This window comes from Petromyzon marinus, chromosome 5 (assembly GCF_048934315.1).
Source record: "Petromyzon marinus isolate PM22_M1 ecotype Great Lakes invasive population chromosome 5, UKy_Petmar_22M1.pri1.0, whole genome shotgun sequence".
In the NCBI taxonomy this organism is placed as follows: domain Eukaryota; kingdom Metazoa; phylum Chordata; class Hyperoartia; order Petromyzontiformes; family Petromyzontidae; genus Petromyzon; species Petromyzon marinus.
In genome coordinates, this window is record NC_133671.1 from 22,023,000 (window position 1) to 22,254,953 (window position 231,954).

At 56.5% G+C, this 231,954-nt stretch overlaps 6 protein-coding genes across 14 annotated transcripts; 4 read left to right on the forward strand and 2 right to left on the reverse strand.

Moving 5' to 3' along the window:
- Positions 1 to 1,105: 1,105 nt before the first annotated feature.
- On the reverse strand, positions 1,106 to 5,301 carry C1QBP (complement C1q binding protein). The gene is made up of 6 exons (XM_032947476.2): positions 4,869 to 5,301; positions 3,480 to 3,627; positions 3,019 to 3,103; positions 2,795 to 2,890; positions 2,163 to 2,291; positions 1,106 to 1,641 (listed from the first exon to the last, which is right to left on the reverse strand). Exons 1-6 carry the CDS (start codon positions 5,284 to 5,286, stop codon positions 1,492 to 1,494), a joined length of 1,026 nt encoding a protein of 341 aa, XP_032803367.1. The 5' UTR covers positions 5,287 to 5,301; the 3' UTR covers positions 1,106 to 1,491.
- Positions 5,302 to 20,232: 14,931 nt separating this feature from the next.
- On the forward strand, positions 20,233 to 41,765 carry SETD1A (SET domain containing 1A, histone lysine methyltransferase). Of its 2 annotated transcripts, XM_076062827.1 has the most exons (23): positions 20,234 to 21,227; positions 21,837 to 22,026; positions 22,614 to 22,712; positions 23,256 to 23,526; positions 24,057 to 24,178; positions 24,650 to 24,874; positions 26,068 to 27,069; positions 27,273 to 27,873; positions 28,434 to 28,726; positions 29,439 to 29,597; positions 30,097 to 30,184; positions 30,820 to 30,947; positions 31,112 to 31,154; positions 31,287 to 31,589; positions 31,777 to 31,901; positions 32,875 to 33,997; positions 34,268 to 34,788; positions 35,615 to 35,752; positions 36,213 to 36,233; positions 36,817 to 36,981; positions 38,580 to 38,699; positions 39,370 to 39,507; positions 40,107 to 41,765. In XM_076062827.1, the coding sequence occupies exons 2-23, from the start codon at positions 21,862 to 21,864 to the stop codon at positions 40,278 to 40,280; spliced, it is 6,024 nt and encodes a 2,007-aa protein (XP_075918942.1). In that variant the 5' UTR covers positions 20,234 to 21,227; positions 21,837 to 21,861; the 3' UTR covers positions 40,281 to 41,765. The 2 variants fall into 2 exon arrangements, with proteins under 2 accessions (XP_075918941.1, XP_075918942.1); XM_076062826.1 differs by lacking the exons at positions 36,213 to 36,233; positions 36,817 to 36,981; positions 38,580 to 38,699; positions 39,370 to 39,507; positions 40,107 to 41,765 and having other exon boundaries at positions 20,233 to 21,227; positions 31,810 to 31,901; positions 34,268 to 35,627.
- A 452-nt stretch (positions 41,766 to 42,217) lies between these two features.
- Positions 42,218 to 70,379, reverse strand: POR (cytochrome p450 oxidoreductase). Of its 2 annotated transcripts, none has more exons than XM_076062847.1 (16): positions 70,359 to 70,379; positions 57,107 to 57,342; positions 54,990 to 55,038; positions 53,906 to 54,034; positions 52,827 to 52,976; positions 52,156 to 52,280; positions 51,900 to 51,989; positions 50,252 to 50,350; positions 48,871 to 48,987; positions 48,298 to 48,416; positions 46,552 to 46,733; positions 45,850 to 45,999; positions 45,459 to 45,726; positions 45,166 to 45,311; positions 44,580 to 44,662; positions 42,218 to 43,708 (listed from the first exon to the last, which is right to left on the reverse strand). In XM_076062847.1, exons 1-16 carry the CDS (start codon positions 70,362 to 70,364, stop codon positions 43,564 to 43,566), a joined length of 2,094 nt encoding a protein of 697 aa, XP_075918962.1. In that variant the 5' UTR covers positions 70,365 to 70,379; the 3' UTR covers positions 42,218 to 43,563. The 2 variants fall into 2 exon arrangements, with proteins under 2 accessions (XP_075918962.1, XP_032803353.1); XM_032947462.2 differs by lacking the exon at positions 70,359 to 70,379 and adding an exon at positions 59,664 to 60,153.
- Positions 70,380 to 73,739: 3,360 nt separating this feature from the next.
- LOC116939258 (active breakpoint cluster region-related protein) lies at positions 73,740 to 135,384 on the forward strand. Of its 4 annotated transcripts, none has more exons than XM_032947449.2 (23): positions 73,740 to 76,171; positions 96,935 to 97,140; positions 107,052 to 107,156; positions 107,470 to 107,655; positions 115,017 to 115,124; positions 116,445 to 116,505; positions 117,539 to 117,591; positions 118,304 to 118,444; positions 120,938 to 121,059; positions 121,506 to 121,677; positions 122,576 to 122,692; positions 122,948 to 123,023; positions 123,560 to 123,664; positions 124,681 to 124,755; positions 125,320 to 125,417; positions 125,877 to 126,008; positions 127,587 to 127,646; positions 128,354 to 128,463; positions 128,590 to 128,729; positions 129,030 to 129,164; positions 129,347 to 129,452; positions 130,612 to 130,774; positions 131,540 to 135,384. In XM_032947449.2, exons 1-23 carry the CDS (start codon positions 74,269 to 74,271, stop codon positions 131,627 to 131,629), a joined length of 4,464 nt encoding a protein of 1,487 aa, XP_032803340.1. In that variant the 5' UTR covers positions 73,740 to 74,268; the 3' UTR covers positions 131,630 to 135,384. The 4 variants fall into 4 exon arrangements, with proteins under 4 accessions (XP_032803340.1, XP_032803341.1, XP_032803343.1 ...); XM_032947450.2 differs by having other exon boundaries at positions 96,965 to 97,140; positions 122,573 to 122,692; XM_032947448.2 differs by having other exon boundaries at positions 73,741 to 76,171; positions 122,573 to 122,692.
- A 2,039-nt stretch (positions 135,385 to 137,423) lies between these two features.
- LOC116939257 (uncharacterized) lies at positions 137,424 to 209,693 on the forward strand. Of its 4 annotated transcripts, none has more exons than XM_032947445.2 (17): positions 137,424 to 137,884; positions 158,731 to 159,200; positions 160,937 to 161,132; positions 169,327 to 170,402; positions 171,633 to 172,060; positions 174,906 to 175,362; positions 184,151 to 185,792; positions 192,481 to 192,554; positions 193,898 to 194,052; positions 194,363 to 194,505; positions 195,022 to 195,125; positions 195,685 to 195,757; positions 195,877 to 195,988; positions 196,587 to 196,689; positions 202,734 to 202,850; positions 204,829 to 204,888; positions 206,599 to 209,693. In XM_032947445.2, exons 2-17 carry the CDS (start codon positions 158,769 to 158,771, stop codon positions 206,686 to 206,688), a joined length of 5,262 nt encoding a protein of 1,753 aa, XP_032803336.1. In that variant the 5' UTR covers positions 137,424 to 137,884; positions 158,731 to 158,768; the 3' UTR covers positions 206,689 to 209,693. The 4 variants fall into 4 exon arrangements, with proteins under 4 accessions (XP_032803336.1, XP_032803335.1, XP_032803337.1 ...); XM_032947444.2 differs by lacking the exon at positions 137,424 to 137,884 and adding an exon at positions 155,194 to 156,007; XM_032947446.2 differs by lacking the exon at positions 137,424 to 137,884 and adding an exon at positions 155,194 to 156,007 and having other exon boundaries at positions 195,688 to 195,757.
- Positions 164,249 to 165,772, forward strand: LOC142912247 (uncharacterized). Its single transcript, XM_076060468.1, has 2 exons — positions 164,249 to 164,320; positions 164,400 to 165,772. Exons 1-2 carry the CDS (start codon positions 164,249 to 164,251, stop codon positions 165,231 to 165,233), a joined length of 906 nt encoding a protein of 301 aa, XP_075916583.1. The 3' UTR covers positions 165,234 to 165,772.
- Positions 209,694 to 231,954: the final 22,261 nt, after the last annotated feature.

Sequence of the window (231,954 nt, forward strand, 5' to 3'; positions counted from 1 at the left end):
CCCTTACAGCACATTCTTGCCGATCTTTATTTTTTTCCGATTCTATTGCACACACACAGTGACCCATCCTCCGCACCCTCTACACAAAAACATGCTAATCCCCCAGCTAATTTTCTGACTGTAACACCCTGCTGCTTCAACACTTTAACGCAGCTATTTTTGATATGTAAACTCCTTTGTCAAGGCGCCCTGCTCCTCCCACCGAGCTTAAAAGACGCTGCGAATCTTAGCAGCGGTCATTGAAGTGCCGTCGTCCCGACAGTTGTTCCTTCACCTGAAGGCCACTTGTGTTGTGGCCGGAACGTCATGATTTTTGTTGTTTTATTATTTACCTACGTGGCTTTACCGAATAGAACCAAGGTGTATGGATCCTTGCAGTCACGAAAGCTTCAAATCTAGAACACAGAAACGTAGTTCCCAGAGAAAATCTGTCGCTTGTACCACACTGCCACCTACCGGTCACCTCACTACTTGGTAAACAGGAGTACGTAATCCAGAGTACCAGCCTCGTGTCCATATTCACTGATAGATGAGGGTCTTACCAGTAGCCCACAGACTTAACTCTGCCAACTTTGTTTCAAAACATAGTTGTCATACACATTAAGATGATCTGTGGACTGCAAGAGTAACGTTTAATTTGCAAAACAGCAACACTTTCACAGAATGGCACCCCAGCCCTTGCATCAACTTTTTTCACTCGGTTTGATGACAGGATCTCAGCGGTGCCAGCTCTATGATTTGACCTTGGAGTTACATTTCCACCACTGAATAAAACGGCGAACTTTCACTTTCACCTAACCTGGATGGGGAAACCCAAGATTAAAAAAATATTTCACGTGACTTCAGGTATCAAAAGGAAATACAATTGAAGGCAATTCTCATCCTGGTGTCAATACCGAAGATCAAGACAAACCTTGCTCAAGTTGGACCCAATCACGTGGAACAGGCAAGTCGAGATATAATGAATTGTACAACTGAGAATACTACAAATCATATCATGAATGCCGAATGGAAATTCAACTGGTGACTCACCTTGCAGAACCACACAAAGGCATGTGACATTAGTCACGAGAGACAATCGATGTTACATCCAGAATTATAAATCTGCGGCTCGAAGTTTTTTTTATTGAATACAGACAAATGACAATGACACAAGCTGAGCTCCGTTACAGGCAACACAGTGCAGAAATGGGGATAGTTTTTTTTCTTTAGTTGCGTATAAATAATTGCTTACAGCAGGCAAAACGGCACAGTATTAGAAATACCTGTCTGCCTTTGCGAGACCGTGACAGATTAACATGAATTTTTTTGTAAAAAACAGCAAGTTTGAAACATAACGACACGATACAGGAAGAGACGCATCATCATCTTATCGAGATCAAGCTAAATTACGCTGAACCTAATTATCTCAGAAACAGACTTGTATTTTGTTGTGTAACTTCCTGCTTATATTTTATAACTTTCATCATACTGCATTAAACGCTCTCAAATTTACTGGCATTTGACAAATCCATTGAGCTCCTCCAGGAAGTGGATGTACTCCTGGTGCTCCAGCGCTGTGCTCAGTTCCACCAGCTCGTCTGCAAACGTGTTGTCCACCCCGCGGTCCGCCAAAAAGTCCATCATGTGGTCGTACAGCGTCTGCAGGTCGGCGGCACAGCGATCGGGGGATGGGCATCGGTGGGGCATGCGTGGGTGGGGAGGAAACGTGGCTTTCGTTATTTCACCGACGCAGCAGCAGCTGCACCCATCAGCTGCTCCAACGAGATTCGCGTCGGTTCTGCGCGATGTCCAGCTACGACAACGTAACGCGAGGAGCCCTTCATCGACCACTGCTGGACAGGGGGCTCCCCATGCAACGCGGAAGACGAGGGCTGTTTGACCCGACTTAACCACACTGGTTAGCGTGGGGGTACGTCGGGAGTGTCTAAGTGCAGCGCACCATTAGATGCTGCTGCACTGCCCTCTGCTGCCCATTAATAATAAGTACAGCCCCACAACCCGAAATGCATGCTGGTCACCAATCCAAGCATTAACCGAGCTCAATACCAGCTCGGATTTCTAGATCTGGGCTCGGGCACAATCCATGCGATTTGGTCATATGCAGTGATAAATATTACGGCTCTGTAAACAAGAAGCGTAGCAGCAGATAGAGCACTCACCCAGTCGAGCGTGTCCGTGTTGAGCGTGTAGCTTGTGTCCTTCCACTCGCCCTCGGCCGTCGGCTGGAAGCTCACCTCCCGGATGGCGAAGATGTCTCCATCCTCATCACCCTCTTCTCCGTGCGCGATCTGTTCATCGTGACACGACAGGCGAGTCGTGATCAGAGTGTGGAGAGGGGGTCCTGAAGACATTCTCTTTCGTTGTCTCTCAATCCACGTTCCAATTGTGCATCATGTTGCCACGAGAGCAGGAAGTTTTCGTTCGGGGCAGTGTAGCGTCACCGCGTGTTCGAGGACGGCCTCTGGAAGGGTGCCATCACAAAACTACTTGAGGTCCCATAAATGTTATCCATACTAGTTAGTGCTGTCACACTCCTACCAGCCCTCATACAGTTCATGTGATGCATACGTGAAAATAAAACACATCGAAATCTTCTGAGCTGTAAATGTGATTGGGATGAGGCCATCAACTCGCTGCACTTGAGGAAGCAGTTTATTAGCAGGCGGCTGAAACCCGATATCCAACCCAGGACCTCGGCAACGCTGGTTCAGTGTCTGACAGCCCTCTAAGCCACCAAGGTCACTTCTTATGCAATTTATTGACACGGTGCTGCCAAGAGACACCTCCTCACCTCATCGTCTGGGTAGTGGCAGTCAAATACGAGGTTCAACTTGGAGTTGCTCTTGTTGACCTCCACCACGAAGTTGGGCGTGGACACCAGGTCGGGCTGTCGATCGCAAACGGGGGAGAGACAGGTCCGCATTACCGACATGCTCGTGTGTGACACACACACCGCTGTGTACAGCCGGTCACAGCTGCAATGGGAGCGAACGAACGAGGGTATCAGAAGCTCACCTCCTCACTCTCATCCTTCTTCTCTTCTGCAGGCTCATCTGCATTCGGGGGGATGCTGTTGTTGATGTTAAATGTCACTGTAATGCTGTGAATTATAAAAACAAAACCCAAAGACAAATGTGAGGATTTACATACAGAGTATGGCCAAGTCGAGTATAAGTTCAGTATTGGCAAGCATGTGTGTGTGGTGGGCACCTGATGACTAACCACCACTGTCAGGATTTTATTCATTATCATCACCACCACCACCGCTATTTTCTGTAGCGAAACTCAGATGTCCCCTTGGCAGTCTCGCGAGCGGTGGGCCTGTGAGCGTACGTGCGCAGGGAGGCCTCACTATGGCAGCGCCGCGAACAAAGACCCACTCGCCATGCAAGGAACGGGACATCTGAGCGGGCCGGTTTGAGAGTGTGATACAGGAGAGTGTGATGCGGGAGACCGTGGGGTAGGGGTGGCCTCACGTCTCGCCCTGGAGCTTCTTTAGCAGCTTGGCTTCGGTGCCGTTGAACTCGATCTCCCAGCCGGCCACCTTGGGCAGAGCCTTGTGCTTCTGGATGTTCTTCTCCTCCTTGATTTCGTCCTTGAGGAACTCGGTGAAGGCTTTGTCACCTGAGCGAGGGCCACGGGATCCACAGAAGCAGACGCGCGCACACACACACACACACGTGTTCAGAATCACCATGTATTATTTATATACCGCACCTCCCGTGCAGCGAGTTCATCGAAAGGCGTTTTAATGAAGGCACCGATGGTAATGATATGGAATTACTTGCCCCGTCACGAGAATTTCCACCACTGGCTCTGGGCTGTCCCAAGTGAATTATTTAAGTTTGGAGACACTTTGGGTGCCAGCGTACGGACACACGAGAGACGCATGACGTTTACAAGCTGAACATTACTCATGAGATGATATAAAATATCGCATTTAAATATATTGCGCATTAGCTTGGCTTTCAAAACAATAAACATAACACTAATTATTAATCAGTCACTGCTATCATTACTCAAAATACGTACGCGTTGCAGCAAGTACGCCCACTCACCTAATTACTGTTTTTTTCAATTAACCAACCCATTGGCATAATTAAATCACGTTGAAATATCACAATTAACCAATAACCCGACTTTAATTAGGCCCTCCCACGGTGCTAATGAGGGAACACAATCACTACGGCGAGTGGAGCACGCGGGCCGAGGGCTTCTTAGGCCACACCCGGCGCCCTTGAGCCTCCATCGCAGCCCGCCTCGGATTAATCCACAAAACACTGCGGAGCATTCGCTGCTAAATCAACGCTTTTAATTCTAAAACGTTTTCGTGATCAAGTTGAACATTTCCGAGGGCGTAGGATTAGGCGGAGGAGGCGCAGCTCCACCCCCCGCGTCCCCTCGCATCTCCCCGTCGCCCTAGGCCCGGCCAAGCACCCCGAGTACGGGCCCAGAAGGTATCGATGATTGGCATCAGACAATTATGAACGTTTCAAGTTATCAATTCAGTTAAATTATACATATATTTTAAGTATCCGAACAAAGTCAACAATTGCCACTTAAAAGTGTTTTCTGTAAACGTGCGCTGGGGGTTAGGAGGAGGCACGGAGAAGCAGGCCTCGGGGTTGGATCCCGGGCCAAGAAATCGGCAAAGGGACCTCGCGGATTTGCAGTGGGGATTAAACCAGAGCAGGCGGGGGTGGTCGCGGAGAGGGCTCGGAATAGCGAGATCGGGGATCGGGGACGATACCAGTGAAGAGGAACCGGCGAAAGGCCCACGGGCTGACAGGAGGTGACAGAGGAGACCTCGGTCGCCAGGACTAAGCCTTGAAGCCCATTACGCCAGGACAATGCGGCGGCCTTACTTTCCGTGTGGAGGCCACCGCAGCCACACGACAGGCTGCCGGGGACCCGCGGGATGAGTCCGCTGCACGGCGCGGCCCAAGCCCAGGCGCGGCCTTGAGGCGGCGCGGGCCACAGGGCCCGCGAGCCGGACAGCGGCAGCAGCCGCGTCGTTCCGCCTCGACTGAGGGTGCTGAGCGGGGCCGCGCCGCACAGGCGAGCAGCCTTGGCAACTTTGCTGAGGAACATGGCTGAGATGAGAGCCGGTGACCGGGAGGCTGGTGGCGGGAGGGTTGAAACGTCGGACACGAGAGGGGAGAAGCCCGCGGAGACAGCCACGCGGACCCGACAACGCGAGAAGCACGTGTGCGCGGGAGGGGCTTCCTGGCGCCCGCCCATTGGACGGTGCGGCCACGTGACGCGGCGGCGGCGCGCGCCCATTGGCCGCAGCGGCGCGCGCGTGCGCCTTGGCAAGGGGCGATGCACGTGGGGAGCCGTGACCGCGATGACCGCTCTCGGCCACGCTCGATCCGCTGCTGGATAACCCAAGTGTCTACCCCCCCCCTCCCGCTGTCTCCAGGATCTAACCACTGCTGGATAACCCCAGTGTCTCTCCCCCGCTGTCTCCAGGATCTATCCACTGCTGGATAACCCCAGTGTCTCCCCCCCCCCTCCTGCTGTCTCCAGGATCTATCCACTGCTGGATAACCCAAGTGTCTCCCCCCCCCCCTCCCGCTGTCTCCAGGATCTAACCACTGCTGCATGAACCAAGTGTCTCCCCCCCCCCCCCTGTCTCCAGGATCTATCCACTGCTGCATGAGCCAAGTGTCTCCCCCCCCCCCCGCTGTCTCCAGGATCTATCCACTGCTGGATAACCCCAGTGTCCCCCCCCCCCCCCCCCGCTGTCTCCAGGATCTATCCACTGCTAGATAATCTCAGTGTCCCCTCCCTCCAGGATCCATTGCTGGATAACCCCCGGGCCCCAGTGTCCCCTCCCCAGGAACTATCCACTGCTGAATGAGTCGAGTGTCATCTCCCTGCTCGATCTATCAACTGCTGCATGAGCTCAGTGTCCCCCTCTAGGATCCATCCACTGCTGGATGAACCCAGCCCCCCCCCCCCCCTCCAGATGAGCCCAATGTCCCCTCCTCCAGTATCTATAAACTGCAGGAAGAGCCAAGTGTCTCCACCCCCCTCTTACTCCAAGATCTATCAACTGCTGGATGAGCCATGTTTCCCTTCCCGCTAGGCTCTATCCACTGTTGAAGTGTTCCATCCCGCTCTAGGTACGCAACGTGCGTAGCACGGTTGGAAACGAACTAAGTTTAACGTCCATGATCTGTCAACCGCTGGATGAGCCGAGTGTCCACCGCTGCTAGTTCCCCTCTCCAGCAGAGGTTCTCATCCGTTTGACAGAAGCGCGCGGGGGGGGTGCCAGGCCAGCTTGTGGGAAAGACGAAGAGGTTTCCCAGGACTTCGCGGTTTGCCTCCAGGAGGGGGAGGGGGGGTCCATGCGAAACTGCTGCAACTGCAGTGAAGTGTTTGGAAGATAACACAATGTATATTCATTTACCTGCTGACAGACCGAGGGAACATTTTTAAATATCTCTAAACTATAAATGTCATTCTTGATTTGAAGTTTTCGTGACTGCAGGAATTTAGACTCTTTGGTTCTTTCGGTAAAGTCACGCTGGTAGAAAAAGTTTAATAATAAATCACGACGTTTCGATAACAATATATACAGCAGGCGGACTGCTGAGGAGGAAATGTAGCTACATTTCTATCGAAACGTCGTGATTTATTAGTTATTTTTTCTATCTACGTGACTTTACCGAGATAACTAGAGTCAAAATGTCATTGTTTGTCTGTGTGCGGCCCACTCTTTTGCGAAGGATTTGGCTTCCAAACCGTGGAGTTACGTTTAAACAAAGTAGCCAGATACCACGCCGTAAGCCCCGTGGTGAGCCAGCACTATTTCGTTTTCCCGTCCGTCAACTTTAAAGTAGTTTAATTAGCGATTTAGTGCCGCTTTCGTTGCATTATTTATTACTTAGCGCGCGCTCGACCATACCAACTCACACGCGTTCGGTGGGGGGGGGGACGGCCCCTACCAAGTCACACGCGTTCGGTGGGGGTGAGGGGTCATTTATCTTTCTGAACGAAGTAATACTATATTCTTGGTTCTTTCGGTAAAGTCACGTAGAAGGGAAACAAAATAATAAAAATATAAAACAATTAAATTCTCACGACATTTCGACTGCAACACAAGCAATCATCATCAGGTGTGAAAACCACAGCAAGAAAATTTGTGGTTTTCACACCTGATGATGATTGCTTGTGTTGCAGTCGAAACGTCGTGAGAATTTTATTGTTTTATATTTTTATAATTTTATTGTTTCTCTTCTACGTGACTTTACCGAAAGAACCAAGAATATGAATCCCTGCCGTCACGAAAGCTTTAAATCGAAGTAATACTAATTTAGAGCTCCCTTCAAACATACATTTATCTTATTTCTCTCATTTCTAGTGCTGTTTTTTTCATAATACAGCGTACACGTTAACCAATGTTTGTAAATCTACACGATGTAACACCCTTTTCCCCCTGCCTACCAGCAGTTACATTTAATTTCCTTAAGACAACAAAGTCCAGCCAATGTTGTCTTTTTGCCCACAAACTTTCCTGTTGTGAGCACGGCTTTAAGTCACAAACTATTATTACTTTGTTTACATTTCTTTTTCACATTCGCTCGCCGCTAATTGTTCAAACAAGATGTTTCATTACAGCAGATATACACTATGTAACACACTTTCTTCCCCTGAATTCTAACGGACAACAAAGTCCAGCCATTGTCCCTTATGCCTCACAAACTTTCCATTATCTGAACGGTCGTGAGCCTCCCCTAGGTCGGCTCAGCTTCAAATGAGAACCTGCTGCGATGTGCAGTAAACATCGCCACCTCACACTCAAAGTTAATTATTCTTTACACAGTGTTTATTAACGCTTCTGCAAACTATATTGCAATGCATCACCATTCATTAAATAACTATATACATTTCCCATTCGCTGGGCAAATCACAAACCAACATGCCAGCAACAACGTCGTCAACGTACTTTATAAATTCACTTTTTAAACGCATTAATTTAACTACTTATTTCCAACTTTCCCTAACGACACGCACATTGCTTAGTTACTGTCACGTACATCGACCAAATTGCCATGCAATCTTTAATGTAACTACTAAATAAATTAATGCAAATGCTATTGCACTTTTAAAGTCCAACACTTCCACTTACCAACACTGCAGCCTGCTTCTTGATCGCACTCGGCGTACTGGAGGTCTCCACTGTCCACCTCGCCACTCGACTGGCAGTCTCTTAGGGGAACGTCCATAAATGACGTCACGCACCTAGGGGGGGGGGGTCAGACATTTGTGACGATGTGTGACGAGGGGGGGGGGGTGAGAAATGTGACGTCACATCAAAATGCGCAACTTTAAATAAATATAGACAACACGTTCTACTTAATTTTATAGACTTTTTAATAAATGTTTTCTCCTACAACATCAGAGTGCAGCGCCACATTAAATGCGCACTACAATGACAATAGTTTAAAGCGATTTGAAGCATGTTTTATTTTTTGGGGGGGACAGAGCTTTGTGACGTCATATTTGAGTGGGGAGATTTGACTTTTTTTGACGCCGTGTGACTGGGGGGGGGGTCAAAAATCGTCAAAAATCGCGTGACGTCATTCATGGACGGCCCCTTATGTAGACTGTACACATTTTAATGAAGCCGTACCAGTGTACTGGCAGTCTGGAATGTGGCCTGTTGCCTGCTTATTAGTTAAAAGTCAGTCCACTGACAGTCTATTATCTACACGCTAAATATTGCTATTAGGTACGGTGAGTGTATGATGTGGACTGTTGCCTAGTTCTTTACCTCGGTCAGTGTACTGCTGCCAGTCTTTCATGGACACTGTAGCCTGCTTCTTAAGCTGCTGACCCTATTGCCAGCTTATTATGTCGTCTGCAGTAAGCGTACTGGCAGTCTATAATCTAGACTGTAGCCTGCTTCTTAACTTAAGTGTGCGTACTGCTGCTCTATAATGTAGGCTTTGTCTAGCTTCTTCAAGGCATTTCAATTGTTTCGGTTGCTCACGTCACGCTATTTACTAATATGTAGAACTGCGATGCTGATTTCTATGTTATACTGCTAAATGCGTTGGATTTTCTTTGCTACAGCTGCTTACATTTCGTCTATCGTTTTGTTACATTGTTGGGAAAATCAAACATTTTCCATTTGGCGTACTGCACCTTTTCTTTCCACTCAAGCGGGGAGCACGCAGGGAGGTTCAATGCCCTAACTTGTGTTGAGGTTCCTGTTCTTACGGTGGGTGAGGAACATAGTAAGAGACATTGTGCTTCGATACCAAGACAACACCATCAAACAAATTCCTGAGACAAACAGAGCATATGATGCCTTACAATACCCCATCATACTGTGGCAAATCCAAGATGGGTACCACCAAGACATCCTCACAAAACTGTCTCCTCTAAAGACTTCTACTCCTTCATGGTCATGGTGTTGTATACGGGCCCCTTTTTCCATCTTTAATATCAATAGTAATATTTGCCGATATATATTTGTAACCGAAATAATGAATGAAAAACACAAACCCAGCGCTGCAAACATAGATAGAAATCGTCAAAAGGCCATAAAATATGTAAATAATAATACACTCCCGGGCCAAAGAGACGTTACGTTATCTGCGAATCACCAGATGGCCAGGGAACGATTTCACAAACAAACCGGTTTGATGGACACAGCCTCCAGGCTCTCCAAGAGGGGAGGGGAAGTTAACTCAAGGGTTAGAGAGAGAGAGAGAAAGAGCCTCCCGGCCGTCTTTGTCTTCCCGCAACACTCTAGCGAGGAATGGCGCTGTCCTCCAGACAGTATCGTCCCTTCACCTGATGAAGGCCGCTTGTGTTGTAGCCGAAACGTCGTGAGAATATAATTGTGTTATTTTATTTTATCAATGTATTATTTTATTCTCATTCCACATGACTTTACCGAAAGAACCAAAGAAGAGGAATGGCTTGTTATTACAAAAAGGGTCGCCCCCTCCTCCCCCCCAGGGTTGTATAACGCAGATGGCTTGACGAACACACACACACGAACGCACACACACACACAGGCCACGCCCCTCCACGGCGCAGAGCGGAGAATATTTTTTTAATATAACGGTCCAACCATCATTTCAAAAGTTCAGTTCAAACAGGGAACAACAGCAACAAGTTGTCAGCCGGCGAGCTGCAGAAGATCGGGCACGAGCGGCTGGCTCCAACGAGCCCCGCGATCAACTGAGGCTGGCGAGGCTCGCAGGGTAGCGAGGCGCCACCGAGTGTGAGTTCAGAGCCGAAAGGCAAAGTATCGTTTAAAGACCTTTATTTCTACATCGAGTCCAGCTGCAGCGTGACCGACGCATTCAACAAGAGTTTCTACAACCAGCGGCCAAGCGTGTGCCGACTTGAGTCATCCAGCAGTGGAGAGAATCTGCTGCCAGCTGCCAGCGAGAGCGCATGCGACTTAGTCATCCAGCAATGGAGAGAACCAGCTGCCAGCGAGAGCGTGTGCCGACTTAGTCATCCAGCAGTGGAGAGAATCTGCTGCCAGCGAGAGCGCATGCGACTTAGTCATCCAGCAGTGGAGAGAATCTGCTGCCAGCGAGAGCGTGTGCCGACTTAGTCATCCAGCAGTAGAGAGAATCTGCTGCCAGCTTCCAGCGAGAGCGTGTGCCGACTTAGTCATCCAGCAGTGGAGAGAACCAGCAAACCAGCGGCCAAGCGCGTGCGACTTGAGTCATACAGCAGTGGAGGAAACCTGCTGTCTGAGAGCCAGCGAACCAGCACGAGAGCGATCGCGTTTATCTTCAAGGAGGGGGGAGCGTGCCGGCGCAGCTCATCCTGCAGTGAGTGCGTTCGGGCAGCCACAGAGCGTTCAGCGCTGGAGAGCGCGCAGTCAGTGAGCGCCATCTGCCGACGAAATACCGCGACTGCAGCACCGTGTCAACTCGCCAACTACGTCAGTCGAACCCGAATCGACAATAAGGTTGTTCCAAAAAGTTATCTTTGGGTTTCAAGAAGAGTTGCCATTCCAAGGTGGTACATTAAAATATCAACTGATTCGTGAAAAAAACACTGCTGCCATTGAGTTGCGTGGATAAGGTCATTTAGAAGTAAATCAGTCGTACGTTTTTTTGTTTTCTTTTCAATGGCATAATCTTGCCAACGAATCCATTAACGCACGTTTGTGCCTTTTAGGAATAATACTTGTTTGATTGTTTTTCGTATGAATACCGTCGCATAATTTTTAAGGACTTTATTCATATTTTTCATATGTTCGTGTTACATTGCATGATAATTAATTGATCCGATACCCAAAGTGAAACAACGTGATAAGAAATGCTTATGGATCTATGAATGGATGTGGTACTGTGTGGGCAATTTTCAAATACGAATTTGCACATTATAAGGTTAAGGTTTTTGTTAGGATAGCATATGCATGTTCTTAGCATCTCTCTCTCTCACCAACTGTTCGCGCTACACAGGGGGGGGGGGGATGAATCAAAGTGAAACCACGCAGTCGTTGATGAAACTGTGTTGATACTGTGTTGGTATTCCGAGCCGAGAGTTGCATATTTTAAAGTTTAGTTAGAAATAAAATTGATTAATGCAGAAGTGTTGTGTGTTTCTTTCCTGAATTATGCATAAGAACTGATTCTGCGTTGAGATCTGAACTTGGAGAGACCTGGAATAACACACTAATCCGTACTCAATAAATGTCAAAGCGAGAATAATTGTATTGCACTGATCGATAATACGAAGTTAACAACGAAGCCGAGTTGACTCTGGCATACGTGCACAGCACCTGCATAACTGCATACGATTAATTGCATTATCCCGATTGATAACCTACCCTCGTCAACGAGGCGGGGCCTAATTATCATAACGAATATATTAGCATAACCACACACACTCGCATAAATTAATACGATTATCTCTAGAATTAGCATAATTTATACGCATAATTACCCAAATTAACATAATTTCGGATAAATTATGAAATTTCAAATTTCATTTAATTTGTATTATTTTCAGTAAATGTTCATAACCCACATATACAACAATGGACAGAGAAGGAGGAAACCACATATTACGGTGCGCCAACCTCTTTCACCAGTATGTTGTCGATGAGTCTGCCAAAATTGAGAGTGAATGCCTTTTTTACAGTCAACTTCATCAAAAACACCTGCGTGTAGAACAGTATGCTCATCTCAGGAACACTATCAATGCCGACGTAGATGCAAACGTTCAGAATGTGCGCAGATTAGTTATTTTGCCTTCATCCTTCACAGGTGGACCAAGATACATGCATGAGAAGACTCAGGATGCCATGACGTACATCAGCCAATATGGCAGGCCCCATCTCTTTATCACCTTCACTTGCAATCCTAAATGGAAGGAGATCCAGGTTGAGCTTTATCCAAACCAAAATCCAACAGACAGACATGACATCATTGCAAGGGTCTTCAAACTCAAAGTTAATTAACTCATGAGGCTTATTATGACTAAGGAAGGCGGTGTCTTTGGAAAGACAAGATGTAACTTGCACACCATTGAGTGGCAAAAACATGCTCTTCCTCATGCTCACATTTTGATATGAATGAGGGAAAAATTCATGCAAGTGACATTGACACATTTGTCAGTGCTGAACTACCTGACCCCCATAAAGACCCTGCCCTATTTGATGTGGTCTGCAAGCAAATGGTCCATGGCCCACGTTGGCAGTTCAATCCAAATTCGCCATGTATGCAAGAGCGCAGGTGTACCAAGAAGTATCCCCGCAACTTCTTGAAAGACACTCATTCAGGCCATGATGCCTATCCTCGAGATCGTCGCAGCAATACTGAGCATGGTGGATTTGAAAAAAACGCTCAGACCTGGCACTAACTCTGAAATGAAGGTTGACAACCGGTGCATCGTTCCCTACTGCCCTCTTCTGTGCAATATCTTCGAGGCACACATTAATGTACAAATCTGCAATTCTGTGAAAGCCATCAAATATGTTTGCAAATACATCAACAAAGGCTCTGACATGGCTGTCTTTGCCTTACAAAAAGAGAGGCAAAGTGTGGATGAGGTTACACTTTTTGTCCAACGAAGATACATCAGCAGCAATGAGGCCATTTGGAGAATTCTTGGCTTCCGCATCCATGAGCGTTCCCCCACAGTCGTCCATTTGGCAGTTCACCTCGACAATGGTCAACGCATCTACTTCACCGAAGGAAATGCCCAGCAACAGGCCCTGGCTCCACAAGATACCACCCTAAAGGCGTTCTTTGTTTTGTGCTAAAGTGACCCATTTGCTACCAACCTGCTCTACCATGACGTGCTGGTCACGGTGAATCTGATGAGTTAGGAAGAGTCTACACAGTTAATCCCAAGAATCAGGAGTGCTACTTTCTCAGAATGCTTATCCATGTTGTCAAAGGGCACAAATCTTTCATAGACCTCAAAACAGTGGAATGAGTTGTTTGTCAAAGATACAGGGAAGCTTGCAATGTTCTTGATAAAGCTATGGCAGAAGCTTCTGTTAGTCAGTCCCCTTCTCAACTGAGATTGCTATTCTGCATAATTCTTCAAGTTTGCAGCCCATTTAACCCCAAGGGGCTGGCAAAAATACAAAGAGGGCATGCGTGAGGACATCCTCCACAGAGCTCTACGAGAAATCCAAACCTCGACGTCACCTTTTCTGATGTCATCTTTAACCAGGCCCTCATCCTCCTTGAAGACAAACTGCACTCCACGTCTGTCGGACCACCAACACCCTACAGGGACAACCTGCATGCCCTTGTTCAAGAGATCCTACCTGAAATATCCTACGATGGTTTAGAGCTTCTTAAATTTATTGAGGAAAATTAACCAAAGCTGATGGATACACAAAGAGAAGCCTACACGAAAATCTTGGAAGCCATTGAGACTAAAAATGGAGGCATATTTTCCCTTGATGCACCTGGCGGTACTGGGAAGACCTTTGTTCTCAACCTGCTCCTCGCTAAGGTTCGCCAGAGGGAGAAAATTGCTCTAGCTGTGGCATCATCAGGGATTGTTGTTTACGTCGATGTGTGTGAGTCGATGAGTGTTTGAGTCCATATGTGTGTGCGTGTAGGTCGATGTGTGTGTGGGTCGATGTCTGTGTGTGTGTAAGTCGATGTGTGTGTATGTGTGTGACGCTGGGTACTTGCCGCTAGTCCCTATATTTTTTTGTGTCGCATTCAACGAGATGAGCACACGTTTGTGACTGTGTTTCGCATCTGCCCACAGGAAATGTCATTGTTAGACCAGCTTAGGTCGCACCAGCGCCATGCATCCACATCGTCAGGACGCTACTCAGAACGCGTTTCGCAAAGCTCTCGTCCTACAGATACCCATCGCTATTTGTTGAATGGATAAATAATTAAAGTTCCTCTTTCGTCTTCAACTCTCAGACAAGAGCTTCCTGACACCTGACGAGGTGGGAGGGTTGGGCTCTGGTTACCCCAACTGCTTGGCTGTCGAGTGTCAAACATGTTCCATGGGCCCTCCCGTGAGTCGCGTCTTCATCTGTGCCCCAGAACCTCCTCCAGTTACCCCGAGCCGGGCCTGCATTCACTCACTAATTCAATTTATGGGTGTTCGGATTCTTGTGGGAGGAAATCAGAGTGTCCGGAGAAAACCCCATCATCCATACGAGGGACGTAATGTGTGTACGTTGAACTTCTTTCGCGCCGTACGTAGCCAACCGTGCTAATAAGAGGCGCTCAAACGTTCCATACAGATGGAATTTAAGAACCCATTTTAACACGTAGGCTTTCGCGACCAATATTATTCATAATAAAGGTTTTTGGGTTAGATCGCGTTTATTTATAAATGTGTCGTAACCCTCCACCACCCGACACGGCCAATCAGCAAAGAAAAGTGTCACGTTGACAAAAGACAAATAATTCACTACTTCAGCCCACCGGTGTGTTGAAGAGTTAATCCACATTTACAGTTTGAGTACGACGTTTCGCTGGTAAATACTTCCAGCATCATCGGGCAATTCGCCAGAATGGTAAAGCCCTCGCTTGCTCCCGGTTTTATATAGAGCAGAAGAGTGATGTCATCACTTAACTCATCAGGTGCAGTGATTAGAGGCGGAGGGGGGTAATGTAATTATATAATCGATTAGTAATCAGTCATTGGTTATGATTAGTAATGAGTTGTAGATTAGTAATTCTTTAAATCAAAATGTAATGTGTATTATTTAATAATACGCTTCCAGGCCGCACTAAGCCGGTAGCTGTCAGAGCGATTAAAGTTATTCTTGTTCCTCTCAATTTCAATGGATTCTCTAATTAGTCTTTGCCAGTAATAATTAGTTTTACACACCACTGCAACATTGTCAAAATCAATTGAGTGTCCTTGTTGACAAGCATGTTCTGCCACTGCCGACAGTTGTGTTTGAGATAATTTAATATTTCTCTGATGTTCTTTTAGTCTTACGCTGATGTTACGTCCCGTCTGCCCAATGTAGCAGCTGCCACATGAACAATTAATCCGATATACACCTTCTGTTGATAGTTTAGGTAATGCGTCTTTAGTGCAAGATACTAGTTTTTGAATTTTGTGTACTGTACCAAATCTTACTGTAATGTTTTGCTTTTGCAAAACGCGGGCTAATTTGTCAGTTACTCCTGAGATATATGGAATTTTTATTGTTTTAACAATCTGGTCGCTTTCAGTAGTATTGCTTTGCGATCGTGATTTGGCATTCGGTGCTCTGTTAATTTGAGCATTATTGTAGCCATTCTGTCGTAGTGCGTCTTTAACGTGTTTAATCTCTCTCACTAGACTCTTAATAACACTTACTTCTTATGGAGAGGGGATTTCTTTAAACAAAAGGAAGGAGCAGCAATCTCTCTCACTGGACTCTTAATAACACTTACTTCTTATGGAGAGGGGATTTCTTTAAACAAAAGGAAGGAGCAGCAATGGGTTCTCCTTTATCCCCTGCTATAGCAAATTTGTACATGGAAAACTTTGAAATAAGAGCACTTGCCTCGAGCACATTAAAACCATCCTTTTGGTTTAGGTATGTGGATGACACTTTGGTTGTCTGGCCACATGGTAAAGATACACTTAATGATTTTCTAAATCATCTCAATGCACAAAACCCGGCCATCCAGTTCACCATGGAAATGGAGGTGAATAACACACTCCCATTCCTAGATATTTTGCTTGGACATGGCCTAAACGGTAAAATAACACACAGCGTTTACAGAAAGCAAACGCACACTGATGCCTATCTGAATGCAGAATCACATCATCATCCAGCTCAAAAATCCTCTCTTATCAAGACGCTCGTACATCGGGCGAAAACAGTGTCAGATGGTGAGAGTCTAGTGAGAGAGATTAAACACGTTAAAGACGCACTACGACAGAATGGCTACAATAATGCTCAAATTAACAGAGCACTGAATGCCAAATCACGATCGCAAAGCAATACTACTGAAAGCGACCAGATTGTTAAAACAATAAAAATTCCATATATCTCAGGAGTAACTGACAAATTAGCCCGCGTTTTGCAAAAGCAAAACATTACGGTAAGATTTGGTACAGTACACAAAATTCAAAAACTAGTATCTTGCACTAAAGACGCATTACCTAAACTATCAACAGAAGGTGTATATCGGATTAATTGTTCATGTGGCAGCTGCTACATTGGGCAGACGGGACATAACATCAGCGTAAGACTAAAAGAACATCAGAGAAATATTAAATTATCTCAAACACAACTGTCGGCAGTGGCAGAACATGCTTGTCAACAAGGACACTCAATTGATTTTGACAATGTTGCAGTGGTGTGTAAAACTAATTATTACTGGCAAAGACTAATTAGAGAATCCATTGAAATTGAGAGGAACAAGAATAACTTTAATCGCTCTGACAGCTACCGGCTTAGTGCGGCCTGGAAGCGTATTATTAAATAATACACATTACATTTTGATTTAAAGAATTACTAATCTACAACTCATTACTAATCATAACCAATGACTGATTACTAATCGATTATATAATTACATTACCCCCCCCCCTCCGCCTCTAATCACTGCACCTGATGAGTTAAGTGATGACATCACTCTTCTGCTCTATATAAAACCGGGAGCAAGCGAGGGCTTTACCATTCTGGCGAATTGCCCGATGATGCTGGAAGTATTTACCAGCGAAACGTCGTACTCAAACTGTAAATGTGGATTAACTCTTCAACACACCGGTGGGCTGAAGTAGTGAATTATTTGTCTTTTGTCAACGTTACACTTTTCTTTGCTGATTGGCCGTGTCGGGTGGTGGAGGGTTACGACACATTTATAAATAAACGCGATCTAACCCAAAAACCTTTATTATGAATTAAGAACCCATTGTTGCACTAATATCTGCTGATTACCTCACAGGAAGCAGAATAACCACTTAATTCGAGATCCAAACATCGCACTACCTCTTGGTTTAGTTTTAATACGTAGGCTTTCGCGACCAATATTAATAAGAAAGGTGTTTTGGGTCAACCCACCACCAACCGACACTTTCACATTCCTCCTCGAACACACAGTGGTGTAACCATCAACCGCATCGTTAGAACATCAACAGGCCGATGTGAACGCCTTCATTAATGCAAAATGAAAGACACAGCCGCAAATGATGCAGTGTGCGATTGTGGCCACGCAACCCAAACTATGGACCATTTAGTAAACAACTATGGTCTGCGCTCCTTGAATGGAGGAAGAATAGAAAAACACAACACAAACTCTCTCTACTGAAGCCGTCTTGTGACCAGCAGCAGACCTCCACATCGGTATTTAGCTCCTGAACATGTCAATGCCATCCGTCTGAATAGAAAATTACAAAGCATACCAGCATCTGGTATTCCTAGGCAATGTCCCATTCAGGCGCGGGACTAATTAAATTCTGCTTGGTTTGCGAGGTCTGACTCGATCGGGCACATTCACGGAGAGCTGAACGGAGTTCAAAAGAACTCGCAAACATCAGCGTGTTGTGAAAGACCCAAAGCAGAAGATCTCAGGATTGCATCTTCCACGAAGCTGCTCATGGTCCACCCTAAACCGCATCCACTGCACAAACCATGACAGTAGAAGGGGATACCTGATGATTCACACATTGAAAATTAAAACTCTCCAGTAGTGGTGCGACTGTGGTCATCCAGAACAGAGACCGTACAACGTATAACGACGCAATGTCCTGATCCACAAATACTAAGGAGACATCACAGCGATGACGATGATGATACGCTACAACTCCGCTGCTCCTGACGCGGTTGTCTGGGCTTGACCACGTGAGTGTGACATTGTAGTCGTTGATCTGCATCTACATCAGCAGCCGTACTAAAGAACAAGAAGACGACTGGGATTTTCCAATCGCCCAATTCTCAGAACGATGTTGGCCAACTCTGATATATATAAAAAACACATTTTTACTTTCTCCGTAATTCACTGACTAGTCTACGGACATCAGGTCCTTTCAGGAGGATAATGCATTTTGACGTTTGGCCAATGTGTGGTGAAATGAACGAGTGTTGTGGTTTGTGTGGGAGGAAGCTGAGACGCTAGGAGAACATCCCCCACACTGACGAGGGAGCAACGCTGACGAGTCCGCACAGATGGGTTCACGAATCCACGCGTTTGCCCCGCAATGTCCTCACAATCTCACCGCCTGGCGGGTTTGGAAGTTTCGCACAACGCCGCCTCGAAAGGAATTTGAGAAACACCCTAAAGCAGGATCCTACTGAAAAAAAAAAAGTCTTGAGACTCGCCTGGATTAATTGCTGAATTACTACCAAGGGGCATCATTTAGGTATTTGTTATGAATCCGGTTACTGCAGGAGTCTTAGACGGATGCGTTTATTCGAACGCATTCAGGACACAGCACGCGCAAGTAATGTTCTATTGGTGGGTAATGTGATCGTGTCGTTGTCCACAAAGGGCTGCACGTGTACAGCAACACACGTACTGCACAGGTACACGTGTTGCTATGGTACACACAGGTACACGTGTTGCTATGGTTACACACAGGTACACGTGTTGCTATGGTACACACAGGTACACGTGTTGCTATGGTACACACAGGTACACGTGTTGCTATAGTACACACAGGTACACGTGTTGCTATGGTACACACAGGTACACGTGTTGCTATGGTTACACACAGGTACACGTGTTGCCATGGTACACACAGGTACACGTGTTGCTATGATACACACAGGCACACGTGTTGCTATGGTTACACACAGGTACACGTGTTGCCATGGTACACACAGGTACACGTGTTGCTATGATACACACAGGTACACGTGTTGCTATGGTTACACACAGGTACGCGTGTTGCTATGGTACACACAGGTACACGTGTTGCTATGGTACACACAGGTACGCGTGTTGCTATGGTACACACAGGTACACGTGTTGCTATAGTACACACAGGTACACGTGTTGCCATGGTACACACAGGTACACGTGTTGCTATGGTTACACACAGGTACACGTGTTGCCATGGTACACACAGGTACACGTGTTGCTATGGTACACACAGGTACACGTGTTGCTATAGTGCACACAGGTACACGTGTCGCTATGGTTACACACAGGTACACGTGTCGCTATGGTTACACACAGGTACACGTGTTGCTATGGTACACACAGGTACACGTGTCGCTATGGTTACACACAGGTACACGTGTTGCTCTGGTTACGCACAGGTACACGTGTTGCTATGGTTACACACAGGTACACGTGTTGCTATGCTATTTATGTACACTATGCGATATTCGCACATGACGCATACGGTACTTGTGGTCTCATTTGCATGACTTAGAAAATGTTCACGTTTGACAAGTGTCTTGAACAACGTTCAATGTATAATTGCTCCACCGACACGCATCATTCCCCAACACGTATAATTTCTAACATTTTTTTTATTTCCATACGCAGTCATGAGGTAAAAGCCGAACGTATATCGTTTAAAATCAAACACCATGGCATCAAAATCAAACAATCTCGGCGATTCCGTTTCCCGCTACACACCCGCGGCGCTTTCGCCGGGGGACTTTTAACGCAACGTGGCATTAACGCGCCTCGATCTCACGAGCACGTGGACGGATTCCCGTGAACGTCGGCGCGAACAAATCATCAACTGCACTTGTATTCGTCAAAGTTGAATGAGCTCATCGCTCGAAGGCCGACTGTCTGTCATTGAGGCAGCTGCTGCTGCTTCTGCCTGCTAGAGAGACACACGATGCTTTGGAGCCGGCCCAGAGTTCGCTTTGTTTGCCGGCGGCCAGCTGCTCCTGGTGGTGGTGGTGGTACGCGGCGTTTGACAAATCTTCGTCTGTGACGGGATCATTGGAGCGTTGTGATCGAGGAGGAGCGGAGAAAGCGAACGAGTTGAACTGGTTTAACACAGAGTTCGGAGGCTTTCGCGACCAATAGCATTGATAATAGATCGGGGTTTTTTTTGGGTGAGATCGCGTAAATATTTAAATGTGGTGTCGTTAAACCCGCCACCACCCGACGCAGCCAAAATTAGTAAGGTTTCTCACGTAAACAGAACATACAAAACGTAACAGTACACGGCACACCGATTGTGTTGGAAAGTAAACCCACATTTACAAACTCTTATTAATCCGCAACATTACAATCCGAGCACATTTAACGATTGAGATTGTAAATCTGAGTACATTTACAATCGAGAATGTAAATGTTGTGCATTGCTCATGTTGTGGATGTTGTGGACTTGCTCTCCAACACACAAACCGGTTAGCGCCGTCACGAATTTGGAACATTCCGTGTCCGTGACAACCCCCTTGCTAATCGGCTGTGTCGCGAGCTGGCGGCGGCTTTTAACGACACCGCATTTATATCCACGCGATCTAACGCTCCCACCCCCCAAAACAACAACAACAACCCCCTTAGTTGTGAAAGTTAAAGGAGGTGCGAGCGGGCGAGCGGGCGGGTGGGTGGTGGAAGTCCTCGCCGCTCCATTTCGCAATCGCGTTCCGCCGCGGGCCTCCGTAGGCGAGGCGCGCGCTCTCGCGGTGCACGTCGGGAGGCGCGGCCTGAGCGGCAGAAGGAGCAGAGGAGGAGGAGGAGGCCCCCCCCGACCCCGGCCTCGGCTCCCGGCTCCGGGTCTCGGCCCACCACCCCCCACGCAGGGCCCCGTCACAGCGGCCCTGCCTCTCCTCCTCCTGCTCGCCACGCGCGGCAACCGTCGCGATGCCTCCGGCGCCGCCCCGGGTGAGTGCGACGGCGAGCGAGGCCTATCCCGAGGGCTCCCGCCTACCCGCCCGCCCGAGCGTCCGCCCGCCTCGAGGCTCCTCCGCTCGGATAGGGGGCGGCCGCGGGCCCCTTGCGCGCGGCCGGAGGGGCCGCGGGGCGAGTCGCGGGGACTCCGCGCCGTCACGGTTCCGGTGCGCCGTCGCCGTCTCCGAGAGGATCGCGCGGCGTCTTGAGGGGAAACTCTTTTGTCTCGCGCGGTGTCACGGGAGTCTTCCCGGGGTGCCTGTACCCCCGAGTCGCTCTCGGCACCCTAGCGGTGCGTCACGCGGTCCCGCCGCGTCTTCTCGTGGCGGTCTCACCGGGGTCTCCGTGCGTCACACCTCGCTGGTTCTATCGGTGTCTCGCGGAGGGGGGGGAGGTCCCTTGTCTCACGCAGTGTCACGGAGTCTCCCGGGGTGTTGACAGGGACACGCGCAGTCACGCGAGTCCTTAGGGGTGTGGGTTTCTTCCCGCGGGGTTGCCCGCGTCCCCTTGTCCTTCCTAAACAACTAAACTCATAAACACTTCGCCGTCTGCACCCCCCCCGCCGTCCCTGTCTCTCTCGCGTGCCCACTGTCACGGCGACAGGTGTGAGTGAGCACTCGCGGCAGAGATGGATCACGGCTCGGCGAGCGGCGAAAGGCGAGGCTCAGCGCCGGCGGCCTCGCACCCGGCGGGCCAGCAGCAGTGGAAAGGATACAAGCTCCTGGTGGACCCGGCCCTCAAGAAGGGCCACCAGAAGGTCTACCGATACGACGGCGCCACCTTCTCGCTACCCGTGAGTGTAGCGGCAGCGGTTGGGGGTTTGGGCGGCGGCGGTGGTGACGACGTTGGTTTTGGGTGCCACCCTTTGAGGTGGGAACCTCCCTCGGAGGTTGTGAATTGAACCCATCGGGTCGAGTTCACGGTGGGAGGAGATGCCTCGGCGGGAGATGTTGCCACGTTCTGGGCGGCGTCTTAATCATTGATGGCGGTGACGGTATTGTGTGTTTTTATTACGGCGGCGTTGCTGTCCAGCCCTGGTGGTGCTAGTGACAGACCGTTCAGTGGTTGGTTTAAACCGACCATCATCGCAGTCTTTTTAGAGAGACCACAAAATGACAACTGCTTATTGTGGTAAGCGGTGGAGGAACTGATCGCCGCCATAGAAATGTGGAATTTCCATCGCTGGCTCGTGACCGCCGTTGGAGATATACGAGCGCCTTCCATTGCTCAGCAGGGATACACTCTGACTTTTAACTGCTGTCAGACACATGAAGACAGCACTGTTAAAGTGTAAGCGGCATTCGCCGAGATTGCAGGGCTGTCGGTACAAGACTGTGCGTGGTGCAAACATTCAAAGCTCCGACTTGTGGTTGCGTGCAGAATGCGGGATTCCCGGCTGTGGACAGAGTTCGCGATCCGCGGCACAAGCGGTTCTGGGCGCGGACAAGAGAGATCGACCTCCCCGTCCCCAAATTCAAGGTGCTGCGCTCCATCACTCTGAAGCAAAATAAAAGCGCCAAGGAAATAAACGCCAAGCATTTCACATGCAGAGACTCGTGGACCCACCATTCATGCATATCACCAAATCACCTAGAATTCAGCCGAACTTGTCAGATATCGAAAGCTAAGCAGCATGCATTCTGGATATGCGACCTGTGCTCGTACGGGTGACCATCACACACGCTAGTTGGTCATAGGTTGCTGCAGGGCCACGTTTTTGACGATATGGCGGTGCAGCCAAATCCATTGTTGTACTGTACGTTCTACGCCCCCCGCGTTTATGCTTCCCGCCTTCAACCCACACTGAAAGTGTTGTGACTTCTAGGCAAAGAACTCCTATGACCAACATGGCATGGGAGAGACCTTCAGTTAGCAGTAGATTGGCAAAGGCCTGTGGATAGACGATTTCAGTCCCAATATATACTGTAGTTTATGTAACAGTGCCCGGTACAGCGCGTGTTGTATAAAATGTACGTTTTAAAGCGTTGTTAACAAACGTCCGTCCGTTGTCGTTTGTTCCAGATCGATGAGCATTACGTAGGACAGATCCCGCCTAAGGAGGTGACGTTCGTGAAGCTCAACGACAATGTGAAGGAGAGTTTTCTGGTCGAGATGTGTAAGCGCTTTGGGGACGTGGAGGAGGTGGAGATCGTCTACAACCCCAAGAACAGGAAGCACCTGGGCCTTGCCAAGGTGGTGTTCACCACGGTGCGCGGCGCCAAGGAGGCCGTCAAGAACCTGCACAACACCTCCGTCATGGGCAGCATCATCCACGCGCAGCTCGACATCAAAGGCCAGTGCGCAACGCCGTGTCCGTGGGGTTCTCACACATTGCTCTGATGAGCTACCCATACTGGACATCTGTGAAAAAGAGCTGCATAGCTCATCGGATTCCTCCAGTCTAAATAAAGGCTCTGATTCTGTTTCTCTGCCCTTACTCCCCTGCCTTTCCACCCCGATGCAGTGTTTTTTTTTATTTCACAAAGCCTCTTAAGTCGCGGTTGCATTGAGATTGCTATGTAAATCCATAAAAGTTGTTTTGAAATGTTTACAGTAAAAGTTACAAAGATAGCTAAGAAATATTATCTGGATGCTTGAGAATGCCTGTTTCAAATATTTGTACAATACAGTTTAGATTTGTATAGCGTATAAATGAGGCCCCCGAAATTTGGACAACACAGAACCTGGGCATATTCAAATACATGTTTTGTGTATTTATTGGTGTTTAGACGTAGAAATTACAGAGTGGACTGCCGCTGTTAGACTGTAAACACCACCGTTGCTGCTGTATAAAATAAATCGTTTTCTGCGCGTGTCCTGCAGGCGAGCAGAGGAAAAAGTACTACGATCTGATTGTGAGTGGCCAGTTCACGCCGCAGTCGGTTCCCACTGGGAGCCGGCCACGCTTGGAGATGTTTCCACCTCCCATCCCAGAGCCCATACAGGTGAGCAAAGTGAAGAACACCGTGACAGGTTGTTCTGCGGCGCACAGCACACCGCTTTAATTGTCCACCCACCTAAGCAACGTTGAGCCTGGATAGTGCTTGGATGGGCGACCACCAAGTATAAAATAGGGCCTAAGCTGTGGGCAGCAGAGCACGGTCGTGGAAAATCCATTCCTTTTTATAAACTACTATGCTCCCATTTCTTTGCGGCTCGCTGTCACGAATCAGCACGGTAAAGTACGGTCAAATAACGCCCATGACCCGCACACTGTGGGGAATCCCTCATCCAGCAGTCTAAATAGAGGTTCCGATTCTGAATCTCTACATGTACGTATCACAGCTGAACATCAGTCAGAGCAATGGCATTGCAGTTGGAGCAGCTGGCAGGCACTGCTACAGTGGTAAAATAACAAAAGCCAGGTTCACTCCCCACCCTAATTTCATTTTGCGACATTACCCCCCCTCCCCAAGGCTAACGATCCACGAATCCGGCGCACGTCCGAAACGAGCACGGCCGGCCCATCCCCGACGGCGCGTTCCGGCACGCCGTACTCTCAGGACACCGGCTACGCAGGCTCGGGGTCCGGCTCGTTCGCTCCGCCCTTCACGCCGCACTCCTCGTCCACGCAGAGTACGCCGCGGCAGGGCCCCGGAACGCCGTACACCCAGGACTCGCCCTACCCCACCGCGCCACAGGTGAGGCGTCGGTGTTGCCGGTTCTCGCTCTACGCCACTGTCATCATCATCGTCGTCACTTACCTATATATATAAAAGGGAATTTTGTGAATGTGTCTTCAAAATGTTTAGCATACTTCCCGATATGCAACAAACTTTAAATTTGCCATGTGGGTACTTTCCAGACTGTACACCATGCAAAAATTATAAAAATAGACTTTAGTATTTTTTTTTGGGGGGGGGGGGGGATACATTTTGCACGCAAGTGAGCGGTGACGTCACATCTCTGTCATGTCACCCGCATGTGGCAGCGTGACGCATGTGCCTGCTGACGTCACGCATCCCCCCCCAACCCTCCGCGTAGGCCGTGTATCCCGCACAAATGCGCGGCTGGGGGGGGGGGGGAAATATGTAACAAACTTTTAATTAGCCATGCGGCTAGCTCCCATACTGTACACAATGTAAAACGTATAAACATTTACTTTTGTATTTTAGGGGGGGGGGGGATGACCATGAAGTGTGTGGCGAGAATCGATATCTGGTAGCGTTTGTGGTATCGATTAAACGGGAATAGGCCGATTCTAAAGCAATCTACAACCTTCGATTCCTTTGCGCGATCTAAAGAATTGAATCTTGGCGCGCGAGCGTAAGTTTTTTTTCCACCGCGCGTTGGGCTTTATTTAAATTTTTATTAAGGAGGTAATGATCAAAGTTTTTTTTTTCATTCGTATATGTTATGTTTTTAAGTTTTGAGAAGTTTTTCAATATATATTCCCCCCGGGCAATGCCGGGTGCTTCCCGCTAGTTAGAAGTATAAAACAAGACTCCAAGCGGGTGTTGAGAGTAAACTAACACGTAGAACAACTAATGTACAGTGACACCATTCTAGAGAGATCTGAAAACTCCCACAGAGACCCGTAGCACAGCTGTAGACTCGCATATCATCACCATCGTCATCTATTGCTTCAGGCATCGCACCTCGCACAAGTATAACAACATAATTGGCGCCAACACAAAAAAAAACTTTCTAAGACAACCAATAACATTGTGTTCACCAGAATGTACGGTAAACTAAGAACTAGAACAACTCGTGTTCAATGACATCGTTGTTGGGATGCATTGGTGTCAGAGCAACAGGGACGTAGATTTGGAGCCGAGACATAGTGGCTTTGGCTGGGTGCCGGACGGAGATGAGCTTTCTCTTGTCTTTGCAGGGAACGCCTGTGTTTTCCTATCCGCCCCTGCCTCTGGAACCGGCTGGCTTTAATTCGCGGAGGCACGACGGCCCGTACACGGACACGTACGGCGTGAGACAAGAGCCGCACTACCCGCCGCCGCCGCCTCCCCCGCCGCCGCCCATGCATTTCATGGCCCCCGAGCCACCTTACCCTCCGCCGTACGCCAAGCAGTTTCCACTGGAGGGCGCTGGCTATCCACCCGACTTCCCACCACCGCCTCCCCTCTTCTCGCCAGCCTTCCCTCCTTACCCCGAGATCCCTCCGCCTCCGTTCATGCTGCCCCCGGCAGAGCAGGAGTTCCAAGCGCCTCCGCCCGCGCAACCCGAGCCGGACAGTTACCACTTGGGTGAGACGGGACACCGGGGCGGCGGCTCCGACTACTACAGCAACACGGGGCCCCCGCCCGGATTCTACAGCCCCGAGAGGACACAGACACCCACATCGGTGCCCCCCGCCAGCGTGCCGGCAACCGCTCCCCTCGTTTCCGGCGAGTCCGAGTCGCCGAGCAAATCGACGTCTCCTGAAATTGTGCCGGACGCCGCGTTGGCCGTTGACGGCGTTGGCTGCGGCGTCGATGCCCAGAACGCTAGCACTTCTGTCCACCACCAGCCCCTGCTGCCTCCACCACCGCAAACTCAACCGCCGGAGCCTCCGCCGGCGGAGCAGGAAAGCCCGGCGAAGCGCGAGGAGGCAGTGGTTGACGAGCAGCAGTCGAGCCTGGACTCGCGCATCGCCATGCTGCTCAGGGAACAGCGTGACAAGTTTTCTTTCCTGCAGGCCACGTCTGATTCGGACGATGATGAGGAAAGTGCAAAGCAGCAACTCTATTCGGACGGCTCTGTGGCCAAGCTGGCAGTAGGGGCGACGCAGCACCAGGAAGAATATCTGGTGACCATGCAGGAGCCCGGCGATGTCATGCTGGCAAGCGACATCACAGGCATCACCGTAGAAATCGGCACGCCCACCAACCACATGGACGTACGTGGCAGTAATTTCCTATCGGCATTTTTGTTTTCTTCACAATGTATTTAAGGCATGTGTCATTGCATAGACTAGTTAACGCATGCATCAGTGTAGAGTAGGAATTTAAATGTTATGCATGCAATCTAATGAAGTAGTATTTTTGTGATTTGATTGATGATGACAATGATGATTGTGATGGGAATATTCACCTTGGCCAGTCCGGGCAGCAATCTGGTGATGACATGGAGATTTCGGACGGCGAGGCGTCCCCGCTGGCAGAGCACGGCGGCCACGGGACGGGCATCTCCCTGCCGCTGCCATCACGGGGCCCGGCGGCGTCCATGCTGCCTCCCCTGCCCATCCCTTCCGCTATGCCGGGCATGCCGGTGCCGCCCCTGCCGGGCTACGTGCCGCAGCAGCCGCCTCCACCGCCTCCGGGTGCCGCCTACTCGGTGCACATCCCGCCGCTGCCCCCCATGCCTCCGCCGCCGCACCCCGTGCACGTGGCGGGCGCCGTTTCGGCCCCGCTGGCGCAGCCCTCCGAGTTTTACGGCGTCATGGAGCTGATAAGCGGGGCGCTGGCGCGGCTGGGGGCCCCGCCCGTGCCCTACGCGGCGCAGACGCAGGTGGTGAGCCGCGTGCTGTACGCGCTGCACGATCGGCTGCCCTTCCTGGTGAGCGAGCAGCATCACACGCCCTTCTCGGCGCTGCCGGCCGACATGGCCGAGTTGGTGGTGGACATGGTGCGCGACGCCGTCTACTCGGGACAGGGGCAAGGATTCATGTACCAAGGCGCCGGCGCGGATGATGGTCCTGCCGGTACGTTGACCTGTGCTTCCTGTCTGTGCTGTCGATATGTATGTATAGCCGTTGTGTGGCTAATGCTGAAGTAGATGTTGCACTCTGCATGTTGCGGAGCAATAGCGACTACATTACGTTAACCTTGTTGACTTGCTGTAGTAGATGACCTCATCTAATGCTGAAGTAGATGTTGAAGTAGATGTTGCACTCTGCATGTTGCTGAGCAATAGCGACCGCATTACGTTAACCTTTTTGAATTGCTGTAGTAGATGACCTCATCGTGGAGTGCAGCTTGTGCTTATTTCATAATCCATAACCTGTGCGTCTTGTTTGCTTGAAGTGCATAGCTGTAACGATTTTCACGTATGATCTCGCACGCTTTTAAATTGACTTTCCTGTGAACCATTTTTTTCAGTGGTATGTTTGTTTTCTGATTGTTGTGCCACACTTTAGTTGTGAAGCTGGTGGGTGAGAAGAACATGGTGAAGAAGGATGATGGACGTCGCAGGATGATAGTACATCTCTCTTTCCCGTGCGTGTGTGCGTTCATGCGTGTGTGCGTGTGTGCATCAATGCAGGCTTCCCCTTCCAGCACTACGATGGCGGGAGTACCGCGAGGAGTGCAGGGAACAGTGGCGGCCCCGCAGCCGGGGAGTCTGAATTCAATTTTGGGTCCTTCCGCCTGCCGACCTTTGACCCCAACTCGATGGACTTCGAGGAGCCTCACCGCCTGACCGTAGAGGAGGTGTTGAGCACGTTGGTGCTCGAGATGAAGAACATCATGACGCGTGACATCGTTCGCAAGATGGTGGAGATGGTGGCCTTCAAGACCTTTGACCTGTGGTGGGACCTGCGAGAAAGCAAGGCCAAGGTGCGGGAGGCGGCGCGGCAGTCTATGAGCTTGCGCTCTCATGAAAAGCGCCGTTACTCTCAACATTACTGCTGCTGCTGCCACTCAGAATTGTTTTTTGAAATTCTGAGTGGCAGCAGTTGTTTACCTAGGAAGGGCTCATTGAGTCTCGTGACTTTTTCAGGAGGGTCCTGCACAGTTTCGCAGTAGGGGGCGATGATTGCTATGCAAACTGTTCCAATTGAGTAATTTCCTGGACATGCTGCGTGTTAATGCGCGTGGCGTAATCATGTATGGAAAAGGGTTTGGTGAGGGAAAATGGTTTTAATTTATTTGGCACAAATGCGGGTTAGGGATAGAGCTAAGGCCTAGATACACTGCAATTTCAGTGCAATCAATGGGTAGATGCTATCACGAGAGATCGATTGCGACACAATCAACGCTGCGTCATTATTTCACCGTGCAGTCGATGCGGTTTGGTTGCGCACTGTCGCACCCAATGAAGCCGGATTCTAATGTTTGCAATCGGGCACAACGCGCTCATCCACCAATCGGTGATTTAATGTGAGCCCACATTGGGCGCATATGAGAGTCATGGTTTTGGTTTGTGTCAACGTATGTAAGAGTGTACGCACTACCGAGAAACGCCGTGCTCGGCAGTGTCACATTTCTCATTCTCGGAGCCTTTGAGGACAATGCGCTTATTCAGATTCGCGTACGTGTCGTGTTGCAGAGCGAACAGCCGTCCCTGGCCCAAGGCCAGATGAGGGACGAGGAACGACCGAGGCCCAAGGAGATGTTGTACGACAGCCTGGCCAAGGGGGGGCCCTTCGGCGTGGAGGGCCTTGGCATGGCCATGGGTTTCCGTGGTCTCCACATGCCGTCCTTCAAGGTGAGCAGCGCAGAGCCGACGGGCCGGTCGGCAGGGGTGTGAGGAAGCCACGAGGTCACTCGGGTGAGGGTGATAGGGGTGGTGTGGGGAGGTAGGAAACGATGGTAAATGCAGAGGCAGGTTGTGCTGTGAAATACCCTCTCAGAATCAGAACCGAGAACCCAACCCCTCTAAACCAGGGGTCGGCAACCTGTGGCTCCGGAGCTGCATGCGGCTCTTTAAGGACTGCTTCGGGACGTTCTTTATTAAGGACCACCATCTTTTATTCTGATAGATTACTGCTCTTGAAATATTCAATTTCTTACCGAATTTGAAAAAAAACATTTTTGTAATTTTCGTTGCCGACCCCTGCTCTCTAAACCCTACTCTTAAACTCTATATCCAAACCCTGAACCCCAACCGTGAACCCGAACCCCATTCTGTGTTTTTTGTAATTTTTATTTGTAAATTAAAGAAGTTGTGTTCCTCATTGCCATGCTGTCTGTTTTTTTGCGTGTAGGTTAAGAGGAAAGACCCACCTGAGGGCGACTCCATGAGTGACCCGAAGAGAATGAGGCCCTCCACTCCAGCTTACGACTACGAGGAAGGTCGGTTGGCTCACCCACTGGCAGCGGGGAGAGCAGCACCTCACACGGTCAACCGCGCCACCGCCGTTTGTCAAAGTTGCCGCCGCGATAGCCACCGTTTCATAATTGTAACCGGAGTTTCCGGAGCGGTGGCCAGGTGTGGCCCTCCTTCCCTCTTGCGCATCACTCCAGCTGCTTTCTCTTTTTCTTCTGCTATTTTGCACTGGGCTATGATCAAATCGCCCAGAAAGCTCCGGATCACATCCGACCTCAAGCTAAGGTGGTTGGAACCTGGGTAGTGGTTTGATCGGTGAAACGGTGATTTGCGCTCTGATCTCTCTGTTGGCTTCGTGGCTTTTGTCGTTGTGGTGACCCAGGTCGCTGCTGACAATGAGGCCCGAGTTCTCGCCTGGTTAAACAAAATAAACTTAAAATGTGAAACTTGACCACCATTCGGGAGGTGTAGATTGCTGCGCGGCTACATTGTCGGCACGCTTCCACGCTCTACGCTTCCCACCTTCGATAACCCGCACCGATCAGCTCGGTGAAATAGGTCAAGTTAACCCCCCGTGACCCCCGCGGGACCGACCAAAGGTGCCGCACGTGCGACGCGTTTGGCGCCCGCTCGTGCTGATGCCGACCCTCCTCTCCCACAGAGTCGGAGCAGGGCAAGGAAGCCGCGCTGCCCCCCATTAAGCGGGACAAGCCCCCCGCCAAGCAGCGGCAGAAACGCGCGCGCTCCCTGGACCTGGACAGCGAGGGAGAGGAGGAGAGCTCCGACAAGGTGGGCCCTGTCGGCACGGTTGACGGGCGGTTTCCTGGTCACCGTAAGATCCTGGCACGCAGCCCTGGCTGGCTCCCAAGAGACGTGGTATTTTGACACCTGTAAAATTGTGACCCAGAGATCAGAATGCTATATATATGAGTGACTGCGCTTTATTGTTGCAGGAGTCCGAGGAATCTTCCCGCGATTCGGACGACGATTCTAACGGTAACGTTTTTAACCCTTTTTTCCCTAAACACACAAACGAGTTGAACGTTTCGCACGTGAATGCACACGCAGTCAAAAGACAAAGGCTTTTCTATCGTGATGTTTATAAATACGTGTTTTCTCCTTCGCCAGCTGAAGAGGCCTCGAGCACCGCCTCGGTCAAGGGGTCAGGGTCGTCGTCCTCGTCGTCGTCGTCGTCATCGTCATCATCGTCGTCATCGTCGTCTTCCTCGTCGTCCGAGAGCGAAGACGGGTCTTCCTCAGAGTACGAGAGCAGCTCCTCTTCGGACGAAGAGGTGGAAGAGGCGGCCGACGATGGGAAAGACGTTTTCAAAGTGCCGACGGTCAACAAGGCCTCGGTGGTGAAAGTGGACGCCGGCGTGGAGGAGGTGGAAGTCGGCGTGAAGGAGGGCGACACGGCCGCTGCTGTTGCAGGTTTGCGCTCTGCTCCACGTGGCGCTACGGCATGTCGCCCCCGTCTTTTGGAAGTCGTTTGCCGTTGCTCTTCCATACGTTTATTAACAATTACTGCGAGCCGCGTCGCATCGCTGCATCTGCGTTGTATCTTGGGTGGCGGCTAAATCTACCGCGCTGCCTGCTGCGGTTCGTGTCTGTCCGCCAGGGCGCGTCGTGACGGTCAGCGTTTCTCTCTCAGTGCCGAAACCTGCTGCTGAGGCGAGCAAGAAGACTGAGGAGGTACCAGAAGAAACGGCACCTGTCGACACGGCACCGGACAGTCCGTTCCAGGTCGGTGATGTAGGGTTGTACCGCTGATACAGCGTCCAGCATCTACATCAGTGTTAATCCACTTCTTTTCAGAGGGGGCGGCGGGGGGCACTTTCGCCGATAAGACATCATCAGTGTGAGGGCCACCACACATTTAAAAATCATTGGGCTTGACGCCACCATGGAGAGTGTTTTCACATGTTGTGTATTCTCAGGGGCCGCACGTCAGGGGCCGCACTAAAGGCCACCAGCGGCCCCTAGTGGCCCCTGGGCCTTGCAATGATGAACACTCGACTACAAAGTTCCCACGGTCATGGAACATCATGGCCATGGCAATAATCCAATTTTCTGATTTCTCTAAATCTCAATTGAAGTGTGCATCTGCAGACCTCGTTCATTCTCATGATACTCAAGTACTCGGTAAGTCTACCATGTGGCAGTCAGTCACCGAAGACCTGAAATATTCTATGACCAGAATAAAAAATGCCCTTGTTTAAAGACTGAAAGGGTGTGGAGCTCCTTTGACACCAGTGCTATACTAGCGGCCTCCTGTTTACCAGGCATCTCTAGCTGTCAGTTGTGCATGATCTGTGGTTACGGTCTGCGTAGATCTCGGGGTGGTGGTTTAGGGATTTCTTCGTGCGGCGCATTTACGAGCTCTTAAGCTGAAAATGTATTTTGAGGGTAGTGGTAGACTCGACTGATCTCCGTGAACAACCACAGCATATGAAACGGCTCATTCGTACATTTGCCTGTGATGAGATGGCGTCACTGTGTTCATGCCATTGGACTTGTCAACGCTGAGTGCAGGTGCGTGTTCTAAATAGAAAACTAGTCATCTGTCATGGAAAATAAACAATCGGGTTTGTGTACGAACGTTGCACACCTGGTACTTGTGTGTGTGTGAATGTACCTGTGTGTATGAATGTGCGTGTGTGCGAACGTGTGTCTCAACCAACTTTGTTTAAAAATCGTTTCGTTTTCTTTTTCACAGGTTCCAGCAGCACCCAAATCTGCCGGAACCCCTCTGACGCCGCCGAGCGCTAAAACGGAGGAGAGCGACTCGGGCCCGGAGACCCCGGTGAAGAGGAAACGCGGCGGCACGCAGCGTCGCTCGCCTTCGCCCCCGCCGCCCCCACCGCAGCCCGCGGAGGACGCCGACAGCGACCTCCCGCGAACGCCCGGCCGGGACTCGCACGCCGCGCTCTCCGACTCGGACTTCTCGCTGCAAACCGTCACCTCTCCCGCATCTTCCACGTCCACTCTGCTGGCGCCGACGACGCCCGGTCCCAAAGACGTCCGGCAAGTCGACGCCGCACCGGCCTCCTCCCCTGCCGCCTGCGTTCCGCCGACGGCGGAGCCGGCGGCCGCGACTGCGGCCGCGTCGCCCCAGCATCAAATCCCGCTGGACCACGCGGCGCTCGTCAAGTCGCCACCCCCCGAGCACGGCCACGCGAGGTCGCGCGGGCGATCCCGCGGCCACCACCACCACCACGACGGGCCGCGGCGCCACCAGACGCCCAGCGACCCCTCCGAGTCGCCCTACGTGTACGGCGTTCCCGGGTGGGAGTCGTCCAAGTCGTCGGACGGCCCGCCCTCCACGCCGGGCCGTGGCGTCGGCGCCGTGGAGAGCGAGGACGAGCGGCTTTGGTGCAAGGAGCGCCTGAGCGCCAACTCGCTGCTCGAGCTCGCCAACTGGGCTTCGCCCCTGCATCGCGACGGTCGGCAGGCCGCGACCACCCGCGACCTGGACGTTCTGGCCGACGTGGCGCTCACGGCGATGAAGCCCCGGGTGGCTGGAAGCGACCGCGAGGCATTCGAACCGACGTCCGAGGCGGAGGAGCTGATGCAGCTGGAGCTTGAGGAGGAGGAGGAGAAGGAAGAGGAGGTGTCTCTGGTTCAGCAGCAGCTGTACGTGGAGCACAGCTACGCGAAGCTGCCGTCGCCCAGCGAATGCGCCGCGCGCAAAGCCCCGAGCGGTGAGGCCGCGGCGCCGGTGGCGCCGGACGGGAGCTCGGAGAACGACGAGAGGGCCCGGCGCCTCACCGAGCGCATGGACAGCGACATCCACAAGCTCCACGTGGAGCACGAGGTGGAGATCACCGACACCGAGCCAGGTGAGCGGACGAGCTTACACTCGCCCACCGTCGTTCACGCTCGCCAATCATTCTGCCTCGCCCAGAGATGCGTTGACGCTCGCCCACCGATGCGTTCCGTCACACCGCTCGCTGCTGCTCGTGCCTGACTGAATGCATCGTAATGCGTGCGTCTACGTCCGGAGTAGATAGCCAGGAAACGACCCGAATGTATGCGCGCCGAGTTTGCTTCAGCGTTTTGGTGGTTTAATCGCTGGCCGTGCGCGCGTTCCGCGTTGCGCTTCCTCGCAGAGCCGGGAGAGGTGATGGTGGACGTGGAGCCGGGGGAGGTGCGCGGCCGTGACAGAGAGGGGAGGCGCGAGCGCGAGCCCGGGGAGGTGCGGCACAAGCGGGAAACGGATGGCGCCGCCACCACCGCCACCGCCGTAACCGCAGACAGCAAAAGCGTGGAAACGGCGGAGGACCGGGGGGCTCGGGGCGCTCCTTCCATCGCCGCCGCCGCCGCCGCCGCCTTGGACCACCGCGCCGAGAAAGAAAAGGTGGAGGAAGTGGGCGGTGAGGAGGATGAGGAGGAGGACGAAGATGACGACGATGACTTTGAAGAGAAGCTGGCTCTGTACAAGCAGCGCACGGAGCTGGAGGAGATGGCCATCCTCTACGACATCTGGAGCGCCGGAATCGACATGGAGGACGTCCTCTACATGAAGGAGATCTACAGCAAGCTGCTCACGCAGGAGGGGGGGCCCGACTGGCTCAACGAAACACACTGGGTCTGGCACTGCCATATCCTTGACTTCACCAGCAGTGCTTCTGTGTGTGTGTGCGGGCACGTGCACATTGGGTGGATCCGTGGCGTAGCGGTGAGCAGACCGCGCTACGAACGTGGTAATGCGAGTTTCATTCCCAGCCATGGCTAACGTTCGTGGTGGATATATGAACTGCCCTCGGCCTCCCTGGACACGTATACATATATATTGAACTTCTTTCACGCAATACATAGCCAACCGTGCCAATCGCCAACCGTGCTAATTGGAAGTGCGGGCAGGTTGAATGTAAGGCTAACGTGTGGTGTGTAAACATAGGCACTCGCGTGCCATGGCTGGCTTAATAAGCGATCGCTGACAGCACTCCTGCTGCGACCCAACAGTCTGTTACAGGTCACGGGGGGGGGGGGGTTGGCCTTTGTTGATGAAGCAGCTCATTCGTGCATCTGCCTGTCACGAGATGGCTTCTGAAACACAGGTGTCTGTAACGTGAGGTGTCACCGTGTTCGTCCCGATGGACGTGTCAAAGCCGAGCACAGGTACGAGCACGTAATAGAAAACCAGCCATCCGTCATGGAAAAAAATAACATCAGATTTGTGTACAAACCGTGTGTGTGTGTGTGTATGTGTTTTTACTATTTTCACCAAGGCACATTGAATGCATTTTGTGCTGTTATGGGGGGGGGGGGGAGGTTCGTGTGTCACGGTCATTTTCAAAGCAACAACCGGTTTAAAAAAAAACGTTTCGAGAGCGTGACGTGCAAAGCTCGCGCCTTGCCCGTCTCGGCGTGCCTGCCGGCCGTCGCCGGAGATCTGCGTCGTTACCCTTGACCCCGTGGCACCCAGCATCGTGCCGGACGGCCGCAAGAAGAAGGGCAAGAAGAAGAAGAAGGACGACGAGGAGAGCCCGCGCGAGCACCTGTCTGGCTGCGCGCGCTGCGAGGGCTTCTACAAGCTCAGCCACAAGGAGAAACGCGAGGGCAAGAGCCAGGAGAGCCCCTCGCAGATTCAGGTTGGTGGAGCAGCCCCTAACAGCCTCCAGTCGGTGGGGAAGTGTTGAGGGGGGGGCGGGAAGGGGACGAGGGGAAGACTTTTTTTGCCCCAAGATGATGTAGCCACGTGCAGGAAGGAATCGGCGCGAGTGGGTCTTCTTTGTAAAGGGGCGCAGCTCCATGAGATTAACGCGAGGATCCGGAGGGGGGGGGGGTGGGGGGGATGTGTGAGTGGTAGGTATAGTGGTCACTTGTGTTTTGTTGGAATTGTGTTGTTTGTATTCAGCGAGTCTGTCCATATGGGGGTAAACCGCGGTTAGCCTGTGGCCACCAAGGCCTCCAACCCTTCTGACAACGAAGTGGTTTCTGCGTTAGTCCTCGGTTGCGCGAGACGGCGTTGATTTTGTCGGAAGCCGGTGGGTGTTCTTTACGGTGATGCTGCGGTTTCTGTGTCTCTGCTGCTGCACTGTGATGTGGCAGCTGGCAGAGGGCGCCATCGTGGTGAGCAGCTCCCGGCCCCCAACCCCGCCGCATGCCGCGTCGTCGTCGTGCCTTTGTGTGGCGCCCGCTCGTGCCGTGCCTTCGTCCGCGTGCGGCTTTCGGTGTCTGCGTGCGGGACTTGAACATTTCTTCGTTGAACTCGCAGAGAGTTTATTCAAAGCCGCGGGCTGTACATTTATTCGCGGCATTTTATGTTTCGGCAAATGCTCTGCATCCCGTTGAGACGGTCGTTAATTTTCATGCCCGCGTGCTTCCTTGTCTCTGCGTTGCCCTACTTTGCGATCGTGTGCGTGTGTGCATACGCGCGCTTGCCAGCAGTTGTGTGTGCGTGGACTCTGCATGGCATGTGCGTTGTTGCGTGATTGCGTCATGTGTCACGTGTGCTTGGAATGCCTGGTCCTGCGTGTTGTTCAATATTTTGTTGGCACTGTTCATGCCTGCATGGTGGTGTATGTGTCATATTTAACGCACACACACACACGCGTACGTGTGTGTGTTTCTTCGTCGGTGCTTTCTTCGTCGGTGCTCCCAATAGTCTGTTAAATGCTGCACGGTGGATCTTTGCCTTTTTGTCTTTGCGCAGGGCGCCAATGCCATGAACCAGCAGCTGCAGCAACAGCAGGGGGGTAGCAGCGCAGCACGGGCAGGCTCGGAGCGCCGGTGGGAGCAGCGCCGACTCCTCGCCTCCATCGGCAGCATCGGGGGCGTTTTGGCCGACAGCGACGTCTTCAAGTTCAACCAGCTCAAGGTGAGACGTCCAGGGCAGAGTCCCACCAAACCTCACCTACATCCTCGACAAGAACAACAACGATGTCCCAGTCACGTGCTGCATAAGGGCCTCCTCCCCACCTCGTGCGGATTATTTGACCTTTCACCACGCCGGTCAGTGCTGTTGGTGAAGGCTGGGAGCTAAGACATCCAGTACAACAATTAGATAACCAACAATAACAATATTACTTATTTTTAGTACAGCGCCTTGAACAAACACCAACGTCCCAAAGCTGTGCAATCTAAAACAAATAAAAAGGCAAATGCAAAACAATAGCCGTGAAAGGAAAAAAAAACACAATTTTAAAGGCCAGTAAATAAAAATAAGTATTAGGATGAAGTTTAAAAATACCGCTGGTATCTGAATCTCCGATGGCCTTGGGCAATGAATCCGATCTTGGAGCGGAGGAAAAGAATGCACTGCCAACCGTGGAGACAAGCCTCGTGTTGGGGTCCAGCAGTCGTGTTGGGGTCTAGCAGTCGACCAGAGTCTGACAAACGGAGGTGACGTGTCGGGTGCGGAATGGCAAGCGGATCTGTTGGGCCCAACGTGGAGAGCCAGATCATTCAGGGCCTTGTATGTTCATAACCGAACCTTAAAACCATTCCTGTGTTTCACATGCAAGCAATGTAAAGATGCCAAAACGGGCGTTATATGATCACAGGATGTAGTTGTTGTTAACGCTTGCGAGTAGCTGGGTTCTGCACAAAGTGTTTAAACTCTAAATTTGCGTACATTCTTTTGACTGCACCGCCCTCTGCTGCCCCATAGCGGCCTGCAACACGTGCTTTATACATGGTGGTCGCTTATCCAAACACTGTACAGTCTCAGACCTACTTAGCTTCTGGGATCTGATAGCAATGGGTGAATAGTATTTAGCATCTCAAATAATCTACATTCGGGTCGAAGGGGGTTGGGGTTGTGGGGGAGGCGTTAGGGCAGGGAAATACAAGAGAGAGGAGAACAACAGCGTGGCACAGCTCCGGACGTAGCAACCAAGGCCCAGCACCAACAACGACAACAAAGACAACAACCACATCGAGTCCCCGGGTCAGCCGGGGACAGCCAGGGCAGCACCTGGACATCCACGGTGGGGGGAGAGGGGTAGGGTGGGTGGCTTTCACCAAACTAGTCCCAAAATTGCAAACGCAGCATTGGCAAGTCTAGAACGTTTCCCTCTAGTAGCCGACTCGTGCGGCTAAGACGCTTCCAGTGACGGATGATTATCATTCAGAAGCGTGGCCGCAAGCCTGATGAAATTAAGTCGCACGGGAACGTAGATTGCCCCCCTCCCCTGCTGTACAAGACGGAGAGATTTGTGAGTTTGGAGATTGCGGTGAAGAAGGGGGCCGGCAACTTGCGGCTCTTTACAGACTGCTTTGTGACGTAATGTACATACGTCTGTATGACGTATGTCTTCACGTGCATTGCGGCTCTTGACACGTTGAGTTTTGTACCGAATTTGTAAAAAAGGGCTCTTCTTGTTATTTCGGTTGCTCGACCCCCGAGTTAGCCAGAGGATGGTGCTTGGGGAAGGGGATTTGTTTGCGTTAAAACGGCGTCGTTCTCGCCGGTAGTTCCGCAAGAAGAAGCTGCGCTTCACCAAGAGCCGGATCCACGAGTGGGGGCTCTTCGCCTTGGAGCCCATCGCTGCCGAGGAGATGGTCATCGAGTACGTGGGGCAGGGAATCCGACAGGTAAGCCTCGCCGTGCCCACGCTCACCGCCGTGCGAGCCTCGCCGTGCCCACGCTCACCGCCGGGTGTCCGCGCGCGCGTTAGCTTCTTGCGTTGCATCCTCGAATCTCCCTTTGTTGTTGATGCTCTGGCAGGATATCTACGATAAGTACAAAGTACAATTGGATCGTTACTGCGTGTGGTTTTTGACTGTTTTGTTTATCCAGGAAGGCCTCGCTAAGTTGCTAAATTATTTTTCAGAATGGTCCCATATCGGGGATGCAGTCTGCAGGTCTGTCAGTTTATTAGTGTCCAACAATGCTTCGATTCTACAGTTATAAATCGGTTATGACATAACATGCGCAGGTTAACGAGATTTGTATACTCGTTAAGAAAAGCAACTGGGCTAGGCCAGGACGCGTTGCTGGAAGGGACTTTACAGTTGGCGGTCAAAAACTTAACGTCAGAGTGGCAACCGAAGGAGGTAACTCGCCCTCGAGAGGACGTCAACCGTCGGAGATTGAGCGATGAAATCATCCCGTGTGCACGTACCGGATGGGTTGCTACATCGTAGGACCGTGAGTGGTTGATGGTGGCAATTTGGTGGGGGGGGGGGCTTTTATCCGGCAGTGAATCGATCGTTGCTTGACGACGGTGATGCAGATGTGTTGAACGCTCCGCGTGCTCCGCAGCTGGTGGCCGACATGCGGGAGAAGCGGTACGAGGTGGAGGGCATCGGCAGCAGCTACCTGTTCCGTGTCGACCACGACACCATCATCGACGCCACCAAGGTCGGAAACCTGGCGCGCTTCATCAACCACAGCTGCAACGTGAGTATGCTCTGGCCCGCACGAGCGAGTGAAATTATCGCGGCCCTTTCTCAGTCCACCGCTGGGCAAAGGCCTTCCCCTGGGGCTGTCGGTCATGGGGGTTGTTTTGAGCATACGTCACCACGCCAAACGAATGGCCCAGGATCGGTGAATTTGCCGCTGGTGTTGGCTGTAGCTGGGAATAGAACTCGGGTCGTCACGTTCATAGCACAGTGCCTTATGCCATTGCAGATTATTACGTCCATAATTAGTCCTGCGAAATTAAGAGAAGGGGAAGAGAACGGCATCCTCGATGATTTTAAGGTTTTTGGAGACTTGTCAAACTTCATTTTTTTAGAATTTAGGAAGCGCTCACGTGCTCACTTTTTTCCTTTGCTTTAAATTGTGGTCAAAGATGGTCATAAACGTTTTTAACTTGCACTGCTTAACTTGAGAAAGGCCGTGTGTGGGAGGGTGGCAGAGGCCCGACTACTGCTTTGTAACACACGCCGCCTTTGTTTAGTTGCTCATTGCTCGGCCAAAATGACACCCAAAGGTCATCACGGCAACGCGGGTGGCCGTGTGGGCACCGTACCTGACTCTGCATTGCCGATCCACAGCCAAACTGCTACGCCAAGGTCATCACGGTGGAGTCGCAAAAGAGGATCGTGATCTACTCCAAGCAAGCCATCAACGTAAACGAGGAGATCACCTACGACTACAAATTCCCCATCGAGGAGAACAAGATTCCCTGCCTGTGCGGAGCAGAGCACTGCCGCGGCACGCTCAACTGAGCCCAACGCCGGCGGTGGCGGAAGCAGCGGCGTCGGCGTCCCTACCAGGCACCGGCACCGGTTCCTGTCCCGGGGACCTCTCCTGCCCGTGGGGGAGGGGGGGAGGGCGTCGCGCGCCATGCGTGGATATTTACGCCTTCCCGTGGCGGCGTTCCCACCCGCGGGAGCGGCTCAGTGCCCCGAGCTGGCATTTCCATGATCGGTCGCCGTCTCTTCGTGCCCTGGAAAAATAATGCCGAGGTGGGGGGAGGTGTCGGTGACGCGGCGACCCCTCGCTGCTGGACAAGCCTGCAGAATAAAGAGGTGGCCGGGCGAAGCGAGCCGGGGGGGGGAGGCGTGGTTGAGTTGCGTTCCATCTTCTTCACGTCCTTGTCGACCACCCACCCGTGTGACCAAAGTGACGTGCTCCGTTCCTCCTCGGTCAGTCGCACGCTTATTTATGTGGTCGCCGTGACAGTTTACTTACGCGAGGAGGTCAGCGAATTGAGCAACCTCAGAAGACACTGACGACGTGCGGCGGCGGCGGCGGCGATAGAGAGCGGGGCGAGCGCCCCGCCGTTTGTCCCGTGTCTACCTGCACCTCGGCGGCAACCGTCCGTCGCACTCGGCGACTCGTGCGACGGCGCCTTCGGCGAGCGCCCGTGCACGCGTCTCCCGTCGTTGCGCGATCTGCCGTGTCGCTGTCGTTAAAAAAAATAAAATCGCAACGGCATGAAGCTGGCAAATGTGATTGCTCAACAGAATCGTTTGATTTTCAGTGCTCAGGGCATTTTGGATTTCATTTCCCGACTAGTATAAGGTAACTCCTGCAGGTTCGCCAGCAGCCACCGATAGTTGGCCCGTCGCTTCCATCTAAAAACCATGGCAAAAGTGGCAGCTTGGGGGGAGGGGGGGCCGCGCTCTGCCAAAAGACCTCTCGCCTGCACTGCCGTCGGTACAAGTCGTTCGCTAGGCACGTGGAGGCTGTTCCCGACGGACACTCCTGCTTCAAGTGATGACTTCTTAGACTGCAAGAGGCTGCAGTGGCGCTCGTGACAATTTAGGGGGGACACGAATCCCACGAGCCTTTGGGGAAAGCGGGGAACCCCAGGCGAGTTTTCGTTCCCCCACCGGTCCAGTTGGCCCTTAGCCTTAGTTCTTGTACATATTGTACTGTATTGTTTCTGATGGGGTTTATTTTTATTACGTTTTTGTAAAGGCAAACCTTTCTTCTGCCACGCGTGGCTCTGCTGTCACGGGGAGTGGATGTTTCGAGAGAGCGCCTGAAGAGGCCGTCTCCGTTTCGGTTGCCTGCGTTCTGCCCTTCTGTTGTCCTTTTTGTCCGATCGCTAAAAGGCAGCGTCTTGGCCTGTCGTTATTTTGCCCGTGTTTTTTTTTAAATGTACATATGTTTATATGCTGTGTATTGTTTAACATGCAGTATTTGCCCCGTGTATTATAGTACATTTTATATAAAGGACAATAAATTTACAACCCTCTTCTCAGGATCTGTTTGTTGTGCGGTTTTTAAAATGTTTTAAGTGCGGATGCACGAGTAACGTGCGTGTTGTCACACGCTTACACGGGCTGTAATTATACGGCATAACCAGGAGAGATTATTTAAAAGCAGTCATAATAGTAACGCCCTTTATTTACCCAGGAAAGCCTCACCTCGGTTGACTTTTTTTCAGGAGGGTCCTACATTTGGCCGATCCCATATGTGAATGTTTGACATGTGGGATGAAACCGGAGTATCCAGGCATACGATAGATTCGAATGCGTCGCTGCTCTGCCATCTGCTGACGGCACCACGTGGGCGAGCGTTTGTTTTGCACGCCGTGGGGGGTTGACTGACGTGACGGTGCTCTGGTCACGTGCCCAGAAGTTCGCGGTGCGTCGTTTGGGTTGGAGCAGCCGACGCGTCGCGAGCGAGGAGCACGGAACCCCCGCGGAAGCCGTTTCGTTAAACAGACCTTTATTTCACATTAGAATAATTTTTGCGGAACGTTAAAACAAAGTGTACATGTAAATCCGTCCAAAAATAAAACCACAGCCGATAGGAGCATACGATAATTAATAACCGCCGACAGATTGACTTAGAATAAGCAGCTGCCGCTCTCCCTTTCATCTTAGCGCACGCCGACCTGAGCACAGCATTTACAGACTCTAAACTTAACGGCTACTCTTCATTCTTGACACACATACGACACATTGCACTGCCAGTTTTGTATAAAATGCGATTTTCAGTTACCGATGAAAGACCAAAGCTATAACAGGATTCCCTCTGACAAATGATCAAAAGTGCTCTGTAGCATTGTAAATATCACAAAGGTGGCGTCTACGCTACCGCCGCTCACGACCGTGAACGCGTTCGCACCTCTGCCGTTGCACTGCTTGTGTTGTTGACTCCACCAGTGGAATACGTTCGCTCCGTTAAAAAAATATTTTTTTTATTCCGGTTGCGTGGAACTTCTAAAAGGTTGGGCTTCAAAAGAGCAAACGATTGCGCTAGGTATCCGTTGGCCATGATTGCGAGTCACGCGCGTCATCTTAAAACAAACCTCGCCCGGCCATTGCGTTTCCCGTTCGTTCGGCCGACCACGCGGATCTATTGCGCCGACGCGGGTTTCCGCGATTGGGGTTTTGCTCGCAAAACGCAGATTGCCCCGTTTCGAAAGGAGAGCGTGAGTAATTTAGACACCATTTTAAAAAGGCACTCGTCACGTGAGAGGGCTGATGCTGCCGCCGTTTGGGGGCAGCGGGTGTGGGAATGAGTTGGCAGGGGGTGGGGGAGAGGTTCCCGAGTTAGCGGAGCGCCGTCTCCTGTCCTCTGCCAGCCGGACGACATAGAACGGCCGCGTCCAATTTATTTTCCTCGCCGTAAGGGTCGGGGTGGGGGGGGTGTGACGGTTGCTAAGATTCGTTAAAAAAAGGTTTTGCTTTCGAGAGCTTCGTAGGCATTTCAGCAACAATAAAAACGATTACGACTTAACACCTGCAGCCAATAAAATTCTGGAAAGTCCAAACTTCAAATGATAAAAAAACATCGCGTGTGACGACGGTGGTGCTTACCTCGTAAAATTATAGCCACACAACACCGACGCCTTGAGTACCGAATGGCGATTGGGCAATTGAATAAGTTGTCAAAACGTCAACTTGACAGCATAACCATTGGGACTGCCTGGTCAGATAGATTAGTTGGATGATCGATCGTTAATTCCAAATTAAACGCCCTTCTGCCGCTCCACGCGCCTCAACGGGGGCGGGGGGGGGGGGGAATTCGTCCCGAGCTGCGTCGCCGCGCTTAGCTCCACACGTCGCTCGAGTAGCGCCCCTTGGTCTGCAGCTTCTTCACAAAGTCCAGGGCCTGCTGCTGCGTTAGGCCGCCGCACTCCGACACGACCTCCGAGATGGCCGCCTGCACGTCCCGTGCCATGTTCTTGGCGTCTCTGCATCGGGGGGGGGGGGGTGGGGGGGCAAAGGTGACACGTGCCGTGACTCAGCCTCCACTGTCAATGCACTTGATTAAAATATTTTTTTTGTAATTTCCGCCGCTTCTGATTCCCAGAGGCTCACGGAGACTCGATTGTTCCGCGCACTCGGGCAGGCTACATTTGGAGCTCGCAGCTTTGCCGTCGGCGGTTCCATCAAACTGGAACTCACTACGATCGCTGCCGCACGATCGAGATGCTCCGTCAACACACAACCAGTTCTGTGGGTAATCTATGACTGTGTAACAGAGCTCACAATGCACGAATATTGCACACTCGTGATAACCGAGGCGATATAAACATACCTGCTTGTGGTCACATCGACCCCTTCAATAAGTCGCTACCGATGTAACATTAGCAAATCATTTTCTTTTTTTATGAATATGCACTCGTTAATGGATGCAATTCAAGTAAATATAAATCTGAATCGCTGAATTCCTGGCAATTGGTCGACCGAAATTGGACTTCTGCCACAGGAAGTTCCTCAGCTCGGGGCAGTGAGTAGGGGATCGAGTCACACTCCATTTGTGTGTAAAACTTCAGACCGACTTGGCCAGACGTTTCTTTTGTGGCGTGAGGTGGTGTGCTTGATCGTGTGTACGTATGGGGTAACGTACACTATTGGGGCAAGTGCTGTTAGCGAGTGCCTTTAAGGCCAGCACGTCCCACAAGGGGGTGGGGGTAGCCGGCATCACGGCCGACCACCTTTGTCTCCGCAGTGACGACGTTGAGAGATCGCACCGCGTACTCGTGTGAGGCCGAGTGACACTTGCCCCAATAGTCTGTTAGTCTCCCCACGCGGAAGATATTTGTCTTTGGGGTGACGTACCCACAAACGTAGATGTGTGCGTTGCTTTGCAGAAGCTGCCAGATGTTCTCCTTGTTCTTTGTGATCAGGTGCTGGACGTACACCTGATGGGCACGCGTGCAGCAGGCCGCAAAGGGCACGGAAGGTCAACAAAACTGGGTTCACAAAACAAGACATCGCTTCCTAACATCGTATCGGGCTCGTCGTGAGACACGCTTGTGTTCACACGATTCATTCTTTCATTATCAGGCGTACACATGTCTACGGCGAGCGAAGGCGCAGTGGTCGCCGCGCCACGCTACGAACCCGGCAACTGCAGCTCAATTCCCCAACACGGCTGGCATCTGAGGTGAGAGGCGTCTGAACCGGTCTTCGGCATCCTCCCTTCGTCACCAACACGCACTGACCAGCGTGGTGAAATATGGTCAAACAACCAACCCCCAACAATCCACAGATCGGGCATGGAGGGAGGCGTTCATCCAGCAGTGGATTCACGGAGTGCTTAGCAAACGACCGCTGTTGTCGTCGTCGATCATCGTGACGTCGCCAAGTCGGGCGAGAGTAAATATTCTGAACGAGACGGCGAGTGAACGGAGTCCTCTCGAACCTTTTCCTCCTGGTCGCGGGAGAAGGCCACGTGGAGCTGCGTGAGGACGCCCCTCTCCTTGAAGGCCTCGAGCTCCTCCTCGTAGATGAAGTCCGTGCTGCGATTACGGCACCCGAAGTAGAGAACCGTCTCTCCCACCTCCTTGCCTGTGCAACGTGTTGACACAAAGACAAAGCATCACCCACCCCCTTATAGCCCTGACAAGACTTTTTGGGGAAAGTGTTGTTGTAGCGAGCACCTATGAAGGCCGGCACGGTTAAATAACGGTGACAGTGCGACCCCGCACCACGAACCTTGCTGCTTCTGCCACTCGCGCTCCTGGATGAATCCCAGGAAGGGCGCGAGGCCCGTGCCGGGCCCAATCATGATGATGGGCGAGCTGGGCTTGTACGGCAGCCGGAACTGGGACTTGCGCACGTACGCGGGCACCGTGGGCTTGTGCCCGTTCTGCGAGGGGCAGCGCCCCTGCAGCCAGCTGGTGGCCACGCCGCGGTTCGTGCGCCCCAGGCGAGTCTTGTACTCCACCAGCACGGCGCAGATGTGGATGCTGTCGGGGAAAACCTGTGCCGGCGAGGAGCGGGACACGCGAAGGTGAGCGGCGCGCACGCGCGCGCTGGCTGCGTGCGTGCGGGCCGTGTGAACGCGTCACGCGCCGGGCGGCGGCGATGCCGTGCGGGCCCTCACCTTGGCCGAGGAGGCGATGGAGTAGTAGCGTGCCTGCAGTCGTGGCAGCAGCTCGCACAGGTGGTCGATGGGAGGCTTGACGGAGGGGAGGTCCTGTAGGATGGCCAGGATGTGCCGCCGCTCGTCCAGCACCCAGCTCTGGTACTGGGTCTGCACGCGGAGACGGCCACGCGATCACCACGTGGGCAGCGGCAGGCGTGCCACGCCCGGCGCCGCCCGGCGCCGCTCGGCGAGTCTCCGACCATGAAGCCAGTGCTCGCCCGCACGCCGTCCGCGTTCAAACGGCGGCTGTGGTGCAGTGCTGCAGTCCCTCGAGGTTCAATATTTACACTTCGGCTCTCCAGACTTTACCAAAGCAACGTAAATATGTTCCACGGGGGCATTCTCCCGCGGGTCACCAAACGGTCCACCGGGTCGCCCGATACTCGGCGCGCCCTCCGGCACGGCCGCTCGACCGTCGCGGATAGCGGTTCACTTGGGAGAGAATGAGCGACGGGCTCGATCATTATCAGAGTGGTTAGGATAGAATGCAATCAGAGGAGGAGTAGACATGGCTCACCCAGAAGAGGAGTAACACTGAAGGAGTTACGGGTGGTTGAATTGGAGGGAGGGGAGGGGGATGGCTCCATCTGAGCAGGAAGAGGAAGGTCGGGATCGGAAGAGCGGCAGGAACTCGGCGAGAGGCAGAGGAGGAGGAGCCACCTTGCACTCGACGGCGGAGGAGGCCATGCGGCGCAGGAACTCCTGCTCCTTGGGGTCGGACGCGTACTGCGCCAGCTCGTAGAGCACGTTGGTGCGCGGCGGGTTGGTGATGTCCAGGTAGTGCAGCAGGGCCGTGCGGTACGTGGTGGGGCAGGGGAAGGGGTGCTTCTTGTTCGACTCCTCTGTGAAGAGCGACGGAACGAGTGAACGGGTGAACGCGCGGGGGGTCTCGGTTGACTTCCTGCTGCTCAATCGAGCGTCGAGGCGCTCCGCTTTCCTCCTCCCACGTGAATAAGAATAATAAACAATCACATCGTGAATCGGCTGAAGAAGTCTTAAAATAAATACCCAATATAGCAGTAGCAGCAGCAAGGCCCCCCTGAAAAAGAATCATACGACTCGTTGTGGCTCTCCTGGACAAATACGTCAATGACTATGAAGAAAATTATAATAATAATTATTATGTGATGAAGTAGGAGGCAGGACCGAGTACAATTCGCCTCCTCGTTAAACACCAGGGACACAGCATACGCACGAGAGGCAGGAGCAGATCGCCATCGGTAAGCTGAACGTTTGTTTAACGTTTGCTTAACGTTTGTTTAACATTGACGGTGTCGTGTTCCACCCCAGTCGTTGCATGCCACCCCCCCACCCTCCCCCTTAAGCAAGGTCACGCTACGGGGTTCGCTGTCCAGTGTCCTCGGCACACCGCTAACACTATACCTCCGCTCGCTACGGCTGCGGCTACGACCAAGTCGCGTGCCACCTACGCCAGTCTACCGGCACACGCTCGGCGAGATTGGGGCGCACGCGTGTGCTCGCTCTCTCCTGCGCTCGCAGGCACCGGCACTGGAGCCACGGGGTGGAGCGCACGCGCAGGACAGCCTCCACGCTGACAGCGGAACGAGATAAGGCATCGCTCGGCACGGCCGTTAAATGTAAACGGGCGGCGTTGGTCACGGTGACGGCAAACGACCTCGAGTCGCTTTGTTACACGGCGAGCGCGGGAAGGTCACGCGCTGGTTGTGCAAGGCGAGCGAGCGAGGCCCTGGCGCTAAGCGAGTGGTTCAAACGGCACTCGTCCATCATCGTCACCATCATGCGCCATGGTCAATCCGCTGCTCGATGAACGCCTCACCAGTCTCCACCGCCCAGGATCCCGCACGATGCGACAATCCACCCAGCGCCAACGCACGAGCCAATTTCATCGCTCCATCTCCCCCGATGGACCTCTTGAGTCGCGTTCCCTCCCTTGGCTGCCGCTCCGTTATTATCCACGACCATTGGCCTCACAGCGACGCATCTTGCCCGATCCCACTGATGTTTTTTCACGACATCTTTTAACCTCATTAACGTGTTCGCCTTTCTGACTCGCGGCGACAATGCCAATACCTTCGTACATCTTGGCACATTTGTTCTCTTTAATCTCCCTATATCGCAACGTCTGAAGGAAACACAGCCGGAAATTCGCACGCACGGCCAACGTGCCGGTCCTCCTCTCTCCCTCCCACGCCACCCCTCCCTCCCCCGTCTGCGATCGATAAGGGCACAACCGCCCCCTCTTCATTCACGTCCAAGTTTCTGACCCACGTCGTCAAAACAGCGGCAAGCGGGCGTTGAAGTAAAAAAAAAAAACAGAGCCGGATAAACGTACACGCACACACACACACGGCCAACATCCCTCTCCTCCTCCAAAACCCTCCACCCCCTCCGGCCTCAGCCCCCTTCCCCCCCCTCCCCGAATACCGTCAAGGTTGTTGAGCGAAAAAACGGTGTCGAGGTCGGCGCCAAGGAGACGCGCCAGCTCCTCAACGAGGGCGCTGTCGTTGGTGGGGAACACGGCCACGTGGTCGCCCGCCTCGTAGCTGCTCACGGGGGCCAGCGGAGACGCCGCACAAGGACGCGCAGCAGGAGGAGGAGGTGGGCGTTAATAATGACGATGATGATGATGTTTTTGTCTGCGCGGCCCTGTTAGTCAATCCACTCCTGGATGAGGGCCTTAATGTCAAGCGAGTAAGAGGTGACCGGGTAGCTCAGACGTTAGAGGTCAGGCTGGGTAGGTTAGAGGTCAGGATGGGTAGGGAAGTGCTGCCACCGACTGTGTGGACCAGAGGTCACTTCAAGTGATCTCAGAGGTAGCTCTGCGATATTCGCTTATGTGGGCCGCTCTTACCGCGCTGCGAGAGATCCGATTGGATCCTTGGACTCGTGACATCACGCCGACAGCACAATCTGGGTAAAATCGACTTTTAAAAAGAAATGAGGATATCGTGGGCGACACCACACGAGAGCCGCCACCACCACCGCCGCCGCACTCACCGCATCTTCGATCCCGAGATGTCGAGCTCCAGGTGCATGAAGTGGCGGTCGTTGCCACAGTTGGTTTTCCGGTTCACGGTGACGGGCGACAGGTACGGGTTCTTGGCGTCAAACGGCCTGGGGGTGGAGGCGACGCGGCGCGGCTTCATCGCCGCGTCACAAAGCACGGCCGCACAAACCACAACCAACCCCGTGTAGCCCACAACAGGCTGCTGCGGCAAGTGCTCTCAAAGCAGGCAAAAGCAGAGATTCTCTCTGCCATGGACAAGGAGCCACTGACCGAAACGTCACTCAAATGACATCGTTTGTCCATTCAGGGCCGCAATGTTGGTGAATGTGTCGAGTTGTTGAATAGAATCACAGTTTTGTTGTCAGCGAGCACCGATTACGGCAAGTACGGGGCATGAGAGGGGCTGGCGTGGTCAGCACCACGCCCAACCACCTTCGTCTCTCAGTAATGATGTTTACACATTGCACCAGGTACTAATTTGAGGCTGTGTTGACCTCAGGGAGGCCCAGGACCGGTTCAGGTATTCGTCACCGATGCTTGCCAGGGCCGTGAATCGAACGCGGGTAACCGGGTTTGTGAGCACAGCGAGCTAACCACTGCGCCACTGCTCCCCACCGTGCGTGCGTCCCAATATAACGCACACGTGGATCCATTTACGGGACGCGCTGCTGGTCACTGTGCATAGATTGGAGGCTGGTAGAGCACTCATCAGTAACGACGCCTCTCCCAGTGCGTGTGTGTGGAATCAGTTGGCTACTGCAGGCTCATCAGCCTTAGATCACGTGATTACCGACCGTGCCTCTACTCTGCTGGGGGTGACATTGCACTTTAAAATGTTTCTTTTCATCTGACTTCGCTAACTCATCGATTCCTCCACCCATGCTGAGGACTCTGCTGCCCACCAGACTGACTGATTTGTCTCATCCACACTGTGTTCAACCACTCACGCACTCACTCAATCACCTACCCACTCACCCACCCACTCACCCGCCCACTCACCCGCCCACTCACCCGCCCACTCGCCCGCTCGCCCGCCCACTCGCCCACTCACCCGCCCACTCACCCGCCCACTCACCCGCCCACTCACCACACTGCAGGTCACCTCACTTTTTCCTTCTACCCTCGTACTGCTCCACTGCAGAATTCCCTCTCCCACAATCTCCGACAAGAGACGAGTCTCTTCGCCCCCGAGCTCTTACAACAACCCTGGCTCCATTCAGGAAACGCGTTACGCCCTTCTCTATTTACAACTTCGACGACGGTGCTGTTTGTTGCCGGGCACTTGGCGTTTTGGGCCCTGTGCTCCGCACCTACGCGAGTAAAAAAAAATCACTAGACCCTCGGAGGAAGGGTAGGCGGAGGGTTACGCACGGTTTCTGGGTCTCGTAGGACTTGAGGCGGCTCATCTCCCCGACGAACACCTTGTTTCTGTTCACGTCGGCGTCAATCACCAACTCGTACTGCCGGATGCTGGGAACGACAGGACGAGGGCAACGGCACGTGTCGAGTTGGGCCGCGGTGACACAACGCGGAGGAACACACCCGGACGCGCTCGCATCACACCTGGCCGAACCGCCAGCTCTGAGGTCGACCAAATTTGCCACCAGCAATGTGGCGGCGAAGTGTGGCTCAGAGGTCAAAGGGCGGAGCAGGCACTGCCGGGATCCTGGGTTCCGATCCGGCGTGCAGCCGCCTGTGATTAAGCTGGGACCTCAAATGTACCGAGTTGAGGGTTTCTCAACCTGGTCGCTGACCACTCACTGGGAGAAAAAAAAAGGCATCACGTTAAATTTAGTTCTGCAGATAATTTGGATGAATTCTAGCTCTGCGAATTTAAATATCGGGTTAACCGTCATGCGACAGCGCTGCCCTCTACTGTGTGGACCAGATTTCACTTGACGAAGGGATCTCAGAGGAAGGTCTGTGATACTCACTTCCGTGGGGCGTTCTCTAATATGAAGAATCGCACTGCGAGAAACCTGAATATATACTTGGTCTCGCGGCGTAAACATTTTTTTAAAGATAAAATATACAATTACAGCACAACGGTGAACCCAACTTACATGGAAGTTCTAGTTACAAATCACAAAGTTACAAATGTGATTCAAGCCCCCAGGTCTGGCAAACACCGCAAGTAAGAAATGTGTTTCTGTGCCAACACAAAACAAGCATTTGACATAAGACCTTTGAATCTCTTATACCTGACAAGACAATAGCGTCCTTATTGTGAACACCTGTGCGTGCTACATGCCCATGGTTTGAAGCGTGGATCATTGAATAATGAGCTCAGTATCGCACGCACCTAACTTGCAGGCTCAGCAAGGCTCGCGCGATAATCTGGTAACAATAGAGGCTTGTCGAGTTGCACTCGCGCGTGCCAATTTGCGTTTGATTTAGCGAGCAAAGTGGCACAGGTGGTGGGTGACCCGTTCCGACGGGTCCGGTGAGGATATAAAGAGACTTGGGCCCAGCCTCTGGGAGGCGATGGAGAGGGCGGCCGGTACCATGGTTAAAGTCGGAGTGGGCGCTTGTCTGCGCGGTGAGACCCCCTGGCGAGGAGGTTCGTGGAAAGCGTGAGTACATGGGGCGCGTTGCACCCACCATCACTGTTCCGTGCTTTTTCGCCGCTCGGCTGACCGCAGTGTTGCCCTGGTTACGTGATTTACAGATTTCCTGTGCCGGCCAATGTATAAAAATACGAATTGCATGACCGACAAAACCCCTCTGCAACAGCAGAAGTAACGCTCGTCTTGAGAATGACAGCGGCAGCGCTGAGGATCAGGAGCTCGATGCCAATGTCGAGGCCCCGCTGCTGGCCACGACGAGAGGGCTTCAGCACAGGGAGGGAGTTCGTGTCGTTTTGCCGTTCATCCTCTTCCTCCGGTTAAAGGCGCGCAGACCACAGCGGTTTACCCTTGGGCCCATCGGAGTAATTAAAGTAATTAGAGACCGCAACGGGACCCCACGGACACCGCCGGGCCCGAGTACGGAGATCACGCCGCTCTCGTTCGGCTCTCACCTGGCGTCGTCTCCCGTCGGCTCCACCCCGAAATACTCGCACACGGCCGGCCAGAAGCGCTCCTTCCACGTGATGAAGTCCTCCTCCAGGCTGCGGTGGGCGGGGAGGGAGGGGGGAAAAGGCACAGCGACGGTGAACGGAGCTCGCGCCGGGCCGTCCGGCACGAGCTCAGGCGTAGGAACGTGTGGGTGGCGGGGGGCTCGCGGGTTTGGTCGCCGTGCGTGTGTTTGCGCGAGCGTGGCGGCGTCGGCCGTACGTGGCGTCGTCGTCCCCGGAGCCCAGCTCGAAGATTCTCTCGGCCCCCAGCTCCTCCAGCCGCTTGTCCAGGTACTTGCCCATGGCGTTGAAGTGTTCGTACGTCTTGTTGCCCAGACCAAACACCTGTACGCGTGCAACGCCATCGCCACCACATAGATGTTTACCACCGCGCGACCTTTAAGCGACCCCGGCATGCTACTGAAGGGCAAACAAAAGCGATCGGCTTGCCTGCGTTTTTTTTGCTTCGTCACGGTTGCTGAGCGTAGGCCCGAACGCCTGAACGGCCAGCAACAAACAGCACTATTAAAGGTAAATAAACTGAAACTGAAGCATCGCAATGTAAGAGCCTCCAAAAGAGGATTCTTGAGACTCGGGCTTGCCTGGCGAAGTAATAGCCCGAGTCTCAAGACTCCTCATCAGGGGGATATTGCATTGGGAATGCTTGGCTAATCTCACAAGACAGAGTTTGGCTTTGTGTGGATAGGAAACCGAAGAACCCCGAGAACACCCACCACGCGTTATACGACGGACGGCACTCAAGGCTACGTTGCGGAGAGATTCACGAATCCACACTACCATACGCTCGGCAGGATCGCAGCGCGAGACTCCAAGCACGGCGCTGGAGAGTCGAGCGTCGTCATGCCCCCGCTCGGGAGCGACAGCACTCACCGCGTACTTGACCCCGGCCAGCTCGAGCGAGCCCTCCTGCAGGAGATCGTAGAACTCCTGCGCGTTGTCCGTCGGGTCGCCCTCGCCGTACGTGGCCATGCAGAACACCGCCAGCGAGTTCTCGATCTTCGTCAGCTGGGGCAGCTCTGTCTGCGCGACGAGACGCTCCGGTTAAACCGTCCGCGAATGCTTTCGACTTAAAACAAATAACGACGAAACTCGACACGTATAATAGGTGACGTTTCGGGCAATGGCCCTTCTTCATAGTTACGCCAGAAATGTCACCTATTTCTTTCTTCCCGTTAAGGCCACGCACAGTGTTCCCGCTGCCAACGCAGAATCGCCAAATAAAAACGATAACAAAACAGGTTTAACGACACTTTCATGTATTTACGCGATCTAACCCAAAAAAACCTGTGTTATGGATAATATTGGTCACAAAAGCCTACAACGTGTTCAACTGATGACAAAACAACCACAGTTAACTCTCGATTGTTTTGCTCGTGGGGAAAAAGGGGAAGGCCAAAGGGAATGTGGAATCCTCGCTCCACGGTACTTCCCACGCGCACGCCAGGTCCAACGCTTAGCGGCTCCGCGCTCGGGACTTCGATCGCTCCGAGAAACAGAACACACGACGCATCCTGCACCTCCATCCCCACGCGACGCCAAGTCAAAAACAATTACGCGTTCATAGCCGCATTAACGTGGGTTTCGTATTACCCGCGTGTCAGCTTTGTAAGGGAGATCCTCCCTCAGCAATTAAAATAAGAGTATCTAGCGATGACCGCGGTAATCACTTTGCGACTCTTGAGCGTTTAAAAGTGCGTACTGGTGCGGCGTTTACCTCGCCGCGCTACGAACCCAGCGACCCGGGTTCCATTCCCGGTTGCAGCCGGCGAGCAACAACCGCACCGGCGGTTATTGCAGGGCCCCCCCCCCTCCACTTCACCGACCCCCGACCCGCACTGAACAGCGTGGCACGGCAAGGGTCAAACGCAACCCACCCCCCCCCCCCACCTGCCCGCCACCAGCGGAGGCTTTTATCCGACGGCGTACGCGGCGTGCCCGCGTAGACTCACCAAGTCAAACTCCTCAGGGTCGGCGGGCATGCCCTTCATGCCATAGCGCTGGGCGTCCTTGGCAAGGCGTCCGGCGAACTCCTCTGCGGTGCCTGTCTGCGAGCCGTAGAACACCACCACGTTGCGGCCCTGGAAGGGGGTGGCGGCGGCGGCGGGGGGGGGGAGGAAGGACGGTGGCGGAGATAGTGAGGGGGCGTTCGCTGCAAGCGCTGCCACTGTGCGCTGTCCCGCACGGCGTTATCTGAGGGGAGAGACTCTTTCATGTGACCCCCCCCCCCACGTCTACGTCTCCTAAGCGCCGCAGATTGCGACGCTTCCTGGGAGTCTCGAGCTTCTTGCCAAGGTGAGCGGTTTCGTGGGAGGTCAACCTGGATTTTCCTGTGTGTGGTGTAAGATCTTCCCCCCACCCCCGCCCCCTCTGCAGTGCCAATCTTGTTTTCCCATGCCTTACATCTGTTTCGCCAAGTTCACTTCGTCGATGTTGAAGTTTAGACAAGTTTGCCAAGGTTTGGAACGTACGGTTACATTCAATGGCCTCATCGCAGGGGCGGGCCCGGGTGGGTCAAAGGTCAGAGCGCCGAGCTGCCACCATCGAGAGCCTGGGCTTCAACCCAGGTATCAACTGGCAGTGACTAAACAAGGTTTTAGAATTGTAGAGACGTTGATGGTTTCAGCCCGGACAACATAGACTGGGAAAAACTCATCGTGTTAAAACTGGTTCTGCACTCAATTTGGGGATTTTTTTCTTTCCACCTGTGATTATTAACATATCAGTCCGACTGCCGTGCGGCGAACCAAAATCGAATATGGCAGAACGGGGGACAAAGTACCGCCCTCTATCGTGCGGGCTAGGACCACTATAGAAGGAACCTCGGCGGTAGCTCTGTGATATCCGCTTCTCAAACACGAAGGACCGCACTGCCCGCTGGTAAGAGCACGGAACGTAATCTCTCGCGCCGACGCAACGCTGCTTGTGCAATCGAGATAGCCGTGGGAGGGGAAAAACCGATAACGTGAGGAATGCACTGCATCGTCGGCGCTTGTCAAGCTGAAGCAGATGTTGCCGGAGGAGCGGTCCCCTCACCGTTTTCACCATCTTGTTGATGAAGCTCGTCTCCCTGGGCGCCGTGGTCCTGCGGCCACAGAACACAAAAGTCCAAGCGTGGAGACGTGGGACCGAGCAAACAAACCCGCACGCCACGCCGCCACGAGCACGGCAGCACGTTTCGTCGCAACCACGAACGTGCGCGCTGGTCCCTCCCTGTCGTTTGAGATTATTCCCCCTTTGTCAGTGGATGAAGGGCACCCCCCCCTCCTCCTACGCCCCACATCGTGCCAACCTCACCAGTGAGGGTTTTGGTTTCGTGCCCACAGGGAAGCGGAGAGGACGGAGAAAACCCACCGCCCATTATGCTTGGGGGTGACGCTCGAAGCTACGCACAGATAGATTCACTGATACGCTGCCATACGCTCGGCTGGCACGCAGCGCGAGCCTACAACACCTGGTATTCCCCGGGCAGCTCTCCCCCATTCTCGCTCACTGGCCAGGCTCAAGCCTTCTCGGTCTGCTGAACTCCGATGTGATCGCCCGCACATTCATCATTATGATTTTGTTGTAGGCAGACGTGGCGGAAGCTTGCGATGTTGCGATCACAAATTTTGGCGTCACAGGGGTTGTTTGACCATACTTCACCACGTTGGGTCAGTCACACTAAAATGACTCGTCACATTTAAATTGAGTTTTCACTTAATGCAGCTCAGATGTAAGAATTAACAATGCTGGTTTTGACTGACACAACACTCTTAGCAGGGCATATTCACGAAGTCGTCCTCGTGCAGATGCAGAGGGCTACTGAAGTCGACTTCAAGAGTAGTTCTATGACATCATCTTCCGGGGATGTTCTCTGATACAGGGTGGTACACTGCTGTCTGCGAGAATTTCCGAATTGAAGTCACTTCATGCTATCGGTGACCTGACACCCATAGGATGATTGGAAATGAATGGGGGAGGGCAGGGAGACAGAAACCCAAGGTGTATTCTCATCTAACTCGAACGTTCCAACGCTGTCCTCGGCTTTCTGCCAAAAAAACAGAAAAAAAAGACCCAGAAATGACGATCGCGCGTGCCTGCGCCTACGTGACTGCAGGAGGCAGGGGCGTACGTGAACTCGGGACGACGTTCACAATAGTTTGCTCCCCGTGAACTTTGCCCCCTCCCTTAGCCACGAGCTGCCCTTGAGTGCGCACGTGCTGCCCCGACTTGCGTAATAACTCCCCGCCGCCGGGTTTTGCCGGGTCTACGGGCAGACGCGCACGCCGCGGGAACGTCTGCCGCCGAGAAAGTGATTTCTCCTTTGGTTACCCCGGCCTTGCCGGGGCGCCGTTGGGCTGGCGACCGGCGCGTGGATCGCGTGAAGCCAAAACACCCGACAAAAGGCACAGAGCATTCCCCGAATCGCCATGGTGCCTCGCTACGCCAATGTCAAAGTGCAGCCACGCAGAGCGAACCGAATTTAATCTACGTCGGTAACGGCACAATCTGTACCCTGTCGTGAAAGAAAAACAATCCGTGGCTGCTGGAGTTTGAACGCGAGCCCCTCGCCCGTGTTTTAAAACCTGTCCGGCTGCGTCCCTTGCGCGTGCCGACTACGCCTCAGTGGCTCCCATCGCGTGAGGTTTTAGCCTCTTGGCACCTGCGATCCGACACGACAAATCTACTGGTGTAAACACAGTAATACAGTCCCGTATTTTAAGTGTTAAAACTCGAATCGGCTACTCGATTGGGTTCCAGGCTGTTTCCATCCAAGCCGACCTGGTTGTTCCAAACTGCACGCATCTCACACTGTGCCTCTCTGCCCTCTCATCCCCGACATTCTTGATGGTTGGGGGGGGGGGCAGCATCTTCACACAATTGTTTCCCTTCTTACACCGAGTCTGGCTATGTGTGCGACCAGTCGTCGCCAATTCAAAGTGTACTGGGATGCCATGAAAGATACCGACTCAGTTGGTTCCGTGGGCCACGGAAACGATTTATCGTCACCATTGGCGGCGGACGGTCTTTTTTTTACCGTACGTCAAAAATAAAACTCCACATCCTGTTCAATAAGACCGTGAAGGCAAACGACATCCGAAATGGATGTTTTGCCGTGCGCGACCACCGCCCCGGCGAACCGTAGCGGGTGGGGGGGGGGGGTGCCGTACGGGATTTGAAGCTTCTTGAGCTCCTGCACCTCCTCCTTGGGCTGGCGGAAAAAGAACCAGTAGATGAAGAAGCCCACGATCGTCGACAGCAGCAGGAGGTCCAGCGAGCCGAACATGGTGGCGGCGCCCTCCTCGGCCGTCGCCTCCGGTGCCCCGGTCACCACCTCGGGCCCATCAAGTTCCGGCTCCATCTCGTCGCTTGCGCCGGTGTTTATTCGGTGCTCCAGGTGGGGGTCCTGCCGGCACAGACCCCCGCCGCAACGCGACGGCGTCAGAGAAGACGCGAACAGCCGGTGCTCTCCGTCGTTAGGGTCCGCACGTACAGGGCGCTGTACTTATATTCCACGGGCATCTCAAACATTACGGTAAAAATAATCGTTTCTGTTTGGTAGAGGGTCCTTTACACCAGGGTGTGTAGGCAACCCCGGTGGCAACTGTCCCAGAGGTTAGGAGCAGGAACGAATGACTGTAAGGAGGTTCAAGAATCAAAGTGTTTAGTTTGTTGTCCTTCCCCCCGCACCTCCAATTAGCAGGGTTGGCTACGTACGGTGGGAAAGAAGTTCAATTTACAGACACACATACTGCTCATACTGGCATTGTGGCCACCAGTCGTCCCTGGTGGTCACAATGCCGTCCCTGGTGGTGGCCCTGAGCCAATCGGGACACTTCCACATTGCTATGACGGCAGCCTCGTGACAGCGGAGAGTTGTGTTAATATCATAGTGATGCGGGGTGCATGTGTGTGACCGATGCCTACAGCCCAGTGGGATGTTTGCTCGGGTTACACGGTCTCTTGCACACTGTTACGCCAGCGTCACGCGCGCAGCAGATGGTGACTCAGTTATTATTCCCGCTGCTTACATGACACGGCAGATTTGGAGAAACATCGAGGGTGTGAGACGTGGTTGTGTCATCACAAGGCGGCTTTACTTATCGACCGTCGGCTGTGACCACCGTCACTGGGTCACCCCCCCGCCACCGCACTCCACTGCTGCCCGTCTCGACATGTCCTGCTGCACAACAAAGTCTCCTGCTGCACAACAAAGTCTCCTGCTGCACTTGCCATGAACTTCACGACCACCACCAGCATCGCGAACGCAGCCTCCTGCTGCACTTCCCACCACCTCTAGCTGTGTCCACCCCACGTGACACAAGGCTCCTGCTGCCAACTTCGCAATATCCAACTGCGCCCACACGGCCATCCTCTCCTGTTGCACCTCTCAATGTCCCGCTGCACTTCCAACCTGCTGCACTTACAAATATCCCCCCCCCTGTATAGCCTGCAACAGACTGTTTGGCCAACTGCTGTTAGCGAGTAGCACCTATGACGGCCGACATGGCGTACGATGGGGTGGGTGGCCAGCACCACGCCGGACCGCCTTTGTCTCCCCCGTGCTGATGTCCACACACCTTGCCAGGTTCGGGTCAGATATTCGTCACCGATGTTGGCCGTGAGCGTGAATCGAACTCGGGTTTGCTGGGTTCGTAGGGCAGTTGCGCTCCCCATTGCAATTAACACAAAATCCTGCAGTATTACCCAACCCTGCCGCTGCCCTTCCCATATAACCCCCCCCTCTCTCTATTCGTAACCGGGGCAGCTGCCCCGATGTCTGGCGCCAACCACCGTGGAACACGGCACGCGGGGCCCGAGGGGTTCCATTCCCGACCCGGGGCGCCTCTCGGCGTGCCGCGTTCCATTCTCTCTCCTCCTGTTCTGCGTCCGTTTTCTCCGGCTTCTCCCTCCTTCCCGTAGCCCAACAACAACAACTCCACCGCCACCACCACCGTGGCAGGAGACTCCCCCCCATCTCTCAACAACGATAACGCAGCGAGCGCCTCCCGGCCTCGCACGCCCGCGGTGACGGCCCCGCGTGACGTGACGAGGGGGGGCCCGGGGGGTCCCCGCTCACGGCACCACCGACGTCTCCCTTGTCCCCTCGCAGGGGGGGGGGGTCGAACGGAGCAGTGGGGGGTCACCTCCCTCATCAATAACAGACGAGCATAACTGTGTTGGGTCTCCTTCACGCATCGTACGTGTTAAAAAGTAACGTTACATTAAAGAGATGGCTGGCCGACCCAACACGCGGCATCTCCTGCTGCGAGTGTCGCTCTGTACCCACGGAGAAGCGAGCAAAAGTGTGGCCCGGGTTTCGACTTTCACCGCCTCATCAGCAGCATCATCAGTAGCATCATCAGCAGCAGCATCAGCAGCATCAGCAGTCAGGGCCTAAGCTCGAGGCGATCAACGCCGGTGACCCGCCAGGATGATGATACTCATGATGATGATTATAATCATGATGATTATAATCATCATCAGGTGCGGGTCATAGTTCGCCAAGCGCTGCTGTTGCGTAACGCTACGAGTTCACCAATCGGGCCACCCCCCACCCCGACCACAGCGCCCCACGACATCTTCACGACCGCCACTGACCCGACGACCCGACCTCATGCGACCCTCACTTGACCCCGACTTGACCCTGACCCCCGACCGTCAGAGGTCTTCTGAGGGCGAACCAGACGGGACAGACGAGGGCGGCACGAGACGAGGGGAACTCACCTTGTGAAAGGCGGACAAGCAAAGTCGCGTTGCTCGCCCCGGCCTATTAGAACTGAGGGGAGTTGTTGTTGTTTGTTGATAGTGGTGGCGGTGGTGGCGGTGGTGGACTAGGCCGCTGAACGGGCAAGGCTGGTGGACCACACCGGGTGGACGGTACCGCCTCGGTGTTGGTGGACGCGGGCAGCAGACTCGACGCGACTTCCGGCCCGGCTCCACGCCGATTTAACTTCCAGCGACGTGAATGGAATGTTTGCGGAGCGGGCTAACGCCGTCTCCTTTGCTCTCTCTCTCTCTCGACAGTATGATACTCGTCGTCTTCTTCTCTCTCTCTCCTCCGTCTGTGTTCGTCTTTGTTCTCGAGAGAAGAGGACGCCGCTGACGCCGCTGCCGCCGCTGCCGATGGTGCCCCGGGGCCGTCGTGAACGGAAGAAGGCGGCCGTCTACGTGACCAGGGGGGTGATGGGGCGTGGAGGAGGTGGAGGAATCAACGCGCTGATTGGTGGTGGTGGTGGTGATGGAGGGGGAGGAGGCAAAGCGCTGATTGGCGGTGGTGGTTTTGGTGATGATGGAGGGGGAGGAGGCAAAGCGCTGATTGGTGGTAGTGGTTGGCGGAGGAGGAGTGGAGGAGGGACTCCGCGTGACGCTCCGTGACGTGCGGACCGGGGGGAGTGGGGGGGGGCTGCGCGCTGCCGCCTTTAAATGCCTCGCAGCGACCACGAGACGAGAGGGCGGCCTCGGAGTCAGCAGCCGCCGCCTGCACCCCCCCCCCCAGCCCCCCCACGGGGAGCTGTGAAGTCATCGGCTCGGTCGCCGGTCGCTATGCGGCGGGGGTCGACGCCGCACGCGGCTTGGTCCTAGACCGCCGCGCCTCCTTGCCGGCGGCGAACCTTCCAAGTGACGCGCTCAAGGTGCACCTAGCCTGGCACGGGGCGCGCTCGGGGTGCACCTAGCCTGGCACGGGGCGCGCTCGGGGTGCACCTCGCCTGGCACGGGGCGCGCTCGGGGTGCACCTCGCCTGGCACGGGGCGCGCTCGGGGTGCACCTCGCCTGGCACGTGGCGCGCTCGGGGTGCACCTAGCCTGGCACGTGGCGCGCTCGGGGTGCACCTAGCCTGGCACGTGGCGCGCTCGGGGTGCACCTAGCCTGGCACGGGGCGCGCTCGGGGTGCACCTAGCCTGGCACGGAGCGCGCTCGGGGTGCACCTAGCCTGGCACGGGGCGCCGTGGCGACGTCACTGGATCGCGATAGGTGGCGGCAGACGGGAGACGTCCCTCATCCAGCAGTGGATTTGACCGTGACCGATGGTGATGATGGTAAAATGTAACTAATGTAATGTATCTCCTCTGACCATGAGCGAATCGCCCGGGCACGCGCCAGATTTCACCAGATCTCGCCAGACTTCGCCAGATCTCGCCAGACCTCACCAGATCTCACCAGATCTCGCCAGATCTCACTAGATCTCACCAGATCTCGCCAGACCTCACCAGATCTCGCCAGACCTCACCAGATCTCGCCAGACCTCACCAGATCTCACCAGATCTCGCCAGATCTCACCAGACCTCACCAGATCTCGCCAGACCTCACCAGATCTCGCCAGATCTCAGAAGCTAAGCGGGCTTGAGCCTGGTTACAGCTCGAGGCTGGTGGCCAAAAGGCTCGCAGGTCAACGCATTTGGCGGCAGATGGAGCATTGTTATACTGCACTGCTATGCCCCCGCCTTTACCACCAGGGTGCACTGACCAGCGTGGCGAAGTATGGCCACGCAACACCCATGACCAACGCTGCTTTAGGAGGCTTCGCCCAGCAGTTGGTTTGCACTGCGACTACGAAGACATCCACAGCACGCCGCGTTCTTAGCTTAGCCTGCTTATCAATGTGAGCTCTCTTACAGCCCGTTGTCAGCAATCCGCTGCTGGTCGCAAGACTTTCTTTGGCCATACTTCACCACGCCTGGCCAGTGCAGGTTAGAGATGGGTGAACTAGCGGGGGGGGGGGGACGGAGCGTGCGTAAACAAAACGTGCGCAGAACTTCTTTCGCGTCCTACGGAGCCAACCGTGCTAATCGGAGGTGCGGGGGAAACGCGACGGGACGAAGAGGGACACACCAGGCGACAACTCCCCATTATCACGTGGCTGGCCGTGCCATCCCCATCATCACGTGGATGGCAGTGCCAGCCACGTGATGATGGGGAGTTGTCATCTCGTCTCATTTATATATCGATGCAGATGGCGGGGGGCGTGCTACGAGGCAGTGAGGAACGAGTGACAGCGATAGAGCGATGCGCTTCGGGATTACGAAAGCGAAGGCGGGGGGATTGGGCGATGGAGAAGACGTGAGGGTTGAGAGAGAAACGGACCGAGGTTAAGGAGGTGGATTGCTCAATGTACAGGGGCAGTGGTGAGTCTATGGTGCAGTGTTGGGAGTCTATTGGGAGTCTATGGTGCAGTGTTGGGAGTCTGTGGGTAACAGTGTTGAGTCTATGGTACAATGTTGGATCTAAAGGCAGTGTTGAGTCTATGGTGCAGTGTTGAGTCTAAGGGCAGTGTTGAGTCAATGGGTAGCAGTGCTGAGTCTATGGGCAGTGTTGAGTCTATGGGTAGCAGTGATACTCAATGTACCGGGGAAGTTTATTCCAGTGGAGGGGTGCAAGGAGGGAGAAGGACCGAGCACGGGGACTGGACACAGGGAGGAGGGACACAGAGAGTGGAAATGGCAGATAGAGTTGCCCGTGGTTGCGCAACTCATTGCACGGGGAAGTGGATTCTCATGATTGATCTCTGAGCGTGATCCAACGCAAGGCGAGGCTATATTAAACGCCACAGACCTTGGAACCGTATCGCCATGTAATATATTACATATGTGCACTGTACTCTTTTAAAGCCTCCAGCCCAATGCGGGGCTACCCTGGGGCCACGTATTTTACACCGGCATTATTTTGTTGAAACAAAAACTCGGGACCTGGCTGAACCTCCGGGTGATTTACCTCGACCGCACAATCAGGATTCTTAAAATCCACTGGATGGGGCGCCGCCGTAGGATCGGTGACAACCGCGACGCCTCACACCCGCATCCTGTCCGTCACTCAGAAAGTTACACAACCCAACGTTGCGCAATCACGGACGCAAAGACAGGTCGAGAATTCATGAAGTTCTTGAACCAAGAGCCGTGCTTCCCCCCGGGCAGGTAACTCGGGAAGATCGTGTGAACCATTTGGATGTCAGACTTGATTCGAAGCTTTCGTGACTGCAAGAATTACTCTTTGTTTTTTTCGGTAAAGTCACGTATAAATACAAATAATAATAAAATAACAATAGCGTACGACGTTTCGGTTGCAACACAAGCAGCCATCATCAGGTACAGAAGAGCTAAATTTACGAGAGAGAGGAAACACATAACCCCAGATGTATATACAGACACCCAAGTAGGGGGGAACTAACACAGATACAACAGGGTACAACAGAGAGATAAGCATACCAAACAATCAGGGTTTAGCAAAATTTGGAAACCATATAAAGCAACACAGACGGTCGGTCAAAACATAATTAACGCATAGTCTGGTTGATTACGCTATTTCAAAGATTGTTAAATTGCAAGTTAAGTATGAAATTTAAAATACAGACCGCGCACACACACATAGACATCCAAGTAGAGTGAACCAGCACAGACACGCACACAGTGAAGTCGCCTTAAATAGGCAGAGAAGGTGAGACTGAGAGACAATGGGACAAATTAGCATGAGGTATGCATGGAGCAAAGGGGGCGCGGCAGCACACACTCGGAAACACCAAGGCCCACACACAGGCAGAGACAGCACAGAGACACAAATCCAAGCCACACACAGAGACCTCATACCTCCCCGTAGAGGTGGTCAAGTCTGAACCACCTCTACGGGGAGGTATGAGGTCTGTGTCTTTGTGTTGTCTCTGCTTGTGCATCTGCCTTTGTGTCTTGGCTTGGATTTGTGTCTCTGTGCTGTCTCTGCCTGTGTGTGGGCCTTGGTGTTTCCGAGTGTGTGCTGCCGCGCCCCCTTTGCTCCATGCATACCTCATGCTAATTTGTCCCATTGTCTCTCAGCCTCACCTTCTCTGCCTATTTAAGGCGACTTCACTGTGTGCGTGTCTGTGCTGGTTCACTCTACTGGATGTCTATGTGTGTGTGCGCGGTCTGTATTTTAAATTTCATACTTAACTTGCAATTTAACAATATTTGAAATAGCGTAATCAACCAGACTATGCGTTAATTGTGTTTTGACCGACCGTCTGTGTTGCTTTATATGGTTTCCAAATTTTGCTAAACCCTGATTGTTTGGTATGCTTCCCTCTCTGTTGTACCCTGTTGTATCTGTGTTAGTTCCCCCCTACTTGGGTGTCTGCATATACATCTGGGGTTATGTGTTTCCTCTCTCTCGGAAATTTAGCTCTTCTGTACCTGATGATGGCTGCTTGTGTTGCAACCGAAATGTCGCACGCGATTGTAATTTTTATTTTTATTTATACGTGACTTTACCGAAAAAAACAAAGAGCATTTGGATGTCGTCATGATGTTGTGGTTGGTACGACGCTTGCTCACCCAGGAAAGCCTGGGTCCTGCCAGGTTTTCACAGTCGGGGGGGGGGGGGGGGTTGCTTCTGTAAAATCCCAATAGAGTATTACGGTGTCATTTTGGCAAATTTGGCCCATGACCACCGTCAATGGCCTTCTCGTTTCGAATGACGTCAGCGTATCTTTAACGTCCACTGCGAATCAGACGTTCATGTACTTTGATGGTGAACGAATAACACCGGCATCATTAATCAGGGTGGCCGCTGGATTCGAGCCGTGAAGCTCGAGAACAAAGCGAGCCATGTCACTGCCCACGGGTTGTGTCTGTGAGATGCACAGCAACGCCGAGTTTGTTTACAGCGGTCAAGTCGTCTGTATGGCCTCGGTAGACTTGATATGAGATTAGGGGCCGTCGATAAATGACGTCACGCAATTTTGGCCGATTTTTGACCTCCCCCCCCCTCGTCACACGGCGTCAGAAAAAGTCAGACCCCCCTCAAATATGACGTCACAAAGCTCTGCCCCCCCCCCCAAACATATTTCCATTTTGAAATTAAAACATGCTTCAAATCACTTTAAAATGTTGTCATTGTATCGCGTGTTTAATGTGGCACTCTGATGTTGTAGGAGAAAACATGTATTAAAAGAGAGGCGTTGGAAAGCTGAAATTTAGCATAAAATTAACTTAAAAATATTCAACGTATAACTAAAACTGCAGATGTTCAGAATATTATACTGAAATTTTCTTATAATTATTAAATATTAAAAGTAACTGTAACTATAAAAAATACGTGAAACTTTGTATTAGAACGAAGCAAAATGGAGAGTACAATTATAACAATCATATATTCATTCCACAGAATGAAAAGCCCTGGTAGAATCATTAAAATGTGGAATAACAATCATAAAAAAAAAATACAAAATGTATGCTTCTCCATTCTCCCATGGAGAAGAAAAATGCTCCTTCATGGAATAAATAAAAGGTGACCTTCATAAATTTAAATAATCAAATAGTTAATAATGAAAATTAATCAAAATTTGTGTTATAACAATTCTATTCAATTAAGTAGAACGTGTTGTTTATATTTATTTAAAGTTGCGCATTTTGATGTGACGTCACATTTCTCAAACCCCCCCTCGTCACACATCGTCACACATCGTCAAAAATGTCTGACCCCCCTCCCCCCCCCCAGGTGTGTGACGTCATTTATGGACGGCCCCTTAAACGTATGTGCTGCTGCGAGATGTTATCTCCCACGCTTGAGATGCAGGAGGTCGTGGGTTCGATCCCAACCCTGACGCCTACTGTATATTTGGAGTTTGCTGTGTGTCTCTCCGCGTGGTCGCGTGGATTTTTTTTCAGGGTCCTCCGATGTTTTCCCCTCCGCATTTAGAACCACGCATTAAGATTGTTTACGTTAATTTGGTGCTATAAATGTCCAAATGATGGGCCACTTTGTTGAGCTATCATTTGTGGCCAGGTGGTTTCTGAAAAAGAGCTACGTAGCTCAGTGGGCCTTACTTTAGATCAGGGGTGGGGAACCTTTTTTCTGCCAAGAGCCATTTGGATATTTATATCATCATTCGCGGGCCATACAAAATTATCAATTTAAAAATTTGCCTGTTATATTTGGTCAAACATCTAATTAACTCACCCCTAATGCGATGGCTGGAACTGCTTCTCTTTGGTGAGGCGTGTGGTGATGTTAGCTGGTATTGATGATGTTGTTGCTACTCGCAACTGCTTTGCCAGGTTTGCTCCTAGATTTATTGAATTTCGAGTCCCGCCTGCGGTTGCCTTGGCAGGGCCAGACCAAATGATTTCGCGGGCCTTATACAGCCCACGGGCCGTACGTTCCCCACCCCTGCTTTAGATGATGGCTGTCGCATTGCTCAGCTGCTTTGTATTGCAGGAGCGAGCGGTGTCCGCGAGAGGGCGCGAGAGACGCGCGGCGAGAGGCAACGCGCACACCGTGGAGTCATCAACGTCAATCGGCCATGATCAATCCCCTGCTGGATGAAGGCCTCCCTCCCCAAGACGCCGGAGCTGCCACCTCTCACGCTCCTGTGATGCAACAACCCCACTTGGAACCTGCACGTGAAATTAACGAATCCCATCGCTCCATCTCCTCTGTGCGGACGTCCTCTGGGACGCGTTCCTTTCTTTGGCTGCCACTCCGTTATTACTCTTGACCACCGTCCATCATCCCGAATAGCTACGTGCCGTGACACCATCATCATCATGGGTCGGCACACTGCATGCCTGAATACATCTCGTCACAGCACACTTGCTTGTGGAATTCATAATAATGACAGTGATCTCATTTATTTCAACAGCTCTTTCTCCGGAGGGCGTATTGGGTGTGGGAACAAACCGGTATATTCGGCGAAAACCCATTCAGCCTGCGAGGTGGTCACACGTCACAGGTGCATACAGACGGGTTCACGAACACACGTGGCCTACCACCATCTCCTGGCCACCGCCTCGCAGATCAGCGGGATCGCCAGTTTGACGAATCTCGACGTGATCCACTGACACCTCACCTCGTAAGCGCTGGCGTACAGACGCGCGTCACCACGCACCGGTGATAGATTCAAGCCGGCGTTGAGCAATGATTTTAACTGAACACACAGGCTGCGCGGAGAGGCTCTCTCCCTCGCCTGGTACACAGGAGGTCGTGGGTTCGATCCCGGACGCCGACAATTCCTGTTGTATATTTGGAGTCCGCGTGTTCTCTCTCTCCCCGTGGTAATCGCGTGGATTGCCCTCCGGGTTCCTCCGGTGTTGCCCCCTTCCTGCACGTTTGGAAACAACACGCCTTCAAATTGTGTGGCTACTGCTGCCATAAATTCCGACGTGTGATGATGATGGTGATGATATGAGCCACTTCGATTAGATATGACGTGTTGCCAGGTCGCCTCTGGCAAATAGCTAAGAGCCCGCTCAGTCGGCTTTACCTGGTAAATAGCTTCTTTCGTTTCGTTTTTAACTCACCAATTGTTACAGAGCTCTAATCTATACACAGACACACACGGCTCAAGGCTTTTTTAAGGAGGGTCCTGCCAAGTTTTTCTCAGTAAGTGGAGGCCCGGGGGGATGGAGAGGGGGCACGGGTGATAATGTTGCTGATGTGTGATCCCAACTGAATACATTGCAGGTAATGTTTCAGCATTGGGGTGTTTTTGGCCAATATCGAATACACAGTGTGTGTAGGTTTTTGGTTTATCTCGTTACCCCGTGTACCAGCCACGTCACGCCGGGGGTCTCCAGATCCTTGCGTAAAGTTAACACAAATTAACAGCAGCAGCAATGCGTGCCAACGGGGGTGGTAAAACGTTCATGGTATCGACTTGTCTACGCGGCGAACGAGAAGTAAGTTAATATTTTAATAGTGTATTGAGTTCAATGATTAACTCTGTAAATGGTTAACATCTAAAACAACATCTACCATGGCTGTATGCTACGAAACAAAACACAGTGTCACTGATATTGGTCAAACATCGCAGTGTTCAGACATTATGACGAATTATTCAGTCTGGAGCACACAGCAGCAGCAACGTCACCCAGCCCACACTGCCGACACTTGGCAGGACCCTCCTTAGAACGAGTCTTGCGGCTCAGCGAGCCGGCTGGGTAGTAGTAGTGATGAGTGGAATATCCTGGTCTCTGTCCATAAGGGACTCTCCCAAATTCGCGTGGAATAAGCGACACCCATTCTATTGTTTTGTATTCAAAATACTTTTTAGCATTTGTTTGCTATGGAGAAGGGTCATTGTCCGAAACATCGCCATCCATTATATATACTGTATATAACTGACCTTTAATGTGTTCAAATTCACTGCTCTGATACTTTATTCTTTTCTGCTTTCGGTCGCTGGGATTGAAATGATTGGAATTCGATACAATATCTGGAAAATCACCGATAAATGTGTATTTTACCGTAATGTAGAAGCATAAATTAGACTTACCTTTTGTCTCAAGTAGTGAATAAATAAAGACACCAAATCCACTTTGTTGCTGCGTAAAATTATTTATTAGATTCACTTTCGGCTCGACCTTCTACTGCGTGAGTGTAAAAATCCACCTGCTCATGAATATGTGGAGTGACGTCACGCGCGTTACACACAGACATTCTCGGCTCATTTAGTCGTAATGTGTTGACCGTTGTGTGTACAATTCCTTTGTTCACACGTTCCGACACGTGGTGGACTTCCACGACGGTGAGTGGTGCTTTGTTCATGCTGATTGGAAACCTCCTAACGAAGATTCCGCCCGAGCGCGTTTGCTTTGATTCACAGCAACGTGGCGGGCAACGTCGAGCCAACGACTCACAGCTCACGCCCCCCCCTCTCCGCGCTACTCACAGCTCACGCCCCCCTCTCTCTGCGCTACTCACTGCTCACGCCCCCCTCTCTCTGTGCTACTCACAGCTCACGCCCCCCTCTCTGTGCGACTCACAGCTCACGCCCCCCTCTCTGTGCGACTCATAGCTCACGCCCCCCCCCTCTCTCTGCGCTACTCACAGCTCACGCCCCCCTCTCTGTGCTACTCACAGCTCACGCACCCCCCTCTCTGTGCGACTCACAGCTAACGCCCCCCCTCTCTGTGCGACTCATAGTTCACGCCCCCCCTCTCTCTGCGACTCAAAGCTCACGCCCCCCTCTCTCTGTGCGACTCACAGCTCACGCCCCCCACTCTCTGTGCGACTCACAGCTCACGCCCCCCCCTCTCTGTGCGACTCACAGCTCACGCCCCCCCTCTCTGCGCTACTCACAGCTCAGGCCCCCCTCTCTCTGCGCTACTCACAGCCAATGCCCCCCTCTGGAGACAAAGGTAGCTCAGCGAGACGCCGCCTCGCCATCGCCACGTGTCGAGGAGCGATCTCCACGCGAGCTACCAGAGCCGGACAAAGCCTTAGCAGAGGAGGGGGATGAGGGGAGGGGATTTTCTACGTTAATTGCTTTCGTTGCGTATCCGAGCTGGTATTATTCATATGTTAATAATATTAAGTGAATTGAATGCTTGGTTAATATACTGAATCATTGCTCCTATTGTTCTGTATGTTGTCTGTCAACCCTGGACTGACGAGGGCTCTCCTCGTGAAATAAAAAAATCATTTACAGCCCTTTGTGAATCCACTGATCAAGGCCTTGCCACACAACCCTCTCGGTGTGGCCATACTTCGCCAATCTGGTCAGTGCGGGTTAATGAAGCAGGTGGGGGAAGGGGAACAAGAGCCGCTGGTATATAACTCACTGCTGTTAGCAGTGACCGAACTTAGGTGGCCATTATACAGTGTCGCTGTTTATACACGTGCGTGTGATCCCAGTTGAGTCATTTGCAGATAATGACTGCAGAATTGTTATGTTTGGTCAATACGAGTTACAATGTGTACATATAGTTTTAGCTTTGCCATGAAAGGAAACGTGAGAACCTGGAGCAAACACATTCAGAACAGGAGAGAGAGACCATACAAACTCCACCATTGGGAAAAAAACATTTCTTTTTTTTCTGTTTAGTTTGTTGTCCTTCCCCCGCACCTATGATTAACACGGTTGGCTACGTACTGTGCGAAAAAAGTTAAACAAACGTACACACAATTAGCGTCGCCCGAGTCGGGATTCGGGCTACGTACTGTGCGAAAAAAGTTAAACAAACGTACACACAATTAGCGTCGCCCGAGTCGGGATTCGAACCCAGATGCTTCTTGCAGTGAGGCGCAAGCGTGTTGGTATTCCACGGGCACTGCGCGTGGTCATCTGGCGGACGGCCAGGCGCGATGTTAACTACCTCGCCTGGTACGCAGGAGGTCGTGGGCTCGATCCCAACCCTGACGCCTGCTGCTGTATATTTGGAGTTTGCGTGTCTCTCGCGTGGATTTTTCTCCGGGTCCTCCGGTTTTTCCCTCCACATTTAGAATCAACGTCACCACGCGTTTAGAGTGTTTGACTGCTACTATAAATGTCCACATGAATAAGCCACTTCGTTGTGGCATGTAATGTGTGGACAGGTCGCTTCTGAAAAAGAGCTATTTAACTCAGCGGGCGCCTTACCTGGTACAATAAAGCAGAGTTTACTCTTTCAGTATCTCGTCGCAGGGACGGGGGACGTTTCCCTAAGCCGGGGTCACGAGCGGCGTGTCGCGTCTCACCTGCATCGCGTGGGCTGCTTATCTTTCGCGGCGGGAGAGAGCGATGCCGAGCGAAACGTTGAAGCGTCTTAATAAGCGCCGCATTGTGGCATTTGTCCAGAAACGTCTCGTTCGGTTTCGAGACGTTAACAATAGAGCGAAGACCAGAATAGTTTGTTTTTCTGTTCAGTAGACACTCTTCTGTTCTGTAGATGCTTCTATCCACGGCATGAGTTTGAGTCTCAATACTTTTTTTCTGGCGACCCCATTGCTTTTTAAGTGGTAGGCTGTAGTCGGCTGCTAAATTTAAACACAGACGCTTCGTACAATTGTAAAATAGTTATGCGGCAAAAAGGGGGGTTAATGATTGGCAGTTTTCCAATCATGCGTCGGTGATGTCTGGCGAGTTGTTTGCTGCGTGGGCAAGTGTATCCGTTCTCATTCATTCTGCAGAAGTCGGAGGTTAATCCCATACACACAAGAGGGTTTACGAAACCGTCTACCAGTTCCACAAATCTCTGCGCGATCCATCAACTCCAGGCTACCTCCATAGTTTGCGGTGTCACTCTCTCTCTCTCCGTGGATTTTTCTCCGGGTCCTCCGGTTTTCCCCTCCACATTAAGAATCAACATCACCACGCGTTTAAGAGAATTCGGCTGCTATACATTTCCACGTGATGATGATGATGAGCTATAATTTGCGATCGGCAGGTCGCTTCTGAAAACGAGCTACACAGCTCAGTGGGCTTTACCTGGTTACAAACAAAATAAGTAATATAAAAAACGTTTTTTAAACACACGCTTTAATTAAATGCACCGTACGAGTAATGGCAAAACTCCACGACTCCAGGAAGTGGCCCCGAAGCTTGCCATAACGTAAGGGATTGTGGTGATTTTTACAAGATTTGAGGATACGACTACAGACAGAGTTGAGGATTCAACAGACAGAATGAGTTAAATAAAAAAAACGTGTAATGTAATAATAAGGATTCAACAGACAGAGTGAGTTAAATAAAAAAGCGTGTAATGTAATAACAATACAAACATTGGGCTGGGTCGACCACCCCCAGCGGTGTGGGCAAAGGGGGTAGGGGGTGGATGACGACCCCAGCGATGTGGGCAAAGGGGGTAGGGGGTGAATGACCACCCCCAGCGGTGTGGGCAAAAGGGGTAGGGGGTGGATGACCATCCCCAGCGGTGTGGGCAAAGGGGGTATGGGGTGAATGACCACCCCCAGCGGTGTGGGCAAAGGGGGTAGGGGGTGAATGACTACCCCAGCGGTGTGGGCAAAGGGGGTAGGGGGTGAATGACCACCCCAGCGGTGTGGGCAAAGGGGGTGAATGACCACCCCCAGCGGTGTGGGCAAAGGGGGTAGGGGGTGAATGACCACCCCCAGCGGTGTGGGCAAAGGGGGTAGGGGGTGAATGACCACCCCCAGCGGTGTGGGCAAAGGGGGTAGGGGGTGAATGACCACCCCCAGCGGTGTGGGCAAAGGGGGTAGGGGGTGAATGACCACCCCCAGCGGTGTGGGCAAAGGGGGTAGGGGGTGAATGACCACCCCCAGCGGTGTGGGCAAAGGGGGTAGGGGGTGAATGACGACCCCCAGCGGCCTGCACTGCCGCGGTCGAGCCAGCAGGCGGCTGCAGGACGCCCTCGCCCGTGACGGATGCTCGCGCTCAGGGACCCAGTGGGAGTTGCTGTTGTTGTTCTGTTGTTCTTCTTCTGTTGTTATTGTTCTGTTGTTGTTGTTCTGTTGCTGCTGCCCTGGCGGAATGGTCAGCACACCGGATTTGGAATCCGCAGGTCGCCGCCGGTTCAGTTCCCTCTTCCGGCGCGGCAGCAGAAACAATGTGAGGCACGTGTCCTGAATCACCCCCCACCCCCGCCTTAGTCCACCCAGCAGTGTAAACAGTGAATGACTCCACCAGCAAAGTCGGTCCAAGTGTTTGGTGATCCCAGCTCATTCATTACGTCCGTCTCGCGTGGAAGAGTAGACCAACGTATTTTGTAGAGGGGCTCTCTCGAGCTCCCTCGAGCGGAGGCACTTTTCGCCAGCGGTGGCGTGAGCGAGCACTTGCTAGGGCTGCGCCTTTACCTCTTACCTGCGCAGTGCACGGCGTGCACGGCTGTAACCCGTAGCCACATCAGCACATGCTGTGGTGGTTCCTCTATTTGCCCGAATGCGTTGACGTTACGCATTGGACGTTACGACACCAAAGCGCTGACCGCTTCCACACCTTTGAACCCACACATTATTATCACTCCATCACCCACTCACCCTCTTACTCACCTTCTTACTCGCCCAATCATTCCATCACCCACTCACTCACCCAATCACTCCATCACCCACTCACCCTCTTACTTACCTTCTCACTCGCCCAATCACTCCATCACCCACTCACTCACCCAATCACTCCATCACCCACTCACCCTCTCACTCACCCAATCACTACATCACCCACTCACCCTCTCACTCCATCACCCACTCACCCTCTTACTCACCTTCTCACTCGCTCAATCACTCCATCACCCACTCACCCACTCACCCTCTCACTCACCCAATCACTCCATCACCCTCTCACTCACCCAATCACTCCATCACCCTCTCAATCACCCAATCACTCCATTATCCACTCACCCTCTCACTCACCCAATCACTCCATTACCCACTCACCCTCTCATTCACCCAATCACTCACCAACCCACAAACTCACTCCATAACTCACCCATTCACAAAATCATGAACTCACCCACTAATTCACACTCACTCATCACGCATCCACACACACACACTCACCCACATACTCACGTATCCACTCACTCACACACTCACCCACCCACTCACCCACACACCCTCTCGCTCACCTACTCACTCACCATCTCACTCACCCTCTCACTCACTCACTCACCCACTCACCCACCCACCCTCTCGCTCACCCACTCACTCACCCTCTCACTCACATTCGCGTGTTCCGCAGGAGCACGTTGCATCGCCCCCCACTTCCATACACCCCCCTAAAACTCCCTGTCTCGCCGTGTCTGTCTCGCTGTATGTTTCTTTGTCTCGGTCTTTCCGCATCTCTGTCTGTTCCTCTCGGTAGCATGCGTCGATCAGTGTCTGCCTTAGTATCTCTGTCTGTATCTCTTTGCGCGTGTGTTTGTATGTTTGTCTCCGTGTCTCATCTGTGAAGTCGTCTCCATGACCCTCGCTGAATCGTCGTGGCACTATCTCGCACTCTCACGCACACTCTCTCCATCCATCCCTCCCATCGCTACCTCCATCGCCAGGATCATCATCATCGCCTCGCCCCTCCGTCAGTGACGTTGGCGGATGTAGCCGAAGGATGTGATGGGGAGAGTGGAGGGGAGAGGGGGAGGAGAAAGGGAGGAGGAGAGAGGGAGGGAGGGAGTATGCGGTTGGACTGGGCGCAGAGGGGGCGATTCCTCCGTTATTGTCTCTCTCCGTGGCTCGCTTGGTGCAGGGCGTCGGAGCTGCCGGGCGCGTTACGACTCGCATCCCGTTCGCCCATCACCACCGCCATCACCACTATCACATCACCACCATCACCATCATCCCAGCAGCGAGGCCACGCTGAGGATCGCGATGTCCAGGGGGCGACGCGCAACAGAGGCGAGAGCGGACGGCTGTCGCAGCAGCAGCAGCGGCAGCAGCTGTATCAGCAGCAGGAGGAGCTGCAGCAGTTAGCCTCGACCACACGGGCCCGCGTGGTGCGAGAGGGACGGGAGAGAGAGGGGCAGCAGCAGCAGGAGGAGGAGGAGAGAGGGCGGAGGAGGGAGCGCTCATTTAATCCACGACGGCCGCTCGCCGCCAGCGCTGCGTGAGCGACAGAGGAGCGGCCGAGGAGGAGGAGAGAACGAGTCGAGTGGCGGCAGGAGGAGCAGGAGTGGTGGTGGTGGAGGAGGAGGGGAAGATGGTGGACCCCGTGGGCTTCGCAGAAGCGTGGAGAGCTCAGTTCCCCGACTCGGAGCCGCCCAAGATGGAGCTGCGTAGCTTGCGGGACATCGAGGGGGAGCTGTGCAGCTGCAAGAACAGCATCCGTCGACTCGAGGTGGAGGTGAACAAGGAGCGATTCCGCATGATCTACCTGCAGACGCTGCTCGCCAAGGAGAAGAAGGGCTACGACCGCCAACGCTGGGGCTTTCGCAAGTCCGCGCAGGGCGGCGGCGGCGTCGCCGTGCCGGGCCCTGCGGGGGACGAGGCCGGCCCGGACGACGATGGCGATGACCCGGTCGGAGAGGTCGCGGCCGCCGCCGCCGCCGCCGCGGCCGCCCTGGGAGGCGAGATGCCCGGCGGCGGCGGCGGCGCGGACGGAGAGAGGCCCTTCCCCGAGAGTCCGTCCCACCTGCGCCGCCACGCCGCCGACCCCGACGAGGGCTTCGAGGACACCATCGCCTCGTCCCGACACCGCCGCGCCAAGGCGCCGGATAAGAGCCCCTTGCCGCCCGGTCTGGTCATCGCCCCGGGCAAGGGCGCCAAGGGCGGCGAGCCGGGATCCCCTGCGGCCGCGGGCAGCCCCTGCAAGTCCCCGCGTGTGCCCGGGCCTCCCGAGCCGCGCGCGAGGCGTCACAGCTCGCAGACGAGCGAGGAGGCGGCGCTGTGCGGCGGCGGAGGCGGCGGGTCGCGGGGCAGCCCCGGAGCCGACAAGTCCTCCTCGCCTCTCCAGCAGCAGCAGCAGCTGCTGCCCCCCTCGTACGCCAACGTGGAGTTCCACGCCGAGCGGGGCTTGGTCCGCCTCAACGAGCGCGAAGTGTCCGACCACATCAGCTCGCTGGGCAGCGAGGCCATGCGCATGGAGAGACGCAGGGGCGGCTGCGGCACGGCCTCGCGGGAGCCGTGCGTCTCCCCGGGCAGGGACCCCCCACAGCTGCGCGGCCCCAGCGGCCCGGGCGTCTCGGCGTCGTCTTCGTCCTCCTCCGGCCGGCACCACCACCACCATCACCACCAGGCCGCCTCCCACGTGGGCTACGAGGCCGACTACGAGGACGCGGAGCCTCCGGGTCGCTTCTTCGCCGCGTCGCCCAAGCAGCACCCCAAGCGCGAGCGGCCCCCGTGGCACGTGGCCGAGGAGGCCACGGGCCTCCCCGAGAGCACCGCTCTCACGGACGGGGACTCCACCTACGGGACCGGCTCCAGGGAGCAGCTCTACCCGAGCAGCGGCCGGCGCCAGCCCGGAACCGGGGTGCCAGGGCTGGGGGGGCCCCCCGGCGGCGGGGGCGGCGGCGCGGGGTTCGTGGCGTGCAAGGAGGAGCGGCTGAGCTGGCCCAAGCAGCAGCGTGCGCACTCGCCGAGCAGCCTGGAGGACGCCGGGGGTGGATACACACCCGACTGCAGCTCCAACGACAACCTGACCTCCAGCGAGGACGAGCTCTCCTCCCCGGGGGGCCGCTCGGGTCGCGGCGGCGGTGGAGGAGTTGGAGGCGGCGGCGCCGGAGGAGGAGTTGGCATGGGGCTTGCGGGCACGGGGGCTTCCGCGAGCCCCACGGCTGGCTCCAGCTCGTACCGTCTGTTCCGCGAGCGTGAGAACCGCTCCCCGAGCCAGAACTCGCAGCACTCCCTGGACAGCAGCAGCCCGCCGACCCCGCACGGCCACGGCACCCCGGCAGGGCTCGGCGGCAGCGGCGGCGGAGGCGGGGGAGGAGGTCGCAGGGCCGTGCGGGGGAAGCCCAGCGGGGGGCCCGGAGCCAAAGCCGTGACCCCTCCCGGAGGGGGGCCCGACTCCCCGCAGCGCTCCCCCGCCGGCCTGGGCCCCAAGCGAGGGCCCCCCACCAGGAGCCGCTACGGAGCGCCAGACGATGTGTTCGACTCCTATCCAGGTGAGTGGCGCCTTAAAGGAGGACCGCGAACGGGACGGAGAGAGACGCGCTCCGATCTCTTGTGGCCACAAAGCTCCCCTGTGCAGCTTGTGACAACAACAGACTGTTGTGGCAAGGGCCGCGTGGCTGCCCGCGCACGCCTGAGGCTGCCCGCGCACGCCTGAGGCTGCCCGCGCACGCCTGAGGCTGCCCGCGCACGCCTGAGGCTGCCCGCGCACGCCTGAGGCTGCCCGCGCACGCCTGAGGCTGCCCGCGCACGCCTGAGGCTGCCCGCGCACACCTGAGGCTGCCCGCGCACACCTGAGGCTGCCCGCGCACACCTGAGGCTGCCCGCGCACACCTGAGGCTGCCCGCGCACACCTGAGGCTGCCCGCGCACACCTGAGGCTGCCCGCGCACACCTGAGGCTGCCCGCGCACACCTGAGGCTGCCCGCGCACACCTGAGGCTGCCCGCGCACACCTGAGGCTGCCCGCGCACACCTGAGGCTGCCCGCGCACACCTGAGGCTGCCCGCGCACACCTGAGGCTGCCCGCGCACACCTGAGGCTGCCCGCGCACACCTGAGGCTGCCCGCGCACACCTGAGGCTGCCCGCGCACACCTGAGGCTGCCCGCGCACACCTGAGGCTGCCCGCGCACACCTGAGGCTGCCCGCGCACACCTGAGGCTTCGTGTCCCGTTGGTCAGGCCGCTGCAGTGACGTCACCGCGCTCTATGAAATTCGTGGCGGCATCGCCGCGCGCGTCCGTCGTGTGGTGCCGTCCCAGGTGCTGGCACAACGCCCCCCCCACCTCCCGTGCCTCGGAGATCATATTTCCGCAGGGACAGCAAGGGGTGGAATGACGCCCGAGACGAAGCGTGGGGCAGGTGCGTAGCTGCAGGAGAAGAGCCGTGCCCCCGTTGTGCTCCGGCCTTATGCGACGCGTCCGATCGTTTCGAGTGTGCGAGACCTCGGCCCCGCGTCGTCTGTGGACGATGCGAACGATGCGTTAAAGCGCGGACGGCAATTTTGGCTATGCATGGGGAGACTCGTCCCCGCCATGAGAACGTGGCATTTCCACGCATGTGCTCTGGGCTTTAAGCAAGAGAATGAGCGCCACGTTCGTTTAATCGGGGAACCACTGCGGTGGCTAGCGTTGGTGGATCACACGAAGATTTGTGGAACACCCAGGTCGGACACATGGCAGTACACCAAGTGGGTTCGCGCACTACGCGTCTGCATAGCGGACCGATGTCCCCTCGTATGCGTGGTGGGGTTTCTCTGGCTACTCCGGTACGTACAGTATGTATGTTGAACTTCTTTCGCACCGTACGTCACCAACCATCCAAGAGCCAAGCACTCGTGTAATTAAAATATGAAGTGATGACTCATCCAGATGTAGTTGGGAGTCGCGCAAAGTCATTCGGTGGTTGCGCTTTGTATAAACACGTGACATCATCGCAGCCATCATCAGTTCATTATTTATAAAGCACAACCAACAACGATACAATCCAAGGCGCCTCGCTCGTGGGGTATTTCCCGTAGCCCCCCACCACCACCCCCCACAGCAGGGGCGGGGTGGGAAGGTTTTGGGGGGTTGGAGAGAGTATTTTCCGGCACTCAGCCCCGTGGAGAGCCTGCGCTGAAATTAAGCCGTGGGTACAATCGTCTCTTGTAAATGCCCCTGCTGCAGCCGGGGTTGCGTGATTGTGAATGAGTTAGTGAGATATGGGAGGTAATGGAGCAAGGGCTGATTTAATGGGCATAATAATAATAACGGCCAGCTGACGTTAGTAAATATGGGTTAATTGCCTCTTCGGATAGGGCGCCGCGCTGAGAGTGAAACATCCACCAGCCACGCGCGGCGTGGAGGCCACGGCAACCAACAGCGGCCCTCGCTCCACGGGGACACGGCAGGGTAGCGGTCGTGGAGCGGTGGCACAGCGGTGAGCGCGCCGCGCTATGAAACCCGTCAACGACCTCGGAGAGTGATATTCCGAACCGGTCCGTCTACGCCAACCCACGGTAACCATCGCGACGAAGTACGGTCAACACAAATCCACCCATGATCAACGTGGCGTGACGAGGCAATCCTCCATTGGGGGATTGAGAGCGGCTGGATTTGATGAATGTGTTTGTATCCAGCAGTGGATTGACCTTGGCAGATGATGATTTATACCCTAAGCGTGGACCACAGGGTTCTGAAACCCAAGGCCTCCTGCCCTCCTCCCTGTCCATCAATGTGCCTTTACTGATCAATCAATGCTCCTAATTGGAATGTAATCCTAAGCAGTCATGCGTTGAGCGAATCTGTTGATTGGTGAATAAATGATTCGCTGCTGCTGCATTGGCAGCGGTGCAAAAAACAACATGACAACAACAATATCAACAACACAAGAACTAAACGCATTCGTTAAAGGCTCGCCACAGCCGTCGCCCAGGGCGGCGTGGCGGACGAAGGCGGCGGCGTTGTTGGGTTGCCGTGTTGATTGGGAAACGCGGGCCGGACACGGAGCAGGGGTGACTGGTTGGGGGGGGGGGGCAAAGCTCCCCTCGCCTAGCCAGAACTAGCCAGCTAACCAGTGACCTGCACTTGCCCTCCCACTGACCATAACCAACCAGCCACTCGTACGAGCCATACCCCTAACCCTGACGAATTAGCCAGGCAGTCACTAGTACAGTACTAGCCTTGTCCCTGACCTTAACTCTCACCAACTGCCAACTGGTACTAGTCCTAAACACTGACCCTAACCACCCAGCCACTAGTATTAGCCCGGCCTATTTTCACTTTCTATCCACTTGTCAGCTTTCAGTGAGAGAAGGGGAACCCCGTCCATCCGCGTGTGGCTCGATGGTTGGGCCCCCACCCCTGCTAGAGATTGGCCAAACACCCAGTAAGCAGGTCACGAGGGTTCTCATGAAATGAAGGCCATCCGACTCGGCGAGGCTTCCCTGGACAAATCGGTGACATCGTGAGTTTATCACTTTTGTAAGTCACGTTGTGTTTGGTCGAGCAATGTGTACACCTCCCTACTGTGTGTTGGAATGGGCGTGTGTCAGATTTGGGCTCTGGTAAAGAGACTGCACAACGTGATGATTATGATATCTAATCAGCACACTCACGGTGGTGGAACGGCGGCACCGTGATTAGCACACTGCGCTACCTACGAACCCGACTACCCGAGTTTGATTCCAGGCCACGGGTGACTTGAGCGGCGAGCGACATCTGATCCGGACTTGGGTGCCCCCCCCCCCCACTTTCCCCGGTCGCTAACCCGCAAAACTAACCAGCACGGTGAAGTATGGACAACCCACCCCCATGGCCGACATAGCGTGGAAAGCTCTTCATCCAGCAATGGATTGACAGAGGGCTGTAATGCAACTGGGGGCATAGGTGGAGAGAGGGGGCATTGACAGAGGTCAGAGCCTTGGGCCCACAGGGCCGCGGTTTTGTGCGTGGTGACCTTTGCGATCCGGTGCCACTCGTTGTCTGATAGGTGACGAGTGAGCACACTTGGCTTCACTTTGAGGGGGCCACAAACTCCGCCTTGGGTTTACTGCAGTCTAAGTTGATGATGTGTGTGAGTCTATGGATCTCTGTGAGTCTATGGGTCTCTGTGGGTCTATGGGTCTCTGTGTAAATCTGTGGGTCTCTGTGTTAGTCTCTGCATGTATTTCTGCCTTTGGAGTCTCCATGTGAGTCTATGGGTCTCTGTGAGTTTATGGGTCTCTGTGGGTCTCTGTGTAGTCTCTGCATGTATTTCCGCCTTTGGAGTCTCCATGCGAGTCTATGGGTCTCTGTGAGTCTATGGGTCTCTATGAGTCTGTGGGTCTCTGTGAGTCTTTGGGTCTCTGTGAGTCTGAGTTTTTGTGTAAATCTTTGGGTCTCTATTTTAGTCTGTTGGTATCTTTGCAAATATTTTAGTCTCTACGCGAGTCTGAGTCTCCGTGCGAAATCAACGGGTCTCCGCGCGAGTCTTTGGGCCACTCTGCGTGCTCATCGCAAGCTGCGTAAAGTCCCCCGGCTCTCTAGCGCAACCCACACACCGCAGATGTCAGCGACAGGGCCGGCATCTCTTGGGTCACGACCCAACCTGTCCACCACGTGGCCCTGAATCACTCCGCGGTTGGTCCTGCGCTTGCTTGCCAGGCGGGGCACGGTGGGTGGGAGGTGGCGGGGTCTCGCCGCCGCGGTGTGATTCACGCCGGAGAGTGGAGAGCGGATCGATGGCCGAATGAGCTCATTCATTTATGACGTGGGCGATGAGGTGAGAGCCTGGGGGAACACAGCCCGCACGATTTCCCACCTAGAGCAACGCGGGCAGGGGCAGGAGGAGGACGGGACGACAGGGAGGGGAGGTGGAAGGATGCAGGGGGAGGGAGAGAGATCTGTGACTCGAGTAGCCGACCCCCCTGCAGCAGTGGGGAACTCTCGGCTTCGAAGAAGATGCAAGTCCATGGGTCTCTATGTTAGTCTACGGATCATTTCGGTGACATGTGAGTCCATGGTTCTCTGTGTAAGTCCTTGGGTCTTTGTGTAATCACGGTGGATGTGATTAGAGAAGAGGCACTGAGTAGAATCTCGCGCAGAAAGGAAATCTGAGCAGCTTGCCCCCCATTCAGGTGAGAGCTGCTCTCCGCGCCCGGGGGCTGCGTGAGGTCTAGCGGAAGCTGCGTTACCAACATTAGGGCTCAAGAGTTGTCTTTCCCCGAGTTGGGCACTGAGACCATTATTGCCGCTTTGGAGAAATGAATGTAATAAATGAGATTAATAACGGTGATGGCTTCGGCCAGGCCTTGATCCAGCCGCGGATTGATCGTGGCCGATGTTGAAACGTAGACTTACTTATCCCTTTAAACAGAAACGCTTGGCCTCAGCAGGCCCTCGCTCGGTTGTAAATAACCGGACTGACCGGTGGTCGATTTTATACGAGCCCTAGTCCCATCGATTCCCGAACCCAGCCCTGCCCCGGACGGCGGTAAGCGGAACGGCGGCGGCGGGAATAGCGGAGCCATCGGGCCGGGTCGGGAGAACGTGGTGACCTTGCGCGTGACCCTCGCTGACCCCGCCGTGACCTCTGACCCCACGTCACGCGCGCGGGGTCGAGCCTCGTGCACCGCCCCGCGGTGGGTGTCCAAAACGAGGACACCGCCGTGGCGCGGCGCGCGGAGGGTCGAATGCCGTCGATTGCCGTCGACCGCTTGACGATTCTCACCACTGCCGCGCTCCGACTCGGCTCCTAGCGACGCCAATTGCCGATCGTTCCCCAACGTCGCCCCCCCCCCCATCTCCCGCAAAGCCACCTCCTGGCGTAGATGCCCCACTGCCTTGCGGTTTATGAAAAGTCTCAAGGTAAAACAGTTGTCCGTCAAATCACGCGCACAGCCAGTATTTGCGCCGCTCTTGTTGTGCAGGGCTACTCGGGGTTTCATTCTGGCAGGTTCTGATCGGGTCAGGGACCCGGAATATATTTCATCATCCGGGCACACCACATCCAATATATCTCTCGCAAACCGCTTGTGGCTACCGGTCATCGCGCGTCACCGACTCCTCGCTGGCTGCCAGCCAATTGGAGAATGGTCATTGAGAGTGGAGGCCATGCTACCCTAGCGCCTCGGGGTGTAATGGTGAGCCCACCGGAATTGCAATCCAGTGGTCGCGGTTCGATTCCATCTCCCGGCGCGGCAGATGAAACCATGGGAACGTTTCTCAACTCCAACTGCCTCCGCGCACCCAGTGGTACGAACGGGGTTCACCGCGGCGAGTCGATCGGCAGGGCGCGTGCGGTGGGGTAAAGCGTGGGAACACCCACCCGTTCCGAGTCGTCTGGCCGGTGTGGAATAATAGGCCGAAGAGGTACCGTGTAGTGTAGATCAGGGGTTGGTGACTTGCGGCTCTGGAGCAGCATGCGGCTCTTTCAGGACTGCTGCTTCGTGACGTTGTTTATTAAGGACTCACCGTCTCGTATTCGCATTGCGTTGCGACTCTTGAAACATCGGGTTTTGTATCGAAGTCGAAAAACATGGCTCCTCTTGTTATTTTGTTTGCCGACCCCTGGATATATGTGGAGCTTCCAGGAACTCCCGCCTCGTGTGGGGGCCCTTCCACTAGCACTGGTGCAGGAAAACAATTGCAAGGTTGCACCTTTACCGACGGCTCGGCACTTGCCGAGTCCTGCTGCTGCTCGTGCCGGGAGTGGCCCAAGCTGGCAGCCAGGATCCGCTTTGCCAGCGTGCCACGTGCTCCCGATTAGCCGGGATCAGCGGCATTACGATGGCCGCCATAACAATGCCTCCCTTGTCCAAACAAACCCCAAATCTGTGGGGTTTTTTTCAATGCGGGGCGACGTGACCCGAGCTTCTCTCGCAGCAGCCTGCCGCAGCGTCACAACACGGGAACGCAACGTCACAACACGGTAACAGCGTCACAACACGGGAATGGTGCATCACAACACGGGAACGCAACGTCACAACACGGGAACGGTGCATCACAACACGGGAACGGTGCATCACAACACGGGAGCGCAGCGTCACTACACGGGAACGCAACGTCACAACACGGTAACAGCGTCACAACACGGGAATGGTGCATCACAACACGGGAGCGCAGCGTCACTACACGGGAACGGTGCATCACAACACGGGAACGCAACGTCACAACACGGGAACAGCGTCACAACACGGGAACGGTGCATCACAACACGGGAACGCAGCGTCACTACACGGGAACGGTGCATCACAACACGGGAACGCAGCGTCACTACACGGGAACAGCGTCACAACACGGGAACGCCGCGTCACAACACGGGAGCGCAGCGTCACTACACGGGAACAGCGTCACAACACGGGAACGCAGCGTCACAACACGGGAACGGTGCATCACAACACGGGAACGGTGCATCACAACACGGGAGCGCAGCGTCACTACACGGGAACAGCGTCACAACACGGGAGCGCAGCGTCACAACACGGGAACAGCGTCACAACACGGGAGCGCAGCGTCACAACACGGGAACAGCGTCACAACACGGGAACGGTGCATCACAACACGGGAACGCAGCGTCACTACACGGGAACGGTGCATCACAACACGGGAACGCAGCGTCACTACACGGGAACAGCGTCACAACACGGGAACGCCGCGTCACAACACGGGAGCGCAGCGTCACTACACGGGAACAGCGTCACAACACGGGAACGCAGCGTCACAACACGGGAACGGTGCATCACAACACGGGAACGGTGCATCACAACACGGGAGCGCAGCGTCACTACACGGGAACAGCGTCACAACACGGGAGCGCAGCGTCACAACACGGGAACAGCGTCACAACACGGGAGCGCAGCGTCACAACACGGGAACAGCGTCACAACACGGGAACGGTGCATCACAACACGGGAACGCCGCGTCACAACACGGGAACGCCGCGTCACGACATGGGCGCCAGGCCCCTCAATTATACCGCGAGAGGCCCCGAGACCTCGCGACTTAAACGCAAACTGCTTGGCTGGTAATTGAGGGACGGGTGTCCCCCTTTGTCGAGCCGCGTGAAGAGGCCCTTTCAAGTCTCGCGGCCTCGTTTGCTGGTGAGACCAGGCAGCAGGAGCGACGTCGGTGGTTTTCCCAAAGGCACAGCCCTGCGATTCCTCGCTGACGGCGCTGCTGGCGGAAGGCGCCTGCTCTCGAGGGAGCTCTAGAGAGCACCCCCCCCCCCCCCCGCGGGTGTTTTGGCCTACTCCTCCGAGAGGCGGGAGTACCCACCACACTTAACCCCACCACATGCCACCTGCCGATTCTCTTAATTGTGGTGAATCTATTTGTATTGCCGGGAGTACAGAAGTGGTGGGGGAGAAGGGGTGGGGGGTGAACGCGTCCATTGCTTCGACTGCTGCCTCGTGAGATGGAGCGGTGACCTCCGGGTTGGCTGGACATCGGCGTCGTCACTCAGCTTGGCAGTGTGGCGCAGGTAACCAGATCTCGAGTTTGATTCCTGGCATCTCGGGCGAACGTGAGCGGCGAGCGATATCTGAACAGGTCCTGCCGCCCAACCCAGCCCCTCCTCCTCCTCGCATCGCCGTCACCGACTCGCGCCGAGCGGTGAAGTATGGCCGGACGGCCCCCGTCACCCACGCGGTATCCGGGGGGGGGGGCAGGATTTCGGCCAGCGGTGGATTGACCAAGGCACGTGTCGCGCCCTCTTACGAGGCGGTGTTCTTCGGGACGTTGTCCGACGTTTCGCTCCCCGTGCCCCGGGGGGCAGCTGCGGGAACCTCTTGCGAGGAGGAGGAGGAGGGGCTGCCAGCCTCGCTGCTTCCACGCGCATTATTTTTCTATCCTTAGGAGCCGCTCGAGCGGTCGCCTTGGAAACGGCGTTGCCAGAGGCGACAGAGACCATTAGCGCGGAGTGGGGCGGGGGGGCCGTGATGGTGGGGGAGGGGCGGGGGGGGTCGTGGGGGAGGGGCGGGGGGGTCGTGGGGGAGGGGCGGGGGGTCGTGGGGGAGGGGCGGGGGGTCGTGGGGGAGGGGGACGCCACGTGGGTGGCAGGGAGAGAGGCACGGGGAAGGGGAAGAGGAGCTCACGGGGAATGGAGACGGGGAAGAGGAGACCTCGGGGGGGGGGGGGGGTGAGACGTGGAGGAGACCTGGAGGATGAGACACGTGGAGGAGACCTGGGGGGTGAGACACGTGGAGTGAGACCTGGGGAGTGAGACACGTGGAGGAGACCTGGAGGGTGAGAGACGTGGAGGAGACCTGTGGGGGGGTGAGAGACGTGGAGGACACCTGGGAAGTGAGACACGTGGAGGAGACCTGGGGGGGGGGGGGGTGAGAGACGTGGAGGACACCTGGGAAGTGAGACACGTGGAGGAGACCTGGGGGGTGAGACACGTGGAGTGAGACGTGGAGTGAGACCTGGGGAGTGAGACACGTGGAGGAGACCTGGGGGGTGAGAGACGTGGAGGAGACTTGGGGGGAGTGAGACACGTGGAGGAGACATGGGGGGTGAGAGACGTGGAGGAGACTTGGGGGGAGTGAGACACGTGGAGGAGACATGGGGGGTGAGACACGTGGAGGAGATCTGGGGGGTGAGACACGTGGAGGAGAAGAGAGTGCCCGTGCGCCTACGAAGAAACGTGGCATATTATTTACGTATTTATCTCCCTATTTAAGCTCGCATCGTTATTGCTGACTGCGTTGAGTTTCTTGGGGAGAGATGCATGGGATGAGCGCGGTTGATTTTTTTTGGGGGGTGGGGGGGGGGCGAGAGACACAGCGAGCAAGTTGGAGGATAGCTCGTGGAGAGAGAGAGGGCGAGAGAGGAGGGAGGGAGAGTAACAGATGTCTGGGCGCTTCCTCCTCCTCATCATCATCATCTATACGGCGGCGCTGGGCGCGCCTGCGTTGGAGCCGCTCATCCGTGCGAGCGTCGCGGATTCATGAAAGCCGCGGCTGCTGACTCGGCACTTCTCCCGCGGGGTGGGGGGAGGGCTCCTGCTGCTGCTGGCGGTGGGGGTTGTGGGTGGAGTGGGGGGGGGGTTGTGGGTGGGTGGAGTGGGGGGGTGGAGTGGGGGGGGGTGGCGAGGGGGGGACCTGAGTTCGATTCCCCGGGCACAGCCGCCAACACCGCATGACGATTGTCTGAACCGGTTCCGGGCTTCCCTCCCCTAGGTCGACTCGGCCTCAAATGGGTACTCGGTGCGATGCGTATAAATATCGCCACTGGGGGAGACAAAGGCGGCCGGGCGTGGTGTCACCACTTGGCCCAAACAGTTTCCTCGAGGCTACGCGAAGGATATTTGTTCTTTGTGGGGTCTGGATGATGGTGGTGATGGGGGAGGTTTGGGTGGTAATCGGTTAGGAGGGGGGGGGGGTTCCGAGGGGGTTGAGGGGGGGGGCGGATGGTGGGGGGGCCGTGTCCGTGTAACCCAATCTGGGAAGTGGGGCTCTAGTAACCCGAGCGCTGTAAGGAGGCGTACACACGTGCACAGGTACACACGTGCACAGGTACACACGTGCACAGGTACACACGTGCACAGGTACACACGTGCACAGGTACACACGTGCACAGGTACACACGTGCACAGCTGCGACCTCGTGATCTCAGGTGCGCTCGGCCTGGGGCGACGTCACGGTTGCGGCGATGACGACGACGGTGATGATGGATGGCGGAGGTGATGTCATCAACTGCGCCTGCCCCAGAACATGCTCATTGTGTGTGCACCAGGCAGCGATGATCATTCAGGGTCCCTTTGTGTCAATCCACTGCTGGATGAAGGCTTCCCGTGCAACGCTGTGTAGGCGGGCAGGGGGAGGGGGTGTTTCACCATACTTCACCACGCTGTCCGGTGCGGGTTGGTGAAGGGGAGGCGACTCGGAACCAGTTCAGATATCGCTTAAAACCCCAGGGCAGGAATCGAACCCAGGGGTTAACACAAAAAGGGGGGGGGGGGGTGGGAGGTGCGGCACGTCTCTAGTGAGATGGCACGAGTTGGAGCTCGGTGCAGGGTTCACTCATTACCCACGGGTGGGTTGGGGGGCCAGGGCGGGGGTAGGGGGCGGCTGACAGAGACCACCAATAAGGCGTCGCTGTGCCGCTGCAAGTGCCCCGGGTCATTGCCTCATGCGATTCCTGGCGTACTCTGCACACCGCCACGCGTTACTCTGCACACCGCCACACGTTACTCTGCACACCGCCACGCGTTACTCTGCACACCGCCACGCGTTACACTGCACACCGCCACGCGTTACTCTGCACACCGCCACACGTTACTCTGCACACCGCCACACGTTACTCTGCACACCGCCACACGTTACTCTGCACACCGCCACGCGTTACTCTGCACACTGCCACGCGTTACTCTGCACACCGCCACGCGTTACTCTGCACACTGCCACACGTTACTCTGCACACCGCCACGCGTTACTCTGCACACCGCCACGTGTTACTCTGCACACTGCCACACGTTACTCTGCACACCGCCACGCGTTACTCTGCACACCGCCACGTGTTACTCTGCACACCGCCACGTGTTACTCTGCACACCGCCACGCGTTACTCTGCACACCGCCACGCGTTACTCTGCACACCGCCACGCGTTACTCTGCACACCGCCACGCGTTACTCTGCACACTGCCACACGTTACTCTGCACACCGCCACGCGTTACTCTGCACACCGCCACGCGTTACTCTGCACACTGCCACACGTTACTCTGCACACCGCCACGCGTTACTCTGCACACCGCCACGCGTTACACTGCACACCGCCACGTGTTACTCTGCACACCGCCACGCGTTACTCTGCACACTGTATGTATGTTAAACTTTCTGCTCACCATACGCTGCAATCAAAGGCGTGTGTGTGTGTGTGTAGCTGTGGGGAGTGGTAGTGCAGTGGCTCGCGCGCTCCGAACCCGGCCAAATCGAGTTTGATTCCCACTCACGTGTGTGCGTGTGTTTACACACAGAGTACACGCACGCACTGCGCGCAGAGCCAGGGAGTGATTCACGTGGGTTGCAGGGCGAGGGGGCTCACACAAACCACACTGAGCCACGTGTCAAGATGAGGGTTTCAGCATTGCCCAGGCGAGATTCGGCGGTAATTACAACTTGCGCGATAACAATTGGGTTGAACGCATGCATAAGCACCACCATATGCTGTGTCTCCACGCTTAAATACAAATACTGTACATTTTCGTCCCATCAGCCGATTGGCCGACAAGACCAATATTTCCCAGCAGACTTTGTTTCAAGCGAGCTATCTCTGGACCGGTATCGCACTTCTCAGCCTTCATAGCGAGGTACCGGGTGTGGTATGTGAACATCAGCATTGGGGAGACAAAGGTGACTTGGAGTGGTGGTGGCTAACACCATCCCTCCTTTGTCGTTGTTGGCCATAATAGGTGCTCGCTAACAGGACTTGCCTCGACCGTCCGTATGGCTACGTATAGTTTCCGGCCATTCTCAATCCACAGTTGGATGAGGGACTTCCAAAGCCAAGGTGGGCACGGGTATTTTTTCACGATAGTTGAGTTCATTTTGTCTAACCAGGCAAGAAAAGGTGACCGGGAATCTGGAATAGTTCACCACGCTGGTCAGAGCGTGACCTCGCTCAAGAGGAGGGGGCCAGGAGCCGGCGATGCCGATACCGCGCGTGGCACGGCGGGGATCGCGGCACGGCGGGGATCGCGGCATGGCGGGGATCGTGGTGGCACGGCGGGGATCGTGGTGGCACGGCGGGGATCGCGGCACGGCGGGGATCGCGGCATGGCGGGGATCGTGGTGGCACGGCGGGGATCGTGGTGGCACGGCGGGGATCGTGGTGGCACGGCGGGGATCGTGGTGGCACGGCGGGGATCTTGGTGGCACGGCGGGGATCGTGGCGGCACGGCGCGTAAACCACTGCTCCATCGCTGCCCGTGCCAGCGCTTCAGACAGGTGGTGCTAATAAAGAATGAGGGTCACGTTAATTACGTAACGGCAATGGTAATAATTGTTGTGGCTCGGGTAATGGCGGCGTGCTGGCGGCGTAATTAGCGATTTCCAGCACGCGGCACTGCAGCGAGGGTCGTGGCCCTGGCGGCAATGGGGCCCTGGTGCCGGTGTGCCGGAGTGACGGTGACGCCGTGGCTGCGCGACGCGGGTTCCGCTCGCCGCGCCTTCTTCCCACATCCCTCCCCTCCGACTGCGCGTCGTCCACCACGCCGCTCGCGTGGTGAAGCATGCCCTGTTGTAGGTCATGGGGGAAGCCTTCGCCCAACGATGGGTTGACAAAGCGCCGTGGATCGTGCCGCACTCTCGAGGTCGACGTACCGCTCCGGCGTTCCCACTCTTCTCACTTCCCAAGTTCGACGTTGCCACGTGGGCCTCCCCGCTGCTGCTCCCCGTTCCCAGCCGTGCTCTGCCCTCTCCCTCTACCCCCTCCACTGTTGCCCTCGACTGAACCCCAAGGGTGGCGTGGGGCGAGGGAGGGCGAGGGGGGCGCATCTGGGTCCCTGGCGCCCGGGGGCCGGTTGGCATCGCTTTGAGACATTCGTGGCCGGAGTGAGAAATGCTGGGCCCCCTGGCCCCGTCGCGGAGCCGCTCGCCGTTATTACGGCTCGGCATCAACGGGTCCCCCCCCCCCCCCACGTCCGGCCTTCCAGAAAACGAACGCTCAACTTCAATCGAAAGCTCAACGTAAGTCCGGTGGAGAGCTGGCGCGAGCGCGGGTGTGGAGGGCGGCTGGCGGCGGTGACGCGCACCGTGACGAACGTGGCTCCCTGGCTGCGGCTCGTACCGAGCGACGTCCGACGTTTTGCTCCACGTGCCGGGAGCTTCTTCGGGAGCCGTGAAACGAACGGGTCGGAGGAGCTCCGTGGCCCGCTCCGCGAGTAACCCGCGCGAGGAGCGCCCCTGTGTTCGGCCGCGGCGAAGCGCCGTGCGGTGCCGTCGTCCTCGCGGGGTTCGTTTTGTTGCCGTTGCACGCTGGGCCTCGCGTGTTGTTTAAACGCGCCGTCGCGTACACGGCCCCCCCCAAACAACGGCCCCCACCGCGCCACGCTCCCGGCGACACAGGAAGGTTCCGCGAGCAGAGCGGTGGCGGCGCCGAACGCGAAGCGACCGGCTGAGCGCGTCGCAGCCGTGAACAATAGCGCCCGGCCGCGTCGTGTTTACTACGCGGAGAGCGCGGCGGCGGCGGCGGCGGCCAACATCAACTCGACCGCGCGCCGCCGCCCGCGCCCAACAATTGTGCCCAGATTAGATAGGGGGAGGTGGGGGGAGGTGGGGGGATCAGCAGAGAGGGCCTGCCGCGCGCCGTCGTGCGAGGGAGCGGTCCGTGTGCTGCGCGTCGCTTCTCGTGGCCGTCACGGCTGCCATGGTCTTGCCACCATCGTCCACCGTCGTCGTTTTCGCCGTCAACCGTTGTCGATCGTCCTCATCAGCAGCAGCAGCGTGAGCATTGGGGTACTAATAATAACAATGATAAAAAATAGAAATAATAATAATATCCTTGATTTACTCGGGGGGGTGACTCAGCTCTTCGTCATTTGGAAGTTTGACCAATTCCTTTTTGAACAATGAGAGGTTGGCTTCGTGTGGGAGGAAGCCGGAGAATCCCCACCATGCGCGGTACGAGGGGGCGACACGGAGAGCGCCACCAAGATAGATTCAAGAGTCCGTCGCTGTGCCGCCATCTCCGGCCCACCGCGCAACCCAAGCGTGCAACACCTGGGATTCCCAGACAGGCTCCTATCAGAGTGGTGACCAGGCTGAAGCATGCTTAGCCTTCGGGGCGGGACGGGGCTGCGGTGGGGGGGGGGGTACACGCTCAGGCTGGTGACGTGGTTGTGCTGGGGCAGGCTGTGGCTCGTGCGTGGGGCCGCGCGGAGCGTGGGGACGCGGTCCGCCGGGCCCGGTGAGACCAGACCGAGTGGCGCTGGGCCTAGGGGTTACCTGACGGAGAGATTCCCTGGGGACTGGGGTTGGTGGATCGTTGTGGGATGGACTGTGCCTGCGCCGTGAGCCTCTGTCTCCGGAGTTCCTGAGTCCATTGTCGCCCTGACCCTCTTGAGCCTCTGTCTCCTGAGTTTCCGTCTCCAGAAATTCACGACTCTCCATTTCCACTGAGTCTCCGATCCCTGAGTCTGTGAAACTCCGAGTCTGTGATCCCCTGGGTTTCTGAATGTTGCGAGTGAAGTATCGGAACCATGTGGTGAAGAGGTCACTTGGTCTAATCCGACCCCAATCTGACCCGAATGTGATCAAATTCCAACAAAAACAATTGTGAAGGAACGAGCCCGCGGTGATGCATCTCAACAAGTTACAGCAGCACAGGGCACTCGGGGGGACTCCTGTATCGGGGCGTGCGTGTGTCCGTCTGTGTGGGTATTGTAGTTGGCACAGTAAGGGGTACACAGCTGGTGCATTTGCCAGTCATCTCAGTCAGCCAACCCATGGCACCGTGGTCTGTACCGTAACGTCCTGTCGGCGAGCCTTCGACACTTCACGTGGCCTCAAGGTGCACCTGGCCTGGCACAGGTGCCGTGGTGACATCACCGTCACTGAGTGGAGAATGGCGGCTGTGAGGTATTATAGCAGTGAGCGTGCTGCGCTGCGAACCCGATTCAATTCCCTCTCTCGGCCAACACTAGTGACGATTATCTTGAACTGTTCCTGGGCCTCCCCTAGACTAGCTCATTCTCAAATGAGTGCCTGGTGCGCAGTGTAAACAGTAGCATTGGGGAGACAAAGGCGGTCAGGTCTAGTGCTGGCCACCCACCCCCTCGTGTGCTTGCCCCAAGGGTCTGTTAAGGCTATAGGGGGAATGTTTGTGTAGGTGTGTTGTGTGTGGTTGTGTGTTTGTGTGGGTGTGTAGGGTGTGTGTTTGTGTGGGTGTATAGGTGTGTGTGGGTGTGTAGGTGTGTGGGTGTTGTAGGGTGTGTGTTTGTGTGGGTGTGTAGGTGTGTGTTTGTGTGGGTGTGTAGGTGTGTGTTTGTGTGGGTGTGTGTTTGTGTAGGTGTGTGTTTGTGTGGGTGTGTAGGTGTGTGTTTGTGTGGGTGTGTGTTTGTGTAGGTGTGTGTTTGTGTGGGTGTGTTGGTGTGTGTTTGTGTAGGTGTGTGTTTGTGTAGGTGTGTGGGTGTGTAGGTGTGTGTTTGTGTGGGTGTGTAGGTGTGTGGATGTGTAGGTGTGCATTTGTGTGTAGGTGTGCATTTGTGTGGATGTGTAGGTGTGCGTTTGTGTGGATGTGTAGGTGTGCGTTTGTGTGGATGTGTAGGTGTGCGTTTGTGTGGATGTTTAGGTTGTGTTTGTGTGTAGGTGTGTGTAGGTGTGTGTAGGCCTGGGTTCTGGGTTGTTCTTCGTGCTTTTGGAGTCCCTGACCCTCTGCTCACGATCATTAAGGACCTTCATGATGGTGAGCGGGCCCAGGTAAAACTTCATGGCCGGGAGTCAAAGCCATTCCCTGTACACCTTGGGGTGCGACAGGGATGTCTTCTGGCTCCCACATTATTTAACATCTATTTTGACCACGTAGTTCGTGAAGCCTTCAATAGCTGTACCGGGGGAATCTCAATTTGGTACAGATATAATGGGAGGCTGATCGATGCCCGGGTGCGGTCAAGGGATGGCTCCCTATTGCTCAACCACGTTATGTATGCCGATGATTTGGTAATAGCTGCTCATTCAGAGGAGGAGTTGGAGATGCTGCTGCTGAGACTGGAGCGTGCCACTAAAAGATGGGGCCTTACCATCAGCCCCACCAAAACTAAGCACCTGCCTGGGTATTTTGTACCATCGGACACTCCACCCCCACAACTGCCAATCGGTGATGGGGCAGTTGTGGAGAGAGTGGAGAGTTTCCAATACCTGGGCAGTGTGCGTTGGCTGGGTCATGTAGCCCGCATGCCCAGCCACCGCATGCCGAAACAGCTTTTGTTCGGCCGGATCGAGGGGGCTAAACGGGCGCGGCACAGGCTAGAGAAGAGATGGAGTGATGTTGTACAGGAGGACGTGGAGCTGAGTGAACTTGCCGATGACTGGTACCAGCGGTGTCAAGATCGGCCTCTGTGGAGGAGGCTCGTGAAGGACGCCACTGGGTAGTTGGAGGCAGTCGCCCTCCAACAACAACGGAGGGCAGAGGAGCGACGCTCACAACAATGAGCGGAGCGCCGGGTGGCTAAAGTACAGCAGCTTGGCACAGTAGGGGGCACAGGTGGTGCATCAGCCAGTCATCTCAGTCATATTAGTCGACCCGTGGCACTTGGGTCTGCCCCGTGACCTCCTGCCAGCGGGCGTTCGACACTTCACGTGGCCTCAAGGTGCACATGGCCTGGCACAAGTGTCGTGGTGACGTCACCGCCACTTAGTGGTGAATGGCGGTTGTTGTTTGTGTGGGTGTGTGTTTGTGACCTTGCGTGTGGTGAGTGGGTAGGTAGGTGAGCGTGTGTTTGTGACCTTGCGTGTGGTGAGTGGGTAGGTGGGCGAGCGTGTGTTTGTGACCTTGCGTGTGGTGAGTGGGTAGGTGGGCGAGCGTGTGTTTGTGACCTGCGGTGTGGTGAGTGGGTAGGTGGGTGAGCGTGTGGTTGTGACCTTGCGTGTGGTGAGTGGGTAGGTGGGCGAGCGTGTGTTTGTGACCTTGCGTGTGGTGAGTGGGTAGGTGGGTGAGCGTGTGTTCGTGACCTGCGGTGTGGTGAGTGGGTAGGTGAGTGAGCGTGTGTTCGTGACCTGCGGTGTGGTGAGTGGGTAGGTGGGTGAGCGTGTGTTTGTGACCTTGCGTGTGGTGAGTGGGTAGGTAGGTGAGTGTGCGGTTGTGACCTGCGGTGTGGTGGTCTGAGAGAGGCTGTCTACAGTCATCATACAGTGTGTTGTGAAGCAGAGGATGTTTTTCAGATTCCTCTTCAGAGGGAAGGGACTGATTGCACAGTGCAAGGAATTATAAAACTTGTCTGCAGGAAGCGAGTGTTCGTGGCTGTTGGGGAGTGTGCATGAGTGTGGGGAGCGGTAGCGTAGCGGTTAGCACGCTGCGCTACGAACCTGACGAACCCGGTTCGATTCCCGCTCACGACGGTTATCTGAACCCGTTCTGGACCTCCTCTATGTCTACTCGGCCTAAATGAGTACCTGGTGTGGTGTGTAAACATTACCACTGGGGAGACAAAGGCGGCCGGGCGTGGTGTTGGCCACCCACTTCCTCGTGTGCCGTGCCGGTCTTTATAGGTGCTTGCGAACAGCACTTGCCCTAAAAGTCTGTTAAATGCTATATGGGGGATATTTGTCTTTGTGCCTGCATCAGTGAGGGCATTGTGGGTGCACTACAGACCTGGTGCCCTGGGTTTGATTCCCAGCCACGGCCAACATCAGTGGCGATTATCTGAGCCACTGCTGAACCTCCCCTAGATCGACTCAACCTTCAACAAGTACCTGGTGGAGGCACAGGCGACCGTGTGCGGTGCTGTTCACGCCGCCACCTCAAACCCCCGTGCCGGCCTTAATAGGAGCTTGCTAACAGCAATTGCCCCAACAGTCCAAGCTAAACTGGGGCTCTTTGTGTAAGCTTGCTCATCCGTGCGTGCGTGTGTCTCAATTGGATTTGAGCAGCCGGTCAGAGACCCAAAGCTATAAAATGACAGCAGGGCCTCCACCAGCCAGGCCCTCCCAGCGTGGACAATCGCAGGAAATTGCGATGATGCCATCCCTCCCTGCCTGTTCGTTGCAATAAATAATTATTGTTGATCCACCACCACCACCACCTTTGTGCCGTCACCGAGCGGTTTCACAATCCAAGAAGATCTCCCGTTAGGCCGCGCCTGTTTCTCCGCCTGCGCAATTATAAATATTGCTCAGGCGAAAGGCGTCCGCGGTTGCGCCGCCGTGCGGCTCACCGGTGCGGTTTTTCGAGTCGTGCCGAGCGACTCCTCCCAAGAATTATTCAGCTCCTGCAGAAGCTCTTGGCGCGTGGAGGGGAACGTCGGACGGCGCGCCGAGCGACGTCAACGCAGCGTCGGGGAGCCACGCGGCAGCACGAGGGCCGGCGCCAGTCGAGGGCTCCTCTTCGTTTTGGCCCCCTCCAGGCGCCGGCCGCGGCGTCAACGTGCAAGGCTCGGACGCACGCAGAGAGAGAGGCCCATCCTGCACACCGGGACGCAATACGGGCCATGCCACGGGAGGGGAGAAGGCCCGGGGGGGGGGGGGGGCCTGGTGGTCGGCGGTCCTACGTCTGCACTACCCCCCCGCCCCCCTTAGCAGCGAACCTTCCACACTTCAGGTGATAGCCTCGAAGTCCACCTAGCCTGGCGCAAAGGCTGTGGCGACGTCAGCCGAATGGCAGCGATTGTTATTGCTGCACTCGTGCGTCTGTTTTGTGTTCGTACGTGTGTCTGTGTCTGTGGGTGTGTCTTTGTGAGGGATTGAGGAAGGGGTGGATGCGGGGGTAGGGGACTGGGGGGCAGGAGGAGTGGGAGGGATGGTGGATCTGGAGTGGGAGGGATGGCAAATCCGGGCCCAGTGACCAGGCTGCCCAACTGCTGCCCTGGTCAGTCACCTGTGTTCTTGGCTCCCCCCCCCCCCCCGTGCTTCACCGCCCCGCGTGGCTCTCACTCTCTCTCTCGCTCGCCGTTTCCCCGACGATGGCTCGCCCCCCCCCCCCGACCTCCCCGTTGGGCGGTGCCCCGATCCGCGTCCTGTTTGTGCCGCGTTCCTGGGAAATGCCTTTGTCTCACATCTGGCACTGTCACGGCCGAGACGAGACATACCTCCCCCCGCCGGCCCGGGCTACCCAAGTGATGCTCGCGCGGCAATTAGCGCGACACGGGATCGCCGCGGTTACACCGCTGCCCGCGCACCGCACGTAGCACCGGGATAGCGGCTGTGGTTAGGGTCGTGGTTAGGGCTGCAGTTGTAATAATTGCTTGGGGGTTTTAATGATCAGTTGCGGTTAGGTGTGCCATTGTCACGACCAGTTGTGGGTGTGGTGATCGGTTGTGGGTGTGGTGATCGGTTGTGGGTGTGGTGAGCGGTTGTGTTTGTGGTGATCGGTTGTGGGTGTGGTGAGCGGTTGTGGTTAGCGCTTGCGTTGTCACGAGTGGTTGTTTGTGAGCGGTTGTGAGCCTGTGGCTGCGGCGAGCCATCCTATCGCAAGCCCTCGGTATAAACTCCGCACCTCGCTCCACGCCCCCTCACCCCTCGCCCCTGCGCCGAGCGCTAGGGCACCGGGCGGCGATGTTTGTGAAAAATTCTCCGTGCTCAAAATTCCACAGAGAAGTGCGGCACTCGTAGACCGCTGCTGCTGTGCCTCTCGGATGGAGGGGGTGGGTGGGGGGGTGGCGGGGGGGGCTAGGGGGGGGGCAGGGGGGGCGGTGTCTTCTCATCGAGGAGCTCGGCGAGTGCTCCTGGACGTGACGCGGCGGCCCTTATCGACGTTTTGCGAGAAGAGGCCCGACGTGAACCCGGCCCACAGTTTGCTTGTCCTGATAACATAAACTTTACGCGTAAATCAATCTGCCACGCACCGCACGCGCTCCCCACGCGTGTGATGGTTGGTGATCACGGAAAACCCTTGGACAAAATCGCCCCCCGCTAGGCTGTCCAGTCACACGGCGCAATGCGTGGTGAACTCTCGTGGCCCATGGTTGGGCCCTCTCTGGGCTTTAAGACTCCCCACATCATCCGGTGGCCACTGCCACCGCCGGCCGCACTTTGCTCTCCAAACCCCGCGAGCGATCCAAGCGTCGGATCACCATTATTTATTTACTTCGTGATCTCCCACGCACCGCGACTGCTCCTCCTCCGCAGGGCACCGCAAACCTGGCCGAGAGCCCCCGGACGAGGAGGTATCGGAGGATGAGGATGAGGAAGTGGTGCGCCTCCAATCGAGGGTTCGATTCCCACATATACGGCTAACTAAAATAAAACTAAACTATTTTTTATTTTGCCAGGTAAGGGCCCACTGAGCTATACAGCTCTGTTTCAGAGGCGACCTGGCCACAAATGCTGGCTCGACGAAGTGGCTTATCACGTGGACAGTTATAGCAGCCAAATACTAAATGTGGAGGGAAAAACCAGAGGACCCGGATAAAAATCTACATGACCACGGGGAGAGACACGCAAACTATACAGGGGTCAGGGTCTGGATTTGAACCCACGACCTCTTGTATACCAGGCGAGGAAGTTAACATATCCCAGCCACGACCCGCACGGATCGGCGGCAGCGGCGCTCGAGAAAGCAAATCCCCGCTGCGGGTAATCTGGGATTTTAATTGTCGCTGTCGTGTGAACTCCCCCCTGCTCCCCCCCCGCCCCGGCCCCCCAGGTGAGTCCCCGTTCGGTGTGCCGTCCCCAGGCTACGTGTACGACGCGGAGCGGGGCGACGACGGGAGGCCGCCCCCCGAGGGGATGCCCTACATCGACGACTCCCCCTCCTCGTCCCCGCACGCCGCCGCGCGCATCCGGGGCGCCCGCGACGCCGCCGCCGCCGCCGCTGCCACCAGCGCCGCCGCGCTCGACGCCGGCAAGATGGTGGGTCCTGCCGGGCAGCGCACCGCCTCCCCCTCCTCATCCACCCCCTCATCCCCCCTCCTCCTCCTCATCCATCCCCTCATCCCCCCTCCTCCTCCTCCTCCTCCGCTGGCTTCTTATTCTCATCCTCACCCGAACGCTCCTAATTCTCCTGCTCCTCATTTTCTGCGTATCACTCCTCCTTACAGCACACCTCCTACCGCACCCTCACCTCCTCCTACCGCACCCTCACCTCCTCCTACCGCACCCTCACCTCCTCCTACCGCACCTCCCCACCGCCGTGTTTTGTCGAGCCCCCCCCGGCGCTCGCGGCCGTGCTGGGGATTGGCACCGATGGGAGTCGAACCTCGCCCCGCCGCCCCTGCGAGAGCCGTGGCCTTCGTTTGCAGCGTGCGCGACGCACGTGCGGCGTGTCCGTTCGTCCGTGAGCGGCGATCCCCGCGGCGCTCGCCCGCCGTGCGATCGACGGCGGTGCTGTCGGTGGTGCGCTGGCGGTGCGACTGCACCGGGGGAGTCGCTGGACCGGAGGGGCCCGCGGGCGACGGGGTACGGAGGGATGGTGGCGAAATTGGCACCAGGGCCCCGGCCAACCTCAACACGTACGCCGCCCGCATAGAGGCCTATAGACTCGCAGAGACGCGTAGACTTAGGCAGCGAAGCCTCGACTTGCATGTAGATGCTCTCTGATTCGCAGCGGACATTCGACCACCACGACGGCCAGAATTGTCTGCCGGCGTTATGGTCCCAATTAGAAAAATTGGGAAAATTATCCGAAGAGGAATCAATTGGGATCACACACGCCACAACCATCATCATCGCCCTCTACTCCGAAAACCTGACAAGACCCTCCTGAGAAAATCACAGAGCCTCGTCAACTTCAGCAACGCAACCCTCTTGTGGATATCTGGGAGGTGTGTGTAGCCTGTCGCGTGTGGGGCGAGTGAAGGCTGCCGAGTCGCGTGGTTGGCATGGCCCCCTCTGCAAGCACAGAACCGGGTGCCCCCCTCGCCCATTGGAACGGGGCTCGCTGTCCCCTCTCCGTGTCTCCGGCCCCTGGGCCCCATGCAGTTACGCCGCCTGCACGCTCGGAGAGGCCGCGGGCAGACGCCGTGTGCGGTGTGACGGCCCCGCGCCCCGCGCGCTGCCATTTCTCGCTCCCGCTGAAATTATTTCGTTCTGCAGATAAAAACGATTTCGTTCCGCTGCCTGTGCACCTCGGCACGCGTCTCCCTGCGCCTCTTGACCATGAGCCTCGGGGGACGGGGGTGGGGCGGGGGGGGCGGGGGGCAGGGGGGGCCGTGCTCTTGTGGAACACTGCCCCCTCTGTCTCGAGCGCTCCGTGTTTTTTTCCGTGGCCGCTGCACAATCGCTCTGTAGTTTTCCCCCGAGTCGGGGGCGGTGGTTGGGTGGGCGGGAGGGAGGAAAGGGAGGGAGGGGGCAAACCCCCCCCCCACCCCCCTCGACTCCCTCCCCACCCCCCTCGACTCCCTCCCTCGACGAGGGGACGATGGTGATATGAGCAGCGCTGGGCCGGGGGTACGGGCGGTCGAGCGGAGGCCACGGAGCTCCGTCCCGCCGCGGTGGGGGGGGGCGGGGGGGGGGCCGCTGCCTCCGCTGCTGCTGCTGCCACTGGCTGCGTGGGGTGCCGGGCGGACTTGGGGAGTGGTGGCGGTGGGGTGAGGGGGGCGCTGCGTGGGCAGAGTTGGACGGGCGATGCGGGCGTTGGCGTTGCGGCGCTGCTCCCGACGCCGCTGCCGCCGCATGGTTGGTGCCGTGCCGCGCGTGCCACGGCGGTGGTGTGGTGACGCGCGGGTGGCGGTGGTGTTGTGCTACGGTGGTGGTTTGGTGATGTTGTTTACATGTGGGAGCAGTGATGCCTACGTTGTGGTTTAGTTGTGGTCACGGTAGTTGTGCCACAGTGGTTGTCGTGCCACAGGAGTGGTTGTACCACAGAAGTGATTGTGCTACAGAAGTGGTTGTGCTACAGAAGTGGTTGTACCACCGTGGTGGTTGTGCCACAGTGGTTGTCGTGCCACAGGAGTGGTTGTACCGCGCGTGGTGGTTGTGCCACAGTGGTTGTTGTGCCACAGGAGTGGTTGTACCGCGCGTGGTGGTTGTGCCGCAGCGGTGGTGCGTGGCCCGGTGGACGGCCTGTCATGCTCGCCGGCTCCCAAACGGGCGCCGCACCGGAGGGCGGCTCGGGCCGGCACGGCCGCGTCCCGCACAGCGGGATGCGGCGACGCTGCGGGAGGGGGAGATTTGCGAGCGGGGGATCCACGTGGAGCCGCCGTCGCGCCCCCCGTTTCACGTCTACCTGCGCCCGTTAATTAATTAACCCGTGGGGGAGGGGTGGGGCCCGGGGGAGGGGGGCCGCGCCCTGCTGTGGACGGCTCCGCTTGAAGCCGTTGGATATGGTGGTCATGGTGGCGATTGTGGTCGTGGTACTTGTAATTGTGTTAGTGAGGTTTGTGGTCGTGGTGGTGGTCGTGGTAGTGGTCGTGGTGGTAGTGGTCGTGGTGGTAGTGGTCGTGGTGGTGGTAATCGTGGTGGTACTGGTCGTGGTGGTAGTGGTCGTGGTGGTGGTAGTCGTGGTGGTGGTACTGGTCGTGGTGGTGGTACTGGTCGTGGTGGTCGTGGTGGTGGTGGTGGTTGTGGTGGTGGTAGTGGTGGTAGCGGTCGTGGTGGCCGTGGTAGTGGCGGCAGTGGTGTTGGTCGTCTGCAGTAGTTGTCATGGGGATGTGGTGGGCAGGACGCGAGGTCTAAATGAACGAAGCGATGGGCGCCGCAGCCTCTCCTCGTGCGCCCGGGGTCCAGAGAGCCACGGCAGAGAGCTCGCGCTGCGGACTGTCTCCCGAGGACTCTGCGAGCTTTCCCGGCAGACCTCGGGCGGAGGTTTTTTCCGCGTCGTCTCGCCGCACGCCGTCCCTGGGACGTCGTCGACAAAGCGGAGGAGAGAGCTGGAGAGCCGCATCCCCGCGGCGAGCTTGAACCTTCCGTTGCACGCGTCCACCACGAGCGCTTGGAGTTGTGGGGCGGAGAGAGGGGGGAGTGGCTGGGTAGGAGTGGAGAAAAGGGGGTGGGGGGGGAGGGTTGGGCAGTCGCGGGGAGCCGTGGAGGGGGTCCCACGTTGCCTGCGGGGAGAAGTGGCGGAAGGTTCACAGGCGGCAGCGGTGGCTGACGAAGGTTACGCTCCGCCATCTGCGGTGGGGACCACGTGACCAGGGGGAGGAGGAGACCCGTGTGGTTCCCCCTCCGCCGGGAGCTCCTGTGCATTGCGACGAGGTCGTGGCGCTTTGTCGATGAGTTGGAATCTCACCGCGAGGCCCTCGAGGCAGCCTGGGAAATAAGCAGCGCCGCGGGGCGAGGCGTCGCCGAGAGTCGATGTGCGTCGCGTTCCTTGTGGCGCGTACGCCGGCACTGTCGCCGCATCCTAGCTCTTTGCGGCTACGCCGACGTCCGGCACGTGCCTGGAGCTTCTTCGGCGACTAAAACAGCTCTCCCGGCACGTGCAGCGAAACGCGCGGTGCCGTCAAACGTCGCGATGCGGCAGGACCCTCCTGAAGGAGGGGTCGTGAAACTCGCTCGCGTCTGCGGTACGTCACGGCGAGCGACAGCGCTCGGCGTGGCGCGCGGGACTCGTTGAGCTGTCGGCGTTCACCTCGGAACGTTGAGCTGTCGGCGTTCACCTCGGAACGTTGAGCTGTCGGCGTTCACCTCGGAACGTTCAGCTGTCGGCGTTCACCTCGGAACGTTGAGCTGTCGGCGTTCACCTCGGAACGTTGAGCTGTCGGCGTTCACCTCGGAACGTTGAGCTGTCGGCGTTCACCTCGGAACGTTGAGCTGTCGGCGTTCACCTCGGAACGTTGAGCTGTCGGCGTTCACCTCGGAACGTTCAGCTGTCGGCGTTCACCTCGGAACGTTGAGCTGTCGGCGTTCAACTCGGAACGTTGAGCTTTGAATGTTCATGCGACCCCTGCAAGTGGCGGCAACTCCGAGCTCTGGCGGGCGAGCGAGGGAGCCGTCAAACTCCCTCGGCTCTGTGACTCATGGCGGCAGATTGGAGATATCTGATGCACAAACGACGCAATGCCCGACCCACAAATACGAAGGAGCCATCGCAGCGGCGGCACACGCCGCTTTCTCCCGACGCGGTTGGCTGGCCTTGACCACCTGAACGTGACGTCGTAGTTGTCGCTCTGCGTCAACATCGGCCGCGGTACGAAAGAAGAAGTTGACTGCTCGCTTTACATCAAAGGGGAAACTCCGCGAGCGTTCGTTAAACCTAGCGCTCACGGCTGAGGAGGCGTGGGAGCCGACCTGTCGGTCACGGCACGTGCGTGCGTACGTGTGTGCGTGCGTACGTGTGTGCGTGCGTACGTGTGTGCGTGCGTACGTGTGTGCGTGCGTGCGTGTGTGTGTGCGTGCCGGTCGCGGTTCACCCGAGCCTGCGACGTGAGCCTGGCGTGGGAGGGTCGCCCCGTGCGGCTCTCACGACAGCCGCTTTGCCCGCGACGCCGCCGCGTGACGCGCGGTGACTCGAGAACTCTCCCTGAAGAAGGGTCGTTGCCCGAAACGTTCCCTATTATACATTTATATTCCTCCTGAGGGGCCACTCTTAGGAGAGTTTAGTCCGAGGGATCCCCCTGAGCCCGCCGCATGGACCAGGCCGAGGCGACCGCCGCGGTCGCCGCTCGCCTTCCTCGGGGCCACGGAGGAGACCGTCGGCAGCCGTGCGCCGTTAGCAAGTTCCCGGCAGCGTAGCCTCCACGCGGAGAACGCACGGACACGACCGGCTGGCGCCGGCGGCGGTGTGGGTCGGATGGGGGGCGGTGGCGGTGCGACCGGAGCGAGTCGCCCGTGCCGTTGTTGCCGACCTCACAACGGTGGTGTCGGTTGTGGCGGCGGCGGCCTCCACGTCCGCCCAGTCCTGGATCTGCCGCGGTGGCAGTGGCGCTGCCCGCCCATCGGCAACTTGAGCGAGGGCCCTGCCACCATCCCACCCCTTCCCCCCTACCCTACCCCCGCCCTCATTAGCCTCCCGCATTGTCCCGTGCTGAATGACAAAAGCCGTTAATTATGCAGAGGAAGGGGATCGTTTGACGTCCGTGCGGGCGGTAGGGGGTGGTGGGGCAGCACCCTGGCGGTGTTCGCGGGGGCTCGGCAGCTCGGTCCCCGCTGCCGGCGGCTCCCCGGGGGCCGCGCCGCCCGGCTCGAGAAGCCGCGGCGCCGCTGGCCGTTGTCCGCGCACCGCCCCGCGTTGGGCGCCCTGGCGGCGGTTGGGACGAAAGGGGGCGGCCGCCGTCGAAATGGGCCGTTGAACGCCGTCGAGATGTGATCGGCCGCAGCCGCTCCCCGCCCGGGTCCGCTGTCACGTGGCCCGGGCCGCAGCGCGGGCCGATGGGCACTCGCGGCGTCCGTCCCGACGATCGTCTCGGCGGCGGCCCAAGGGTCGCCCTTGCCAAGAGGGGGAATTTTAATCTCGCTGGACCGGTATCATTCGTAATGATTTACAGCACCCTGCGGCAAACCCCCACGCTGTGCGTCGTGGGGGTTTGTTTGGCCATACTTCACTGCACTGGCCCACGCGGGTTGCTGTGTTTGCCCTTGGGCGGCACTTGGCGCGTACGTGAGCACGCGTCACGGCTGTGTGGGGACTCCTTTGCAACGCACATGAAGACAAAGACCCCCCATGTAGCCCGAATAGACTGTTGGGGCAAGTGCTATTGGTGAGCACCGATGAATGCTGGCACGGCACACGAGGGCACACTGTGCCTGGCCACCTTTGTCTCCCCAGTTGCTGATGTATACACACCCCGCTGGGTGCTCGATTGAAAACTGAGTTGAGCTAGGGCAGGCTCAGGATTGGTGCTGAGATCACTCGCCGCTGATATTAGCCGCGGTTGGGGTTTGTTGTGCAGTGCCAACCGCTCTCCACGGACACACGCACACCACAGACGTGTGGTGCTTTCATCTCGACGCACGCACACACGTACACACTGATATTAGCCGCGGTTGGGGTTTGTTGTGCAGTGCCAACCGCTCTCCACGGACACACGCACACCACAGACGTGTGGTGCTTTCATCTCGACGCACGCACACACGTACACACGCAAACCACAGCCACTGTGAATCCATCTCGCTACTGCACGCACACTCGTTGCACACAGTCACGATCGTGCAGCATTCATTCACTAATTCGTACAGTACCAATATGAACGTTGCACGCCAGCCACAACCCGTTCGGACAAAAGCCTCTTAGCAAGGGAGACCTGGGGTCCATTCATCTCCGCGTGCGAACACGCGCGCACGACAGCTGCGTGCGTGTGGTCTCCTTCTGCCGGGATGACCTGCGAGTTCACTCCGTTCTGGGGGTGCTCGGCACCGGCGTTCATCATCGCCGCCCGGCGAGCGTCCGCGGCGCGCTACCTGCGGCGGCGCTGCGCATCTCGCGCCCACGCGGCCGCCCGCCGCTCCCTCGCTCCCTCGCTCCGAGCCGACGAGCGGTTGGCACCGATCGATCGAGGAGCCACAGCATCGCCGGCGTCCGAGTCATCGGCATGGTCTATCCGCTGCCGGATGAAAGCCTCCCGAACCGGCAATTCCCTCGCCGTCAGGCGATCCAGCAAGCCATCCTGCACCCGCACACGGGACGATCCCTTGGCTGCATCTCCGCGTTCTCTCCTTCAGGCCGCCACTCGTCCAAGTTCGGTCTCTCTCCGTGCCAGCGACGAGTCCTGCCCAGGCTCGCTCGGTTTGCCCCGCGACAGTCGCGGCTACGCCTCCTGGCTCACGCTGCCATTCCCCCCCCCACCGAACCGGCGCCCGCCCACTCGCGTCCGCAGCGCCGGGACGGCTCCACCCTGGCTCTGCCCGCCGGCTGAGGTCACGAGAGAAATCCACGGAGCTCTTAAACATCAGCAGGGTGCGGACCAGCCACTCGCAATACGTTCCACTGTGGAACGTCATAGATTTTCGATGGGCACACCACATCCAGTATACCTCCTATCGCCGTGGCTGCGGCTACCACTAAGTCACGTGCAGCGAATGTTCCGTAGGGAAAAGCGAAGCCCCGCGTGCTGGCACCGTTTGATTGGCCGATCTCGCTCCCAGCCACGACTCGTGAAAGCGCTGATCGCTCCGCTTTTCACAGCGGCCTCCAGGGGTTTGGTAACTCGCGGCAAGGCGAGCCGGGGCTGGTGGGGAGAGGGCTCCGCTCTCCGTGCCACTTGGTGACGAGGAGACAGTTTTTTGCGGAGCCCTCATCGTGAGCAGTCGTCGAGAGAGAGCGTCGGCAGAACTCATCGCATCCGACGCTGCCGCCGTTGGCAAGCGAAGGTGGAGACAATTTTATTTAAAAAAACACCCAAGGAAATTCTACTTTCATTTTTTTTAATTTGGACAAATTAAATTTCGCGGGTACGGCGTAGAATAATAAGCTAATGTCATTACGAGCAGCTGAGCCAAGAGTGCGGGGCGGACCTCCCTGGAAGATGGAGAGAGCGGGGCGCGGCCCCGCATCACAGTAATGGAGGTCTTGGCTCCGCACCAAATGGTGGAGAGGGGGGTATGGCGCGTTCGAGAGTTGTCTGAAACTCCCCCCCCCTCCTCCTCCTCTGCTTCCACGCCCGTGGCCCCTCCTCGTCCCCGTGCGTCCCCTCTCCTCCACCCCCCCCCACCCCCCACCGTGTCGCGTCGTTCCCTCGCCGCCGCGCGGTTCCTAGGCAGCTCGGTGGCTGCTGGCGGCGAGCCCCCCCCCCTTCCCCCGGCGCTGTTTGCCGGTCGTCAGGGACCCGGTCGTGGCGGTGGTGGCAGGGTGGGCGATGGTGGCGCTCTCGTTGTTACGCTCGCCCGACTTGACGCGCACGGTTTGGGAACGCGTGGCCCCGGCGCGTGGAACCCCGGCGCGAGAGGACTTCACATTCATCTACATCCTCCCCTTGGTTTGCGATCTCCCTTCTCTCTCACGTGTGGCTAACGGCCCCGGTGTGGCTGGGCGCTCCGCCGACGATGAAGCGCTTCGTCTCCTGCGGGGGTCATCCCGGTGGCACGTATACCCCAATGTTGTTCTCCTCCGATGTGTTTGCCACTCGGTATCTGCAGCGTTATGATTTAGACGCCGCTGTCACTTCCTTTTTCTTTCCTGCAAAACGGCTTCAGGCTGACTGTTCCTTCACCGCGTCTCCACCTAAACAGAACGTGACGATGAGACGGCAGTGCACGTCGGAGATGGTTTTTTGTGCGACTTTGCGGTTCATAAACGGCCCTCCACATTACACATCACCCTGCCTCCCTCACACAAACGTGGGCTCACTCACTCACACACACGTGGGCTCACACACACACGTGGGCTCACTCACTCACACGTACATGAGCTCACTCACTCACACACACACATGTGGGCTCACTCACTCACACGTACATGAGCTCACTCACACACACACACATGGGCTCACACACAAACGTGGGCTCACACACACACACACACGTGGGCTCACACACACACACACGTGGGCTCACACACACACACACGTGGGCTCACTCACACACACGTGGGCTAACTCACTCACACACAAACGTGGGCTCACACACACACACACGTGGGCTCACACACACACACACGTGGGCTCGCACACACACAGACACACATGTGGGCACGTGGGCTAACTCACACACGCCCTGCCTCCCTCGCTAAAAACCCAACACGTTCGTCAATAACACGACTCGAAAGGGAAGATAACAAGTGGAGAGGGAGAGAGAGATGAATCGGTGACATTTTGGGAAATGGCCCGGTGTCGTGGCTGAGAGACACCCACAACCCCTCTCTGTCTCTCTGTCTCGTTCTGTCTCCATCTCCGTCTGAGCCTTGACTCCTCCTTCGGTGGCTCGATCTCCACGATTGCTGTCTCTGCCTTACGGTGTCTCTGTCTCACTGTGCCTGTGTCTCTGTCTCACTGTGCCTGTGTCTCTGTCTCACTGTGTCTCTGCCTTACTGTGTCTCTGTCTCACTGTGTCTCTGTCTCACTGTGTCTCTGTGTCTCTGTCTCACTGTGTCTCTGTGTCTCTGTCTCACTGTGTCTCTGTGTCTCTGTCTCACTGTGTCTCTGTCTCACTGTGTCTCTGTGTCTCTGTCTCACTGTGTCTCTGTCTCACTGTGTCTCTGTCTCACTGTGTCTCTGTGTCTCTGTCTCACTGTGTCTCTGTGTCTCTGTCTCTGTCTCACTGTGTCTCTGTGTCTCTGTCTCACTGTGTCTCTGTGTCTCTGCCTCACTGTGTCTCTGCCTCACTGTGTCTCTGTCTCACTGTGTCTCTGTTTCTGTCTGTCTCCCTGTGTCTCCGTCCCCCTGCGTCTCTCCGACTATTCACCATCTCCACCTTCTCTCCGTCTCTCTGTTTGACTGCTGCTCTCTCTGCGGCTCCGACACTGCCCTCACTACTTCCTCACTTCCAACTTCCCTCTCTGTCTCCCGGAATGCTTTTCATTTCTCCGCTGTCACCCTCATCATCACTGAAGTCTTCCCGTCTCCCCAAATGCCCTTTCTACTTTGCAATCTATCCACATTCTCTGCACGTCTCCTACCTGTCCCCCTGTCGCTATCTCCCTGCCTGAGCTTCTCTCCTGGCAGGTGTGTCCCTCTGCCTGTCTGCCCGTCTCTCTCTCCTTGGCTTCCCCACGCTCATCCCACGCACTCTGCGACGATGCGCCCCCTGCAGGAAGGGCCCCGCGACGGCGAGGTGGCAAACAATGCCAACGACGTCATCATCAAGCAAGTCGCCCATTGGCCGAGTTGCCACATCTCAGGGCTGTGCGAGAGGGGTATGGTGGCAGCTTGCAGGGAGGCCTTCATCTAGCAGTGGATTGACCGTGGCTGCTGCTGCTGGTGATGATGATGGCGTTGTGTTTTCCGCCGCAGGGGGAGGGCGAGCTGGAGAAGGGGATGGAGATGAGGAAGTGGGTTCTCTCCGGGATCCTGGCGAGTGAGGAGACCTACCTGTCTCACCTGGAGGCCCTGCTGCTGGTACGTGCGAGCTCTACCCGCTGCTGGACTCGCCATGGGAGGCTGTCCGCCGCACGTGTGGGGAAACGTCCAGGACGTTTGAGCAAAGACCCAAGTGGGGGACTCGCTTTCCCTCCCGCCTTTAACAACATCACGAATTCAACTTACGAATCTCGGGGTGCTTTACCTTTGACCCCTGGTTCCGCTTCACCTCCCTGGTTCCCCCGTGACCTCTGAGGCCCTCCCAATGACCCCCGAGCCTCCCCAAGTCCCCCCGGTGACCCCCGAGTCTCCCCAAGTCCCCCCCGATGACCCCCCTGGTTCCCCCCCGCAGCCGATGCGGCCGCTGAAGGCGGCGGCGACGACGTCCCAGCCGGTGCTCACGGCGCAGCAGATCGACACGATCTTCTTCCGCGTGGCGGAGCTCTACCAGGTGCACCGCGAGTTCTACCAAGCGCTGCTGCCACGCGTGCAGCAGTGGAGCCATGCGCAGCGCGTCGGGGACCTCTTCCAGAAGCTCGTGAGTGCGACGCGCGCACACACGCACGCGGCTCCGCGCACTCACGTGCTGCAAACAAGGACAAAGGTCCCCCGTGTAGCCTTAACAGAGACTGTAGGGGCAAGTTTTGTTAGCGAGCACCTATAAAGGCCGGCACGGCACACGAAGGGGGTGGGTGGCCAGCACCACACCCAACCACCTTTATCTCCCTAATAACGATGCTTATGCATCGCACCAGGTACTCATTTGAGGCTGAGTCGACCTAGGGGAGGCTGAGGACCGGATTAGATAATCGTCACCGGTGTCGACCGTGAGCGGGAGTCGAACCCGTGTCGCCAGGTTCATAGCGCAGCGCGCTTACCGCTACACCACCACTTCATCGCAGTTGACTGCACAGCGTTGACGGAGTGAGAATGTTTGGTTCGAGGGAAACGATGATCATCCCGACTGTGACCCTCATCCAACCTAGGCCCAGGCCTCGCCCGGTGCAGCGCATCAACGTCAGCACTGTAAGACAAAGGTGGCGGCCCGCTGGGGTGCTCGCCACACCACCTCCTGCACCGTGCCGGCCTTGATGGGCCCTCGCTAACAGGACGCGACCCAGTAGTCCGTTAAGGCTCTAGGGGGATCTTTGTCTTCATTTGTGTATGAAGAGGCCTGGGTGGGGGTTACGGTATGTATGATGTGTGCACGCGTGTACGTGCGTGTGTGTGTGTGTGGAGAGCCTTGTGTGGGAGGGCTCCCCTATTGGAATGTGCGCCGTGATTAGGCCTCTTGTTGTGATGGTATTTCACTCTCGGGAAAGGTTAATGCGCGCGGAAGTTGTCACTCCGCTCGGGATGAGTGCGCGAGGCATTGCGAAGGCTGCTGGTGAGGAGGGCAAGCGTGCTGGCGCCTGTGCGATGGCGGGCGCACCTCAGCGTGTCGTGCCTTTGTCTGTTTGAGGTACACGAACCCGGTGACCTGAGTTCGATTCCCAGCCATGTAGGGTGTGTGTTTGTGTATGGTGAGATGAATGCATCGTATGTATGTGCGTAGGGAGCCTCAGCGCAGTGGTTAGCGTGCGGCACACAGTTCCCAAACCGTGGCTAACGTCGGTGGCCAGAACCACGTCCAGGCAGCTAGACGTGGTTCTGGCCACACCAACCCCTCGTGCTCCATGCCGGCCTTAATAGGAGCTCGCTTACGGCCCTTGTCCCGAACAGAATGTACGGCCACGCAGGGGACCTTTGTCTCAAATCGTTGTCCAAATATTTCCTCTGCCGTCATTGTCGGTGACGCCCCTGGCGATTCGGTAATTACCAGAAGTGCCGGGCGTCGTAATAACTCTGCGGTGCGGGCGGCATCCGTCGGCCCGGCGCCCCCCCGGCCCCTCCCTCTCACGGTTGACCTTTGACCCCGAGCGGTGCCTTTGTCAGAGTTGAGCGAAGGTCTGTGAAGGCCGCGGCGGCGCAGGAAAAGTCTGTGGGACGAAGCGACGCCACGGCCATGAAAGAGGGAAAAATGCAACGGGGGAAACGTTTCGGGCACCGGCCCTTCTTCTCCGTAGCAGAGGGGCTGTGATGATTGCCACCGGTACATGACTCGTGTGGACGGTAGATATTTCGTACGGAGAAGGGGCCCTTGCCTGAAACGTCGAATATGACTTTGTTCCCTCGTAATAGGGCAGCGTTATTGACCAATGCGTGGAGTTTTTGTTGTTGTCCGTGCTTTGTGCGCCACTGCCAACACAGCAGCAGCAGCAGCAGCATCACAATTCATCTTGTTTACTGGTGACGTACACCATGGACGTTATGGTGATGTAGGTGTTTACTTTCGGGCAAATCCCAACTCGTACGCCTTGTTTAGTTTTCTGTTTCCTCCGCGCGGCGCACAGCCGCCTCTTGCCGTTGTCTTCGTGACGCAGGTGTGAGCAGGCAGGGGGGGGCCTCTGGAATTTAAACGTCCTCCTTGGAAGGGGGTGGGGGGGGGGCCCTGTGGACATGGGATGAGGTTGATTCTTTTTTCTTCCATAAAACTGTCGAGGATGTGGTGGGCGGGGAGTGTGGGGGGGGGGGCGGGTGAATAACGGGCGGCCGTGCCGCGGCCTCCTCGTAAAACCCCTGGCAGAAAGCGGCGGCCATTTCCACTTTTATTATTTTTAATGCGCCGCTTTATCTTAAGGCCCGGCCAAACGCCCCCCCCCCCCCGCCGGGAGCCCCCCAACATAACTTTACTGACACCCCCTCGAGAGGCGGAGTGGAATGAGAGAGCAACAGAATGCGGCGAGGCCATTGTGTCGCCGCTTTCCAATTTCGCGAAAATACGGACAAGAGGTGAATTTTAACAACACACAAAGGTGTGCTGCTCACGGAGCACGAGGTCGAGGCGCTGGCTCCCATCATGCCGTGCGTGCACGTCCTGTGACAATGCTGCCGGAGTTGCCGAGACAGAGATCACACATTAAATAGAGCGGTGCGCTTCAGACTCACGGATTTCCTGGCATTTTGGTGTTTGAGATGATGGCATAAAATCAAGCGGGCTATTTAAAGCATAAAAAAAATGTCAAAATAGAGCGAGGGGACCCAACTGAAAGATGTAGCTGTCCATACTAATTACGTTTCAGCGGCAGACTTAATTGGTGATGTCTGTGAGGCCTGCCAGGCATCAACAATTTATTACCAGAAGTGGCTCCCTGTCACTCTGTGAGGCTGCAACCTGAGGTAAATAATATTGGACGTATGATCGGAAGAGTAAGAATCCGTCACGATAGGGAAAGAGGAGAGAGCAGTACATGCGTCGACTTGAGTGGTGTAATGATTGTTGCTACGCAGCTGACAAACACCAGGAAGACTGACAAATTCCCCGGCACAGCGACTGCCCATCCTGGGGAACACCTGGGACAGGTGGCAACTCTGCACGCCGGGCGAGGCCTGCCTGCAGGGCCCCAAATCCAATACGGCACCCTGCCGCCCCACCTCGCCCTGTCACCGTCGCCGTGGGCAGTGTTCCTCGTCGCCCACTTGGCCGTGAGCGCCGGCACTTGAGTGGGATCCATTTATTTATTTATTTTTACCGAGCGGCGCTTCTCAGGCCACTCGTGCAGACCGTCGCCTCCAGCAAGGCTCCCCCCCCCCCCCACTGGCGCCGGGAGCGCCGCTTAGAGTGAGCGCCACGAGGTGGTGCGAGATAAACGCCCGGTGACGGTTAGACATCTCCGCCCGCCGACAGCCGGCAGGGTGGGGGGGGCGGGGGGCTTGTCCCTCCCAGCCGCCGGCCCATGTGCCGGGCCCTGCGGCATGAATTTCCGTGCCGTGTTTGTGGACAAACGAGGGCGCCGTGTCATTTAAAATTGTGTCTGTGTTGATGGCATAGGGCCGAGTCCTGCTGGGTCAGAGCAACTCGACCCACGCCGTCTTCAAGTTGAGAGTTCACATCCTGGTTGATGGCCACTTCCGGGCACTCGCTCTCCCATCGCTACTGCCTGTGGTCACTGTTCCTGAGAGCCTCACTCCCTGATTCCCCCACCCATGTTGAGGACTCGAGACTCACTCATCCACACTCCTGTGCAGCCAAACATCACTATCACCCCACTGCAGGTCGCAACAACCCATTCACCCACTCACTCATACACCCACAAGGACAAAGATCCCCCGAATAGCCTTTAACAGACTGTTAAGGCAAATGCTGTTATATCGAGTAGTTGCATCTATGAAGAGCAGCACGGCACACGAGGGGGTGAGTGACCAACACCACACCCAGACCCACTCGCCCACTCACTGCTGCTCACCTCACTTCTCTTCTTGATTCTTCCCTGGCACCGCTTCACTGTGGAATTCCCTCTCCCGTCATTACCATCGTCCCAAGTTCTTAAGATAACCTCGCTAAATTCAACAAACACTAACTTTTATTGATTATACCTTCAATAGTGCGGTTTGTTGCTGGCTGCTTGGCGTTTTTGCCCTTGGGGCTACGATTCGCAACCACACTCTGGTTATCTCATTCGGAGGTCTTCGGGAAACATTGGAGGATGGGTGAACATGTAAACTGCTATAAACAAAAAAAACAGGTATCTTTCTCACAAGCAGGATAAAAAATATCACCGTCAGCCAAGTTCCATCCACTGCTAGACGAAGGCCACCCCCACATCGACACAGTTCCTCGCGGTTCCACCGTGCCCATCGCCCATCACCTCGCTCCCGCGTATAAGCGGTCGCAGCATCGACGGTCCCCGGCTTTTCCTTCTCTATTCGGCTCGGAACTATTTGTACCAACGCTCGCAAAATGTTTCCGTGGGTGAAGTGGCGATGTTGGCCTTCTAGGGGGCCCCTCGGGGGGACCTCACGCCGCCTCCCGCCCCCTCCCCGATGGGCTGGGGGAGCGGGGTCCGTGGGGATGGCGGTGGTCTCTGCACCTCCGGTTGGGTCTCGTGTTCCCGCCGCTCCGTCATGCCGTCACGAACTTCGGGCTGTGGCTCCCCGTGACCTCGTCTGTCACCGTACGTGTGCCCGCGTCGTGGTCGGCGCGCTGCCCCACAAACCCCGCGACCAGAGTTCAATTTCCGCTCGTGGCCAACATCCGTGGCGAATATCTGAACGGTCCTGGGCCTCCCCTCGGTTGATTCATCCTGAGTGTCTCGTGCGGTGTGTAAACGTCAGCAGCGGGGAGATGAAGGCAGTCGCGCGTGGTGCTGGGCCCACCACCTCTCGAGCTGCTCACGCACAGTAGCAGTGCAGTCTGGGCCTGGCTTGGACCTATATTCTATTTGCGTGAACATCGCCCAGATCTCTGCACAGATTATCCCAATGGCTCCACAATTCTAAGAGTCGAGCTTAAAAAAAATAAACCACACAGCTCAAATGTTCACAACAGCTGTAATAGTTTTTTTTTAATTCCAAATGGGACATCCCCGGTGAAACTGGAGCAGAACCGCAGTGCGACCCCACCGCATATCCCGCAAGCCCCCCCCCACTCCCCCGGCAGTAAACGCAGTGAGCAGCTTACCACGCGGTGCTGATGCACGGCGACTCCGGATTGGTGCGAGGCTCCGCTCACAATCCCCCCCCCCCCCACTCCTGCTCCCATCGACCGCCTGCGCTAATTGTTCGTGGTAATTGGGAGCGCGGCGGAGGGAGCTGGCCGACGCCGGAGTGCACGGCGGTGCCGCGGCCTTCGCCGCTCACGTGGAGCGCGACCTTCGCCTCGTGCTCACGCCGGTGCCGTTACAGCCACCGCCGCCGTCGGCATCGCCGCTACCACCACCGCCGCCGTCAGCATCGCTGCCACCACCACCACCGCCACTGTCATCGCCACCACCGCCGTTATTGCCATTACCGTCACCACCGTGCCACCGCCGTCACGACCACGGTGGCCACCATCTACGTCGTCACGGCCCCCGCCGACCACGCCTTCGTGTCCCCCTCACTCCTGCAGCAAAGGGCCTTTGTCGGTCCAATTGCGAGCTTGCATTTGTCGTTTTCCTCGTCGTTCGGTGCTTCCCTCCCCTGCCACTTTCTTTGCCCCCCCCCCTCCTCCTCCCCCTGCTGGGCGGCGGCGCGAGGTCGAGCGGGGGGCCACGTCTGACACGCCACTCGGGATGCGGGCGAGCGGGATCTCCGTGTGTGCGTCCGTGCGTCTCTCCGTGTATGTCACCGTCCGTATGTTTCTTCGTGGGTGTCTCCATGTATGTGTGCGTGCGGGTGGGCGTCCGTGTCTCCGTGCGTGCGTTCGTCCGTGCGCGTGGGGAGCGGCAGTGTCGCCGATAGCGTGCTCTGCTTCGAACCTGGCGACCATTCAAGTTCAATCTGAACCGGTTCTAGGCCTCCCCTAAGTTGACTCTGCCTCAAATGAGCACATGGTGTGATGTGGAAACATCGGCATTGGGGAGACGAAGCGTGTGGTAGACCCCACATGGTTATTTGTATGATGTGTTTGTGTGGAGAGCTGGAGCGTCGTGGTGCATATAAGCTCCCTTCGCTACAATCCCGACACCACCCGAGTTCGATTCCCAGGCTGTGCACGGCACAGCCCGGAGATCGGCCGGGACCTGCCAGGTTGTTTTGGTAACTAGCGCCCAATGGTGCCGCGTTTGCCAGAGCAGAGCCAAAAATATAAAAACAAAAACCTCAAACGTTCTAAAGCTCGAGTTTCCTCAATCTGGGTTCGCGCCGCGCGGTCCGAGTGGAGCGGCGAGCACCACGCCCACGGCCAAACACGTGGGCGCAGAGCCGGCGGCGGCGGCGGCGGTGCCGGCGGTGGCCACGGAGGAGCGGCGCGACGGGGCGGCTACAGTGAAGCTGGGAGCAGAGGGCACTGGGAGGGCGTGGGCGGGTAGGGGGTGGGGGGTGGGGGGTAGGGGGTGGGGGGTAGGGGGTGGGGGGTGGGGGGTGGGGGGTAGGGGGTGGGGGGTGGGGGGTGGGCGGTGTATCCGGGGTGACCTCCGACCCGCGAGCAGCACACAAAGGAGAGCGTGGGGACCGCCGACGTGCGGAGCCTCTCATCGATTCGGCCGCCGCCTCCCTCGGCTCTATTTTCTTGGCGCGCCTCCTCCTCGTCACGCCACCCCTCCTCTGCAACCGCACCTCCTTGAACTCTTTCCCCCGGCGTGTTCCCCGACGAGGCTCGCGCCGGGCCCCGCCGCGTCCCTTGTCCCCAGGGCGCTCACGCGTGGAGAATCGAGCTCCGTCCGGTTGCCGTGGCGACGGCGCGCCGGAATATATAATTATTAAATCCCCCCCAGCTCCACGACCGTTTCCCCTTAATGCGTATTTACACCTCCACCTTGGCGGACGTGCGACGGAGTGGGGGGTGGGGGGGGAGGGATTAATTGCGTCTGACGCGCGGTTATTTCTGCGGGCCGTGTCTCGGTTCTCGCGTCGTGATCGCTACCACGACGACGACGACGCGGTGCGACTCATCGGGCGGTGCCACCGGCCTCGCCGCTCCTGATCGCTCATTCTCACCGTGCGCGTGTAACCCTCCGCCGTCTGTCAGCCCGCCCGCCCGCCCGCCCGCCCGCCCGTTCCCCCGGCGCTGCCTCTTTGTCTCCTCTCCGCCGGCTCGGACGCGGATTTCTCTCCCTCCGCCGTTCAGTCGCCGCTTTCTCATCCCGCGCAATTCGCTCCGCTCTACTCAACGTCGCGCTTTCACCAAATAACACCGCGGTTTATCTTTTTTCCATTTCCCACGCCTGCACGCGTGCGTGCGCCTTTGTGTGGGAAAATTTGAATGTAGCTGCTGCCCGTGTTGGAGTTCCCGCCGTGCGTGCGGCGGTTGCCCTCTTCGTTAGTTTTTGATAATTTTGCGCCATTTCCCGCGACTCTCGCGACCCGGCCGGCGAGGCCCCAATGAGCATTTCCTGCGGCCTGTTCGCCAACGGCCTCTTCTGCGGCGTGCACGTGCAGGCCAGCCAGCTGGGCGTGTACCGCGCCTTCATCGACAACTACAAGGCCGCCGTGGAGACCGCCGAGAGATGCTGCCAGGCCAACGCGCAGTTCGCCGAGATCTCCGAGGTCAGTGGCCACCGCCGTCGGGGCGGGACGGGCGCGACTGCTCCGGCACACGGAGGGCGGCTGGAGAGGTGCGATGATTGGGGTTGGGGGGGGGGGGAGCGGGAAATTTGACAGGGAGGAGGGGGGCTCCGTTCGTTCCGTACACCGGTGCCCTTGCCACATCCACGCTGTTCGCGGTGGTGATGGTGGAGAGGTCACGGCGGCTGGGTCAGCAGTGGCGCCGTGGTGGCGGGGGGGGGAGTAGAAGAGAGATATGGAGGAGGAGACACGGGCGCGAGGTTAGGGGTGGCATGCGAGAGACACGGGACACACAGGGGTAGACGGGGCGAGACAAGGGGAGACATGGGGGAGAAACACAGTGGGGGAAACGGGGGGGGAGACATAGTGGGAGACACGGGTAGGTGGAAGAGAGATGAGGGGATGCGCACAAAAGAAGCGCGGGGAGCCCGGGGTCGACGAGGAGGGACGCTTGCGAGAAAACCAAATTAAGAAAACGAAACCGTTGGCGGAAAATGCCGGTTCAGACGGTGCACACGAGGACAGGGAGCGAGCGGGGAGGAGGAGGAGCAGCGGAGGACAAGGGCGGCGTCGCGCGGCCGGCCGCTCGCTCAGCGCCGTGACGGCGGTGGCGGCGGCGGCCGTCACGGTTCATCGTTTTTTCTTTTTAATTCCTGCGCAGAGGTCACCCGCTCAGAGGTCACCGTCCCTCCCGTCGATGACGCGGAGGAGGAGGAATCCATGTTTTCTTTTAATTTCCCCCCTCCCCCCGGACAAATTTTAATTCCGATAATATTCCTGTAATGAACCTGGCGGCAGATGCAACACCGTGGGTAAACGAGCGAGTGTCACTGAGAGCGATGCGGTTTTGTTGAGGAAACAACGCATGGGTGGCGGTGACGGCGGTGACGGCGTTGAACGTCCTTACCCCGTATCTGTCCTGCCGCTGAGTGCCGTGTAATCGGCAGCATTTGGCACGTGCAGCGGTGGGGGGGGGTCTAATTTGGGGTCTACGGCTATAAGTTGCGAGCGACGTGCCGGCTCTTAGCCAACGGCTCCAGCGACCCAGGTGAAGTCGTCGGCTCGGAGAACTGTTCATCGGCGTGCGAGGTGTCTCTGCTGCCGGCTGTTTGCTACTGCTGCAACGTCAGTTCGATTCTTGGGCCACGGCTAACGCCAGTGGCGAGTGATGTCCCGAACCTGGCCTGGGCTTGCCACCCCTGCCCCAACACCCCACCCACCTTTCACCGATTCGCGCTGACTAGCGTGGTGAAGTACGGCGCTCATGAACACTCGTCGGTGGGATCTCTCGTGTCGCCTCAGAATCTCAGGGTCCGAAGCTCCAAAGAATCCAAGGACCACGCGAGCAAACACACGCTGGAAGGTACGGACACAGGAACACAGCAATGTGCTCTTGCACAGCCCTGCATTCAGCGCTCGTGTGCGCATGTCTGTGTGTGTGTGTGTGCGCGCATTTGTGTAGCAGTGGTGTAGCGGTTAGCGCTACGCTGCGCTACGAACCTGGCGGCCCGGATTCGATTCCCGATCGCGGTCGAACACCAGTGACAATTATCTAATCCGTTCCTGGGCCTCCCCTAGGTCGACTCAGCCTCAAATGGGTTTTTGGTGCGGTGTGTAAACATCGGCACTAGGGAGACAAAGGCGGCCGGGCGTGATGTTGGCCACCCACCTCCTCGAGTGCTCGCTAACAGCACTTGCTTTAACAGGCTACACGGCGGGATCTTTGTTGTCTGTGTTTGTGTGTCCACGTGCGTGTGGGGAGCTGTGGAGCAGCGGTTAACCACACTGCGCCATTAACCCGGCAACCGAGTTCGATTCTCACTCATGACCAAAAAGAGTGGAAAATATTTGAACCGGTCCTAGGCCTCTCCTACATCTATTCAGCACTGGGGAGACAAAGGCGGCCGGGAGTGGTGATGGCCACACCATGCAATCGTGCACCGTACGAGCCTGGTGCTTGTGAACAGCACTTGCCCCAGGTGCACACACTCGAGTGGTTCGGACTAATGTCCGCTCGATTCTGCGTCACCGTGTGCCACACACGGGGACAGCTGGCATGAGGCGGTCCCCTCTGAATGATTGAGATGCGATGGTGTGCGGCACTTTCAGATGCTGGGGCAAATGTATTTTTATTCGTTGGTGTGGGCATCCACGGGGCCTCTTCTTTAATCCATACATCCGCGTGTACACACACGCACAGAGTTTTCCCACGGGTCGCGGATGCGTGCGCAGAGAGAGCTTTGTGTTTGGTCATTTTGACTCTGTGTTTACGCCCGGTACCTTGCACCGCTCCCGCCTCTCCCGCCCCCCTCCCTCCCTCCCGTCTGCCCGCTCGCTCGCTCGCCCGCCCACTCGCTCGCCCGCCCGCCCGCCCTGCGATCGCCGGCGCCCCCCAGCGCTACTCTACAAGCCGGTGGACAAGGTCACGCGCAGCACGCTAGTCCTGCATGTGAGTGAGGCACGCGGCCGGCGCGTTTCCCATCGGCGCTTTCCAACCGTTGGGCGGTGGTGGTGCGCACGCCTGGAATCCGGAGATATACCTTCCCCCCTCGCACGCGTAGCATTTTCTCCGGGCGTTCCGGTTTCCCCCCCCCCGTGTGTAAACACTCGTTAATTGGCTGATAACACCTTAATATATAGAGGACCACAGAGCTTGGGCAACGATTGGCGCTGGTTCGCCGCGTGGCTGCTGCCTTCCTGTCGGTTCCTCCTCGTGCCTCCGAGTCGTTCTCTGCTTTCGAGGGCGAGTGAATATTGTGCGCTGTGCTACAAGTTGGAATTGTTATTTTTATTATTACATCATTAATACCCGTGTAAAGATGCAAAGATGTTGCTGCCTTTAGGGACTGGCCACATTGATTAAAAAGTTAATGCCACAAACTTAGAGACACAAACCAGAGCAAAAAAGGAAATATTGGCTAACAATGAAACGAGTTTTTTGCCCTGACGTCGAGTGAACGTCGAGTGAACGTCGAGTGAACGAGTGTGCGGACGAGTCCCGCGGTGCGCGTGGTGGCCGAGTCCATGCTCGTGCTGCCGTGCGGCTCTCCCGTTGTGTCGCGTCGCACGCCGGTCGGCACGACGGCTCTCCGACGATCGGCTCCACGTGCCGGGAGCGTGTTGGGGATCACGCGTGTCGCACGGTGCGTGGGTGCGAGCAGGACCTGCTGAAGCACACCCCGGTGACGCACCCCGACTACCCGCTGCTCCAGGACGCTTTGCGCATCTCCCAGAGCTTCCTTTCCAGCATCAACGAAGAGATCACGCCCCGGCGGCAGTCGGTCACCGTCAAGAAGGGCGAGGTCAGAGACGCTGCCCAGCACACGCCGGGTCACACGCCGGGTCACACGCCGGGTCACACGCCGGGTCACACGCTGGGTCACATGGCACGCACGCAGTTGAACGTCGCTTTCAGAGCCCCGTTCAGAGATGGGGTTTTTCCGGCGCGTGCCGCGCCCAAGGGAGGCCTCTGTCCATCGCGTCAAGGCCTCGACAAGGGGAGCACCGTTTACCTCGGTAGCGTCTGACCGGGCGCCAACGCAGGCGGCGCCGTCACCGGGCTCGCGCCGCGCCGTACCGAGCGCCCGCGCGCGGTGGTGCCGTTGGGACCGCACGACGACCCGAGTCGATTTTATTTGTCTTCGCCGCTGGGGCCAGACAGACAAACAGACACACACGGACAAGGACGGACAGACGTTCACTCGGAGACATGGACACACACAAAGACACCGACGGACAGACCCACGGGCAGACACGAGGCTGCACGGAGAGACCTGAACCAGAGCTCATGCTCCTCCAGCGCAGGGGGTGTTGTGTTCCTCTTGCTCGGCACGCCCCTCACCCCTCTCCACACCCCTCTCCGCGCCCCGCACCCCGCACACCCCCGCACCCCCGTGCCCGGTGCTGCGAGGCTCGCGTTGTTTTCTTTAAAAATTCCTGGCGTTTTTTTTTTGTTTAACTCCCGAGGTTTTTTTTTCTTTCTGCCTGGAACGTGCTGCGGCCACGCGACGGCAAGAACAAAAACCGCTCGCCACGTGACGGTCGAGTGTCGTGGTCGACGCGGCGGACAATCCGGCGTCACGTTCCCAGCCGCCGAGTGGGAAGGGCGGGAGGGGGGTGCTCAGGCCACGTCATCGCCTACTCGGCTCGCGCTGTGACTCACGCGAGGCTCTGGCCACGTCACGCCGTGGGAAGCGAGAGTTTCTGAAGCGGTGCCAGGCGGGTTCTTGCCCGAGGTGGATTTTGCCCGTCCCACGCTCTCGCCCCAAACCCTCGCTCCCCGCCCCTGGCTTCTCTCTCGCCGTTCGTGGTTTTCGCTCGGGACGTCAGGACGGTCGTCGCCGCGGTAACGTTGCGGGCTTCTCAGGGTGCCACTTCCTGCCCCAGGCCGTGAGACTTCCTGGCTTGGCTGCTCTTCACCCCGTTAACTCAAGGTGCACTTCTCCAACCAACTCGTACAGATATCTGTCTCAACCGCCAATAGATCACCTTCTCTTTGGAGATCTCTGGGCCTACCGCAGATATCTCCCCTATTCACGGAAATGTCTGTCCTAGTGACATAACTGGAAACGCTTGAGGGTATCGTAAATGCACAACGGGCAATTATTGAACATGCTTGGAATTGAGAACACACGTGGGTCGTACTCGCAAGGAAAGCAAGCGGGGCTCGGGCGGGACATGTCACGGCTCGAAGGGGGGCGGACGATGGCCGGTGGTGGAGACTCGCCCGGGAGTGGCGGCCAACGGAGGGAACTCACCACGACGGTGCCGGGCCGTGGAGACGGAGCGACGGAATCGTCTCGTGCGCACGCGCCGGGTGAATCGTTGCATCGCGAGGCCGCGAGAGGGTGGCGAAGCCTTGGCGGGGGCTGTAGGCCTTCGCCCAGCAGTGGATAGATGGCGGCCATCGTTGTCGATGACTCCGCTGCTCGGGGCGCGCGTGGCGTGGTGACGCGGCGGCGAGGCCGTGGCTCCGCGGGGCGGCAGCGCCGTTATCTCCGGCGGCGATGAAGGGAGGTCATTGCCGTGTGCTGCGTAAACAACGCCAGTGGGTCTGTGCGTACGCAGTGCCGTGTGTGTGTGTGTGCGTATGTGTGTGCGCAGTGGGGAGCAGGATTGCAGCGGTTAGCACGCCACGCTACGAACCCAGCGACCAGTTTGATTTCCACGCGCAACCGATGAACAATCCTTGAACTGGTTCCTGGGCCTCCCCTTGTGCAGTGTGTAAACATCAACACTGGGAAGACAAAGGCAGTCGGGCGTGGTGGTGGCCACCCACTCTCTCGTGTACCTTGCCAGCCTTCATAGGTTGTCGCGAACAGCACTTGCCCCAAAAGTCTGTAAAGGATACACGGGGATCTTTGTCTGTGTGTGCGCACAGGGAGTGGTGCGGTGGCTGGCGTAGAGGTCAACGAACTGCGATAAGAACTCGGCGACCTGGGTTCAAGTTTCAGGGTTTTTTCTATTCCGTGTCACGGCAGACTATCTCACACCCGGTCATCTTGCCGCCAGATCTCATTACTTCTTTGGGTTTCCTGAATGACGGCGACGATGTGACGAGCGACAAATCCAGTGGCTTTGCGGGGCGAGGAGGACACGAGTATGCGGATTTATGCGCAATCCCAGCTCCGTGTTGAGGATCCTCTATCGGTCGACTTTGATTAACCCTTGGGTGGCCTCAAGGTGCATCTCGCCCGGCACAAGTGCCATGGTGATGTCACTGCCACTCGATGGCGAATGGCGACTGTTGTTTACGGTGGCGGTGTTGACGGTGGTGATGTTGTTGCGTGCCGCAGAGCCGGCAGCTGGTGAAGGACGGCTTCCTGGTGGAGCTGTCGGAGGGCACGCGGAAGCTGCGCCACGTCTTCCTCTTCACCGACCTGCTGCTCTGCGCCAAGCTCAAGAAGCAGGCGGCTGGGTGAGCGTGCGGGCGGGCGAGTGGGTGGGTGGGTCAGCGAGTTAGCGAGTGAGTGAGAGAGCGAGTGAGAGAGAGAGCGAGTGAGTGAGAGAGCGAGTGACTGAGAGAGCGAGTGAGTGAGAGAGCGAGTGAGAGAGTGAGTGAGAGAGAGCGTGAGTGAGCGAGCGAGTGATTGAGAGTGAGAGAGAGAGAGCGAGAGAGAGCGAGCGAGAGAGAGCGAGCGAGCGAGTGAGCGGTGGTGCCCAGTTTTGTTCCCGGTGGCGCCGGGACGGGCGAGTTGGTGAGTGACGTAGGGCGGCGTCCACGTGGGGCGGGCGGGGGTGGGGTTGGTAGATGTTGCAGGACCCTCCTGAAAATGAGGCTTGAGACTCGGTGAGTCAAGTCAAAGTGATTTCCTGCCTAAATGATGACAATTCCACATTCCCATGGCCTGCATGTGGCAACAGAAAAGCCCAGCAGTACGACTGCAAGTGGTACATCCCGCTGGCCGACCTCAGCTTCCAGCCGCCCGACGAGTCATGTGACGCCGGCCAGCCAATCCCGGTGGTGCCCGACGAGGAGATCGAAGCCATGAAAATAAAAATCTCTCAGATCAAGAACGACATCCAGCGAGAAAAGGTGGGTGGGACGGCCGGCGCGGAGAGAGGGCGACGCGCCCGTGGCTCACCGCGTGGCCGCACGACGTGCCAACGTGTGCGGCCGTCTTTGTCTATCCGCTGCTGGATGAGGGCCCGTCCCCTTGCAGTCTGGTTTGTAGGGGTGATTAATCCGCAGGGCGCACGATGTCAGTCTCGCTTCTAATTGGCAAGAGTTACCCACAGATAACTCGCATGGCAACCATCGCCCCCACCCCACCCCTTCTTGCAGACTAACGCCCATCACCAAGCCAGGTGCAGAGCCCTCTCGCGCCACACAGAGACAGCTGCCCATAGGGGGCTCCACGCTCTTGACACGTTTCCTCTCGTGATAGAGCGCGCTGGTCGGTGCGGGTTGGTGAAGAACGGGGAGCGTTGAAGCACAGTACAACAATTGATTTCTCTGCACTGCCGTCTGTATGGTGGTCACCCATCCCAACGCCGTCCAGGACTGGATCTGGCGCGTTCCACGTGAATTTCTCTTTTGGGCGGGTGGATGGTTCGGGGACTAAAATCTAGTATTTTAAATCACGTTTACCGCTCGCATAACGGGGCTCGTGTACAGACGCTGGGCCGGGTTATTACATCGCAGCTTCCTGAAGCATTGGTGGCGGCTTGGAGGAGACCTTAATCCAGCAGTGGATTGACCACGGATGACGACGATGATGATGAGCAGAGCTTCGTAGCAGAATGGGAGAGCGAATTTGACGCCGCTGCTCCTGCGCCGCCCCAGCGTTGCGGGGGCCCCGGGATGGGCGCCGGGAGGAGCGCTCTTACTTAATTCTTGTCCCACTCCGTCTCCTGACCCCCCCCCCCCCCCCCCACAACTCCCCACGACTCCCTCCCTGCTCCCCCACACCGCGTGACCTGTGGCACAGAAGGGCAACAAGGGGGTGAAGGCGGTGGAGCGGCTGAGGAAGAAGCTGTCGGAGCAGGAGTCGATGCTGCTGCTGCTGTCGCCCAGCATGCCTCTCCGCACGCACAACCGCAACGGCAAGGTGGGCCGCCGGCGGGGGCGCGCAAGCGGCGCGACCGCACCGGCAGGGGCCCGGACGCCGGGCTGCGCCGAGGAGGGGCGAATAGGAAAGGGGAGGGGGCCCATTTAATTCCTTGCACCGGGGCCCACGCGGACCGCGCTTCCCCACCCACTACCGCGGCCGCACGGTCGACCGGGGTTGGACTGACACGGTTGCGTTGCTGCGCTGCCTCCCCTCCTCCGCCCCGTACACCCCCCCCCCCCCCCCCCCCGACAGAGCTACACGTTCCTCATCACCTCGGACTACGAGCGCGCGGAGTGGAGGGAGGCGACGCGGGAGCAGCAGAAGAAGTGTGAGTGTGCGCGCTCGCTCCTACGCACGCACGCGCCCGTCCGTGTGCTCGTGCTCGTCCGTGTGCTCGTGCGTGTCTGTGTCCTCGCCTGAGTGGGAGTCGCCGAGGTGAGTCACCGTGGCGGATCTCCATCGTCTCAAGCGTGGTGGGTGAGGCTGGCTGACCCAGGCCTGGCTCCGGGTCCGCTCGGATGTTGGGGGTGTCCATTAGGTTAGTTGTGTGGGGGGCCATCGTGATTCACGCTAGGGAGGAGACTCAACTCGGCTCGGCCAGAGGGGCATTTTGTGGTAGGGCTGACTTAAGTAGCCAGCTAGCACAGGCCCTGCGGTAAACAAATAGTGTGAACTTCTCCCACCTGCATGGTGAGTGTATGGCCTGTGTGGTAAGTGTCTCACCCGTGTGGTGAGTGTCTGGCATGTGTGGTGAGTGTCTCACCCGTGTGGTGAGTGTCTGGCATGTGTGGTGAGTGTCTCACCCGTGTGGTGAGTGTCTGGCATGTGTGGTGAGTGTTTCACACCACGTGTTGTGTGCTGCAGGCTTCAAGAGCTTCTCCCTGAGCTCGGTGGAGCTGCAGATGCTCACCAACTCGTGCGTGAAGCTGCAGACGGTGCACAACATCCCGCTCACCATCAACAAGGAGGGTCCGTGCGCACGTACTCACCCTCGCCATCTCCTTCACCGACGCACTCGCCATCGCGCCCATCGCCTCCGTGGCAATCAGATCACCCTCAAACCTGGCACGCTTGTGAGCTGACGTTGCCTGGATCCGTTTGCCGCCTCCACGTGCAGCCCTCAAGGATGATAACGACACACGGGGCCTGGGACAGGGTCGTAGGAGGGGAGCCTCGGCCTAAATTAAAAGAGCTTCATAGCTCATCAGATTCTTCCTGCAGTCTAAATAAAGGCTTTGATTCTGGTATAAATTGATGCCTAAGCAAAACCACACACACACACAATGTAACTGGTATTGGCCAAACATCGCAATGCTGTAAAATGACCTGAAAATCGTTCAGTTGGGATCACACAGCAGCAGCATCACCCGTTATGACGAAAACGCTGCAGGACCTCCCGAAAAACAGCAGAGCCTTGAGACTCGCCGAAACTTTCCTCGGTAAACGCACGCGGAAATGCATGGTGAAGAACGCGTTTTAGCAAGTTGTGAGTGCGGCTGGCTGGGTCCCGAGGACACCCCGAGGACAGCGCCAGCGCAGGAGCGGGCGGGAGCGTCGCACGCCCTCGCAGAGCGCCGCAGCGGCCGCCCCCCCACGACAAACAGAAGCGCGGCCTTCGCTGCAGGAGCCGAGATGAGAATGTTTTGTTTACACCGGAGGAATCCGACGAGCTATGAAGCTCTTTGTTTGTGACTCATGTCCTGCGACGACTCGGCGTGCCTCGGTTCCTGTCACCGTTGTTGCCGTGGTTGTCGTCAACGATGGCTCTGGCCGGTAGCCGCAGCCATAGTGGGAGGTTAATACTGGATATGGTGTGCCGGGATCAGAAATAATTGCCCGGTCTCCATCCCAGACGGAGTCTAGACCTGAATTACAACCCACGGTTTCCACGTCAAAGATAATTGGGACGGATATTATCCCATCCGGGTGAGAACCCCACCCCACTCCTCCCCTCTCCGCTCTCCGTGCCGTGTCTCCCCCTCCAGACGACGAATCCTCCGGCCTCTACGGATTCCTCAACGTGATCGTCCACTCCGCAATGGGATTCAAGCAAATAGCGAGTGAGTAGTCACGCATCGTGTCACCACTCGTCACGTGGGGCGGGGGGGGGTGGTGGTGTGCTGAGGCGTTGTGATGGTGGCGTTGTGATGTCGTGATCCTGTGGTGATGTGCTGTTGTGTTAAATCGGTGGCGTGTATAGTGGTGTGGTTATGTGTTATGGTAGTTTGGTTGTGTGATGATGTGCCAAGGCGTTGTGGTGCCATGGTGTTGTGGTTGGTGTGTTCTTGTGGTCGTGTAGTGGTGCAGTGGTGCAGTGGAATAGTGGTGTGTTCGTGTCGTGGTGTCGGTGGTGTGCATTACCTGCCCCCTCTCACTCCGAGCTCTCAGTGTCGTGTCTCACCGTGGTGTCGTGTCTCAACGTGGTGTCGTGTCTCACCGTGGTGTCGTGTCTCACCGTGGTCTCGTGTCTCAACGTGGCGTCGTGTCTCACCGTGGTCTCGTGTCTCACCGTGGTGTCGTGTCTCAGCATGGCGTCGTGTCTCACCGTGGTCTCGTGTCTCAGCATGGCGTCGTGTCTCAGTGTGGTCTCGTGTCTCACCGTGGTGTCGTGTGCGTGACCCCAGATCTCTACTGCACCCTGGAGGTCGATTCCTTTGGCTACTTTGTGAACAAAGCCAAGACGCGCGTTTACCGCGACACCATGGAGCCCAACTGGAACGAGGTCGGTGCGGCTAGCGCGGCGCGCGTCTCGCGGTCTGCGTCCGTGTGCGGAGACGGTGTCACGGTGGTTCAGGCACCGTGCTACCAACCCGGCCACCCGAGTTAAATTCCCGGCCGCAGCTAACTCTGGTGGCGAGTGATATCAGACCCGGTTCTGGGCCTCCCTTGGGTGGATTGGTTGTGAACATCGGCACTCGGGCTCACAGCCGCCCCGGGTAAATGGGTCGTCGCCCACGGTTGCTCTGAATTTGTGCCGGTACACCGCGGTGCCGGGGACCTCGACGAGGAGTCTCCGCTGCACGAGGAGGTTGAAAAAGTTGAGGTTGAACGGCCACGACGGGCCTATGGGGAGAGAGGCTGTAGGATCTGACCTCTGACCCACAATACAATAATGGTTGACCTTGACAGCTGATGTCTTGTTGCGTGTTGCCGCCGCCGCCGCACGCCTCCCTTCTCGCAGGAGTTTGAGATCGAGCTCGAGGGCTCGCAGACGCTGCGCATCCTCTGCTACGACAAGTGCTACGACAAGAGCAAGCTGGCCAAGGACGACGCCGAGATCGTCGACAAGATCATGGGCAAGGGGCAGGTGCAGGTGAGAGGTCACACGGGCGGCCGCTCGCTCCCCGCCGTCACGGTGCGTCACCGTCTGCTCACGTTCGCCGTCTATGGGCGGGGGGGCGGGGGTCGAGATCCACGCCGCTAAATCGCTGGGCCCGCTCGCCCCACCGTCGTTTGTCGTAGAGGACGGTGGTCGTTGGCGTGGAGGTGCACCGGCTGTGTGCCGGGCGTCTCGGCGGCCACGTGCGGAGCGGGGGTCGTGTACAGGCCGAGGCGTGCCAAGTCAAATGAAGTCTGCTTGATTGTCTTTAGCCAAATGAGAAGTCAACAGACCAGGATGAGGTCTCATTTGCAAGAGTGAGTGACCTGGGTCCATCACAGTGACAAAGGCAAAACAAACAACGTAGAGTGATGAAGCAAAACAGAAATCGGAGCAAAACAGCCGCGTGACATGAGGAATTTAATATTGTGCACAAACGTACGTTGGTGGTGAATAATATATTAGACTTATTACAGTACAATAGCAAATGTGCGTTCCGGTAACGTTAAACAGATTGAGCGCGACTTATTATACCAATGTGTAAACAGTCAAGGACTGTGTGCCAAGACGCCCAGAGGCTCTCACAGAGCCTGTCGGGCCTGGGCCTCCGCTGTGATGCGTGGCCGACGCTTGGCCAGGGCGGCCCAGCCCGAGTTGTGACTCAACCCTGCGCGTGACGGTGCTGCCCTCCCAGCAAGGCGTCTTCCTCTTTGGTGTCTTCCCCACGTCTGTAGCACCACCAAGCGGTGTGCATTAGATCGTGATGCTGCTGCTGCTGCTGCGTTGGCAGTTGTGCAACAAGCACAAATAACAACAACAAACTAATACAAAAACTCGACACAATCGTCAATAACACTGCGGCCTTAAGAGGGAAAGTATATTGTAGGTGATGTCCCCGTGTTTACCCTTTGCGCCCTTTTGAGAAATCCCGCAGAACGGAATCGTTTAACGCGTTGGCTCTCACGACCAATATCATCCTTAATACAGGATTTTTGTGTTGGATCGCGTGAATATCGCGTTGATATTATTTACGCGAACTAACCCAAAAAAAACTAATATGGAGAACGGAATTGGTTTTGGGCAATTTGTGCTGACGTCACTTGCATTGGCCTCCTGACTTGATCCAAATGTCCGATCTTTGTCACCTTAAAACCTGTTCATGGTGAGTCCACAGTGGCAGAGAGCATCCAAAATTGCATATGAATCTTATCGTTAAGAGTTCAGCGTCATTTATAAAAAAACAACAGCTTTTGTACCCTGGCGGTGGTCCTTAGTTACCCCTCCTCCACCCAGGGTTGCCACCTCTCGGCTACAAAAAAACCGGGACGTATCTTGGGGACAAGGAAATCGTCTAATAGCGGAAGGCGGGGGAGAGCCGCGCATAGACGCGTCTTCTTGAGCGGCGTACTCCATCACAACTGACAAACAAATGTCAACTTGAATGTCCCGGGGAGACTTGCAGTTTGCTCGGTCGCTCCAGGGCACACCAGAAGGGGTGGCAGCACGACCCCCTCTAGGCGGACAGCTCCTCACCCCACGCCCCGTGCCGTGCGCCTTCTCCCCTTTCTGCAGCTGGACCCGGGGGCTCTGCAGGACAAGGACTGGCAGCGGACAGTCATTCCCATGAACGGGGTGAGGCTTTTTGCGTCGTGACCAGGCCTCGTGCGGGGGCCTCCCATCGTTAACGCCCCCCGGCCCCGCGGGTTCCAGGGCGTTCTTCTCACTTCTGTCACCGATACCGCTTTTCCCACTGCGCAGCCGAGCCGTGCCAGGGCCATACTGAGCCAACGCGGCTCAGGAGGTGCTAGGGTTGTTTTTCCACTGCAGTAGCCGAGCTGAGCCGCTGGCGTCGCCCTCGTTTGAACGAGCGGAGACGTGTGTAGGCCCGCCTGGCCCAGTGGCCTGAGTTCGATACCCGGGCCACAGCTAACATCAGTGGTGATTACTTGAACTGTTCCTGGGCTTCCCTGAAGTTGCACGGCATTAAATGATTACCTGCTACACCACGTACTTGTGAGTAGTGCCAGGCTTAATAGGTACTCGCTAACAGCACTTGTCCTAGCAGCCTGTTGTCTACACAAGACGTCTTAGTCTGTGTGTGTATAGGTTGAATCGGTCTTAAATGAGTACCTGGTGCAGTGTGTAAACATCATTGCCAGCAAGACAGAGGGCGGCCGAGTGTAATACTGGCCACCCACACCCTCGCGGTGTGGGTGGCGACATTCGTAGGTGCTGCTCCCTAACAGCACTTGCCCCAACAAGCTGTTGAGGCCACACGGGGGATCTTTGTCCTTGTGTGCTTTGTCTTTCCCTCTGCTCGTCGTCGCCGTGGAGCTCAGATCGAGGTGAAGCTCTCCGTGAAGTTCACGAGCCGCGAGTTCAGCCTCAAGCGCATGCCGTCGCGCAAGCAGACGGGCGTCTACGGCGTCAAGATCGCCATGGTCACCAAGTGAGGGCCACACACGGCCCTGCCGTGCTCAATAATCGTTCTGAACGCGAGTTTTTTGCGTTACCCTCGTGTAACGATTCCAGCTCTCACCTACGTGTCTGCGCGTGTGCGTGTGCGCGTGCGCAGACGTGAGCGCTCCAAGGTGCCGTACGTGGTGCGGCAGTGCGTGGAGGAGGTGGAGAAGCGCGGCCTGGAGGAGGTCGGCATCTACCGCGTGTCCGGCGTCGCCACCGACATCCAGGCGCTCAAGGCGGCCTTCGACATGAGTACGTACGCAACGAGCGTGCGCGGACACGAACATGCGTACACGAACACATGCGCGCGCGCGCACACAACGGCCGCCATTCGCCACAGCGTGGCAGCGACGTCACCGCGGCGCTCGCGCCAGGCCAGGTGCGCCGGGAGGCCCTGGCGCGACGCGTGGACGGCTCGCTGCCGGCAGGCGGTGCTTTGAGTTGGCAGACAACACACGTGCGCAGACACTGGAGACAAAGACGCGCGTGGACACGCACACGTGGAGACACTGCGAGCAGTGACCGAGCCGTATGCCCCCGCGTGCCTCCCAGATGACAAGGACGTGTCGGTGATGATGAGCGACATGGACGTGAACGCCATCGCGGGGACGCTGAAGCTCTACTTCCGCGAGCTCCCCGAGCCACTCTTCACCGACGAGCTCTACCCCAACTTCGTCGAGGCCATCGGTGCGGCTAACACCGCCGCTGTAGCACCACCGCCGTCACCACCGCCGTCATCACCGACATCACTGCACCAAGGCGCCACCGCCATTGCTCCACCCGTTGTGAGCGTCGGCAGCGATGCGCGCGTCCCGGTGGTGTGTGAGTGCGTGCGTGCGTGCGTGTTTCCGTGTGTGTGGGATGTGCAGCCCTGTCGGACCCCGTGGCCAAGGAGAACTGCATGCTCAACCTGCTGCAGAGTCTCCCCGAGCCCAACCTCAACACCTTCCTGTTCCTGCTCGACCACATGAAGCGGTAGCTACCCACTCTCTCTCTCTCTCTTCACATGCTCTCCCTGCTCTCTGTCTCTCCCCCGCTCTCTCCCCACTCTTTCTCCCCACTCTCGCTCTCCACTCGCTCTCCCCACTCGCTCTCCCCCCACTAGCTCCCCCCACTCTCTCTCCCCCCACTCTCTCTCCCCCCACTCTCTCTCCCCACTCTCTCTCCCCACTCTCACCACTCTCTCTCACCCCACTCTCTCTCCCCACTCTCTGTCCCCCTACTCGCTCTTCCCACTCTCTCTCCCCCCACTCGCTCTCCCCCCACTAGCTCCCCCCACTCTCTCTCCCCCCACTCGCTCTCCCCACTCTCTCTCCCCACTCTCTCTCCCCCCACTCTCCCCCCACTCGCTCTCCCCACTCGCTGTCCCCCCCCTCGCTCTCCCCCCACTCTCTCTCCCCACTTTCTGTCCCCCTACTCGCTCTTCCCACTCTCTCTCCCCACTCTCTCTCTCTCCACTCTCCCCCACTCGCTCTCCCCACTCTCTCTCCCACCACTCTCTCCCCCCACTCGCTCTCCCCCCACTAGCTCCCCCCACTCTATCTCCCCCCACTCGCTCTCCCCACTCTCTCTCCCCACTCTCTCTCCCCACTTGCTCTCCCCCCACGCGCTCTCCCCACTCTCTGCCCCCACTCTCTCTCCACACTCTCTCTCCCCCCCAATCGCTCTTTATTTGCCATCACCCTCGCTCCTCCCGCACCTCCAATTAGCACGGTTGGCTATGTGCGGTGCGAAAGAAGTTCAACATACATAGACACTCGATCCAGTCTCGCTCACTCTCACCTCAGCTCGATTGGCTTGGGCGAATCCCACGCGTCGACTCCGGCTGAACGGCGACGTGAGAATCTAAACGACCCCGCCCCCCGTGCTCCGTGAGCCAGGGCGCAGCGTTGCCACGCCGTGGGAGATGGCGGCGGTCGCCGCGCCCCGCCCAACGCGGACCCAGAGGCCCGAGCGGCCGGCTACAAAGTTGCGAACCCGTCGCGCGGGGCGGCCGCCGCGGAAGCGACGGGCCGCCGAGCGAAACCTGGCCGGTGCCAACGGGACGTTCGGTGGCGCGGGGCCCGGCCCGGCGCCACCGAACCCCGGTCACGACGCCCCGCCGCGCTTGTGCTCTCTCCCCGCCGCACCCCAGCGTGGCCGACCAGGAGCCCATCAACAAGATGTCGCTGCACAACCTGGCGACGGTGTTCGGGCCCACGCTGCTCCGGCCGTCCGAAAAGGACAGCAAGTTGACCCCCAACCCCAGCGTGCCCATCACCATGACGGACAGCTGGTCGCTCGAGGTCATGTCGCAGGTGCCCCCCACACGCCGCGTCCCCCGCCCCCCCCCAACCGCCGTCATCTACGCCCCTCGCGTTGTTGACCGCGGCGAGCACCGCGCGGTGCGTGCGCGGTGCTCGCCGCTTGCTGCTGGAGAGTTAAATTTGTCCGCTGCGCCAGGGATTTTTAGCTGCCGGCCTTCGACCCCCGCCTAACGCTCCCTCCCCCACCCCTGCAGAGTGGCCAGCCGAGCCTTAAATGAACAAGGTCTAGAGAGATGGGAGAGCTGGAGACCAGAGACGCCCGCTCGTGGTGGCATGTGGTGTGACGTCGTAGCGCTGTGCCGTGTGACATCGTAGCGTCTGTGCACGTGACGCCGTGGCGTTTGAGACATCGCGCTTCTGAGCGTTTACAGAATTGTAAGAATTGCTGTCCTGTGATGTTTCGAGCCCACTGCACGAGGCCACTGCCAGCTCAGCACAGCAGGGGGCAGCACGCGGCTGTCTTCCAGGCTACGGAGCAGTCACCTCTGCTGTAGCCAAGTTCACCCCCCCCCCCCCTCGAAGGCCTCCCCGTACCGTGTCACTAAATGAGGGTTGTTTGACCATACTGCACTATTCTGGTCGGTGTGATACATGGAGCGATAAAGCAGTGGTTCACACAATCTACCGTCGGATAAGCTGGGGTCATGTGACTTATTGATGAGTGTCGACCGTCTGTATCACGTGACACAAAAGGTCTGGCAGAGTGCCAATTTCATCGTCGTCTCGATGCCACCCCCCCCCCTCGTGCCCCCACAGGTGCAGGTGCTGCTCTACTTCATGCAGCTGGAGTCGATCCCCAAGCCCGACAGCAAGCGGCAGAGTCTGCTCTTCTCCACCGAGGTCTGACGGCGACGGCGGAGTCTCCCGGAGTCGTCAATCCACCCGCTAACCCGACCGACCGTCCGGCGCGGCCCCGCTAGGGCACGGAGGACGCCCCCCCCAACCCCCCCCCCCGCCCCAACACGGGAGGCCGAGCGGATTTGTCGGCGAGGGCGTGCCGGGGTTTTGGGTGGCGCCGACCCCTCCGTGCGGCGTCCACCCCTCCGTGCGGCGTCCACCCCTACGTGCGGCGTCCTCGCCGTTCTCAGCCTCGGCCAGCGCGCGGAGTTTGTTTTGAACCAAACGACGGCGTTGTTTTTCTTGAAGTTCAAATTGCGAACCACGATTCCACCCGCGCTGGACGAACGACCGTGACCGAGGGAGCGGTCCCGCCCGACCGTAGCGCGCACGCCAGCGTCGATCTTGCCTTTCGTCCAAAGTCCTTATCGGGGATCGATCCACGGTCCACCACAGGCGAGTGTCGGGACCTCCCCGTGAGCTCCTGGGCCTCCTCCTCCTCCTCGTGCAGGAGCCGGGCCCCACGAACAATGACGCTCATCTCAGCGGCAAGAGCAGGACCCAGGCGACTTCTAACGACAACAACAACAATTCCCATTACCTTAATAACAACAAAAAACCTGATCCTTATATTTACATTTTTGTTCCTATCTGTGTTTTGTGTCTGTTCAATGATGGCGTCCTTTATTTGTTTTAAAGGATTTGATCCCAACACAGCAAAAGATGTGTTGGGGTTGGGGAATGACCCCTGAGGAAGGTCATGCCCCTGATTGGAGGGGTCACGACCCCAAGAGGGGTCGCAACCGTGCGGGAACGTGTAATGCTCCCTTGGGGAGGGGTCAGAACCCCAAGGGGACGGTTCACGACCCCGGGGGGAAGGGGTCACGACCTCTCCACATGACCCGAGGAGTCGTGCCCATCCGTGCGCCCTCCCTCGCGCCGCCTGTAAGATCTGCCGCTCCCATCTCTCCGGGCTTTTCGTTGCCCTCGCTGTGTCCCCACGGAGAGGATGTCCGCTTCAAGTTCGCCCTCTGCCGCAGCGGCAGGAGCAGCGGCGCCGAGCGGACGGACCAGTGCCTGTGGCAGAAATGTTTCTCTCGTGGTTCTCATTCTTACGTCTTTAGTCCATGGTCTTGACGAGCCAGCGTGTGGGAAGTTCCCGGCGGGTCCCGATGGGGACCCCGAGAGGTCCCGTGTAAACGTGGGGTAACATATATGCATCGCTCATTGCGTTTGGAGGGGAGCCACAGAGGCACGCCCCACCCCCCCCCGTTAGGGACGTCCGTGGCAGGAATGTATGACCCCCCCACCCGCCTCTGTGCCCCCTGTCTCCGACCCCACCGGATCCCCCTTCCCTCCACGTCCCCTACGTTCCACGAAGCAGGACATGCAAACGGAATGGCCATACTTTTTGTGAGCATGCAAGCCTTGAATGAAGGCGAGGTTCGAAGTCTTAACCAATCGCCAGAGCGACCCGGTGACCTATCATTTTGTAGCGAGCCTGTGCCGGTCGTGGGTGTGTGCGGTGAGCGGCTTCTCGTTGTCCCACACGTGTCCCCCACGTGTCCCCCGCGTGTCCCACACGTGCCCCTAGCTTGCCCCACGTGTGTCCCATGCGTGTCCCCCACGTATCTCACACGCTGGGGACACGGTGTCTTACACCAGGGCCCACGCCGGCCGCGCCACTGTCCCACTCGTCCTACACTTGCTCTCGCGTGTCTCCCACCTGTCTCCACGCGTCCCAGCTTCGTCTCCGCTCGCCCTGCACCCGACTGCAGTCGCTTGTTCCACCGCACTTCTTCCTGCGTGTCCCATGCTGGTGTCTGCACCGCGTCCCCTCCTGCGTGACACCCCCCCCCCCCCGTGACACCCCCCAACCCCCCCCGTGTCTGGGACACATGATGTCCGCTCCCCCCACGTGGACGCTCGTGTAGGAGCTGTGGGGCTGACGAGAGCCGGTGAAGTTGCGTGTGTGCGTGCGTGTGTGCGCGTGTAAATGACTATAATATTATTAACGATAGTGATGCTCATCCAGCGATGCAGAACAACGATGATGACGACACCAGGAAGGCCGTTCTCCTCTTCACCAAGGAGGGGGTCCCCCCGTTGACCGTGTTGAGCTCCTCCTTCACGTTAAGTTATTCCGCAGCCGAGAGCGCTCCGGGTTCCGTGAGTTGACCCGCGGGTTCGGAACGTGCCGTCCTCCCGGGTGATTGTGTGTTGAGTTCCTGTCGACCCGGGGCGAGTGCCATAGTCTGTGTCCAGTGTCGCACGCCAGGGTTCCTCCAAACTCCAGCCCTGGTGAGCCCCCTCCCCGGGCCCCTCGCCACCGTTAAGCCTCTCCCTGGTTCCCCATGGTCTACTCCGCTCTGATGTAAACGTCGTCACACGCCACACGCGCCTGATGATTGCTCAACGTGCACCTCAGACTAGCACGGTTGATCACTTACGTACAATTGGAATATGCGTGATGTTAAAACCACGAAAGACACATGAACACATGCATATACACACGTGCATACACGCACGCACACGCGCGTACACATGAACACGCGAACACGTGCGCGGTTTGTACAATCGAACGGCGCGCTCGGTGCGCCACGTGGGGTGTGTTCACAATCATCGGGCAGTGCAGCGTGTCGCAACTTGAGTCGAAACAGAGCGGGGACGATTGGTAAACACGGAGAGCAGGGCCGTGGTGGGCCGCGAGGACTGGAGTCTTGGGAACCTGGTCGCGTGCAGTGTCGGTGGCTCTGTGGCTCCAGGTTGGGGAGGCTACACAAAATCCACCCCATGTCTTCCAGTCTCGCGTGGTAAACGAGTCACGTGCAGGTGGATTCGTTGAGCAAACGGAACGCGCTGACCGTGCCGTCATCGCACATAGACCCTCGGAGTCGCATAGAGGCCCATAAGACTCAAACCCATAAATAAATTCGCATAGAGACGCATGGCCTCACATAGACCCAGCACTGGGGCATTATCATCGCCATCGTCACCAGTTACCATCACCGCTTCCTGCTTGTGTGTTCTAATTATCATTTGGTCGCATAGGCTCCGAGAGACCCATTGACTCTCTTAGAGACCCATCAACTCAGAGAGAGAGAGACCCATAGACTCAAATCAAGATCCAGCACTGGTGCATGGCTCGTCATCAACCTCGTCATCAACCTCGTCATCAACCTCGTCATCAACCTCGTCATCAACTCGTCATCAAGCTCGTCATCAACCTCGTCATCAACCTCGTCATCAACCGCGTCACACACTGCCTCTGCTTCAACCATCAGTGACTCCACTCCCGCACGTGGCTCTACCGCGAGACTGGAACCCCCCCCCCCTGGCCCGGGGCCACGTGACGCCACGGCTCGTGAGGCCGGGTCCGGGCAGCCCTCGGGCCGGCGCTGGTGGTGTAGACTGACATGCAGGCATGTTTCTTTCGTGTGTTACTTTGGTTTTAGTTGTTTTGTTTTGTGTCGCTGACAGAGCGAGCCATGCCGAGGTGGCCTCCTCCGCCTTGGTTCTTATTTAACCCTTGACCCCGACTCTTAACCCTCTAACCCCTCCGGTGCTGTGCGTCGAGTGTTGTTTTAACTTATGTTCGGGTCACTTTCGTTTCAACGGTTCCGTTCCCCCGTTGAGTTCCGTTCCGCGCACGGGGGGCTCGGCTTAGTTGCGGACGCGCCGCATCGAGAAGACGTCGCTGAGAGGTCACGTGAACGAATCAAGCAAAGCATAAATAAATAAATCGCATTACTCATTTAACCTCGCTACAGCTTCCAGCTCCTGTGCTCTGTTACAAACCTGCACTCAAACCTGCACTCAAACCTACACTCAAACTTACACTAAAACTTACACTCAAACCTACACTCAAACCTACACTCAAACCTGCACTCAAGCCTGTACTCAAACTTACACTCAAACCTGCACTCAAACTTACACTCAAACCTGCACTCAAACCTGCATTCAAACTTGCACTCAAACTTGCACTCAAACTTACACTCAAACCTGCACTCAATCTTACACTCAAACCTGCACTCAAACTTACACTCAAACCTGCACTCAAACCTGCATTCAAACTTGCACTCAAACTTACACTCAAACCTGCACTCAATCTTACACTAAAACCTGCACTCAAACTTACACTCAAATCTACACTCAAACCTACACTCAAACCTGCACTCAAATCTACACTAAAACCTGCACACAAGCCACACTCGCGAACGAGTCGTTCAGAAACTTGATTTAGACTGCAGGAGAAATCCGATGAGCCATGGAGCTCTTTTTAACAGATGTCCAGTAGAGGCGGGTCAGCAAGTTACAACAACAAACAAAACAACAACAATCGATACATTCCTGCCGATGTTTCAGCTTTAAATGCAATGTTGGACTGGCATCATCGTCATGAGCATCATCCGTGACACTGCGCCTCGCATGCAGTACGCTCACTGAATTATCGTTCCTACTACGACTCCGCCCCTCTCTACACACGACAGCTCCACTGAGTCTCAATACTCTTGTTCAGGAGGGTCCTAGCAAGTTGAGTCATTTGCAAGTGATTTCACAGCAGTGGATTGTGGTTGGTCCAATGCTAGTCACATACTGTGTTTAGCTCGAGGAGGATACTGAACAAAAACGAAATTGCCACATTGGGGAAAATTACCCCATGTCACCCCGCGTATATCACAACATCTGACGTGTCACGCCAGGCAACGCGACACCATGTTACACCATGCCCAGCCAAACCATGCACCGCGATGCCACACCAGGCCACGTTGCACCACGCTACACATGCCACACCAGGCCATGCCACAACATGCCACGTCTCAGCACGCCTGACTACACCGCGCCTGGCCACGCCGTGCCTGACCACACCGCGCCTGGCCACACCATGCCCCGCCACGCCTGGCCACACCACGCTTGACCACACCACCACGCCTGACCACACCATGCCCCGCCACGCCGCGCCTGACCACGCCGTGCCCCGCTACACCGCGCGTGGCCACACCGCGCCTGGCCACACCATGCCCCGCCACGCCACGCTACGCCTGACCACACCACACCACGCCTGACCACACCACGCCTGACCACACCACGCCTGACCACACCACGCCTGATCACACCACGCCTGACCACACCATGCCTGACCACACCGTGCCTGGCCACACCGTGCCCCGCCACGCCTGACCACACCACACCACGCCTGACCACACCACACCACGCCTGACCACACCACACCACGCCTGACCACACCACGCCTGACCACACCACACCACGCCTGACCACACCACACCACGCCTGACCACACCACGCCTGACCACACCACACCACGCCTGACCACACCACGCCTGACCACACCGTGCCCCGCCACGCCGTGCCACAGCGGGTGCCACGTGACGCGCGTCGCACTTGGCCGCCACGGCGCCGGCTGGAGACCCACAGCGCGATGCCTGCCGCCAGAGAAAGCGTGGGGAAACTTTTCGCCCAAAATTAAAGCGACGAATTCACCAATAAACCAGAGGTCTCTGCAAACCAATCGACCGAAACGTCGGGTTTTCATTTCCCCTAAAACACGAGACGGCACATTCGCCGATTTTCTTTGTCGGGGGGGGGAGCGCGACGGCCTCGCTGTCTGCCGGCTTCGCGGTCACGGGTGGCGGAGGAGGGGGGGGGCTGGCGCGGGAGTGTGGGAAGTCACGCACAGGCCCCGCCCCCCCCCGCCTGTTACAGCGCGAATTCCCCTGCACTCGGCTTGCGGCTCCCCCCCCTGCTCCTCCCTCCACGCCCATCTCCCTCCTCTCAGCTCCACCCCCTCCCCTGCTCCCCCCGCGCCCCTCCCGCCTCGCCTCGCGTCCTCGACTCCGCGGAGCGAGCGCGGCGCGCCGCTTCCTTGAGGCGGAGAGTCCCGGGGCGAGAGGCGCCTCCCCACCCCCTCGAAGCGGGAGCCGGGGGATCAGGAAGCGGGCATCGGGGACCAGGGAGCCGGGGTCTCGGGAGTGGGGATCAAGGAGGCTGGAGATCCGTGAGCCGGGGATCGTGGCTCAGTATTCGGGGACTGTGGTTCTGGGAGTCGTTGCTAGCCCATTGCACGAGAGGGTAGCGAGAGAGCAGCAGACAGGAGTGTGGAGAGGCGAGAGGGACCCCGAAAGAGGGAGAGGGGTTCGGACAGGGACCCCGTCGATCCCCGCTGACTCCACAGCTCCGAGCAGCGAGAAGGAGCCCGAAGGCGCAAACGACGCGTGGAGAAGAGCATCAGCCTCCATGACAGAGGTGAGCTCACGGACTCACCAACATCACGGGCTGCGTTCATTGTTCCCTCGGGTTTCGCGGAGGCTCTTCCGCCAGCAGTGGAGTGGGTGGGCACTTTCAGGGCTGCGCCTTCTACTGTTCTAAACCAGCGCCTGTGGAAGCGCTTCGTGATTAACACGCTCGCAGCAACACACACACACAGAGACAAAGATCCCCCGTATAGTCTTTGCAAAACTGTCGCGGCAAGTGCTGTGTGGAAGTAGCACACGGCACGGGGGTGGGGGGAGTGGGGCGCCCAGTGACTATTCGCCACTCTGTGTTGTTGTTGTTGCTGTTGGCCGTGAGCGGGGATCGAGCTGTGGTGGCCCGGTTGGTAGCGCGGTGCGCAGCCACCCACAGCACGCACAGCAGCAGCAGCATTCGTATTGGACACGCGCGATGTTTCGGGCGCAGCAGGGAGATGCCGCTCTGAATGACGAGCGTGAGAGCCCCCCTCCCTCCCTCTCGTCACGGGGGCACGCAGGGCCCGGGGGGGGGGCACGTGGGGGGCGTGCGGGGAGCGCCTTCGCGCCGTCCGCGCGGAGACTTCTCGATTCCCTCGCTCCGTCACGTGTTCACACGGACACACGCGGTCCTCCATAGACACGCGTAGAGACCCACAGACTCACATCGAGACCCATAGACAAACACAGGGACAGACTCTCACAGAGACCCATCGACTCATATAGAGATCCACAGACTCATATAGAAATCCATAGACAAACACAGGGACAGACTCTCACAGAGACCCATCGACTAATATAGAGACCCACAGACTCGTATAGGAACCCATAGATAAGCACAGGGACAGACTCTCACAGAGACCCATCGACTAATATAGAGACCCACAGACTAATATAGAAATCCATAGACAAACACAGGGAGACTCTCACAGAGACCCATCGACTCATATAGAGACCCACAGACTCGTACAGAAACCCATAGTTAAACACAGGCACAGACTCTTTGGTTCTATTCGGTAAAGTCACGTAGGTAAAAAATAAAACAACAAAAATCACGACGTTTCGGCCACAACACAAGCGGCCTTCATCAGGTGAAGGGATCAGGCTGTCTCGAGGACAGCGCTGGAGTGAAACACAGCCACGCTCAGACCGCGACCCTTAAGCTGTGTGCGAGGAAACAAGGTGCCTTGACAAAGGAATTAGCATAACAATTAGCATTTGATTGGCCGACTTAGCATAGAGGTGGTGTACGGGTGCACATGCCGGTTGGCGCGGGGGGGGGGGGGGAGTTACCTATTGATGGTGTGAAAGGGGACTTTAAGAGCTGCGAAAGTTTGGGGTACCACTACTTGAAAAATATACTGTACCATTGAAAATTAGTTCAATGTTTGGTTCGATTTAGAACATCTTTCCAATGGTTGCTTAATTTGAAACCATCTCCTCGGTTGAAATTGTGTCTGTGCTTGTAGATCTGAATTGCCTCGTGAACAAATCTCTGATAAAAACCCGTGGGTTTGCAAAGAACCTTGGTATCGGAGAAAATTATATCGTGATCACCCACAGCGTTGTAACAATGATCAGCTACGGCAGAAGAATTCGTTTTGCCGTGTTTCAAATCTGATTTGTGCTCGCGAATTCGGTCAGAGACATGTCGCTTTGTCTCCCCGATATAGCAATCACCGCAGGTACAACTCAATTTGTAAACCCCGGGGTACTGTAAGTCAGGAATGACATCCTTCACGGATGGGATCAGATCACGAATTTTGTGTACTGTATTGAACCGGACCTGGATCTTGTGTTTGTTTAGAATTTTGGAAATCCTTTAAGTAACGCCTGCTATATATGGTAGTGTGATGGTTTTGACCGGAGTATCAAGTGGTTGTTTCTGTATGGAGGGAGAAACAGCTTGGCGGATGGTACGGTCAGAGTATCCATTCCTTTTGAGTGCCAGGTGTACATGTTTTAATTCACTGGTCAGGTGGTGTTGGTCCGAAATGCAATGAGCCCTATGGTATAAAGTTTTGATGAGAGAATTCTTCTGGGCTGGATGGTGGTGGGAATCAGGCTTCAATTAGGAATCCGTGTGGGTGGGTTTCCTGTAGACAGAATGCCCCAATGAGCCATCAGGTCTCCTCTCAAACAGAACATCCAAGAATGGTAGCTTGCCATCTTTCTCCACCTCCATGGTGAATTTGATGGCGGGATGTCTGGAATTGATGTGGTGTAGGAAAAGGTTCAGAGCTGGGAGGCCATGTGGCCAAATGACGAAAGTGTCATCCACATATCTCTTCCACAGGGAAGGTCTGAGGGTGGAAGTCTGGATGGCGTCTGATTCAAATTTCTCCATGAAAATATTGGCTATCACTGGTGACAAGGGGGATCCCATGGGGGTACCCTAATTTTGTTTGTAGAAGGAGCCATTCCAAGTAAAGTAGGTATTGTTGAGGCAGTGCCTAACCAGTGCAGGTGTATCGGGGTCTAGTCCATGTTGGACCAAATCTTCAATTATTTCAATGGTATCAGGCACTGGGACCTTGGTGAACAAAGAGACCACATCGAAGCTGACAAGGATATCGTCAGGGGACAGTACAACGTCTTTGACCATAGAGACCAATTGGGCTGAGTTAAGTACTGCTGAGGCGGTCTTGCCAGTGAAAGGCAGCAAGGTATCTGACAGAAAACGGGCTAGTCTATAGGTAGGGGAGTTGATCGTGGATACGATGGGTCGTAGTGGGGTGCCTTCTTTATGAATCTTGGGAAGACCATAGAATCTAGGGGTCTTGCAGCAGAAGGTTTTAGGGAGGGACGTTTAGTTGGGTCGATTAGGGAGGTCGAACTTGTGATGATCTTGTTGGTTTTCATCGCTACGCTATTGGTAGGGTCCTTTTTAATTTTTGAGTAACTTCCATCGTTGAGCAGATTCTGGATTTTGTTGTTGTATGAATCTTTATCCATAATTACAGTAGCGTTGCCTTTATCGGCTGAGAGGATGACTATATCACTTCTGTTTTTTTTAAATTGTATGCTAATTCCTTTGTCAAGGCACCTTGTTTCCTCGCACACAGCTTAAGGGTCGCGGTCTGAGAATGGCTGTGTTTCACTCCAGCGCTGTCCTCGAGACAGCCTGATCCCTTCACCTGATGAAGGCCGCTTGTGTTGTGGCCGAAACGTCGTGATTTTAGTTGTTTTATTTTTTACCCTCGTGACTTTACCAAATAGAACCAAAGAGTATGGATCCTTGCAGTCACGAAAGCTTTAAATCTAGAACAGGAACAGACTCTCACAGAGATCCATCGACTCATATAGAGACCCACAGACTCATATAGAAACCCATAGACAAACACAGGGACATACTCATATAAGAGACCCATCGACTCATATAGAAACCAATGACTTCCCTTCCATAATATTCATATCGCCGCTGGTAGTGCGAATCGCCTTGTTGGGATGCTGTGGTATTGAGACTCCGTGTAAATCCAAATCGTGTCGCGTTATGTTGCCTGGTGGAGACACGTGGTGATGGGGAGAAATAAAAGCGTACCTGTGAGATCGGGAACACACACACACACTCGCACTGTGTGTGTGAGAGACGCGCTGTGTGTGTCACACGCTGTGTGTGTGTCACGCACTTTGTCACTGACTGCACAGCGATGTTCGCGTCCTGGAATGACCCCAATTAACGACATCAAAGATAAGCGAGGCACGTGGCGCGGGTCTCAGGAGAGTCCCCCATGTCCCCTCCCCCCTATACGTGCTCGCTCGCTCGCAACTTCAACGTGGGAGGCGAAACGTCGCGAAGGAAAATGGAGCAGCGCTCGCCACGGCGATCCAGACAGAGCGGCGTCTCAGAGAATCTCTCCTCTTCGCGTGCTGGCCTCCCGGCGTCTCTGTTCTCGTGCGTGCGGTCACGGCACTCGTTGAGCGAACGCGGCTGCCTTGCCAGATGCCATTGGCAGCGGCACCCCCATCATCATCATCATCCACGTGACGGGGCCTCGAGGTGAAGTCGCTGTCCAACGTCTCTCGCACGAACCAGACGTCGAATGTGAGACCGCGCGACGCCACACGCAGGCGGGCCCAGCATCGTGCGTCTGGTCACGTCGAGTGCCATTGGTGTCCTGGGCACGCGGGGCATTAGGTCACGCGGGGCATTAGGTCACGCAGTACATTAGGTCACGCTCTGTATTGGGGCGCTGATTGCAGCGGGCATTGGTAAATGATCGTCGTTGTTGTCTCTGTTGTCTCTGGACAACAACAACAGTACACGCGCATGGGTCCCTAACTGATCGTGCGTGATGAGTGAAACTGCACAGCGCGCGCGTGTGGAGAGTGTGTGTGTATGTGGAGAGTGCGTGTGGAGAGTGTGTGTGGGGGGGAGTGTGTGTGTGTATGTGGAGAGTGTGTGTGGAGAGTGTGTGTGGGGGGGAGTGTGTGTGTGTATGTGGAGAGTGTGTGTGGAGGGAGTGTGTGTCCGCAGGATTGGAAGGATGCCCTGGTGGTCCCCCTCTTTAAAAAGGGGGACCGCACAGATTGTAACAACTACAGGGGCATCTCACTCCTCAGTGTGCCGGGAAAGGTTCTGGCAAGGATTATTCAACATCGCCTTGCCAGGCACGCTGAGGAGAGGCTTGCGGAGCCCCAATGCGGTTTTAGGAAAGGGCGGTCCTGCACAGATGCCATATTTTCTGTCCGTCTGCTACAGCAGAGGTGTAGGGAATTCCAGCAAGACCTACATCTCTGCTTTATTGACCTGGTCAAGGCCTATGATACCATCAGTAGGCCTGGGCTCTGGGTTGTCCTTCGTGCTTTTGGAGTACCTGACCTTCTGCTCACGATCATTAAGGACCTTCATGATGGTGAGCGGGCCCGGGTAAAACTACGTGGCCGGGAGTCGGAGCCATTCCCTGTACACCTTGGGGTGCGACAGGGATGTCCTCTGGCTCCCACATTATTTAACATCTATTTTGACCACGTAGTTCGTGAAGCCTTCAATAGCTGTACCGGGGGAATCTCAATTTGGTACAGATATAATGGGAGGCTGATCGATGCCCGGGTGCGGTCAAGGGATGGCTCCCTATTGCTCAACCACGTTATGTATGCCGATGATTTGGAGGAGTTGGAGACGCTGCTGCTGAGACTGGAGCGTGCTACTAAGAGATGAGGCCTTACCATCAGCCCCACCAAAACTAAGCACCTGCCTGGGTATTTTGTACCATCGGACACTCCACCCCCACAACTCCCAATCGGTGATGGGGCAGTTGTGGAGAGAGTGGAGAGTTTCTCAGACCTGGGCAGTGTGCTTATGACCGGCTCCAGTTTAATTGCAGAGGTCTCACTCCGAATCAGTCGAGCGGCAATATATTTTCATCGGTTGCGTAAAGCTACCTGGTCTGTCGCTCCACACGAAGCTTCAGGTCTTCTCGGCCACGGTCATTCCCTCCCTTCTCTACGCTTGCGAAACGTGGACCCCCTTAATGGAACATCTTCGCCGGTTAGAAACATTTACGCTAGCCTGCCTACGATCCATCCTGGGTTTAACCAGGCTGGATTGTGTGAGAAGCTCACAAATCCTTGAAAGATCTGGGCAAGGTCCCATCGGTGAGCTCCTCCGGCAGGCAAGGCTGCATTGGCTGGGTCATGTAGCCCGCATGCCCAGCCACCGCATGCCGAAACAGCTTTTGTTCGGCCGGATCGAGGGGGCTAAACGGGCGCGGCACGGGCTAGAGAAGAGATGGAGTGATGTGGTACAGGAGGACGTGGAGCTTAGTGGATGTGCCGATAACTGGTACCAGCGGTGTCAAGATCGGCCTCTGTGGAGGAGGCTCGTGAAGGACGCTACTGGGCAGTTGGAGGCAGTCGCCCTCCAATAATAACGGAGGGCGGAGGACCGACGCTCACAACAACGAGCGGAGCGCCGGGTGGCTAAAGCACAGCAGATTGGCACAGTAGGGGGCACAGGTGGTGCATCAGCCAGTCATCTCAGTCAGTCGACCCGTGGCACCTGGGTCTGCCCCGTGACCTCCTGCCAGCGGGCGTTCGACACTTCACGTGGCCTCAAGGTGCACATGGCCTGGCACAAGTGTCGTGGTGACGTCACCGCCACTTAGTGTCGAATGGCGGTTGTTGTTGTGTGTGTGTATATGTGGAGAGTGTGTGTGGAAAGTGTGTGTGTGGGGGGGGGGGAGTGTGTATGTGGAGAATGTGTGTGTGGAAAGTGCGTGTGTGTGGGGGGGAGTGTGGTGTGTGTGGAAAGTGTGTGTGTGGGGAGTGTGTGTGGGGAGGGGAGTGTGTATGTGGAGAGTGTGTGTGTGGGGGAGTGTGGGGTGTGTGTGGGGGAGTGTGGGGTGTGTGTGTGGGGGAGTGTGGGGTGTGTGTCTGGGGAGAGTGTGTGTGTGGGGAGTGTGTGTGGGGGGTGTGTGTGGGGGGAGTGGGGAGTGTGTGTGTGTGGAATGTGTGGGGAGTGTGGGGAGTGTGTGTGTGGGGTGTGGGGGGGAGTGTGTGTGGGGACTATCTGTGTGTGTGTGTGGGGGGAGTGGGGAGTGTGTGTGGGGTGTGTATGTGGGTGGGGGGGGGACTATGTGTGTGTGTGTGTGGGGTGTGTGTGTGTGGGGAGTGTGTGTGTGTGAGAAGTGTGTGTGGGTGTGGGGATTGTGTGTGCGGGGAGTGTGTGTGTGTTGGGGGTGTGTGTATGTGGGGAGTGTGTGTGGGGGGGAGTGTGTGTGTGGGGAGTGTGTATGGGGAGTGTGTGTGTGTGTGGGGAGTGTGTGTGTGGGGAGTGTGGGGAGTGTGTGTGTGTGGGGAGTGTGTGTGTGGGGAGTGTGTGTGTGTGTGTGGGGAGTGTGTGTGTGGGCAGTGTGTGTGTGTGGGGAGTGTGTGTGTGTGTGTGTGGGGAGTGTGTGTGTGTGGGGAGTGTGTGTGTGTGTGGGGAGTGTGTGTGTGTGTGGGGAGTGTGTGTGTGGGGAGTGTGTGTGTGTGGGGAGTGTGTGTGTGTGTGGGGAGTGTGTGTGTGTGTGGGGAGTGTGTGTGTGGGGGGAGTGTGTGTGTGGGGGGAGTGTGTGTGTGGGGAGTGTGTGTGTGGGGAGTGTGTGTGTTTAGGCGTAGCGTTGACACCTCGTGCGCTGCGACGTCCTTCATAGACGCTCGCTAACAGCACTTGCCCCCACTAGTGTGTGTTGGCTATACGGGCGGTCTTTATCTTTGTGTGCGTGCAGCCGTGATTTAATTATTTTTGGGAATAATGAACCCGCCGTGGTGCATTGTCAGTGAGTCAGCGCCGACTGCGATCAATTACACGCGCTGCCTTAATTAGCATACGCTAATTAATTAATTAATACTCGCCCACACTCATGATCTTGTCCCAGCGTGGGATGCACTCACGCACGCGAACACAAAGATCCCCCGTGTAGCCTACATCGACTGTTGGGTGTAAGTGCTGTCAGTGAGCCGCCTGTGAAGGCCATGATGGCACACGAGTTCACCACACATTGCGACAAGTGCTCATTTGAGGCTGAGTCGACCGTGTGGAGGCCCAGAACCAGTTGATCGCTGGTGTTGGCCGTGAGCGGGAATCGAACTAGGGTCGCCGGGTCCGCAGCGCACTGCACTGACCGCTGCGTTACCGCTCTCAGCGAACACACGTACGCACACACGTACGCACACACGTTACGCACACACGGACACACGTACGCACACACACACACACACACGGACACACGTACGCACACACACACGGACACACGTACGCACACACACACGGACACACGTACGCACACGAACACACGTTACGCACACACGTACGCACACACACACACGAACACACGAACACACGTACACACACACACACGGACACGTACGCACACACACGTTACGCACACACGTACGCACACACACACACACGAACACACGTACACGAACACACGTTACGCACACACGTACGCACACACGGACACACGTACGCACACACACGGACACACGTACGCACACACACACGTACGCACACGGACACACGTACGCACACACACACACGCGGACACACGTACGCACACACACACACGCGGACACACGTACGCACACACACACACGCGGACACACGTACGCACACACACACACGCGGACACACGTACGCACACACACGCGGACACACGTACGCACACACACGCGGACACACGTACGCACACACACACGCACACACACACGGACACACATACGCACACATAACACACGTACGCACACACACACGCGGACACACGTACGCACACATACACACGCGGACACACGTACGCACACACACACGGACACACGTACGCACACACACACAGGGACACACGTACGCACACACACACGAACACACGTACGCACACACGCACGGACACACGTACGCACACGCACACACGCGGACACACGTACGCACACACACGGACACACGTACGCACACACACACGTACGCACACGGACACACGTACGCACACACACACACGCGGACACACGTACGCACACACACACACGCGGACACACGTACGCACACACACACACGCGGACACACGTACGCACACACACGCGGACACACGTACGCACACACACGCGGACACACGTACGCACACACACACGCACACACACACGGACACACATACGCACACATAACACACGTACGCACACACACACGCGGACACACGTACGCACACATACACACGCGGACACACGTACGCACACACACACGGACACACGTACGCACACACACACACGGACACACGTACGCACACACACACGAACACACGTACGCACACACGCACGGACACACGTACGCACACGCACACACGCGGACACACGTACGCACACGCACACACGCACGGACACACGTACGCACACACACGGACACGTACGCACACACACACACGCGGACACACGTACGCACACACACACACGCGGACACACGTACGCACACACACACACGCGGACACACGTACGCACACACACGCGGACACACGTACGCACACACACGCGGACACACGTACGCACACACACACGCACACACACACGGACACACATACGCACACATAACACACGTACGCACACACACACGCGGACACACGTACGCACACATACACACGCGGACACACGTACGCACACACACACGGACACACGTACGCACACACACACACGGACACACGTACGCACACACACACGAACACACGTACGCACACACGCACGGACACACGTACGCACACGCACACACGCGGACACACGTACGCACACGCACACACGCGGACACACGTACGCACACGCACACACGCACGGACACACGTACGCACACACACGGACACGTACGCACACACACACACGGACACACGTACGCACACACACACGGACACACGTACGCACACACACACACGGACACACGTACGCACACACACACGGACACACGTACGCACACACACACGGACACACGTACGCACACACACGCGGACACACGTACGCACACACACGCGGACACACGTACGCACACACACACGGACACACGTACGCACACACACACGGACACACGTACGCACACACACACGGACACACGAACACACGTACGCACACACGCACGGACACGTACGCACACACGCGGACACACGTACGCACACACACACGCGGACACACGTACGCACACACGCACGAACACACGTACGCACACACACACGAACACACGTACGCACACACACACACGCGGACACACGTACGCACACACACACGGACACACGTACGCACACACACACGGACACACGTACGCACACACACACGGACACACGAACACACGTACGCACACACGCACGGACACACGTACGCACACGCACACACGCGGACACACGTACGCACACACACACGCGGACACACGTACGCACACACGCACGAACACACGTACGCACACACACACGCGGACACACGTACGCACACACACACGGACACACGTTACGCACACACGCACACGGACACACGCAAGAACGCTGGAAAACGTGTGCAGCTGCCCGGAAAACTCGTGCAGCATCAGCAGCTGCACCCACGTGGTCCCTGCTCTGCCAGAATTCCCCTCTGTTTTTACAGAATTCTGAGCCAAGGATCAGAGCCCACGCATGTTTCACCAGCAACACTCGGCTGTGTGGAGCGCGTGTGGGTGAGGGTGTGTGTGGGGAGCGGTGGCGCGGTGGTTAGCGCGTTGCGTTCTCAACCTGGCCACTCGAGTTCGAGTCCCGCTCAGGACCAACACCAGTGACGATTATCTGAATTGGTTGTGGGCCTCCCCTAGGTCGCCTCAGTCTCAAATGAGTACCTGGTGTGGTGAGAAAACATCGCCACTGGGGAGACAAAGGCGGTCAGGCTTGGTGCTGACCAAACACCCCCTCGTGTACCGTTCCGGCTTTCATAGGTGCTTGCTAACAGCACTTGCCCACTTGCCCCACTTGCCCCAACAGTATGTTAAGGCTATACGGGGGATCTTTGTATGTGCTTGATGAACAAGGCAGCGTTGATGACGATGCGGTGTCTGACTTGTGTCAATGTGCGCGTGTGATGAGGTCACGCGCGCGCGAGTGGAAGTTGATGTCACGTGTGGCGGTGAGACGCCGCGTGCGTTGATGCGGGACGAGTGGTGATGGGGTGAGGGGTGATGGATGAATTAATGAGGGTGGATGATGGGGGATAGATGATACGGGTACATGTGTGGGGGTGGATGATGATGACGGGGTGGGAGGATTGGTAGGGGTGGTTAATGTGGGTGGATTATTGAGGCTGTATCGTTAGGGTGGATGAAGCGGGTGTGTGGATTGGCATGGATGGTGGCGGTGGAGCGGTAGGAGGTGGATGCTGGCTGGATGGTGCGGGCGGAGGTTGGATCTCAAGTCAGTGATCGAGGGTGGATGACTGTGGCTGGCCACGTGGGCCCCGGGTTTGGCAGCGGAGTCGCTGGCCCGAGCTCGCGATGCCCCACTGCCGAAGGCCGAGCGAGGGAGCGAGGGAGCGAGCGCTGAGCTCACTTCCTCGGCCACATCTGCTGCTGCTGCTGCGAGAGCTCTCATGTCACTCGCACCGCACGCCAGCGCGCGCGTGTAGGGATGTGTGTGTGTGTATGTCGACCTAGGATAGGTCGACCCGGCCTCAAATAAATACCTGGTGCGGTTGCTTAAAGATCACTACTGGGGAGACAAAGGCGGCCGGGGGTGGTGATGGCCACCCACCTCCTCGTATGCCGTCCCGGCCTTCATAGGTGCGACTCGCTAACAGCACTTGCCCCCAAAAATATGTTAAGGCCATACGGGGGGTCTTTGTCTTTGTGTGTATGTTGACAATAATCTAGATAATTCAGTTATTCATCCAGCAGAGCCGCACTGAGTCGTAGGACTGTTTCAGGATGGTCCTGCTGCTGCTCCTGTATTTGTGTTTTTTTTGTATAATGTTCTCAGCCAAGTAAGTGATGAGCTGTGTGTGTTGTACACGTGGTAGCTGGAGCACCCGGCTAAAACCCGTGCGTGAGGGGGCGACACTCGATCCCTCCTCGCAGAGCCGGGGTACAGCACCCCCTGGACGCGTACGGGAAGGGATTTGCGCACCATGTGTGCGGTGATCCACCAACCCCTAGCTGCCTTCACAGCACGGGATTACTGACAGCCACGTGCAGCACGGCCACCAGCAACGAGTTGGGTGTGGAGGTGGATGGATATCTTTGTAGGGGTTAGGTGGTGAAGTATGGACAAACAAAATCCCCCGTGGCCCACGACACGTCGCAGAGATTGATGCCTTTATCCAACAGCGGATTTGCCCCGGGATGTAAATCGAAACTGACGCGCAGCAGTGGCTGGATCTGGTCCGATACGCGATGCGATCCATATTCATGAGCGTCGCGGCGTGGCCAAACACTGCATTCGTGAAACACCGAAGTCGTCGGGCCAGGTGCACGGCATGGCGAGAGGCAAGTGCTGGCCGGTGGACAGTCGCAGTGACGACGTGGCAACCAAGGAGTGGGACCGCGTCCGAGAGGACGTCTAGCGAGGAGATGGAGGATGAAATCAGCTCGCGTGCACGAGCGATACGAACGATTTGCATGGCAGGATCGTGAGAGGTTGTGTTGAACTTATTTCGTGCCGTACGGAGGCAACCGTGCTCTGCGGGGAAGGACACCTACATACAAAAAGCAGTTATAAAGAAATGGGTTTTAAATTCAGATTATTTTCAAAGTGTGCATAGCTCCAGTGGCTTCCTAATATCGGAAGAAGGAATGATGGTTTCATGAGCTCCATTTCCATCCACCAATGCATTCATCATGGCTGATTGTAACTGATTAGCAAAAGCGTCGTGGCTGTGAGAATTCCGGGCTGCGTCGCGAGCCTCGGCAACGCCACCGCGGCTCCACAGGGCACAAAATCTGCGCCTCAAGCATCCGTGCAACCAACTCCCGTCTCCCACTCGGCGACCCGGGGACCCGGGGACTCTCGTAAACCAGCTGTCTCCCACTCACAGTTGCGGGGCTCTGCCCACGTCCGTCTGCCTATCCAAGAAGGATGCCATCCCAGACTCCCCACTTGCAGCGCCACCTCTACCCCAGCTCTCCCAATCACTGCCCTCATCCTGCCCCTGGTCGTCTCACTCTATTCACCGCAGGCTACCTCCGACACATCCGACGTACAGCTGCAGGCTGGCACCGCCTCACGGGTCTTCCCTTTTCACAGCCAATGAAGTTCTGTAAGAATCGGTTTTAACCTTTCTGGCAATACAACAGTTGTGTTAGATGTTCAAATACCAAACAGAAACATTTTGCAAGGAATCCTGTCTGCATTAACCGCACGGCACTTGTGTTTGGCGTTTTAACATCTTAACACAAAACCTGTTGTCTTATATTTTGATACTGGCAAGAGAGGTCCCATATTGTAATTGTTCACCCCGAGCCCTCAATGTCTCTGATAGTGGCATTGTTTTTGTGCTGTTCGCCTTGTGGCGTCCTCTGGTCTAACGCCGTTTGAGATGTGGCTCTAAAGAAAGCTGTCTCTGGTGTGGACCAATCAGTTTCAAAGACAATGCATCATCATAGACTACCAGAGCGTGTTTTTGTTTGCATGTGCACCACAAGTATGTGTGGTTAATGCAGTGACATGATTCCTTGCGAAAGGTTTCTGTGTGGTATTTTAACATCTTAACACAAAACCTGTTTTATTGCCAGAAAGGGTAAACCCAATTCTTATATTTTGACACTGGCAAGAGAGGTCCCATCTTGAATGAAGCTTTCTTCGCCAAACTCCTCCCCTTCGCAGCTCGCGATCCATCCCAGGTCTCCCCTGGGCTTGAGCTTCGCGCCAGACCGGATTGTGAGGAACGCCTCCAATTTGTTCCGTAAAACTTAGCCTCCAGAGTGCGTCCAATAATCGGGCAAGACTCGATTCCTTTCGATTCCTTTCGTGCCCGACTTAAATCCGCACTTTGAGACTCAAAATTAGCCCGCGTGAGTCACGTGTTCCCGATTCACGTGAAGTGGGGAGCGGTAGTGGAGCGCTATGAACCTGACGACCCGGGTTCGATTCCCGCTCACGGACAACAGCAGTGACGAATATCTGAACCGGTCCTGGGCCTCCTATAGGTCGACTCAGCCTGAAATGAGTACCTGGTGCGGTGTGTAAACATCGCCACTGGGGAGACAAAGGCGGTCGGGCGTGGTGCTGGCCACCCACCCCCTCGTGCGTCGTTCCGGCCTTCATGGGTGCTCCTCGCTAACAGCACTTGCCCCTACGGTCTCTTACAGGCTACACGGGGGGTCTTGGGGGGAGGTGGAGGTCTGTGTCATTGTCTGTGCCCGTGCTGAGTGGGCACTGGTGGATGGATCCGTGTTTCCCGAGCTCGCGAGTGACCGCTGGAACGTGCCCGTGTGCCGGGCGCGCGCACGCACGCGCGTGGTGGTGGGTCTCGAGGTCTATTTCTGGTGCGGGTATTTCTGTGGGAGGGAGCGCGGCGGGATCGGGGGGCGCGTTCTTTGCACGAGAGAGTTCTTGGCGCGCGCGCGCACACGCGCACGTGTGTGTCTACACATCTATGTCTGTGTGTTGTGTGCGTGTGATTGGCTGTGTTTGGAGTGCGTGTGTGAGTATCTGGGAGTGTTTGGAGTGCGTGTGTGAGTATCTGGGAGTGTTTGGAGTGCGTGTGTGAGTGTCTGGGAGTGTTTGTATCTGGGAGTGTTTGGAGTGCGTGTGTGAGTATCTGGGAGTGTTTGGAGTGTGTGTGTGAGTATCTGGGAGTGTTTGGAGTGCGTGTGTGAGTATCTGGGAGTGTTTGGAGTTCGTGTGTGAGTATCTGGGAGTGTTTGGAGTGCGTGTGTGAGTATCTGGCTGTGTTTGGAGTTTGTGTGTGAGTATCTGGGAGTGTTTGGAGTTCGTGTGTGAGTATCTGGGAGTGTTTGGAGTGCGTGTGTGAGTATCTGGGAGTGTTTGGAGTGCGTGTGTGAGTATCTGGGAGTGTTTGGAGTGCGTGTGTGAGTATCTGGGAGTGTTTGGAGTTCGTGTGTGAGTATCTGGGAGTGTTTGGAGTTCGTGTGTGAGTGTCTGGGAGTCTTTGGAGTGCGTGTGTGAGTATCTGGGTGTGTTTGGAGTGCGTGTGAGTATCTGGGTGTGTTTGGAGTGCGTGTGTGAGTGTCTGGGTGTGTTTGGAGTGCGTGTGTGAGTGTCTGGGTGTGTTTGGAGTGCGTGTGTGAGTATCTGGGTGTGTTTGGAGTGCGTGTGTGAGTGTCTGGGTGTGTTTGGAGTGCGTGTGTGAGTATCTGGGAGTGTTTGGAGTGCGTGTGTGAGTATCTGGGAGTGTTTGGAGTTCGTGTGTGAGTATCTGGGAGTGTTTGGAGTTCGTGTGTGAGTGTCTGGGAGTCTTTGGAGTGCGTGTGTGAGTATCTGGGTGTGTTTGGAGTGCGTGTGAGTATCTGGGTGTGTTTGGAGTGCGTGTGTGAGTGTCTGGGTGTGTTTGGAGTGCGTGTGTGAGTGTCTGGGTGTGTTTGGAGTGCGTGTGTGAGTATCTGGGTGTGTTTGGAGTGCGTGTGTGAGTGTCTGGGTGTGTTTGGAGTGCGTGTGTGAGTGTCTGGGAGTCTTTGGAGTGCGTGTGTGAGTATCTGGGTGTGTTTGGAGTGTTTGAGTATCTGGGTGTGTTTGGAGTGCGTGTGTGAGTATATGGGTGTTTTTGGAATGTGTGTGAGTATCTGGGAGTGTTTGGAGTGCGTGTGTGAGTATCTGGGAGTGTTTGGAGTGCGTGTGTGAGTGTCTGGGAGTGTTTGCAGTGTGTGTGTGAGTGTCTGGGAGTGTTTGGAGTGCGTGTGAGTATCTGGGAGTGTTTGCAGTGCGTGTGTGAGTATCTGGGAGTGTTTGGAGTGCGTGTGTGAGTATCTGGGTGTGATGAGTTCTGGCGAGCCCCGCTATAGACCTTGCGACCAGAGTTCGATTCCCGCTCAAGGCCACCAACATCAGTGACGATTATTTGAACCGGTCCTGGGCCTCCCCTCGGTCGACTCGGCCTCAAATGAGTACCTGGTGTGGGGAGACAAAGGCGGTCGGGAGTGGTGCTGGCCATCCACATACTTTGTGTATCGTTCCGGCCTTCATAGGTGGTCGCCAACAGCACTTGTCCCAACAGAGTTAAATTTTATACGGGGGATCTTTGTCTTTGTGTGTGGGTGCACGTATTTTGAGTGTGTGTATGAGTGAGTGTGTTTGGAGTGTGTGTTGGAGTGAGTGTGTATGAGTGTGTGTGTTTGGAGTGTGGGTATGAGTGCGTGTGTTTGGAGTGTGTGTAAGAGTAGGCCTGGGCTTTGGGTTGTTCTTCGTGCTTTCGGAGTCCCTGGCCCGCTGCTCAAGATAATTAAGGACCTTGATTATGGTGAGCGGGCCCGGGTAAAACTACGTGGCCGGGAGTCAGAGCCATTCCCTGTACACCTTGGGGTGCGACAGGGATGTCCTCTGGCTCCCACTTTATTTAACATATTTTTCGACCACGTAGTTCGTGAAGCGTTTGATGGCTGTACCAGAGGAATTTCAATCTGGTACAGGTATAATTGGAGGCTGATCGATGCCCGGGTGCGGTCAAGGGATGGCTCCCTATTGGTCAACCACGTTATGTATGCCGATGATTTGGTAATTGCCGCTCAGTCAGAGGAGGAGTTGGAGGTGCTGCTGCTGAAACTGGAGCGTGCCACTAAGAGATGGGGCCTTACCATCAGCCTCACCAAAACTAAGCACCTGCCTGGGTGTTTTGTACCATCGGAAACTCCACCCCCCACAACTCCAAATCGGTGATGGGGAGGTTGTGGAGACAGTGGAGAGTTTCCCATACCTGGGCAGTGTGCTCATGACCGGCTCTGGTTTGACAGCAGAGGTCTCACTCAGAATCAGTCCAGCGGCATTATCTTTTCATCGGTTGCGTAACGCTGTGCGGAAGCTACCTGGTCTGTCGCTCCGCACGAAGCTTCAGGTCTTCTCGGCCACGGTCATTCCCTCCCTTCTCTACGCTTGCGTAACGTGGACCCCCTCTAATGGAACATCTTCGCCGATTGGAAACATTTAGGCTGGCCTGCCTACGATCCATGCTGGGTTTAACCAGGCTGAATTGTGTGAGGAGCTCACAAATCTTTGAAAGATGTGGGCAAAGTCCCATCGGTGAGCTCCTCCAGCAGGCAAGGCTGCGTTGGCTGGGTCATGTAGCTCTCATGCCCTGCCACCGCATGCCGAAACAGCTTTTGTTCGGCCGGATCTAGGGAGCTAAACGGGCGCGGCACGGGCTAGAGAAGAGATGGAGTGATGTGGTACAGGAGGACGTGGAGCTGAGTGGACTTGCCGATGACTGGTACCAGCGGTGTCAAGATCGGCCTCTGTGGAGGAGGCTCGTGAAGGACGCTGCTGGGCAGTTGGAGGCAGTCGCCCTTCAGCAACAACGGAGGGCAGAGGAGCGACGCTCACAACAACGAGCGGAGCGCCGGGTGGCTAAAGCATAGCAAGTTGGCCCAGTAGGGGGCACAGGTGGTGCATCAGCCACTCATCTCAGTCAGTCGACCCGTGGCACCTGGGTCTGCCCCGTGCCCTCCTGCCAGCGGGCGTTCGACACTTCACGTGGCCTCAAGGTGCACATAGCCTGGCACAAGCGCCGTGGTGTCGTCACCGCCACTTAGTGGCGAATGGCGGTTGTTGTTGTTGTTTGGAGTGTGTGTGTTTGGAGTGTGTTTATGAGTGCGTGTGTTTTGGAGTGTGCGCGTGTACTGGAGGTGCTACTCGTGAATTTGCAGTCTGCACCAGTCATCCCCTGGTTGCCATGGAGCGTTGCCCAGGTAACCAGGAGGCAGCCAATCGAGGCGCGAGTCTCTGCTGCTGATGCTGCGAGCGCGTGGGAGCCGCGCGCTCGCAACATCCTCTGTGCACCATCACCACTAACATCACTATCACCACTAACATCACCATCACCAGCATCATCACCACTAACATCACCATCATCACTAACATCACCATCATCACTAACACCACCATCATCACTAACATCACCATCACCACTAACATCACCATCACCACTAACATCACCATCACCACTAACATCACCAGCATCATCACCACTAACATCACCACTAACATCACCACTAACATCACCACTAACACCACCATCATCACCACTAATACCATCACCACTAACACCATCATCACCATCACCACGAACATCACCACCACCGAAAATATCTACATAATCGCGAACATCACAATCTCTCATCATCGTGATCATCACCACCATCACCCGAACATTACCATCAACATCACCGCAAACATCACTACGACCATTCACCTAACATCACAATTACTACCGCGACTCACGACGATGCTGTCACTTATCTCATAAAAATCGCTAGGGCGATGAAAATAAACTTACAATCATCACCATGACTATCACCAAAACCATTACCACCACCACCGCCAGCAGCACCCATCACCGCTGGTAACCAGCACTGTTAAACACCACTACCAACACCACGACAGTCATGGTCACCGCTGCTAGCGGCATCATCATTGTCGTCAGCGACAGCGTGCATCACTGGTGAGATCTCTGATGTCGAGGGATAAACAATGACCTCGTTGGAGGCCGTTTCAGCGCCTCTCCGCCTCGAGATGAGGTGAGGGTCATCCTCGGGTGAGCCCCGTGGGAGTCCCAGCCGGGCAATCATTCGGCTGAGCATTGCGGTGTCTTCATCACGCGGTGTCTTCATCTCGCGGTGTCTTCATCACGCGGTATCTTCATCTCGCGGTGTCTTAATCTCACGGTGTCTTCATCACGCGGTGTCTTCATCACGTCGTGTCTTCATCACGCGGTGTCTTCATCACGTGGTGTCTTCATCACGCGGTGTCTTCATAACGCGGTGTCTTCATCACGCGGTGTCTTCATCACGCGGTGTCTTAATCTCACGGTGTCTTCATCGCGCGGTGTCTTCATCACGTGGTGTCTTCATCACGCGGTGTCTTCATCACGCGGTGTTTTCATCACGCGGTGTCTTCATCACGCGGTGTCTTCATCACGCGGTGTCTTCATCACGCGGTGTCTTCATCACGCGGTGTCTTCATCTCGCGGTGTCTTCATCACGTGGTGTCTTCATCTCGCGGTGTCTTCATCACGTGGTGTCTTCATCTCGCGGTGTCTTCATCACGTGGTGTCTTCATCTCGCGGTGTCTTCATCACGCGGTGTCTTCATCACGTGGTGTCTTCATCTCGCGGTGTCTTCATCTCGCGGTGTCTTCATCTCGCGGTGTCTTCATCGCGCGGTGTCTTCATCACGCGGTGTCTTCATCACGCGGTGTCTTCATCTCGCGGTGTCTTCATCACGCGATGTCTTCATCACGCGATGTCTTCATCACGCGGTGTCTTCATCTCGCGGTGTCTTCATCACGCGGTGTCTTCATCACGCGGTGTCTTCATCACGCGGTGTCTTCATCAGGCGGTGTCTTCATCACGCGGTGTCTTCATCACGCAGTGTCTTCATCACGCGGTGTCTTCATCTCGCGGTGTCTTCATCACGCGGTGTCTTCATCACGCGGTGTCTTCATCACGTTATGTCTTCATCACGTTATGTCTTCATCTCACGGTGTCTTCATCACGCGGTGTCTTCATCACGCGGTGTCTTCATCGCGCGGTGTCTTCATCACGCGGTGTCTTCATCACGTGATGTCTCCATCTCGCGGTGTCTTCATCACGTGGTGTCTTCATCACGTGGTGTCTTCATCACGCGGTGTCTTCATCTGGCGGTGTCTTCATCACGCGGTGTCTTCATCACGCGGTGTCTTCATCACGCGGTGTCTTCATCACGCGGTGTCTTCATCACGCGGTGTCTTCATCACGCGGTGTCTTCATCACGTGGTGTCTTCATCTCGCCGTGTCTTCATCTCACGGTGTCTTCATCACGCGGTGTCTTCATCGCGCGGTGTCTTCATCGCGCGGTGTCTTCATCACGCGGTGTCTTCATCACGCGGTGTCTTCATCACGCGGTGTCTTCATCACGCGGTGTCTTCATCACGCAGTGTCCGAGTCTTCATCTCGTGGTGTCTTCATCTCGCGGTGTCTTCATCACGTGGTGTCTTCATCTCGCGGTGTCTTCATCACGTGGTGTCTTCATCACGTGGTGTCTTCATCTCGCGGTGTCTTCATCACGTGGTGTCTTCATCACGTGGTGTCTTCATCACGTGGTGTCTTCATCGCGCGGTGTCTTCATCACGTGGTGTCTTCATCTCGCAGTGTTTTCATCTCGCGGTGTCTCTGAATTCTTGAGCTGAGAGATGATCAGGCAATGAAAGGACATCAATTGGTTGTTAAATGTATCTATGCGGAGCTTTCAATAGTTAGCCCCTTGTATGCATGGTGGATTTTCTCCGGCTACTCCAGTTTCCTGCGTCCACACGAAGCCAGACGTTCATCATCCAGAATGGAATTGGCCAATTATTGCAACGTAGCAGGACCCTCTTGAGTAAAAAAGAAAAAGTCTGGGTAAATAAAGGACATTCTCATACCTGGAAACCCCTTATCAGTAATGATCACCCCGTGCTCTTAGAAATCTCAACATTCATCCCATCCCAGGGAAGAAACTAAAATAGATGGGGTTTTTTGCCCGTATTGCAACGTCCGTGCGCCGTATGGGCCTGAAAACGCAATTCCCCTGTACAGGAATACGGCTAAACCGTATGGGTTGCCACGGGTATGCATTCTTCCCAATATGACTAAATTGTTATTCGCCGCGGTCCATGGCTCGTGGGGAGCTCTGGTCACGCGAGGTTCGCGTTCAGCTGGCGCCCCCTGGCGGACGCGCGGCGGTGGTGGCGGTGCAGCGCGACACGGCGCGTCTCATCGAAGACGCTGCGCGGACACCGCTGGACACGTGCGCGCGCATACACGGAGGCGTCTGTGTACACAGTCTATATAGACTGTATGTGAAGTGTATATATAGACTGTATATATACAGTCTATATATATACTGTCACTGCGACACCAGTCTTGCCCATCGCCCATCAACTTCCCTCCGTCTCAGCGACGTGCCCTGCCCAAAATCCCGTTCACGTCCCTTCAATGCGGTGCCCTCAGTCGCACGTCTCGTGCTCTCTCCTCACCCTCGCTATGCTGTCTCTCAAGCACGCATATCTCGGCCCAGTCCCCTGGCACGCTGCCTGTTAGATTTGGTTCCGTTGTCATCAGATGCTGCCCCCCCCCCCGACCCAACAACAACAACATTCAGCCACCAGCTGCCACGACTTCGCGAAATTCGGCTCCCCATTCGAGAGGGGCACACGAGGCTGGCCGCTCATGACTCCCCGAGCCATCATCTCGCGTGCAATGCGGCCGCCTTCTCTTTGACAGCTGGAGACGGACGGGACCGTGACTGGGGCTCGACGGTGATGATGACGACGACGAAGAAGAAGGGGGTCAAAGTTGCCGCTGCCACCTCGATGCCGGGCCCCGCGCAGCCCTGCGCCCGTGCCCGGGTGTCGAACCTCGCGAATCCGCGCTCGGCGGCCGCCGCGGACTCCTGCAGTGCCGCCCATCCGCCTCCTCCTCTCCCGGGCGCCAGGGGCGGCAGGGCCATACCGGCCTCGCAGCCCCAACAGAGGGGCCCCCCTCCATCCCTCGCGGGCCACGTGGCGCCGCCTTCGTGGCGACCTCTCAAGGCCCCTGGCACGGGAATACCTCACCTGGTGAGGGCCCCCGCGCCGGGTGGGGGGGCGAGGGGGGGCGCGGTCGGGGCCCCCCTGACCAAGGGGATGAAGGCGTCCCGCTCGGCTCAGGCCATCGGCAGTCTCCTCCTGATGCACGCGTCCGTGCTGCCCAAGGTGAGGGCTACCGGGCCGCGTGCATCATCATCATCAACCACAACAGCGACCACAACAAGAACAATCACAACAACCACCACAACAATGACCACAACAATGACCACAACAATAACCACAACAATGATCACCACAACAAGAACCACAACAACTACAACAACCACCATCACAACAATCACAACAACAACCACAACAACTATAACCACAACAACAGCCACAACAACCACAACAACAACAACAGCCTGCGCTCGGCAACTGTGTGTCCAAGCGCACGACGCTATCTGAGTGCTCGTGTAGACGAAGCACCATGCACGAGGATGCTTCAGTTGGAGAAGTTTTAAGTCGCCCGCACACCGACCCGGCTCGTGCGTGCCGAGGTTTGGTCAAACGTGCCTGACCCGGCGTGAGGAGGAGGGCCGCCACCTTCAGCCAGCAGTGGATCAAGCTTGACGTGGCAAAGCGCGTGAATGACGAGCGGATCGGACGCCTGTAACGTCCTCGTGGACCGCAGCTGCGAGCACCCAACCCCGAACTCTCCCCTCGTGTCTCCATGCCGTGCCTGCTGCGTTCCCTCGCAAACAAACATCTTCCGCAAATATTCCGAATTTTCGAAACACAGCTCACGAAAAAAATGTCGCAAAATAACTTCTCTGTTGTTACAAAGCGCCGTCTCATCTCTCACAGCATCTCTCTCGCCGCACAAAACAAAACGCCTCGCTAGACGCCTCATTACCCAACGCCGCGACATCGCAAATAACATCGCAAATAACATCAATAGACTCGAGGCGAGGCTCACTCACGAGGAGGGGGGGGGGGGTGCAGGTATCAGCGAGGTATGTGCACACCGCATTCCTTGCCGGCAGTGCCGCATGAAGCCCGCTTATCTGATCCCGGGGCCCCACTGCCAGGGAGAGGGGTCCCCAGTTGTAGAGGCTACCGCTCCGGGAGGTTGTGGACGGGCGAGCAACTGACGGGGTCTCCACCTCTCCCAGGTGATCGATTCGTTCATTTAGCCGAGGGGCGTTTGTTTTGCGCCAAAGCCCAAACAGGCGCAGGAGTTTCCGCAGCAGCCGCAGCAGCTCCATCGGTGTGGTCCCGAGGCCGCCGCCGCCGCCGCCAGCCCACCGCTCAGCGTTGCTTTTGGCAGCCGCAGCCTCGCTCGGCGTGAGTCATCCTCGGCCTGGCACCGCGGCCCCAGGTCCGGGGCTTTCCGCCGGTTGCGCGCAGGCCCTGGCCAGTTCGGAACCTGCTGGAGCAGGAACGCGGTCACGGGCCCGCAACGTGGGCCCCGCGGATTAGGGGCGAGCCCACACGAGGGGGTCGCGGCCGTACCGTGCGGCCACGGCCGTGAAGCGTTCCGCCTTGGCCAATCGGCGGGCGCGTGTCGCGCTTCGTAACGGATCCGCTCGTAACCTGCGTCAATATCAGATCGATTCAAGGCGGCTCGAGATGAGTGGAGAGCGCGGTTCTAACGCTGTGGTTTAGACACAGACGCGGGTGGCACTCACCTGTACAGGTAAGGGTGGCCGCGCTCACCACTCAACTCCTGCTCACCGCACCGCGCTCACCACTCAACTCCTGCTCACCACACAGCGCTCACCTCTCGACACCTGTTCATCGCTCCGTTCTCATCATCACAGCGCGCTCGCCACGCTGCACTCACCACTCAACACCTTCTCACCACTCAACACCTTCTCACCACACGGCGCTCACCACAACCACACCGAACCTCACCCCAGGCACGGAGCAAGAGCGAGGAGAACTTGCTGACAACAGCAGTCGCTCTTGCTGCTGATGGTGCTGCTGCTGCTGCTGGTGGTGCTGATGGTGCTGCTGCTGCTGCTGGTGGTGGTGGCGGTGGTGCCGAGGTGATCTCTGGGCCCGAGAGAGACAATCACCGAGAGGTCGAGGACGCCAGAGCCAAGGCAGCCGTTGGTAAGCACCGTGACAGGCGCTCCCACCTAACTTTAGAGTCGACAATAAATAAACAAAATAAATAAATACGTGTATTGTTTTGGCGAATAAAGCTTCACACTCGTGCGGCACGGCCCGCGGCACGGGGTCCCTGAGTGTGGCGGCTACGAGAGATGAGCATGTGGCGGACTCTAGGCCGAGGCGTGCCAGGAGTAAATGCTCTTGAGATACAGAATCTTTCACGATCTTTGTTTAGACTGGGAGGAATCCGATGAGCTATGAAGCTTCCTGTGCGCGCACACAAACGGGCGCAAAGAAGCGGGGAGAGATGAGAGGCTTGGACGGTCATTGAGGAGCAGGAGTAGGAGGAGCGGCGTGTGGATGAGATGGCAGGCAGGCTGAAGACGGCGACTACCGAGGGGCAGGCAGCGGTGGGGTTGCGTTCGAGGGGAAGTCTCCCGCGGAGATGGAGCGACGGAATCGGCTCGTGTGAAGGATGAATTCTGACATTGGGAAGGCCTTCATACAGCAGTGGATTAGTCGTGGGTTATAATCGGTTGTGAGTGAGATGCGTGTTGTTCATCAGATCGATTTCCCAAAGCCATAGTCGGTTGGAATCCTCGTCCCGTGTTTGGCGTCCCGACTCAGTGTTGTTAATCGGCGGCGTGCGTGGCAACCGCTGCGAGTGAAAGAGTCGCCCAGAGACTCGACCAAACATCCCAATGCGGCAGGGACCCTCTTGGGAGGAGTCTTGAGACTCGTTGACGAGCTGTTGGGTAAATACTCTACACGAGATTACTATTATTATTATTATAATACCCTTTTTGTTACCGAGCAGACTCTTGGAGAAAAAAAAAACTACTGTAAGAACGCGCCAAAAGCAGCTAAAATTATAATCGATAAGAAAATAAACACGTCCAGCATCGCGAGGAGTCGCGACCACCACAACAGCTCCCGTGCGGGAAATGAGCTCACGGAGATATCCGGGCCCCCTAACCCCTCCCGCCCCCCCCCAACACCTCCCGCCCCCCCCACTGCACGAGGCCAACACGAGTTGGGGGCTCGGTGCCCCCCCCCCCCATTCCACCGCTGGGGGGATGGGACACGGGTCCCGGGAGAGACGCAACACCGAGGAGGAGATGGGGCGATGGAGTTTGCCTCGTGTGTAGGGGCGCGATGGATTTGTTTTTAGATGGCAGGATCGTGAGATACGGCGGATGATTTAAGAGGCATTCATCCAGAAGTGGATTGACCACGGCTGCTGCTGCTGCTGATGATGATGGGAGTGGGGGTGGGGGTGCAGGGTGTAAGGGGGCGTCAATGACAGGCGCGACCCGTGATGCCCGAATGACCCGTGATGACCCCTGCTACCCGGGGGTGGATTCAGATAACCCGTGTTGACCCGTGTTGACCCGAGTTGACCCGTGTTGACCCCGTGTCACCCTATTGACCTGTGACAACCCCGTGAGTCCCGGTTGACCCCTGGTGATTGGAGATGGCCCGAGGTGAACTGCCCCCGCCTCTCCTCCTAGCCCCCCCCGCCCCTCCCCATAGTCCCTCGTAGCCCCCCCCCCGCCACTTCCCCTAGCCCCCCGTAGCCCCCACCCCTCCCCATAGTCCCCTGTAGCCCCCCACCCCTCCCCATAGTCCCCTGTAGCCCCCCACCCCTCTCCATAGTCCCCTGTAGCCCCCCACCCCTCCCCATAGTCCCCTGTAGCCCCCCACCCCTCCCCATAGTCCCCTGTAGCCCCCCACCCCTCCCCATAGTCCCCTGTAGCCCCCCACCCCTCCCCATAGTCCCCTGTAGCCCCCCACCCCTCTCCATAGTCCCCTGTAGCCCCCCACCCCTCTCCATAGTCCCCTGTAGCCCCCCGCCCCTTCCCTTAGCCCCCCGCCCCTCCCCATAGTCCCCCGTAGCCCCCCGCCCCTCCCCATAGTCCCCTGTAGCCCCCACCCCTCCCCATAGTCCCCTGTAGCCCCCCACCCCTCTCCATAGTCCCCTGTAGCCCCCCGCCCCTCCCCATAGTCCCCCGCCCCTCCCCATAGTCCCCCGCCCCTCCCCATAGTTCCCCGTAGCCCCCCCCCCATAGTCCCTCGTAGCCCCCCACCCGTCCCCATAGTCCCCCGTAGCCCCCCTCGCCCCTCCCACAGACCCCCGTAGCCCCCCGCCCCTTCCCCTAGCCCCACGTAGCCCCCCCGCGGCGTCTGGAGTCCCCCAGTGAAGAGCGCGGCCTCGGCGTGGTGAAACCCACAGACACACCCACAGACACACACACACACACCCACACACACACAACCACACACACACAACCACACACACACACACAACCAATCCACACCCACACACACACATCCACACCCACACACACACCCCCACACACCCCCACACACACCCATCCACACCCATCCACACACACACACACCCACACACACCCACCTACACCCACACACACCCACTTACACCCACCCACTCACACACACACACCCACAGACACACACATACCCACACCCACCCACACACACACCCACTCACATACACACACCCACACACCTACACACCCACAGACACACACACCCACACACCTACACACACACACCCACCCACACACACCCACCTACACACACACACACCCACACACCTACACACACACCTACACACACCCACCCACCTACACACCCACAGACACACACACTCGCTCAGCGAGGGTCCCAGCGAGATAGAAGACGGCACGATCCCGAACCACGATGTCTGATGGAGAATTCACCCGGCTCGGCTCGTACTCTGCAGAGGGCTGTAACTGTTTGTCTTCTTGCTACTGTCCGTCTTGTCCGGCCTATATTGTCTATCTAGTTTGTCCTGGCCCGCCAGTGTTGCCGTCTCGCGTGTACCGTCTGTCTCGTCTCTTCCTGTTCGCTGTGGTCCGTCTCGTTTCTATTGTTGGTCTCGTTCCACCCTTTGTCTCGGTTGTATTGTTGTGTACGTTGCGTCTCTTGTCTGTTCCAGTTCAGTGTGGTCTGTTTGTCTTACAATGATATGACAATATATTAAATCTGTGCCATACAAATGATGGACACAAGAAAGCAAGCACAGAAATCCGCGGCTTCAGCGAGGCTGCGCGCTGGAGCCGCGGATTTCAATGACCGCCGTGGCGGCCCTGGGTGTGACCCCAGACCCGGGGGAGGAACCTGCCGAGTTGCGGAGTCCACTGGTGGCCCCGCGCCCTGCAGCCGCAGCAGGAGTGTTAGACGTAGCAGCGTTAGTAGCAACAGCAGATTCATTATCAGCAGCAGCAGCAGCACCAGAAGAAGAAGAACCCCCATCATCATCAGCAGCAGCACCAGAAGAAGAAGAACCCCCATCATCAGGAGCAGCATCAGAAGAAGAAGAACCCCCATCATCAGGAGCAGCATCAGAAGAAGAACCCCCATCATCAGGAGCAGCAGCAGAAGAAGAAGAACCCCCATCATCAGGAGCAGCATCAGAAGAAGAAGAACCCCCATCATCAGGAGCAGCATCAGAAGAAGAAGAACCCCCATCATCATCAGCAGCAGCACCAGAATAAGAAGAACCCCCATCATCAGGAGCAGTATCAGAAGAAGACGAACCCCCACCATCAGGAGCAGCATCAGAAGAAGAAGAACCCCCATCATCAGGAGCAGCATCAGAAGAAGAAGAAGGAGAACCTCCATCATCAGGAGCAGCATCAGAAGAAGAAGAACCCCCATCATCATCAGCAGCAGCACCAGAAGAAGAAGAACCCCCATCATCAGCAGCAGCATCAGAAGAAGAACCCCCATCATCAGGAGCAGCATCAGAAGAAGAAGAACCCCCATCAGGAGCAGCATCAGAAGAAGAACCCCCATCATCAGGAGCAGCAGCATCAGAAGAAGAAGAACCCCCATAATCAGGAGCAGCAGCATCAGAAGAAGAAGAACCCCCCATCATCAGGAGCAGCATCAGAAGAAGAAGAACCCCCATCATCAGAAGCACTATCAGAAGAAGAAGAACCCCCATCATCAGGAGCAGCATCAGAAGAAGAAGAACCTCCATCATCAGAAGCACTATCAGAAGAAGAAGAACCCCCATCATCAGGAGCAGCATCAGAAGAAGAACCCCCATAATCAGGAGCAGCAGCATCAGAAGAAGAAGAACCTCCATCATCAGGAGCAGTATCAGAAGAAGAAGAACCCCCATCATCAGGAGCAGTATCAGAAGAAGAAGAACCCCCATCATCAGGAGCAGTATCAGAAGAAGAAGAACCCCTATCATCAGCAGCAGCATCAGAAGAACCCCCATAATCAGGAGCAGCATCAGAAGAAGAAGAACCCCCATCATCAGCAGCAGTATCAGAAGAAGAAGAACCCCCATCATCAGGAGCAGTATCAGAAGAACAAGAACCCCCATCATCAGCAGCAGCATGAGTATCAGCAGGGGGAGTCCCGGCCTCGTGTCGGACAGCACCTGGCGCGGAAGCCCCGCCCACCGCCCCGTCACGTCACCAGCAGGTGCACGTGAAGGGGGTTGGCTGTGGAACTTTGTTGAGAAGGAGGCGAGAGAAGTGGAATTTGGTGATGGGGGGGGGGGGGGTCCGTACCCCCAGGTCTGGATTTGTCCCCTGCCACGACCCCCCCCCCCCCCCGCTCACTTCTCAGACAACCGCGTGGGACAGCCTCGGTCAGGGATGGTGGAGGAGGGAGGAGATGTGCGGGCTGGAGAGGAGTCGAGAGAGAGACGGAGGAGGAGGAGTCGAAAGACGATGGGAGGGACGGAGATGAGGTGCAGGGTGGAGGAGGAAGGGGAGGAGGAGACACGAAGTCACTCTTGAGACGAAACCCGCTGAGCCGCGTTCCGCGTCGCGGGGAGAGAGAGCGAGGGAGCACGACAGGGAGCGAGTAGAGGCGGCCATGGTGTCGTGGCTTCGGGGAGCCAGGCCGGGCTGGTGGCTCACAGGGGAAGCTGCCGCGAGGAGTGCGAGGAGCGACAGCAGCAGCAGCAGGAGGAGGTAGTCGACACTCGTACAGCTGCTGAGCGCTTGCGGGGGACCATGGGGACCAGCGGGAGCCATGCGCGAGGTGAGTTCGAGTGACCCTATGTGTGTGTGTGTCACCCTATGTGTGTGTGTGTGTCACCCTATGTGTGTGTGTCACCCTATGTGTGTGTGTCACCCTATGTGTGTGTGTCACCCTATGTGTGTGTGTCACCCTATGTGTGTGTGTCACCCTATGTGTGTGTGTCACCCTATGTGTGTGTGTCACCCTATGTGTGTGTCACACTGTGTGTGTGTCACACTATGTGTGTGTGTCACCCTATGTGTGTGTGTCACACTATGTGTGTGTCCCTATGTGTGTGACCCTATGTGTGTGACCCTGTGTGTGTGTCACCCTATGTGTATGTATCACCCTATGTGTATGTGACTCTGTGTGTGTGTCACCCTATGTGTACGTGACCCTATGTGTGTGTGTGTGACCCTGTGTGTGTGTCACCCTCTGTGTGTGTGTGACCTGTACGTGTGAGTGTTGTCTGTGTGACCCTGTGTGTGTGTGCCTCTGTGTGTGAGTGTTGTCTGTGTGTGTGTATGCCTCTGTGTGTGAGTGTTTCTGAGTGAGCCCTAAATCGGTCCTGGGATCCCCCTCGTAGCGCATAGACGAGAATCATCAGGCCACCGCGGATTACGATGTTTATCTGTACGCGGTGAGACAGACAACCGATCCGTCTATCAAAGCCACAGCTTCATATTTGATACACAGCACGGGGGGCTGCTGCTGCTGCCGTCTGTGGCCACGGAGGCGCGGTTCGTGAGTGGGGATGGCGTGGGGATGGCGAGAGATGCCGTGACGACGAGGCGCCCGCCCCGTTTTTGTGGCACCACCATCATGATCATCATCACCATCATCACCACCATCATCATCATGATCATCACCACAATCATCGCCATCATCATCACCACCACCACCATCATCACCACAACCATCATCGATATCATCAATCGTTATCACTACCACTATTATCACCATCATTGGCATCATCATTACTGTACCACCATCATCATCATCAACCATCGCGGTTGCTGATAGGAGCTGGTGAGGGCGTGGCGAGTCTCGTGTGGCTTGAAGCGCACCCGCTCCTTGTGACTCGACATCACCACCACCATCGCCACCACCACCATCACCAGCAGCATTCGGGAATTTCCAGTCGAGCCCGTTCTGGGAAGTGTCTCCCGTGGGGGGCCCTGGGCTCTCACAAAACCGTGCCAGCGGTCCTCCCGGTTTGGTCCCGCGGGCCACGGGGCCCTAGATACGGGGGGGGGGTGAGGGGGGGTGAGGTGGGGGGGGGTCGGAGCGAGGACCGCCAGGCTGCGTGGACGCGGGGGTCCCGTCCCCTCTCCCCGTGATGCAGCAGCGTGTGTTCCTCTGTTCCTCTGTGTTCCTGGATGTGCACGTTTTAGTTTCGTTATGGCTTAAACTCTAGCCAGCAGGATAAAACGCGAGTTTATTGGCCAGCTCCTCTTACGCCCTGGACGCCAGGAAGGGGTGTGGCGTGACAAGCTACACGCCGTGCCGCCTTTGTCTCTCCAGCGCCGATATTTAAACGCCGCACCTGGAACTTATCAGGGTTGAGTAAACCTATGGGAAGGCCCAGGACCGGTGTATGGATATTCGTCGGTGATTTTGTCCGTGAGCGGGAATCGAACTCGGTCCACCGTGTTTCGTAGCGTGGCGCGCCAACCGTAGCGCCACCGTTCCACCGCGGACGAAGCAGCGACGAAGCACGGGCTGCAAGTTCGTGAATGGCATCTCGAAGCGAATCCTCCACGTGAGCAGAGTGGAGGAGGAGATGGAGGAGGTAGAGGTGGCTCATTCCAACACGGACACCACTCGCCCCGGGCAGACAGGCAGACAGACAGGCAGGCGTGTAGACAGACGGACAGGTGTGTCAGTGGGCAGGCAGGTATGCAGGTTAGATAGGTAGCCAGGTGTGTCATCATTTAGGTGTGTGATTAGTTATTCAGGTGTGTCAGTAGGTAGGCGTGTGAGTAAGCATTCAGGTATGTCCGTACATAGATATATGAGAAAATGTGTGTGTGAGCAGCGAGTCAGGTGTGCAAACAGTTAGGCCTGTGAATAGGTCGTCAGGTGTGTGAGTAGTGGGTATTGTGTGAGTCCCTACTGAGGCGTGTCGTTACGTAGCCAGGCACGTTGGTTGGCACATAGCTATGCAAGTTGGCACGCACGTTTGTGTGTGTGTGTGTCTGTGGCGCTTATCAGCGAGGTATGTTAGCAAACAGCAGGCAGGAATGTGAGTAGGAATGAGGTGTGCGGGGAGCACCCGGCGCGTGCCGTAGTGGACGGGGTCTGCCAGCCGGAAGTGCGCACAACTGGAGCGCACGCAGCTGAGACGCAGCGCACCACCGGGACGAATCACCCAGACGCCCTTGCAAACGACATGTTCCATGTCCAAGGAATTACCAAGAAAAAAATAAATAAAAAACCCATCGTGAACCGCGCTGCAGTGTTCGTCCACGACTGGGAGCTGTGAGACCGCGTCGCCACACAGATGGATGCGGGAATTCGTGCTTCTACTCGCCACTCCCGAATTCTCACGGGATGCTCGAGGCAATCTTATCGGCTGCTGCCGTGGCGGAGGAGGAGCGCGAGGCGCCGCTGGGGATGTCTCCTACGTTCTTCCCGCGTCCGCTGTGCGTCCATCTGTACGGCGGGGGGAGGGGGAGGAGGCACGGCTACTCGCGTAAAATGTGATCCAACGTGAACACTACTCTCGTGTCAAGTTGTGTTGCTCGTAGGGACTTGCCCGGTGAAAAAACATCAAATACACCGGTTCAGGAACGAAAACTTTTGGAGAAGAACCGGGGGGGGGGGGGGGGGAGGGGGGGTCACCATTGTTGCGGCTGCTGCTGCTAAAGCTGAAACAGTCGAGAGGAATTGGGGAAATGGGCCCGCACCCGTCAGTAGGACAGCTGATGAGATACGAGAGACGAAACTTGGCTACGGAGCGGAGACCGAGAGACGGCTTCGCAGAGTTTGAAGGTCACGGCTGGACACCCGCGGCTGGGAGGGGAGGGGTAGAGGAGAATGGGGGGGGGGGGCGGGGTGTGGGAGTTACCGGTGGACATCACCGACGGGTTGCCCAACACGTAGAAACCGTCTACAAAATCCCATACTCATGCTTGATTTTCCTTCCTGGTGTTGTCCACAGCTCCGAGCCCGGTGTCCAAGCGCAGCGGGACTCTCAACTCCAAGGAGTCGCTGTCGCCACCGCCGCCCCGGCCGGGCCGGTCCAAGGTCGACCGCCTGCGCCTGGGAATCCTCAAGCGCCCGCCCCAGGGCGGCGGCGGCGGCGGCGGAGGAATCGCGGAGGGGAAGCACACTCGCGCGCGCTTTAACCGCCCGGCCGCGGGAACCGCCGCGGCGGCGGTTGCGAGGGGCGGCACCGGCACCGGCACCGGCACCGGCACCGGCACCGGCACCGGTAGCAGCGGCGGCAGCGGCGGCTTCCTGCGCGAGAACCGCTTGAGCAAGTCGCGCTCGGAGAGCCAGATCGCCGAGTGGGCGGCGCTGGAGGACAAGGTGAAGGAGCTGCTCGAGGTGTCCAACGCCAAGGACGACGAGATCGAGAACTTGCGCTCGGCGCTCGAGGACGCGCGCGCCAAGCAGTTCCCCGTGGCCTTCGGGGGGAAGATCGGGCGCGCCGGCAGCCGGAACGAGCCGGAGTCGTTGGCGGTCCGAATGGACGAAGAGGAGGAGGTAGAGGACGAGGAGGAGGAGGACGAGGAGGACGGCGAGAGGAGGAATGGGGGGCGGCGGAGGAGGAGGACGCGGGGCAGCGACGGCTCGTGGAGTCGCGACGACGACGACGAGAGGGTGGAGGCGCTGGAGGCCGCGTTCGCGGAGAAGGCGCGGGACAAGGAGGAGGCCTGCGCCCGGCTCGCCGAGCAGAAGCGGCAGCTGCAGCTGGAGCTGCAGCGCGTCGACGCGGAGAACCGGACGCTGCGGCTCCGCCTGCGGGAGACGGAGCCGGGCAGCGTGGCGCCGCACAGCACCGACAGCAGCTCCATGGAGAGCCTGCGCAGCGTGAGCATGGGCGACGTGAGGCCGTGCCGCAAGGCGCCCTCGACCGCCGCCCCCGACCCGGCGGTCTCGGACGGCGCGCTCTGGAGCGCCGTCGGGAGGTCCATCGGCACGGCCGAGAGAGGGGGCGCGCCCGACGGCGCCGCCGCGGCCGGCCTGGCGGCCCGGGCGGAGCGCGAGGAGGAGCTCCGGCAGCTGAGCCAGGTGAGCCGGGTGTGAGAGGCTCCTCCAGGTGGGAGCGGCCGGAGCGCACGGGGCGCGGTGGCACGGTGGCGCGGTGGCACGGTGGCGCGGTGGCACGGTGGCACGGTGGCGCGGTGGCACGGTGGCGCGGTGGCACGGGGCGCAGTGGCACGGGGCGCGATGGCGCGGTGGCACGGTGGCACGGGGCGCGGTGGCGCGGTGGCGCGGTGGCACGGGGCGCGGTGGCGCGGTGGCGCGGTGGCACGGGGTGTGGTGGCGCGGTGGCACGGTGGCACGGGGCGCGGTGGCATGGGGCGCAGTGGCGCGGGGCGTGGTAGTGCAGTGGCACGACCCGCCCGTGAGCTCCCTTACGGGCGCCGCACGAAACGCACAGCGGATCTGGCATCGCTCGTGCCTGCGGCCGTGCACAATCATGCACTCTCCTCCTGGCTCCTCTCTCCTCCTGTCCTCCCTACACTCATTCCCTCTGCTCACTGTCTCTCGCTGTTCTCTCTCCCTCCCTGTGCCCTCCCCCCTCTCTCTGTCCATCGATTACCTCGGCCTCTCTCCATGTCTACCTCTCTGCCTCCCTTTGCTCTTCTCCATTCCCCGTCGCTCTCTCCCTGTTGTTTCCCCGTCCCTTCTCTCTCCTCTTTAGATGTCCCTCCCTCTCTGCCCCTCTTGCTCCCTCTGCATCTCTCTCCTGCTCCATCTTTCTCTTTTCTGTCTGTCCTCTCTCACTGTGTCTCCGTGTCCCGCCCTCTCCCTCTCCTCTCCCTCTCTGCTTATTTCTCTCCCTGTCTCCCCCTTCCTCCCATCTCTACGCATCACCCCACCGTCACCACCATCACCACCATCACTACCACCGTCACCATCATCACCACCCACCACCATCACCACCCATCGAGAGAAGACAAATGGCCTCTTAATATTCCTCCCCCCACATGACAACAAACAGAAGTCGTGCGCTGTTTTGCACATGCCATTCTATAAAATAAAATACAAAAATACTAAAACTCCTCCTATTAGCACGGTTGGCTCCGTACGGTGCGAAATAATTTCAAATTGCATAGAGACATAGTCTTCAAAACCCTGCCGTGTAGGGGGTCACGAGACTCGGGGTGAGACCCTCCTGTTTAAACAAGTGGAATGATGATGAAGATGATGCCGATGTTGATTCTAATGACGATGTTGATGATGACGGTGATTATGACGCTGCCGATGATTACGACGACGTCGATGCTTCGGCAGGAGAAGGAGCGCCTGTGCGCGGAGCGTGCGGCGCTGGTGAGCGCGCTGTGCCAGCAGGGAGACCGCGTGGCGCGCCTGGCGCGGGAGAACGCCCGCCTGCGCCGCCTGCTGGACCGGGCCGGCGCCGCCGGCGGGCCCTGGCCGGGAGAGCACGGGGGGGGGGACGACGAGGAGGAGGTCGACGGGGAGGAGGAGGGGCGGTCGGACGAGAGCTGGGGGTTCCCGGGGTCCCCCCACCCCGCCGAGAGCCTCGACTCCGTCGACGCGAGGAGCGGCGCCAGTGACGTCGCGCCCAGGGGAGGAGGGGGAGGAGCGGCGGCGCCGTGGGCCGCCGACTCGGCCCGGGAGCGCCCCGGGGGACGACGTCGCGCCGGCCCCGGGGACGATGCGGCCTCGCGGGGGGCGCGCGCGGACGGCGGCAGCGGCGCGTAAGGCAGCCCCCCCCCCCACGCGCGCGTGCGCGAGCCGCGCCCCCCACTGCACCGCACGCCGTGACGAGGAAACGCCCCACAGAAGGCGGCGTGGAGGTGGCGCGGTGAGGCTGTCACCGGCGCTGATGGCGCAGGAATTTGAGCGCTCTGCTCACGCGTCCTTGCGCAGTCATGCGGAGTGGTGCGGTAGCCTGCAACTGTCATCCCTGCGTGTGCGAGTGTCACACTGTGTGTGTGTCACTGAGCGTGTGTCACTGAGCGTGTGCGTGTGTCACTAAGTGTGTGTGTGTCACTAAGTGTGTGTGTGTGTGTGTGTCACTAAGTGTGTGTGTCACTAAGTGTGCGTGTGTCACTGAGCGTGTGCGTGTGTCACTAAGTGTGTGCGTGCGTCACACTGTGTGTGCGTGTGTCACACTGTGTGTGTGTGTCACACTGTGTGTGTGTGTGTCACTAAGTGTGTGCGTGCGTCACACTGTGTGTGCGTGTGTCACACTGTGTGTGTGTGTCACACTGTGTGTGTGTCACTAAGTGTGTGCGTGTGTCACTGAGTGTGTGTCACTGAGCGTGTGCGTGTGTCACACTGTGTGTGTGTCACACTGTGTGTGTGTGTCACACTGTGTGTGCGTGTGTCACTAAGTGTGTGCGTGTGTCACTGAGTGTGTGTCACTGAGCGTGTGCATGTGTCACTGAGCGTGTGCGTGCGTCACACTGTGTGTGCGTGTGTCACTGAGCGTGTGCGTGCGTCACACTGTGTGTGTGTGTGTGTGCTGGCCACCCCACCCCCCTCGTGTGCTGTGTTGGCCTTAATAGGTGCTCGCTGACAGCATTTGTCTGTTCAGGCTACACGGGCGGTCTTTTTCCTTGCGTTGAACCGTGATAATCGTAGGTGCGGGTGTGTGTCTGTGTGTGTCCGTGTGTGTGCGCGGCTCTGTGTGTGTGTGTGTCACTGTGTGTGTCCGTGTGTGTGCGCGGCTCTGTGTGTGTGTGTGTGTCCTTGAGTGTGTCACTGTGTGTGTCACTGTGTGTGTCACTGTGTGTGTGTGTGTCCTGGAGTGTGTCACTGTGTGTGTCACTGTGTGTGTGTGTCACTGTGTGTGTGTCCTTGAGTGTGTCACTGTGTGTGTCACTGTGTGTGCGCGGCTCTGTGTGTGTGTGTGTCCTTGAGTGTGTCACTGTGTGTGTCACTGTGCGTGTGTCACTTTGTGTGTGTGTCCTTGAGTGTGTCACTGTGTGTGTCGCTGTGTGTGTGTGTCCTTGAGTGTCACTGTGTGTGTCACTGTGTGTGTGTCACTGTGTGTGTGTGTCACTGTGTGTGTGTGTGTCCTTGAGTGTGTCACTGTGTGTGTCGCTGTGTGTGTGTGTCCTTGAGTGTCACTGTGTGTGTCACTGTGTGTGTGTGTCACTGTGTGTGTCACTGTGTGTGTGTGTCACTGTGTGTATGTGTGTCCTTGAGTGTGTCACTGTGTGTGTCGCTGTGTGTGTGTGTCCTTGAGTGTCACTGTGTGTGTCACTGTGTGTGTGTGTCACTGTGTGTGTGTCCTTGAGTGTCACTGTGTGTGTCACTGTGTGTGTCACTGTGTGTGTATTTGAGTGTCACTGTGTATGTGTCACTGCGTGTGTCACCACTGTGTGTCACTGCGTGTGTGTCACTGCGCGTGTGTCACTGCGTGTGTGTCACTGCGTGTGTGTCACTGCGTGTGTCACTACTGTGTGTGTGTCACTGCGTGTGTCACTGTGTGTGTCACTGCGTGTGTCACCATTGTGTGTGTGTGTGTCACTGTGTGTGTGTCACTGTGTGGGGGGAGCGGTAGTGTAGCGGTTAGCGCGCTGCGCTATGAACCTGGCGACCCGGGTTCGATTCCCGCTCACGGCCAACACCAGTGACGATTATCTGAACCGGTCCTGGGCCTCCCCTAGGTCGACTCAGCCTCAAATGAGTACCTGGTGCGGTGGATAAAAACATTGCCACTGGGGAGATAAAGGCGGTCGGGCGTGGTGCTGGCCACCCACCCCCTCGTGTACCGTTCCGGCCTTCATAGGTCCTCGCTAACAGCACTTGCCCCTACAGTCTGTTAAGGCTATACGGGGGATCTTTGTCTTTGTGTCACCACTGTGTGTCACCACTGTGTGTGTGTCACTGCGTGCGTGGAGCTTGTTGGTATCTGCAGCGCAGTCCGCAGGGAGTGGGGATATTTGTTCAATCTCCGTGGAAATGTTTTTGTTTCCTGCCCATGGAGCTGAAGTTTCCACATTGGAGAGCGGCGTGCGAGGCCGCGCCACGGAGCGGTCACGCCCGCGTGTCCCCCCCTCGCTCGCTCGCGTGCCGCCTGCTGCCAGCTGATGCGGCGTGGCTGAGCGTGTGCGGGGGAGGGGATTGGTGGTGCAGCGCTTAGCGTGCCACGCTGCGAACACAACGACCCGAGTTTGATTCCCGATCACGGCCAACACCCGTGACGATTATCTGAACCGATCCTGAGCTTCCCCTAGGGCGGCGTTCTTAATTTCAAGGCCATTGGTGGACCCTGGTGGCCTTTAGTGCGGCCCCTGACAATACACAGAGAGTGAAAACACCACCCCAGCATCATCATGGTCATCATCGTGCTGCTGTCAAACCCCCGATGGTTGCAGCCCTCACACTGATGATGTCTTATAAATAATTACCCGGTGCGGTGTGCAAACATCGCGACTGGAGAGACAAAGGCGGCGTGGTGCCGGCCACCCACCCCCTCGTGTGCCGTGCCGGCCTTCGTGGGTTCTGCTCTCCGGCAGCACTTGCCCGGACAGTCTGTTGAGGCTACACAGGGGCTCTTTGTCCGTGTGCGCGTGCCTGCCGGCGCCCCAGGCTGCTGTGCCAGTCGCCCGGCTCGGGAATGCTGGCAGGCGTGGAGCTGGAGCAGCTGCTGGAGATCCAGACGCAGCTGAGCGAGTCGCTGCTGGCGGCGGAGCAGGAGTGCCGGGAGGCCCGCGCCACGGTGGCCGCGCTCACCCGGCGCGAGTGCTCCGACCTCGCCGCCGCCGCCGCCCGGGAAAGCCGGACGCCGGGAGAAGGTCGCGGGGCGGGACGGGAGAGCCGGCTGCCCACGCCGGCGCCGAGGCAGCTGCTGAAAGGCGGCTGGCCGGGCCGGGAGAGGAGCGCCACCCCGGACGGGGCGCCGGCGCTCCGCAGCACCCACACGCAGACGGAGGTGGCGCGGGAGCCGAGAGCGGTGCCGAGTGGCGCTAACGATGACGACGAGGAGGACGGCGACGTGAAGAGAGGTCGCGCTGAGGTCAGCCGCCTGCAGGAGGCGATGGCGCAGGTACGGAGCGCCGGCGCTGTCCTCCCCCCTCCTCCCCCCCCCCCCCCTCGTCCATGGCCGTGCCGGTGTCTCAGAGCCGATCCGGCCACGCGGCATAACGGGAAAGCGAGCGGCTCGCCTTCAGCGGGTTGCGAGTTCAACTCCTGATTGGGGGTTGATTCGGTCCATTATCCTTCAAGGGTCAATAAAACGAGTACCACTTTGTGGAAAAGTCAATAGTGGTCATCCTATAGATAGACTTTCCCCTGCCATAGGAATGTGGAACAAATTACTGGGGGTGCGCAGTCCGCCCCCCCGCGCCCCCGACGACCACGGCGCACCCGGTGAGGAGGAATGCCGTCGCGGTGACTCGAGTGGCGCGCCCACAATTAGTGAGCGCGTGAAGTCGCCCTCGGTTCCCCATTGTTCCGAGAAAACAATCACCTCACCTCACCACACCGCCACCGCCGCCACCACTGCAGTCTCTCGTTGCGCACGGCCGCTGCTTGGGGATCGACGATTCTCAGTCGACGTCCAGGCGACGACGCTGTGGCGGAGCGGCGATCTTGGCGCGTGACGGAACGGTGTCTATCCAGAGACGCACCCCGAACCGCCGGCAGATTTGGACACCGCCCGACTCCGCCGTGCCGCGTGCCACAAGTGCACGTGTGTGGCACACGACTCCGCCGTGCCGTGTGCCACACACGCAACACGGTCCATGAGATCCGCTTCGCGTGTCCTGGAATGCTCCGGGAACTTCCGGATAATTTACATCGCCTGGGCCTCTCGAGCCCTTCCATAACATGGTCATTATCTACAATATGATTCTAATTTGATTCTAATTTACAACATGATTCCAATTTATATCACTTAAGTCTCTCGAGCCCTTCGAGAACATAACTCAAACTTACATCACTCGGCTATCACTGCGAGAACACCATTAGACTGTGCATCAGTCACCCACATATCTACCAGGCCTGCCGAAGATCATTATAACGTGCATCGCTTAGCTTCGGTATCCCTTTCAGAAGAACATCGTTACATTTTACATCGGTCGCTCAAGTCACGACGAGTGGTTCCCACCGCTGTTGTCCATTGCACAAGTCATGTGATCATCAATAAGAAGCGAGGTTATAGTTTTTATGGCCGTTTAACCGACACTCAACAGCGCTCGTGGAGTTTTAGTGGAGGGATGTAGCCCTATTGGCGCGCGGTGGGACGTGAAACGCGTGTGAGAGCTGGTGGTGGTGCCGAAACGTTGGGCACCGTTGCTCTGTCCGCTCGTGTTAGATGACATGATGTAGTTCACCACCATCGACATCGTCAGTCAACGTGATCATTATCATCATCATCATCACACACTGGGGTGTGAGCTCTGATGTGACGATGGGAGATGTGATGATGGGTGATTTGACAGGACGTGTGATGATGTGATGATGGTATTATGTGATGATGGGTGATATGACAGGACGCGTGATGATGTGATGATGTGATGATGGGCGATGACAGGACGCGTGATGACGTGATGATGGGATTATGTGATGATGGGCGATATGACAGGACGTGTGATGATGTGATGATGGGCGATGACAGGACGCGTGATGACGTGATGATGTGATGATGGGCGATGACAGGACGCGTGATGACGTGATGATGGGATTATGTGATGATGGGCGATATGACAGGACGTGTGATGATGTGATGATGGGCGGCGTCCCAGCTGTGAGATGCAGGAATGACCGGCATGCACTCATCCCTCGAGGGGACCCCCTGTGGTGTGGTGTGGGGGGGGAACGAGACTGACCCGGCCCCGCCAGTCCGGCTGGTCCGTACAGTGGACCACAGCCCCATACAGTGCGCCAACACCCGTGGTCACCTTGTGTAGTGAGGGGCGGTAAATTAAAGAGATTACCTCACCTGTGCTCACCTGGGTTCACCTGTGCTCACCTATCCCCACCGTGCCCATCTGTGCCCACCTATACCAATGTGTGTCCACCTGTACTCACCTATGCCCACCTATACCAATGTGTGCCCACCTGTACTCACCTGTGCCCACCTATACCAATGTGTGCCCACCTGTACTCACCTGTGCCCACCTATACCAATGTGTGCCCACCTGTACTCACCTGTGCCCACCTATACCAATGTGTGCCCAACTTTATTCACCTGTGCCCACCTATACCAATGTGTGCTCACCTGTACTCACCTGTGCCCACATATACCAATGTGTGCCCACCTGTACTCACCTGTGCCCACCTCTGCTCACCTGTGCCCACCTGTGCTCGCCACAGCTCTGACCGTGGCAGCTTTCTCACGATATTAACTCGTATTCTTGGTTCTTTCGGTAAAGTCACGTGACTTTACCGAAAGAACCAAGAATATTAATCACTGCAGTCACGAAAGCTTTAAATCAAAAGATATTAACTCGGTTTGTGGTGCGGAGGTATTCCAGTAGCTCTAGGGGGTTGACATGAGTGTAGCTCTAGGGGGTTGACATGACGGTAGCTCTAGGGGGTTGAGATGACGATAGCTCTAGGGGGTTGACATGACGGTAGCTCTAGGGGTTGAGATGACGGTAGCTCTAGGGGGTTGAGATGACGGTAGCTCTAGGGGGTTGACATGATGGTAGCTCTAGGGGGTTGACATGTCGGTAGCTCTAGGGGGTTGACATGTCGGTAGCTCTAGAGGGTTGACATGACGGTAGCTCTAGGGGGTTGACATGAGTGTAGCTCTAGGGGGTTGAGATGACGGTAGCTTTAGGGGGTTGAGATGGCGGTAGCTCTAGGGGGTTGACATGATGGTAGCTCTAGGGGGTTGACATGACGGTAGCTCTAGGGGGTTGAGATGACGGTAGCTCTAGGGGGTTGACATGACGGTAGCTCTAGGGGGTTGAGATGGCGGTAGCTCTAGGGGGTTGACATGATGGTAGCTCTAGGGGGTTGACATGACGGTAGCTCTAGGGGGTTGACATGGTGGTAGCTCTAGGGGGTTGACATGAGTGTAGCTCTAGGGGGTTGACATGACGGTAGCTCTAGGGCGTTGACATGAGTGTAGCTCTAGGGGGTTGAGATGATGGTAGCTCTAGTGGGTTGACATGACGGTAGCTCTAGGGGGTTGACATGATGGTAGCTCTAGGGGGTTGACATGAGTGTAGCTCTAGGGGGTTGACATGGTGGTAGCTCTAGGGGGTTGACATGACGGTAGCTCTAGGGGGTTGACATGAGTGTAGCTCTAGGGGATTGACATGAGTGTAGCTCTAGGGGATTGACATGACAGTAGCTCTAGGGGGTTGACATGAGTGTAGCTCTCGGGGGTTGACATGAGTGTAGCTCTCGGGGATTGACATGACGGTAGCTCTAGGGGGTTGACATGAGTGTAGCTCTAGGGGGTTGACATGAGTGTAGCTCTAGGGGATTGACATGACGGTAGCTCTAACAGGTTGACATGACAGTAGCTCTAGGGGGTTGACATGAGTGTAGCTCTAGGGGATTGACATGATGGTAGCTCTAGGGGATTGACCTGAGTGTAGCTCTAGGGGATTGACATGAGTGTAGCTCTAGGGGATTGACATGACTGTAGCTCTAGTGGGTTGAGATGACGGTAGCTCTAGGGGATTGACATGAGTGCAGCTCTAGGGGGTTGACAGGACGGTAGCTCTAGGGGGTTGACATGACGGTAGCTCTAGGGGGTTGAGATGACGGTAGCTCTAGGGGTTGAGATGACGGTAGCTCTAGGGGTTGAGATGACGGTAGCTCTAGGGGGTTGACATGACGGTAGCTCTAGGGGGTTGAGATGACGGTAGCTCTAGGGGGTTGAGATGACGGTAGCTCTAGGGGGTTGACATGACGGTAGCTCTAGGGGGTTGACATGACGGTAGCTTTAGGGGTTGACATGACGGTAGCTCTAGGGGGTTGCGATGACGGTAGCTCTAGGGGGTTGAGATGACGGTAGCTCAAGGGGGTTGAGATGACGGTAGCTCTAGGGGGTTGACATAATGGTAGCTCTAGGGGGTTGACATGATGGTAGCTCTAGGGGGTTGACATGATGGGAGCTCTAGGGGTTGACATAATGGTAGCTCTAGGGAGTTGACATGATGGTAGCTCTAGGGGGTTGACATGACGGTAGCTCTAGGGGATTGACATGACGGTAGCTCTAGGGGATTGACATGACGGTAGCTCTAGGGGATTGACATGACGGTAGCTCTAGGGGATTGACATGATGGTAGCTCTAGGGGGTTGACATGAGTGTAGCTCTAGGGGATTGATATGACTGTAGCTCTAGGGGGTTGAGATGACGGTAGCTTTAGGGGGTTGACATGACGGTAGCTCTAGGGGGTTGAGATGACGGTAGCTCTAGGGGGTTGAGATGGCGGTAGCTCTAGGGGGTTGACATGACGGTAGCTCTAGGGGGTTAACATGATGGTAGCTCTAGGGGGTTGACATGACGGTAGCTCTAGGGGGTTGACATGAGTGTAGCTCTAGGGGGTTGACATGACGGTAGCTCTAGGGCATTGACATGAGTGTAGCTCTAGGGGGTTGACATGACGGTAGCTCTAGGGGGTTGACATGACGGTAGCTCTAGGGGGTTGACATGATGGTAGCTCTAGGGGGTTGACATGAGTGTAGCTCTAGGGGGTTGACATGGTGGTAGCTCTAGGGGGTTGACATGACGGTAGCTCTAGGGGGTTGACATGAGTGTAGCTCTAGGGGATTCACATGCGTGTAGCTCTAGGGGATTGACATGACAGTAGCTCTAGGGGGTTGACATGAGTGTAGCTCTAGGGGATTGACATGACTGTAGCTCTAGGGGGTTGACATGATGGTAGCTCTAGGGGGTTGACATTAGTGTAGTTCTAGTGGATTGACATGACTGTAGCTCTAGCGGGTTGACATGACAGTAGCTCTAGGGGGTTGACATGAGTGTAGCTCTAGGGGATTGACATGACGGTAGCTCTAGGGGATTGACATGAGTGTAGCTCTAGGGAATTGACATGAGTGTAGCTCTAGGGGATTGACATGACTGTAGCTCTAGCGGGTTGAGATGACGGTAGCTCTAGGGGATTGACATGAGTGCAGCTCTAGGGGGTTGACAGGACGGTAGCTCTAGGGGGTTGACATGACGGTAGCTCTAGGGGGTTGACATGAGTGTAGCTCTAGGGGGTTGACATGACAGTAGCTCTAGGGGGTTGACATGGTGGTAGCTCTAGGGGATTGACATGACGATAGCTCTAGGGGGTTGACATGATGGTAGCTCTAGGGGGTTGACATGAGTGTAGCTCTAGGGGATTGACATGACTGTAGCTCTAGCGGGTTGACATGACAGTAGCTCTAGGGGGTTGACATGAGTGTAGCTCTAGGGGATTGACATGAGTGTAGCTCTAGGGGATTGACATGACTGTAGCTCAAGCGGGTTGAGATGACGGTAGCTCTAGGGGATTGACATGAGTGTAGCTCTAGGGGGTTGACAGGACGGTAGCTCTAGGGGGTTGACATGACGGTAGCTCTAGGGAGTTGACATGATGGTAGCTCTAGGGGGTTGAGATGACGGTAGCTCTAGGGGTTGAGATGATGGTAGCTCTAGGGGGTTGACATGATTGTAGCTCTAGGGGGTTGAGATGACGGTAGCTCTAGGGGTTGAGATGATGGTAGCTCTAGGGGGTTGACATGATGGTAGCTCTAGGGGGTTGACATGATGGTAGCTCTAGGGGGTTGAGATGACGGTAGCTCTAGGGGTTGAGATAACGGTAGCTCTAGGGGTTGAGATGACGGTAGCTCTAGGGGGTTGACATGACGGTAGCTCTAGGGGGTTGAGATGACGGTAGCTCTAGGGGGTTGACATGACTGTAGCTCTAGGGGGTTGAGATGACGGTAGCTCTAGGGGGTTGAGATGACGGTAGCTCTAGGGGGTTGACATGACGGTAGCTCTAGGGGGTTGACATGACGGTAGCTCTAGGGGGTTGACATGAGTGTAGCTCTAGGGGATTGACATGACTGTAGCTCTAGCGGGTTGACATGACAGTAGCTCTAGGGGGTTGACATGAGTGTAGCTCTAGGGGATTGACATGAGTGTAGCTCTAGGGGATTGACATGACTGTAGCTCAAGCGGGTTGAGATGACGGTAGCTCTAGGGGATTCACATGAGTGTAGCTCTAGGGGGTTGACAGGACGGTAGCTCTAGGGGGTTGACATGACGGTAGCTCTAGGGAGTTGACATGATGGTAGCTCTAGGGGGTTGAGATGACGGTAGCTCTAGGGGTTGAGATGATGGTAGCTCTAGGGGGTTGACATGATGGTAGCTCTAGGGGGTTGACATGATGGTAGCTCTAGGGGGTTGAGATGACGGTAGCTCTAGGGGTTGAGATGACGGTAGCTCTAGGGGTTGAGATGACGGTAGCTCTAGGGGGTTGACATGACGGTAGCTCTAGGGGGTTGAGATGACGGTAGCTCTAGGGGGTTGACATGACTGTAGCTCTAGGGGGTTGAGATGACGGTAGCTCTAGGGGGTTGAGATGACGGTAGCTCTAGGGGGTTGACATGACGGTAGCTCTAGGGGGTTGACATGACGGTAGCTCTAGGGGGTTGACATGAGTGTAGCTCTAGGGGATTGACATGACAGTAGCTCTAGGGGGTTGACATGAGTGTAGCTCTAGGGGGTTGACATGACAGTAGCTCTAGGGGGTTGACATGAGTGTAGCTCTAGGGGATTGACATGACGGTAGCTCTAGGGGATTGACATGAGTGTAGCTCTAGGGGATTGACATGACGGTAGCTCTAGGGGGTTGACATGAGTGTAGCTCTAAAGGATTGACATGACGGTAGCTCTAGGGAATTGACATGACAGTAGCTCTAGGGAATTGACATGAGTGTAGCTCTAGGGGGTTGACTCTAGGGGGTTGACATGGTGGTAGCTCTAGGGGGTTGACATGATGGTAGCTCTAGGGGTTGACATGAGTGTAGCTCTAGGGGTTGACATGACGGTAGCTCTAGGGGGTTGACATGACGGTAGCTCTAGGGGGTTGAAATGACGGTAGCTCTAGGGGGTTGAGATGACGGTAGCTCTAGGGAGTTGACATAATGGTAGCTCTAGGGGTTGACATGACGGTAGCTCTAGGGGGTTGACATGACGGTAGCTCTAGGGGGTTGAAATGACGGTAGCTCTAGGGGGTTGAGATGACGGTAGCTCTAGGGAGTTGACATAATGGTAGCTCTAGGGGTTGACATGACGGTAGCTCTAGGGGGTTGACATGACAGTAGCTCTAGGGGATTGAGATGACGGTAGCTCTAGGGGTTGACATGACGGTAGCTCTAGGGGGTTGACATGACGGTAGCTCTAGGGGGTTGACATGACGGTAGCTCTAGGCGGTTGACATGAGTGTAGCTCTAGGGGGTTGACATGAGTGTAGCTCTAGGGGGATGACATAAGTGTAGCTCTAGGGGGATGACATGACGGTAGCTCTAGGGGGTTGACATGAGTGTAGCTCTAGGGGGTTGAGATGACGGTAGCTCTAGGGGGTTAACATGACTGTAGCTCTAGGGGGTTGACATGAGTGTAGCTCTAGGGGGTTGACATGACGGTAGCTCTAGGGGGTTGACATGAGTGTAGCTCTAGGGGGTTGACATGAGTGTAGCTCTAGGGGGTTGAGATGACGGTAGCTCTAGGGGGTTGAGATGACGGTAGCTCTAGGGGATTGAGATGACGGTAGCTCTAGGGGGTTGACATGACGGTAGCTCTAGGGGGTTGACATGAGTGTAGCTCTAGGGGGTTGACATGAGTGTAGCTCTAGGGGGATGACATAAGTGTAGCTCTAGGGGGATGACATGACGGTAGCTCTAGGGGGTTGACATGAGTGTAGCTCTAGGGGGTTGAGATGACGGTAGCTCTAGGGGGTTGACATGAGTGTAGCTCTAGGGGGTTGAGATGACGGTAGCTCTAGGGGGTTGACATGACTGTAGCTCTAGGGGGTTGACATGATTGTAGCTCTAGGGGGTTGACATGACGGTAGCTCTAGGGGGTTGACATGAGTGTAGCTCTAGGGGGTTGACATGAGTGTAGCTCTAGGGGGTTGAGATGACGGTAGCTCTAGGGGGTTGAGATGACGGTAGCTCTAGGGGATTGAGATGACGGTAGCTCTAGGGGGTTGACCTGACGGTAGCTCTAGGGGGTTGACATGACGGTAGCTCTAGGGGGTTGACATGACGGTAGCTCTAGGGGGTTGACATGACTGTAGCTCTAGGGGGTTGACATGAGTGTAGCTCTAGGGGGTTGACATGACGGTAGCTCAGGGACTGGCTCGGTACCCGGTGCCCTGAAGTACAGTCCATGAATGTTCCAATGCGTTCTGTTCAAGTTTCCTTTAATCGAGGTGGCTGTGGCTCAGCTGCCCGTGGTTAAGCCGGGTCCTCAAGTGCAGCGAGTTGATGGTCTAAGCCCAATCACACCCAATAACTGCACACACAAAAAAACGAACTCATCATTCAATGTCTTTTTGCTGAATTCAGCCCGTGCCACCTCTGCTATCTCAACTTGTTGCGGTTTGTTTGGCATGCGACAGACGGCTTTGTCGCCGGGCGAGCGAGAGGTTGGCACTGCCGCTGCCACCCAGTGCCGGCAAGAGGCAAGTCATAGGAGCTATGAAGTACCTCTGTAGCGTCATCTTCCACGTGCCGTTCTCTTACACGGGCCGATGCCACCGTGTTGTGCGGCGGTTCCGAAAAACGTAAATGTCGCCGACAGCATCGCAGCGGTAACATTTTGGAGATTTTTTTTTACTCGAACCGATTTTTAGCGTTTCGCCCCCGCCTCCCCGCAGCTCCAAGCGCAACAGGTGATGCAGCAGCGGGAGATGGAGCAGAGGGTGGAGGAGCTGAGCGACGCGCTGCAGGAACGCCGGAGCGAGGCCGCGCGGCTGCAGGAGGAGCTGCACCGGAAGATTGAGAAGTTGGGACGGGAGAAGGAGGAGGTGCAGAAGGAGCTGGGCTCGTCGAGGTCGCAGCTGCAGGCCGAGTCTCAGCAGCGTGAGCAGGAGCTGAGGCAGGAGGTGGAGAGTTTGGGACGGGAGAACGAGGAACTGCAGATGGAGCTGGGAGCGGCGAGGTCGCAGCTCCAGCATCGCGAGGAGCAACTGAGCCGGGAGATTGAAATGCTGAGACTGGAGAAGGAGGAGCAGGAGAAAATGTTGAGCTCAGCAAAGTCACAGCTTGAGGGCACGGCTCAACTTCGTGAGGAGGAGCTGACGCGGGAGATGGAGAAACTGAGGTCAGAGAAGGAAGAGCTGGAGAAAAAGTTGACCTTGTCGAGGTCACAGCTGCAGGCGAAGTCTCAACAACGCGAGCAGCAGCTGAGACTGGAGGTGGAGAGGTTGGGACGGGAGAAGGAGGAGGTGCAGAAGGAGCTCGAAGCGGCGAGGTCGCAGCTCCAGGTCAGGGTTCGGCACCTTGAGGAGGAGCTGAGACAGGAGGTGGGGAGGTTGGGACGGGAGAAGGAGGAGCTGGAGAAGCAGCTGGGCTCGTCGAGGTCACAGCTGCAGGCCGAGGCTCAGCAGCGTGAGCAGCAGCTGAGGCAGGAGATTGAGAAGTTGGGACGGGAGAGGGAGGAGCTGCAGGGAGAGCTGGAAGCGGCGAGGTCGCAGCTCCGCAGTGAGGCCGCGCGCCATGAGAGCCAACTCGGCCTCGCGGTGGACAAATTGAGGAGCGAGAAGGAGGGCGTGGAGAGGGAGCTCGCCTCGAGCCGCTCGCAGCTCCACGGCCAGGCTCAGCTGCGTGAGGCCGAGCTGGCCCGAGAGGCGGGGGCCCTGCGCGAGGAGAAGGAGGCCCTGCGGGCCGAGCTGAGCGGCGCCCGCGCGCGACTCGCCGAGGAGACCGCGAATCACGCGGCCGAGCTGGCCCGAGTCGGCGCCGAGCTCCGGCAGGGGCGAGTGGATCTGGAGCAGGGGCTCCGGGCAGCCGCCGAAGCCCGGGCCCGCCAGACCGAGCTGAGCCGGGCCGTCGAGAGCCTGCGGCGAGACAAGGAGGGCCTGGAGAAGGAGCTGAGCGCCGCCGGGACACGTCTGCAGGGCGAGGCGAAGCGACGCGAACAGGAGCTGAGCCGGGCGGCCGAGGCCCTGCGGCTCGACAAAGCCGCGCTGGAGGAGCGCGTGGCCGCGCTGCAGCAGCAGAGGCTCCAGCGCGATGAGGCGGCCGCCCGGACCGTCGAGGAGCTACGGCGGGAGAGCGACGGCCTGCGCGGGGAGCTGAGCGCCGCCGTGGCGCGCGGCCCGCCCCGCGAAGAGGAGCGTGGCCTCGGGCAGGAGAGGGACAAGCTGCGGGGAGAGCTGAGCACCCTGCGCGGGGAAAAGGCCGACCTGGAAGCGGAGCTGGCCCGCCTGCGGGAGGGCCTTGACGAGCTGGAGGACGAGGTGGAGCAGCACCGCGCGCTCAGACGCCACGGGGATCACCGCCTCACCGAGATGCAGGGTGAGGCTCCCCCCCCGACCCCCGCGCGCTCGCTCGCTCCGCCGTGGCGTCTGCGGAAGCTCCTTGGCCTTCAATTCTCGATAGCGAAACGCTTTTGTTGGCTGCCGCATTCGTCAAGGGCCTTGGGCCGGCGGATTAAAGCTCGGAGTTTTTGCGCGCTGGGAATAGGCGGCGGGGCCCGCGTCTCCGCACGGCGCTGTGACGTCCTGATCCCGTGCCCCTACTGCACACGTGTGAAAGAGCTTTATAGCTCATCGGATTCCTCCTGCGGTATAAATATGGATTCTGATTCTGACAGCGCTAGAACCGCGCTGTGGCCAGCAGGGGGCAGCACCGCTCCGCGTGTCTCGCTGGAGCGACCAGAGCAGATGGTTGGGGGGGGGGGGTCTGAGTTGGAGCAGGCTCTATCCCCTGCTAGGTGGAGCTGGTGGGGGTTGGCTGGACTCGCTCCACTGCTAGCTGTATCTCTGTCTTAGAAAGTTGAAGTGGCACGATCTTAATCCAGCATTGGGGGCCACGTGTCCTCCTCACTGGGCGGTGAGTTACCACGTGTGAGGGGGGCGGGACTTTGGGTGGGGGGAAGTGTTGACTTCCGTTTTCTGTCATAGAGGAGTTTAGAGACTTTTGTAAAGTTGTATATAATTATAAAAGTGTTAATCTTTTACCCCCCGCCACCCTACTGGGTACAACCAGGGATTATGGCGGTACCTCAGGATACCATAGCACCCTGGCTCTCGCATAATGTCCGTGACGCAGTCATTTTTAGTCTGTTGATGGTCGACTCTTCTCGATGAGGTGTACACGATGCACCACTACGGTGCGTACGAGCGTTTAGGGTTTCGACATCGCGGAGTGGCACTGATTACGGATTGATTGGTACCCATGTCACGGAGTTCAGTACACCCCTGGAAAAAAAAAAGTGTCCCAGAAATAAAATATTTAATTGCCTCGGCCATTTTTTATTATTTGTTACCCCGGGGTACCACCATGAGGATAATCTCTCATGGAATAATCTCCAGGGCCCCCCAACAACCCAACCCTCTGGACTACCACGTCCCCACCCATCCCCACCCGACACTGACAGCAAGGGAGCAATATTTTCTGGAGCTCAGCCCCCGGCTGCGTCCTCTACTGGACCTGATTTGCCAACCGTATTCCCAGTTGCCGTGGATGCAGCAGCACATCCTGAGTTGCGGGTGCAGGCTGTTTATTCCGTGTTCCACCGTTCCACGGTGGCGAGATATGAATGACCTCGCCTGGTGTGAACAAGGTCGTGGGTTCGATCCTGACCCTGACGCTTGTACATTTTGAATTTGCATGCTCTGCGTGTGATCGTGTAGATTTTTCTCCGGGTCCACCAGTTTTTCCCTCCACATTTAGAAACACTGCGATACATTTGCACGCGATAAGCCACAATTTTCTGAGCTATCATTTGTAGCCAGGTCGCTTCTGAAAAGGAACTTTCTACCTCAGTGGGCTCTGCCTGGTAAAATAAAAATAAAAAGTTTCGTTTCCCTTCATTATGTTAACTTCAACGTTGGTGACCGTGGCGCTTGTGTTGACTTTGGGAGAGCGTTCGATCGTCTCAATCGGACGCAGTTGTTGGACGTTTCTCAAGTGACAGGAGGCTGATTCCGGGCCTTGCCCATGGGACAAACAGCAGCGGGAGGCACGGGTGTAAAATGAAATCCAGGAATCATAGCAGGGGGCAGTGGGGCACAGTTGCCCGCTGTCAGCCATCAGATCGCTATTTAACGACTCCGTTAAATCGCGAACCGGCCACGGTTTACGTCAGCGGCGATGGAGATGTGAACCACTGGGCAGCGTGGCGAAGTACGGTCAAACAACCTCCGTAACTGACAACGTGAGCAGGTCTTGATCCAGCAGTGGATTGATAATGGTCCGTACAATGGCGATGATGTTTAATCTCTCATGATGTTTTGGTTGAATATACTAATCGCATCTCACGATCGTAGAGGAACTCCAGACAAGTGGGGGAGGCAGCAGCCGTAGCTACAATATTTGCTCCAAGCTCTGCAGGGAAGCTTTGACGGGTCTTGATGATGGCGAGTAAAAGCTGGTGGCCAAAGGTTTAAATCGGTTCGTGTTTGTTGCCCATTCTGAGAATGGGCTGGAAAAGTCTCTTGGATGGTTTCAATTAAATGATCACGGAGCATGGCGCGGCGCGGCGCGATTATCGCTGCGGCGACGGCAAGCGTCCTGCGGTCTCCCGAGGTGGGGGGGGGGGGAGGGGGCGGGGGGCTTGGCACGAGCCCGGTTCTGCTCTTGAAACAGCTCCCAGGATGTGGAGCGGAACGTCGGACATCGTGCCGAACACTGAAAATCCGTCGGAGTAAATATTGTGGGCCTGCGGTGCGCGCGATGGGAATGGATGGGCGTCGCGGGCGACCGGGGATCCCTGCCGCGTGGCCGCGTGGCCGCGTGGCCGCGTGGCCGCGCTGCCGCGCGTGCCAGGGTCGGCGTCGCGGCCATTGGAGACCAGCGGGGGGCCACCAGACGGGCAGATTGGGCCGGCGCTGGGAGGCACCGGCGGACGGGGACAGACACTCCCCGTCCCCTCCTCTCTCTCGGCACGGTCGACCTCGCTGCCCTCGTCGCGTTGGCTCGCCGCCCTCGTCACGTGACACTCGTCGCCCTCGTCACGTGACACTCGCCGCCCTCGTCACGTGACACTCGTCGCCCTCGTCACGTGACACTCGTCGCCCTCGTCACGTGACACTCGCCGCCCTCGTCACGTGACACTCGTCGCCCTCGTCACGTGACACTCGTCGCCCTCGTCACGTGACACTCGCCGCCCTCGTCACGTGATACTCGTCGCCCTCGTCACGCGACACTCGTCGCCCTCGTCGCGTGACACTCGTCGCCCTCGTCACGTGACACTCGTCGCCCTCGTCACGTGACACTCGCCGCCCTCGTCGCGTGACACTCGTCGCCCTCGTCACGTGACACTCGTCGCCCTCGTCACGTGACACTCGCCGCCCTCGTCACGTGACACTCGTCGCCCTCGTCACGTCACACTCGTCGCCCTCGTCACGTGACACTCGCCGCCCTCGTCACGTGATACTCGTCGCCCTCGTCACGCGACACTCGTCGCCCTCGTCACGTGACACTCGCCGCCCTCGTCGCGTGACACTCGTCGCCCTCGTCACGTGACACTCGTTGCCCTCGTCACGTGACACTCGTCGCCCTCGTCACGTGACACTCGCCGCCCTCGTCGCGTGACACTCGCCGCCCTCGTCACGTGACACTCGTCGCCCTCGTCGCGTGACACTCGTCGGCCTCGTCACGTGACACTCGTCGCCTTCGTCACGTGACACTCGTCGCCCTCGTCGCGTTCGCTCGTCGCCGGGTTGAGTGCACAACCCACGCCATGGAGTGACGGGAACCGTCCGAGTGCACGTGCCGGTTGGATTATTTCATCGCAGGGTCACGAGAGATTGAGACGGCTTGGGGGGAGGCTGGTAGTGGATCGACCATAGCCATTGAAGCTGATGGTGATAAATATAATATAAATATATCTGCAGCCGTCTGGATGACACGCGCTTTTCGCCGCCTGCGAAATGGAAAACCGTGCAGAGCCCCGGCCCCCGTTAACCTCTGACCTTTCGTAGAGCTGAGTGCGTCCGACGGCTGATGAGGCCGGAGCCAAAAATGCCGAACCCCGGGGGAGCGCCCTCTCGCCGAGGAGAAATCGCCTCCCATTTGCTGCCTGCCTTCCTGCCTTGGGGGGTGGCTCGGGCGACGTCGATCAATGGCTCTGCGTGGCTCCGCGTGGCTCCGTGTGGCTCCGAGCGCCGCTCTGCTCGTTTCTCATTTTCCGTCAAGTAGGAGAATTCCTGGAACCGATTTCTCTAAAAGGGAGTGTGGATGGCGCGGGCTCGTCCGTGCGTCCACGTGCGTGTGTGCGGCAGACCCTAAAGCGTTGGCCCTCGGGGCTTTAAGGGGCTTTTAAGGGGGCTGAGCCACCACTGATGAACGCTCAGCCCCCCACCGTTCTTAGTTCTTCTGGTCAAATATTAGCCAGGGAATAGCTCCAGAATATGTTTCCTCAAATATTTTGTGTGAAATTAAGGCCTGCGATTATCACAGCACCCTCAATGCAGCACAAATCTCATCGGATCTCTGAAGCTCACATTGGCTGGTGATCGGTGCCTCGAGACTTCACGACCAGGGATTTCCAGACGTGGGGCGGCGAGGTTGCGGCCAGTAAATGGTGGTGTTGTGTGCCCCCCGCTCTGAGTGTCACCCCCCCTACGCTCTTCCGAGTTCTCACTCGTGGAAATTTATGACGATGAGGGTTATGATAAGTCCAGAATGAATACATGGTGGTGTTCTGGATTGGCTTCATTCAGCAGTGGATTTTTCATGGCTGACGATGAGGAATCGCCGAGACTGAAAGGGCGCTCGCTATTGGTCGATGTCGCGATTACTCTGGGGCGCCCGAGGCCTCGGGATCTGACGCCGTGCGCTCTCCGTGGGGGTTTGGAGCGTCCGGCCGTCGGCGCGTTAATTTTATTTTAAATTTATTTTGTAATAAATCTTCTTCGGTTTCCCGTCCAGCGCCACGGGCGGCGCGCGGCCCGAATCTGCACCGTCATCGCGCTCGGAGCCGTGGTGTCCGTTAACGCGCGCGAGTTCGCGCATCTCCCACAACTCCCTTTGTCGATCCACTGCTGGATGAGTGCCCATCTACATCCTCCCTCACCGCCCACCCCACCCACTCCACCCACCCCACCCACCCCACCCACCCCACCCACCCCACCCACCCCACCCACCCCACGCAGGTCGCGCGAGGTCAGCTCGCCGTACTTCGACGGGCCGGTTTGGGTTCGGCGAAGAGTAGCGTAGGCCTGGGAACATAGAAGTACAGCACGAGAATCGCCCGCTGATGCCCACGGCGTAGCCCCCCGCTGTTTGTGCCCGTGGTGGGCCCCCCCCACACGAGCGCTGTCCATGCTGGGGCCGGGAACCGGCGGGCCGAGCCTCCTCCGTCGCGGAGACGTCGCTGAGACGTCCACCGCAGCCGCTGCCCCTCGTGAGCGTCCAGCAAACCGCCGCTCGCTCTCGCCTCTCGTTGGCCGTGGAGGTCGCCACCAGAGCCGCTGCAACCCTGCGGCCCCTTCTTTGTGCGCTCACTGGTGGTTGGAGGACAGTTCAGGCAGTCGCAAGATGTTGGGGGTCCTTTGACCATACTTCCCCGCACCGTTTTGCACGGGTTGGCGAAGGGGTCGGACGCGGTGCACGGGAAGGTGCGGTGCCCCCGTTAAGGTCACGGATCTTGGAAGCAGTTCTGCGACGTCACCTTCCACGGACCTCGAACTAACGCATGGGGCGACGCTCCGAATGGATTCTTCGTCTCGCGGCGATCCGCAGCGAAGGCGCAATGAAATCCTAAATAATCAAACGATATGGAAACGATCGTTAGCGTTCTTATTTGTTGGTCACATTCTCACGGTGCCTCCGGCTCGGGGCCCCGTGGTGAGCGCCTCGGCCCTCCCGGTCGACCGTGAGGGCCGGCACGTACGCCGGCGGGGACCGGAGGCTCGCGGCGTCCGCGGGGACACCGCCGCCGCTCGATATTTATTTGCGAGACAATTACCGAGCCGGCTGATCGCTGCCGCTCGGCACGACGCGTGTAATAAACGCGCCCGGGAGAGCGCGGGAGGTCACTGCGGAGGAATCAAACACGGCCGCTTTCATGGCTGTCGGAGCCGCGCTAATGCAGGGCGCGGGAGGCTCGGCGGGACCGAGTGGGTCCCGCGTGGGCCTTGAATATTGAATGCGGCTCCACGGCGCTCCGCTCTCATGCTCCGCAACTCAACGACGCGTTCGCCGGTCGTGCCGCGCGTTCCCTTCGGAACTGCGTGCGACATTTCGCTCGGCATGCCAGGGAGCTCGTTTAAAAATCGAATTTAGTTCGGCTTCATTTATTTCCTGAAGAAGCTTCCGGCACGTGGAGCGAACCGTCGGACGTCATAACCGAACGACGGGCGGCACGACCCGTCCACGGGCTGCCCCGATCGTGATCGACATTGCGGGCGATTGGGGAGACCCCCGGCCGAGCCGATGACACCCGTGAAGCGGCGTCGCGGCCATCGGGGCCCAGCGGGGGCCACCGAACGAGCAGATTGGCCGGCACCGGGAGGCGCCGGCAGTTACCAACAGGCGCACTGTGTCCTCTCTCCCGGCACAATGAATCCCTTGGCCCTGCAGCGTTTATGGCAATTGGTGGCGTCCCAGCTTTGCGGGTGACCTTCCTCCCAGACCAGGCTCGCCGAGGTTAAAGCCGCTTCCCGGTCGTACAGAGGCCTGAACGCCGGATTGACAGCCCTCTGTGCGAGGCCCGAATCACTGGGAACCGGCGGCGCCACCGCCTCTGCGTCCGGTGGAATTGCACCCCCCCCTCCCCCACCGTCCCCCCCCCCCCTGCGTCTCATGATCGCTCATTAGCAGAGGAGGAGTGAGGCGCTGCCCTGGAGGAGCAGCGGTCGCAGGATGCGCCGCTCGCGAGCGCCGTTCATCCGTCACAGTGCAACGCGTTCACTCCACGTTCACGCCGCGCGTTCACTCCGTGCACTGCGATGATGCCGTGGGTTCCCTGCGCGTTCACTCCGCGTCCGCTCCGTGCGCTGCATTCACGCCGCGCTGCCGGGCCCACCCTCCGCAGGTGCGACGCAGAAGCTGGAGGACGAGAAGCTGAGTCTGGAGAAGCAGCTGAAGGTGCTGGAGAAGAAGATGAAGGTGAGCGGCGGTGACGGCGCCGGTGAAGCGGCGGCCGTGCCGATCGGTGATCCGGCACTCGCTCAGTAGCCGTCGGCCGCCTCCTCGTCACTCGTCTATCGCTGCTACCATGGTTGCTGTTGTCGTGAACTTCGCTCGTTGCTTCCTGCTACCATGGTTGCTGTTGTCGTGAACTTTGCTCGTTGATTCCTGTGCTGAGAAGACTTCCGGGTGCTGTTTTTGTCTCGTCCACCACGCTGTGCTCAACCACCACCTCGCTCACTCGTACACTGTGACTCACCCAGCCACCCAGCCACCCAGCCACCCACTCACCCACTCACCCAGCCACCCAGCCACCCAGCCACCCACTCACCCACTCACCCAGCCACCCAGCCACCCAGCCACCCAGCCACCCAGCCACCCACTCACCCACTCACCCAGCCACCCAGCCACCCACTCACTCACTCACCCAGCCACCCAGCCACCCACTCACCCACTCACCCAGCCACCCACTCACCCACTCACCCACTCACTCACTCACCCACTCACCCAGCCACCCACTCACCCAGCCACCCACTCACCCACTCACCCACTCACCCACTCACCCAGCCACCCACTCACCCAGCCACCCACTCACCCAGCCACCCACTCACCCACTCACCCAGCCACCCAGCCACCCAGCCACCCAGCCACCCAGCCACCCACTCACCCACTCACCCAGCCACCCACTCACCCACTCACCCACTCACTCACTCACTCACCCACTCACTCACCCACTCACCCAGCCACCCACTCACCCAGCCACCCACTCACCCACTCACCCACTCACCCACTCACCCAGCCACCCACTCACCCAGCCACCCACTCACCCAGCCACCCACTCACCCAGCCACCCACTCACCCACTCACCCAGCCACCCACTCACCCAGCCACCCACACACCCAGATACCCACTCACCCACTCACCCACTCACCCAGCCACCCACTCACCCAGCCACCTACTCACCCACTCACCTACACGCCGCATTGCCACTTCCCTCCCACTTTTGGATTGTGGGACTCTCCCATCGTCTCTTTTCCCCAAAGCTCTTGCAACAATCGTCTTGCTCAGCTCAGGACACGCGAGTGACTCTCATCGATCACACCTTCAACAGTGCGGTTTGTTGCTTGCTGCTTGGCGTGTTTGGCCTTTGGGCCCGTGCTCAATAACCAACAACGATAATAATGACACTCAAAATTAAAGCTCTGCTTTCAAATTCACCAGCATCCCGCGAATCAAAACTTTCCGACCGATCGCCCGGAGAGTGTTTTTTGTTTTTTACCGCCAACGACCTCTCATGACCCCCGCCCCCCACAATGCACCAGGACGACGCGGAGGAGTGGCGGCAGTTCCAGGCCGATCTGCAGGTCGCGGTGGTGATCGCCAACGACATCAAGGAGGAGGCGGAGGAGGAGGTGGCGTCACTTAGACGCCGCCTACAGGAGGCGACCTCCGCCAGCCCTCTGCACGACGGAGCCAGGTGGGTGTCAGCGGCAGGGCCCGGCAGGGACGTGGCGCCGTTCCGGCACGATCCCGGCACCATCCCGGCACGATCCCGGCACGATCCCGGCACGATCCCGACGAGGTTCGAGCATCAAATAAATTGCCGCCGCGGGGTAACGGTTACCGCGCGTTCGACTTTCGCATCCAGATGTCGATTCCATCTCCCGGCGTGGCGCTCGAAACGATGACGGCGCAAGTCTCCCTCCTCTAACTTTGATCTCGCCTCGCCCGGGCGCGCCGCCGTTCAGGCCGGATGCTGAACGAGTGCCGTGGTTTTGCGCCGCCAGGCCGGAGGAGATGACGAGCGACGGGCACAACGGGACCGTCGGCGATGGTGCCACAGCCCCGGTGCCGGCACCGGCGACGCGGACACGGCCGAATCCCGCCACCACCAATCCTAAACCGGCGTCGAAGCCACGGGGGCCCCCAGGTGCCGCCGCGAGCCCACCCCCTCCCCCCACCACGCGGCATCACGCAGGTTCACTGCGGTCACTCGTTCACCGGCAGTCAGTCGCCCCCTCTCTTCTATCGCTCCTGGCATGGTTACAGTTCCCGTGAACTTCACTAATCGATTCCTCGAACCCATCGTGAATGCTGTCATCCACACAATGCACAAGCACCAGAGTGCAGGACAAATCAACGCACTCGCTCAACACTTACTCACACACACTCATCCGCTCCCCCACCCACCCACTCACAAACTCACTCGTTCACTTTGCTCAAGTCAAGAAAGACGACTGACTATTAGCTCTTACACCCTTCAATCGTGCTGTTTGTTGTGATCAGCAACTGTTATTTAAACATTTAAAACGACTGGGGGTGTGTTCGTGTGTGGTGCGTGTGTGGTGCGTGTGTGGTGCGCGTGGTGCGTGGTGTGCGTGGTGCGCGTGGTGCGTGCGGTGCGTGCGGTGCGTGGATGCGTGTGGTGCGTGCGGTACACGTCTAGGAAACCGCGATGAGGTTGACGGAGCGGCTAAAGGTGGGAGCCCCTCCCCAGCCCTGCCCGGCGCCGTCAAGACCCCCTCAGCCGCCACCCTCGCCCCGACACAGGTGGGCGCTCGGCGCTCGCGGGCGACCGCGTGTACCCTAGCAGGTGTCAAGAAGCAGGCTGTGTGTGCGCGAGGCGTGTACCCTAGCAGGTGTCAAGAAGCAGGCTGTGTGTGCGCGAGGCGTGTACCCTAGCAGGTGTCAAGAAGCAGGCTGTGTGTGCGCGAGGCGTGTACCCTAGCAGGTGTCAAGAAGCAGGCTGTGTGTGGTCGAGGCGTGTACCCTAGCAGGTGTCAAGAAGCAGGCTGTGTGTGTGCGAGGCGTGTACCCGCGGGGCGTGTCTGTGCGTATCCCAGCACGATTGCAAAGATGGACGCGAGGGGTTCCGTCGCTCCCGTGGCTAAACCGGCCAATCGCCTGCCAGGAAAACCATCGTGATGCAACGTGGCTGCCAATGTTGGGGAGAGAAATATAATAAACATTCCACCGTGTGTGGAGACGGGACGGGGGCCAGCAGCTCGTGTCCGACTACCGGGGGGTGCGTGCGGACGGGGCCGAGCGGACGACGGGACGGGTACCGCGATTGTTTTGCTAACGAGTGTCGCCCGTCCCCGTCCTGCAGCAGCGTCCCTCCCACAACGGCTCCTCCTGGTCTGCGCTGCCTCTCGAGGAGAGAAAACCGAGCGCTTCCGACCGTGAGTTCTCCTCCCGACGCGATGCAGCGCCACACGCGCCCCCTCGGTGCCCCCCGCACACGCAGCATTGTGCCTGACGGTTCTGAGACGCCGGTGCGACGCTTCTCTTCCGTCGACAGGCGCGGCCCAGGGCGGGGAGCGGAGTGACGGCTCCCCCCTCTCCCCCGGCGTCTCCCCCCCCGCGTCGCAGTGCGGCTCCCCGACGAGCTCCACGCCGTACGGCACCCCCAGGTACGGGGTGCTTTGGCGTGACACCGCCATCGCCGAGATCGCCGCGGCGTGACAATCACCGACACCCCGATCGCCGCGATCACCGCTCGGTTACCCAGCGACTCACGCCGCCGTGGGGGCGGCGTGGGTGGCTTGGTGAACGAGCGGTGATTAGTCGCCTGTCCCAGATCGATCGGTGCCGCCCCCCTCCCGCCCACCCTGCGGTGTGGCCGGTGCTTTGTAGCCGTCCCGTGGCCGTGTTGCTCGCTGACCTTTGCAGCCCCTCCACCCACCCCCCCACCCCCCCCCGCCCACCCCCAATAATCGCGCATCTATCAGCTGTGTTGCCTACACACGTGTGAGGGTGTGTGTGTTCGTCGGATGGAATGGTGGCAGCGTGGTTAGCGCACTGCGCTGCGCTACGGACCCGGGGAATTTGTTTTCTAGCCATGGCCGCACCGGCGGCGAACGTCCGAACCTGTCCAAGGCGCCTCCTTTAAGTCAATTCTGCCTCCAGTGAATACCCGGCAACCACACCGCCCGCTCTCGTGTCGCGCCAGCCTCAACCGGCGCTTGCTCCCGGCGGCAGCTGCTAACGGCGCGTGCGCTCCATCCGCAGGGATGAGCACGGCGACCCGCTGGCCGAGCTGGCGCGACTCTACGGGGGCTCCAAGCGGAACGCTCTGCTCAAGTGGTGCCAGAAGAGGACCCAGAACTACTCCGTGAGTGCCGCGCGACGACGACGCTCGCGTCGCTGCGCGGCGTCGGAGCACGATGGGGGGCCTGGGGGCCGGGGGGGGCTCGGTGGAGAGACACCGGAGCTGCGGGGGGGTGGGGGACGACGCCCGGATTGGAACCCGCGTCGCCCTTCGTGTCCCCTACCCCCTCGGCCACAGCTCCTCCACGCGACACGACCTGGGCCCCCTCCCCTCCCGACTCAACCCGCAGCCCTCCCACCCCTACACTAACCGTGCCCCCCCCGCACCCCCCTCCTCATCGATTGGCGGCGCTCATTACCGCCGCTGGAAAACCCAAAACAGGAGCGGCTCGATTGGCGCGACTTCGGCGCCCGTCGGGGGAAGTTTTCCCCTGAGCCGCGGGGACGCTCCACCGTGCCGATTAGCGAGAGAGTCGCCGGATTGCTCGTGGGGATTCGTGTTAGGGAAAAAAACCCCCACAACACCTCGTGCAGAGACGTCCGCGCTACAAACACCCACACACACACCCACACAACAACAACCGGCATTCGCCACTAAGTGGCGGTGACGTCACCACGACGCTTGTGCCAGGCCATGTGCACTTTGAGGTCACGTGAAGTGTCGAACGCCCGCTGACAGGAGGTCACGGGGCAGACCCAGGTACCACAGGTCGACTGACTAAGATGACTGGCTGATGCACCACCTGTCCCCCTACTGTGCCAATCTGCTGTGCTTTAGCCACCCGGCGCTCCGCTGGTTGTTGTGAGCGTCGCTCCTCCGCCCTCCGTTGTTGTTGGAGGGCGATTGCCTCCAACTGCCCAGTAGCGTCCGTCACGAGCCTCCTCCACAGAGGCCGATCTTGACACCGCTGGTACCAGTCATTGGCAAGTCCACTCAGCTCCACGTCCTCCTGTACCACATCACTCCATCTCTTCTCTAGCCCGTGCCGCGCCCGTTTAGCCCCCTCGATCTGGCCGAACAAAAGCTGTTTCGGCATGCGGTGGCTGGGCATGCGGGCTACATGACCCAGCCAACGCAGCCTTGCCTGCCGGAGGAACTCACCGATGGGACCTTGCCCAGATCTTTCAAAGATTTGTGAGCCTCTCACACAATTCAGCCTGGTTAAACCCAGGATGGATCGTAGGCAGGCTAGCCTAAATGTTTCTAACTGGCCAAGATGTTCCATTAGCGGGGTCCACGTTTCGCAAGCGTAGATAAGGGAGGGAATGACCGTGGCCGAGAAGACCTGAAGCTTAGTGCGGAGCGACAGACCAGGTAGTTTCCACATAGCGTTACGCAACCGATGAAAATATATTGCCGCTCGACTGATTCGGAGTGAGACCTCTGCTGTTAAACTGGAGCCGGCGAAACAATCCCCTACCTCCTCGCGGTGCCGGACGGGCAATTCTGTCGCGGACAGTGCTGTGGGGGGAGGGCCAATTCCGATTGGCTCCTCCCCTCATAGAGTCTGTGACCACCACAGGGGCTAAACGGGGGCTCTGAACGGGTGTGAGGGGCTGGTAACCCCTCCACCTTCAAAAATTTACCACTAAACCACGTCTAAAATATCTAACTAATGAGCTTGTGCCGGAGGCCCCGGGGGGACATGCGTCTATGACGTTTCCTGGCCAAACCCCAATTGGCGGAGCCAGGAGATTGAATCTCTACCCTCGGGGCTCCTCCAGAAACAACAAAAAGCCACTTCGTGTGGCCACGTGGAATGTTCGAACGCTCACACACACATCTACAACTGCCATTCGCCACTAAGTGACGGTGACGTGACCACGACGCTTGTGCCAGGCCACATCTACATCCACACATCCATACACATCCACACACACACAGATACACAGACACATACACACACACACATCTACACACACACACGGCAACACGCTGGCTAGTCTCTAGCAATTTAATGACGACGTCAACTTTGAGCGCTGCCACTGGCGCACGGCGCCCGCTAATCACTTACGCGGCGAGAGGGAGTGAGGGAGGGAGGGGCGGGAGGGGAGGAAGAGCCGTGGATGAGCGGGGAAGCGGCCACTCGGCGAGGAGCCTGTACCCGAATCCCCCCAAAGCTCTGCTGCCCACTATGTGTCAAGGTGTTATCTATGTGTCAAGGTGTTATCTATGTGTCAAGGTGTTATCGATGTGTCAAGGTGTTATCGATGTGTCAAGGTGTTATCTATGTGTCAAGGTGTTATCGATGTGTCAAGGTGTTATCGATTTGGCAAGGTGTTATCTATGTCTCAAGGTGTTATCGATGTGTCAAGGTGTTATCGATGTGTCAAGGTGTTATCGATGTGTCAAGGTGTTATCGATGTGTCAAGGTGTTATCGATGTGTCAAGGTGTTAACGAAGTGTCAAGGTGTTATCTATGTGTCAAGGTGTTATCGATGTGTCAAGGTGTTATCTATGTGTCAAGGTGTTATCGATGTGTCAAGGTGTTATCTATGTGTCAAGGTGTTATCGATGTGTCAAGGTGTTATCGATGTGTCAAGGTGTTATCGATGTGTCAAGGTGTTATCGATGTGTCAAGGTGTTATCGATGTGTCAAGGTGTTATCGATGTGTCAAGGTGTTATCGATGTGTCAAGGTGTTATCTATGTGTCAAGGTGTTATCGATGTGTGGGATGAATCCGGGTCACCTGGAGACACCCCACGCATGTCAGGAGGCAACGCTCGATCCCGTGCAGATGGAACGGGTGGAGTCTACATTTTGCCATAACCACTTTTAACTGGCGAGCCAGAGTACAGTTCCTCTTCGATGGCTTATGGGCAGGGAGTTTCACAACAACATCTGTGTGTGATCCACCAACCCCTTGCTGCTGCTGCTGCTGCTGCCTCTACAGTGCTGGGTCATAGGCTGCCACGTGCAGCAGCATAGCCACCACCCCCACTAGGCATTGATATAGCGATGACGTCGTGGTGTCGTAGCGGTGACGTAGCGGTGATGTAGCGGTGGCGTAGCGGTGATGTAGCGGTGGCGTAGCGGTGATGTAGTGGTGATGTAGCGGTGATGTAGTGGTGATGTAGTGGTGTCGTAGTGGTGATGTAGCGGTGATGTAGTGGTGACGTAGTGGTGTCGTCGCGGTGACGTAGCGGTGATGTAGTGGTGACGTAGTGGTGTCGTCGCGGTGACGTAGCGGTGATGTAGTGGTGTCGTCGCGGTGACGTAGTGGTGATGTAGTGGTGTCGTCGCGGTGACGTAGCGGTGACGTAGTGGTGTCGTCGCGGTGACGTAGCGGTAACGTAGTGGTGTCGTCGCGGTGACGTAGCGGTAACGTAGTGGTGTCGTCGCGGTGACGTAGCGGTGACGTAGTGGTGTCGTCGCGGTGACGTAGCGGTAACGTAGTGGTGTCGTCGCGGTGACGTAGTGGTGATGTAGTGGTGACGTAGCGGTGATGTAGCGGTGATGTAGCGATGATGTAGTGGTGATGTAACGGTGATGTAGCGGTGATGTAGTGGTGACGTAGTGGTGACGTAGCGGTGATGTAACAGTGATGTAGTGGTGACGTAGCGGTGATGTAGTGGTGATGTAGCGGTGACGTAGCGGTGGCGTAGCGGTGACGTAGCAATGATGCAGCGGTGACGTAGTGATGTCGTAGCGGTGACGTGCCTGTGACGTGCCGGTGATGTCGCGGTGACGTAGCGGTGACGTAGTGGTGATGTAGTGATGTAGTCGTGTTGTCACGGTGACGTAGCGGTGACGTAGCAGTGACGTGCCGGTGACGTGCCGGTGATGTCGCGGTGACGTAGCGGTGACGTAGTGGTGATGTAGTGATGTAGTCGTGTTGTCACGGTGACGTAGCGGTGACGTAGCGGTGACGTTGTGATGATGTAGTGGTGTCGTCACGGTGACGTGGCGGTGATGTCGCGGTGAGGCCCACGAGCCATTTTGGCCTTTCGGAGCATCGCCTTCTGTGAGCCGAGGGCAGCGCAGCAGTGGAATCTATCCACACAGGGCGTCTTCACCAGCCCGCACTGACCAGCTTGGTGACGTTTGGTCGAATAACCCCCACAGCGTGCTGCACAGCGTGCTGCACAGCGTGCTGCACAGCGTGCTGCACAGCGTGCTGCACAGCGTGCTGCACAGCGTGCTGCACAGCGTGCTGCACAGCGTGCTGCACAGCGCGGGCAGCGGATGAACAAAGCGGCTGCGCACGTGACGCAGCGTGCCGCCGTGCTGTTGCTGCTGCTGTTGAGAGGGGAACATTTGCGTGCTGGTTGAGTGACCCAGGTGGGCCGCAAAGCTAAGTAGTAGATGTTTACAATTTCCTCCATTGGCGATGAGCGCGTGGATCGATCCGCACGCGATGATCGCCGAGGCATCGCCAAGTACGATGTTTGTTACACGTCCGTCCGCGTGTGCGTGCGAGCGTACGGGGCCGCGCGCATCCATTTCACGGAGTTCGCCTTTCCCGTTTCGCGGGCTCCGTGTTTGGTGCGGGCTGCTAGACTCTCGAGGCCTACGCGTGCGGGGTCGAGGGGGTCACCGCTCGTTTAGCGCCGCGCGCGAGCGCTGATATCTCCGCCGCCACCGTGGCGGGCGCCGACCGTGCCGTCCCGGCTCCACCGTGGGGCGGCGAAGTCGCCGTGGTGATGGCGGCCGCGGTGATGGCGGTCGTGGTCACGGTGGTGGTGTCGGTGGTGATGGTAGTGGTGGGCGCTGGTGGTGGTTGGTGGCAGTGGTGACAGTGGTGGTAATCGTGGCGGCAGTGGGGGAGGGGGGGGGGTGAGCATGGTGGTGGCAAAGGTGGTGGTAGTGGTGGCAATGTTGTTGCTGGTAGTTGTTGTGGTTATGGGTGGTGGTGGTTGTATTTATTTATTTATTCCCTTTCAATCTCCTCCACTTTGTCTCTTTCCACGCCTTCATTTGTTCTGCTCCATCGACCTACACGAAAATGGCATATTGACATTTTCCTCAACAGTTTAGCCACGACACATCAAAGTGGAGGGGGGGGGGTTAGGGCATCGACCCTGGCACGGTGGGGGGAGGGGCAGATGGCCGGGAGCCTGGGGTGGGGGTTGGGGGGGTGTCGTGGTAGCGGGTCGTGGCGAGCGGTACAGCCGCCAACATTCACGGGACACGGCCGCCACCGTCCTGACGACGATCGTCGCGGCCCCATCGCTCACGGAGCCCCCCGGGGGGGCGACCCCGGCCCCCCCCCCCACCCCCCCAACGAACGATGAGGCCCGCACGATCCTCCCGGCGGCGTCTCCGACATTTGCTGGGTCAGAGGTCATGCCGTGGCTGGGTGGCGGACGAGGAGGTGGGGGGGGGGGATAATGCGGGACGGCGATGAAATGAAAGGGGGATGATGGAGATCGAGGTGGCGGAGAGTAAATGGATGAAGCGGAGGTTGATGATGAGAGAGGGGGGGGGGGAGGTTGGGAGGATGAGAGGGTGGGATGGTGGAGATTGACGAGTGATGAGGGTGCGGGGAAGGAAAGGGTGGAGGATGGGGAGCGATGGAGGGTGGGAGGGGGGGGGATGCGATGGAGGAGAGTGGTGGGTTACCGTGGCGAGGCTTCATTATCCTCGGTCGAGGGGGCGATTTTGTTTCCGTGAGCCGCGCAAGGCGAGGGGATCTTTTGGGTTTCACGCCGATCCGGGAGGGCGCCGCCGTGCCGCGTCGCCGCCTCCGCCCCTTCCCGCCCACCACCATCGGCGGCGCTCGGTCGCCCGGACGCCAGCGCCGACCAGGGCCGCCAGGCACGACACCCAGGGCGTGATTCCAGCCGGCACAATCCGGCAACGCTGCTGCTGGGGCGGTTCTTTTGGCACCACAGCCACATCCGTCTCTCGCCTGATTCTGTCAGGCGAGGCTGTGCGTGGTGGTGTGCGTGGCGTGCGTGAGTAGCGCGTGGTGCTCACCACACGCCCTTACGGATGGCACCTGAACTCGGCTTCCCGTGCTCAAGATAAACTCGCTTCAGTTAGGGCACAAAACACGAACGTGTGTGTGTGTGACGTCAAATCACGTGACCCGTGTGTGTGACGCCAGCAGGTCTCACTCTGTCACCGTGTCCGCTCGCCCCCCCCCCCCCCCCCCCCCGTACAGAACGTAGACATCACGAATTTCAGCAGCAGCTGGGCGGACGGGCTGGCGCTGTGTGCTCTCGTGCACTCCTTCCTGCCGGCGCACATCCCCTACGCGGAGCTGAGCAGCGCCAGCAAGGTGCCGCTCTCCCTCTCGGTCCGGCCACACCATCTCCCCGCCCCCCCCCCGTCTCACGCCCACGTGCCCCATCTCGTCTCCTGTCTCGTTCCATCTCCTCCTGGCCTGCGCTTTCACTTCTCTCTCATTCCCGTGTGTCTCCGTACAACGCCTCCCGCCCCCCTCCTGTCCTGTCCCTGCCTCATCTCCTCATGCCCCATTGTGCCCTGACCCAATCCTCTCTCTCCTCCTCTCCTGTCCCAATCTCTCCCGTCTCATCCCATCTCACCCTCGTGGGAGATGGGGCTCCTAGTACAGGTGGGACCCTGCTTCCATGTCTTCCCACCCCCCACCACCCCTCCCCCCCTGGACTTCTCACCCGGTTGGTTTTGTCCATCGCATCTGCCTTACTTGCAGTGGTGCCCAGGTGTGACTCGGAGATTCCAACACAAAGCCGGGGCGGGTGGGGGGGGGATGAGGCTAGAGGGTGACTGGGCCTCCCCTAGGTCGGCTCTTTTTGTGCGGCTCTACGAGGGTGGGGGGGGGGGGATCCCTGTGCGTGGCCTCAAAGTGCATTTAACCCCGGCGTGACCTCCGCGGTGAGGTTATCGGCATTTATTTGTGATCGCCGGCTGTTATTGTTGTTGATTGTGTCCATTTGTGTGTGCATGATTGTGCGTGCCAGTGTGTGCGATTGCACGCGTGGTTGCCTGTGTACTTGTGTGTTGGTATGTGAGTGTGTACGTGTCCGTGCGTGCAGCTCGCTAACAGCACCTTCTCTCATCGTCAACACAGGCGGCCACATGAAGGATGTGCTGCCTGTGTGCTGCCTGTGTGCTGCCTGTGTGTAGTTGTGTGTGTCTATATGATGGCGCGTTAGCCGGTCATCTCAGTCAGTCAAGCCATGGCACCTGAGTCTCTCCCGTGACCTGCCTGCGGGCGTTCGACACGTCACGTGGCCTTAAAGTGCACCTGGCCTGGCACAGGCGCCGTGGTGACGTCACTGCCACTTCGTGACGAATGGCGGTTGTTGTTGTCCCTGATTATCTATGTGCAATTGTGTGCATCTTGATTACGTGCAGGTTATTATATCTGTGTGTCCGCTTGTGATTGCGTCTGTCTGTCAGTGATTGCAGTGGTATCTATCTGTTGTGATTGAGTACAGGAGAGTGTATTATGTGCGTCTGTACACGTGATTGTGTACTGTGATTGTGTACTGTGATTGTGTGTGTATAAATGTAAGTGCCTGTGTGTGTATGAATGTGTGTGATAGCGCGCTGCACTATGAACCCGGTGATCCGAGTTCGCTCATGGCCAACACCGGTAACGATTATTTGAACCGGTCCTGGGCCCTCCCCGAGGTCGACTCAGCCTCGACTGAGTAACTGATGTGGCGTGCATACATCGGCAGCAGAAAAACAATTGCGGCCGGGCGTGGTGCTGGCCACCCACCCCCTCGTTTATTGTGTGCCGTGCCGGCCTTCATCGGTGCTCGCTAATACCACTTGCACCAAAAGTATGTCAAGGCTATAGGGCGCATGTTTGTCTTTGTGTTTCGACTGCTCGGCTCGTTCCAGCGGCCTCGTGCCGTCGTTGTGCGATTGAGCAGAGCGGCAGATTGCCGTGCCGTGCACCGGAATCCATAAACACCGGCCAGCAGCAGCCGCCGCCACCACCACCACCACCATCGTTACCGCTGTTATCATCGTCGTTATCATCATCATCGTCATCATCGTTGTCACCGTCATCGTCCCCACGTCGAGAAGCGACCCTCGCCATCTCCATCACTATCCAGCGGCATCGTTGATGTGAACTGCAGATCGGATTCGACCTTCTGGGTCTCGTCAAGCTCGTTGGACACGTGGTGCTGGGTCACCGAGATGGTCTGGAAGGCCGTGTTCGGGCGCTCCACAGTGAAGCAGAGAGCGCTCGCGGGCGACGCAGAGCGCGCTCGCGGGCGAGGAGTTGACGCTCGTCCACCGTTTTCTCTCTCCGACAGAAGCGGAACTTCACGCTGGCATTCGAGGCAGCCGAGAGCCTTGGCGTCCTGACGACCCTGGTGAGCGTGGCGTGACCACCCCCCCCCCCCTCTCTCACCACGTCCGTGCGGTTGACTCGCTGCGGCCGCGATGCGAGGATCCCAACGTGTGCCCAGATGATGCGTTCGAGGTTCTGCTCAGCGCTTCATTTCTCACCGAACATTTTTCGGCATCGGTGCTCGAGACCCATCGCTCGGTCGAGCGGAGGTGGGGGAAGGTGGGGGGGGGGGGGGACACTACGGCGACGATACCCGCGGAGGGGTTAGCGTCGCCGTAGTTTGGTTATTGACGTTCGAAAACAGCCGATCACCGCACCGGACAGTGTCTGGGTTCGATACCCGCGAAGGAGTCAGTGGCGTGTGGACGCACGGCCGACGGCGTTGTCTCCCCTACGACCGGGACTCGCTCACCCCCCCGCCACCACACCCCCCCCCTACCACGGCCCATTGTCCTAGGCGATCACGCTGTGTGGTGTTTGGCTTCCTTCAACACGGCTGTGGTGCTGTGCATCACTCTCTGCCGCTCTCTCCCTTGCACACTGTCGCTCTCGCTTCCTCGCACTCTCTCGCTATCTCACTTTCTCTACTCATTGCTGCACCATGGTTCGGGTAGAGCGCAGAGGCTTCAGTCTGTGAGCCACGAAGCACGCAGCCTCCTCCCTCCTCCTCTCTCGCCCACCACCACACCGGGAATTCCCATCTGTCTCCCGCCAGCCTGTGGGAAGGCCGGTGTGGAACTCCGGCCACACCCTGGCAGAGACGAGGCATCTGGAAACGCCGAGGCTGCTTGGGCAAGCAGCAGCATCACTCCCTCGACCACCTTCTCCCTGTCAATCACTCTCTCGCTCTCTCTCTCGCTCTCTCCCACGCTCTCTCTCGCTCTCTCTCGCTCTCTCTCACTCTCTCTCGCTCTCTCTCGCTCTCTCTCTCGCTCTCTCTCGCTCTCTCTCGCTCTCTCTCTCGCTCTCTCTCGCTCTCTCTCGCTCTCTCTCTCTCGCTCTCTCGCTCTCTCTCGCTCTCTCCCACGCTCTCCCACGCTCTGTCTAGCTCTCTCGTTATCCTCACCACCGCCGCGCTCCCTGGTGATCGCCGGCGCCCAGTAACGGTTGCCGCAGCAGATAAGTCGCGGCACCCACCACCGCCGCTTCCTGCAGCTGAGCGGCGGTGGTTCGGTCGCCGCGTCCGATAAGCCCGGCCCATCCCTTGGCCGCCGCCACCGCCGGCCTCGATAAACAAACTCACCACCGGACAAATGGCGATCGTTACTCGTTTGGTGAGGACCTCGACGGAGTCGTAAATCTTCACCGTCGCTCCGCCGCCCACCGCGCGTCATCCACTGCTGGATGAAGGCCCCAGCGACTTGATCGTGGCTTTTGTTTGTTTAATTTGTCAGGATTTGTTTGGGGATGTTGGAGAATTTGGATGACGGTGGCCCCAAAGTCGGGAGAGATTCCAGCATGAGAGAAAGAAAAACTGTCAATTCCATTTGTGTTAAATATTCACACTCGCGTATTCAGCTTCGCCTCTGTCAAATGGACATGGAACTCCACCACTGACGATGGGGATGATGATGGCCATTGACCCATGGCTCACTTGAGGAGGGAGAAACTATGACTGGGGTCTTTGAAGCTGTGTGTGTGTGTGCATCCTCCATGTGTGTGGGATGTGTGTCTTGTGTATGTGTGAGTGGGACATGTGTGTCTTGACGCGAGTCCACCCCGGGTTTTGCAGGACGCTAATGATCTGGTGCACTCGGACCGGCCCGACTGGCAGAGCATCATGGGATACGTGACGTCCATCTACAAGAACTTTGAGACGTGAGGCAGCGCCGACCCCGTGGCCCGGAGCCGACCTGGACTCCTCACTCGGATGACCAAACCTAACCTCACTTTGGTGACCTGTTTTATCCAGGTCTCGTAAAATGTTGACGAACTGCATGCTTTGTCACCTTGGTGACCACCCCCACCTCAGCTCCGGTGGCCACCTTCACCTCTGCTCACTTCCTCACTCGGGTCACCTCACCGAGGTGACCCCGGGTAGCCGCGCTTGCGGGCGGCTGGCTTTGGGAGGGGGGTACCGGCGAGTTGTGGACGCCGTGGGTCTCCCACTAGCACCCCCTCCGCCGACTCATCCCCTTCTCTGGGAACCCTGACTATCCCTTGGCGTCCCCAACCTGGCGGAGGTCAAGAGGTCGCGTGGCAAGGGCTGGCACGGCGAGTCTCCGTACGAGAGGCTCAATCTGCCGGTGACCCCCCTCCCCCTGCCCCCCCCTCCACCACGATTGAGAGACGGGGTCGTTCGGGGTCGGCGCAGGTGTGACACAGCACACCTGGTGGGGGGCGGGTAGTGGGGGTGGTGGGGGTGCTGCTGCTGCTACATTGGGACGGGAGCGGAGGCTGTGGCTACACACGGCTCGAGTTGGGGTGGAGGTGCGTTATTGGCCACGTGTGCAATGCGGGACGGAGCGTCGTGGACCCCCCCTGGGGTGTTCGAACCGATGGGATTTACAGCCTCCCTCGCGCGCTCCACTCCACAGCGGAGAGACAGCAAACGATAAATACCGAACAGATTATGTAAAGTTTACTAAATATATATATACATGGGTGTGTGTGTGTGGGAGAGAGGGGGGGAGCGGGGAATGGTGGCGCCGCGATTACCGCACTGCGCCACGAAGCGCGGTGACCCCAGTTAAAATCCTGACCCTGGCTCACGTAAGTGGTGGGTGATATCTAAAGCAGTTCTGGGCCATCGCTAGGTCGACTCAGCCTTAAATGTGTGTCTTGTGTGGTGTGTAAATATCAGCACTGGGGAGACAAAGGCGGGCGGGCGTGGTGCTGGTCGCACACCGTCTCCTCCTGTGCCACTCCAGCCTCAATAGGAGCTCGCAAACAGCACTTTCCCCAACAGTCTGAACGGCTGCACGGCCGATCTTAGAGAGAGAGAGAGAGGACGCTTATACATATGGGCAGGGGGCGATGTGGTGATGAGATGGAAGTCGGACACGGCCAAACAACACTTCCCAGCTCTTCTCTAGTAGCTACACACGGATACACACAGCCACACGCGGATAGACACGGCTACACACAGCTACACACGGATACACACGGACACACACGGATACACACAACTACACACGGCTAAACACGGACACACACGGATACACACAACTACACACGGCAACACACGGACACACACGGATACACACAACTACACACGGAAACACACGGCAAAACACAGCCACACACGGCAACACACAGCCACACACGGATACACACGGCAACACACAGCCACACACGGATACACACAACTACACACGGCTACACACAGCCACACACGGACACACACGGATACACACAACTACACACGGAAACACACGGCAAAACACAGCCACACACGGCAACACACAGCCACACACGGATACACACGGCAACACACAGCCACACACGGATACACACAACTACACACGGCTACACACAGCCACACATGGACACACACGGATACACACAACTGCACACGGCTAAACACGGACACACACGGATACACACAACTACACACGGCTAAACACGGACACACACGGATACACACAACTACACACGGCTAAACACGGACACACACGGATACACACAACTACACACGGCTAAACACGGACACACACGGATACACACAACTACACACGGCTACACACAGCCACACACAACCACACACGGATACACACAACTACACACGGCTACACACAGCCGCACACGGATACACACAACTACACACGGCTACACACAGCCACACACGGATACACACAACTACACACGGCAACACACAGCCGGTGGACCTCAGCTGTGTGTGCCCCGTACTGTGAGGCACAATCCTAGTGAGGAAAGCCTCGTAGAGGCCAGTCCCATTTCCGTAGAGAGTGCGGCTTCGCTCGGGAGCAAGCTGCAGAATTTCGGAGGAAATCAACCCCCCAGCACCACACAGTTAGAGGGGGTACACCGGGAAAAGCGCCGCACAGATGTATTCAAGAATCTCACGCTGTACTGCTGCGGTCAAGGATGCTCGAGTGACATTCCAAGGTGTGTCACTACATTGACGTCAACGACGGAGCTCCCGTGACCGCAGCTCGAGTGCCACTTCGTGGTTCAGGAAACTTGGAGACTGGGACTCCGCGGCAGGAAGCGCATCCTGGGTGTGTGGGCAGCCACGCAACAAAACGCCTCCTCCTCAGCATCGTCGCTCCCCTCTCCTGCCTTTCACATCCCTGCACTTGGAAGACAGCTGGTGTAGCCGTAGTCAGCAGCATCAGAAACAACACCAGGCCGACACGGGCTCCATCTCCCTCGTGAGTTGGAAATTATTGACACGAGCCGCGCAGGAGTGAGATTGTGGCCATGCGACCCACACTGTGGACCAGATAGTAAACTCATACAGACTCGTAGGGACACATAGAGGCACATAGCGATGCATAGAGACAGATATATTTAGTCACGTTCATGTCGAGGCGATCGTGGCCATGCGGCCCACATTATGGGCCAGATAGTAAAGGCACTGTGGTCTGCGCTCCTTCAACGGAGGAGGAGGAATATCGAAACCACACGAACGCTCTCCTGAAGCCCTCTGCTCGTAGCGAGCCGACCTCGACATTGTGTATTTAGTTCCTGGACAAACTGCTGCTGCTGCTGCTACTGCTGCCATCTAGGCCAGAACAGATGGGGTAGCTGCGAGAGAAGAGTCACGTGGGGTCGCGTGCCTTGGGGTCGCGTCTCTCTTGGGTCGGGACCCTGCAATGATGCCACTGCTAACGCCACGCGCGTTCATTAAAAATAATTTCTTTACAGCGCGAGATCGCGTTTCTCTTGTTCGACGCGGATTTAAACAGAATGCATGTGTCGCCCTCGCGTCACCGTTTCCAGCTACCGCATGCCCAAGCAGCTGTTTGGCCGGATAGAGAGAGCTTAACGGTAGTGGCACGGGCTAGAGCGGAAATGTACTGATGTGTGAGTGGGTGGGTGAGTGGCACGGGCTAGAGAGGTGATGGACTGATGTGTGAGTGGGTGGGTGAGTGGCACGGGCTAGAGAGGAGATGGACTGATGTGTGAGTGAATGAGTGGCACGGGCTAGAGAGGACTGATGTGTGAGTGAGTGAGTGGGTTAGTGGCACGGGCTAGAGAGGTGATGGACTGATGTGTGAGTGAGTGGGTGGGTGAGTGGGTGGGTGAGTGGCACGGGCTAGAGAGGTGATGGACTGATGTTTGAGTGAGTGAGTGAGTGGGTGAGTGGCACGGGCTAGAGAGGTGATGGACTGATGTGTGAGTGGGTGAGTGAGTGGCACGGGCTAGAGAGGAGATGGACTGATGTGTGAGTGGGTGAGTGAGTGGCACGGGCTAGAGAGGTGATGGACTGATGTGTGAGTGGGTGGGTGAGTGGCACGGGCTAGAGAGGAGATGGACTGATGTTTGAGTGAGTGAGTGAGTGGGTGAGTGGCACGGGCTAGAGAGGTGATGTACTGATGTGTGAGTGAGTGGGTGAGTGGCACGGGCTAGAGAGGAGATGGACTGATGTGTGAGTGGGTGAGTGAGTGGCACGGGCTAGAGAGGTGATGTACTGATGTGTGAGTGAGTGGGTGAGTGGCACGGGCTAGAGAGGAGATGGACTGATGTGTGAGTGGGTGAGTGAGTGGCACGGGCTAGAGAGGAGATGGACTGATGTGTGAGTGAGTGGCACGGGCTAGAGAGGTGATGGACTGATGTGTGAGTGAGTGAGTGGGTGGGTGAGTGGCACGGGCTAGAGAGGTGATGGACTGATGTGTGAGTGGGTGGGTGAGTGGCACGGGCTAGAGAGGTGATGGGCTGATGTGTGAGTGAGTGGCACGGGCTAGAGAGGTGATGGACTGATGTGTGAGTGAGTGAGTGGGTGAGTGGCACGGGCTAGAGAGGTGATGGACTGATGTGTGAGTAGGTGAGTGGCACGGGCTAGAGAGGTGATGGACTGATGTGTGAGTGAGTGGGTGAGTGGCACGGGCTAGAGAGGTGATGGACTGATGTGTGAGTGAGTGGGTGGCACGGGCTAGAGAGGTGATGGACTGATGTGTGAGTGAGTGAGTGGGTGGGTGGCACGGGCTAGAGAGGAGATGGACTGATGTATGAGTGAGTGGCACGGGCTAGAGAGGAGATGGACTGATGAGTGAGTGAGTGGGTGAGTGGCACGGGCTATAGAGGAGATGGACTGATGAGTGAGTGAGTGGGTGAGTGGCACGGGCTAGAGGTGATGGACTGATGTGTGAGTGAGTGGGTGAGTGGCACGGGCTAGAGAGGAGATGGACTGATGTGTGAGTGAGTGAGTGAGATGGGTGAGTGGCACGGGCTAGAGAGGAGGTGGACTGATGTTTGAGTGAGTGGCACGGGCTAGAGAGGACTGATGTGTGAGTGAGTGAGTGGGTGAGTGGCACGGGCTAGAGAGGAGATGGACTGATGAGTGAGTGAGTGGGTGAGTGGCACGGGCTAGAGAGGTGATGGACTGATGTATGAGTGAGTGACACGGGCTAGAGAGGTGATGTACTGATGTGTGAGTGAGTGGGTGAGTGGCACGGGCTAGAGAGAAGATGGACTGATGAGTGAGTGAGTGGGTGGGTGAGTGGCACGGGCTAGAGAGGAGATGGACTGATGAGTGAGTGAGTGGGTGAGTGGCACGGGCTAGAGAGGAGATGGACTGATGAGTGAGTGAGTGGGTGAGTGGCACGGGCTAGAGAGGTGATGGACTGATGTGTGAGTGAGTGAGTGGGTGAGTGGCACGGGCTAGAGAGGAGATGGACTGATGTGTGAGTGGGTGAGTGGCACGGGCTAGAGAGGAGATGGACTGATGTGTAAGTGAGTGGGTGAGTGGGTGAGTGGCACGGGCTAGAGAGGAGATGGACTGATGTGTGAGTGAGTGGGTGAGTGACACGGGCTAGAGAGGACTGATGTGTAAGTGAGTGGGTGAGTGGGTGAGTGGCACGGGCTAGAGAGGAGATGGACTGATGTGTGAGTGAGTGGGTGGGTGGCACGGGCTAGAGAGGAGGTGGAGCTTATGCGGTACAGGAGGATGTGGAGGTGAGCGGAGCTTGTCGAGGACCCAGCGGCAGTGACCTCTCCCCTCGACTTTCGTTGTTCGGGACGTGGGCCACGCTGGTGCGGTCCAGCGTCCGCTGCCCATCCCGAGTTGCCCCGAGCAGGCGCTGCTGCTGCTGCTGCTCCTGCTGTTGGGCAACACTTGCACTTTGAACGCTGCTACCGGAGTTCAGATTTTCCCGGGCACGGCTAACATCAGTGGCGATCGGTTTGGCTGACTTTGAGGCAGACAACTGTCTCTTGACCGTAAAGAAGCTCTCGGCCTTGTCCCGCCCACGAGCTCCGAAGGACCGGATGTGTGGCCGTCCTTGTCATTCAGAGTCGCCGACTCAAAAAAGCAGTTGGCGAGATGTGGGGCCGTTCCGACAGCGGGCAGCGGTGGACACGGCTGGATGCCGGCTGCGTCCTCGCTCGGACTCTTCCGTGCGTCACGGCCATCAACGTGCCCAGCTCGTTGACTTGCAGCTCTAAACGACAACGTGGGCACACGTTCAGTTCTTTCGAGCTGGTGGTCTGGATAAGGTCAAGAGCTATGGGGCGTTCACCTCCCGATTAGCACGGTGCTGCAATACAGCACACCTGTGTGTGTGTGTGGTTATATCTGCTTGTCCCCGGTCTGCGTAGATGTCTCTATTGTGAGGAGGTATTCTCGTCACGTACGGATTTACAAACACGTGCCTGGAGGTGAAGGAAATGTCATTGCAAGGAATGTTATCAGAAGCGGTTCCGCGACTTCTCATTCCGCGGGGCGTTGTCCAACGCGGGTGACGCAATGCCGAGGCTTTTACTGCCGGAGCTCCGCGTGGGCTCGACTGGAATTCAATTGGGCAAAACGACAAAGTAACAATTCAAGCAAGGAATTCGTGACCACGTCAGAGCGAGTTTAAGTACCGCTGTGATCTCGGGACCCAAACATTCGTGAATTTATGCTTTTGACTGGCAGTATAAACACACAAAGACAAATATCACCCTTATAGCCCTTAACAGGCTGTTGGGGCAAGTGCTGTTCGCGAGTATCCACGAAAGCCGCTCCGGTGCACAAAGGGGGTGAGCGGTCAACATGACGCCCGACCGCCTTTGTCTCCTCAACGTTGATATTTAACACACTACACCAGGTACTCATTAAAGGGAGACCTAGGACTTGTGGGAATCGAGCTCGGTTCGCTGTGCCCGTTGCGCAGTGCGCCAACCACGACACTGCCGCTCGCCACCGCCATAAACGCGCAGCGCGCGCGACTTTAACCCTGGGGAGCGGTGGCGCAGCGGTTGGCGCTGCGCTACGAACCCGGCGATCCGAGATCGAGTCCCGCTCATGCTTAATAACCGGTGACCAACATCTGGACCGGTCGTGGGTCCTCCTCTCGGACGACTCGACATTCAGAGAGTGCCTTGTGCGTGAACATCGTGTGCGTGAACATCGTGTGTGTGAACATCGTATGTGTACACATCGTGTGCGTGAACATCGTGTGCGTGAACATCGTATGTGTACACATCGTGTGTGTGAACATCGTGTGCGTGAACATCGTGTGCGTACACATCGGGGGTGTGAACATCGTGTGTGTGAACATCGTGCGTGTGAACATCGTATGTGTGAACATCGTGTGTGTGAACATCGTGTGTGTGAACATCGTGTGTGAACATCGTGTGCGTGAACATCGTGTGCGTGAACATCGTGTGCGTGAACATCGTGTGCGTACACATCGTGTGTGTGAACATCGTGTGTGTACACATCGTGTGCGTGAACATCGTGTGCGTGAACATCGTGTGCGTGAACATCGGCGCTGGGGAGACAAAGGCGTCCGCGCGTGGTGCTGGTCATCCTGGGTGTGTAGGCCGTGCCCGCTTTCTTATGCGCCCAGCTAGCAAAGCACTTGCCCCAACAGTCTGGTTGCTAGAACGTTGTAAATAGTTGCGTATATGACTGCAACCTGCTGATGCTCCAATGAAAATGTCACCTGGATCCCCACGCCCTTGGGGATGGAACATTTACGTTTACAAGTTTCAGAGACGTGGAGCAAACGCCGCGAAACGCGCAAAGCACGAAGAGACGCACGCGGAGAGACAGACGGAGCAGCGCGTGGGTCAGAGGTGGCGCGCGGATTGAATCCCCAACCCAAGATGTGAGAGGCAAAGTTTTACCAGCGGGCCTTGGGCAAGACGCGTCGTTAGGAGGGAGGAGAGACGCAGCTGTCTTAGACGAATAACGGAGCGGCGGGCCGGGGATGGAACGCGTCCGAGATTCCGTCCACCGCGGAGGAGATGGAAGATCGTGAGAGACGGCTTGGGTAGTCCTTCATCCAGCAGTGAATTCGCAGAGCAGTGTCCTTCGGCATTGGTCACGTCCCACATTGTCCTATGTGATACGATAACTCACCCTCTGTTTGCCCGTAAAGATAATACGACGGTGGGGTTACACGCGTGTGCCCACGTGTGTGCCCACGTGTGTTCACGTGCATGGCATTGCATGTTCACATACGTGCACCTTTCCACGTCATGTTTTGACCCTCGCACACAATCATCAATAACACTGTGGCCTCACAGTTAATGATTTATTGTAGGTGACGTTTCGGGCAATCGCCTTTATTCATAGCACATACGAGCTAAGCAGCTCGGTTACAAAGTGGACCAATGCTCAAAACCGTCGCAATTTACCACATTGCAGTTACATAGAGTTACATCGAGATCCAAAAGAGTTCCATAAACATCCATAGAGCTACATAGAGATCCATAGCGTTACATAAAGATCCATTTAGTTACATTGAGATCCATAGAGTTACACAGAGAGCCATGGAGTTGCATAGAGATCCATAGAGTTACATCGTGATCAATAGAGTTACATCGAAATCCCAAAGAGTTACATAGAGATCCATAGAGTTACATAAAGATTCATAGAGTTACATAGAGAGCCATAGAGCTACATAGAGATCCATAGAGTTATATAGAGACCCATAGAGTTACATAGAGAACCCTAGAGTTACATAGAGATCCATAGAGTTACATCGAGACCCATAGAGTTACATAGAGATCCATAGAGTTACATAGATATCCAGAGTTACACAGATACCCAAAGAGTTATACAGAGACACGTAGAGTTACATTGAGATCCATAGAGTTACACAGAGAGCCATAGAGTTACATCGATATCCATAGAGTTATATCGAGATCCATAGAGTTACATAGAGACCCATAGAGTTACACAGAGATCCATAGAGTTAAATAGAGACCCATAGAGTTACATAGAGATCCATAGAGTTACATAGAGACCCATAGAGTTACACAGAGATCCAGAGAGTTAAATAGAGACCCATAGAGTTACATAGAGATCCATAGAGGTACATAGAGACCCATAGAGTTACACAGAGATCCATAGCGTTACACAGAGACCCATAGAGTTACACAGAGACCCATAAGAGTTACATAGAGACCCATAGAGTTTTAAAGAGACCCATAGAGTTATATAGAGATCCATAGAGTTACATAGAGACCCATAGAGTTACACAGAGACCCATAGAGTTACATAGAGATCCATAGAGTTACATAGAGACCCATAGAGTTATAAAGAGACCCATAGAGTTACATAGAGATCCATAGAGTTACATAGAGACCCATAGAGTTACACAGATACCCATAGAGTTACATAGAGATCCGTAGAGTTTCACAGCGATCCATAGAGTTACATAGAGATCAATAGAGTTACAAAGAGATCCATAGAGTTACATAGAGATCCATATAGTTACATAGCGATCCATAGGGTTACATAGAGATCCATAGAGTTACATAGATATCCATATAGTTACACAAAGACCCATATAGTTACATAGAGATTTATAGAGTTACATAGAGATCCATAGAGTCACACAGAGAGCCATAGAGTTAAATAGAGACTCATAGAGTTTCATAGAGAGCCATAGAGTTACATAGAGACTTATAGAGTTACATAGAGATCCATAGAGTACCAAAGAGACCCATAGAGTTACACAGAGATCCATAGAGTTACACAGATACCCATAGAGTTACATAGAGATCCATAGAGTTACATAGAGAGCCATAGAGTTACATAGAGACCCATAGAGTTACATAGAGATCCATAGAGTTACATAGAGATCCATAGAGTTACATAGAGATCCGTAGAAATACATGGAGAGCCATAGAGTTACATAGACATCCATAGAGTTACATAGAGAGCCATAGAGTTACACAGAGATCCATAGAGTTACATAGAGATCTATAGAGTTGCATATAGAACCATAGATTTACATAGAGACCCATAGAGTTACATAAAGACCCATAGAGTTAAATAGAGACCCATATAGTTACACAGAGATCCGTAGAGTTACATAGAGAACCAGAGAGTTACATAGAGACCCATAGAGGTACATAAAGACCCAAAGAGTTAAATAGAGACCCATAGAGTTACATAGAGATCCATAGAGTTACATAGAGACCCATAGAGTTACACAGAGATCCATAGAGTTACATAGAGACCCATAGGGTTACACAGAAACCCATAGCGTTACATAGAGACCCATAGAGTTACACATAGATCCATAGAGTTACATAGAGACTCATAGAGTTACACAGAGACCCATAGAGTTACATAGAGACCTATAGAGTTACGTAGAGATCCATAGAGTTACACAGAGATCCATAGAGTTACACAGAGACCCATAGAGTTGCATAGAGACCCATAGAGTTATATAGACATCCATAGAGTTACACAGAGACCCATAGAGTTACATAGAGATCCATAGAGAGCCATGGAGTTAGATAGAGATCCATAGAGTTACATAGAGATCCATATAGTTACATAGCGATCCATAGGGTTACATAGAGATCCATAGACTTACATAGAGATCCATATAGTTACACAGAGACCCATATAGTTACATAGAGATCCATAGAGTTACATAGAGATCCAAAGAGTCACCCAGAGAGCCATAGAGTTACATAGAGATCCATAGAGTTACATAGAGACCCATAGAGTTACATAGAGAGCCATAGAGTTACATAGAGACTCAGAGTTACATAGAGAGCCATAGAGTTACATAGAGATCCATAGAGTACCAAAGAGACCCATAGAGTTACACAGAGATCCATAGAGTTACACAGAGACCCATAGAGTTACATAGAGATCCATAGAGTTACATAGAGAGCCATAGAGTTACATAGAGATCCATAGAGTTACATAGAGATTCATAGAGTTACATAGAGATCCATAGAGTTACATCGAGATCCGTAGAGATACATGGAGAGCCATAGAGTTACATAGAGATCCATAGAGTTGCATAGAGATCCATAGAGTTGCATAGAGATCCATAGAGTTGCATAGAGATCCATAGAGATCCATCGAGTTACATAGAGAGCCATAGAGTTACACAGAGTTCCATAGAGTTCCATAGAGATCTATAGAGTTACATAGAGATCCATAGAGATCCATAGAGATCCATATAGTTACATGGAGAGCCATAGAGTTACATAGAGACTCATAGAGTTAAATAGAGAGCCATAGAGTTGCATAGAGACGTATAGAGTTACATAGAGATCCATACAGTACCCAAGAGACCCATAGAATTACAAAGAGATCCATAGAGTTACACAGAGACCTATAGAGTTACATAGAGATCCATAGCGTTACATAGAGAGCCATAGAGTTACATAGAGATCCATAGAGTTACATAGAGATCCATAGAGTTACATAGAGATCCAGAGTCGCAAAGAGATCCGTAGAGATACATGGATAGCCATAGAGTTACATAGAGATCCATAGAGCTGCATAGAGATCCATAGAGTTACATAGAGATCTATAGAGATCCATAAAGATCCATAGAGTAACATAGAGAGACATAGAGTTACACAGAGATGCATAGAGTTACATAGAGATCCATAGAGTTACATAGAGATCCATAGAGATCCATAGAGTTACATAGAGAGCCATAGAGTTACATAGAGATCCATATAGATCCATAGAGATCCATAGAGTTACATAGAGATCCATAGAGTTACATAGAGATCCATAGAGTTACATAGAGATCCGTAGAGATACATGGAGAGCCATAGAGTTACATAGAGAGCCATAGAGTTGCATAGAGATCCATAGAGTTACATAGAGATCCATAGCGATACATAGAGATCCATAGAGTTACATAGAGAGCCATAGAGTTACACAGAGATCCATAAAGTTACATAGAGATCCATAGAGTTACGTAGAGAGCCATAGAGTTAAATAGAGATCCATAGTTACATAGTTATCCATAGAGTTACATAGAGATCCATAGAGATCCATATAGATCCATAGAGTTACATTGAGATACATAGAGTTACACAGAGACCCATAGAGTTACACAGAGACCCATAGAGTTACACAGAGACCCATAGAGTTACATAGAGGAGCAACATCAACAAGACATACTCGAGAAAGAACCTGGGCCAGAGCTCACTGCAAGGAGAACAAACACAAAGTAAATATCGCTTACGTACAAAACGACAACAGTGCCCAGGAAGCATTCCTGGCACGGGACGCGTGCAGAGGGGCCCCATCCTGCAGCAGCAACAACCCCAACACACACAAACACACAGGGCAGCAGTCGGTGGGCGTGGGATGTTGAGGACACCCCGGAACGTGAGCTGATGCACGACAAACAAAGGTGGGGGGGGGGGGCTGTGGTCCTCCTCTGGCGCCGGTTGGAAGTTCTCCATCTAGGGATGGTCACCAGCCGCTCAGCCTGCCGGCCGTGGGTTTGTTTTGGATGGTTTAACGGATGGAGAAAATAAATTAAAGACGCACGCGCGCACACGTATAGACGTTTACGTGAACACACACACACACACGCGTGTAGTGAAATTGCTCGTAGAGGTTACGGTACGCGCACAGGATGCACGGCCCGTCATCCGAGCCCGTCATGTTATCCCACGGATCTGCGTGTACACGGGAATGTGTTACTCCCCCGCGTGTGCGCGTGAGCCCCACGCTGTTGCCCGCTCTCTCACCTCGCTACAATAAACGCACTGGGAATGTGCCCGATCTCGGAAGCTAAGCATATTTTTGGATCCTGGATCAGTGCTCGAATGGGCGACCGGCGTGCATGCCAGGTTTGTTATTTAAGGGACCTATCTTTGGCCAGTTAAACAAATAATGACAAAATAAGAATAGAGATTCCCCTTTCTAGCAATAAAACATGAGGCGTGATGATGTTCAGACGCCAAAGAGATACCTATTGCAATGCATTAAGTCTGCGTTGACCACACATTATTTTGGCAAAACATGCAAACAAACATACTCTGATCATATTCACAATCCCTTTTAAAGTGTTTGGCCTGCACCAGAGAGAGCCTCCTGTATGGCCTCGTGTCGCCAGTGGGAGGCCAGAGAAGGCCAACAGGCGATCAATACAAAGTATGAAAGCATCAATAGCTCGGCTTGAGCAGTTGTATCTGTGGGACCTTTTCCCCAGTATCAAATTGATAATAAAAAATATAAGAATAGGCTTTCCCCGTCCTCGCAAAAAAAAACAATAATAACAATCTGTTGTTATTGCCAGCTGCGTTCCTGTGTGATGGGCAGCAGAGGGCGGCGCAGCGACTGTAGCTGTTGTGCTGTACTTTATATGTCACGGCGTTCATCGTTGCGCATTATTCTTGTTTCATGTCGTTCCGCGCAGGCCGTGCTCACGCTTCCTGGATGCGTTCCCAAAACCGCGAGTTCCTCTTCCCCGTCTCTCGCTGCGTTTCCCGCGCAGTCCCCTCTCGGCATCTCCGCGATCCTTGGGGCGCTGCTCGGTTCTAATCCGACATCCGCGTTCACGATCTCAGAGGTCAAACGGTGCAGCGCGCCCGCCTGCCCGCCTGTCGACTTCACAATTCCACCATCGAGTAGAGGAGGTGACGGCTGTAATTACGACGACGACGATGATGATCGTTGTCCAGCGCGTGGCATTTCGCGGCATCTTCCGCGGATTTCGCCGCGGCTGACCCCGTCGCGGTCCCGTGCCGGTGACTTTGCCCGAGCGATTCTGTGAAACGCTCCAGCCCGTCCGGGGAAACCCGCGCCTCTTATCGAGCTCTTAAACGCGCCCGATATCATCTGCGGGAGTCTTAACGCGACATCTCACCTCGCTCCGCCCCCACTCTCGTCCCCGCAAATAGATTTCGTGGCTGCTGCTGCTGCTGCTGCTGTCGCTGCCTCCGATGCTGTCGTTGTGTGTTATTGTGCAAATGCGGTGGCGTAGCGGTCAGCGCTCCGCTGCGATACGAACCCGGCGACCCGAGTTCGATTCCCGCTCACGGCCAACACCGGTGACGATTATCTGAACCGGTCCTGGGCCTCCTCCCCTAGGTCGACTCGGCCTCAAACACGCGCCTGGTGCGGTGTGTAGTCAACATCGTCGCTGGGGAGGCAATTTCGGCCAGGCGTGGTGCTGGCGACCCATCGCCGTGTCGGCCTTCATCGGTTCTCGCGAACAGCACTTGCCCACAACAGTGTGTGAAGGCTACACGGCAGTCTTTGTATTTACTACTCGACGCAGTGAGAGAACGTTGGATCAGTGCTCAATATACCTGCATGGGGGAAGAGACGCATGCTTGGAGTGACACTGAGAGACGGCGAGAGTAACGCGTGGGTGAGAGAGTGCACGCTGCAGCTTAACGGGACACCATTGAGACAAGTCCGAGTGGGGCTGGGAGGGTTTTGTCGCTAGTCGGGACGATGTGCGCAATGGTCGAGGATTATAACGGAGCGGCAGCCAAGGAATGGAACTCGTCCGAGAGGACCGTGGAGACGGAGCGATTAAATCAGCTCGCGTTCACCTGGCTGGTAGATCGTTAAATTACATCGCGGGACCGCGACAGATGGCAACGGCTTGGGGAAGCATTCATCCAGCAGTGGATTGATCATGACTGTTTATGATTTCATAAAGTGCTATAAACACCGTGTCAGTAATGGGGAGGGCGTTGTTTAGCCATACTTTCCCACGCTGGTCATGCTGGGTTGGTGAAGAGAGGCACCCAGGTTCATATACCACTCGCCACTGATGGTGACCGTATTCGCTGGGTCCACAGTGCAGTGCTTCAACCACTGCGCCACCGCTCCCCCACGCATTGTTTATTCATTATTTATATCGTTGTTATTATTATTTTGTTGTTGTTTATTTTTTTTGACCAAATGTGACTCAGCGATTGAGGCTGTTCCAAGTTCCGCGTTTCTCGCCCCCGGAGTTTGGAGCACCCAGGTTCGAGTCCTGACCACGTAACCACGCGCACACATGAACGTGTCGTGTCGCTCGATATGGGAAGTTGCCACGGGTTCTCCCGTGGGGCCAAGGCAGCCTGAAACCAGAAGCCGCCGCGCTGTGTCAACATCGCCACGGCGCAGACAAAGGCAACCTCTCTGGTTGCTGTCACGCGGCGCCCCACGTACCGTGATGGGTCCGCGTGTGTCCGTGTGTGCGAGCTCCTATTTAGCTCCTCTTAAACCCATCACGATACCCGGGGCGCCGTGACAGACAATACAATCATGCAACACAGGACAATACAATCATACAATACAGGACAATACAATCATAAAATACAGGACAATACAATAATACAATACAGGACAATACAACCATACAATACAGGACAATATAATCATACAATACAGGACAATCCAATAATACAACACAGGACAATACAATCATAAAATACAGGACAATACAATAATACAATACAGGACAATACAATCATACAACACAGAACAATACAATCATATAATACAGGACAATACAATCAAACAATACAGGACAATACAATAATACAACACAGGACAATACAATCATACAATACAGGACAATACAATAATACAACACAGGACAATACAATAATACAACACAGGACAATACAATCATACAACACAGGACAATACAATCATACAACACAGGATAATACAATCATGCAACACAGAACAATACAATCATACAATACAGGACAATACAATCAAACAATACAGGACAATATAATAATACAACACAGGACAATACAATCATACAATACAGGACAATACAATAATACAACACAGGACAATACAATAATACAACACAGGACAATACAATCATACAACACAGGACAATACAATCATACAACACAGGACAATACAATCATACAACACAGGACAATACAATAATACAACACAGGACAATACAATCATACAACACAGGACAATACAATCATACAATACAGGACAATACAACCATACAATACAGGACAATACAATCATACAATACAGGACAATACAACCATACAATACAGGACAATACAACCATACAATACAGGACGATACAATCATACAACACAGGACGATACAATCATACAACACAGGACAATACAATCATACAATACAGGGCAATACAATCATACAATACAGAACAATACAATCATACAACACAGAACAATACAATCATACAACACAGTACAATACAATCATACAACACAGGACAATGCAATCATACAACACAGGACAATACAATCATACAACACAGGACAATACAACCATACAATACAGGACAATACAACCATACAATACAGGACAATACAATCATACAACACAGGACAATACAATCATACAACACAGGACAATACAATCATACAATACTGGACAATACAATCATACAATACAGAACAATACAATCATACAACACAGGACAATACAATCATACAACACAGGACAATACAATCATACAACACAGAACAATACAATCATACAACACAGGACAATACAATCATACAACACAGGACAATACAATCATATAACACAGGACAATACAATCATACAACACAGGACAAGACAATCATACAACACAGGACAATACAATCATACAACACAGGACAATACAATCATACAACACAGGACAATGCAATCATACAATACAGGACAATACAATCATACAACACAGGACAATACAACCATACAATACAGGACAATACAACCATACAATACAGGACAATACAATCATACAACACAGGACAATACAATCATACAACACAGGACAATACAATCATACAATACTGGACAATACAATCATACAATACAGAACAATACAATCATACAACACAGGACAATACAATCATACAACACAGGACAATACAATCATACAACACAGAACAATACAATCATACAACACAGGACAATATAATCATACAACACAGGAAAATACAATCATACAACACAGGACAAGACAATCATACAACACAGGACAATACAATCATACAACACAGGATAATACAATCATACAACACAGGACAATACAATCATATAACACAGGACAATACAATCATACAACACAGGACAATACAATCATAAAATACAGGACGGTACAATGATCGTTATAATCAGCGATGCTCAATCCACTGCTGGAATTAGAGCCTTCCAAGGCCATATTAATTTGGCGACCATGGGGAAGACGCGTGCGGTGGTGCGGTGCGCGGCAAGGGTTGGTGGATCACGGAAAGATTTGTGAAGTCCGCAACTGAGCAGGGCTGTGTGAGGTGGCCAGGAGATCGTGGTGCAGCAAGGGGGTTCGTGAGTCCGTCTGTGTGGACATGAGTAGAGTAGCCGTCGTGTTTGAAGGCTTCAGACAGAGGTCACATTTGGATTAGAGCACCACTGCAATGGAATTACTGCAGAAGCGTGCGGAATTGCGACTGTGTGGAGACGACGGTATTCATCCAGCAGTGGATACACCATGGATGATGACGATGATGTTGTTGGTGCTACATTGTCACAGTTCATCACAGAGTTCACAAGTATTGGTCATCCAGAGAGCTCGGCACCACACAAATGTTGACACTCCCAACGACCCCCGTTTCCACCATTAGCCCCTGGACCACGGAGGAAATCTCCCCGCGATCTGTGCGACGTTTCGGATCCGTGGCTCCAACCAAGACTCGTGGAGGAAGCCGTGGCGCTCGAGCTGGTGGCCGCTCCAGGGAGCCACCCGCTCCCGGCTCCTTGGCTCCTTGGCGCCCAGCTGTGACCGGGTTCGATTAAGGAACTGGGAGCGCGCGGAACGCAGCCGCGTTCTCGATAACGGATCCCGGACTCTGGGCGCTGCGGTTTGGCGGATAATCGCGCGGCGCGGCTCCCACCCGTAACAGTGACGCGCTCGTTCCCTTTTCCGTTCGCTGGCACTGTGAGTCACGCTGACTGTGCGTAAGTGTGTGTAAGTGTGTTAGTGTGTGTGAGTGAATGTGTGCGTGCGTGAGTGTGTGAGTGAGTGTGTGTGAGTGTGTGAGTGTGTGAGTGAGTGTGTGTTAGTGTGTGTGCGTGCGTGAGTGCGTGAGTGAGTGTGTGTTAGTGTGTGTGCGTGAGTGTGTGAGTGTGAGGGAGTGTGTGTGTTAGTGTGCGTGCGTGAGTGTTTGTGAGTGAATGTGTGCGTGCGTTAGTGTGTGAGTGTGTTGGTGCGTGTGAGTGTGTGCGTGCGTGAGTGTGTGTGAGTGTGTGAGTGAGTGAGTGTGTGAGTGAGTGTGTGTTAGTGTGAGTGAGTGTGTGAGTGAGTGTGCGTGAGTGTGTGAGTGTGTGAGTGAGTGTGTGTGAGTGTGTGTGAGTGTGTGAGTGTGTGTGTGCGAGTGTGTGTGTGAGTGTGTGCTTGGCCTCAGGGTGCACATAGCCTGGCACAAGCGTCGTGGTTACGTCACCGCCACTTAGTGGTGAATGGCGATTCTTGTTGTTGTGTGACTGTGTGTGAGTGTGTGACTGTGTGTGTGTGAGTGTGTGTGTGAGAGTGTGTGTGCGAGTCTGTGTGTGTGAGTGTGACTGTGTGTGTGAGTGTGTGAGAGTGTGTGTGTGTGCGTGAGTGTAGGGGGTAGGGGGGAGTCGGGCGTGCGTGCTCGCTAACAGCACTTGCCCCAACAGTCTGTTCAGCCTATACGGGGGATCTTTGTCTTTGTAGAGGGGGGGGGGGGTCGTGTGTGAGCCGCTCCGCTCTCTCCCAGACACCTCTGTTCTATTATTATTCGCCCGCAACAGCGACGAGTGGAGACTTCCTGTCCTGTACCTCCCCGAGAGCGTGAGAGAGCGCGCGGCGGCTGTGGTGCTGCTGCTGCGTCTGCCCCGCAGTCGAGTCGACTCAGAGCCGACAAGACGAGCCTGGCTCGGCGGCTAGAATTGGAGAGACAAAGGCGTCCGGGGGATGGGTATTTGTGGCACACAACCCCTGCCCACGGTAACCCCCCCCCCCCACTCCGATCACGTCCCCCTGCATGCGCTGTTTCTTGCATAATAATACTCCTACTCCAGGGTTTGATTTGACCGAGCAAGTCTCGCAGAGTCTCAGGACTCTTTCCAGGAGGGTGCCGCTCTAGGATGGATGCCTGATCGGCAATTTTGTTATCAGCGGTGACTCAACGGCGCCGCGCTCAGACACATTCCACTGCCTTAATAGGCGCTCGCTAACAGCAACTCGTGTCCCCAACAGGTTGTAGGATTTATCTGTAGCACACACTATCCTTGGGGGGGGGGGGGGGAAGGGGGGGGTCTGCGTTGTCTGTGCGCGTGCCCCCGTGCGCGTGCCCCCGTGCGCGTGCCCCCGTGCGCGTGCCCCCGTGCGCGTGCATGTAGCCCGCGTGCGTAAATGTGTGGAGCGCGAGTGCGCCCGCGTGTGTACGTGCGTAGGTGCACGCGCGCGCGCGGGGCCTGGGACGCGGAGCGGATAACGGGGAAGGGAGGGAGGGGGGCTCCCGTGGGGGCTGGGTTTTGGGGGTTGGAGAGAGGAGGGGGAGGAGGAGGGGGGTTGCGCGGGGGCCCGGGACGCGGAGTGAATTCACAAATCGCGGCGCGGCTGCGCAGAGACGGCGGAAGCCGCGGAGTGAGACGCGGAGAGGAGCTCTCGGCGGCGCGGGGAGTGAGAGAGAGAGAGACTGAACGAGTGGGTGGGTGGGTGAGGGTGTGAGTGAGTGAAGCTGTGAGTGGGTGGGTGTGTGAATAGGTGGGTGAGGGAGTATGCGGGTGGGTGAGGATATGGGTGGGTGCGCGGATGGATGAGGGTGTTGTTTAACGAATGAGTGGGTTGGTGTGAGAATTAATGCGTGAGTGGGGGATGTGGTGAGTGAGTGGGTGATGTGGTGAGTGAGTGGGTGAGGTGATGAGTGAGTGGGTGCGAGCGTGGTGCTGGCCACCCAACCCCTCGTGTTCCTTGCCGGCCTTCATAGGTGTTCGCTCACAGCACTTGCCCGAACAGCCTGTTAAGGCTATACGGGGAATCTTTGTGTGAATGAGCGAACGCGCCTGTGTGAGGGGCGCACGCTCAGTGATGGGGGTCACGTGGATGTGGCTGCAGCTCGAACTCGCTTTGAGCTCCAACATTGATTCGGGATCGCGTCGTTGTTGTTGTTGATTTTAATTGAATTGGTGCTGTTGGTGCCATGTCGCGGAGTCCGAGAATCCGTTCCGAACTCGCACAAAGCAGTGCGACCCTTCGTGTTCGAGAACGACGGCCCACGGAAGTGGGCATGACAGAGCTACCTCTGAGATCCCCTTTCAGTGACGTCTGGCCCACGGATGTAGAGGGCAGCACTTTCCCACCCGCGATGTTCGTCGCGTAACAGCGACACTTAAATTGATTCGAGTTGGAATTTCGCTAAATGAAGCGCATCACTCACAGGTAACGTGATGGTTTCTGTGCACTCACCGGTGACCAGGCCGAGACCATCAACTCTGGACGCCTGTGAAAAAGAGCTTCATAGCTCATCGGATTTTTCCAGTATAAATACATAATCTGACTCTGAACATGTTGCACTTGAGAACCCATTTACATCACGGGCCGTGGCTGAACCCCGAAATTGGAACCCAGGCTCCCAGCGGGGCTGTTACAGCGCTCGCCAGACGCCACAAGTCTCCACTCAGTCGAGTGTTTGGAGTAACAGCCGCCCGAGTCTCTTCCCGACGTCCCAGCTCGTTACCGACGGCCACCGCGACGCAGCCCCTAATTCGTAAATTGCTAAGCGGTTCATTAATTGGCTGCTTGCTAGATTGGTTTATTGGCTAATTTGCCGTCTGTGGATGAAGCTGTCGCTACGTGCGGGGCCTAATTACGATGGCTGATGGGAGCGCGCGTGCATCCGCCTCGTTCTGGCAACTGTCAACAAAACGCAACACACACAAAGACAAAGATCCCCCGTATAGCCTCAATATACTTTTGGGGAAAGTGTAGTTAGCGAGCACCTATGAAGGCCGAAACGGTAAACGAGGGAGTGAGTGGCCGACACCACGTCCGGCCGCCTTTGTCTCTCCATTAGCGATGTTTACGCAGCGCACCAGGTGCTCGATTGAGACAGATCTAGACGTGCACATATGCTACAACTACTGCCGCCATTCGCAACTAAGTGGTGGTGACCTCACCACAGCGCGTGTGTGCCAGGCTAGGTGCATTTGTGCCAGGCTAGGTGCACGCAAGCACACACGCTATGACATACACATTCACACACATGCGCCCACACTCACGCAAGCACACGCGCTCACGCACAGAAGCACACACACACACACACGCGCGCACTATCACGCGCACACACACACGCGCGCACTCACACGCACACTCGCACTATCACGCGCTCACACACGCAGACGCGCACACTCACACACGCGCACACTCACACACGCGCACACTCACACACACACGCACACACACACGCACACACACACGCGCATTATCATGCGCGCACACACGCGCACACTCACACACGCGCACACTCACACACGCGCACACTCACACACGCGCACACTCACACACGCGCACACTCACACACGCGCACACTCACACACGCGCACACTCACACACGCGCACACTCACACACGCGCACACTCACACACGCGCACACTCACACACGCGCACACTCACACACGCGCACACTCACACACGCGCACACTCACACACGCGCACACTCACACACGCGCACACTCACACACGCGCACACTCACACACGCGCACACTCACACACGCGCACACTCACACACGCGCACACTCACACACGCGCACACTCACACACGCGCACACTCACACACGCGCACACTCACACACGCGCACACTCACACACGCGCACACTCACACACGCGCACACTCACACACGCGCACACTCACACACGCGCACACTCACACACGCGCACACTCACACACGCGCACACTCACACACGCGCACACTCACACACGCGCACACTCACACGCGAACACACACGCACGCACACTCACACGCGCACACACGCGCACACACACACAAGATTGCGCGCGCCTGTGGTTTACAGATCAAATCGATTCTCTCGCGCGTAGAGAGGTTGTGGGGATCACAGAGAGGGGACCGACACGATCTTTTAGGAGCCCCCCCCCCCCCCATCATCACCACCACTGTGCCCCGACCACCTACACCCCCTCCAGCCTTGTCTGCGCAAACCGCCCGGAACCCATCGCCCTAACTCAACCGCCCCCCCCTCTCCACTACCCCGAAACTCCCCCTCCGCTCCCCTTTCCATCCGCGATCTGGCACTGTCCAGTTTTCCGAGCTGGTCTCTGCGAAACGCGCCGAGTGACATCAGCTCCGGGTGCGGCAGCCCCCGCTAGCAGGGGCACGCGGGACAACGAGGGGTCCCCTAGCCCCCCACCCCCAGACCCCCTCTCTTTTAAGAGCGAGAAGCGACCCCGCGGCGCGCAACTTGGCGACCTGCTGCTGCTGCTGCCCATGCGCATCTCCACGTGCGTGCTATCCACGTGCGTACCACCAACGTTCGTACTACACACGTGGGTACTGTACACGTGCGTACTATCCACGTGCGTACTGTCCACGTGGGTACTGTACACGTGTGTGCTATCCACGTGCCTGTTATCCACGTGTGTGCTATCCACGTGCGTACCATTCACGTTCGTACTGTCCACATGCGTACCACCCACGTGCGTACTATCCACGTGCGTACTATCCACGTGCGTGCTATCCACGTGCGTACTATCCACGTGGGTACTGTACACGTGCGTGCTATCCACGTGCGTACCACCCACGTGCGTACCACTCACGTGCGTGCGATCCGCGTGCGTACTATCCACGTGCGTACCACTCGCGCAACGTTATCCGTGTTCATGTCACTCTTGCTCATTGGTAATGATAAAGGCGCAGCCCTGCAATTGATGGGAGTGCCGAGAGTCGCCTGCAGGTCGTGAAGAGTGGAGAGAGGCTCTCTCTATCTCTGTCGAGGCTATGCTGGGCGACTACTCCACACTGGACACAAGTGTTGGAGGGTGAATGTGCGATGTCATTATAATTGGTGTATTATGATTGCTGTTGTAATTTAATGATTGTTGTTATTGTTTTTGATTACATCACACCCCGCTCTGGCCACTGCCCACCCAGCTGTGGGCACGGCGGCACCACGATCAGTCGATCGGCAGGCGGTGCGGTAACTTGACAAGCGCGGCAGAGTAACACAAAGCACCCCCTGGAGTAGGGCTCTTTAGAATAATAATACTATAATAATACTATAATAATAGAATATTATGGTCTTGATCTCCCTCTGCAGTAGAGGCCCCTTTCACTAGCAAGGGCGTGGGGATGCACTTGCAGGACTGCGCCTTTACCGTTGTTGCTATCATCATCACCATCATCATCTCTCGAACTCTGCATTCCCCTTTGAATGTGATTCCTCCTCGTCCTCCTCGTCACGAGCTCACACCCACGGACGCGTTTCACTCCTTCCAGTTAAGGTCTCTTGCAGACGCTGGGCATTGCATTGTAAGGGACGGTGCATTGTGTTGTATTGTATTGTAAGGGACGGTGTATTGAGTTGTATTGTACCGTATAATTGTAAAGGGGAGGAGGAGCGGTGGCGCAGCGGTTAGCGCGCCTGCTTGAGTTGCTCGATTCCTTCACGACCGCGGCTAACAGCGGCTGGCGAGCGACAGCTGAACCACCGTCGCTGGAAGCGCCCTTCGCCTCGACCTGCCCACCAATTCCTACTGACCAGCGTGGTGAAGTATGGCCAAATACACTCCATAATTATGAGGGGGCGGCTTCATATCGCAGTTTATTGACGAAGAGCCAGTTTAATTATGATAATTGAATAACGGCCCATTTATATGCTCGCACTTAGGGCAACATATCTGAATATCTGCGTCGATCGGAGGTCGCATCCACTGTACGAAGAAAAACGGCGACCGACGCGCAGCGCAGAGAGCCCCCCCCCTCACCCCCCCTCCTCCTCGCCCCCCCCCCTCCTCACCCCCCCTCCTCCTCCTCCTCACCCCCCTCCTCCTCCTCGCCCCCACCCCCTCCTCCTCCTCGCCCCCCCCTCCTCTTCCTCGCCCCCCCTCCTCCTCCTCGCCTCCTCCTCCTCGCCCCCCTCCTCTTCCTCGCCCCTCCTCGCCCCCCCTCCTCCTCCTCGCCCCCCCCCTCCTCGCCCCCCTCCTCTTCCTCGCTCCTCCTCGCCCCCCCTCCTCCTCCTCGCCACCCCCTCCTCCTCGCCCCCCCTCCTCCTCCTCGCCTCCCCCTCCTCCTCCTCGCCCCCCCCTCCTCCTCCTCGCCCCCCCTCCTCCTCCTCGCCCCCCCGCCTCCTCCTCCTCGCCCCCCCTTCTCCTCCTCGCCCCCCTCCTCTTCCTCGCCCCCCCTCCTCCTCCTCGCCCCCCCTCCTCCTTTTCGCCCCCCCTCCTCCTCCTCCTCGCCCCCCCTTCTCCACCTCGCCCCCCTCCTCTTCCTCGCCCCCCCTCCTCCTCCTCGCCCCTTCGTCGCCCCCCTCTCCTCCTCGCCTCCCCCTCCTCCTCCTCGCCCCTCCTCGCCCCCTTCCTCCCCCTTCCTCGCCCCCCCTCTCCCTTCCTCGCCCCTCCTCCCCCTTCCTCGCCCCCCCTCTCCCTCCTGCATCCGCCCCCCTCCTCCGGCTCCCTCCCCTAAACCCCTCCACGCAGCACGGGGATCCGGACCGAGTGGCCCCCATGGGAGGGGGTGGGGGGCGAGCGGGGTCCGGGGGCCAGAGACAAAGGCGGAGCGGGAAGGGGATGAGGTCAGAGGGGGGGGGGGTGCGGGGGAGGCGCGAGGCGCGTGATGAGAATTTGGACTCCGCTCTCCCGCGAGTCGTGCTGGCTCCCAGTGACTCTCTCCGTGTCTCTCTCCGTGACTCCGTGTCTCTCTCCGTGTCTCTCTCCGTGTCTCTCTCTGTGACTCCGTGTCTCTCTCCGTGACTCTCTCCGTGTCTCTCTCCGTGACTCCGTGTCTCTCTCCGTGACTCTCTCCGTGTCTCTCTCCGTGACTCCGTGTCTCTCTCCGTGACTCTCTCCGTGTCTCTCTCCGTGACTCCGTGTCTCTCTCCGTGACTCCGTGTCTCTCTCCGTGACTCCGTGTCTCTCTCCGTGACTCTCTCCGTGTCTCTCTCCGTGACTCCGGTGTCTGACTCCGTGTCTCTCTCTGTGACTCCGTGTCTCTCTCCGTGTCTCTCTCTGTGACTCCGTGTCTCTCTCCGTGTCTCTCTCCGTGTCTCTCTCCGTGTCTCTCTCTGTGACTCCGTGTCTCTCTCCGTGTCTCTCTCCGTGTCTCTCTCCGTGACTCTCTCCGTGTCTCTCTCCGTGTCTCTCTCCGTGACTCTCTCCGTGTCTCTCTCTGTGACTCCGTGTCTCTCTCCGTGTCTCTCTCCGTGACTCTCTCCGTGTCTCTCTCTGTGACTCTCTCCGTGACTCCGGTGTCTGACTCCGTGTCTCTCTCTCTGTGACTCCGTGTCTCTCCCTGTCTCTCTCCGTGTCTCTCTCCGTGTCTCTCTCTGTGACTCTCTCCGTGACTCCGGTGTCTGACTCCGTGTCTCTCTCTGTGACTCCGTGTCTCTCTCTGTGACTCCGTGTCTCTCTCTGTGACTCGGTGGCTCTCTTCGTGTCTCTCTCCGTGTCTCTCTCCGTGACTCTCTCCGTGACTCCGGTGTCTGACTCCGTGTCTCTCTCTGTGACTCCGTGTCTCTCTCTGTGACTCCGTGTCTCTCTCCGTGACTCTCTCCGTGTCTCTCCGTGTCTCT

Coding starts and splice junctions, on each gene's coding strand:
- C1QBP (XM_032947476.2), bottom strand. CDS start 5,286: ATGGGCGCGCGCCGCCGCCGCGTCACGTGGCCGCACCGTCCAATGGGC. Junction 2,891..3,018: donor AGAAGGATGAGAGTGAGGAG/GTGAGCTTCTGA, acceptor TGCGATCGACAG/CCCGACCTGGTGTCCACGCC. Junction 2,292..2,794: donor GCCACTACCCAGACGATGAG/GTGAGGAGGTGT, acceptor CACGATGAACAG/ATCGCGCACGGAGAAGAGGG.
- SETD1A (XM_076062827.1), top strand. CDS start 21,862: ATGGATCACGGCTCGGCGAGCGGCGAAAGGCGAGGCTCAGCGCCGGCG. Junction 27,874..28,433: donor CGCGGATGATGGTCCTGCCG/GTACGTTGACCT, acceptor GCATCAATGCAG/GCTTCCCCTTCCAGCACTAC. Junction 35,753..36,212: donor AGAGCCCCTCGCAGATTCAG/GTTGGTGGAGCA, acceptor GTGATGTGGCAG/CTGGCAGAGGGCGCCATCGT.
- POR (XM_076062847.1), bottom strand. Junction 52,281..52,826: donor TGGCCGGGGTCAAGTACGCG/GTGAGTGCTGTC, acceptor GCACGCGTACAG/GTGTTTGGTCTGGGCAACAA. Junction 45,312..45,458: donor CGAGTGGCAGAAGCAGCAAG/GTTCGTGGTGCG, acceptor CACGTTGCACAG/GCAAGGAGGTGGGAGAGACG.
- LOC116939258 (XM_032947448.2), top strand. CDS start 74,269: ATGGTGGACCCCGTGGGCTTCGCAGAAGCGTGGAGAGCTCAGTTCCCC. Junction 107,656..115,016: donor GGGACCTCTTCCAGAAGCTC/GTGAGTGCGACG, acceptor GTGCACGTGCAG/GCCAGCCAGCTGGGCGTGTA. Junction 121,678..122,572: donor ACGACATCCAGCGAGAAAAG/GTGGGTGGGACG, acceptor CCTGTGGCACAG/AAGGGCAACAAGGGGGTGAA.
- LOC116939257 (XM_032947445.2), top strand. CDS start 158,769: ATGATGACGACGACGAAGAAGAAGGGGGTCAAAGTTGCCGCTGCCACC. Junction 194,506..195,021: donor GAAGCCACGGGGGCCCCCAG/GTGCCGCCGCGA, acceptor GTACACGTCTAG/GAAACCGCGATGAGGTTGAC. Junction 202,851..204,828: donor AGCTGAGCAGCGCCAGCAAG/GTGCCGCTCTCC, acceptor TCTCTCCGACAG/AAGCGGAACTTCACGCTGGC.
- LOC142912247 (XM_076060468.1), top strand. CDS start 164,249: ATGACCGCCGTGGCGGCCCTGGGTGTGACCCCAGACCCGGGGGAGGAA. Junction 164,321..164,399: donor CCGAGTTGCGGAGTCCACTG/GTGGCCCCGCGC, acceptor CATTATCAGCAG/CAGCAGCAGCACCAGAAGAA.